The sequence below is a fragment of the Papio anubis genome, chromosome 1 (genome assembly GCF_008728515.1).
Source record: "Papio anubis isolate 15944 chromosome 1, Panubis1.0, whole genome shotgun sequence".
Taxonomy (NCBI): domain Eukaryota; kingdom Metazoa; phylum Chordata; class Mammalia; order Primates; family Cercopithecidae; genus Papio; species Papio anubis.
The window spans coordinates 72,322,486-72,566,278 of record NC_044976.1 but is presented as its reverse complement, the minus strand read 5'-3'; the positions used below and the strand labels follow the sequence as shown (position 1 = coordinate 72,566,278).

Below are 243,793 nucleotides of genomic sequence, written 5' to 3'. Positions count from 1 at the left end.
GTCTAAACAAAATTGAGAGGCACAGAAGACTCAAGTTAACTAGATATATGGTTGCTATTATTTTTCTTGCACTAAGCAAATTAAAAAGGTCTTTAACAATTTAGTTCTTGACACAGATGAAGACTTGATTTAGATGAACAAGGGAAAGAGCATCTGAAATCCTTTAGCTGGTTTTGAGCTACTAATGAGTTTTCGCTTCTCTCCATTGTAATTCTGCTAGGCTAGACTGAGGTGCCTTAATCCTGAGCCTCCAAGGTGCTCAAGTCCAGAAGGCATCATGATGTATGTAAACAGCAACTCTGATTTTGTGTAGTTTACTTAACAGCTATATGTGACAACAGGCGGTTTTGATTTTGGCTTTATTGCTGAATTTGGTAATCTTAACATTAGGAGTACTGCGTAGCTACGGAAGATGTCTAGATCATCCGGGGTTGTGGGAATTAATCCTGGATTCATGCCATCAAACTTTTGACGATTTCAGAGTATCACTTGGATTTTTAAAGCTTTATTTCAATCAGTACACAGTGATATATATCTTTTATTTCTGCTTTGCTTAGAGAATAGATGCCTAAGGTAAAAGATTATTACCAAATGTTGAATTTTTCTCATGCCCTTGTTGACAGTTATTAAACCATCAATAAGTTTATGGATTATAGTTACAAACAATAGCAGGATTTGACACACCTGAGTATATGATGTAAGTGCCATGATTTTCTAAAAATAAAAATTATAAAAGACAATGTTTAATTTCAAACTTATCCATTTAGGTCTTATTTTTCTATTGCTGATAAAATTCAGAAAAAAAATGAATCTTTGTTGGGAGACTAAATGAAAAGCCTGAAAAATTAAGATTGTTACAAAATTTAGTCACTTCTTATCAAAAATATACTTCTCTCTCATCATGTACACTACATTCAGGGATTAAATTTAGGAGTGACTTACTTTTTTTTTTTTTTTTTTTTTTTGCCTAGATCCTTTTATTAAAACACACATTTAGGTTAGACTCATTTCCTAATTCATCTTTTTTTCTCCACATTTCGATATCCCAGAAAACAGAATGTGCCTTACAAATGATAGTATAATAGCTATTAGTCAGGCAGCAATAGTCATGGAGTTGTTACTTGCTCACATGTGAACTTGGTCATATCTGTGTATATGACTGTCATTTCAGTTGAATTAGGTACACTATTGGTGGTATGTGTGTGCTACTATACACCAAGCAATACATCTCAGAGCAAGAGACCTTGATAAGTCCTTTGAACAGAACCATTTCAAAGCAACTGGAATCCATGCACTGTGCAGGATTATGGTTAAAATTCAGATTAGGTAAAATACAGTAGTGAGCACTTAATAAACACATAACATCCTCTGAACACTCTGTAAGTAAATAAATGTTAAACAACAGCTATCATAAATTTTCTTTAAAAAGAATCTTGAAAAAGAAAAAATAAACACACAAATACCATATTTGAGGGCTTCAGATGGTCACTTCTGGTTTACCAAACAATAATTTTAATATTAACATGTTAATCAATTTGTGACAAATCAATCACAGGTCCGATCTTCTAAGGACCTGTGATTAAACTGAAGCAAAAGTGAAACTGAGTTTTGTCAAACAGAAGGGTATCAAAACTTGCAGGAGTGTGGGTCTGCAGTTAGGTAAAAAATAAATCCAGACATAAGTGTGGTAAGAGCACTCAGGAAATACAGCCTTACCAATAACTCTGAAAGCACAGAAGGTACTAGGTGGACGTATGCATATCAATAGCTCTGAAAGTGCTGAAGAGTTTGAATGTAAAGCTGTAGAAATTTCTTGATGATATCTCAATATTTTACTTTTTTGTTATTATATATGTACATTCATTCAATATTTCACTTTTTTGTTATTTGATATGTATATGCAAGAGGGTTAAATAAAAATCTGTATTTAAAAACAACTAAAAGAGATCTCCAATAAATATGAAAATTTCAAGTAACAAAGCATTGTGTCATGTTTTATTGTGTTTTTCTTAATGGAACATAAAATAATGGTGATTCTTATAATTGATGGCACTTCAGATTTGGTAAAACTACAATTCTGAACATTTAGTGAATGACAAACATATAACATCCTCTGAAAAATCTGCAAGTAAATCAATCACTTTTAAACAATAGCTACCATGTATTTGTATCTTATCCTTGGGAAAAACTTTGGAAAAAAAAAAAAAAACACAAACACAAGTATCATAACTGAGGGTTGTGGACAATTTACTTCTAGTTTACCAATTTTTACATTGACATAAAGTAGCACAGACTAGTTATTTCATTAAAAAAAAACACACACTGACAAATCTTTTCTCTATTACACTGTAGTACAAAGACTTTTCACTTATATGCTTACGCCAATATAGAAACACATAACTTGAGATTCCAGCCAATTTTTATTTTATTGAAACTTTATCATCTGTGTATTATCTAAGTTTTTCCATTTTCCTGCCTGCTTCTTGATGTCTGCATTTGGATCAATTATTGTTTCTCAGCATCACCAGTGTGTGGATAAAAAATAAGATGAAAAGTAAATCCAGTTCATTTGGTAATTTCAGTTTTGTTAGAAGGACTGACAGGAGATAATACAAGTAAAGTCTACAGTGAAATTATATGATTATTGATGAATTTCAATTATTACTACCACTTTCCCCACAGATAACTGAGTTTTGTGCGCATATGTATGTGTTTTCCTATGGAATGGAACATAAAGGAAAAATTTAAAGATACACAAACACATGTTCAAGTGTATAATACATATGTACTTTTAGTTTCATTTTGATAAAATTAATGAGATATGAATTTTATCATCAATTTCAGAGGTGTTTGTATCTAGTTATTTATCAACTAAAATAATCACAATATATTGGGTACTCAGTGAATGTGTCAGCTATGGATTTGTTTCTGAAAAAGTATTTCTACAGTATTCCTACACTACTCTGAACATCCTACAGTATGCCATTTTTATTATTCAAAATAGAATTACAGTTGAGGAGAGAAGTGCCAGTGAATACTTAGAACTTCACTGGATCAAAAGCCTCAAAAAAGATGGAAAAATTCTAAAGATATGCTTAGAAAATTACCTTTAAAACTATGTGAAAAAACAGTGCTCCACAAGTCAATCATTATTAAAAACTAAAATACTGATACACATCCAAAAAATATCTATTTTCTCAACTTAGTCTTGAAATATTTTTCTTCAAAAATGATTTATATGTACTTTTGTGCTATTATTATTATGCTACAGGAATTACATTAACATAATTTTCATTAATTGAGTTCAGTGAAACAGCCTACAGAAAATACCTATCTCGGGAATGTTACTCAAAAAGGCAAAGTGTACAATATTTAAAATGTCTCTAAATCAAATTGCTTTTTAAACTGATTTCTAGAAAAATTTGTTCCCTGTAAGTTATCATATCTTCCACATCTTTGTAGATAAGCATTTCTTCAATGGACAACAACTTATAGCTATTCAGGCTGAATGCTGACTTGTTCTTAACAGCATTTAACATCTTTAGGGATGTTGTAACTGAATCACTCAAAGAAGAACAAACTGGGAAAATGCGTGCAGTCCACAAACTCAGACATGCCTTGTTACCAGAGAACAGTTCCTCTGTAACTTTAAGATTCCAAACATCTAAGCATGACAGGAAACAGACTCCAAAGAATTGAAGTAACTTTATATCTGACAATGTTTTCACACTCTTTTTCAAGTTGTCTTGCACTCCAAATGCCATAGTTGAATACTTTAAGCATCTATTCATCTTTAAACTTAAGGAACACACAAAAGAATGTGCAGGGAGGGCAGCTTTTGTTAGGATATAAGAACCACTAATAATGCAGTTTTCCCCAACTGAAACATCAGGCCCCAATCTAGAATACTCCACAACTGAGCCAGGTGCTACAGAACATCTTGAATCCAGTATGCTTTGAATGATACAGGATGTTTTGCAAGAGCATTCTGGTATATCTGGAAAGATACTAAAAGTTATGGACTGTAAGCCGAGCTCTGACTTTAAACTGTTATCTGAGGTAAAGTAAAACAAATATTCTTCGGTTGTTCCAATGTGATAAAATTTGGAGTTATTAAGAACAACAACATTTAGTGATGTTCCTTTAAGAAGATGAAATATTCTCTGCCTCATTTCTACCAACTCTGACCCTTCTTTAATGACATTTGATGTGTTTCTGGTGTACTCCACAGTTGCTCCAGGTCCTAAAGCCTGTAGAAAGTCACCATAGGCATCTATTTCACAGTTCAGTGTGCCTATTTTTTCATAAAAAGCAAGTAACATTTTTGCTGATTTATGATCCATATAAAATAGGCTATCTGTGTAGACATAGTCAGAGTCTACTTTAAGATCGGCGATGTCACCCCCAGCAAAGTCCTGTTGACAAAAAATTCCAGGTCTACACACAGCATTAAATTGATACATCTTTTCTATGCTGGGCTTATGAAGGAAACGATGGCAAGATCTGTATTCAAGGTCTCTATGTTTTAAATCATCAAAAGGATCTAAGACAAATACTCCATGTGTGGTACCTATCGTCAAAGTAGAAGGATGAGCTAAAGCGGTAAAGCCAGGTTTGTCAAACCTAATAAACTCAAATTCTCCAATACTATAAAGTTCAATATCATCTGCACAGGTTACCAAAATTCCAGGATTCATATGTAAGGGGAAATCAATGTACATGGCTAGTTTTAATTCTAGCATCTGATAAATGGGGTTACCAAGAGGTAAAGCAGTGAAAATTTTTCCCAGAGCACTTGCATTTGGAAGTCGTTGACTGTAGCCACCTATAAAATTAAAACAAAATAACCATTTAAAAATGTAGTATTGTTTATAAAATTTTCAAAACCCAGGGTTTAATAACCTGTAAGTTACAAATCAAAATATATTTAAAGATATTTAATATATACCATGTGTTACTGTAAATCAGGAAAGAATAATGAAATCCAGATTAAAAATTCAAAGAGAAATTCTCTTGTTGCCATGTGATATAACACAATTTTAAAAACTATAGGTCAGGAAAAAATTTAAGTATACTGTAGAATCTGTGAAATGTTTTGAATTACATGTATAACAAACAAGAAGGACCATGGCCCAAAACATGATGTTGTATCTACATTTTTTTTCTTTTTTTCTGAGATGAAGTCTTACTCTGTCACCCAGACTGGAGAGCAGTGGCGCGATCTTGGCTCACCACAACCTCTGTGTCCCAGGTTCAAGTGATTCTCCTGTCTCAGCCTCCCAAGTAGCTGGGATTACAGGCGCCTGCCACTGTGCCTGGCTAATTTTTGTCTTTTTAGTAGAGACGAAGTTTCACCATGTTGGCCAGGCTGGTCTCAAACTCCTGACCTCAGGTGATCCACCCACCTCGGCCTCCCAAAGTGCTGGGATTACAGGCGTGAGTTACTGCGCCCAGACTGTATCTACATTTTAAACAACAAATTTCAACCATGTTTAGACTTCTAATTAACAATCTACTTCACAGAAAATAAAATTATAGAAAACTAATATACTAATGCTAAAATACAGTCATTTGCTTCTTTACAATATTTCGCTCAAAGATGGACAGCATATATATAGGTTGTCCCACAGGATTATAATGGAGCTGAAAAATTCCTATTATCTAGTGATGTTGGAGCCATTGTAAAGTCCTAGCATAATGCACCACTCAAGTGTTTGTGGTGATGCTGGTATAAACAAACCTACTGCGCTGCCAGTTTACTAAACTATAGAACATACAATTATGTATAGTATACAATACTTGGTAATAAATGACTATTTTACTGGTTTTTGTGTTTACTATACTATACTTTTCATTGTTATTTTAGAATAAATTCATACGATACATACCAAAAAAAGTTAAAAATACAATGGCCTCTGGCAGGTCCTTCAGTAGGTATTTCAGAAGGCAGCATTGTTATAGGAGACGACAGCTCCTGAACTCTGGTAGGACTACAGAGGTAGAAGACAGTGATACTGATGATCCTGACCCAGTGTAGGCCTAAGCCTACACTATTTTTGTGTCATCATTTCTAACTAAAAAGTTTAAAAGGTAAAAATAAAAACAACGGAATAAACCCTAATGATATAAAGAAAATATTTTTGTACGGCTGTACAGTGTTTGTGTTTTAAGCTGAGTGTTATTACAATAGAGTCAAAAAGTTAAAAAAATTAGAAGTTTATAAAGTAAAAATGTTATAGTAAGCTAAGGTTAATTTATTACTGAAGATCAATAATACATGTAAAGCACTTGGCAGCACACAGTATATTGTTCAACAAAAGGGAGCTAATAACTTTCTATTTTTTCTTTTTCCAAAGACCAGTCAATAGTAAAGTTTAGTACTAAGAATTATCTATTTCCAAAAAACAAAAATAAAAAAACAAAATCTATGCATTTCCTGGTATCTAATTTTTACTAAACTGATAATAATAATTATTTTATTAAATAAAATTGTAAATTAGATTTTTTTTACACATTTTTAGTCTTCAAACCAGAACTTGGATGCTTTACTTTGACATCATCTTTACAAAGAATCATTGTTTTGTATGTAAATCATAAGAATGAGAAAGTGCTTTGGAGGCCATATAGACAAACAATTCTAAAATACCTGTCCCTGGACTGGTGTCGGTTCATGACAGTTTTCATTAATCCCTTAACATACAGAGAAAAACAACAAAGGTTTTCATGTAACCAAAATTTTCGCACAACTAAATGTATTCAATTTAAAAAGCTATTCTTTATTGTGAGGCTATGTCCTTCCTACTTTTCTGTTTTAAAATGTCTTATTTTATGTGTGTGATTTCTCTCTTATATATTTACTTGTTCATTTCATATATTGTCACATTTTCCTTTTATTTTTAAGCATTGTGGCCTCTGGCTACCAATAATCACACAAAAATGCAAGATAAAAAGTACTGGCAAAAGTCTAGTAATGACCGTGTTAAACCAGCCTTCCCTCAAAGCAAGAATCCCCATTAAGGGAGAAAGAGCATTAGGTAAAATAGCTAATGCATATTGGCTTAATACCTAGGTGATGGGTTGATAGGTGCAGCAAACAACCATGGTACACGTTTACCTATGCAACAAACCTGCACATGTACCCTGGAACTTAAAATGTAAATTAAATGTAAAAGAAAAATCCCCACTAAAGCATTCCTGAGAACTATTCATATTTGAATGAGTTGTCTTAGGAAAATAATTTTCTATATACATACCCAAAAGAAAACAATATTCATAAAAGGTTGACGATATATGTGATCTACAATTTTATGAGTAAAATTTGTGAAAACCACTATACTACTTACAACCTAAAAAAAAAAATGAACATCATGAAATATTTGTTTTCAAAGCAGAATAACTTCAAAGTTTTTTTTTTAAAAAGAAGGAAAGCATTTGCAAGACAGAAAAAAGTCTCTAAAGTATTAAAGGTGGAAGACTAAAAAGAAAATGTAAATTAGTAAAGTATAACATTACCAGAGTGAATCAATAGGATGATAAAAGAATTCCATTTATCTCCATATAGCTTTTCCAAATGTTGAAGGGCACAAAGTGTTGATCCTCCATTTCCTTAAAAACAAAGTTAAAAAAGCACAATTTATTTAATAGAAACCTACTAAAACTTTGTCATGATGGTAAATTTAGGTGTTATAAAACCTTGAGGATTTGCCTTTCAGGAATAATTAAATAGATGGACACCAAAGGTATTGGCAATAGAACAAAATTAAAAACGTCTCATAGCAAATAACCAATCAATAAATTAGCAATGAAACCCAGACAACAACCCTCAGTAGTAAATGATGAGGTAATATTCTCCCCAAAATAGTAATTATAAGAAAGAAGAAATAATAAATTACACAATCTGTAACATTAGAAGACTGATAAACATAAGCATTCATACAGAGTTACAAATCACAAAGCCCATTTAAATAATTCTCCCAAATGACACAATCAACACCACAAGTTAGAGTTCCTTTCAAAAAAAAGATTTTTAGAACTTGAATTCCAAAAAAAAATATTAAATATAACTACCACACTAGTTATCTTGGGCCAGTTATCTAACTCTCAGTACCTCAGATTCTCATCTGCGGAAATAATATCACGCCTGTAATTTTTTACAGGCCTCCCTTTGGGAGGCCGAGGCGGGTGGATGTTGAGGTTAGGGGATCAAGACCATTCTGGTTAACATGGTGAAACCCCGTCGTCTCTACTAAAACAAACAAACAAACAAAAAATTAGCCGGTCGTGGTGGCAGGCGCCTGTAGTCCCAGCTACTTGGGAGGCTGAGGCAGGAGACTGGCATGAACCCAGGAGGCGGTGCTTGCAGTGAGCCAAGATCGCCACTGCACTCCAGTCTGGGCAACAGAGCAAGACTCCATTTCCAAAAAAAAAAAAAAAAGAAATAATAAGAGTACTGACCTCATAGTTGTAAGGATTAAAATAACATTGGCTAATTAGAATAATGCTAATGTCATTTACAGATATCCTATCTCTGGTATCAAGGGACTTCAACTTTAAGTATCACATAGAAAATAGCCTTCAGAAAAACAGCATTTATTTCTATTTGCAATGGAAGGTCAAAGGGCAAAGTTGACCTAAACTAGGGTTTTCAAATATGTGTATTATGATATTTAAGCCATGTGACATTGTTCTTTTGCATTATGTCCTCAAAAGGCCAAGAGTATTTTTTCCTACTACTTTGCTTTCTTCATGTAAACTGCTGGAGGAACTTTGGAGTGGAGAGGACCTTAAGAGCTCTACTGATAAGGTCCAAAGGAGTATTCCTATCTGAGTAGTGTAAATTTCATAAAAACTGATAAAATTATCTTTTAAGTAACATTCTGGAAGTTTTTCAAGGTAAGTCATAATGGGTAAGAACAGTTGCTATTCCTTTTATCTTTCTAAAAAAAGTGAATTTACGTTCAAATTTTAAAGTTTATAAAGCTGTGGGTAGAGATATGCAGCTTATACACTTTAAGTCACAGAAAAGCTTTTCTTCAATGATTATTCCGCTTAGGACCTATATTATAAATCTGACCATAAAGCACATACCAATTTTGGCTCCAGCAGGATCTACAAACACGTGATACTGAACTCCAAGGGGTAACTCCTTTCTTTTCAGCTTTTCTGACAGCTGGTGGTTGTAAGCAAGTTCCTGTTTTTCATCAGCCGCTGTTATTGCAACTATGTCCCAGAATTCTCCAGGTGCTACCAGTTTGCCTATTTGGAAAAGGCAAGCAAATGCCAACAAAAATTATCAGAATTTTCTAGTTGCCACAGGTTTGCCTACTTAGAAAGAAGAAAAAGAAGGTAACATCTGTTATCATCTTCCAAAATGTATCTTTGGCTTTTGAGAGTTAGGGAATAATCAGTGGTGCATTAGTATGATTCAAAATAGTTACAATGAGGACTGTTCACAAGTTCCTTTTTTTTCTTTTAGATCACTCCCTCCTTTTATGGTCTACAATCCAATTTAATTATAAATGCTGAACGATACAATGTTTCTTGATTAAGAGAGCGACTTTTAACTTGCCAAAGACTATTGCCTCAATTCTTCAATAAGAAGAGGAGACAAACAAATCTCCAGCGTTGCAAATCAATTCTTACGTATCAGGGACACTTAGTGTTAGGTGACTGAGACAGACACAACCCAGGCCGGGAGCGGTGGCTCACGCCTGTAATCCCAGCACTTCGGGAGGCCGAGGCGGGCAGATCACGAGGTCAGGCGATGGAGACCATCCCGGCTAACACGGTGAAACCCCATCTCTACTAAAAATAAAAAAAATTAGCCGGGCGTGGTGGCGGGCGCCTGTAGTCCCAGCTACTTGGGAGGCTGAGGCAGGAGAATGGCATGAACTCGGGAGGTGGAGCTTGCAGTGAGCCGAGATAGAGCCACTGCACTCCAGCCTGGGGGACAGAGCGAGACTTGGTCTCAAAAAAAAAAAAAAAAAAAGACAACTCAAAGATCCATTCCATCAATGTTGCTGTTTATAAATGTGGGTACTTTATTTTCTATTACTTTAAGATAAACCATGCAAACTTACATAGGCTGTTAGAACATAAAATTCTGGATAACAGAAAGTCCCAACTCTCTGATGACATCTTTAAAAGACAGCCTGCACTTTTAGTAGACAGTTGGAATCTCTTTATTGATAAACAAAATGATTTAGCGTTTTAATTAGTTAACAAACAGAACCTGTCAGCTAGAATCTAATAGTCCTGAATATTTTACTGTTATCCAAGTATTAGTCCCAGTATTTTTTAAGCAGTCACTGCATCAGTAACCACTTTTATTAGCCAGTTGTACGGGGATTAAGTGGCATAGCCAATTTTTTGATAACAAATTTCTTCCTTTTAATTTTTAATCTATAATTCCTCCATGCTCTGTTACTCCCTCAACAAACGTTTACATTACAGAAGTAGATGAATGTAATGTAAACAGTGAAGTTTACATTAGGGGGTTGGGATCTACTCATAAAGGTCAAAATACTGTGCTTAATATCTTTTAGATTTATTTAAAGTAACTTTTATTAATGAGCTAATCAATGCATAACTTCACCAGATTTTCTTTCTTCTTCTTCCTCCGCCCTCATTTTAATATCTGTACTACTAAGAATAAGCAACAAGCATGTCAAGCAGGGACAGTGAAAAGAATAAATAAAAACTGTAAAGGATTATTAGCTAGCTACTCTTGGGGGGCGTCATAGGCCTGCAGATGAGAAGCAGACGGGAAGCGACAGTCCAACAAACTTCCTGGCACGCAAAAGCACCCTCCCTCTGCATTGCCCAGCAGAACTCGGATGCCTTCTCTGGTACCTCTCAGCTCGGAAAACCTCCGCAATTTTCGCTGGGTGGCTTCTCGCAGCGATACTTCCGGAGGGTCCCTAGCAGCTGCCATAGCCCCACCTTCCCTGAGACCGCGCTGCACAGCACGCATGCGCCCTGGGGTGCGCCGCGGTCCGGTTATTTCTGGCCCGCCCCCTCCGTGCGTCGCTCACGTAACCACGCCCCGGAGCGCCTTGGCTGGCTCCCGGAAAACCCTGATGTGGTGAACCTGGATCTCGTCTTGTTTCTCTAGCAACGGTCTCAGGAGCAGATGGCCGCCCAGCGATTTGTCTGACTGTGTTGGGTCTGGGCCACTTGTCTCCAACTCATAAGGGCTTGCGGCCCAGTTGACCCGGTGAGTGGTTCAGGTTGGGTTACAAAATTGTTAGAACCGACCCGCTAAGGATAAGGCGAAACTACAGTCTAGTTTCCCAACTTTCACATCGAAGGCGATTCGTCCTAACTGGTGATTTGTTTCAGCCTGGAGCAGTTCCCCAGGAGATCCTGATAGAAGATCTCCCCCACCTGTCCTTTCCCCCCCGCCACCCCAGGTCATCTGGAGCCATCTGCCCCCAACCCTGGGTCATGATACGTACACAGTCTGAATATTTAAAATCTGTTCTTTTTAGGAACCTTAAATTTGTGGTTCCTAGAGAGTGAGCCACCCCACCCCTCTGTTTTTTTCTTGGTAGGCTACACACGACAGCCTCTCAGATAGTGTCTTTGGAAATTGTATAAAATTCAATCCGCAACCAGGCTCCAAATATTTTTGATATTTTGGTTTATTTTCTGTCATTCTTTTGTATATGCAGATTAATCTAGAATGTTCAATAGCATTCTTAGAAATAAGTCGGTCTTTTTAGGTGTATTTTGGGTAGCTATGTAGAGGTGTTCCTGTTGTAGAACACCAGGTTTATTAGTTTTACAGATCACTTCATCTTTACACAGAAGAAAACTGAATCAGAGAATAGTGACTTAGTCAAGCTATCACAATTAGTAATAAAAGATGTAAGAAATATATTTCAATCCCAAACCCAGAAATTGTGCTATTTCATCATACCGTTTGATTTTTTGAGAAGATTTGTCTGTATCAAGGTCTTCATTAGGTACGTAGGCATTCAGGGCGCCATAAATTTACTTAGTTTTTCTTCTCAGACTTGTTATACAATCGTGTTCTAATAGTGGAAGCATGTGGATAAAATGGCAGATTAGATTACTCTTTCATAGTTTTGTCATTTAAAACTTTTCATTAATTAAAAAACGGTGTCTTACTGAAGAACATTTAGAAAATACAGAGACTTGAGTGAGAGTCTCTGTATTTTCTAAATGTTCTTCAGTAAGACACCGTTTTTTAACCAAAAGAGAAAGTAGCGAGAGAAGGTCAGAGAGGGAACAAAGGGCCATAGAAAGAATTTTGGGTTTTACTCTTAAGGGAAACAAAACCATTGCAGGGTTTTGAAGTGACGTGCCTTATGTTTAAAGAGATCACTCAGAGATACGAGAATAGATTATAATGGGGGATGAGGCAATGATAGAAGCAGGGAGACTTGCTTGGAGGCTACTGCAATAATGCAGGTGAGAGTTGGTGAAGGCTTGACCAGGATGGCAGCAGTGGGGATGGTGAGAAGTTGGTCAGATTCTGGATGTACTTTTAAGACAAAAACAATAAAATATGCTGATGGAATTAATGGGTGTGGACTGTAAGAGAAAAAGAGGAATCAAAATGACTGCCTTGGGATGGCCATCAATTAAGATGGGTAAGTTTCTGACTGAGGAAGATTGTTGGGGTAATAGAGTCTAGAATTTGATTTTGGACATGTGGAATAAACAGACATATGTGTGTGCAGTGAATACGTAAGGGAAGTTTGTGTGTGTATATGTCTGTTTGCATTATACATATGAGTCTAGAATTCAGGAAAGAGGTCTGGGCTGGAGATACAATTTTAAGAATTGTCAGCAAAAAGATAGAAATAATTTTAACTGTGGAACTAGGTGAGGTCCCAAGGGAATGAAGGTCAGCAGAGCCTGTATGTCTGGGGTCTGTATATTCTAATAAGGTGAAATAAACAAGAAGTAACCAAATAAAAAAATCCAGTGGTAACAGTTGTAAGGAGACAAACGGAGTGATGTATTAGATTCTATCATACAGAATATTAAACAGAGTATTTCTTGGATCTGGGATGGTGTCATACAGAATATTAAATAGAGTATTTCTTGGATCTGGGAAAGATGGCCATAGAAATGGGAAATTATTTTTTCTCAATATGACTATATCATGCAATCAAAATTTGCTGGAAATAAATATACCATATTATCAGCTATGGGTTCTGTTCTCTTTCTTTTCTCAAATTTTCATTAATGTTAATTTTTAAGTAAAAAAACCTAAAAAACACTGTATATAAGCCGGGCGCGGTGGCTCAAGCCTGTAATCCCAGCACTTTGGGAGGCCGAGACGGGCGGATCACGAGGTCAGGAGATCGAGACCATCCTGGCTAACACGGTGAAACCCCGTCTCTACTAAAAAATACAAAAAAACTAGCCGGTCGCGGTGGCGGGCACCTGTAGTCCCAACTACTCGGGAGGCTGAGGCAGGAGAATGGCCTGAACCCGGGAGGCGGAGCTTGCAGTGAGCTGAGATCCGGCCACTGCACTCCAGCCTGGGCGACAGAGCGAGACTCCGTCTCAAAAAAAAAAAAACCAAAAAAAAAACCACTATATATATGAGTAGGAGTAAATTTCCATGGCAGTTGATTGTTGGGGGCCAAAAAAGTCTAGAGATTTTATTTAAGTTCATATTAAAAATAATAAAACAGTGCGATATGATTGTTTAACATCTTAAGCTACTAGAGTATTATTTTACTAGAGTATTCACCACAGAGTTTTTCCATTTATCAGAATATTTTCTATTTATCAGAATATTATTTTACCAAAGTAAAATATATCAGTCCAGCCAAGCTGTAAGCCCATTAATTCTGCACAAATCGAACACACAGGAAATAATCTATTTAGTTTTGGATTCCACATTTTTAAAAAGACATTGAACATACTAGACTATAATAAATTGAAAAATTATATTCTGTGGAGGCATTTGGGCTTTTTATTTCTTGGAGGATAGTAGAGAGTATCTGAAGAGCTGCCATAAGGAAGAATGAGATAGATTTTTTAAAATAACTTTATTGAGGTACAGGTTTAGAACATTTTCATCCCCCCATTAAAATGCCTTCTAACCCATTTATAGTTAATGCCAGTTACATTGTTTTTTTTATTTCTACAGACATAACTATGACTGTTGTGTGGAAATTATAGAGAAGCATGTTTTAATTTCCCCCCCTTCTTTATAGGAGGAAGTTGAAGCCAAATGAATAGGGTCCTGGATTATGTACTGTGGAGCTCATAGTGCATGCTGTGGTCAGGCCAACCTAGGACTGTACTTGTTTCCAGTCCTTGTGCTTCATGGCTCTGTTTAACCACTGTTTCCTCCTGCTACCCTTCCTGACATGCAACAAAAGCAAAAATTCTCTTTTTGCAGTTTGTTTTATTTGAATTTATTTACTCAGCTAGCCTGTTCTCAACTTATTTCTTAAATATTTTTTTCTCACTATGCCCTGTTGGAGGAACCCTCATACCCTTCAATTTTCCGTAGTGCAAGGAAACATTGTCCCACCCTTGAACTTTTATTATACTTCCTCTCTTAGTATTTTGTGGAATTTTTTTTTTTTTTCCAAATGGAGTTCCCCAGTAGTGTAATCATAATCTACTTTGTCCAAATACCAACATGAGGTTTCGGGGAGGGGAAAGGGACAGGGAGAGGGCAAGTACTTGAAGACTATAAATTAGTAGAGTCAAGAATTAAATTTTAATTAATGTAATACAATATTTATGACACTTAAGAGAAAGGTATTAATGGCTTAATTTTAGGAGATACAAAATCTGTTCTGTGAAAACTAACCAAGGAGTGTTTTGGGCTAGAAGAAATATTTGTTGTGCTAATTTCCTTATTAAGAGGTTATGATTTTTGTGCAGATTATTTTCTGTGAATGTTTTTATTAATTTTGACTGTTTAATATCCATCTTCTGGCTCACCACCTTTTAGTTTTTTAGGTTTATGCTTTTGCAGTTTCCAAATTGGAATAAAAATACAAACTGAAAAATGATGTCTCACAAAAGCTTTTTTTCTGAACAGAAGTATATAACTTTCTAAAATTTAAAAAGCCAATACATTTAAATAAAAAAGTTATAATTACAAATGAATTCTGATTCCTTGTTCTGAATGACTTTTCATGTCATTTGAAAACATACAGAATATGCCATGAAAATATGTTTTGTGCTATCAAGGTTATTTATATTAACTTAAAAATGCACTGTATTCTATGTGATTTTCCAGGACACATGTACTGGTCTGACTGTTCTACTAGACTCTCCCCTTCTTAATTTTTAAAATATATTTTTTCTGTGATATAAAATCATGGCAATTCTTTTATATTTTTAGGGACAGGATTTTTATTTTTAGAGACAACCTTTCACCCAGGCTGGAGTGCAGTGGCAGATCATAGCTCACTCCTGGACTCATTCATTCTCTTGCCTTGCCCTCTCAAAGTTCTGGGATTATACAGGCATGAGTCACTGCACTGGCCTATGGCAATTCTTTATTAAAATAGTCATTACTTAACAAATCTGTTATCAAAATAAAGAGTATTTTAAAGATATAATTTCTTTATTTTGTTAATAGAGAAGAGCTTAATATATTGCAGACATTCTAAACTAAAAATAAAGTTTGTAATCACAATATGTATAAAATATTACCGACTAGAATCCTTACAATTAGATTTTCTAAAAACTGAAACTTTTAATTTTTTTTTATGATTTGATTTTATATGCAGATATCTTTTTTTTTTTTTTTGAGATGGAGTCTCGCTCTGTCCCCAGGCTGGAGTACAGTGGCGCAATCTCGGCTCACTGCAAGCTCCACCTCCGAGGGGTTCACGCCATTCTCCTGCCTCAGCCTCCTGAGCAGCTGGGACTACAGGCGCCCGCCACTGTGCCCAGCTAATTTTTTTGTATTTTTAGTAGAGGCAGGGTTTCACCACGTTAGCCAGGATGGTCTCAATCTCCTGACCTTGTGATCCGCCCGCCTCGGCCTCCCAAAGTGCTGGGATTACAGGCGTGAGCCACCGTGCCTGGTCTTATATGCAGATATCTTAACAGCTGTTGTGATAATTCTGGAGTCCAGTATTCAGATTTCCATTTAATATTATAGTTCATGCTTATAAAATAAACTACTTTCATGTAGACCATCAAATCTAGTATTTTAATATATTACTTAAAATAATGATGATCTGTCTTCCTAGTACCTAAAAGGTTCAGCGAATAAGTTTTAAGTCTAAAGGTACACTCAGCAAAGGCTTTGGAAAAGAAATAAATATACAAAATAAATATTTTTTACTTCTTAATATTTAATTTAGATATATTCATGAGTTATAACCTTGTATAGTTATACTTAATGTGTTTGCCGTCAAAGTTGGGAGCAAAGATGAGGTATAACTGATGGGCATGTTATTTTATAGAAATGGTTTATATAGTGTGATTAAAATGTATGATAATTTTAAAATTAGTACTTTAGTTGATATAAACTAAGGAAAGGTTTACTGATAATGGTACTGATTTATTTTTAACTGCAGAATTTCTTTGAAACTGTAGTTGGAGCCTTGATACTTTCTGTAATGTGTTGCTATACTTAATTTGCCTTTGAACATTATATTATTATTTGAACTTGATAATTTACAGATGTGTATATACATTTCACAAAATAGTTATAAAATTATCAAAGTCTAAAGTGAACAAAAGTGACTAGATTCCTCCTCTATGTGCATATTTGAAATTTGCAACAAGTGGTAAGGGGCTTTTAACTTGGTAGAGGAGGATATATCAATTGCAGTGGTTTTTAGCTTCCCTTGGTAGGCAGTAGAATCATATGGGCCCATAGCTGCAATGATATGATTCAGGGGATATGCTCTGGGGCCTGCTCATTTGAGTTATTCCAGTTTTCAGATGTACAGTATAAATAAATAATGAGAAACAAAACTGAAATGCTGCATGTGGTAGTTAAAATATGAAAAATCTCCACTTTTCCAAAATGATTGGAAAGTTTGACAGAATATGTAGCTGAATAATATGAATAACTGACACATACATTATATTCTGAATATAGAATACTAATTTTCTAATGAAAAACTTATTTCTGTAATTTATTAATCATGTTAATCTTTCCTTTTAATAGCAATAACCAGGTATTACAATGTTCTATTTTGTAATTTGTAAAATATTAAGTTTGTTTATATACTGGCAAGTACATTTTGTTGGCAGAGGTGAATATTAATAGAGAAAATGAATATAAATTAGTATAGTATATGAGGAAGACTGCTTATAAGACTAAATTAGTGTTCATATCACATCAACTAAAAAGAAACCAGTTGAGAAGAGTTTAAAATATTGAATACATATAAAACAAAAATCAGTTAAGAGGAACTGAAAAATATGTTTTCAGACACCTTGGATAAGATTTGGTATTGCAGAGGAATACAAGAATTAGGAGAGAGGATGACAGGTAAGAATTGAAAAAAAAAAACTACCTGTTGGGTACTCTGCTTACTTCTTGGGTGACAAATTCATTCATACTCCAAACTGCAACATTATGCAATATACTTTTGTAACAAACCTGCACATGTACTCCCTGATTCTAAAATAAAAGTTGGGAAAAAATTAACTCTGAATATCCTAACAAATAAAGAAAGGATATATTTTGGAGTAAGATTTATTATTGCATGGTAAAGGTAACCACAGAGAGTATATGGAAAGACCTCCCTACTCTTCACTAAAGATCTGAACTACAGGTTGATGGTTAGATGCTTTATATTATAGAAGAACCTACATATAATCTGAGTAAAGTATTTATTTTTTAGAGAGACTATAGATCTTTATGGAATCTTCTGGAATGAGATAATGATAAAATATCCCCCCCCCCGAAAATATTGGCGATTGTAATTAATAATTACAATTTTTCTTGAAAACTAACTTAATATATTTATTACTTTTCTCCTATTTACTTTGGATTAAATTTGCTCTTCTTTTTCAAGTTCTAGAAATGGCATCTTAGAGGATTCATTTTAGATCTTTGCTCTTTTCTGGTATATGTATTCCGTGCTATGAATTTCCTTTTAAGCACTGCTTTTACTATATCCTACAAATTTTGCTAAATTTTACATTTTATTTTTATTAGTTCAAAATATCTTTAAATTTTTATTTACCTATGTGTTACTTAGAAGTGTGTTGTTTATAAATCTCCTAAGTATTTGGAATTTTCCAGCTGTTTTATCAATAAACTAAACTGATATCTAGTTTAATTCTATTGTAGTTTGAGAGAAGATGTTGCATGGCTTCTGTTCTTTTGAATTTGATAAGACATGTTTTATGGCCCAGAATGTGGTCTGTCTTGGTGAATGAATCCTCCATGTGAGCTTGAAAAGAATGTATATTCTACTGTTGTTGGATGAATTAAAATAAAACTAGTTACTATTATTATTTTGGACAAATTATTCAACTAAGAATAAGAAAAAATAAGAGAATTTTATTTTATCCTCACTTGTTCCTTTCCCAACACTTTCTTACCATAGATATGAGTATCTGACCTATATCATTTTTCTTGTTCCTTTCCCAACACTTTCTTACCATAGATATGAGTATCTGACCTATATCATTTTTCTTCTTTCAGACCTTCTTTTAATATTTCTTACAAGGCAGGTCTACCAACAACAAGTTACTTCAATATTTGTCTAACAGAATTTATTTCTTTTTCACTTCTAAAGAATAATTTTGCACAATACAGTGTCCCTTGATATAGTTTTTGAAGCATGTATTTTATCTTGAATTGTTAATGGAACTAGGCATTCAATTAATTTTGTAGAACTTACTGTATTAGTCTGTTTTCATGCTACTGATAAAGACACACCCAACACTCGGTAATTTATGAAGAAAAAGAGGTTTAGTGGACTCACAGTTCCGTGTGGCTGGGGAGGCCTCAGAATCATGGCAGGAGGTGGAAGGCACATCTTACATGGTGGCAGATAAGAGAAAATGAGAACCAAGTGAAAGGGTTTTCCCCTTATAAATTCTAAGTCAGTGAGTTTTTTTTCTCTTGACACTTTAAATATTTCACTCCACTGTCTTCTGCCTGCATGGTTTCTGATAAGTCAAATGTAGTTATTATCTGTGATCCTTTATAAGTAAGATTTTAAATAAATTATTTGGCTTTTTCCAAGATTTTTTTTTAACTTTTGATTTTTTGAAATTTGTGTATTAAATGCGTAGGTGTGATTTTTTTTTTCTTATATTTATCCTACATTATGTTCTCTGAGTCTCTTGAATCTGTGGCTTAGTGTCCGATGTTAGAGTAAATTCTCATTCATTATTGTTTTAAATACTGCTTTTATTCCTTTCTATTTTTCCTTTTTTGGCATTTTCATTACACATATGTTACACCTTTAGAAGTCCCACACTTCTAGAATATTACTCATTTTTTACTCATTTTTTTCAGTCTTTTTTTTCTCTTTGGTTTTTAGTTTTGAATGTTTTTGTTGGCATATCCTCAAAGTCAGAGATTCTTTTATCAGTCACTTCCAGTCTACTAATGAGCCCTTCAAAGGTATTCTTCATTTCTGTTACAATGTTTTTGGTCTCTACCATTTCTTTTTTATTGTTTCTTAGAATATCTATCTCTCTACCTACATTATCCATCTGTTCTTGTATGTTACCTACTTTTTCTGTTAGAGCCATTAGCATATTAATCCTAGTTGTTTTCAATTCCCAGTCTGATATTTCCAACACCCCTGACATCTGTGTGTCTGTTCCTGATGAGTTTCTGTACTGCCTGTCTGTTGCTACAGTTTTGGGGTCAGTAGTTTACCCTATGATCTTACTTCTTTTGTGTAGCTAAGAAGAGTTGTTGATTTTCAGTTTGTTCAGCTTTTTAATATGTTATTAGGGTGGAGTGACTACTTCCAAGCTCCTTACATGCCATACTGGAAATTGCAGGTGCTTTGATACACTTTTTGAAGCATATATTTTATCTTGAATTGTTAATGAAACTAAGCATTCAATTAATTTTGTAGTGCTTACCGTATTAATCTGTTTTTGTGCTGCTGATAGAGACACACTCATCACCAGGTTATTTATAAAGAAAAAGAGGTTTAGTGGACTCACAGTTCCTTGTGGCTGGGGAGGCCTCAGAATCATGGTAGAAGGTGGAAGGCACATCTTACACGGCAGCAGACAAGAGAGAATGAGAACTAAGCAAAAGGGGTTTCCCCTTGTAAAACCATCAGCTCTTATGAGACTTATTCACTACCACAAGAACGGTATGGAAAAAACTGCCACCATCATTCAATTAATCTCCCACTGGGTCTCTCCCACAGCAAGTGGAAATTCTGGGAGCTACAATTAAGATGAGATTTGGGTGGGGAAATAGCCAAACCATATCATTAAGTGCCAAACACTGTTCTAAACTCTTTATGTTGACTCATTTAGTCCTCATAACAATTCTATGGGCTGTTATTATTATCTTCTTTTTACAGAGGAGGAAACTGAGGTACAGGATACATAACTTCCTTGAGATCACCAACCTCAGAACAACTTATATTTCATTTCCTTTTTCTGTACTTAGTTTGTAGGGTGCTTGAAAAATAAAATGAACTTGTTGTAACCAGTAGAATGTGGCTGAGGGGATGCTTCCATTGAACCTAAGCCTTAGGAAGTCTGACAGGTTCTGCTTTTATGCTTTGGGAGCCCTTAAGCATGTAGAAAGTCTGGCTACCCTATTTCAGACACACATGGATAGATGACATAGAGAGGACAGTTCAAGATAGAGAGGTCCTGAGACAGTATGGAAAGAAAGGCTGGTTCATCTCAGTATCCCAGCTGAACCTAACCTTCCAGCAGTTCACTGGAGGAGTGAACTGACTCATGCTTCAGCCAGTGTCAGTTGGAGAACTGCTTACTTCAACTTAGTGAATACACAAAATCTTCAGAAAAACAAAATGGTGGTTATTTTAAGCCAATAAATTTTGGAGTGATTTGTTACAGTACATAAATAGCTGAAAAATAAACCTTTTGTTGTTGTTGTTTTGCAAGACATTGAATATTAGCTGTGGAGAATTAAAAATAAAGGAATGTCCAATAGATTTCTACTGAAATGGGAGAGACTTTGTCATTTGTACTTAGAAGTCTTTTAAAGGTTCCTTCCCCATAGTTTGCTATTTCTCTGAGGAAAGGAAAAGATAGACATGTCTATGAAACAGACATTTATTGAAATCTAACTCAGTTCTATGTCAGGTCCTATGCAAAAATTTGAAAAAACCACCTAACCGTAAAACAACTTTTCTGTTCACAGGGTACATATAATTTATTGGAAAACAGGGCCATTAAATAATAACACATATAAATATATAATCACTAAATTTGGGATGTGGGGATGTGGGGATGGAATCAGAGTCTAAATAATGACTAGGCAAGATTTGCCAAAGAAGGTTACACTGAGAGAGAAGTGTGACATCCTAAGATAGCTGGTTAGCATATTTTATTAACTAAGAAGCGAGGGTTCTTAATAGTTTGGATTTTTTTAAATTTTTGCTTTAAGTTCAGGGAGAGATGTACAGGTTTGTTACATAGGTAAACTTGTTTCAGTGTAGTGTGTTGTACAAGTGATTTAGTCACCTAGGTGTTAAGCCTAGTACTCATTAGTTATTTTTCTTAATCCTCTCTCTCCTCCCACTCTCCACCCTCCAGTAGGCCCCAGTGTGTTGTTCCCTTTTATGTGTCCATATGTTTTCATCATTTAGCTTCCACATATAAGGGAGAAAATGCAGTATTTGGTTTTTCTATCCCTGCATTTTTTTTTTTTTTTGCTAAGGATAATGTCCTCCAGCTTTATCCGTGTTCCTGTAAAGGACATGATCTCATTCTTTTTTATGGCTGTATAGTATTCCATGGTGTAAATGTACCACATTTTCTGTATCCAGTCTACCATATATGGGCATTTAGGTTGATTGTATGTCTTTGCTATTGTGAATAGTGGTACAGTGAACATATGTATGCATGTATCTTTATAATAGAACAATTATTATTGCTTTAGGTATGTACCCAGTAATTGGATTGCTGGGTCAAATGTTATTTCTGTTTTTAGGTCTTTGGGAAATTGCCACACTGTCTTCCACAATGGTTGAACTAATTTACACTCCCACCAACAATGTATAAGCATTCCTTTTTCCCCACAACCTCACCAGCATCTGTTAGTTTTTGACTATTTTTTTGTTGTTTTTTAATTTTTATTTCAGTAGTTGTTGGGGTACAGGTAGTATTTTGTTACATGGATAGGTTCTTTAGTGGTGATTTCTGAGATTTGAGTGTACCTGTCACCCAAGCAGTGTACACTGTATCCAGTATGTAGTCTTCTATCCCTCACAACCCTCCCAGCCTTCACCCTTGAGTCCTCAAAGTACATTATATCATTCTTAGGCCTTTGCATCCTCACAGCTTAGCTCACACTTATATGTGAGAACTTACGATATTTGATTTTCCATTCCTGAGTTACTTCACTTTGAATAATAGCTTTCTAGGCTCCATCCAAGTTGCTGCAGAAGACATTGTTTTGTTTTGTTCCTTTTTGTGGCTGAGTAGTATTCCATGGTGTGTGTGTGTGTGTGTGTGTGTGTGTGTGTGTGTATTACATTTTCTTTATCCATTAATTGGTTGATGGGTACTTAGGTTTGTTCCATATCTTTGCAATTGTGAGTTGTGCTGCTATAAACGTGTGTGCATGTGTCTTTTTTAATATAATGAATTCTTTTCCTTTGGATAGATACCCAGTAGTGGGATTGCTGGATCAAATGGTAGTTCCACCTTTAGTTCCCTAAGGAATTTCTGTACTATTTTCCATAGTGGTTATACTTGTTTACATTCCCACTAGCGGTATTCCCTTTTCACCACATCCATGACAGCATCTATTGTTTTTTGACTTTTTAATTATGGCCATTCTTGCAGAAGTAAGGTTTTAATTTACATTTTCCTGATGATTAGTGACTTTTTTTTTTCTTTGCTTATAATAGTCAATGATTAAAGCTAAAAAGTAGGCAGTTGAACAAAATGGGGGAAAAGACATTACATTAAGTAATATCAAAAAGATCTCAAATTTGAATTTAATATGTCCTTAATTAACTAGTACTTAATTCTTACAATTTTTTTTCTAATCTTTTTGATTGAAACTGAAAAGTAGACTGTTTTACAAAATGGAAAAAAACGCATTGAATTAAGTAATATCGTGAGTATTATCCCAAATTTGGTTTGTGTGAACCAATATTTCGTTTCTTCCTCAAACTCTATGTCTTATTGACAGGAAACTTTCAAGTGAGGCAAGAGTGCCAATCAAACCAGTTCCCTTATTATATATTACTCATTTTATGTAGAAAAATGTTTGGACATATTTAAGAATTTTGGTGGGAAAGGACAATGTTATTTTATCATGTTCATTATAACAGCATTTGTTAATGTCACAAAGCTACTAGCAAGGATATTCATCTAATAGCTAACATTTGAATGTCTCACATAAGAGTAGAACCTCTCATTTTGGAAAATTATCCAGTGTATCTGAGATCAGTAAGGAAAATAGAAAAAACTCCACTTTGGAATAATACCATTAGTAGTTCATTGGCATGTTCAAATGACATATAGACAGCATTCATGCAGAAGGTTTAAAATAAAAAATTATTCCTGGTGGAGGAATCTATAGATATTACTAACTATATTTGATTAATAGCACTGTTGAGAATCCCTGAAAATAAATGCCAGGAAGAAGATAATATCTTCATAAAGAAATAGACTGTTAGAGATTGAATAATCAATGTGAGAAATAAATTGTTTGAAATAAAAATACTTATATTTATTTATATAGCTATATATTAAATAAAATATATAATTTTGTGTACATATATAATTTGTCTACTAATGTCATGATTAACAGTATAAAATCACCTGTAGCTTTATGTGAAGAAACGAGATCTCTGAAGTTCCGTGTGGATGGGTGTTGGTTTTTCAAGGACTTTTTATGCATTTGTGAGCTAAAAAAGAAATGAAAATTAAGAAAGTGAAAAGGCAAGCCACAGAATGGGAAAAAAAGTCTTTGGAAAACACATATCTGACAAAGGATTAGTATCTGAAATAATACAAATAACTCAAACTCCACAATAAGACAATACTACAATCAAAATATAATGGACAAAAGATCTGAACAGATACCTCACCAAGGAAGATATACATATGGCTAATACGCATATGAAAGATGGTCAACATCATGTATCATTAGGGAATTGCAAATTAAAACGACCAAAATCAAAACATTGGCAACATTATATACTGGTGAGGTTGTGGAGCAATAGAATCTCTCATTCATTGCTGGTGGAAGTCCAAATGGTACAACCACATTGGAAGACAGTAGCAGATTTTTACAAAATGAAATACATTATTATATGATTCAGCAAACGAACTCCTTGGTATTTATCCAAGTAAGTTGAAAACATCCAGACAAAAGCCTGCACATACATTTTTATAGCACTTTTATTCATAATTGTGTAAAGTTGGAAGCAGCCAAGACACCTTAATAGGTGAATGGATAAACAAACCAAACCATGGTGCATCCATGTGATGGAATGTTATTCAGAACTTTAAAAAATGAGTTATTTTTCTAAAGACTTGCAGGAAATTTAAGCTTTCTTTAAATGGGGAAAGACTTACGTCTTTTCTATTTTGGAAGTCCAAGTGATGCGATGTGGATATTATCCTGCATCCCAGCACCAATAGAGCTTGATGAGTTTAATTTGTAAAGGTTTATTTATATCTGTCTATTCCATATCTGACTCTATATTTGGAAGACTGGTTTACTTGTAGTTGAGGCTAATCTGTCTTAAGGTGTTTGTCGATCACCTGTTGACATTATTCCTAGGCCCTTAGCCCAGAAATTCTGATACAGTAGATATGAGATGGGGCCCATGAATCTGCCTTCTAGTTAATTCATTGATACTTAGAGTTTGAGGATTCTAGTTTTAGGCCTTGGTTATGATATATAAAGTAACCAGTGTCTTGAAAGAGTACAAGAGTGTATCTGGATTTTCACATTTATTCTCACTTGAATTACACTGATTTAGTTTATCTAAACATGGTATAAATCGATTCTTCCATTGGGGAACATTGTTGATCTTAAAACACACTTCCAAATAGACGACTTGAGCTCATACATTCTCTTCTCAGCTATCTCTGACTACCTTTTATGAAAGCTGAAATTACTCTTAATAAGTGAAAATTCATATATATGAGAAATACTGTATAAAATTATATTAAAAAGCATTGATCTAAACATTTTAGATAAATTTAAGTAGTCAAAATTTAAAGCTATTAGAATTCTGGAGCCTAATTGCCTGAGTTGAATGTAAATATTGTGACAATGAATTTTCTCTTTAAGATACAAATATTATTGATAACATTTGAAGGCCTGTATAGCACCTTAATTTTATCTGGCTACATTGTTCAGCCTCTTTCACAAAGATTATCACTCTCCTGACTTGTTTATTATTCAGTGTACTTCTTTAACAGTATATTTTAACAACAATTATTATACAAGTTATACAAGGTATTGTTTGGTTTGTTTGTTGTTAGTTGTCTAGAAGGGATGATTTTATCTCAGTTTCTTCACTGAATTCTTTAAATATTCTATGAAAAAGGAAGTTTGTCTTCCTCTTGCTAATTAGTTTGTTCATTGGTGAGTGCAGTGATAACATTCAGATTAGCTGTTATTGAAATGTTAGACATTTAAGTTATTTTGGGATAGAAAGTTCTATAAGAATTAGTTTTTTAAAATTTTAACTTTAATAACACGTTTTACTTGTACCATCTCTTGGCAAAATTTTATTGGTTTTCAGGTAAATTTTTGAAAGTAGAAAAAAAAATCAAAGCAATTTCTTATCTTTCCTAGATGTTTCATGGAACAATCACAGAAGAGCTAACCAGTCATGAAGAATGGAGTCACTATAATGAAAACATAAGAGAAGATCAAAAAGATTTTGTTTTTGTGAAGTTCAATGGCCTTCATTTAAAGTCTGTGGAAAATTTGCAGTCTTGCATCTCTCTTAGAGTATGCGTCGTCTCAAACAATTTTATTACAGATATTCATCCACTTCAGAGTTGTATAAAATTAATCAAACTTGATCTCCATGGAAATCAGGTAAGCAATAGGCATTTCAGTTATTTGCATATTTAATGAAATTTCAGTTTTATTTAATACGTACTTATGTTACCTATCCACAGTATTTCTTAAAGATGGTCTTTTATCTAAAATATATACAAAAATTTAACAATAAATTAAAAGCATGTAAGATGTATATTAATACAGACACTTTGATGTAAATGAAAATGCATAAATAGTGTGTAATTCGGTATGTTTCACTTCTTAAATCTACAGCCTGGATTAAGAATGCCTCATGCTTCCTTAATTTTCCTTAGGAAAGTATTTTAGAAAAGTTTAAAGAGTCAACCTATTACAAAGGAATTTTCATTGAACAAAAAAGTATCGTTATGCATTTTACTGTACTACTACTAATAAATTATCTCAGATGCCCAGTGTATTATGGTTTTCAACTAGCCATCATCGTATAATTATAAATACTCTATTTGCTTATTAATTAGAAAATTGCTATTTGGGGAATATTGAATTTTAGATGTGTAATGTTTTACCATTTTCTGTGCTTTTTGAAAAAAGTAATTTTGGAATTTAAAGTATTTTTAATGATATTTCAGATAAAGAGTCTACCAGATACCAAATTTTGGAGTGGATTGAAGAATCTAAAACTCCTCTATCTTCATGACAATGGGTTTGCAAAGTTAAAGAATATATGTGTATTATCTGCCTGTCCAAACCTCATTGCCCTCACTATGTTTGATTGCCCAGTAAGCCTTAAAAAAGGATATAGACATGTTCTTGTTAACAGTATATGGCCTCTCAAAGCACTGGATCATCATGTGATTTCTGATGAAGAAATAATTCAGAACTGGCATCTTCCTGAAAGATTCAAAGCATGTAACCATCGACTTTTCTTTAATTTCTGCCCAACTTTGAGAAAGGTAATCGACTTCTTTAGGGTTTCATTTTAATTAAATGTATAAAAGGAAAATTTTAGCTTCTGAGTTCTATATCTAAATTATATGAACTCTTTAATATTTTTGCATCATGTATATAAAATAATATAAACTAGTGAATATATTTGTAATGTCTATCTGAAACTTTATAAAAGTTTGTATGCCTACTACATGAAAAGCCTGAGATGATCAAATTGTAGAGAAACAAATTTTTGTTTTTTAAATTGAAAGTAAATCTCTAATTTATTCAGGATTTGGTATATGAAAGACTCCATTGGGAAATACTTAATGTTTTTTGAGAGCCTTAAAGGACAACTTAGATTATTATTACAGGAAGATAAAATATTTAATTCTTACACAATTAATTTGATTATTTAACAAGATCAAACCATCATTATCTGTTGGTTTATAAAATGTTAGAAGAAGTGATTGTGAAAAGTTGATGCCTAGTTAATGGTTACATACTACTCAAGTGGATTTACAAAAACATAAGGAAACATTCCTTGTGACACATGAATGAGTATTAGAACAAATCATTTAAGTGTTCAAAAGAGGGGGTTAAATTGGTACAAGATATAGTAACAATGTAAATTGCAGGAGGTGTTTATAATATGTTCTAAAGATATGTGAAGTCACATATGTGTGTAGAAAATTTGAGGAAGAATAGAACATCATTTTGAACAGTGAGTATATCTAAAATAATATATAAACATTGAACAGTGATTATGCATGGAAAAGCTGAAAATTACAAAGTTGGAAGAATTTTATTATTGCATATAAATTTTTTTATTAGAGGTATATTAGTGATTTTGTAATAGTTTTAAAAATTTAGGATTTTGGTAATAATTTTGTAGTAATATTTAAAAATATAAAAAACACGGTACTATTTAAGTCTGATATCTTAACCTGGGCCCTAAATAAAGAATTTCACTTTGGTACTTCACTTGTGTGGTATGGCATAATCAAAGGTGGCAACACGCATGAGCCTTTTAAGGATAATCAAAGTGACTGAGATTCATTTAAGGAAGTAATGGAAAGTTGGGCAGTGGGCATTGAGAAAGAACTTGGACGACCTACTAAAGAGCTTAGACTTGATGAATATAATGAAGATTAATTGAAATTAATAGAGGTAGGAAAATTAGAGTAGGTCCCTCATAGTAAGTGCTCTATGAATAAATGGTATTGACAAGGTTTTAAGAAGGTGATCAACCCAACATTTTGCTAGCAGATTAATGGAGGATAGAAACCAAATGAGGGCAGGGGAATCAATTACTATAGTTTCAAAATGATGTGATTAGGATTGATATAGGCGGATACCAGTAATAAAGAAGAAAGAACACAGTGGAGAAGACAGACACATATTCAGTGAATGCCATTGTGGTAGGTGCTTTATATATTTTATTTATTCATTCTTTCTGAGTACCTATGAAAAGGACTGTCTGGGACTTGGAGATTCAGTGGTAAATAATACTGACAAAATCATTATCCTCTTTAAGTCTAAGGAAAAGGCACAGAGACTAGACAAATCTGGAAACAAGAATAAAACAACTATAGAATGTCAGCTAGTGTTAATTGCTAAAGAAAAGAAAGTAAGACAACACAGACTGAAAGGGGTAGAGATTTGGGCTACATTAGGTAGAGTGGACAGGGAAGGCCTTTTTATTTATTCCTCATCGTTTCCTTGGATGTGGAAAAGCATTCTTTTACAGGAGAAAATGAAGCATAGTGAGGTAGGAACTTACTCAATATTGGACAGAAAATGAGTCATGAGCTGGGATTTCAGCAAGTCTGCAGTCAACATTGCATCACAAATGACAGACAGTACAGAGATTTGAGTGTACTTTTCACACTGATTGAATGTGGGAATTGGGGAAGAATAAGTGTGGAAATACTCCACTATTTTGAAGCTGGATAACTGGGACACAAAAAAACTTATTTATCAGAAATGGCAGCACTTAAAGAGTTTTGGTAAAAGGTAAGTTTGGTGATACTTATGTGAAAGCAGGATATTATAGAAGAAATATTAACTAGACATTGGATATGAAAAACAAAAATTCAGAAATAGTGTTCTGGACTTTGAGTGTAAATTTGGGAGTGTTTGCTTGGGGTCATAGTTAAAGCCTAGTTCTCTCAGGTAAATACAGGGATCAGTAAAGGCTGAAAACTAAGGTTACAACCTTGGGGCACAGTCTCATTTTGTGGGTAGAAAGCAGTGTAACCAATGAAGATAAAGGATAATCGATCTCAGCAGGGAAGAGGAAAAAAAGTTAAATTGAAAAAAAAAAACGCATTGGAAGAATTTTTGATGATAAAGAGGATGTCACATCTTTGGAATTTCAATAGCTTGCAGTTGTTGGATATGAAATTGTAATGGGTTATATGTAATTGCCAAATATAGAACCTTTCCTGAGAATGTTTTGGACAGAAGAAAGATAAAGCTTTAGCTATAGGAAATAGAATTTATGAAAGATTTATTAAAGTGAAGTGGTACTTACCTCACTTTAACTTACCAAATATATAACTTACCATATTTAGAAACTGAGGATAAATAAGTTTTGATTAGAAAGAGAAAGAGATTGAAAATGTCATAAATGAAGAAATAATGGGAGAAAATCATTGTGAAGAAGTACGAAAGGACGGCAACACAAATGGAGTAAGACATAAAGAGATATAGGCATACCAAATGCTGACGTGATTTTTGTGAGTTGTGGAGATTTAAAGAAATCTTTCTGAATAACAATTTTTGAGGCTATCTATAAATTTGTGTTTGTTACTTCCACTAAGCAAGGTTCTTTTGATTGTTCTTTGATCATTGAAATGTTTTATATTTTATTTAATTTACAGCAAAAAAATAACTCTTGAGAAGGAATAAATGTAAACCTATGGGGATAATTATTTAGTAATGCTTGAAATATATGTTTTAGAACATTTCATTGGACATATTAATGAGTATAAGAATATTATGAAAACAAAAATAATGAGCCTTGTAAGAGTTCACACAATTATTTTATTTAATTGGTATTCTTTCTTAAGGAGAGCTTGAATGTAGAAATTAAAGAAGCATATGCCCATTTGAAAAGAGACAAATCTAGTAGTGTAATTAAAGCTTGTGCCTTGTAACACACACACACACACACACACACAAAATCCAGAAGGATTTTATCCTTAATTGTGACATAAAATGATTTCTAACCTTTATTTTTTGAGTCAGAAAAAAAAGGAGGAAGCATGGATTCTTTTTTGCTATATGAAATCAAAGTAACTTTACAAATTTGAAGTGCTTAGTTATCTAAAATCATATCATGGAAGGATATATATCTATATTTTGATTGTTTTATATATGTAACTTTTTAAAGATCAGAGTGATCTGGGCAAGAAACCAGTGCTATCAGCCAGTATTGCATTTTGTTTACATCTAATAGAAATCCTTCTAAATAAGGATTTTATTTTCATCATGTTACAGAAAATTAGGATATAGGAAGTCCTTCCTTGTAGTTGCTCAAAGAAATCATGAAGGACCAAGTTTATTCTAGCTTCCTGCTCTTCCACCTTTAGCAAGTGGACAGACCACCTACCTCTCATAGGCAATGAACTTCTTCACATCCAAGCATGTGCTTAGGTCAGAAAAAAGGATTGGTGAGAACAAAAATCACGTGCCAGTGAAGTCTGTTCATTTTATATTAGGAAATAATAGCTTCTGCAAATGTCTTACTTGATAGACTTCTACCACTGGAACTGCCTCACATGACTACCACTAGATAGAATGGAATCTGGTATGATGAGTATTTTAAGTGGACACATTTACTTCCTAAACAAAATCAATATTCTATTAATAAAAAGAAAGAAAGAAAGATTCTTGTAGGGCAGCTAATATTTCTGTCACACAGAGAAAAACAAATTGATAATGCAATACAAGATTGATACTTTAAGGTAGAGATTTCTAGCTTGAGCATTTAGCATCCATTTGTTCTTTTAATGTAAATGTCAAACAAAATATAAAAATGGTATGATAATTACCAAAAATGATTTAAAAATAAATTTATAATTCACTCAATAGAGTAATATAGATTAAATAATTTTTGTAAAATTTAACGTTTTTTGCTTTCAAAAAAAAGAAAGATAAAAAAAGAATATACAATTATACAGTCTGTATGAAAAAAACCATAAAAGTGTCAAAAGTAAGATTATGCCTTATAAAAATTACATGTTTACATTTATGAATGTGACCTGAATGTAAATGTAAGTAAATTGTAAATGTATTATAAATGAATGTAAAAGCCAAAATGAAGTTGTTTATTGGCAAGATTGATTCCAGAAACGAAAGTAACGATGAACAGATCAATATAAAATGCTAAGCAAATATATATTAAGTAGAACAAAGCAAAGAACTTTACATTAGCTTCAAACAATGTAGAATTCAGTGTATAAAGGGTTAAATGTCATAGATAGGAACTCTTTCATTGATAGAAAAAGTAACAGCCAAAATAATGATATTTTAGTTCTGACCATTAATGTGCACAATAGTATTATGTAAAAACATATAAATACTTTGATAAATATGAGAATAAATCAATAGAAAATATTGTAGTAGAAAGAAAACGTATCATTTTTATGTCAACAAATTATGTGTGGAAAAATAAGCACATAAGGCTTCCACAATATCAAGAAGATGGAGTAGATATTCCTCTAAGTACAATTAAATATCCTTGACATTATATACGTAGTAATTACTGTGTATTATGTAATAAATTATATAATCTGTAATAAACATTAATTCCCTAAAACATTAAAATATATGTTCCTTAAAACATATAATGTAAAACATATAATTTCTTAAGATATTATATGTAATAAACATATTAATATCTTAAAAATTATACAGAAAACAAACATCAATAGACTAAAAAGGTAAAGAGAAGAGGCAGACTGGATAGAACAATTGAAACCCAAGGAATGACACAGTGGTAAGTTCTTCATTTTGCTGGTTTGTTTTTCTTCTTTGCTATAAGTCACAGTTCCCCAGAGGGACATAACTAATAGGATAGATAGATATATATAAAGAGGAGTTTATTAAGTATTCACTTACATGATCACAAGGTCCCACAATAAGCTGTCTGCAAGCTTGAGGAGTAAGGACAACCTGTCTGAGTCTCAAAACTGAAGAACTTGGGAGTCCGATGTTTTGAGGGCAGGCAGCATCCAGCACAGGAGAAAGATGTAGGCTGAGAGGCTAGGCCAGTCATTCCCCAGTGCCAGACTGCATAGACATACTTAGCAGCTGAAAGAACCCCTATACCTTCATATATCCAAAACCTGAAGCTGAAAAATCCAGCAACACAGAAGGGACAAAGGGTGCAAACAAACAGAAAAAAAATATGAAAAAAGTAACAGAAGCTTGTGCTCTCTATCTAAATGAACAGGAAAGGGTCAACCTAGCAAGACTGATAACTTTTAGAATATAACCACTCTACTGCAGTCAAAGTACAGAAAAATCTGTGGTCTCACATTCGCCCATGCAGCAAAGTCTGGGTGGGGAGTTTAGACCTCTCCCTTTTTGAGACTCAAGTGAAGCAACCCAACACCCTGTAGGGTGGTGTCAAAGGAGGCCAAGTAAGGAACCAGGAATTTCATTTCTGTTGGCCAGTTATAAGCCCTTACTATCCCATTGTAGTGCAGCATTCCTGCCCCTTCTTGCTGAGGTGGTGTCAGAGGAGAACTAATGGAGATCAAGACTTTTACAATTGCCTGGTGATAACAAGACTACCCCTAAAGCTGTGCCAATTAAGACTACACAGGAGCTATAACCCCTACAATATAAACAACAGAAAAAAATATACTGAAAAATCAACATAGCTTGAGGTGTCCATGGAATTATTATAAAAGATATAACTTTCATGTCATCAGAGTCTCAAGAGAAAACAGTGCAGTGCTGAAAAGGTGCTTGATTAAGAAATAATGGCTGAAAACTTCCCAAATGTTGCAATAGACATAAATCTGCAGATTTAAGAAGTTGAGAAAACCCCAAATCAGCCCAAAGAAATCCAATGCCAAAAAAATCTTAATTATACTTCTTAAAATTGATGACAAAGGAAAAAAATCTGGAAAACAGAGAAGAAAAACAACCACTTTACCTATAGGTGAAAAACAATGAGAATGACAGAAAATTTTGCACCAAAAACCGTAAAGAATATAAGCAAGTGGCAAAATATTTTTCAAGCTCAGAAAATAACCCTATCAAATCATAATTCTATGGAAATGAAAATATTCCACAGGAATGAAGAAGGAATTAATATATATTCAGGTAGAGGAAAACTAAGAGAACCTATTACCAGCATACCTCCCCTAAAATAATAGCTAAAGGAAGCGCTTTCTATAGAAAGAAAATGATAAAAGAAGGCTGTGGAATATCAGGAAGGAAGAAAGAACATGGTAAGCAAAAATATGGGTAAATGAAATACACTTTCTTTCTCTTGAGTATTCTAAATACTGTGTGAGCAAAAATAACACTGTCTCATGTTGTTCCAAATATATATAGAATGTATACTTAAGAAATTATAAACAGGAATGTAAAGGGATGTTAAGATGGATAAAGTTTCCATACTTCATCTGATGTGGTAAATTGGTAATATTAGATGGTTGTGACATTAGCTGACTGTGGTATGTATATTTAAAGCATCTACTAAGAAAGCTCTACAAAGAGATATACAAAAACAATATATGGAGAGGAGTGATGTCAGCAAGATGGAAGAATAGGAGATTCCCAGTTCTAGCCTTCCCACAGAAGCACCAATTTAGTAACTATTCATGGATAATAATGGTTTTGTGAGAATTCCAGAACCCAGGGGAGAGGTTACAGCACCCAGTAGAGTGCAGAATCTGGGGAAGAATGTTAAAAGGATAAAAGGAACAGTTTTACTTCACATGTTTCACCCTTTCCCCAAGCTAGCAGAGCATCACAGGGAGAAGGACCTTTCTGGCCTCCCATTTCTCCAGTGGGGGAAGGAGAGTCTGAGATGAATATTCATTTTCCTCAGCATTTCAGGGTGTTGCTTGAGAGGTACACTTCTATCTTGCCTCAGTCAGAATGTGGGAGAATTAGCACAGCTAAATCATCAGGGGACAACTAGGAACAACAACAACAAAAAAGGGGGAGGGCAGAGCTCTTAGTGGTGGGCAAACACAGATATTGGCAGTAGCCCCATACCCCCTACCATTGGCCTTGACTGACTGTAGACCTGTCAGTATCTTCACCTAACAACATCTTCTTCCAGTTGGCCCCAGCAGACCAGAGAGACCTGACAGCTGGCCTCACCTGACCTTGGACCCCATCGGCCTCATCTGACTTAAGAGCCAGTAGACACTAGTCAGCAGGCTTCACCAACCAGAGACACCAGCCAGAGCCCCAGAATCCCAGGGTGCACTGACTGGTGAAGACCTTTAATTCCTAAAGCCAGCCTATGAAGATGAGAAGATTGTTTTAGATATAACTGCTTCTTCAAATGCACAAACACCAACATAAGTATATAAGGACAATGAAGAATAAGGGAAACATTATGCCATAAAAGGAAGCTAAAGGAAACTAGTAAAGCTCTCTCTAGCAACCAAACCTAAAGAAATGGAAATCTGCAAACTGCCTGACAAAGAATTCAAAATAATATTCTTAAAGAATCTTAGTGAACTACAAAAGAACATTGACAAATAACTAAATGAAATCAGAAAACCAATACATAAAAATGAGATGTTAAAGAAATAGAAACCATTAACCAACAAGAAATAGAAAACATTAACCAAAATGAAATTGTAGGCTGGGTGCGGTGGCTCATGCCTGTAATCCCAGCACTTTCAGAGGCTGAGGCAGGTGGATCACCTGAGGTCGGAAGTTGAAGACCAGCCTGGTCAACATGGCAGAACTATGTCTCTACTAAAAATACAACAGCAAAAATATAGCCAGCTGTGATGGCAGGTGCCTGTAATTCCAGCTACTTGGGTGGCTGAGGTAGGAGAATTGCTTGAACCTGGGAGTCAGAGGTTGCAGTGAGCTGAGATTGTGCCATCGCAGGGCAGCCTGGGCAACAAGAGTGAAACTCCTGTCAAAAACAAAACAGGAAGGAAGGAAGGAAAGAAGGAAGGAAAGAAGGAAGGAAGGAAGGAGAGGGGGAAAGGAATTTTAGAGTTCAGTGTTATAATGAATTAACTGAAAAATTCAATAGAAAGTTTCAACAGTAGACTCAGTCAAGCAGAAGAAAGAATTAGTGAAATTAAAGATAGATCATTTGAAAGTGTCCAGTCAGAGAGACAAAAAGAAAAGAAAATGAAAAAGTGTGAAGAAACTCTATGGGACCGATGAAACACCATCAAGTAAAACAATATACTGCATTATGGATATTTTACAAAGTTAAGAGAGACAGACAGAAAAGAAGGAAGAAAGTTTATAAAATAATGACTGAAAACTTCACAAATCTGGAAAAGGAAGTGGATGCCTATATTTAGGAAGCCCAAAAATCTGCACATAGATAGAAATGAAAGAAATTTATATCAGGACACATCAGAAACCTTGTGGGCTGGAAGAAAATGAGATGGTATATTCAGAGTACTAAATAAACAACAACAACAGCAACAACAAAAAACAAAACCTGACACCAGCCAAAAATACTCTGCCTAGCAAAATGCTTATTCAAAAAATAAAAGAGAGATAAAGACATTTACAGATAAACAAAAAGTGAAGGAGTTCATCACCATTAGGCCTACCTTACAAGAAGTGCTAAAGGAAGTTTTTTGAATTGAAACAGAAATTATTATTTTTTTATTATTTATTTTTTGAATTGAAACAAAACATGTCTAAACAAAGTTTGTTACTGAATATATAATATGAAAGCTATGATATCAATGACAAAACATGGGAGGGATCAGTAAGAGTGCAGAAATATACATGTGTTTGACATTAATTTATATCAGCTTAAAATAGGCTTTATTAAGAGATTTGATACAAATCTAATGATAATAAGAAAGATAAAACCTATAATAGATACACAAAAGATAAAATAGCATCAAAGCATAACAGTATAAAAATTATCAGACTACAAAGAAAGACAGCAAGAGAAGAAAGAACAAGAGAACTACAAAACAGAGAACAATAAATTGGTAATCATTAGCCTTATTAATAATTATTTTAAGTGTAAATGGGTTAAACTCACCAGTTAAAAGATAAGGAGGGATTGAATGGATTTGTAAAACACCAAGACCCAACTATATGCTATTTGCAAGAGACTTTCCTTGGATGTAAATGCTCACATATTGGTGAAGGTAAAGAAGTGGAAGAACATATTTCTTGCAAATCATAACCAGAGGATACCTGGAGTGACTATATTTATTTAAAAAGTAGGCTTTAATTAAAAACTTACAAAAGTCAAAGGAGTTCATCACATAATGATAAAAGGGTTAATCCAACAAAAAGCTATAACAAGTATAAATATATTTGCACTCAACATCAAATTATGTAATATATGAAGCAACATTAGCAGTTATTAGGAGAAAACAGAAACACAATAATACAAGACTTCAATAACCCACTTTCAACAATTGCTAGATCATCCAGAAAGTAAATTGATAGGGAACAGCAGACTGGAATGATGCTGGAGGCCAAATATACCTAACAGACATGTAGACAGCATCCAGCAGTAATATAATATACATTCTTATCAAGCACACACAGAACATTCTTTAGAATAGATGACATGGTCACATGTAAGTATTAAGAAATTTAAAATGATTGAATTTATTCCAAGAATATCTTCTAAGCACAATGGAATAAAACTAGATATCGTTAACAAAAGGAAATTGGGAAAATTCACAAATGCAAGGAAATTAAACACCCATTGAGTCAAAAGAGAAATCAAAACAAATTATAAAACACTGATACAAGTGAAAATGAACTTACTAAAATTTGTGAAAACACAACCTACCAAAACGTACAGGATAAAGTAAAAGCAGTATGATAAGGAAAGTTTAATAGTGAAATCTTAGAAAAAACTATCTCAATCAACTGTACACCTGAAGGAACTAGAAAATTAACAAACTAAACCTAAAAGTGGCAGAAGTAAATAAATAAAGATCAGGGCAGAGATAAATGAAATACAGAATACAAAAAAAAAAAAAAATCAACAGAACTCAGTTGTTTTTTTAAAAAGACAAACAAGATAGAAAAACTCAGCAATAATAACACAGAAAAAAATAGGACTTAAATAAAATCAGAAATGAAAGAAGAGACATTACGATTAATGCCACAGATATAAAAAAAAGTTTTGAGACTCATTGAAAACATACTCCAACAAAGTGGTCAACTTAGAAGAAATAAATAAATTCCCAGAAACATACAACCTCCCAAGAACAAATCGAGAAAAAGTAGAATGGTTGAACATACCTATAACAAATAAGGAGGTTGATTAAGTATTCAAATTCCTCCCTAATGAGAAAAGCCCAGGGTCAGATGGCTTTATATATGAATTTTAAAGCATTAATACCAATTATTTTTAAATTTTACCCCCAAAAAAGAAGAGCAAACACTTTTAAACTCAGAAGTCCAGTATTACACTGCTACCAAAGCCAGGGAAAAACAACACAAGAAAACGACAGGTCAATATCTGTGATGAACATGGATACTGCAATTTTCACCAAAGTATTAGCAAACCGAATCCAAACAGCACATTAAAAGGATCACACACTATGACTGAGAGAGATTTATCTGTGGGAGTCATGGATGGTTCAACCTATACATTTCAATCAATGTGATACACCACATTAACAGAATGAATAATAAAAATCACACAATTATCTCCATAGATGCAGAAACACATTTGACAAAAATTCAACACCTTTTATGTTTAAAAAAGCTGTCAACAATTATGTATAGAAAGAGTTTCCCTTAATGCGATATAAGGACTATATATAAAAACCCCACAGTTAACATCATACTCGACAGTGAAAAACTTTTAAGGTTTTTTCTCTAAGATATGGAACAAGGTAAGGATGCCTCTATTCAACGTAGTGTTGGAAATCCAAGTCAAAGCAATTGGACTAAATAAATAAATAAATGCCATGCAAGTTAGGATGGAAGAAGTAAAATTATCTCTACTTGCAGGTGGCATGGTCTCATATGTTGAAAACCTTAAAACATGCTACAAGAATACTGTTAGAAGTAATAAATGAATTTAGTAAAGTTACAGGATTCAAAATTAACATACATAACTCAGTTACATTTTTATACGTTAATAATAAACAATCTGAAAAGGAAATTAAGAAAGCAATCCCATTTAAAATAGCACCAGAAAGAATAAAATACGTAGGAATAAACCTATCCAAGGAGGTGAAAACTTGTTTACTGAAAACTATAAAACACTAATAGAAAAACTAAAGTAGACATAAATAAATTGGAAAATATCCTGGGTTCATGGACTGAAAAAATTAGTATTGTTAAAATGTCTGTCCTACCCAAAGCAATGTATAGATTTGATAAATTCCTATCAAAGTAACTAAGTAATTTTTTACAGAAATGGAAAAAAAATCCTAAAATTAACAAGGCACCGCAAAAGATGCTGAATAGCCAAAACAATCTTAAGCAAAACAAACAAACACAAACAAAAAGCAAATAAAGCTGGAGGCATCACACTTACTGGTTTCAAAATATGTTACAAATCTGCAGTGATTAAAATAGTGTGGTACTGGCATACAAATAGACATATAGAACAATAGAACGGAATACAGAGCCTAGAAATAAACCCATGGATATATGTTCAACTAATTTTCAACAAGGATGCCAAGAATACACAATAGAGAAAAGATATTATCTTCAATAGGTGATACTAAGAAAACTGGATATCCATATCAAAAAGAATGAAATTGGACCTTTGTCTTATACTATACTCAAAAGGAATTAAAATCTTAAAGGTAAGATCGGAATCTATAAAACTTCTAGAAGGAAACAGGGAAAAACCTTCTTGACATCAGTCTTGGCAATGGTTTCTCCAATATCCCACTAAAAACACAATCAACAATAGCAAAAACAGTCAAGTAAGACTACATCAAAATAAAAAGGGGCTACACAGCAAGGAAAACAATCAACAGAGTGAAATGGCAACCTATAGACTAGGAGAAAATATTGGCAAATCATTTATTTAATGAGAGGTAAATTTTTAAATTATATAAAGAACCCTTATACCTTAATAGCAAAGACAAACAAACAAAAAATAACCCAAATAAAGAATGGTTAACAGACTTGAATAGACATTTCTCCAAAGAATACATAAAAATGAATACATAAAAAGATATATGAAAAGATTACTAATCATCTGAGAGATGAAAATTAATGAATGAGGAGATGCCACCCCATACTTCCTAGGATGACTATTATTAAAACACAACAAAGCAGCCTGTAATTTCAGTATTTTGGGAAGCTGAGGCAGAAGGATTACTTGAGGTCAGGAGTTCAAGACCAACCTGGACAACATAACAAGACCCTGTCTTTACAAAAAATTAAGAAATTAATCAAGGTGTGGTGGTGTGCACTTATAGTCTCTATTTGGGAGGCTAAAGGTGAGAGGATTGCTTGAGTCCAGGAGTTTAAGGCTGCACTGAGCTACAGTTGTGCCAGTGGTGCACCAGCCTGGGTGACAGAGCAAGACCCTATCACTTAAAAAGAAAGTTGGAGAAATTGAAACCTTCATACACTGTTGGTGGCAATGTAAAATGGCACAGCTATTATGAAAACATTATGGAGGTTTCTCAACAAAGTACAAATAGAACTATCATATGATCCAGAATTCCTATTTCTGGGTCTCTCTAAAAAAAAAAATTAAAATCAGGATCTTGAACAGTATTCTATGTTCATTGTAACATTATTCATAATGGCCAAGAGACAGAAACAACCTGCATGTTCATGGAGAGACGAATACAGAAAGAAACTGTGTACATATACAATTGATTATTGTTTAGCCTTAAAAAAAGAAGGAAATCCTACCATTTGTGACACCATGGATGGACCTGAAAGATACTATGCAATGTGAAACAAGTCAGTCATGGAAGGACAAATACTGGATGATTTCTCCTATGTGAAGCATCTAACATAGTCAAATTTACAGTAGTAGATAATCAAATCATGTTTACCAGGGGATAGAGAGGACACCATGGAGGTATTGTTCAAGATTTACAAATACCCAGTTATACAAGATACTCATCCTGCAAATTGATGAGTTCCTGCAAATTGTGGTACAACATAGAGCCTAAAGCTTGCAATATGTATTGTAAACTTAAAAGTTTATTAAGTGAGTAGATCTCATGTTAAGTGTTCTTACCACAAACAAACAAAGGAAAATAAAAGTGACACAAGAGAACCAAAAGAACTTTTAGAGGTGATGGATATGTTTATTACCTTGATTATGGACATAGTAACATAAGTAATACATATGTCCATACTCCCATTAATTATGTTTAGGCTTTTTGTGTATACAAATTATATGTCTGGAAAGCTAGGGAAAAAAAGCCTCACTATAGATAAATCTAAATGTAATTACAAAAATGTTTAAGCAACCCGTAGGAAATCAAGAGAAGAAAACAATGAAAGAATAAAACAGAGGAATCTAACAGAAAACAAACAATAAAATGGTAGTCCTAAGCATTAACCTGTCTATTATTACATTAAAATTTACAGTAAATGATCTAATTATGCAAGGTATAAGAAAGAGACTGGCAAATTGGGCTTCAAAACATTATTCAGCTATGTGCTGTTAACAAGAAACTAATTTCAAATTGAATGTTACAGGCAGATTGAAAATAAAATGATGGAAAAATACATATCATACAAAAATTAGTTAAAGAAAAGTAGGATTGAGTAGCTGTCTGAATATCTGATAAAGGAAATTTCAGCACAAAGAGAATTATCAGAGGTGGAGAGAGATACTATATAATGATAAAAGATTCAATCCACTAATAAGGCATAGCCATTCTAAATGGGAATGCATTAAACAATAAAGCAACAAAATATATGGACAGAAAACTGAAATGAGAAATAGACAAATCTACAAATATAGTTGGAGATGTCAATACTTCTCTGTATAAACTAGACAGGAAATTAGATAGAACAACTATACATAAAATTAGGATATATATAGAAAATCTGAGCATCCTATTAACCGATAGTATGTAATTGACATTTATATAACACCACCCAACAACAGCCAAATATACATTATTTCAAGTGTCCATGAAATTCTGTATAGACTATAGCCTTAAATATCAACAACTATTCCTAAAACAAATATCAATAAATTTAATAGAATTTAAATCATACAGGGTGTGCTATCTGACAACAGAAAGATAAGAGGAAAATCTCCAAATACTTGGAAACTATTACACATTTCTAATAAATCCATTAGTCAAGGAGGAAGTCTTTCGTGTGTGTGTTTTTTTAAATGTTTTTAATTGTATAATTCAGTGGTTTTTTGTATATTTTATCATTTCAATAGGTTTTTGTGGAACAGGTGATGTTTGGTTACATGAATAAGTTCTTTAGTGGCAATTTCTGAGATTTTGGTGATCCCATCACCACAGCAATGTACACTATACCCAATGTGCAGTCTTTTATCCCTCACCTCCTCCCACCCCTTTTCCCAAGTCCCCAAAGTCCATTGTATCATTTTTTTAAAAAAATGTATGTGGAAGTTTAGAGTGTTGTATTTTTTAATTTTTATTTTTATTTAAGTTCTGGGGTACATGTGCAGGTTTGTTACATAGTTAAATATGTGCCATGGTGGGTTGCTGCACCTATCAACCTATCACCTTCTTATGCCTTTGAGTCCTCACAGTTTAGCTCCCACTGTGAGTGAGAACATACAGTATTTGGTTTTCCATTCCTGAGTTACTTCACTTAGAATAATGGTCTCCAATTTTATCCAGGTTGCTGCAAATGCCATTATTTCATTCCTTTTTATGGCTGAGTTGTATTCCATGGTATATGTATACCACATTTTCTTTGTCCTCTCGTTGATTGATGGGCATTTGGGCTGGTTCCATATTTTTGCAATTCCAAATTGTGCTGCTATAAACATCTGTGTGCAAGTGCAAGTATCTTTTTTGTATAAAGACTTCTTTGCCTCTGGGTAGATACCCGGAAGTGGGATTGCTGGATCGAATGGTAGATCTACTTTTAGCTACTTAAATAATCTCTACACTGTTTTCCATAGTGATTGTAATAGTTTACATTTTCACCAATAGTGTAAAAGTGTTCCCTTTTCACCACATCCACACCAGCATCTATTATTTTTTGATTTTTTTTTTATTATGGCTATTCTTGCAGGAGTAAGGTGATATCACCTTGTGGTTTTGATTTGTGTTTTCCTGATAGTTAGTGATGTTAAGCATTTTTTTTTTCATATGTTTGTTGGCCATTTGTATATCTTCTTTCGAGCATTAAAAGAATAAATAAAAAGGTAAAAATTATATTATTTTTCTTTATTTGAAATAAACACTTATGGGATTGGTATGTTTTACACTTTTCAAATATGCTGAGAAAATGTGTGCCAAATTTGGATTTTTAAACAAAATTAACTGACATAATTGTACATATTTATGGCATTCATGGTATTTCAAAACATATAGTGTATAGTGATCCAATCAGCATAGTTAGCATATTCGTCATCTCAAACATTGATCATTTCTTTGTGTTGGGAACATTCACGATCTTCCTTCTGGCTATCTAAAACTATATAATATATTATTATTAACTATAGTCATTCTGCAGTAGTATAAGCAGTAGAACCTATTCCTCCTATCTATATGTAATTTTCTATCCTTTGACAAATCTTTTTCTATCTCTTCCTTCCCTCTACCTTTCCCAGCCTCTAGTATCTTCTGTTCTACTTTTTACTTCTATGGTATCAAATATTCTTATGGAAAATATTCACAAATAAAATAGAAAAACATAAACTTTATGGACAAGATAGTAGAACTAAAAACATGGAAGGTGGAAAGATAAAAATTATATAAGTACAATAGGCATTTAGAATGTCAAATTAATTGGGAAATTGTTTTGCATCATTTTATACAATGTGACTAGAATATAGTTTTAGAATTAGTTTTTAAACTACTCTTACTGTCAACATGCAACACACTCTCATCCGTATGAGTCATAATTATAAAAGTCCTTAATTTTCTTTTGAATGTGTCACTCTACTTTGTTCCAGGATTAGTAATAGCCCCTGTTTCATTTCAGACAAGTAGTATAGAATTTCTGTTATTCTACCAATCATTTCATTGATTGTTGATAGTTTTTTGCCTAAGTGTCTTTTGTTCTTTGCTAAGCCTTTACTATAATTCCTTTGATTGGATTGAAGACATTTGTAGTGATTATCTTTTATAGTTAATTTGATTTCATAATTTTACATTATATTAGTTTGGATAAATTAATTAGTACATTTCTCTCTTTAGATAAAATTTTGTAAGTATCAAATATAATAATGTATGTAGAAGTTCCTTATAAACCCAAAAACACTATATCATTTTAAGTATTGCTATAAAACTGTTGAAAGATAACATTGTTTGCATGCTTGAAACCTCACAACAACCCAGTGAGCTGTACCATTGTTATCTCCGTTTTACAAATGATGAAAACATGAGACAGATAGGTTATTTACCCTATAACACACAGCTAGCAAGTGGTAGAACTAGGATTTAAACAAATGTCGTTTTTCTTCAGAGCCATCACTTCTTTAATGGAGGAAATGTGTTGTTATTATTATTATGCTTTAGAAAGAGCATTCCTTCGTCTTCAGACACCAAATGGTTTATGGCATTTGTAAAATTTTGCAGGGTCTTTATTGCCACTTTTCAAGATCATTGTTTTATGTCATGAGAAAGCTTAAGTATTGTGTGGAGGTTACTTGTTCTCTGGAAGGGACACTCATACTACCCATAGCTGATGAATATTCTGTTTTTCTGTTTAATGAGAAGGAATTTTTCATGACTCAGTGAGAAGCAGGACTCTGATGTAAACTGCAATATGAGCTTAATGGTTCTCTACTGATGAGAACTGCTTCTGACCAGGGCTACTTGGGCCTAATCATCTAAATTCCCTCCTGTATTCTTCCTCCTTTTCCAACACTTCTACCCCCAGCCCCATGCCACCACTTATGCACTTTTACGCTATTACTGTCAACCCCTTTAATCCTAAGCCACAGGTGGCATCATGAGCACAAATGTAATTAACAAAGAAACATACAGATTTGTGGAAATCACGTCTATACTAGAAACTAGTAAAAGATAATATTCTTACAAAATATTAGCTCTGGATAATTTTAGACATAGCAAAGACTTTTTGTCAGATACAATGAAGGTGAGACTGCTGTGGTCTAAATGTGGCCAGTCCAAAATTTGTATGCTAAAAATCTAATCTCCAATGTGATGTATTTGGAGGTGGAGACTTTTGGAGGTGATTAGATCATGAGGGTAGAACCCTCATATATAGGATTCATGTTCTTTGTAAAGAGGCCCCAGAGAGATAGGTCCCCTTTCCATCACGTGAGGACATGGTGGGAAGGTATCATCTATTAACCAGGAAATGGGCCTTAATCCAACACTAAAACTTGTAGTAGCTTTATCTTGGACTTCCCAGCCTCCAGAACTGATAGAAATAAGTTTCTGTTGTTTATAAGCTACCTAGTCTGTATTTTGTTATAGCTACCCAGATGGACTAAGACATAACTGAATCAAAAGAAGAAACTAAGGCAGCCTGACTTTAAGCTATTCTTCCTGAAAAAAATTATAAAATCACAGGAACTAGAGGAAATTCTGCAAAACCCTCTATGTTTTCAGGGTGTTGATAGAACAAGTGACAGGATCCATTACTACAGAATAGGTTTCGTGGAGAGATTCAAGTACAGTCAGGGTTACAATAAATATCAAATGGTATATGACAGGACTCATGTGAGACAGAACAGCTAGGAGCTTCAGAAAAGAACTTAGACTCAGCCACATAACTGAAATAGTTGATAACCTAAATAAAAAATTCAATATGAGAAAGCTGACCTTTGACAGAATGGCTTCACCAAACTGAGAATAAATATATAAAGTTATGAGGAAAAATGTAGACATTCATGTGATATTTGTGAATAAGAAGGAATTACGGTAGAGAAAATTAAAACAAATAAAGGAGAAGCAATAATCAAGGAAATAATGGATAAAACATCCTGAATCTGAGTACTGGGCAAAATTCTGTGAGCAAAGTACATAAATTTTCTTTAAAAATCTTTGAAGTTCAATTCTCTAATCACAGGAAAAAATGCAGAAGTATTTATATTTCTGATGAATTTTTTGAATGTAAGAAATCACTAGGCAAATAGAGGTGTTGGCATGAGTGTAGAGCCTGTGAGGCAGAGTGGAAAGCATTTGCAAAGGCACAGAGGTATTGATAGAGCTTGGCACATGCGAGTGACAACAAGTAGTTTCGTGTTCTTGGAGTTTAGAGGATATGTTTGGGCATGTCAAATGATGCTGGAGATAAAAACGGGATTAAAATAGCAAAGGGTGTTATATGTAATACTAAGGAGACAGGACTTTATCTTGCAAGATCTTGGGGAAACATTTTAGGCATTTATATGACCTGATTTTTATTCTAAAAAAATCATCCTGTATTCTGTAATTTTGGAGTGAAGGGAAATTGAATATAGGGGAATTAGGAGTCTATTATAATAGTTTAGGTATAGTGTATAAGGAACAGATTGAAGAGCTATTTGATAGAATTTAGTGATTTATTGAATGGAAAAGGGTGCGAGAGAAAGAGGAATATGGGTTTATTACTTGGTTGACAAGAATAGTTTTTGTGACTATACAGATAATACAATATTAGTGTGGATTGATTCAAGTTAGGGAGATAATTATTTATGGTTTTGACATGAAAGTAAGTAAATGGAATTGGAAGTTTATTTTATATGCCTGTAATTTAGGAAAGAATGTCTGACAGGAGATTACAGCTATGTGAATAATCTAAGTATGTGAGGCAGTAAGATCTAGCAAGGAAGGTGATCACTTGAGAAGAATTAGCCAAGAAAGATGAAAAAGAATGAAAATCTAAATTGAATCAAATGTTTAAATGTTTGCAGAAGAAAATAAACCAGCAAAACAGACTGAGAAAAGTTTAAAAGGGAGAAAAAGAGTGTGATGTCTTTGTATCCATGCAGACATCACAAAATAATTGAGCAAAATAATTGAGCTACAAGAATAAATTAATTGACATTGGTAAGTCAAGCTTGGGGACCAACAATGATGATTTCTTAGTATTTTAATAGTCAATTGATAATCAAATGCCAGTTATAGACAAGATAGCTCAGTTAGTCCAGATATGTAGGATGAAGAGTTGTTAAATTTGGCGAGCTTATATGGAGAAGATAGACCAATGATTGCATTAGAGTATACTTTGTCAGCTAAAAACATCAGGATTAATAAATAGAGACATTATTCAAAAAGCTGTTTGCAAGTGAGGGAAAGGAACTATTGCAATAGTCAGAGTGGGATTATTACAATATGGAGAATGTTCTGACTATAAGATCTGCAAAAGTCTCAAGGGTTAGGCAAAAGAGTTTCTCATTTATAAGGAGGAATAAAGAAGACTAGAAATAAGTGAATGTGGTGAAGTGGAATAAAGAAAAGTGGTATGGTCTAACCTTAGAGCACCGACTGTTTTACCCTGAGACAAACCTATTCTCAGGAGGGGTTGTTAAAGGGAGACTGTGTGCTGGCTCGGGCTGATGGTGAGCCAAAGTTCAGGGGCCAAGGGGAAGGAAATAATCTTAACCAAAGTTTGGCTAACAAATATTTTGTTCCAATTGATCAGTAGGGACAAAACCTTTCAGCTAATCGTTAAAGAAGGGAAGAATGGAAATTTGGAAGGTCTGTGTCAGGCCTTGTTAGAGATAAACAAGAAAGACATCCAAGAGTATTATTCAAGTCAGTCATAAAGAACAGGGTGCTTCTTTTCAGTAAGCCATTTCCTGAAACAAAGGACTGGGGAGATTTCTTAACTTTCACTGTTTTCGAAGAACACAGGGGTCAGCTAAAACTCAACATTGTTGAGTGTGACAAATGAATTATTTCACAGGACATAGGATAATATTGTATAAAGACACTGAATGCAGATCAACATCAAGAAAGTCTTCTTGGGGGAAGGAACTGAGTCTCCCAAAGACTAAAATTGTGAGACAAATCATTGAGAAAGGCAATACAAGAAGTACAGATGGCATTTGTAAAAAGCATTTAAGTTTGATTATCAGGTAATTCTATGTAGGATGAATGGAGAAGAGATTAAGGAGCTAGGATGGGACTAGATCAAGAAGGACTTTGTGTGGCAAATCAAGAAATTTATAATTTGTCTTTCAGTGGTAAGCCAATGCAATATATTAATCCAGAATGCCATATGATAAGATTTGCACTTTGGAGTGCTCAATGTAGCAATAGTGCATTTTATGGTTTGGAGGGAGTGGGGGAACAGAAATTAATGAAGATATAAGTTAGGAGAATTTTAGTGAGTTAGGGAAGTGATGATAAAGATATGGGAAAAGCAATGGCAGAAAATAGAAGACAAAGAGAGGTAAGACTGATATTTGGGATGTTGAATGTACTGAATCTAGTAACATTTGCATGCAGGGAAGCATAAAAGAAAAGAGAACCTAGGACGGTTCCAGGGTTTCTGGTTTAGGCAACTGTGGCCAGCGGTACCATTTACTAAGGTAGAGTATATAAGAAAGCAGGTTGGGAAAGAAGATTCATATTTGGGAAAGCTGTATTTAGTTAGATATCAGTTTGACTATATTATTATGTAGCTCAGGAGAGAGGTCAGGCGTAAAGATAGAAATCTGAGAGTCTGTAGCACAAAGGTGAGTGTTGAAGCTATGAATTTAGAAGTGGTCATTTGGAGAATGCGTAGAGATTAAAAAGTGACATGGGGAAAGTTCTTTCAATGTAACAGTGAAGTGATAAACATGGTATGTATAGTTTTTTGTTTGTTTGTTTGTTTTTTTAAGTGTAGAAGCAAACAAACTTTAGAGAAAAACTGAAAGGAGTGTAGTAAAGAATCTAAGGCAAGTGTTTCAAGGAGGGAATGTCCAATGTTAACTCTAAAAAAATGCCCTTGGATGATAGGGATAGAAGCTGGTGGAATGAGATACAGAAAAAAAAAAAAAAAGAAAGTGGGAGAAAAAAATGTGGAATTCTGTTTCTAGATTTTGGGCTCTTCGTGAAAGTTAGATATAAAGGTTTGAGAATTGGGATTTAAGGATAGGTAAAGTTATATTTATAAGTGAATGGATAGTGCTAGCAGAGGGAGAGTCTTAGAAAATAAATGTTAGACTCATAACAGTGACAGAGTGCCAATCTTCAACAAATAGAGTGATACTTCTTGTTTTAAGTTTGAGTAGAAGGCACTTCTACTCAGTAAAGATAGGAATATAGTTAAATTTACAGAGAATGGAGTTAATTGATGGAGTTCAAACTTGATGGCTCTAGTTCTCTGTGAAAAAAGAAGCAGAGTATTTAGGAAGCTCCAGGGAATGGACTGGAAGAGTATTAAATAATGTCAAAGGTTTTCAGTAGCTAATGTTAGGAATGGAATCAAGACAGAGACAAGGAAAGAAGTTTCTAATTAGCAATGAGTGTTTGCAAGTATAAATTGGAAGTAGCACTAATCCGCAAGGTATTGTGATTTTTTTTTTTTTTTTGGTTTCCTGTATACTTTATTATTGAGTGTATATGCGGAAAAGGTGTATGTTCTAAGTGTAATAGGGCTGATAATCTTCAGAAGAGGTGCTTCATAAAGAATGCAATTGCCAGTATTTTTAATGTATTATCTTATATTCAAAACATAAATAGTGACCTTATTTCTAACCAGTCAAGTTGTCAATGAAATATACTGAGCCTACCATCTCAAATCTAAAAGTTTTCAGGAAAGGAGATCTTTCTCATAGGCAATATAGGATATTTTCCAAGATAATTTGCTGCGTTCCAATAAAAGTGTCCAACATTCTAATTAAGCTACAACAAAATTTTTAACTAGTATAAATTATTTTATGAATCAAAGTATATCAATTTTCTTTATGGGGACTGACAGAGTATTTGCAGTTTCATTGAACACCTGTTCATGTCACTACCATTTAGAGAGCAGAATGATTATGGTTAAAGTTTTATACATATATATCGGATTGGGAAAATAATCTTTGATAGAAAAAGTTATCACCAAGAATCTTACATTTTGTGTAGAGAATTGAAATTATTTGATGCTATTAATTATTGTTCTTTTACTCTAATAACAGAAATGTATTAATTATTTTTATTAATCAGTTTCATTGCTATAAAGAAATACCTGAGGCTGGGTAATTTATAAAGAAAAGAGGTTTATTTTGGCTCATGGTTCTATAGGGTATATAGGAAGTATGGTGCTGGCATCTGCTTCCAGTGAGGGCCTCAGGAAGCTTACAATCATGGTGGAAGGTGAATGGGAGGCAGACAAGACATATGGTGAGAGAGGGAGCAGGAGACAGACGGAGTGGTTCCACAACCAGATCTCATGTGAACTGTATGAGCAAGAAGTCACTCATCATCAAAGGGATGACACTAAGCCATTCAGGAGGGAATGGCCCCCATGATCCAATACCTCCCACAAACCCCTATCTCTACCATTGGGGATTACATTCCAACATAAGATTTGGAGGGGACAAGCATCCAACGATATCATAATTTAACTATAATGCCTATAAGACCTTGTGAACAGTTTATTGGTTTATGTATACCAATAGATTACCAAGTTTAAAATATCTTTTGGAAATACTTTCATGAAAGATAAAAATTATTAATTATATTTTCTTTATACAGGGAACAACCTATGAAGAGGAAATCAATAATATTCAATATATTACTTCAAAAATTAATGCGATTCTGGCTCATAATTCACCAGTTTTGATTGTTCAAAGATGGATACGTGGTTTCTTAGTTAGAAAAAATTTGAGGTATGTTTTGTTTTCTTTACCATTTGAATATTGAAATAAGAAGGTGAAGAAGATCAAAAGTCAATTCTCCAATAATTTGCATTTTTGTATTCTCTATCATCAAAATGGTATAGTCTGTTTAACCTAACTTTAAGAAAAATACCACAGACTCTATAGTAATATAATATTTAGAATAACCAACATTTGATATTTTATTTTTCTCTTTTCAATTTACCATATAAATACAAATGTAAGCCATGGATTATATAATGGGATACAATAGAAATATAAAACATGGAACATATATGGAAGATTTTATATTTTGTTTAGATGCAAATACAATTTTGCTGAGACATCTGCTACCACATCAATCTATATTGTCCTTTATTTAGTTATCTTTTCCTTTTTTCTTGTTCCTTGCATTCCTTTTCAGTAGCTAAGCTTTACAAATAAAAGAAAACCTTTTTTTTTTTTTTTTTTTTTTTTTTTTTGCTAGAATTTCTTAACATTGTACTTGCAAAGATAAGATAGGATACTCTTGTCATCAATTTATAGTATTGGTCATACCAAATGCCAAACATGTGAAAAACTAAATGAAAATTTTCATATAGCTTATTCTAAATGTTAAAATTCAGAACATAGAAATGAAATTTGGTCCTGAAATATAGATAGGATTAACATAGATCTGGAATAAGAAAATGGACATTTGTTGGTAAAGCAAGATTAGGAAGTTTCACTGAAATGAGATTCAACATTCTGTGGTAAGATAGACACAATGAGACACAATGTCCTCCAGCATAAACCAATATATGCTAAATCATAGGTGGCAATAGTCTTGATAAAGAGAAACAAGTATGAGGAATGAATAGCAAAACTGACCATAAATATAGTGCCTCTGACTTCTGAGGAAGTGGTTCCACATAATGTTCACACTGAGGTCAAAATATGAGAGAACATAATTTCACATTGGAGACAAGTCAAATTGTCTGAGTAAAGGAGGTGCAAAAGAATCAATCAGGCAGTTGCTGAAAATACCTATTTAAAATATTAATTCTGTCTTTATTTTGCATTTGAATTTAATGTGCTCTTTATATTAAATACAGATCTAATTAAAGGATATTGTTTTTGGTTTATACCCCAGGGATTTTTTTCTCTGGTAGAATGAAAGTTCTCACTGACGCTCATGTAACATGAGATAAAAACTTTGTTTATGGGAAGAATCTTTAAAAACTAAGCATGTATGAATAGAATTTGAGAGTTTTGCAGGAAGAGATTTCAATAATAATATATGACAGGGTTCAAGACAAACTGATTTGTATTTTCTCCCTCTTTAAAGCTCTGTTCTATTAGGCACATTACTTGCCTACGCTGGGCTTGAATTTCTTTATCTGTAAAACTGTAAAGAACAGGGGCTAGTAACAGTACTTATTTCTATTTTTTGTGGGAATTGAGATGATCAATATAATGCTCTTAGCACCTAGCAAAAGTGGATATTACATTCTTATTAGCTATTAATTTTTAATTTTTTAATTTTTGAGATGGAGTCTCGCTCTGCCTCCCAGTCTGGAGTGCAGTGGCACGATCTCGGCTCACTGCAAGCTCCGCCTCCTGGGTTTACGCCATTCTCCTGCCTCAGCCTCCCAAGTAGCTGGGACTACAGGCACCCGCCACCATGCCCGGCTAATTTTTTTTTTTTTTTTTTTTTTGTATTTTTTTTTTTGAGGCCAGTCTGCGCTGTGTCTCAGACTGGAGTGCAGTGGGCGATCTCAGAGCTCACTGCAAGCTCCATACTCCTGGGTTCGCCATTCTCCTGCCTCCAGCCTGCCGAGTAGCTGGGACTACGAGCCGCCCTGCCTGGCTAATTTTGTATTTTTAGTAGAGACATGGTTTCACCGTGTTAGCGGATGGTCGATCTCTGACTCATTGATCCACCGCCTCAGCCTCCCAAAGTACTGGGATTACAGGCGTGAGCCACCACGCCTGGCCTTAAAAATTTAATTATTATTGTTGTTGTTATATTTAGTGCTCTCTGTGTTGTTTGGTACCATGGGAAATTTCTCTTGGATTTCTTGCTCCCTTCCAGCATACACAGAGTAATCTTTCAAAAATACAAATTTAATCATTTTATTCACGAACTTAAAGTCCTCCAGTGGCTTTCAATTTGTTTAGGACAAATGTTTGGAATATTGTCTCTTTGATGTGTTTCACATACTTTTACTCACATCACAAGCTCTTACCATACTGTATTATAGTCATCTCTATAATTAATTATATCTCCATATGTACAATACGCTGTATGAGACTGTATCTCTGTTTTCCACTCTGTATCTTTAACATGTAACAGAATGCCTGACACATGTTAGGTGCTCAAAATATTTTCTGAATTGATTAATACATCAATAAATGGAGAGACAGTGGGAGCTGAAATCAGATCTGGATTCATTCATGGAAAGGTGAAAGTAAGAATTAGGAAATATGAAGAGCTCCCCTCAGGGGCAACTATAGATTCCCACAACCTAGTGTCCGAGTGATTAGTCCTTTTGTGTGTCTATTTATAGGCATGAGAAATGTCTCCCCAGACCCAAATATTTTATACTTTGAAATTTTCAAATAAAAGTACTTGAAATATGTATGGCCAAAATTTATAAAATTATTATGATTAATGCTATTATCTTTTAGAGTGGTAGTATTTCTAGTGTGGGTGATTGCATATAAGGAAAGTATACTTTTATTCTTAGAATGAAATGTGATTTGATTGATAGCCTCCTAAACCTACGTAAAGGCAGCTATATTGAGATCATAGGGAGGATTATTGGTTGCGTTGATGGGTTGTAAAAAAGGAAAAATAATGGAAAAGAATATAGGAAACAAACATTTATTGAATGTGCAATATATGTAAAGCACCATATTAGGTACATTAATCCATTTTATTATTTAATAAAACAGAGCTTTTGAGTCTTTCTGTATTTTCTGTTTTACAGATGAAACATTGAGAGTTTAAACTTGGTGGGGAAGCTAATATATGAATCAATATCAGACAGCTATTTTGTGTTGGGCATTTGTGGTCAGTTATGAAAAGATGAAACTGCATGTAAATACATATCAGATTCTGGTGTTTAACATTTTCCAAATTCCATGCTCCTTTTACTTTTCTAACAACACTGCTGAAGTCAGCGTTTCTAAACAGCTCTAGTTCTTTCAGTAAGGAATGGTATTTGGAAACTAAGATATAGAAACTAGATGTATTCATTGCTATTGGGGTATCACTATTTTAGCCTATTTCAGCGGGCAGAATATGGATTATTCTTTCCATCATAAATTCATGTTAACACCTCAAATGTTAATCCAACACAGAGGGTTCTTCACTGCTTTCATTCAACATTATACTTCCCTTCGAATTGTGGTTGCCAACATTATTAATTTTACTCATTAGCTTAATCCTACAATATACACAAAAGAGTTTCAAAATCACTATTACATACAACTATCGACAACGTATTTAATACGATTCAAGATTTGTTGCAGGATTTTTAAAATCATTATTAGACTGGAGATATGTTTTCAAAATACTTTGTTGAATAGTTATTCATATTTATTTATAGTGATAGTACTTTTTCTACTGATTTTCTTTTTAATTTCAAAAATATTTCTTATTTTAGTCTATTTCACTTAGGAAATTTTTTGTTGTTTTCCTTTATAATTATAATCCTTCTGGTTTAGTCTTTACATATAAAATGAGTAAATACTGATTTTTTTCTGATTTCTATCACTGCATTTCTACATTTGCTCTTATATGTCTTATATAATTTTCTTGCTATCTTTTTGTTCATTTTGAAATAATAGGTTGTAATTTTATTTTTATTTTTTATAAGCTTCACTTTCTGGCCTGCTTTCATTGTCTACAATGATGTTGTTATGCTCTTTATTTTCTTTTTATTATTATTCTGTAAAGGATGAGATAGTGTTTTTTCTGCATTGCTGGTTCTATAAAATTAGTTTTTCTGAACTTTAAGAAGAAGGTTTTCTTTTTTCAGGATTTAAACTACTCCTATTGTGTTTGTGTAGTATCCACAATATCATGGTTCTCTTTATGGTATCTCTGGCTCTGGTTCCTATCACTTCCTTGTTAATGTGGATATTTTTCTGTCTCTTTTCACTATTTTTCTCTGCTAATCAATTAGGATTCTATTCCCAGGAAATTCTCCTCACTTTGGGCTTTGACCTGTAAGAGAGTTTTGGCTGGTTAGTTTTGGGGGTGTAGAGTCCCAGAATGCTTCAGATCCTTTAGATCTTACCATAGATTTTTCGATTTATTGTATTCACACACTAACGCCCATCCCCCCACTCCGAATTTAGCTCCTGTTCTTACTATTTGTTTTGTTTTTTCCATCAAATGCCTCATTACTTTCATCTGTTTCCTCCTGAATAATTGCTAACACAGCAGTGGGCTTACAGTTGTCAATGATTTTTCCCCATTCATTCACATTTTGGATTTCCTGAGGATACTTTGTCACATGGTACTGTTGTAGAAATTCAAAAATTTTGCCTTCTAGTTGTTATGTCTGTTTTTATGAAAGAATCTGGAGAAATTAGAAAACTATGTCACTGCCATAACTATTATCCCACAGTACCTTTAAAAAGTAGTGTTTACATGTTAAAAGCATTATTCAGGCTGAGGAGGGCGGATCACGAGGTCAAGAGATCGAGAGAATTCTGGCCAAAATGGTGAAACCCCTCTCTACTAAAAATACAAAAATTAGCTGAGCGTGGTGGTGCACACCTGTAGTCCCAGCTACTCAGGAGGCTGACTCCATCTCAAAAAAAAAAAAAAAAAAAAAAGAAAGAAAGAAAAGAAAAAAAAAAAGCATCATTCAATAACTATGTCTGGCAAACTAAATTTCTGTGACGTTCACATTTTAGGTGATTTTTATTAAATAAATATTTATTTCTTAAAACATATAAGGTGGGGATAACTGAAATATCCTATAGTTATATCATCAGAGGTATGATTAGGGGAACTTGGATATTTAAGTATCACAAGAGTAAATTTAAGGCAATTCAAATGGTTGACCTCAAATTATTGAATATTTTCTGTATGTAAAATAGACAAAAAAATCAGGTATAGTGAGTGAAAGTTTTAGAAAGACAAATTTCAGCTTATTTTCCAAGAAAAATGTTTAACTCTGATTGTCTGATTGTATGGTTGCAAATTTCTTTTTGCAGGTAGTGTTAATGTAGGAACCATCTAAATGCTAGGGCCATAGTAAACTAGGTTTTAGCAGAAGCGAAAGTTTACTATATGAAAAGTCTAAGATACTTAGACTGCACTTTCTAGTAAATATGATTAAAATACATTAATATACGTATTGGAAAATAATAGCAAAATAGTACGTTATCTTATCCAATGAGGAGCAAGAGAAGGAGGCACATAATCATCACTATATATGACAATTTCCTGAAAGCTTTAGTAAATTTGATAATTAAAAGAAGAAGAAATAATGTATTTGTATGTTTACTTATTCAATTCAGTTCTATGTAAGAGGGATCCCCAATATCTTGGCTTAAACTCGGCAGAAGTTTTGTTTTTTGTTTTTTTTTTTGGTTGTTGTTGAGACAGAGTCTCGCTTTCTCGCCCAGGCTGGAGTGCAGTGGCCGGATCTCAGCTCACTGCAAGCTCTGCCTCCCGGGTTTACGCCATTCTCCTGCCTCAGCCTCCTGAGTAGCTGGGACTACAGGTGCCCACCACCTCGCCCAGCTAGTTTTTGTATTTTTTAGTAGAGACGGGGTTTCACCGGGTTAGCCAGGATGGTCTCGATCTCCTGGCCTCATGATCTGCCCGTCTCGGCCTCCCAGAGTGCTGGGATTACAGGCTTGAGCCACCACGCCCGGCCTAGAAGTTTTGTTTTTAATGTGAGAAGAGTCTGTAGTTCAGAAAGTCCAGGCCTGTACAAAAGGCCAAAATCAAGGCACAAAATCAAGGACCCAACCTTCCTCTAACTTTTCAATCTACCTTTCTAATTTGTGTGTTTTATCTTCAAGGTCATTTATGCTCAGAATGGCTGCCAGAGTTCCAATCTTTACATCTGATTGTATGCTGGAAGACGGGCAATACTGAGTGGCAGAAAGGGGCACATCTCCCCGTTATAACAGCAATTTTAATCACCCTTATTGGATTTACTGCATTTCCCTTTTCCTACATTTCCTTGGCCAGAATTCCCCTTTCCTACATTTCCTTGGCTAGAATTTAGTTATATGGGTACACTGGCAGCTAAGAAATAGGGTCTTTTATCTGATCTCTTTGTCATCTGTATGAAATTTGGCTACTGTTACTAAGTATTAAAAAGAGAATTAGAATTGAGTGGTGTCAGGCAGTTTCTGCCACAGAATATTTGAAAGCAAAAGACAAAATAATAATTATTGCCTAGCTGCTACAAATGCATGTATGAACAAAGGAGAAAGGCTAGCATATCAAGAATCTAAGCATCTGTCCCATGAAGATAGAAAAATAGCAGAAGTTATACCCAAACAGAGTAAAGGGGAATAAGAAAAGTAGTATCAGAAATTAATGAAATGGAACACAAATATACAATAAGCATGAGAAAATGCACAAGAAAATAATAATATATTTAAGAGTTCATTATTTATGGAGAGAAATTGGTAGTACTCCAGCAAGACTGATAAAGCAAAGAGAAAGTAAAAATATAAATTACCAACATAAAGAATTTAAAAAGGCACATTGCTATAGGTCTACACATATTAAAGTGAATAAAGAACTTTATACCAAAAATTACAATTTTTTATGTGATATGAAAAAATTCTGTGAAGAAACACAATTTTCAAACTGACAAAGGAAGAAATAAAAATACTAAATAGTTGTACATATGTTAAAAAGTTGAACACATTCTTGAAATTCTTTTCACAAAGAGACATTGAGCCTGGATGAATTTACTGATGAATGGTTCTATACATGTAAGGAAAATATAATGCCATCTTACATAAATTTCCCAGAGAGTAAAGGAAAACACTTTACATATTATTTTGAGAGACCAACAAAACCTTAATACTAAAATCTTACAAAGACTTTACAAGAAAGAACATTTCAGGTCAGTGTCATGAATACAAATGTAAAAATCATGAATACAATATTAGAAAATTAGATCGAATGATACAGAAAAAATAATAATACCTTATAACCAATTTAAGTTTATTCCAGGAATACAAGGTTAGTTTAACATTAGAAAATCACTTATATTAACAGAATAAAAGAGGAAAATAACACCATGGGCATTCCTCACTTTTGCCCCGAACCATGTTGATGAAAATGTGTGCCTATTTATTATAAGCCAGTCGTGTCCTCACTTCACATGGTTTCAAGGTAACTAAGATTTGATCTTATTTGATCTCATATCACATGTGGTAGGTATAATTCCTAGGTGACCCACATGGCTTTTGTTCCCTGGTGTTACTCGCATGATCATGTTATGTTGCAGGACAAATTATATTATGCTAATTATGGTCAAATAAATTATGCTGAGACTACTCCACTACACCTACCAGATTCAAAGTCAAAGCACCCTATCCAACCAACACTATAGATACATCTATAACAAAAAATACTTCCCTACAAAAAATTAGAAGAAGCAACTGTTAACACCAGATGTCCAGATGTCAATGTAAAGACACAAGAAACATGAAAAAGCAGGAAACATAATGCCTCCAAAGAAACACAATAATTCTCTATAAACAGATTCCAAAGGAAAAAAATGTATTTGAAATGCCTGAAAATTTTTTTTCATGATTTTAAAGGAACTCAGTGAGATATAAAAGAACACGGTTAAGCAATACAAAGAAATCAGAAAAGCAATTCATGAATTCTTGAATGAGAAATTTAAAGTGATCAAATTCTCACATTTTGAAAGACTCAGAAGAAGAAGAGATGGACAAAGATGTAGAAAACCTATTTAATGAAATAATAGCTGAAAACATCTTAAGTCTTGCAAAACATATAGGCCCACATACAGAAAGCTTAAAAGTCCTCAAAAAGATTCAACCCCAAAAGGTCTTCTCAATGGCACAGTATAGTTAAACTGACAAAAGACAAAAGCAGAGAGAGTTCTAGAGACAGCAAGAGAAAGGCATCAAGTCACATATAAGGAAATCCCCCTCAGACTAACAGTTAAAACTGTATCCAAAACATGTTTTTATCAATAATGCATGCCTTTTGAATTAAGTTTTCTGACACTTTCACTTTATTTTATGGACATTGTGTTGATATTGGAAAGCTCTCCTGAAATGATTAGCATTTTGACATAAAATCATTATTCTCTACTATAATTGTCAGGGTAGCAACCTGTGTTATCAAATATCAAATTAATTGGGTTTGAAAAATACCTTAAAATGTTTTATTTATCATGAGTTAGAATCTTTCATGGTTGATCAGAGAAAAAGAGTAGATAAAAAGAGAAAAATTTATTTATTTCATATGAAGTTTTTTTATAATTTTCTTGCTGCCTGTATAATGATAAGCATAGAAAATTGTAGAGATTAAGTGTACTGGCCGGAGGCAGTGGCTCACGCCTGTAATCCCAGCACTTTGGGAGGCCAAGGCGGGTGGATCACAAGGTCGGGAGATCGAGACCATCCTGACTTACACAGTGAAACCCCGTCTCTACTAAAAATACAAAAATTAGCTGGGCGTGGTGGCGGGTGCCTGTAGTCCCAGCTACCCGGGATGCTGAGGCAGGAGAATGGCAGGAACCCGGGAGGCGGAGCTTGCAGTGAGCCGAGATCCTGCCACTCACTCCAGCCTGGGTGACAGAACAAGACTGCGTCTCAAAAAAAAAAAAAAAAAAGAGATTAAGTGTACCAAATTAAATTTGCTTTTTAATTTTTATTGTTCATAGGCAATTCTTTTCTTTTGATACAGAGTCTTACCTGTAGTCCAGGAAGGACTGCAATGGCATTATCTAAGCTCACGGCAACCTCCACCTTCCTGGGCTCAAGTGATTCTTCCACCTCAGCCTCCTGAGTGGCTGGGACCACAGGCACACATTGCCATGCCTGGCTCATATTTGTATTTTTTGTAGAGATGGAGTATTTTTTGTAGAGATGGAGTTTCGCAATGTTGCCCAGGCTGGCCTCCAACTCCTGGGCTCAAGCAATCTGCCTGCCCTGTCCTCCTAAAGTGCTGAGATTACAAGTGTGAGCCGCCTCAACTGACCAATTATAGGGAATTCTTATAAAGGCTATTTTATTTATTATAAAACAATATTAACTATTTAGATCTAATCAACTATCCTACTTACTGTGAAGTTTTTGGTGTTATTCAAAGTTGACAGTGGATTAGAATCATCAGATAATGTATTCAAGTTCTGGCTTGGCATTGTGTGCCAGACATTTTATGTAATTTACCTGATTTGATCCTATAAACAATCCCAGATAACTTGCTTGAGGTTTCAAAACTTGTAAGTTATAGACACAGGACTCAGGCCCATATTTCATGGATCATAACCAAATAAAATAAAATAAAATAATTTGTATTATTCTGCTAGCACTTGCTAGATCTTGGGAAAATATTATTTCTTAATAAAATTTTCATAGCAAAGTTATGAAATTATATACAAATGTGCACTACCTGCCTTATAGGCATGATATAATTATTTTTATCGATCAGTTCATTCTACAAGTATTTAGTGAGTGCTTCATTCTACAAGTATTTATTGAGTGCCTACCATAGGTTAGGCCCTTTCTAGGTCCTGAAGATACAACAGTGGACAAAACATTTAAATTCACTGCCTTTGTGGTGTTTATATTTTAATAGAATTATTATTTTCACATATATAGTGGCATATAATGGGACATATATAATGGTATGCTAACATTGTATATGATTTTACATTATAAATAACATAATTATTTTATTCCTAATAGATTATTTTTCCTGAAATACAGTCATACACTGCTTAATGACAAGGTTACCTTCTAAGAAATGTGTTGTTAGGTGATTTTGTCATTGTGTGAATACCATAGAGAGTACTTAGACAAACTTAGGTTGTAGAGTCTACGACACACCTGAGTTGTGTGGTATAGCCTAGGTGGTGTAGCCTATTTGTAGCCTAGGCCACAAATCTGTATAGAATGTTACTATATTAAATTTTGTAGGCAATTGTGACCTAATGATAAGTATTTGTATATCTAAATATAGAAAAGAGAGGAAAAATATGGTAATATAATTTCATGGGGACCAGCAGTGTATATCCAGTTTGTCATTGACTGGAACATCATTATATGGCATATAACTATATACTTTGTAGGAAGTTTTAAATGTACACTTGTCTTTATTAAGTCATTTGATCCTCACAGCAGTTCTATGAGATAAATATTACTTCATAGATATGATAGAGAAAATTGAGGATTTATTTTTGAAAGTAGATAAAAAGAAGAGAAAATACTACATTTAAATACTTAATACAAATATAATTAAGAAAAAACTAAGTAATTCATTATATTTTAGTGGTGGAATATTTTACAAAACTCTTTCCAAATTTAGATTGTAGGCCTAGTATACTTGTGCTGTCTTTCTGATTACGTGGTTGATGAATAGCTAATGAGTTACTTCTTTCATAATTGATTAAAGCAAGTAATTTTTTAAATCTTTCTCACCTAAAAGTTTAGAAGATTAGATTATGTAGTATCTGGAGTTCTTACTTGCAAACAGCAGAAACTAACTGTAAATGACTTAGACAATAATAGAATTGGTTAGAGGCTTATTCAGGAAGCTCATCAAAAATTCAGGAAGACACAGTAACTAGCCTTGGAAAATGAACAGCAGCAAGAAGCATGGCAGAGCCAACTCCAGACAGCGTTCCTAATTTTCTGTTATTATTGGCTACTTGTCTCCCCATTATTCTGTTGCAGCTGTCATGAGTGCCCTTTTGCTGTCCTTGTGCTTTTGGATTGTCCCTAAAAAGTAAAAATCCAGGGAGAAAGCACCGAATTGGTTAAGCTAAGTCATATGACTGTTGCCTTAGCTGTTAGGAAAATGGAAAATGGGATTTGTTTTCTGAAGTCATTCATACGCTAGTGATAACAACATTAGTAGAGGTACCCAAAATGGAAGGATTTTCAGATGTTGTCTACCTCTACTAAATATACATTAAATTATTTTTGTATGTATAGACCATATTATCATAATAAGCAAGATTGTTATGGGGTCTCTATAATATTTCTGTAGGTCAAAATATTTTAAATTTAATTTAAAATTGTACATGTATGTGCGTCTGTATGTGCATTTATTTTTCATTTTTCCTCAAAAATTTCTAAGGCAGAATGGGAGAAAAATGTGTGCGTGTGTGTGTGTGTGTACACACACATGGATGAATTAGGATAAAATATAGATATAAGGTTGGGAAACTACAGTCCGCAGGAAAAATCTGATATAGACTGTGCATAAGGAATAATAGTTTTTATAATTTAAAAGGATTGTTAAGAAAAAAGAAAAATATGCTATAGAACATATATACACTCTAACGTCTACATATTTACTAATTAGCTTTTTATAGAAAAAGTTTGTTACCCGTGACTGATACAGAAGATACAATGGAGATAATGTGATAAATGGTTTTTTTGCTGTGGTTTTTTTTTTTTTTTTTTTTTTTTTTTTGTGGACTGTTACAGGCCTCTGAATTTGAGGCTTGCTTGAAGCTATGTCCAAGAAAGTGAAAAAATAAATACAACTTTTTTTTCTAATTTTTAAGTTGATAGAAAAATATCAATCTAGTTTCCTTGAAATATAAAATCTATTGAAAATAAAGGAATGTTTCATGTTAAACTGGACTGCAGAAATTTGTTCTAGATTAAGTTTTCATATAACTAACTTAGAAATCTGCATTGTTGATTACTTGGGCAGTATTTGATATGTGGATATCCTGGGATCATGCCAAATGTGGTTGCAAATAAGACTTCTTGTCAAATGAAGGGACACTGATTATAATCTAGGAAATTAGACCAAAGGTCAGGACTAGGAAGTTAGCTAATCGGCCTATCAAAGTTAAGGGCACCTTGTTAAGGAGAAAAGAGAAAAAACAAGAGCTACTAACTGAAAGGTGCCCACATAGGTAAAGAATAAATGGACCATAGTTGATTCGGAGGCCAAAATTTTAAACACCAACATCTATATATGCATTTTAAATGTATATCATTACTGCTTTGCTAGTTCTTAAAGGAATATAAATTATTATAAGATAATACTCAAAATAGCATTATCACAACTTATATGAATCAGGAAATGATTAGTCTCATTTAAAATTACTGACATTAAAGATTTACTTTAAGTATAAAACATTTATGATGTACTTAATATAATTTGTTAATATGAAAGCATTACAGGCAACTTTTTAGTAATATATCTGATGTGCCAATGGTAGTTACCATAGCTATCTGGGGAGTACATTTTGAGACTTAATTTTGGAATTATGAGATAAAAAGTTATAATATATAATACATAAAAGGTTATTATAATTTGTTATAGTAAGTTGTGTAATTTTGAATGCTGAGTGTGTTCAATAATATTATTACTTATGTATAATGAAGATTAGGTTAATTCCTACCTTAAATGTTAGGTATATTAAAGATACCAGTAGCACAAGTTCCTTAAAGAAAATTATATTTTAAATAATAAATTTATGCCAACATTTGCATGAAAAATGTTTAATAAAGTGAATTTCCTAGATATATACAATGATTTAAAATATTGTCTAGCTTTGCATATGGTAGGGATTGTTAACCATCTGTTAAGACAAAGTACAAATTCAAGGCAATACTATCTAAAACTTGCATCTTCAAAATTTACCTTACTTTGTTTAATGCTATATTGAAACACAGATGTGCTTCTTTCTTCTACTATTTGTCAACCAAAAATTATCTTTATTAGAATGCTATTAAGGAATCAATAACATTTTATGACTGGGTAAACAATTTTAATAATTAAATATTATCCATAAAATAGGGTCTCACGTTCATCTTACCAGTTGAATAATGATCCTTCTGAAGTTGTCAGAAATGGACTGAATTGTTTCCTTATTTAAAGTTTATTCCAAATAATTTTAATTACACTAATACTTTGCAAAATATTTTGACTCCTTTGAAACTCAGAATAAAAAATAGATGTTTATATTAGTCTTATTAGAAAGTAGTTTTCCATTTTTCAGAAGCGGTACTAGAAGCAGAATATTTTGTGTGTTTGCTTTCTTTCAAAATGAATGGGCTTCTAATAGATACACATGCAAGACAGCTTTATTGCTATCTTCTTGTCCCCATTAGACTTACTGGAAGATTGGTGGCATAAAAAGGTGGGTGGACTCATTCCAATAATCTGTGGGTCTTCCTGCACTTAAGGCAAGTATAGTACATCCATCAGCAGGTTTCAGGAGCTGCAAAAATAAGTGGCATGGCCTTGATGCATGCCCTGATGATTCAAGCTGTAACAGCATGATCACTTCTGTCTGCCTTCTTTATGGATTCAGGTAAGTATAGCCCTGACTCTTTTAAGCAAGCATTTCTGGCCATTCCAGGAATAAGTACCCTTTAAAAATACAAAATTCACATGAAATTGTATACAACAGATGACACTGAAATTTAAGCTACTTTAACAGTCAGCCTTATATCTGTGACTTTTACATAGGCTTTGGCTACCTATTCTAACGATGGTTTGGCCACCTAATTTGCAAAGTCAGAAAGTCACATTACAATGCAGTATTTCCTTAGTTGAAGTGGACTGGGTGTGGTGTGATTAATTCTGCTTTGGTAAAGTAGGTAAACACTATTAGGAGGAGAATATGCTAAAATTGAAGCTTTAACAATTCCTGAGTGATATGTGGATCTCATTATCTCATTTGAATGGATAATTAATAATTTGAGAAGCAGTATTTTTAGTAAAGTGGAAGTATTGGTGATACTATGGATGTGAATAGAGACTGGTACAGCTACTGTGGGAAAAATATGAAGGTTCCTAAAGTAACTTAAAATAGTACTACCATATGATGCAACGATTCAACCCCAGTCTTTCCAACTCAAAGGAAATGAAATCACCACCTTGTAAAGATGGCTGCACTCCCACGTTCATTGCAACATTATTCACAATAGCCAAGATACAGAATCAATGCAAATGTCCATCAAGGAATAAACAGATAAAGAAATTGTTAAATAAGTTTGTGTATATGTATGTGTGTGTGTGTATATGTGTGTAAATGAAATATTATTCAGAATAATATTATTCAGTGCCTTTAAAAAGAATGAGAATTCTTTAGGGGAAGAAGTGGTAATTCTCAGTTTAATCTCTCCAGGATTAAATTATGAAACTGCTTTTGACTTGATAGTCCAGTTATCTTTTAATAGTGGAAAACAGAAGTACACTAGGAAAATTTTTCATAAAGCAACAAAATGAGTCCAATATTTTACCAAAATAATATTGTTTGTGTTTTTTTCTTAGTTTTATATAACTCATAATTTTGGATAAAAGTGACATAAAATTGTAAAAAATTAGAAGAACATTTTTATCAAACAAAATATGTATCTAATACATATTTAGAAATAAAAAAGTATTGGGTTAAATTATCTGCATCTTAAAAATACCAGATGTTAATAAATAATTACTGAATAAATCAATGTCTACATTGGTGGGTTCAAAATGTTACATTTAGAAATTTTAATATTTTTAGAAACAATTCAAACAATATATCTGTCCATTCATATTTTCTAGATACTGTTTTTGTGGCAATACAGGCAAACTGAATTTTTTTTCTTGAAAAAGCCATAATCACGCTTTTGTGTAAAATATTAGCTCAAACCGTGTTTTACTGATGCAACATTGCCATCTAACCATGCTTATTTTTAGAATCATCAACTTATTTGTATTTTGAATTGATAATCTAGCGTGTACTATTAAGAAACTGAAGTATATTTTTAAAAATTTACTATTGGAGATATAAATTAGAATAGACAACAAGAACTGAGCTACAAATTTAGTTTTGAACATCTTGGCAGCCAAAGAAAACCTAGTTTGATGATGTTAGTATATTAGTTGCTTGATGTGTCTTAAATGCTTTAGGTGTTTTAGGTGTTGAGAATACAAAAAGATGCAAATTATGGTTCCTAATCATAAGAAGATAATAGTTCAGTTATAGAGACAAACAAACACAGTATTTTATCTACTATGATAAATATTACAGTAGACAAATATTCACCCAACTTTGTGGGCATACAGTTAAGTCTGATTGGGTGAGGTTGTCAAGAAAGACTTCATAGAGGTTATATTACACGAATTTTTTCAAAAATTTAAAAATTTCAGCAAGTATGGAATGTATGTATGTTTTTACATTGGAAGGGATGTGGTGCCAGAAGAGTGGGATTAGTTGTAAAGGGTTTAATTCTAGTCAAACTATAGGATGTGTAAAGTTATTGAGGTAGGGAAGGACATTTCACATTAATATGATAATAACTTATTTGGTGTGAAAATACCTTAGAGCAGGGGAAATAAGCTTAATTGCCTTGTAGTGGGAAATCGTGTCCTATATGATTTCAGTCCTTTGACTTTGAATTTCACTGAGATTTGCTTATGGCCCATGCTTTTCACCTGTGCTTAAAAAAAAGTGTCCTCAATAGTTATTGGCTAGCATATTGTTTGTATTTCTATTAGGTCACTGGTTAGGTGGTGTTCAACTGTTCTATTCCTTATTAATTTTGGGATTACTAGATTTATCAGTCACTGGGAGAAGTGCACTTACATCTCTCACTGTGATTGTAGATGTATTATTATTTCATTATAGTTAGGTCTTGTTTTATGTATTTTGAACCACGATATTAGTTGCATAAAAATTTTAAATCATGTCAGTCTGTCCATTGAACCTTTTATCTTTATGAAATGACTGTCAATTCATCTAGTAATCTTTATGGCTTAAAGTTTACTTTATCAAATATATTTGCACTGGCTTGTTTTTTATTTAGTTTTTGCATGTTTATTTTCTATCCATTTGGTTATAGGTTGTAATCGTTCTGTATATTTATCTTTATCTATCTATCTCATAAATAGCAGAGTTTGGTTTTTTAAATCAAGTTATAATTTTTATATTAGCTATCATATTTGGACTATTCACATTAAATGCTATTCCTAATGTTTGGGGTATTAAATACATTTTTATTTTTGCTTTTTGCTTTTCTCTCCTGTTCTGCAAATTTTCTTCCTCATATTTCTTGCCTTCTTTGGAATTTAGTTTTTATTATTGTATGTTTTCCCCCTCTACTGTTTTGGAAGATGCACTCTATATTTCCAATTTTGAAGAATCAGTAATCCTGGCAATTAACATATGCTTATTTACTTTAATATATCTTCATTTAATTAGTACCTTTACTCTTCTTCTTGACCATATAAAAATTTTAGAGCTCCACTTCCATTATATCGCCTTTTCAACTTTCATGCTATTTTGACATGTACTATAATTTTATCTATGGGTTATAATAAGACATTAATATTGTTATTTTCATATAGTCAGTATTTATATTAAGAAATATTATCCTTTGTTATAAGTAGTGGCAAGCCATTACAAGTGTTTAAGCACAGAAGAGATGTCATGAGATGTTACTCTACAGTTATGTGGAATAAAAGTTTTAATGAGGGAAGACTAGAGCCATCAATCCTAGGTTACTAAAATAGTTTAGGTGAATCATAAGGGCCTGGAATAAAATATAGATGTAGGGATCGGATAAAGGTATTTATGGGTACAATCCAGAGAATTTGGTGAGCAAATGGGTAGTGGTTGTTACAGTGAGAAAAAGAAGCATATGATGGATGACACTAAAAATTGTGGTGTATGCAATTGCATGGATAGTGGCCAGTCCTCACTACTTCCCTTCCTAGCTTCTTGCTTTTTCCTTCCGTCCCTTCTTTGCTTCCTTCCTTCCTTCCTTCCTTCCCTCCTTCCTTCCTTCCTTCTTTCCACTGAAGAGTTTGAAGTCAAATTATACATTTTATTTCCCCAAAGCCATCATATTTTCATCATTTACAGCTTAACATTTTACATTTATGTGTGTGTGTGTATACATATTTTTGTGTGTGTTTATATATATATTTATTTATTTATTTTTGCAGAGACAGGGTCTTATTATGTTGCCCAGGCTGGTCTCAAACTCCCAGCCTCAAGTGTTGGCCTCGCAAAGTGTCATATTACAGGCTTGAGCCACCATGCCCAGCCACTCTCATATTTTCTATGATAAGTGTACTGGGGGCTGTATTGGAGAGAAAGGGAAGGTGCTGGGAGAGGAACAGATATGTCATAGATAATTGAATTTCATATGTAACCCAGTTACCTCCTGGATCCCATGTAGTCCTGGGAGCTATGAAATATGATTTGAGTATAAACATTATCATCTTTAAAATGAAAAATACTCCCATTACAGGTGTAACTGGCAGCATGTTCTGAGTCCAAAAATGTAGTTTCTCAATCCACTTGTTTTGAAACACAGTCTTTGCTGTCTGCTTTCTTGAAAGCAGCCATAAGAGAGGATTTTTGTTTAAACAAAGGCCATTTCATTCTCCTGAAGAGTTCCACTTGCAGTTTTTCTCCTTTTGTTTCTCATATTGAGACAACAGACATTCAACTTGACATGCCTAGCTGACCTCTGGGTCAAACCCTGCCCATGGGACACCAAAAAGTAAGTAAATAGGTCTGGTAATGTATTGAAGGATATTTGGAGACAGTCTGGGAATTTCGGCCCCAGTTTATCCAGAAGGAATAGCTGAAAATAGACTTTTTATGACCCAGGAGAATTATGAAGTGTGATTTGGCTATAAATGTGATCATCTTTAAAATGAAAAATGCTAAAGGTCTTTATGCTTATCTGTACTGGCCTCTACCCCATACTTGTAATCATACATCCATGTCACATTCCCATTAAATAAAGTCAGGGCCTTGGTTTTCTTTTTTTCCTTTTTTTTTTTTTCGGAAGCAAAAGAGCCAGGTTATTTATTTTCTTTCTTTTTTTTCTTTTTTTTTTTTTTTTTTTTTTTTTTTTTGATTATACTTTAAGTTCTGGGATACATGTGCAGAACATGCAGGTTTGTTATATAGGTATACATGTGCCATGGTGGTTTGCTGCACCCATCAACCCATCATCTACATTAGGTATTTCTCCTAACGCTATCCCTCCCCTACCCCTCCACCCCCTGACAGGCTCCAGTGTTGATGTTCCCCTCCCTGCGTCTATGTGTTCTCATTGTTTAGCTCCAACATATGAGTTGGAGAATATGCAGTGTTTGGTTTTCTATTCTTGTGTTTGTTGAGAATGATAGTTTCCAGCTTCATCCATATCCCTGCAGAGGACATGAACTCATCCTTTTTTATGGCTGAATAGTATTCCATGTTGTATATGTGTCACATTTTCTTTATCCAGTCTAAGTCTTTGCTATTGTGAACAGTGCTGCAATAAACATACCTGTGCATGTGTCTTTATAGTAGAATGATTTATAATCCTTTGGGTTTATACTCAGTAATGGGATTGCTGGGCCAAATGGTATTTCTCATTCTCAACCCTTGAGGAATTGCCACACTGTCTTCCACAATGGTTGAACTAATATACACTCCCACCAATAGTGTAAAAGCATTCCTGTATCTCCACAGCCTCACCAGCATCTGTTGTTTCCTGACTTTTTGAAGATCGCCATTTTCTAACTGGTGTGAGATGGTATCTCATTGTGGTTTTGATTTGCATTTCTCTAATGACCAGTGATGATGAGCTTTTTTTCCATATGTATGTTGGCCACATAAATGTCTTCTTTTGAGAAGTGTCTGAAAGATGCTTGTTATATAAAATCTGCAGTAACAATTTAGGTTGATTGTTTAATTTTAAAAAGTGTTGTAAATAAAATAGGAGTGAATTTAAAAAATTTAAAGAGGGGATTCTTTTCCCCCTGTAATTATACTAGATATATTGTCTATTATATATTGTCTATTAGGTATATATGATTTTTATTTAGATCATTGTAAAGGCATATCTCCTGCCCCTTAGGAACCAAAAGTTGAAACCAAAAGCAATCATGAATGCAAGAAATAGCCATAAATATTATACTCTTAAAATACTTAACATGTTTTTAACAAACAACAGTAAAATAATAAACTTAATTCAGTGCTTGAAGATATAAAGAACCATTATGAGGTTCGGCAAATAAGACTCTTAAAGTTTTCTACTTCAACTGTTTATGGTTTGAGTTGCAGTATAAAATGAATCAAAATGGTTTTCCCTTTAACCTTAATAATTTCTACTGAATGACTGTGAAAAGAGTGGAAAGAATGAAGAAGGCTAAGGAAATTTTGCATTTACAGTTAGCAAAATAATTACTAAAAACAATCTGCCTCTGAGAAATTGACTGGAATAACCAAAGTAATAGAAAAATTATGAGTGATAGGTAAGAAGGTAGATAAAACTAATTAATGCTCAAATTAAGGAATAATTCCAAAAGCAAAATCAAAGTCCTTGATGAAATTTCACTATTTCTAATATATATATATATATATATATAAAATTAGATCTATTTCTTTATGGATTCTTGAACAATACTTTATTCTTGAAATTGCCGTTAAGCTGCTCATTAGGGTTCCAGAGAGGTACCTTGGAATGATGCTCACTGCTGTGCTAAGAAACCTTCTGTGTAGCCACCATCTGGAATGATGGCAAAACTCCTTGGTCTTACAGAATTAATTGGGATGTGTTTCCTTCCCTATTTCTGAAGGAGTATTTGAAAGATTGGTATTATTTCTTTCTTAAATGTTTAGTAGAATTCACCAGTGAAGCCATCTGGGCCTTGGATTTTATCTATGAGAATATTATAAATTGTGACTTCAATTTCTTTACTTGTTACAGATCTATCTAGGTTTTGTATGTCTTCTTAAGTTAGTTTTGGTAATTAGTGTTTTTTAAGGAATTTGTCCATTTCATCTACATTTTCCAATTTGTCAATTTGTTGGCATAATATATTTCTCATATTTTATTTTTACTTTTATTATTATTATTATTATTATTATTAATTTATTTATTTATTTATTTTTTTATTTTGAGACGGAGTCTCCCTCTGTCACCCAGGCTGGAGTGCCAGTGGCGCGATGATCTATGCTCACTGCAAGCTCCGCCTCCCAGGTTCACTCAGTCTTCTTGTCTCAGCCTCCCAAGTAGCTGGGACATGTAGTCTGTTTTTTATTTTAGCAATATATGCCTTCTTTTGTTTTAATTAGTTAGCTTACCTAGAGGTTTGCTATTTTGTTGATATTTTAAAGGAATCAAGGATTTTATTGATTTTCTCTACTATTTCTCTAGTTTTTTATTTCACTGATTTCCTTTCTCATTTTTATTCCTTCAATCTTGCTTGCTATGGTATTCCTTTACCTCCCTCCTTCGCCACCCCACCTCAAATTTTTCAAGTGGAAGTTTGGATTTTGATTTGACATATTTCTTATTTTCTGATATAGGCATTTACAGCTGTTTTCATCTAAGCACTGCTTTAGCTACATCTCATAATGTTTTATATGTTGTGTTTTCATTTAACTCAAATAATTTTTAATTGCTTTAGCAATTTATTCTTGTCCCCATGGTTATTTATAAATAATAAATTTATTTGCAGATATATTTGAATTTCCAAAATTTTCTTCTGTTGTTGATTTCTCATTTAATTTTATCATGATTACTGAACATTCTTTTTTGATTTCAATTATTTAAAATTTATTGACTTATTTATAGCCTTGTTTATGAGATATATCCTGGAGAATGTTTCATGTGATTGAGAAGAAACTTCATTCTCTATTATTGGGCGAATTGTTCCATAAACATCAGTTAAGTAAAGTTGGTTGATAGGGTTCCTATAATTTGCTATATGTTTGTTGATTTATTGTGTTGTCATTCTGTCTATTATTTAGAGTGTGGCATTAAAGTCCACAACTCTTACTCTTAAATTGTCTAATTCTTCCTTCAATTGTGCCACTTTTTACATCATATATTTAGGTCGAATTTTTGTTGGGTGCATACACATTTAGAATTGTTATGTGTACCTGATGAATTGACATTTCCAACACTGTAAAATTTTTGTCTTTGTTTCAGTAACATGTTTTATCTTAAAGTCTATTTTGTCTGATATTAGTATAGCCACTCCAGCTTCTTATAGTCACTCTTATTAAGGTATTTTTGCATTATTTTAGTTTTAGCTGATTCGCATCTCTGAATTTTAAAGTTTATTTTGTAGACAGATTGTAGTTAGAACTTATGTTTTGCTATTTTAAAGTTAATCTGAAAACATTTGTCTTTTTTTTTTTTTTTTTTTTTTTTTTGAGAGGGAGTCTCGCTCTGTGGCCCGGGCTGGCTGGAGTGCAGTGGCCGGATCTCAGCTCACTGCAAGCTCTGCCTCCCGGGTTTACGCCATTCTCCTGCCTCAGCCTCCCGAGCGGCTAGTTTTGTGTATTTTTTAGTAGAGATGGGGTTTCACCGTGTTAGCCAGGATGGTTTCGATCTCCTGACCTCGTGATCCACCCGTCTCGGCCTCCTAAAGTGCTGGGATTACAGGCTTGAGCCACCGCGCCCGGCTAAACATTTGTCTTTTAATTGGAATATTTAATCCATTCTCATTTAAAATAATTATTTATATAGCTGGACTTAATCCACCATTTTTCTTTTGGGTTTTTATATATCACATGTATTTCCCTCATTTCTCCTTTATCACATTCTTTTATATTAAACAGGTATTTTCTGGTTTACCATTTTATTTCTTTCTTGCCTTTTACTGTATTTTTTGTTATTTTCTCAGTGGTTGCTCTATGTACTACAATATGTATCTTATCACACTGTACTTCAAATTAATACTACCTTTATTTCAGTAAAATATAGAACTTTGCTCCAGTATAACTTAAATCTCTCTACCTTCCTTTTCCCTATTGTTGTTCTATATTACATCTATATATGGTAATTTAAACCAAACAAAAGTGTCATAATTATTGCTTTTAAAGATATTAAGAGGAAGGAATGTATACTTATAGACTCTTTGAAATTAATGTACATGTTTATAATTTCCATTACTCATGTTTTCTTCCTGTGAGTTGAAGTTGCCATCTGATGTCACTGCAATCTGCTCTCAGTCTACTGTGCCATAGCAGTACTTTTGCACCATGTATATATGACTACAGTGATCAAAAACTTACATCACAACACCAAAATTCCTTTAAATATCTGAAAAACCTTCCCAAGAAGCACATATACAAATAACCTCAGACTGCAAAGAGTCCAATAAATACCCAATTCTTCAATGGCCAGACACTCATAAACATTCACAAGCATCAAGACTATCCAGGAAAACATGACCTCATCAAACAAATTAAATAATGAACCAGAGACTAATCCTGTTGAGAGTGACATATGTGAACTTTCAGACAGATGATTTAAAATAGCTGTCTTGAGGAAACTCAAAATGATTCAAGATAACATAGAGATGGAGTCCAGAATCCTATGAGATCAATTTAGCAAAAAGATTGAATAATTAAAAAGAGTGAAGCAAAAACTCTGGAGTTGAAAAATGCAGTTGACATACTGAAGAGTAAATCAGTCTCTTACCAGCAGAATGAATGAAGTAGAAGTAAGAATTAGTGAGCTTTACGACATGCCATCACAAAACACACAGAAGAGACAAAACAAACAAAATAAAACAAAAAACAAAAAACGAGATAGTAACAGAGAACTTCCCAAACCTACAGAAAAACGTCAATATATAAGTACAAGAAGGCTATAGAACATCAAGCAGATTTAACCCAAAGAAGACAACCTCAAGGTATTTAATAATCAAACACCTAAAGGTCAAAGATAAAGAAAAATTCCTAAAAGCAGCAAGAGAAAAGAAACAATTGACATACATGGAGCTCCAGTATATCTGGCAACAGACTTCTCAGTGAAAAACTTTTAGGCCAGGAGAGAGTGGCATGACATATTTAAAGTTCTGAAGGAAAAAAGAAGCTGTATCCTGGAATAGTAAGTCCAGTATAAATATCCTTCATATAGGAAGAAAATATAATTTCCTATACAAACAAAATGTGAGGGATTTCATCAATACCAGACCTGCCCACCAGAACTGCTAAAAGGAATACTTCAACCAGAAAGAAAAGGAAGTTAATGAGCAATAAGAAATCATCTGATGATATAAAACTCAGTGGTAATAGTAAGTACAGAAAAACACAGAATATTTTAACATTGCAAATGTGGTGTCTAAACTAGTCATATCTTCAGTAAAAAAAAAAAAAAAAAAAAACTAGAAGATAACTATTCAAAAATAATAACTACAACAACTTTTTAAGACATAGACAGCATATTAAGATATAAATAGAAGCAACAAAAAGTTAAAAAGCAGGAGGATGAAGTTCAATGTCGAATAACAAAATGGCAAAAGTAAGATCTTACCTATCAATAAAACACTGCATAGATCATTCTCAGGGATGGACCATGTATTAGGCAACAAACAAGTCTTAAAATATTTTTTTAATAATGGAAATTATATCAAGTGTCTCCTCTGATGACAATGGAGTAAAACTAGAAATCAACCTCAAGAGGAATTTTGGAAACTATGCAAACACATGGAAATTAAACAATATGCTCCTGAATGACCAGTGAGTCAATGAGCAGATTATGAAGAAAATTTAAAAATTTCTTTAAACTAATGATAATGGAAGCAGAACCTACCAAATATTATAAAATACAGTGAAAGCACTACTAAGAGATAAATTTATATCTGTAAGCACCAATATCAGATATATTAAAAATATTTAAATAAACAACCTAACAATGAATCTTAAAGAACTAGAAAAGCAAAAGCAAATGGAACCCAAAATTAGAAGACAAGATCATAATAAAGATCAGAGCAGAAATAAATGAAATTGAAATGAGGTGAATAATACAAAAGACCAATGAAATGAAAAATTGGTGTTTAAAAGATAAATATGATCAACAAACCTTTAGCCAGACTATCCAATAAAAAAAAGAGAGAAGACCCAAATCAGCAAAATCTGAGTTGATAGTAGAGACATCACAACCAAAACCACAGAAATCCAAAAGATTGCTAAATGATACTATGAGAAACTATATGCAAATAAATTGGAAAACCTAGAAGAAATGAATAAATCCTTAGACACATACAATCTACTAACACTGAACCATGAAAATATCCAAAACCTGAACAGAACAATAGCAAGTAGTAAGATCAAAGCTGTAATAGGAAGTCTTCTAGCAAAGAAAACCTCAGGACCTGATGGCTTCACTGATGAGTTTTACTAAACATTTAAAGAAGAACTAACACTAATCCTATTCAAACTATTCTCAAAAATAGACGAGTAAGGAATACTTCCAATCTCATTCTACAAGACCAGTATTATCCTGATAGAAGAATCAGAAAAAGAGATACTAAAAAAAGAAAACTACATTCCAGTATCCCTGATAAACATTGATGCAAATATCTTCAACAAAATAACAGCACACCAAAATCAACACATTAAAAAGACCATTCATCACGACCAAGTGGAATTTACCCTGGGAATGCAAGGATGGTTCAACATACATAAATCAATCAATGTGGTGCATCGTATTAATACAATTGGAGGACAAAAATTATATAATTATTTTAATTGATGATGAAATACTCCACAAGCACAGGAAACCAAAGCAAAAATGGACAAATGGGATCACATCAAGTTAAAGAGCTTCTACACAGCAAAGGAAACAATCAATAAAGTGAAGGGACAACCTGCAGAAATTGATAATATATTTGCAAAATATCCATGTGACAATGGATTAATAGCCACAATATATAAGGAGCTCAAACAACCCTATAGGAAAAAAATCTAATAATTTGATTAGAAAATGGGCAAAAGTTCTGAATGAACATTTCTCAAAAGAAGACATATACATGGAAAACACATATATGAAAAGGTGCTCAACATAATTTATCATCAGAGAAAGGTAAATCAAAACTACATTGAGATACCATGTCACCCTAGTTAAAATGGCTATTATCAAAGAGACAGGCAAAAACAAATGCTGGCACAGATGTAGAGACATCTGTAGATGTCTGTTTTTATGACAGTACTATGTTATTTTGGTTATGTATCTCTGTAGTATAATTTGATATTGTTGGTAGGAATGTAGATTAGAACAACCACTATGGACAACAGCTTGGATGTTCCTCAAAAATATACAAACTACCATATGATCCAACATTACCACTGCTAAGGACATACCCAGTGTAAAGGCAATCAGTCTATTGAAGATATATCTGTGCTCTTTGTTTATTGTGGCACTATTCACCATAGCCAAGATTTGAAAGTAAACTAAGTGTCCATCAACAGATGAATGAATTAAAAAAAATGTGGTACATATACACAATGAAATACTATTCAGCCACAAAAAAGAATGAGATCCTGTCATTTGCAACAACATGGCTGGAATTGAAAGTCATTATGTTAAGTGAAACAAGACAGACACAGAAAGACAAACTTTGCTTATTCTCACTCATTTATAGGAGTGGAGAATTAAAACAGTTGAATTCATGGATGTAGAGATAGAATGATGGTTACCAGAAGCTGGGAAGGGTAGTAGGGTGGGTGGAGTGGAGACAGTTAATAGGTATAAAAATATAGCTAGATGTAATGAATAAGATCTAGTATTTAATAGTACACCAGAGTGACTACAGTCAAGAAAAATTTATTGTACATTATAAAATAACTAAAAATAATATATGTGGATTGTTTGTAAAACAAAGCAAAGATAAATGCTTGAAGTGATGGATACCCTGTTTATCCTAGTGACATTATTATGTGCATTATAGGCCTGTATCAAAATATCTCATGTACCCTGTGACTATATGCACCTCCTATGTAACTACAAAAATTAAAAATTTAAAAATAAATAAATAAAAGTTGGAATGGAAAATTAACACAGAAGTTGAACAGAAAAACTAGGGTTAGGAAATCATGCTTTTAATTTTAATTTTTAGCCCCCACAAATGAGTGAGAACTAACTGCTTATTCTCTCAAAAGACTAGTGAAATAGATAGGCCCAGGCCAGAAAAATATTTTAGAAAAGTAATGAGAAGATCTATAACCAGAATTACTAATAATACTAAAATTATATAAATGACTAGCATATGAAACTATGAAATATTAAAGTCTAGAGAAGAACTTCTCACAAGCTTACTATGTCATATAGACATGCCCATAAGGGGTTATGGTTCAGCAGTCAGCACAAGCCTAGGGCAGGCATAATCCTCTGCACCTTTTTGGCAGGTCCCTTCCAGCCACAAGTTACTTGGTTTGTTTTCAATAATAAACAAATAATATCATTTTTTTTGTTAACCATGACATGGAAAGGTTGGATGGCACTTATCTGCCAAAATAAGAATGATGTCTAGCAAATACAAACCATCAAAATGGACTAAAGGTGAGTATAATAACTCTATTAGACCAATAAGCAAGTAATAAAATAATGAATGAACATTGACGAAGGCACTATTCTCAGGTGGTTTTATTTCTGAGTTCTACATAATCTTTAACCAACAAGACTATAATATTGTTTAAATTATTCTTGGCCATAGGAAAAGTTTTAAAACACCCATTCATTTTATAAGGTTGGTATAATTTTAATTCTAACACATAATAGGGTAATAAAAATGTTACTGCCCAGCATCAGGAACACAGGTAGACACAAATGTTAAATGTTAATCAATCATAATGTTCTGCAATATATGAGAAGTTTAATAAATCATGACCAAGTAAAGTTTAGTCCAGGAATCGAGGGACAATAAGTGGGAAACTTATTAATACAACTAAGTAATGGAGAAAATGTAATCATGTTATTGAATAGCTGAAAAGTAATTTAATAAAATTAACATTCTTTCTAATAAAAATAATTTTAAAAGACTGAGTTATTTATTAAATATTATATTTATTTTAAAATTTAAAATTTTTAACATTGTTTTGGAATTTCCAGTTAAGGCCATACACGATAAGATAAATCTGGTCACATGTTTAGAAAATAAGAAATTATATTATTATATGATGTATTGATATGAATGATAAATCAAAGAGATTAGTAAAATTTAAAAATTTGTTTGGCTGGTGGCTGGATACAAAATATGCATATATAAAAATGGATGTTTTTTCTTCATAGTAACAATATTCCAATTGTTTATAAATGGAAAATTTTCTATTTCACCTTGTTAATAAAACTGGAAAATATTTCAGAAACAACATACAAGCCAGGCACTGTGGCTCACACCTGTAATCTCAGCACTTTGGGAGGCCGAGGCATGCGGATCATGAGGTCAAGAGATCAAGACCATCTTGGCCAACATAGTGAAAGCCTGTCTCTACTAAAAGTACAAAAATTAGCTGGGCATGGTTGCACGCACCTGTAATTCCAGCTACTCAGGAGGCTGATGCAGGTGAATCGCTTGAACCCGGAAGGCGGAGGTTGCAGTGAGTCAAGATCACGCCACCATACTCCAGCTTGGTGACAGACCAGAACTCCATCTCAAAAAAAAGAGAAAGAAACAACATACAAAGGATAAAGGTCCTATGTGAAGAAAATAATTTTTATCATACAATAAAACCTGAACAAATATAAATACCATATTTCTGGGTGGGAATTCAGTATAATACAAATAACCATCCTTTTTAAGTTTATATTTAAAAATAAGTGATTTCAATTACAATCTTGTTTTTGTAGAGATACTGGGAAATATGCTTTTAAAGTTCCTGAGAAAAAAAATTAAATGCTTTATAATATCCAAGAAACAACTGAAAAAGTATGCCTTTCCAAATATGAAAAATTACTCTTAGGCCACTTTATCAATATATGGTTGTATTGGCACAGGGATAGAGAAATCAGATGAACAGAATAAAAAGGGCCCCTAAAAAGAGCTGTGTATATAAGGGAATCACAAAGTATGATAGGAGTATCATTTTTGGTGGGGAAAGGATGATTTATTTAATAATTGATAATAGTAAAATTGTTTATTTTTCTTTTTTTCTTTTTTTTTTTTAATTAATTTATTATTATTATACTTTAAGTTGTAGGGTACATGTGCATAACATGCAGGTTTGTTACATATGTATACTTGTGCCATGTTAGTCTGCTGCACCCATCAACTCGTCATTTACATCAGGTATAACTCCCAATGCAATCCCTCCCCCCTCCCCCCGCCCCATGATAGGCCCCGGTGTGTGATGTTCCCCTTCCTGAGTCCAAGTGATCTCGTTGTTCAGTTCCCACCTATGAGTGAGAACATGCGGTGTTTGGTTTTCTGTTCTTGTGATAGTTTGCTAAGAATGATGGTTTCCAGCTGCATCCATGTCCCTACAAAGGACGCAAACTCATCCTTTTTTATGGCTGCATAGTATTCCATGGTGTATATGTGCCACATTTTCTTAATCCAATCTGTCACTGATGGACATTTGGGTTGATTCCAAGTCTTTGCTATTGTGAATAGTGCCGCAATAAACATACGTGTGCATGTGTCTTTATAGCAGCATAATTTATAATCCTTTGGGTATATCCCCAGTAATGGGATGGCTGGGTCATATGGTACATCTAGTTCTAGATCCTTGAGGAATCGCCATACTGTTTTCCATAATGGTTGAACTAGTTTACAATCCCACCAACAGTGTAAAAGTGTTCCTATTTCTCCACATCCTCTCCAGCACCTGTTGTTTCCTGACTTTTTAATGATCGCCATTCTAACTGGTGTGAGATGGTATCTCATTGTGGTTTTGATTTGCATTTCTCTGATGGCCAGTGATGATGAGCATTTTTTCATGTGTTTGTTGGCTGTATGAATGTCTTCTTTTGAGAAATGTCTATTCATATCCTTTGCCCACTTTTTGATGGGGTTGTTTGTTTTTTTCTTGTAAATTTGTTTGAGTTCTTTGTAGGTTCTGGATATTAGCCCTTTGTCAGATGAGTAGATTGCAAAAATTTTCTCCCATTCTGTAGGTTGCCTGTTCACTCTGATGGTAGTTTCTTTTGCTGTGCAGAAGCTCTTTAGTTTAATTAGATCCCATTTGTCAATTTTAGCTTTTGCTGCCGTTGCTTTTGGTGTTTTAGACATGAAGTCTTTGCCCATGCCTATGTCCTGAATGGTACTACCTAGGTTTTCCTCTAGGATTTTTATGGTATTAGGTCTAACATTTAAGTCTCTAATCCATCTTGAATTAATTTTCGTATAAGGAGTAAGGAAAGGATCCAGTTTCAGCTTTCTACTTATGGCTAGCCAATTTTCCCAGCACCATTTATTAAAAAGGGAATCCTTTCCCCATTTCTTGTTTTTCTCAGGTTTGTCAAAGATCAGATGGCTGTAGATGTGTGGTATTATTTCTGAGGACTCTGTTCTGTTCCATTGGTCTATATCTCTGTTTTGGTACCAGTACCATGCTGTTTTGGTTACTGTAGCCTTGTAGTATAGTTTGAAGTCAGGTAGCGTGATGCCTCCAGCTTTGTTCTTTTGACTTAGGATTGCCTTGGAGATGCGGGCTCTTTTTTGGTTCCATATGAACTTTAAAGCAGTTTTTTCCAATTCTGTGAAGAAACTCATTGGTAGCTTGATGGGGATGGCATTGAATTTATAAATTACCTTGGGCAGTATGGCCATTTTCACGATATTGATTCTTCCTATCCATGAGCATGGTATGTTCTTCCATTTGTTTGTGTCCTCTTTTATTTCACTGAGCAGTGGTTTGTAGTTCTCCTTGAAGAGGTCCTTTACATCCCTTGTAAGTTGGATTCCTAGGTATTTGATTCTCTTTGAAGCAATTGTGAATGGAAGTTCATTCATGATTTGGCTCTGTGTTTGTCTGTTATTGGTGTATAAGAATGCTTGTGATTTTTGCACATTAATTTTGTATCCTGAGACTTTGCTGAAGTTGCTTATCAGCTTAAGGAGATTTTGGGCTGAGACAATGGGGTTTTCTAAATATACAATCATGTCATCTGCAAACAGGGACAATTTGACTTCTTCTTTTCCTAACTGAATACCCCTGATTTCTTTCTCTTGCCTAATTGCCCTAGCCAGAACTTCCAACACTATGTTGAATAGGAGTGGTGAGAGAGGGCATCCCTGTCTTGTGCCAGTGTTCAAAGGGAATTTTTCCAGTTTTTGCCCATTCAATATGATATTGGCTGTGGGTTTGTCATAAATAGCTCTTATTATTTTGAGGTACGTTCCATCAATACCGAATTTATTGAGCGTTTTTAGCATGAAGGGCTGTTGAATTTTGTCAAAAGCCTTTTCTGCATCTATTGAGATAATCATGTGGTTCTTGTCTTTGGTTCTGTTTATATGCTGGATTATGTTTATTGATTTGCGAATGTTGAACCAGCCTTGCATCCCAGGGATGAAGCCCACTTGATCATGGTGGATAAGCTTTTTGATGTGTTGTTGAATCCGGTTTGCCAGTATTTTATTGAGGATTTTTGCATCGATGTTCATCAGGGATATTGGTCTAAAATTCTCTTTTTTTTGTTGTGTCTCTGCCAGGCTTTGGTATCAGGATGATGTTGGCCTCATAGAATGAGTTAGGGAGGATTCCCTCTTTTTCTATTGATTGGAATAGTTTCAGAAGGAATGGTACCAACTCCTCCTTATACCTCTGGTAGAATTCAGCTGTGAATCCATCTGGTCCTGGACTTTTTTTGGTTGGTAGGCTATTAATTATTGCCTCAATTTCAGAGCCTACTATTGGTCTATTCAGGGATTCAACTTCTTCCTGGTTTAGTCTTGGAAGAGTGTAAGTGTCCAGGAAATTATCCATTTCTTCTAGGTTTTCCAGTTTATTTGCGTAGAGGTGTTTATAGTATTCTCTGATGGTAGTTTGTATTTCTGTGGGGTCGGTGGTGATATCCCCTTTATCATTTTTAATTGCGTCGATTTGATTCTTCTCTCTTTTCTTCTTTATTAGTCTTGCTAGTGGTCTGTCAATTTTGTTGATCTTTTCAAAAAACCAACTCCTGGATTCATTGATTTTTTGGAGGGTTTTTTGTGTCTCTATCTCCTTCAGTTCTGCTCTGATCTTAGTTATTTCTTGCCTTCTGCTAGCTTTGGAATGTGTTTGCTCTTGCTTCTCTAGTTCTTTTAATTGCGATGTTAGAGTGTCAATTTTTGATCTTTCCTGCTTTCTCTTGTGGGCATTTAGTGCTATAAATTTCCCTCTGCACACTGCTTTAAATGTGTCCCAGAGATTCTGGTATGTTGTATCTTTGTTCTCATTGGTTTCAAAGAACATCTTTATTTCTGCCTTCATTTCGTTATGTACCCAGTAGTCATTCAGGAGCAGGTTGTTCAGTTTCCATGTAGTTGAGCGGTTTTGATTGAGTTTCTTAGTCCTGAGTTCTAGTTTGATTGCACTGTGGTCTGAGAGACAGTTTGTTATAATTTCTGTTCTTGTACATTTGCTGAGATCAACGAGACAGAAAGTTAACAAGGATGTCCAGGAATTGAACTCATCTCTGCAGCAAGCAGACCTAATAGACATCTATAGAACTCTCCACCCCAAATCAACAGAATATACATTCTTCTCAGCACCACATCGTACTTACTCCAAAATTGACCATATAATTGGAATTGTTTATTTTTCTAAACAAAAGATTTGTTTTCTTACTGTACACCATAAACAAAAATATATTTCAGATGAGTTAAAACATTACATATAGGACTTTAGAAGATAATTAAATGAAATATTTTTTAACCTTGTTGTGGGGGAGACCATTTGTAAGTGGCCTATATGTGGAAAAAATGTATTTAACTACTTTCTCAAGAATCTGTCTATACAAATCAGAAAATGTTCACATATAAATAGCTTGTATATAAAGTACTTGAAAAAAAAATGAGTCAAAAAAATGGATAAAGGATGTGAATAGACAACTTACCGAAGAAGAAATATAAACTACCAACCAGCATATCAAAAGATCTTTAACCTCATTAATATTCAAGATATGCAAATTATATCAGCAATGAAATATATTTCCCTAATAATAAAAAAAAATTAAAGTGGGATAATAGTTCTTATAAGGATTTAAGAGAAGGGGAATTATATTACTGGTGAGAATTGCCACCACTATTTTAAAAAATAAAATGGCAATTCTTTACTAAAATTAATTTTTAAAGTGTTATACTATTTGTAATGTTTAATTTTATGTGTCAACATGGCTAGGCTACGGTGCTCAGTTACTTGGTCAAACACCTGTCCAGATGTTATAAAGGTAGAATTTTAGATGTGATTAACATTTAAATTTGTAGACTTTGAGTGAAGCATATTACCCTCCATAATGTGGGTGAGCCACATCTAATCAATTAAAGATCTCAAATACAAAGACGAAGATTTCCTGGAGAAGCATTTCTGCCTCAAGACTGTGACATAGAAACCCTGCCTGAATTTTCAGACTGCAGATTTGGACTTGAGATGGCAACATCAACTTTCCTCTGCAGACCTGCCCTACAGATTTCAAACTTGCCAGCTTCCACAATTGTGTGAGCCAATTCCTTAAAATAAATCTCTCTCGCTATATATATATACTTTCTACTGGTTCTATTTTTTGAGAGAATCCTGACTAATACATTCTTACGCCAGCAATAACAATTCTTGAAATTTATACTACAAAAATAAAATGTGTGTGTGGGAGATGGTGGGGTAGGGGAGAAGGCTAGGAAGAGACAGAGAAAGAGAGCAAGAGAGAGATTGTCTTATTTGTAGTGGCAAAACTCTTGAAAAACTTACGTGTTCCTTTGTTGAAAACTGGATACAAACACAGTATAAAATATTATGCAGTTGTTAAAAAGTGAATTAATTCTAAAATTTAATTTGAGCGATTTCAGCAATGTATTAAGTGAGAAAAGCAAGTTACAAAAAAATACATTTAACAAACTTCTTTGTTTGCACAAAACAAGGGCAAAAGTTTATGTCCATTTGAACAAGGGAAAAATGTGGAACCAAATGTGTGGGTAGGTGCCTGTGCAATGGTCTGTAAAAGCAAGAGTGTAGTAATGATTGATAATTGTATGTGTGTGTATACAATTTTTAAAATGTGACATATACATGTGGGTGTATTTTTATTTTACAAAAAAGGATATGTTATGCCTGCTATTTTCTAATAGGGTTGTTTCCATTTTCTATAGTATTAGGTATTATTCCACAAGAATTTTTAATAGCTGGTCGGGCGCAGTGGCTTACTTCTGTAATCCTAGCACTTTGGGAAGCCAAGGCGGGCGCATCACGAGCTCAGGAGATTGAGACCATCCTGGCTAACATGGTGAAACTCCCTCTCTACGAAAAAATACAAAAATTAGTCGGGCGTTGTGGCGGGCGCCTGTAGTCCCAGTTACTCCCGAGGCTGAGACAGGAGACTGGCATGAACCCGGGAGGCGGAGCTTGCAGTGAACCGAGTTCCCGCCACTGCACTCCAGCCTGGGCGACAGAGCGAGACTGTTAAAAAAAAAAAAAAAAAAAAAAAAAAAGAATAGCTAAATGTATTCTTCTGAATGGTTATGTTTTATTTAGGTAAATTCTCCCTTCTCGGTGGCCATTATTGTGGTTTCTGTTTTCCCTAAATTATAAAATGACAGGGACCAAACCCTGTAAATTTACATATGTATATATATCCATTATAATGTCTTTATAAACAGTTTCTAGAATTTGATTTGCCAAGTCAATGGACATATAGAATTATATTTTTATTATTGTATTACTGATACTAGTAATTGCTAGTTATATGGTGTATTATTATTATTATTTTGAGATAGTCTTGCTCTGTCACCCAGACTGGAGTGCAGTGGTGTGATCTCAGCTCACTGCAACCTCTGCCTCCTGAGTTTAAGTGATTCTCCTGCCTCAGCCTCCCGAGTAGCTGGGATTACAGGTGCGTGTCATCACACCTGGCCAATTTTTGTAGTATTACTAGAGACAGGGTTTCACCATGTTGGCCAGGCTGGCCTGGAGCTCCTGACCTCAAGTGATTTGCCCACCTTGGCCTCCCAAAGTGCTGGGATTACGGGCATGAAGCACCTCACCCAGCTGTTATGTTATTAATATTATCAAGACAATATTTGCTTTTCTATTATTTCTGCTAATAATAGTACTACTGTTAATACAAATAATAAGATAAGGCCTTATCTTTTCTTCATACTTTTCTTATCTTTTCTTCATACTTTTTACATGAGACTCTTGTCATTAAGTCAAGTCTTCAGTGAAATGAGCGACAGGAGTGAAGGTGGTTGAAGGTAGCTCTTAAAGGCTATGTTGCAAGTTAATATTTTCAATTGTGATAAAACATACACACTTTTTCCATCTATCTATATTTTTACTTTCAACCACTGCCAAAGTTACCTGGAAAATCACCTTTTATCATCAGTTCTGGATAACTTCTATTTAAAATATTTTGATTTACAAAGGTTCTGAAGATGATAGTGACTTTTCCTTTACTGATTGTGATGATTATTGTGATGATTCTTTTTAAATAATTTAATATACCTTTCTTTGTTTTACAGTAGAAAAGAACTAAAAGGTGGCACTACATTATAATGAATCATTTCCTCTTTAGGACAAATAGAGCTGAAGACTAAGTACATAACAGGGCAGACTTACTCTTTTAAATTAATAATCATTTGAATTATGGGTCTTTATAAGTTTTACTCCTCATGCTTCTGCAATTTATACCTTATTAATGGTATATTACCTATTACCGTAAAACCTTAATACTTACATAATGGCTTAAATTTTTTCATTAATATGTAAATTTAGAGCTCTTTGCAGATAGCATTTTGTAGATACTTTTAAAACATTCTAAGCATATGTATCTTCTTTCTCATTTAAAAATTACTGTGATCAACATTTCCTTTATATTTTGATACTCACTACCTTGTATTTTTCTACTAAACCTAGGTAATTAGCAACAAACTTTGAGGAAAACTTAAAAATTATCTAATATTTTTAAGTTAATAATCCCTATGTATTGAATTGTAAAATAATAATTAATCTAATTGTTTGTTATTTAATACCATAGAAAGAAATCTCAATTTTTTTTCTGAAATTGCTGAAGTTATTATCTCACCCTTTGACAGGTTCAGTGTAGGGGGGAGCATTATATCTGATTGCCTGTATGTTGTCATTTCAGAGAATTGTTAATAGACCCTTATATTGGCTTTCTAGTCTTCAAATTTCAAGCCATGATAGTGGCTTGAATACCTGACCTCGTATTTCCAAAGTTACAAAAGAACATAGTGAAACTCTATTACCTTAATTTCAGTGGGCAAGGGCAAGAGCTCCAGGTATAGGACAGTGTATGGATTTTTATTTTTTATTCTTTTGGTATTCTCTCTGTACTAACACATTTCTCAAATACTGGGTACTCTGTTTTGGAAAAACTTCCATATTGGAGACTTCTTCTGTTTTATTGTTTTAAACTGTAGTGGGGTTTTTTGTTTTTAGGTTTTTAAAATCAATATATTTTGATTTTTAAAAAGAAAGTTAGAATGTATATTTTGCACTTATTTTTAATTGAATAATGTCCTGATTTATATTGTTTTAGTTCTCTGTATTGATTTTCTATTTTACATTATGCATTTTAAGTGTTTAATATTTGGTCTTTCTCATCAAGTCTTGTTTTTCTTCTCTTTTAGAACATTCTTAGTTGTTTCAACAACTGTTCCAACGTTCGACTTTTTTGCGGGGAGGGTTCAGATTCCTTTGGGGATCTGAAGAAAGCTATGGGTATTTTACCTAGTACAGTCCATGCGTGCATATTCAAATAAAATTTGCTTGTGAATTCACTAGATTCATAACCCTGAAGCTAAACTGTAATATATACCATAACTTTAAAATTCTCCTGGTTTTTTTGCCTTTATTCTTGGAAAATTAGAGTAAATCTGAGTTCTTTCATGAAAGATCCAAGACCCCTCTCTTCTCCTGTCTAGGTTACCTTGATCTTGAGATCTAGACTGTCTCACACTATCCAACCAGGACCTTAATGGATTGATGAAGCCACTTACTTATTGAAGGCAAAGTAAAGTTTTACAAACACTCTATTTTATTTTGAACTCTTTAGTTATTTTCTATTTTGTAATGAGACTTTTAATTGCTAAGGCAACCAGATAATTCCTGAATTCCTCCAGCCAGTAGTTCATTAAGAAGCCACTTCCTAAGTTAGAATGTCATTAGGGAGTCTCCAGTAAAACTAAGATGAGATGGAAATATTAAAGAAATGTTGAGATTAAATAACTGATGTCGTTAAAAGTTAAATTTAAATTTTTGTCCTCACAATTCATTATAATAAGAGAAAAATAATCTTCCATTTTTTGTTTTTCTAATATAAATATCATTAGACTTTGAATTTTTAATCAATAGGTCCCTAGAGTCTAGAACAGTGCTTTTTGACTGAGCGAATGCTTGAGCAATTCCTGAAAGTGAATAAATACTTCTGCTGAGATAAAAATTAGGTTTTAACATCTATAGGTTGTGGAAATGATTTGTACCGCTTCAATTCTATGGGTTTACTTTCTATTAGACATTATAAAAAAATAAATCATTAGATAAGATAGTATGCTTTAGAAAGAAAATGAAAATAAAATTAAAGATTATATTTAAAATAGGAGCCATGTAAAATTAATTATATAATTATATAAAATATTAAGAATATAAGGGAAATTTATTTTAAAATAAACTTAAATCCTACATTATTCACATATATGTCTTATATTATTTTTGTGCCTCTCTTCCTTTATAGCTTTTGTTGTTAGTGATTATTTTATAGTTTAACATGTACATTTCTTTATTGATTTTTTATGTTTTTAGTGATTTTCTGTATGTTTTTAGTGATTTTCTGTATGTTTTTAGTGATTTTCTTGGTGCTTTTTTTTTTTTTTTAAGACGGAGTCTCGCTCTGTCACCTAGGCTAGAGTGCAGTGGCTCCATCTCTGCTCACTTAAAAGCTCCGCCTCCTGGGTTCATGCCATTCTCCTGCCTCAGCTTCCTGAGTCGCTGGGACTATAGGTGCCTGCCACCACACCTGGCTAATTTTTTGTATTTGTAGTAGAGATGGGGTTTCACCATGTTAGCCAGGATGGTCTCGATCTCCTAACCTTTTGATCCACCCGACTCAGCCTCCCAAAGTGCTACGATTACAAGCATGATCTTGGTGCTTTTATTAGGCCTTACAATATACACTTTAACTTATCATGTCTACTTCATATTTATACTAACAAGTCTAGTGAGATATGGAAACGTTACTTCCATATAGCATTATTCTCTTTCCCCAGTTTTTGTACTATTAAATTAGACATATTACATCTATACATGTTACAAATCCAACAGTTTGTGACTATAATTATTACATTATAAAACTGTAAACTTTTTAAAGAAACTAAAAGATGAATAGATATATTCATAGAGTTTGTTATATTAATATTTCTATTTATCATTTTTAGCTCTCTTCATTTTTATGAATTTGAGGTACCGTTTGGGGTTGTTTCACTATTCCAACTTTGCTTTCACCTGCCTCCTTGCGCCTTTATTGTCAGATATATTTCTATATATTATAGATCCAACAATACAATTATATATGTGTATATATATAACAATATATGTATGTATATATGTGTAACAATATACACACAAAATCATATAATTATATATATAATTGTGTGTGTATATAGAGAGAGATAAAGGGAGGGGGGTTTATGTGTGTATATATATGTTTATATAATTAATTTTCCAATTAGTTAAGAGAAAAAATATGCATTTATACCGATTAATAATTACTTAATTACCTTTGTCAGCACTCTGCTTTTTTTATCTTAAAAAACATGGAGGTCTCTTGCCTTCAGCCTAAATAGAACTTCCTTTAGTAGCTCTTACAAGGCATGCTGCTAGAAGTAAATTATTTTAGCTTGTATTGATCTGGAAACATTGTTATTTCACCTTCAGTTTTGAAAGATCATATTTTCTGGATTTAAGATTGTTGATTGAGTTTCTTCTTTTTCTTCTTTCAGAACTTCGACAATGTCATACTGTTGCCTTCTGGCTTCCATTGTTTCTCATAAGAGAGCCATAGTTAATTTTATTGGGGTTCCTTTGGATGTGACTCATCATTTTTCTTGATTTCAAGAAAACATTTTCGAGATTTTCTCTGTCTTTAGATTTCAATAGTTTTACTATGATGTGTCTGGATGTGGACCTCTTTATGTTCATTGGACTTCTTGGATGTGTAGATTAATTTTTCAAAATCAAGTTATAGAATTTTTAGCCATTATTCTCTTATTTATTTTCCGCCTTTTTCTCTCTGTCTCTCTTATTTTCTTGTACTCCCATTATTTGTACTGGTGGACTCAATCCTATCCCTCAACTTTTTGTGAGTCTGCTCACTTGTCTTCATTTTATTTCTGTTTTTCAGATTGCATAATCTGTTGAGCCACTGGAGTAAAATTTTTTGTTTCAGTTATTGTACTTCTTAGTTGCAAAATTTTTGTTTTTGTAAAATTATTTTTATGTCTTTATTGATAGTCTTTATTTGAAAAGGCATTGTTATCATGCCTTTAAATGTATTTGATTTCTTTTAAGAGTATTTACTTACTTAAGCTTGATTTTCTTTCAACATATTTATAATACCTGCTTTGAAGTCTTTGTTTGTTTTGTCTGTTGTCTGGGTCCTTTATATGTTGGCTTCTGTTGTCTGCCCTATTTTGTATATAGTTTACATTTTTGTGTTTCTTTGTCTAATAACATTTTGTTTAAAATTAGACATTTTAGGTACTATATCATAATAATCTGGGATACTGTAGCCCCACCCAGAGTTTCTTGTGATTTGTTTATTTGTTTAATAACTTGTCTGGACTATTTTAGTGAAGTCTATTTTCCCTGCATTGTGCAGCCTCTGATATTGCTCCTCAGAGCTTGCCCCAGCTATAGTCAGCTGTTTGGCCAGCTATAGTTGCTCTTGGGAGGACAGTGGTATAAGCAGGGCTCTCTTTGACTGTCTTCTCTGATTTCCCTGTTAAGTCTTCTGAACTGTTTTAGTATCAAACTCACTGTCAACCTTTACTAATTGCCGGTTGATTGCTCTATTGTCTTTAACAATGCTGTGGAACATAAATTAACAGTCTGATTCATTTTATGTTGAGGCCCTTTCCAGGGGAATCTTTGAGACCAGTTTTTGCTGTTTGGTCTAATCCCAGTACTCTTCTTAGCTCTTTTCTTGTTTCTCTCTGGAAAATTTCAACCTGATCTTCAGTTTACCTTTTTAGTCTCATGGAACTACCATCCTTCTCTTAATTGCTTAACACCATAATCTCCACTGTTTTTAACAGTGCCTTTAGATTTGAAATTCTCCATACTCTGTTTCATAAAGTCAGTTCAGTTTGAGGGGATGAGGGGAGCACTTCAGATTCTATGTTCATATGGGCTACATTTATCTTTGGGCAAAATCACTGTGCCACTGTCCTGGATCAGAGGGAGGAGGCAGTGGTTCACTTTTTTCAGAGTGACATTCACAAGTAGAATGCTCAGCTGTGACAGCAGTCTCTTGTCTTCTCAGCTTGCCTCACCTGGCACAGAATCGCTATCTTATAAGTGATCTGGAATAAGAGCTACCAGGGCTCCAGTATTCTCTGCCTGTTGCACCTTGATTAGAACTTCTGCCTATCAGTGGGAGCTGGAGGGATGAAGAAAGCCCCAGACCTCTCAACTATTCTTTCCTGACATAATAACCTCTGAAACATGTAGGTAGGCTTGGGATGCGAGATAAATTAATGCATTTCTTGTGAAAATACCGTAGTGCTCAACTAGGACCCAGTGGGAGAGGGATCCTATGTTCTCGGCTGTACTTATTCAGGGTAGAACTTCTGTCATATTGAACTGGGGTCGAAGGAGGAAGGGAGGAAACGAGAGAAAATTGTGGTTTAAATGTCAAAGATTCACTGTTAATACTGAGATGTAATAGATTTTCTTGAATAGATGTTTATTTTACTGTATGCCCTTTGGACAATTTCCAGAGATATTTAACTTAAAAAAAAATTCCCACCAGATATTGTTTCACTGGGAAGAGATTCCACAGAATTTCTCACATCTCTATTCCAGAAGTCATCTCCCCAACTTGATCCTTTTCAAAGCCACTCTTCTGCTCAAAGCTCTGCAATGACTTTCCATCTCAGTGACCTTCTTTCTGTTTTTCAGACATGCCAAATGTGGTCTCGTCTCATGAAGCATACTTCTGTCTGGTTCTTTGCACTTGATATTTGCTCTGACTGGAATGTTCTTTTTCTTTGGTGCCCCTTGTGTCTTGTCTCTTCTTAGCAATATTATCCCAGACCAGCCTAAGTATAAAGCAGTTTACTTATTATATATTTTGTGTTTTATTTCCATACTATCTATCTCTACATAGTAGAGAATATAAGCTTCATCATGTTAGAGACTTTTTTCTCTTCACAAGGCACATATTGAGCATTTGCGGAAGACACTTTTCCCTTTAACATCCATTCTTTTCTTTTCTTTTGGCAATTGACTGAAAAGTAGAGATTGTATTCACACTCTCACTTGTGGCTAAGTATATTCATCAGACTACAACTTTTTTGTTGTTGTTACATTGGAAAGTGAGCAGAAGTAATGAGTACAACTTTGATTTTATGTGCTTAAATTGTTATTGTTGCCTCTTTGTTTCCACGTTTCCTTATTCCGTGGGCTAGAATGCATTCATCGTGTAGCTGATGGCAGTGATTTTGGATATGGTAAAATAAAATCGAATGACTTTATGGAGCAGGGCTACTCTACTCACCTAGACTGGTCAGCATGAGAAAGTAAATGGCCTTATTTAAAATATTATAAATTTTATTATCTTAGTATATTTTATCCTAACTACTTTGTATGTCATTAATACAAATATTTTGAATGAAGGAGTAAATAGGTGGAGTCCACTTAAAACATCTTAGAAGCGAGAATATTGCTTTCCTCAGTTAATTTGTTTTATTTCTCCTATTGAGTAATAATGGTAATAATGGTAACCATCTACCTCATTCATCATTTTACTCCAAACAATTATTTTATCAAACAGAATGGATGTTGCTGATTTTTGGTAAATCACCTCCATGATATTGATGTGGTTTCTTTGGATCCTGTTTTACAAAGATTTTTCTGTAAAGATAGGCTGCTAAATTTTATCCAATGCCTTTCCTGTATCTACTTATATAATCACACTTTTTTCCCTCTACTAATTTGTTGATGTAGTGAGTTTTATAACACATGATCATAGTGTTATTATTCTTTGCTTACTTCATTAGATTCTTTTCAATAATATTTAGAATTTTTGTGCCTGTGTTCAAAGGTGAGATTGGCCTATGGTTTTCTTTTTATTGCCTTCTTAGACCAGTAGGCATTGTAGTACAATATTAAGTAGGTTTAATGAAAGATTACATCCTTTCCTTGTTTTTAATCTTAGAGGGAAAACATGTAGTTTTTGACCATTGAGTATGATGTCAGCTTGTAGATGCCATTTATTGGGTAATATTTTTGATCTATTGGGTTAAATAAAGCATAGTATTAAAATTAAACTCACCTGTTTTTAAAACTTTTTCTTAGTGTGTCTAATGAAAAACTTAAAATTATTTTTGACTTATATTATGTTGGACATACTGCTCTAGAGCATATTTCCTAGTTTGTAATGAAGTACAAATATAATTTTTGTGGCATAGTAATAACTCTTAACCTCATTTTAAAAGTTCCTTCTTCACTAGGTTGGAAAATAAAAAAGAAACACTTCACACTGCTTACCTTATTTTTCTATAGATAATTTAGACATGTTCTTCTTCCCATTATTTATTAAAATGCTTGGCCAGATGTAAGTACAGAATTGTTTCTAGATTCATATCAGACAAAATTCTCAGCATTCATTTATCCTCTGATGATTGCTGATGGCTAAACCTTAGTTACTAAGTAGCATTATATAACAATACGATGAAAATAAATATATTATTACATTCAATTTACCACCATGTTTTCTTTTTTTTTTTTTTTTTTTTGAGACGGAGTCTCGCGCTGTCGCCCAGGCTGGAGTGCAGTGGCCGGATCTCAGCTCACTGCAAGCTCCGCCTCCCGGGTTCACGCCATTCTCCGGCCTCAGCCTCCCGTGTAGCTGGGACTACAGGCGCCCGCCACCTCGCCCGGCTAGTTTTTTGTATTTCTTAGTAGAGACGGGGTTTCACCGTGTTAGCCAGGATGGTCTCGATCTCCTGACCTCGTGATCCGCCCATCTCGGCCTCCCAAAGTGCTGGGATTACAGGCTTGAGCCACCGCGCCCGGCCTACCACCATGTTTTCTAAGATGTAAGTGAACTCATGACTGATTATCACATTTTTTAATGACACCAAACTAACAAGCAGTTTTCCGCTTTCCTTATATTCAGCCCTGTGTTTTTGCATAAAAAACATCGGGAAAAAATTATTAGAGGATATGAAACAAAATGGATTTACATAACCAAAGGATATGAAGATAAGCTCCTTAAGGATCTCTTTTTCAAACCTGAAACTAATATAAAAGGAAAGCTTGCATATTGGAAACATGTAAGTATAATTAGTGTATTATTTTTCTTTGAAATGTTTTTATTTAAGATATTAAAGTTTGCAATTTCGGTAGCACTATTATTTCTTCAGTCTATTAAATTTCCTTCATTATATTATTAATATCCTGCTTTATATTTTTTGATTGAAAAAGGTCATATAGTAATGTAATACAAATATATTTTTATGGTGCATTAATAGTATACACAACCATTTAATAATTTATGCTTTAAATATATAATTTTTTATTTCATTTTTACAAGTAGTAATAGTAATGTAAAAACCACTTCTCAGTGATTGAAAACATAAATATTTACTTTATTAAAGAGTGCTAACTCTGTATAATACAACATTCCTTCGTTGTTTTGTGCTATATTATGAATTGCTTTGAGGACACAGTAGAAATAGAAAGAAATTTATTTATGTTGGTTGAATGCCTACTATATCCCAGACACTGTGCTAGACATTTTGCAAGTGGTATGTAACTTATTCTCTGTAGCACCATAGATAGATATTTTTATCTCATTTTGAGCAATATGAAAACTAAGAGACATAGAGGTTAATTAACTTACCAAAAGCTACACAATTGATAGGTAGGATTGGACTCCAGGTCTTCTGACTCCAGAATTTGTGTTTTTTTATCTTTATAATTTTGTTTTGATTTGGACACTAATTAATGATAGAAGTGAATAGTTAGCATTATAGTAGTATTAACTGGAGTGAACATTATAATTTCTAAAGCACTTGGTTTGTGATAAGCTCCTTCATTTGTGGCTCTCTGCTTGAGTAGCCTGAGCTATAAATATTTCTATTACATTGGCATTGTTATAAGGGAATGCAAAAGGTCCAGACTGTCATTAGTCTTATTTCAATGCAACTGAAGACCTATGTTCCAGATATAGCATAGGAATGTCCTCAACTCCTTAAATCGTGTGAAAGTTATTCATTGAATAAAAACATAGGATACAAAAGGCAAATGTGTTCTACTCAAAACTTGTCCCTCATCAGCACTCAGTGCCAACAGTATTAATTTGCTCCAGATGATAGTGTGCATTATGAAATTATAAAGTTCATCTGAAGTATGTTTCAACCCTCTGTGTAGAATATAAAATCACTGGATTTCAGAGCATACCACCTGCTTTTCTATATGCTTTATACAGAGTATGATTTCAGAGTATGATTAGAGAGTATGATATCAGTATATTGATAACCAGTTTGTTGTGTAATTATAACTAATTTGAATATATTGACAACCAATGTATGTGTGTATAAATATATATTATGTATATATATTGTATTGTGGCAAGCGAATATATATGTGCATGAAATCAAATAAAATACTCATTTTCCAAAGATTTTTTAGTATGTGTAAAGTTATATAAAATGTACCATTGTTAGGGATTTGCAAGTATTTTGAATATTACGAAGTTTTTTCCAGATAAATTTATCATAAAGAATGTTTGAAATCTCCCTTGTATTTTTAATAATTGTGCTAACTGTATCATTATGTTACTTTTTAAGAACTATTTTTTCATAGTTGATAAATATGTACATTGTCTTATGCATTTTTATCGTTTATTACCACCATTAATAGAATATTAATATAGAAGTTGTCTTCATCTCAATTTCTTAAAGTAATTAAAATTATTTTAATTGTAAATTTTATTTTTTGATGAATACTTTCTTTGTATAAAATTGTCCTTCAATCTTCTGCTGCCTTCATTTGTAGTTTCCTCTTCAGCTCACTTAGTTAATATATTATTCTTTTATTATTATCTTTCATTATTCTTATTTTATTATTTATATGATAATTACGTATTATTATTTTATTCATTATGCATTATTTTTATTCACTTATTATTCTTTTATCTTTTATTATTTTGAGTGGTAAAAATAATAAAAGAATAATATATTGACTAAGTGAGCTACTTGATTTCTTGTGCCTTGGAGTTTGGTTTGTAAGAAACTATAGTGATAATTGATAAATCTAAAGGAACAGTGAAAGGGTTAAGGAGTAGGGAAAGGGGTGGGGGTGAGAAAACATGTACATTTAATACTGAGAGTTCATAGAAAACAAGACAAAACAATAGCAACAACAAAACATGCCATGAGCAAAGCAATACAAAGGATTAGCCAAGAATAGAATTCAAGGTTCAGTAATTAGATGAAGTAATCAGTATCTGAATCTTCTCCTGTTTGGGGATAAAATGTGCTTGATCTAAAGGATTTAACATTTCCCCGTAACTATGGAAACCTAAAGTGCAAAGAGCCAGAGGAGTAAGTTCAAGCTACATTCACTTAGGAAATACCACGATGCAAAACTAGAGGTTCAAATAAACATCCAGTGTTTATAGAGCAATAACTAACTGTAAATGAGATACAGAACCAGAAGTCAGAAACCATGAAGAATGAATTTGACAAAAGCAGTTGGGTCAGAATAGAAGAAATGGAGGATGTGGAACATTTACTAGGGACATTATTTTTCCATGGCTTACAGATACGAAAGCATTGTTGTGACTTGTACAGATGAGGCTGGCATAAATACAGAACTGTGAGAGTTCAATTAGATCCAATTGTAGGAAAACTTGTATACTATTATGATAGATTTTAGGAAAATCTGAATACTAATATGAAAAAGTTTGCTAGGATGCCTAAAGATATTTAAAATCGGCTTTGGTATCATTGATCCTTTCCCTTAGAGGTTACTGCTGTTCTAAGCAAAATATATGTTCAGGGAGTAATAGCAAACACACCAAAACCCCACAGGGGCTTTGACTTCAAATTCCTTATAAACTTATAGTAAGTAACCTAGACTGGACTGTGCTGTAATTCCTTTATTATCTATACTTTGTTGGCATAAATAGTCTTCTTTCATCTACTTCCTATGTTTCAAACATGAATTTTAGAAGGAATATGTTGTGAGAGAGAGTCACACCCATGGGAGCCAAAAGGAAAGAGATGGGGGCATTTCCCAAAATATTTATGTCAGAGGCAGCCTAGCTCCCCTCTTTTCCTCCCCCGGCCATCCCCACTCCCTGCCACATACATCTGAAGCATCCTTGTGCTGATTTAGTTCCTATGTTGTAAGGAAGGAGAGAAAGCATCTGTGAAGTAAGAAAGTGATGGCCAGAAACTTTTACTGCTTCAACCATGTGGAAAGAAAAGAATCAGTCTATATGTGGTGAATTTCTATCTTTTTTGACAGTCCACTTCCTAGAATAATGATCTAATCTTTTTCTTAGAACTTGAGCAATACCCTTTCTCCTTGAGGCATGAAAATTGGAATTTCACACCCTCTGTCTTAATCTTCTGGAGAGGGTGCCTGATTCTCCCTGGTTATCAACAAAGGAGGAAACCTTTCTATAGGGTAACCATATACAACCTTTCTGAAAGGGATCTCTTACTCAGAACCACTTCTAATGTACTGAATGTTCACATCCTGTACTCTATGGCTTTGTATACCTCCAGAAAACACCTGACATAAAATAACCTGGCTTTCAGCTATACTAAAGTAAGATTGGTTTCATAATGCTGATTTGCTTGAATTCTAGAATATTTTTATTGATTTTGGCTTTGCTTCTAAAGATTAATTTTTCCCATAGATAGGACTCATGGAACTATATGCATGCTATGTTGAGTGCCATTTTGTAAGATCAAATAAAATTAAATGTTCTCATATACAATTCTCCCTATGAACCCTTTCCATTAATTATTATTAGATGTATTATTCTAAAGGTTTAAATATATATATATATTTAAATCTGATGAGCTGTTTGTATTTAAATCTATTATAATTTTAATAAGGGTTCAAAAATATAAACAAAATAACTTTTTAATTATACCACATAGGCCAGCCATGGTGGCTCATGTCTGTAATCTCAGCACTTAGGAGGCCAAGGTGGATAGATTAATTGAGGCCAGGAGTTCAAGACCAGCCTGGCCATACACACACACACACACACACACACACACATACCACATAGATGTGCAAAAATACATTAAGGTATAGTCAGCAAGATATTAATAGTGTTCATAGTTAATACAATTTTAGATAGTTACTACTTTCTTTCTAAAGGTTTACACATTCTTTTTAAAAATTCAAATATGTTTTATTTGCAAAATAAAAATGTTTTTATTGTGAACAAAAAAATTACTTACTTTTTTGACAACATAAATATAGAAATATTGCCTTCAGGCACCTCTGTTTTATATTTTACGCCACATCATCAGTTCTCTTCTCTTTAATTCATAAACTTCATTTGTTAAAGCAGTGTTAGTTTCATAACAAAGTTGAGAGGGAAGTACAGAGAGTTTCTCTATACCCCCAAATTGACATCCTACACCACAGTGGTAAATTTATTAAATAGATATACTGACACATCATTATCACAGGTAGTCCGTAGTTTCCATTGCGGTTCACTGTTGGTGTTGTACACTTTATAGGTTTTGACAAATGTATAATTGTATGTGTTCACTATTGTAGTATGCAGAATTGTTTCACTGTCCTAAAAGTTCTTTGTCCTCTGCCTATCCTTCTTATCTTACCCGTGGCAACCACTGATCCTTTTACTGTCTCCACAGTTTTGCCTTTTCTGAAATGTCATATAGTTGAAATCATACAGTATGTAACCTTTTCATATTGGCTTCTTTCACTTGGTAATACGTGTTTAAGTCTCCTTTATGCCTTTGCATGTGGCTTTGAGCACACATTTTATTTTTAGCACTGAATAATATTCCATTGTATGAAAGATCATCCATTCACCTGTTGAAGGACATCTTGTTTGCTTGCAAGTTTTGGCAATTATGAATAAAGCTGCTACAAATATTGTACGCAGGTTTTTTTTGTGTGTGGGCATGTTTTTAATTCATTTTGGTAAATATCAAGGAATACAATTGCTGGACTGTCTGACAAGAATGTCATACAAACAGCTGTACCATTTTGCATTCCCATGAGCAATGAGTAAGAGTTCCTATTGCTCCACAAGGTCTCATCAGCTTTTGGTATTGTCAGTGTTTTGGATTTTGGTCATATTAATAGGTAGGTAGTAGTACCTCGTTTTTGCTTTAATTTATATTTCCCTTAATTGCATATGATGTCGAACATTTCATATGCTTACTTGCCATCTATGTATATTCTTTGATGAGGTGTAATTTTCTTTTTACTAGTAGAAAAATGAGATACTTTGTCACCTGTCCTATATAGGAGAGGAAAGAGAAGAATTCACCTTACTCAGGACTACTGCATTGCAAAGCATAGAAGTGCATTTATATCGCAGTCTATGTAGCTGGCTTTCACTAGAGTGATGCAGAACACAGCTGGCAAGTCAGGGTGAGGTTGCTGTAATTTTATACATCAAGAACTAGTCTTATTTGATTGCTTTTAATATTTTACGTCTACTTTAAATTCAGGTAAATATGGAGGGGGGAAGGACAGAGGGAGAATAATTAGTTCCATAATATTACAAGCCAAAATATTGAATCTACCGCTCATCTTCTTTTTTATCTTGTTCAACAGAAAATGATGCTAAGAAAACAGTGAAGGAGTTGATTCTCTATGAGATTTAGGAAATGTGGAACTGGTCACCCTCTTTTATAATATGGAATGTTAAAAAAAAAAGTATGTTTAAGTATTTTTATTTTTGGGGTCAATTTATGTCATTGTTTTGTGGAATAGTGTGTTTCCTTATGCTGGAAAGTAAAATTTTATTATTATTCAGCTTCTGGGATTTGTTCTAGCTTAACTAATGCTAAGAAATGAGCTTTGTGATTACATTCTTACATCTACTCTAAAAATTGACCTTTGTTATTGTATAACTCTCATTTTAGGGTTCCACCAGTAATGCAATTTATTTTAAATGGGTATTTACTGAATATTTACAATGTTCCAAGCACTGTAGTAAAGCATAAGGCGTAAGAACTTGCAATCAAGCAAGTTCTATGCTGGAACTTGTAGGGGATGGGGAAGAGCTAGAGAAATCTCACTGGGCAGAGGTTGATTTTGTAAAGAATGGATATGAGAGAAATATACACATTGAAGTACAGTTTAATCAGCCACCTGCAACTAAGGGGTCTCTTATAAGAAGTTGGAGTTGTCTTGAGTATTAGGAATTCTGAGAAGTAGTGGTTTTTAGTGTCTACTTAGGTAGACGTATAAGATATTTATCAGAAGAATCTATGGGGAAGATACTAGAGCTACCAGAGGCTAAAGATAATTTCCGACCATCCTTTAAAGGTCCAAGGAAGCAATATTGATGGCTTAGAAGGGAGGCTATAGCCCTTTCTGGAGAAACCTCACTTTGACACCATTTATTATACCTAGCTCCATATATGTGGATAAGAAAGGTTTTAAACCAAGTAATTGCAGAATTGGTTTTGAAAAACAGCAAGTGGATGCTAGATTAATACATAATCTGAGGTAGAAAGATGTGCGAATTGCCAAGGTCAATAGAGAAATCGCTGGGGAAATGAGAGAGTTGAACAGAGGGTTTATCTAATGCCACAATACGTCCTAGGAAAGGGAAAGAGTAAGAGAAAGGAACTAGGAAGTATTCATGTCTTTGAGATCTCAATCTCAATTCTTTTGGATAAGTAACCAGAAGTGGAATTGCTGAATCATATCATAGTTCTAATTTTAATTCTTTGAAGAACCTCCATCCTGCTTTTTATAGCTGCTACATCATTTTGCTTTTTCAAAAACAGTGCAAAGGAGTTTCAGCTTTTTCATATTCTTACCAACACTTGTCTTTTACTATTTTTTTATAATAGCCATCTTAACAGGTATGAGGTAATATCTTATTGCAGTTTTGATTTGCATTTTCCTGATGATTAGTTTAATTGGACATTTTTTATATAATTTTTGAGACTGTGTTTATTCAAGTGCTTAGGTGATTTTTAAATCAGTTCTTAATGAAAATATTCAACATTATACCTTTATTTACCCCTCAGTGCAGACAATACTGTATCAAATAATTTTGAGAGCAATAGTTTCATTTTATTATTTTCTAAATATTATTTTCCCTCTTGATCTGAGATAAAACTATGGAGATTTTTTTTTTTCTCATCTACTTTGTCCTCCTGATAGTCATCATATGCATTCTCTTACAACTTTGAGAATTTTCATGCCTTTTGACTGGCTTTCCTATAATTGGTCCAGTTTCGTAAGATTTATCTTTATAGTTATTCTGTATAATAGTGGTTCTCAAAGTGTAGTTCAGGGACCACCTTAGGTTCCTGAAATCTTTTTAAAGGATCCACCATACCAATATAGCTTTTATGATAATACTAAAACAGTGTTTTCCTTTTTGACTCTCATTCTCTCATTACTGTATCATGGAGTTTTTCCAGAGCCTGCATGACATGATACAATAAGAGGTTTAATATATAAAAAGATATGAAAATCTGGGTTATCTATTAAGCGAGATACTACATCTATTCTTAAAAATATAGACCAGTCCCACTCTTAACAGTGATATTTTGTAATATAGTTTGGTTTTATAATGTATAATTTCATGAAAATAAAATGGATTTCTTATTGTTATTTTACATAAATTAATACATACTTTAAACATTTTACACTTTGAATTTCTAATATGGTAAATATTGAAAGAATATAATACACATAAACAAAAGATTTTTAGGGATCTCATAATTTTGAAGCAAATAAAGGAATTCTGTGACCAAAAAGTTTGAGAACCTCTGCTAAACATCTCCATCAGACATAATTTTTATCATTTCCTTTTAAATATAACTATATGATGATAAAGTAACACTTAGATTAGGAATGTTTTGGATAAACTTAAAAGTTGACAGTAATAACCTAAATGTATTTTTACATTTTTTATTTGCTGTGCTCCCATGTGACCATGGTGTAGTTATATATGACTATGAATTTAGAGTACAAAAGTACCCAATATTGAATATGCTGTCTACATAAAAAAGCATTCTTACTCATTAGCTAGAATTCCTGTGCGTAATGTAAGTTGCTTCTGAGATTTATTTAGGCATAATATATTTAACAAGTTTCCTCCCCAATATCTTAGTTATAATAGTTCACAACACATATGCCTTTAAATAACTTCACTAATGTTACATTTTTAAAGACAAAATTTTGTCATACATGTCATGGATATGTATGTAGAGACATGAGTAAAAATTTACATGAACAGTTCTATGAGAGAAATAATAAAGAAGGAAGAAAATGCAGTAGTTAGAATTGGGAGTAATCATCCCTAATAGTGACTTAAACAAAACAACTTTTCTCTCACATAAAAATCAAGATATAGACGGTGCATCGCTGGTATAACAACTCTGCATCATAATGTTCTCAGAGTTCTTCACTCCTTTTATCCTGTTGCTCCACTGTACAAGGCCTCTATTTTGCAGGTCATCTCGTGGTCCACAATAGTTTCACCAGATCCACTCATTATGCTTTCATTCTAACCAGCCGGAAAGAAGAGGAAATGAAGAAGAGGGCATAACGATTGTGTTTACTTTTGGAAAGTTCCTAGGATCTTCCATGCAACACTCTGCTTCTATCTGGTAGGCCACAAATTGAGCATACGGCTACAAGAGGCTAAGAAATATAGTCTCATTCAGACCATCCAAATGCCCAGCTAAAACATGGGTTTCTTTTATTGTAGAATAAGATTGGAATGACTACTTAAGGACAATTTCAAACATTTGCATGTACCCTTTCCAAAACAGAACACGAAGCCTCTACCAAAAGAAGCAAACCTAAAAGCTTATGTCACTATAATAGCAAAAATTCCATCATTTCTCGTGGCAGTAAGTGATGTTTGCTCTCTAATATCTATCATATCTCTCTTCCTCTGTAATAGCATCCCCAAATTTTAGCTGTCTGGATTAATTTGCATTTTGTAGCTTCTCTAGCAATTAGGTATCGCCATGTATATTAGTTTTCTATTACTACAAATTTGGTGGCTTAAAACAAGATACATTTATTCCTTTATAGTTCTAGAAGACTAAAATTGGCTTTACTTGGCTAAATCAAAGTGTTTACATGGCTGATGTTTTTCGAAGTCTCCAGGGCGGAATCTGTTTTCTTGCCTAGTCTAGTTTCTGGAAGCTGCCTATATTCTGTGGCTTATATTCCCTACCTCACATCACCCTAACCTCTTGCTTCTGTCATTTCATCTCTTACATCCTCTCTAATGTCCTGCCTCCCTCTTATAAAGACGCTTATTATTTTATCAGGCACACCACAATAATCAACTCATCTCAACATCCTTAATCACACCTGCAAAGATCTTTTTGCCTACAAAGTATCATGAGTTGAATGTGTCCCTTCAAAATTCATATGTTGAAATTCTAATCTCGTGTGGCTATATTTGGAGATAGGGACTCTAAAGAAGTAATTACGGTTAAATGAGGTCATAAGGATGGGGCCCTGATCTGATAGGATTAAGAATCTCCTCCTCCCCTTACCCTATGTGCACACACTGAGGAAAGACTATATCAAGACATAGGGAGAAGACTGTCATCTGCAAGCCAGTAGCAGCCCTCATCAGAAGCTGAATCAGCTGGAACCTTTACCTTGGACTTCCAACTTTCAGACCTGTGAGAAAAAAAAAAAAAAAGACTATGTTTTAAACCACTCAGACTATGGTATTTTATGGAAGCCCTACCCAACTAATATATAAGGTGACATTCACAGGGTTCAGGGGATTAGGACATAGATGATTTGGCAGCCCTATTCAGCTCACCATACCATGTCATGAATGGAAGTATTTGGCAGATTCTGAAAAATGTCCCCAAAAGACAGTTAGCAATGGATTTTGTCTCTTCTTTCTGCTTTCCTTCATCCTGTGGCTTGGAACTTCATTTTAGACCATGGGAGTGAAAGCCACATATGAGTGGAAACCTGGAAGTATCCTGGATTACAGAAAATTGCAGAGTTTTCATACGAGTCCTGGTCTTCTTACATTCAGATATTCATGTGAGATGGAAATACTCCTATATTGAGTAAGTCACTACCTGCAGCTAAACTTAATTCCAATTGTTATACTGGTAGATGTCCAGTCTGCTTCACTAAGACAAGATATAACAACTCATAGTCTAGCAACCTATAGCTAAAATATAAAATATTCACCTTCTACATACCAAGCATATAAAGTCGCATAGAAACAGCATATTTATAATAAAACTCTAATTTGGAAAAGGGAATCACAGTTGTTTTTGCCCCTATAGCAGTTACCAAATCAGTCTGATAGGAATAGTAAACACTTTCTTCTCTTGAAATAAACACATCTGGAAAATCTCCTATATTTTCCCTGTGAAAACATCTTACCTGTTTATTCATATTTATGGCAACATCAGAAGTAGGTATTAGAGAATTTTTTCCTCTTGAGTGTTGGAGTTTCATAGTCTTAATAGATTAAGGGGCCTGTGGGTTGCTATAGAGATTGAAAAACCACAGGTATTTTTAGGACAGACTTTATTTTTTTTGGTAATGCATTTCCTTCAAAAACTTAGTATGCTTCTGATTTATTTGATGTCAGTAGTTTCTGTGGTAAGTAGAAAGTAAGCAGAAAGATCTTGTTTAGACATTGTTTATAATCCTGAAGCTTCTGGTCTTTCACTTACTGATTTTTTTCTCTACTCATTTTCCTGTCTTCCAAATTAATGATAGCGACCATAGGTGAACTTTCTGAAACAATGGGTGTTGGAGGGAAGACAAAATTCTTAATCTCATCTTTCCTGCAGACATTTACATCTTTGTGTGTAAGTCTTAGTTCTACTTTGAAGTCCCCTATTGTAACCGCTTCAATTTGAGGAACAAAGAGGTTGTTTTTTTCATCTACACAAGACCCTGAATCACTAGAATCTCAGTAAACTTAACCTGCAGACTACAAAGAGTACCTGCCTTATCAAAATTTTTATTTTGTTTCCATCTCTTATTTCAGGCTGGCTGGATATAACCCAGATTTTTTTCTCTCAAAAGACTTAAATAAAAGGTACTAGTAACATCGAACACACAGTCAAATATGGTATTTGTTTGACAATTTCAGTAACAGAACACACTCAGTTAGCATGTAGCCTGCTTTCCAAAGTGAAAATGTTTTGAAGCCATAAAAACAAGGGCCACCAGCTCTTCAGCCTGTAATATCTTTAGTCCTTACCCAATTTCCTTTAATAAGGTAGTGTCAGATGTTTTACATTTCTTTCATCTGTACTATCCCACTTCCAGCTACATATTGCTATCAGTTTAAATTAGATTCAGCTATGTGTAATAAAGATCTAAAATGATACTAATATGTTTGTTCACCTCTCATGTAAAACTCCAAAGGTATACAATCTAGGACTGATATTATGGAACTATTTCACTCAGTACTTAGTGACCGACTCTTTTTGTCTCCTGCTTTTCTGCACATGACCTCCAGTCAAATGGTACCTCATGACCCAAAATGACTGCACTTACTCCACCCATCACATGCACACTCCAGCCATCAAGAAAGAGGAAGAGATAGAAAATAAATGTGTAAGGGAACTTGTAACTGTGTTTTAAGTAAGGTTTCTAAATGATGCCACACAATATATCTTTAGCCAGATTTTGGTTGTATCATTACATTCAGCGGCAAGGAAGGCCGAACTATATAGGCATTATCTTAAGCAGAAATGTGCCCAGACAAAAGTCAGAGATTCTGTTATGAAAATGAAGGAAAACCAATATTGAAGAAAAAATATAAATCTTTGCTGCAGAGTAGCTGTGGAAAGCAATTGTCAAAGCAAATAGGAAATAATCAAGAAGTAAAGAAAGTATTTAATGGAGATACAATGTTATAATAAAATATTATAAAATAAAATAGATACTTTCAACTTGAATTATTAAGACATTTATTTACCTGAGACACTTAAAGCAAAATTAGGTTGCACTGATGTCAAAGATCTTGCAATAGGATGTTTGTTACTTTTTACTAATAAACTTGTATTCTCTATGGTTCTTCTTTTCTATTCTGTGAATTTCACTTTTTTTTTCCTCCTTGATGCTTTCTGAAATTTTTTTCACTACTCTTCCATTTCACTAATTTTCTTGTTAGCTATATTTAATCAGTAAATTACAATTTTTTGTTCTTTTCCTGCAGGTATATCAAAATTACTCATTCTTTATTGAAAAATAGTAGTCGGAGTAACTCTATAGTCTTTTGTCTGTTCATGTTCATTTGATACCTCAGTGTATCTTGTGTACTGTGTCTTGTGTACTGCTCATTGTATTTGAAATATCAGTTGTGAAAATTTTGGGCCATAGAATGAAGGTACTTTCCTCCAGAAATTGTTTCCATTTTCTACCACTAGAAACTGTGAATCACCACCAATATTTGACCATGTTACAATTTAAACCTTGAGATTTTATGGATTATTCAGATATCATTTTAATTTAGAGTCTGTTTTATTACATGTTTACTTGTATCATGCTGTAGCTGTGTGGGTTTCCAGCTCACTATGAACAGAATCTTCTACTTTGGTGAACATAGGATTGGATTTTTGATTCCTAATTTCCTTGAGCCACCAAAGTTATAGTTTAGTTTCTTCCTGAACTTCAAATATTATCAGAACAAAAGCATCTTTGAGGACTTACTGGGGGATCTTGCCTTCTCTTAAGTTTTGACCTGATAAGTCCTAGCTTTCTTGATAGCTCTTTCCTAATTTTCAAAACACTTTTAAATTTCTTTTATTTTAATTTATGTATTTACTTATTCTTTTTGAGATAGTGTCTCACTCTGTTGCCCAGGCTGGAGTGAAGTAGCACATTCATGGCTCACTCCAGTCTTGACCTCCTGGACTCAAGCAATCCTTCCACTTCAACCTCTCTAGTAGCTGGGAATACAGGCACACACCCGCACACCCAGCTAAGTTTTATTTTATTATCATTATAATTTTTTTTTTTTTTTTTTTTTTTTTTTTTTTTTTTTTTAGAGACAAGGTTGTTGCCCAGGCTGGTCTTGAAATTCTAGGCTCAAGCAGTCCTCCTACATTGGCCTTTCAAAGTGCTGGGATTACAGATGTGAGCCACCATGCCTGGCCTAAATAAATCTTTTATAGGGCTTTTTCAAACTTGAGAATTAGTCCGAATTTAATCCAATTTAAACCTATCCTGGTTATGGATGTCTCTGCTCTCCAAATTTTATTTCCATTACTAAGTATATCTGGTGCAGTCTTCTTTTGACCTGATAATCATTCTCTCGTTTTAGCTGTATTTTAAATACTAAATCTGATGCACTTTGTGTTGATTTTATAATTTATTTTTAAGTTTTAAAGTTCCAATTTGATAATTTATTTTTAAGTTTGAAAGTTCTCTCATAGTTTGCTTATCTTCCTAGAACTTCCATGAACAGTATATGTTGTACATTACTTCCTAAAATTTGAGGGAATATAAGCCTAATAATTGTCAAGATGTTTTCTTTCTACAGGCAAATTCTAAAAGCATTTATATCATTTAAAAAAAAAAAACTGTTTTGTAGGTTTTTTCTTCTATTCTGACTAGTCCATCTTGAATCCTGATTTATTGTAATTCTGTAGATGCCAACAAATAATTTATATTTGGATCCCCAAAGAGAGAATATGCGTAAGATCCTATTACCAAGTTTAAATGAAAGTTCTGGAAGTGCTATAGCTAGTAATTAATGATAAACATGTTATTTTCTGCATTTTAGTTATTTTGAGCTTCAGTTTTATCAAACAGTAAAAACAGTAAAATTTATATTTACTTGGCTTCTTTTTACATTCTTGAGTTACCATTAGAAATACTAAAAAGTGTTATAGTTTTTGAAAATGTGAATCCTAAATTGCCTGAAAAATTTTAATAATTTTCTCACGTCTCTTGCTATTATGTTAATTATTTTTAGTATCTCACATTTTTGACATTTTGTTATAATTTTGACAAACACTACTGAAGCTGCATTGCCAACTTTACAATTTATAACAACACCTTTACTGAGATATAATTCACATACCGTAAAATAAAACATTTTTAAGTGTTCACTCCAGTGGTTTTTAGTATATTCACAAGTTTGTTAAACTATCATCACTAATTAAATACAATTTTCATTACTCCCCAAAAGAAATCCCATACCCATTAGAAATTCTCCTTACAGCTCCTGGGAACATTAACCTATTTTCTGTCTCCGGGAATTTGTCTATTCTTGGCATTTAATATAAGTGGAATCATGCATATATGTTATTTTATGTCTGGCTGCTTTCACTGAGTATAATGTTTTCAAGAGTCATCCATGTTGAAACACTTTTTTTTTGCTGCCCAAATCTCATGTCAACCATGTTGTAACATTTATCAATAATTCGTTTATTTTTATGGCCGAATAATATTCCATTTTATGGATATGCCACATTTTGTTTTTCCATTCATTCATTGAGTTCCTTCTAATTCATGGATATTTTTAATAATGCTACTCTAAACATCCATGTACAAATTTCTGAATGAATATATGCTTTTAGTTTTCTTGGGTATACACCTAACAGTGAAATTACTGGATGATATGGTAGTTCTACACTTGACTTTTTGAGAAATTGCCCAACAGTTTTCCATAGCAGTTGTATCATTTTGCATTCACATGATAAATGCATGAGAGTTATAATTTCTCCAAAATCTTATCAATACTTGTTATTTTATGTCTTTAAGATTATAACTGTTTACTGGATACAACGTAATCTCATGATGGCTTTAATTTGCATTCCCCTAGCAATTGATGATGCCAGCATCTTTTTGTGTATTTATTGTCCCTTTGTATATCTTCTATGGGGAACTTTTTAAATCCTCTGATCATTTTATAATAGGTTATCTTTTTGTTATTGAGTTGTAAGAATTCTTTACATATTCTTGATACAAATCTTTTATCACATATATAATTTGTAAGTTATTTTCTCATTATGTGGGTTGTCTTTTCACTTTCTCAATGGATTTCTCTTTAAATCCCAGATGCTTTTAATTTTGGTAAACTTCCATTTATATTTTTTTGTTGTTGCCTTTATTTTTTGTGTCATATCTAAGAAACCATTCTTTCAGTTGAGGCCTCAAAGATTTTTTTTCTATGTTTTCTGCTAAGAGTTTATAGTATTAGCAGAATATATATTTTAGCAGAATTATAGTATTAGCAGAATTATAGTATTAGCTCTTATATTTAGACCTATAATCTATCATGAGCTAATTTTCATATGGTGTGAGGTTAAAGTTTGACTTTGTTATCTTACATGTAGATATCCAGTTGTCCCAGCATTATTTGTGGAGAAAAATTTCTTATCTCTATTGAATCATCTTGGTCTTGTCAGAATTCAATTGACTATATTCAAGGATTTATTCCTGGATTCTAAGTTCTATTTTATTGATATGTATGTCTGTATATATAATTTTGACATTGAAGAATTTATATTATTTAAAAGTTATGCTACTACTGAAGGACAAAGAAATCTTAAGAATCTTCAATAGTATAGTTTGTTATTGTCTTTTGCTTAGGATTTAAACCTGTTATCCTAAAATGTAAGCGTTTTATGTTATTATAATAAATTTCAGAAATTCACATGCAAAAAATTCCTTCCATGTGTGTGAATGTTGTGTTATTTTCTTTGAAATAATTTATGAAATGTTTGTAATTTTTAGACTCATAATGGATAGAAATCTATGTGGAGAGTTAGTTTCTGAGAGTTAACATGTGGAAAGAATATTCAAATACCTGAAATACCTGAGAGACAATTTATGTTTTTGTTTGATGGAGTCTCACTCTGTTGCCCAGGCTGGAGTTCAGTGGGGCAATCTCGGCTCACTGCAACTTCCACCTCCTGGGTTCAAGTGATTCTTCTGCCTCAGCCTCCCAAGTAGCTGGGACTATAGGCGCCTGCCATCGCACCCAGCTAATTTTTGTATTTTTAGTAAAGACAGGGTTTCACCATATTGGCCAGGCTGGTTTCGAACTCCTGACCTCGTGATCCACCCACCTCAGCCTCACAAAGTGCTGAGATTACAGCTGTGAGCCAGAGCCCCTGGCCTGATGATTTTTTTTACCTATAGAAATACTGATTTATCCTACTGTTAGGCCACGTAGTATAATGCAAATATGATGGTCTTTATAATTAAAAAATCATATTTGCTCATATACTTAAAGGTCAATAGATATATACTCACACAAATTTATAGATATAAGTATCAATACAGATATCAACACAGATTGTTTTTACATGAGTACTAAAGCTTAGGTAAAAATCTCACATTCTACGCTCTTAGGTACTTTTTTTACCTCAACCTGCGATGGGATAATTAAAAAGGGTGGACTTTTTTTTTTTTTTTTTTTTTTTTTTTAATGAAATAGCGTTTTAGATGAGGTAATAGAAGAACACAGATGAAATAGAGACCAATACATCTATATAATTAAGCACCAACTCTGTGGTGAATCACTGAAAAAAATGAAAGCAAAAAAGTTAAAAAAAAAAAAGATAAAATTTTTAATAGTACTATTCAAAGGAACAGATGAAGGAAAATGCTAACTAAGAAAACTATATGGTCAAAGCTGTGGAAATGAGAAGTAGCTTGGCAAATGTGTTAATGGAAGGTAAATTATCTTAAACATAGAGATGTATGAGACAAAATGTGGAAACAAGTGGATAGGGCTGTTAATGAGCATTTTAATTTCACGTGAGCACTCAAAATGATTATTTGGCAATAGAAAGTCTATCTCTATATATTTTAATACCATATGCACAGTTATATGCATAATATTTATCAAAATACTTGGAGTAAACAAGTTACATTTATTATTTAATCTTTCGTATAAGCAATCAAATGTTAGGATGCTATTTAATTGTAATTAAGATATGAAGGAAAGAGTAAAGAGTAAACTTTTACACCTATCAGTCTAAAGTTTGTAGGTGGTGAAATGTTACAGACGACAAGAAAGTGTAGAAAAATTTCTGGAGCGTAGATAAAACAGTATACTAGGATTATAGATTACAGTAGTTTATGGGTGTTTTGGCTTACCGTTTTATTGTTTTTTTGTTGTCTCTTCACCATTTTTGTTATTCTTTTGTCCGTTATTACTTGTTTGCCTCATGTTTTCCTAATGTAAATTTAAGTATTCTTTACTCTTTCACATCTGCCTAACTCATGTTCCCAGTTTCTTTAAGATGCTTTCCAGCGAGCTCAATCTTTTCATAACTTCCAGAGCTTTTAGCCTATTACTCATATTAAAACTTAAACATATACTTTATCTTGAGATTCACAGGTGATGGATATTAATTAAAACACAATAGGTTGAACTAAGGAAGAAGTTGGACTGAGCTAGTATGACAGTACAGGAGACAGAATGGTTATAGCACTAGGAATTAGAAAAGGAGAGTCAGTCTGGTATCCAGCGAGTACTGTAAGCTCTATTTGTTGTCCACACGGCAAGAAACAGTTGAGCAACTGGCATGAAATATTTAGCAACATTGAAATTGGACCAGGTTAAGATTAAAAGTTGGTTAATGGAATCTGTCATCAGGTATCAAATCCCAGACACCATGCTGAAGTATTGTCTTAAGAAGAAAACTTGGACTAAAGACTGGATTGCTAGATTAGAGGCTTGGGAAATGGCTCAAGGCAGATATCAGGTTTGAAGAAACTGGGAAACATTACAAAGGCAGAAAGGGGTGATGAAGTCTCAAAATGAGGTAAAAACCTAACTACCAGCATTATATGTTAGGCTGTTCACAAAGTTAAATTTACAAAGAGTTCTAAATTTTGGTCTGAAGAGACTTAAATAGCTCCTGTCACAAGTACTAAAACTGGAAAGAGAGTGGGGTCTGTGTTGATTTAGTAGCTCCAAAGGATGAAGAGGGTGATTACAGAGATGGAGCCTTATTTCTACCAGCAGTTTTATTCTACAAGCAAACCATGGCTACATAGTGTGAGAGATTCCATTGTTAGAATTGTGTGTTAGAATTAACTGTTTGATCTTAGTGCCTATGAATCAATCAGGCGTTTATTTAGAGCAAAGTCTTCTTTTTTATAGATAGGTCTGACATTAAAAAGCGTCACTATATGTCCTTCTCCACTTCACCTCCATTCCGGCACGCTGCCTTCGTTCTACAATTATGCTATCTTAAAGTAGGCACTAAAAAGCCTTGGTTCATTTGCTTTAAGTTAAATTCTGGGCTCCCAGGTTAAAACCTCCTTCCTGGCAACTCCTTCAATTTATTTAAGAATAATTTATTCCAAGATTGTACCTCTTTATCTTTTCCCTCTTCACTTCAACTTGCAATGGTAAATAAAATAATATAGTCTCTGATGTCATCCAGAACAAAGATTCACTCTCTTTTAGTAAAGTTCACATTTAGTATTAGAGGAAATTAGTCTCTCTGATTGGTTATTCAGGTTTAATTTGTGTATGTCTCTATTTAAATTTATTTATATTCTACCTCCTTTTAAGGTGACTATTCTATTTGAATGTTTTTACACTAAGAATATTAGCCATTTTATGGCAGGTTGTGTTTTATTTGTTTTTGCCACCCTGTACCTAGCACAGTGATACGAACATAGCATGTGCTCAAAAAATATTTATTTATTTATTTAAAATAGTATCTGTTGCATTTAAAATATCTGTTGCATTTAAAAAGTATTTAAAATATCTGTTGCATTTAAAAAGTATAATCCAAATTCTATTTATATTGTTTTGTGTTTCAACTTACAAATCACATAATCATTTCCATATATTTTGTGAAAACATTATTCTACTGCCCTGCTATAAAATAATAGCTAACAGAATCTGCTTATCATTGTGATATTTGTAGGTGGGTGGGAAGATTGAAGGGAATCATTGAAAGAAAATACATTAAAATTATAAGATGCAAGTCAAAGAATAAAGCATAAAGTTATGAGCTATAGAAATAAAACCGATATTCTTGACAGTCCTGTTATACTAGAACTTGGAATACCCTTCAAAGATAGATAAAGTAAGGGGGTTACCAGTACTGTGGTCGTTATAATGAAATTCATTATTCTGGAAATTCTATAGGCTGATGATATTAACAGACCAAAAATAAATCACATAGATAAATTAATGAATAGTAGATTCTTAAGGATTATTAAAGAAAATTAAAATGTTTTGGTGGATAAACAACTTTAATAGCATGTTTCTTTTTACTACTATTAGAGGTAAAATATTTGGTATGTAGGACAATTAGTCTGCCTCAGTATGCCAAGTCATTTTCCACTTAATTCTTAGAATTCTGATATAATCTTGAAAATACTACTGCAGAGACAGCATTGGAGTTTTACATAAGATCTGCACTTTTTGTCTTTCTGTGGGAAATAAATATATATTCTCAACTGCTAAATATTTGTCAGAAATGCATACGCTCATTTCACAAGAAAAATATTCGTGGACAGTAGAGATAGAAGAAAATAATTAAAAAGTGTGCCTTTCCTTTTGAATTTTAACTGTTGAGCTCATTGAAATGTGAAAATTCACATGTTTAGGTTTCTTGCTATCATTTGGAGAGCCATGATTATTAGAATTCATGAGCACTTAAAAGCAAATCTTGAGCGCACTGTCCTCCAGGCAAAATGTAATGTTTGCTGATTATTGTTAACTAGTGGTACACCTCAAGAGTTTAACTATTTTTTTCCATCTTTAAACTTTATTACTGTATTTTTCTTCAGGATAAAAAAAAATTATGGGTCAATTTTCACTGAAGTGGGCTGGATGTGTGTATTCATCTCTCATCAGTGCCAAAAGGAATTATGCACATCATTCATTGGACAACAGGATGAAAACTTGTCTCTGATTGGACACTAGGGATATCAGCTGTACACACAAGATAAGTGTAAAGTTGAAAAGAGAAATACACTTAGTAATTCACTCAAGCTAACATTTATTAACAATTTAAACTTGCATTAAAATGTTCATGATATTATTTCCTTCCCCATATAAGAAAGCTAATGTTACAATTCTTAAATTGAATGAAACATATCATCATAAAAATTGTTTTGCAGAGACTGCTAATGCAAAACTTTTGAGCTGTTCATCCTTTTCTAATGAAAAAGATAATAAGATCAATAAAAGCACCATTCTTTACCACTTACTTAGAATGAATTTTTATTTATTCAGTGTAAGAGAGATTGGCTGTTTCAATGTATTTCAATATTGGTCTAAGCTTTAAATGACAAAGATTTGTGTTTTATGACTTATCCGTACATAAACAGCACTGAATTTTCTCGAAACTTATTTAGGCAGCATGACTTGGAATGAAAATATTAACTATTGAATCACACTGACCTCTCTGGTCTACTTAAGATAGTTTTTTAGATACTCCATGTAAGCATGGGTTTTGCTGACAAAATTCACCTACAAAGCCCAGAGAGACTCGTAGTCACTTGCAGGCATTTCTTCATATTAAGGCCTTTAAAAAATATACAAGATTCTGACAACACTTGCCTTAATTGCTTAAGAACTTAAAATAGGCCTGTTTGTAGAAATAGCTTGCCAACTACAGTTTTGAGTCACCTTATCCAGTCCCTGGAATATTGGAGTCTTGTAAATAATTAACATTTGGGCAGTGGCTGAAATATTTTTGATCAGAGCAGTAGGCATAATGTTGTTAAGGAAGCTGTGCTGAATACAATGTGAAGTGAAACAGACTAAGATTTGTATTGAGGCTGTAGAATTTTCAGGATGCCTATCTTGGGTGAGTGATAGCAGTTTACTGAGTCTCAGTAGATACATATGTACATACATATGCACGTGTGTGTGCGTGTGTGTGTGTGTTTATTCTCTGCCTTGTTATGTAGTCCATCATTTGATAAAAAGAGTCCCTGAAGTTGTAGAGATAGATGTGGCATTTGGCAGAGAAGAAACATAATTATACTGCATTTGAAACAGTCATTTTAGGCTTCAGTATTGTAATAAAACTTACGTGAAGTAACACTTAAGAAATATTCTGATAGGGCTAAAACCTCAATTTTAGAATATATTATTCAAGTAATTGTTATTGAGTCAATTTCATAATTTATCAATAAGTGTTTGTAAAGTGTATGCACGTAGACTGTAATATGCCTTACTTTAGAAATATGATTATATATAGCTACTTTGCTAATATGAGACATTTTTCTCATGAAAAAATATAAATCCTTCCTCAGATTCAAACTCCAACTTAAAACATATAAATTCTAAATTGCTGGATTACTTAAGCTGTTTAGGTAAAATAAGATCAAACTAATCAGTAATAAAATATTGACAAGTGCCCATTTGTGTTTTTTTCTAAATCTTTCATAAATATAGACATTGTTCAAATATAATTAGAAAAATGGACTCTTGAGCTATGTATTTTATTGTTAAGAAAAAAGGATTTCCCCCTTGAAAATTGTTTTTTTGCCTATCATTAAATTTTATATGACCCTATGAACTTTTCAGAATTGTAAATTACTTAAGCAGTATAAACTCATATTATTTATATACGTGTGTCTCTTTCATTTAAAATGATTAGATTTACAAATTGAAAATATTATCATAAATAATTGACCTAAAACATGAGGTGTAATAAAATGCAGATCTGGTGCGAGCAGGATGGCCGAATAGGAACAGCTCCAGCCTCCAGCTCCCAGCCCAAGCGACACAGAAGACGGGTGATTTCTGCATTTTCAACTGAGGTACCAGGTTCGTCTCACTGGGGAGTGCCAGACAATCGGTGCTGGTCAGCTGGTGCAGCCCGACCAGCGAGAGCTGAAGCAGGGCAAGGCATTGCCTCACCTGGGAAGCACAAGGGGGAAGGGAATCCCTTTAGAAACTGAGACACACAACACTTGGAAAATCGGGTAACCCCCACCCTAATACTGCGCTTTACCAAGGGTCTAAGCAAATGGCACACCAGGAGATTATATCCCACAGCTGGCTGGGAGGGTCCCACGCCCACGGAGCCTCCCTCATTGCTAGCACAGCAGTCTGAGATCTAACTGCAAGGCAGCAGTGAGGCTGGGGGAGGGGCACCCACCATTGTTGAGACTTAAGTAGGTAAACAAAGTAGGAAGCTTGAATTGGGTGGAGCCCACTGCAGCTCAAGGAGGCCTGCCTGTCTCTGTAGACTCTACCTCTGGGACAGGGCATAGCAAAAATAAAATCAGCAGAAACCTCTGCAGATGTTAATACCCTGTCTGACAGCTTTGAAGAGAGCAGTGGCTCTCCCAGCACAGAGGTTGAGATCTGAGAACGGACAGTCTGCCTGCTCAAGTGGGTCCCTGACCCCTGAGTAGCCTAACTGGGGGACATCTTCCCCACTAGGTGCAGACCGGCACCTCACAGCTCACATGGCAGGGTACACCCCTGAGACGAAGCTTCCAGAGCAAGAATCAGACAGCAGCACTCGCTGTACAGCAATATTCTATCTTCTACAGCCTCCGCTGCTGATACCCAGGCAAACAGGGACTGGAGTGGACCTCAAGCAATCTCCAACAGACCTACAGCTGAGGGTCCTGACTGTTAGAAGGAAAACCAGCAAACAGAAAGGACACCCACACCAAAACCCCATCAGTACGTCACCAGCATCAAAGACCAAAGGCAGATAAAACCACAAATATGGGGAAAAAGCAAGGCAGAAAAGCTGGAAATTCAAAAAATTCAAAAAATCAGAGTGCATCTCCCCCTCCAAAGGAGCACAGCTCATCGCCAGCAATGGATCAAAGCTGGGCGGAGAATGACTTTGATGAGTTGAGAGAAGAAGGCTTCAGTTGATCAAACTTCTCAGAGCTAAAGGAGGAACTACATACCTAACGTAAAGAAACTAAAAATCTTGAAAAAAGGATGGAAGAATCTATAACTAGAATAATCAATGCAGAGAAGGCCATAAACGAACTGACAGAATAAAAACCATGACACGAGAAATACGTGACAAATGCATAAGCTTCAGTAACCGACTCAATCAACTAGAAGAAAGAGTATCAGCTATTGAAGATCAAATGAATGAAATGAAGTGAGAAGAGAAGTCTAGAGAAAAAAAAGGAAAAAGAAATGAACAAAGCCTCTAAGAAATATGGGATTATGTGAAAAGACCAACTCTACGTCTGATTGGTGTGCCTGAAAGTGAGGGAGAAAATAGAACCAAGTGGGGAAACATTCTTCAGGATATCATCCGGGAGAACTTCCCCAACCTAGTAAGGCAGGCCAACATTCAAATTCAGGAAATAAAGAACGCCACAAAGATACTCCTCAAGAAGAGCAACTCCAAGACACATAATTGTCAGATTCACCAAAGTTGAAATGAAGGAAAAAATGTTAAAGGCAACCAGAGAGAAAGGTTGGGTTACCCACAAAGGGAAGCCGATCAGACTAATAGCAGATCTCTCAGCAGAAACTCTACAAGCCAGAAGAGAGTGGGGGCCAGTATTCAACATTCTTAAAGAATTTTCAATCCAGAATTTCATATCCAGCCAAACTAAGTTTCATCAGTGAAGGAGAAATAAAATCCTTTACAGACAAACAAATGCTTACAGATTTTGTCACCACCAGGCCTGCCCTACAAGAGATCCTGAAGGAAGCACTAAACATGGAAAGGAAAAACCAGTAGCAGCCATTGCAAAAACATGCCAAAATGTAAAGACCATCGAGGCTAGGAAGAAACTGCATCAACTAACGAGCAAAATAACCAGCTAATATCACAATGGCAGGATCAAGTTCAAACATAACAATATTAACCTTAAATGTAAATGGACTAAATGATCCAATTAAAAGACACACACTGGCAAATTGGATAAAGAGTCAAGACCCATCAGTTTGCTGTATTCAGGAAACCCATCTCACATGCAGAGATACACATAGGCTCAAAATAAAGGGATGGAGGAAGATCTGCCAAGCACATGGAGAACCAAAAAAAAACCGGGGTTGCAATCCTAGTCTCTGATAAAACAGACTTTAAACCATCAAAGATCAAAAGAGACAAAGAAGGCCATTACATAATGATAAAGGGATCAATTCAACAGGAAGAACTAACTATCCTCAATATATATGTGCCCAATACAGGAGCACCGAGATTCATAAAGCAAGTCCTTAGAGACTTACAAAGACACTTAGACTCCCATACAGTAATAATGGGAGACTTCAACACCACACTGTCAACATTAAACAGATCAACGGGACAGAAAGTTAACAAGAATATCCAGGAATTGAACTCAACTCTGCACCAAGCGGACCTAATAGACATCTACAGAACTCTCCACCCCAAATCAACAGAATATACATTCTTCTCAGCACCACATTGCACTTATTACAAAATTGACCACATAGTTGGAAGTAAAGCACTCCTCAGCAAATATAAAAGAACAGAAATTATAACAAACTGTCTCTCAGACCACAGTGCAATCAAACTAGAACTCAGGACTAAGAAAATCAATCAAAACTGCTCAACTACATGGAAACTTAACAACCTGCACCTGAATGACTACTGGGTACATAACAAAATGAAGGCAGAAATAAAGATGTTCTTTGAAACCAATGAGAACAAAGATACAACATACCAGAATCTCTAGGACACATTTAAAGCAGTGTGTAGAGGGAAATTTATAGCACTAAATTCCCACAAGAGAAGCAGGAAAGATCTAAAATTGACACCCTAACATCACAATTAAAAAAACTAGAGAAGCAAGAGCAAACACATTAAAAAGCTAGCAGAAGGCAAGAAATAACTAAGATCAGAGCAGAACTGAAGGAGGCAGAGACACAAAAAACCCTCCAAAAAATCAATGAATCCAGGAGCTGGTTTTTTGAAAAGATCAACAAAATTGATAGGCTGCTAGCAAGACTAATAAAGAAGAAAAGAGAGAAGAATCAAATAGATGCAATAAAAAATGATATAGGGGATATCACCACCAACCCTACAGAAATACAAACTACCATCAGAGAATACTATAAACACCTCTACACAAATAAACTAGAAAACCTAGAAGAAATGGATAATTTCCTGGACACTTACACTCTCCCAAGACTAAACCAGGAAGAAGTTGAATCGCTGAATAGACCAATAGCAGGCTCTGAAATTGAGGCAATAATTAGTAGCCTACCAACCAAAAAAAGTCCAGGACCAGATGGATTCACAGCCGAATTCTACTGGAGGTACAAGGAGGAGTTGGTACCATCCCTTCTGAAACTATTGCAATGAATAGAAAAAGAGGGAATCCTCCCTAACTCATTTTATGAGGCCAACATCATCCTGATACCAAAGCTTGGCAGAGACACAACAAAAAAAGAGAATTTTAGACCAATATCCCTGATGAACATCAATGCAAAAATCCTCAGTAAAATACTGGCAAACCGAATCCAGCAGCACATCAAAAAGCTTATCCACCATGATCAAGTGGGCTTCATCCCTGGGATGCAAGGCTGGTTCAACATACACAAATCAATAAACGTAATCCAGCATATAAACAGAACCAAAGACAAAAACCACATGATTATCTCAATAGATGCAGAAAAGGCCTTTGACAAAATTCAACAGCCCTTCTTGCTAAAAATGCTCAATAAATTCGGTATTGATGGAACGTATCTCAAAATAATAAGAGCTATTTATGAGAAACCCACAGCCAATATCATATTGAATGGGCAAAAACTGGAAGCATTCCCTTTGCAAACTGGCACAAGACAGGGATGCCCTCTCTCACCACTCCTATTCAACATAGTGTTGGAAGTTCTGGCTAGGGCAATCAGACAAGAGAAAGAAATCAAGGGTATTCAGTTAGGAAAAAAAGACGTCAAATTGTCCCTGTTTGCAGATGACAAGATTGTATGTTTAGAAAACCCCATCATCTCAGCCCTAAATCTCCTTAAGCTGATAAGCAACTTCAGCAAAGTCTCAGGATACAAAATCAATGTGCAAAAATCACAAGCATTCTTATACACCAGTAACAGACAAACAGGGAGCCAAATCATGAATGAACTTCCATTCACAATTGCTTCAAAGAGAATCAAATACCTAGGAATCCAACTTACAAGGGATGTAAAGGACCTCTTCAAGGAGAACTACAAACCACTGCTCAGTGAAATAAAAGAGGACACAGACAAATGGAAGAAAATACCATGCTCATGGATAGGAAGAATCAATATCATGAAAATAGCCATACTGCCCAAGGTAATCTATAGATTCGATGCCATCCCCATTAAGCTACCAATGACTTTCTTCACAGAATTGGAAAAAAACTACTTTAAAGTTCATACGGAACCAAAAAAGACCCCACATTGCCAAGACAATCCTAAGTCAAAAGAACAAAGCTGGAGGCATCACGCTACCTGACTTCAAACTGTACTACAAGGCTACAGTAACCAAAACGCATGGTACTGATACCAAAACAGACATATAGACCAATGGAACAGAACAGAGCCGTCGGAAATAATACCACACATCTACAGCCATCTGATCTTTGACAAACCTGAGAGAAACAAGAAATGGGGAAAGGATTCCCTATTTAATAAATGGTGCTGGGAAAATTGGCTAGCCATAAGTAGAAAGCTGAAACTGGATCTTTTCCTTATTCCTTATACAAAAATTAATTCAAGATGGATTAGAGACTTAAATGTTAGACCTAATACCATAAAAACTCGAGAAGAAAACCTAGGTAATACCATTCAGGGCATAGGCATGGGCAAGGACTTCATGTCTAAAACACCAAAAGCAACAGCAACAAAAGCCATTATTGACAAATGGAATCTAATTAAACTAAGGAGCTTCTGCACAACAAAAGAAACTACCATCATAGTGAACAGGCAACCTACAGAATGGGAGAAAATTTTTGCAATCTACTCATCTGACAAAGGGCTAGTATCCAGAACCTACAAAAACTCAAAGAAATTTACGAGAAAAAAACAACCCCATCAAAAAGTGGGCAAAGGATATGAATAGACATTTCTCAAAAGAAGACATGCATACAGCCAACAGGAACATGAATAAATGCTCGTCATCACTGGCCATCAGAGAAATGCAAATCAAAACCACAATGAGATACCATTTCACAGCAGTTAGAATGGCAATCATTAAAAAGTCAGGAAACAACAGGTGCTGGAGAGGATGTGGAGAAATAGGAACACTTTTACACTGTTGGTGGGATTGTAAACTGGTTCAACCATTGTGGAAAACAGTATGGCAATTCTTCAAGGATCTAGAACTAGAAATACCATATGACCCAGCCATCCCATTAATGGGTATATACCCAAAGGATTATAAATCATGCTGCTATAAAGACACATGCACACGTATGTTTATTGCAGCACTATTCACAATTGCAATGACTTGGAATCAACCCAAATGTCCATCAGTGACAGACTGGATTAAGACAATGTGGCATATATACACCATGGCATACTATGCAGCCATAAAAAAGGATGAGTTCATGTCCTTTGTAGGGACATGGATGCAGCTGGAAACCATCATTCTCAGCAAACTATTGCAAGAACAGAAAACCAAACACCGCATGTTCTCACTCATAGGTGGGAATTGAACAATGAGATCACTTGGACTCTGGAAGGGGAACATCACACACCGGGGCCTATTATGGGGAGGGGGTAGGGGGGAGGGATGGCATTGGGAGTTATACCTGATGTAAATGACGAGTTGATGGGTGCAGCACACCAACATGGCACAAGTATACATATGTAACAAACCTGCACGTTGTGCACATGTACCCTAGAAGTATAATAAAAAAATAAATGCAGATCTTTGTCGGGAGCTTAAGAATTTAGCGTATGCTTTCTACTATCTTTTTCTAACTTTCAGTGCTTTTTTTCTTGTTTTCACATCTACATAGGGAAATAATCAGTAAATTATGAAATATTTTGAAAAAGACAGAATTTAAATATTTACTAATAATAAGTTTATGCCTATGTCTAGTATTGTGCCATGGACATAGCTGGCATTCAATACATAGTTGTTGAATAAACTAATCAAATTTATCATGTTTTTTTGTTACTTGTGACTTGATAATACAACGGATTGAAGAATACACTCAAAGTGGTGCAGAAATATCCAGATAAGTAAACCACAACCCCAGTCCTCAGAGAGAGTAATTTTTACTATGGGTGAGCAATGGACATAACTATGATATAAAGTAGAATGCAACTAAAGCTTTGAAGGTTATAAACAATGATATTATTTAAGGAAGAGCTATATTCTGTTTAAAATGAGATCTTTAAAGATATAGAATTATTTTAAATCATTACTAATAATATGTTAGCTACCAGATAATGTAATCCATGTACTAGAAAAATTGGGTTGTGAATAGAATTTTACTGAAATGTAAATAAAAATTAATCAAATACATTTTTGGAGAGATTTTCAAATAAAATGAAAACTGCATACTCTAAAATTTCCCATGTCCTTTCTTTTACTTATTCTACCTAGTGTCAATTATTACAATACACAAACTAGCATTGTTTTTTCCTTAATTTGAAGCTATAGCCTGCTCTAAAATCTCATGGAAGTTTGCAACGTCTCTTTTTTACTCAGTTCTACAAAGGTTGCTACCAGGTATCCACTGTAGTGTAGCTAAGAGTAGGCATCATTAATATACACATTGGTGCCTCCAATCTTCGTAATGACAGACCTTAGACTATTAGACAGTTCTTGAACTAAGGGAACATAACCTTTCTATTATCTTTTTTGTCATGTGTTCTTAAACTGGACACTTGCAGCATAATATATTCAGGTGCCCCATTTCTCGGCTACTTTGTGTATGGAAGAGAAATGTCACATTTATTTTATTTATACAATATGTTTCCTGTGTTTATCCAGGCCATTCTTTTTGGATTCTCTCCCATGTATCAAGGGTATTCTCATTTCTAGTTCACTCTCTTAAGATAAAGTAAGATTAGTATCAAATGCAGGGTAGTAGCAATTTTTCAAACAGCAGTTAAACCTGCCAGTCACTTAAAGGGGTTATCTTTTTTAAAGTAACTTTTTAGAGTTACTTCTTAGTAACTATTTCTGGTAAAACTTCATGTTAAACCATTTGAACCATGCCCCTTTCTCCATGGTTTTTCTTGTTAACCAGTACTTATTATTGAAAGCAGAGTCCAAGTGCTACTCGATAGTTCACCCACTTTGAGGACAACCCTATTTACTTTCCATACATGGATTGCTGTACACATTAACCCCCCCCTAAGGTGAAGACTTTGCTTACTACGTTAATGAGAGGCTGTGCTGCCAAACACGAGCTAACAATTTTCATTCAAACAAATAAGGGTGACTCTTTCTGTTTGTGTTTTAGTATAATCTCTTTGCATATTATCTGGAAAAGGTAAGATCTGGATTAGCACTCTGATTTGTATCATTCAAAATGTGAAAACAAAATTACAATTTTATAGAGCTCTAACTAGGCTACTTTGGGAAACTCAAACTAGGAAGGGTTGAAAATGCAACTTGAATTTGAAAGACAGCAAAGTTCAGTATAAAGTGTTTACTCTTGATCTAGAAAGAAGATAGAGGCAATTGTTACCACTGCTAACGCTCCTTAATTTTTAAAGATAAATCATTATCTCTCTCGGGAAAATAAATATCTAGTACAATAATCCATCTGACTTTTATAACCAGGTACTTATTTAATTTTTCAATTGTGGAGAGCTCTATAGCTCCTCAGATAATCTATTCCAATTTTCAATAATGCTCTGAGAAATTCTTATTATGATTAGATGAAATTTATTAATATACAATTGTCTCCCCCACTTCTATACCTATTATAGATTATTTTTTTCTTAGCTTCTTCACTCTAAATTACATAAGGATGGCTCTTTTGTTGCTGTTTTTTGTGTGTGTGTGTGATGTATAATCAACAGAACAGGTAAATAGATATATCTGAGTAAAGATATAATTATTCTTACCAGACGTTTATGTTTTTGATTTTGTGTGTATGACAAATTGAGAAATTCATAAATTGATAGAGACACCAAAAAATTCACAGAATCTAAGACACCAAAACTTCAGAGAAACTAAATTCAGAGAATCATGATAAACAGTTTATAAAGAGATGCAAGAATTGTGAAGCATTGCTGAGTGAGAAGCTTTGGAGTAACAGAAAGATGTTAAAGAATTCAGGAAGAAAAGAAGAGAATGGGGGGCCGGGCGCGGTGGCTCAAGCCTGTAATCCCAGCACTTTGGGAGGCCGAGACGGGCGGATCACGAGGTCAGGAGATCGAGACCATCCTGGCTAACGCGGTGAAACCCCGTCTCTACTAAAAAATACAAAAAAACCTAGCCGGGCGCGGTGGCCGGCGCCTGTAGTCCCAGCTACACGGGAGGCTGAGGCAGGAGAATGGCGTAAACCCGGGAGGCGGAGCTTGCAGTGAGCTGAGATCCGGCCACTGCACTCCAGCCTGGGCGACAGAGCGAGACTCCGTCTCAAAAAAAAAAAAAAAAAAGAAGAGAATGTTGAATGTGTTATTGGGGCAAAGTCCTGTAGAAAATACAAGCTACATGTTTCTTTTAAAATTATTTCTGGTTGTTGGACTGTCTCTAAAGAATGGAGCTTTGTTTTGCATCATATTGAACTGAAGTTTCTAAATCTCCACTCATTCCTTCTGCTATTTCTCTCTGGCTATATTCATTCAGCATTTAACAAATAATTATTAAGTATCTACTGAGTGTCAGAGAACATTCTCAGCATTGAGTAAAAAAAGAAAAGCAAAGTCCTTGCCCTCGTGGATTAAATTGTAGGAAGAAAAAACAAATCTTAACCCATGTTAGCAAACAAAATTGTGATAAATTTTATAAACAAAACAAGTAGGATGTTGAGATAGAGAATAATAGAAGGAAGACTATTTCTCATAAGATTGTTATGGATGGTTTTTCTGAGGAGATAATATTTAAAGTCCTGAAGAAAAAGGAGCTAGCCATGCACATTATAGGAAGGAGAATGTTGCAGGCAGAAGAAAGATCTTACACAAAGACCTGAGGCATGCAATAGCTTATTTTGTTTGGGGTTTGTGCAAGGGACTGCATGAAATCTAGTATAGCAGGACTATAATGAACCAGGTCAACAATAGCATGAGATGAGCTTGGCTGTGCGGTCAGGAGCCATATTTTGATGACGTTCTATACCTCATAGAAAGGACTTAGCATCTTGAACAGTCGGGGGATTTAAAACTAAAAGAGAAACATGATTGGATTTACATTTTGACAATGTAGATGTATATTATAAAAGCCAGGGTGAAGGCAGAGTCCAATAAGAGGTATTTGTGATTGACCAGAAATAGATGATTATAGCTGTAGAATGGAGAAGTAGCTTAACATTTAGAGAAGGGAGCATATTTAAAATATATTTTGGAAGTAGCCTTGCCAAGATTTGCTGATAGCTTAGACATAAGGTTTCAGAAGAAGGGTTAAAGAACAAATTCTAAGTATTTCTGAGTTGAAAAAAATTATTTTTTTCAGCAATATTTTTCAAAATGAAAAAAATGGATAGTGTAGGAGATAGGGACCCTGAATCTCCCTTTATCTTTTCTCTATGCTGGACTTAACTATAGCCTATTTATATAGGGCTTACGTTTACAATAATTCAATAGGTAGGCTGCTTACTATTCATGTTCTAGGTTATCTAAAATCATCTGAAAATATGTTTTCCTGATCTGACATAGTTCTTCAGAAGTGAATATGGTAAAACTATTGCTTCTTCCATTCTCAACGAAATGCTTAATACAGCTTAGGGTCACATCATAAATGAATTCCTAACTAATTTACTTTTAACTAAAGTGTATTTTATAAATATAATATGTCTTATCACTCATGATTTTAAATCACCATCATGTACCCCAGTGATTAAGTATATTTTGCCCAACTGCAATATTTATTTCTATTTTACTTAATCTACTTAATTTACTCCAGGCTATTGACACTATCTTAGATTTTTGTTTGGTATTAATTGATTTTGTATTTTATTATCTCATTGGAAAATGTAGCAACCATTTCTTTTATATTTTACTTCTCATTTATATAAACATTGACCAGAATGGAGCTGAAAACAGAACCATGTATCATGACATTAGATACCTCCCTTCAGCTTGGCATCATTTTATTAAGCTTCAGTCTTTCATGATCACTCAGCATTTCTGATCTCTATCTAAAAGTAATGAAAGATTTTATCAAACATACCGCTGAATACAGGTTTATCATGCCAAGGATATTTGAACCTGAATTAATTTTGACCATGTTAAAAATGAAATTGCATCTGATATAATTAGCTTATTGTCAACTTATAATATTCCTTGATTATTATTCCTTTACTAAGTGCTACCAAATACCCTTAAAATATTTTCTGCAATTATTGAGGACCAGCGTTAAGTCTAAGGTAGGGTAGATAATTGAATATACTTTCTGTTATTGAAAATGAGATCATTATTAGATCATTCCCAGTCTTCTGATAACTTTTCATTCTCTATGATCTCAACGATCAATCGGTAAGTGCACACATTCTCTTTCCTTTCTTGCATTACATATAACAGAAAAGCCCATTTCTTTACTTTTGCAGCTTGTGTAAGCCTCAGTTCCTTTAGAGGTTTAAATTTTTTGATCATCTTTCTATAGATTTGTTCCCCTGTCATATATGTACCCTTTGTCATGAATTCTTCTTTTCTAAAAACATGGAAGGAAGTATTTTTATAAAACGTGACAAACAATGACAGCCAGATACATGAAAAGGGATAATTAGGAGAAATGAAGTAAGTATGTTTCTAAAAGGAGCTAACTAGCAATCTACTTAATTTCTGACCCTTTACATTTCATGAATCTATAAATTAACTGTATTTGTGATAGAGTTTGGATATCTCAAATTTGACAGATTTTTGGAGGGAGAGTTCTTGTTTTTTTCAGAGGAATCTAAAGGTGTAAGTACTAGTGGAAACAGGATCACTGAACATACTCATTATTTTATCATGAGTAGGATAAAAGTGAGATATATAGAAGAAAGAAATGACACATTTCTATGGTTCAAATGCAATTTGAGGTGATTTTCAACATGTGATGAATTGCATTGTTAGGAGGGAGAAACAGAGAGAAATTTCCAAATAAAGCAAAATTCTTAGAAGTAGGAAAATACAAGAGTGATGATGTAACATGAAGAGGACTTGCAGAAGAATTTGAGGCTGAAAAAGTATTTAGAGTTGTTGTTACAAACTGGTTTGCAAAATAGTGCCACACATTGTATTTTGTTGTACTTATCTAATAGAAAAACCAGGGCCTAAATGAAAATAGAAGCAGCATTACTTAAAATTGTGTCATATTTTGACAATATGTTTTGGTATTGTGACTTCTTAAATTTTAATTATCCTTGGCAAGATTGAAAAATTTTTAAATGTAAAGAGAATATATGAGCTTAAAAGTCCTTATTTGTGTTTCCAGCGAAATGAGGTGATTTTATCACATAAAGAGTGAAAAACATTGTCTTGTGTCAGAGTTGATGAGTGAAGAATTTTTAAATGAAAAATAAAAACAGGTTTATTCCAGGAACAGATGATACTTAACACCTATAATGAGCATTAAAAAGCCCTTACCCTATGAGTCACTGCTTGAAGACAAATTGTTTTTGATAAGTAAATTAGAGAATATCACATATAACATTTAAATAATAGAAACTCAGAAAATTGTAAATACAGGGGACTGAGGCGCATATCCAAGTGTCTTTTCTAAATTATCAAATAAAGGAGATTTGAACGGTTAACAGGTCAAAGTAGTGGGGGAAATGTGAGGATGAATTCTCTATTTCAAAATTCTGTCAGCTGTGACATATCAGAGAGTTTACCTGACTTTCTTCTTCTTAAACAAACATGGCCCATTCACTGAAAGTAGGACTAAGAACTAATATATTTGGAGGAAAAAAATATGGTTTTGATTCTCTTGAGTATGAGATGTCCATGTGAAAGAACTCAGTTTATGGTTGTTATGATTATTAAATGAGTTAATATTCATAAAGAACTTCACAATGGCAAATGATAAGCACTATGTAAATGTTCCAGAAACAAATACACAAAAGCAAAGACCTCAGAAAGATCTATGTGAAAATAAATATTTGTGAGTCTCCAGAAGCTAGATCAGTGTTTCTTACCAAAGAAAGTATCATATCCCGAGAAAGTTTTTTAATACATAAACACATACCCTCATCTAACCTGAACTTTTTCTCTATGATAGAGACTATTGGTTGCCTACCAATATATACTCTTTTCTACCATGGTAACAGGCCCAAATTTCATTCCAGACAGCAAAACGCTTAGCATTCCTTACCCTCCCCTTCATAGCGGGATATGGGGCCAATGAGATATTCAACAGAAGTTACTTGAAGAACCTCTGGAAAAGCTCCTTAAGATACATGGCCTGTGTCCTATTGTCATTTCCTTTTTCCTCCAACTTCTGACTGAAACGGTGTTTGGAGCTCTAGTAGCTATTTTGATTCATGCGAAAAGTTTGAGGATAGTACCCATGCAGATACAGTAAGAGATGATAAAGGAATTTTGAAAGAGCCTATGCCCCTGATAACCTGATGAAAGCTCCATAACAGTCCTGGATGAACTGTGAAGAGGAAAGTAGATAACACTGTTATTAAAACATCCCACCCGGTTCACAGATATTATACAGTTACATTCCACAATGCCCCTGTTCCCCATGAAGCTCCTCTTCAATATTCTACTTGCTACTCTTCCCACACATAGCTGATCCATTTGTCCTTTTTTTTTTTTTTTTTTTTTTTTTTTCTGAGACAGAGTCTCACTCTTTTGCCCAGGCTGGAGTGCAATGGTGCAATCTCAGCTCACTGCAACCTCCGCCTCCTGGGTTCAAGTGATCCCCCTGCCTTGGCCTCTCGAGTAGCTGGGATTGCAGGCATGCACCACCACACCTGGCTAATTTTCATATTTTTAGTAGAGACATGGTTTTCGCCATGTTGACCAGGCTGAGCTCGAACTCCTGACCTCAGTTGATCCACCTGCCTCGGCCTCCCAAAGTGCTGGGGTTACAGGCATGAGCCCCTGCACCTGGCCCATTTGTAGTTTTAAAACGTGATAATTCTGGTCCCATTTCTCCCTTCCTTTCTTTCTGTGTTATTGTCCCTCCTTTTCCTCCTCCATGTTACTGCCTTTAAGTGCTCTGTGAAATAATTTTGTCCCTCCCTTTATTACTCTTAATCTTCCTTCAGGCTTTCTGGGGAAAACTATCTTGCTTCTCTTTGTTTATTCCTTATTTTCCCTCTTCCCTTGTTCCTTTTGTCACGGCACTCTCCTGGCAGGTCTCTCTTTCCCTCAGTCTCTCTTATGGCATTGGCCAATATTAGTAGAAAGACAGATTGTTAAAATTATACACAATGGAGTTTTTAAAATTTTTTTCTTAACCCTGCCTACCTCACAGGTTTTTGTTTTTGTATTTTAAATGAAAGTCAATCATGATAATGTATAATTCATGTGAGAACACTTGGAGAACTCTAAAACACATGAGATATTATCATTTTCATTGCTTTTATTTTATTTTCACAGAATATATATTATCCTGTTGATTTAAAAACTTCCAGTGAACACAGAAAACATGTTTCATCTATTTTATGTGAATTAAAACCAAAAGATCTTGGCATGAAATCAAAAACATCAAGACATCTCATTCAAAAAGGTTAGTTATATGAATTTTTAATTGTATTTAATAAATATATTTTGATGAAGAGTAAATAATGCAATTAGAAATTGGGCATGTTCATTGGCAAGTATAAATCCAAAAGTCTAATGAAATATGTGTTGAGACTTCTAGATAAAAAATCCGTATCTTGGAGCAAATGAAGCCAGACACAAAAGAGTACATGTAATCCATGTATAAAAAGCTAAAAAATGATAATTATCTTCATAGGGGAGTAGTAAGTAGAAGAAATTACAGACAGGCATCTAGGATTTTGATATTGATCTGTGTGATGGTTATACGAGTTGGAAGAATTCATCCAGCTATACACCTGTGATTTGTTCACTTTTCTCTGTGTATTTTCTATTCCCATTAAAAATATTATAGCAATGTTAAAAAATTATATCTTATTCAATAGTTTCTAAATATACATATTCAGAAGGTTATTTTATGGATATCAAGAACCTCATTTGGGGTAGAAGTTGGGAATTATGAGAAATTTTTGTTAGCAAGAATCATTGAACTGATAGCTTTGTTACTGTATGACTATGTCAGCATTGTACCTCCTTTAGGAAATCTGTCAAGTATCAGAATAATTACTACAAATTAGTTAAAATTTATAAGTTATTAAATTTCTTTCAGACTTGGGACATAATCATTTTTGTTGAATAAAAATGCATATTGTCTTACATTATCACTGATAAAATTTTAGTTTTAAATGTGATCTTGTTTTTGTCTTACAAAATTTGTTCTGGTAAAATTTGTCATGATTAGATATGCTTTTCTTTATCTTTCACAGAAGAATCATAAAATCACTTTTGTAAAATCATTTGAAGGTCTTATTTTTCTCAAGGGCTTCTCCTCATTCTTAAATATTCAAATCTTTCCTTTTTAATCCCATGATGGTGTCTTTATCCCATTTGATTTTCTCTTCTTTGCAAATGAATTGGTCAAACTCTGTTAGTTCCTCATTGCCAGTGGCTTTATTTCATCAGTTCTCCATTTTTACACATGTACTAATTTAATAAAACTATTTTTTGAAAAAAAGAATGGACTGTTCAACTGTATTGAAGGCCAGTTGAAAAGACTTTGTGTGTGTGGTCTTTTGGTTTGTTTGTTTGTTTTAAAACTGTCTCACTCTGTCACCTAAGTTTGAGTGCAGTGGAATGATTATGGCTCAGTGCACCCTCGACCCCCTGGGATCAAGCGATCCTCCACCTCAGCCTCCTAAGTCGCTGGGACTACAGGCATATGCCACCATGCACAGCTATCTTTTAGATTTCTTGTAGAGATGGAATTTCACCATGTTGCCCAGGCTGGTCTTGAACTCCTGAGCTCAGGCAATCAACTGCCTCGGCCTCCCAAACTGCTGGGATTATAAGTGTGAGCCATCTCGCCTGGCTAAAAGTCTTGGAATATGAAAACTAAATAGTATTTATTGAATCTGGAATATAGATATCAACGGTGGCCTTGACAAAAGCAAACTCAATGAAGTAGCAGAGATAGGAACCATGTTGGAGAAGGTTAAGAGTGAATGGAAGTAAAGAAGTAAAAGCATTGACAATATTTAATGCTTTTGAGGTATTTTAAACTTTTCGATTTTTATGCTGTCAATAATCTCAAGGCATTGAAAAAAAGAAATCAACCTTCTGAGTATCAAAAATTCTAAATTATGAGCCAAAGACATTTTTAGTGTTATCAATATTTTGTTATATTTATCCTTTGAAAATGTATTATGTATAAATCATAAAAGAACATTATGGTCAGAATATTTGAATAATCAAAATTTCATACCAAAAGTTAAATCTGGATATCATAAATTCTAGCTATTACTGCTGCCTTCTAAGGTGAAGGGAATTTGAGTGAATGACTGAGGATTTTTTTTCAAAATGGTACAGTCTGCTAATAGGTACCTACTTCCAACTAGGCTAGATATCTCTTCATAATCAGAGCATAGATGTGAGCATAAATTGCCCCACAATATGGATCATCTCTCAGTAGACCTATTTCCTAGATACTATTACTCCTGAGCACTAATTATGTTTTCTTCTTTGTTCACAAGCCCAAATATGAAGAAATTTAAGAACGTGATAAAAAATTAATCTCTCTCAATTAAAATATATATATATATGCACAAAGGCATTTTATTTATAATTTTAGGAGGTTCATGGGATCACCAAAGCCCATCTATGGTCCTTAAATTAGTTGGTAAGAACAAGAATCACATAATTTAGCTAACATACGAGATTTTATACTGCCTCTAAAATCTCCAAGAAAAGCTCACCTCAGTAAGTAATGGTTCTGGTATTATCAATTACATATCTTGCACATTTTTGTATCTTCATTCCTTGAGCTATTCCTAAACATGAGCTATTCCTAAACATGAGACATTATATAAGACTTACTTGAGATATATGCGATGCTTAATGTTTCTGATGGAGCATAGATTAGTTTGAGTGCTATTCATATCACCTATTACCGTAATTCCAACTTTTAGATATCATTCTTAAATACTGATATTTGTGTGGCTAAATATAATGGTGATAATCAAACTACCTACAAGAGTAATATATGATTTTTTAATTTTTAATTGGAAATAATATGTTATTCTATATATTTTCTAATGCTTATATTGTTAATATAAGGTCAGCCTGAATAATTAATGTATTGCTGAGTGTTACAACTCTTATATGGGACCATATTATTCCATTTTCTCACCTAGACTTTCAAAGTTGGTAAAACTTTTTAAATATTTATTAGGTAAATACACTGATGAATGGGACCCATGCTATTTGTACTATAACTACATGTCCCAGTTTGGCCCCAGAGAGTCTCAGTTTGTGCTCATTGTCCTGGTGCATAACAGTGCCTTTCAGTCTTGAACATGCTCCAGTCTAAATGACATGTTTATTGTTATACAAAACATATGTGCCTTACTTTTTCTTCTTCATAAATCAGTTTAACATTATTGGATTGTCAAATTAGAATGACACAATTCAAAGATCTTACCTCAGTATGAAACTGTACTAATAACATCAAGGATACAATCAAGAGACTCAAATGAAACAAAGAGACATCTGGGACATCAAGGGTAGCTTTCTAGGTCCTCTCTTCCCTTGGAGAACATGCACTTCTGACCCAGGAAAACGAAGTCTCTAGTAAGGATTATGAGTTTACTTCCAACAGAGGCAATTTTACATTACGAAGTATTTTCATTTTGTTTTCCAGAGGGTTGTGTAGTTTATTGATATTTTCCAGGGAACATACCTCACAGACTCTGTGTTTATTTCACAGAAGCAATCCTGGCAGGTCACAGTGGCTCATGCCTGTAATCTCAGAGTTTTGGGAGGCCAAGATAGGAGGAACATTTGAGGTTTGCAGGATGCAGTGAGCTATGATCATGCTACTGTACTTTAGCCTGAGTGACTTAGAGAGACCCTGTCTCTAAAAAGTTATATAACTATATATAACTAGATAGATGATAGATGGTAGTTATATATACATACAAGCAATTTACCTAAAACTATATATATAACTATAAAATTTGTATAGTTATATATATATGTGTGTGTGTGTATGTATACATAAAATATGTGTGTGTGTGTGTGTGTATATATATATAGCAAAGACAAGGAATCAATTACATATATATTGATATATATATATATAAACAATCTTTAGCCAAGGTCCATCCTGCCAAAGGCATGCAATAGATAAGGTGTCTTTCTCCTGAAAAATATAATTTGTCTATTTTTTCTGGAGTTCCAGTTGACATGGAGATTAGATTACTTTACAGTCTTCTTTTCTTCCTACAGGCCCTCATTTTATATTAAAAAAAAAAAAATAAGTGGATTACTGGACAGATACTTTAACTCCTTCCTCCTACCCCTTCAACAGATTTTGAAATTGAGAGGTATTTTATTATGCTTAACTAAATCATAAGTTATTACTAAACAGGCACACACACACACACATATATACACACAATTATATATATACATATATGTATCATTTTAAGTTCAGGGGTACATATGCAGGTTTATTACATGAGTAAATTATATGTCACAGGGATTTGGTGTACAGATTATTTCCTACCCAAGTAATAAGCATAGTGCCCAATACATATTTTTTTGATCCTCTCCCTCTTGCTTCCCTCCACTCTCCAGTAGGGCCTAGTGTCTGTTGCTCCCTTCTTTCTTTCCATATGTACTTGATGTTTAGCTCCCACTTATAAGTGAGGTCCTGTGGTATTTGATTTTCTGTTCCTGCATTAGTTCACTTAGGATAATGGCCTCCAGCTCCATCCATCTTGCTGCAAAGAACATTATCTCATTACTTTGGGGGCTGCATAGTATTCCGTGTTGTTTATGTACCACATTTTTTAAATCCAGTCTACCACTGATGAGCATCTAGGTTGATTACATGTCTTTGCTATTGAGAATCGTGCTGCGATGAACATGTGTGCATGTGTCTTTGTGATAGAAAAATTTATATTCCTTTGGGTATATGTCCAATAATGGGATTGCTAGACCAAATAGTAATTCTATTTTATTTCAGAAATCACCAAACTGCTTCCCATAATGGGTGAACTAATTTATATTCCCATCAGCAGTGTATAAACCCTTTCTTTTCTCTATAACCTTGCATTATCTGTTGTTTTTTGACTTTTTATAACCATTCTGACTGATGTGAGATAGCATTTCATTGTGGCTTTGATTTGCATTTCTTTAATGATTAGTGATATTAGATAAATATTTTTATCAGCCCTAAGCATTCAACATTCAGCTAGAGCATATGAAATCCTACTGTCACGGAGCTTGCATATTGTTGTAATGATGATATTACAACTTTCAGTGGAAATTTTGGAAGATTATAAAGTTCAAAGTCTCCATGTACCTACTTGGAACTTGTGACTAAGGATAGATATTATACTGTCTCATTTATATTATCAAATAAATGGTAATTTACTTGTATATGACATTTTAGCTGCTGATTGAATTTGTTAGATATTGTCCAAAATTCCTGTTGTATTAATTAGCTAGTTTTTAATAATAGATGATTTTATCATCTTTAACTTAAGGCCACTATTTCTCCTAGCTTCTTTTTTATAATGCTTATCCAAATTTTTTTATGTTTCTCAACAAAAATGATATAACACTGTAGGTCAGACATTTTAAAATAATGCTATACTTCATGCTTTATGAATACCTATTCCATTGGCTACTGTAAGAGGCATTTTCAGTGTTAAAAATTAACATACAAATTTCTTGATTTATACTGAAAAGATGCGGCATACAAGGCTGAAATTGAAACCTTAAAAGTGTGTGTTCTGTTAGTGATTTTTAACCCTTTATAGTAAGTATAGCTGGAGAATGGGCCAAACTTCTACAGCTCTTTCAAAGTACCATTTATGTTTCAGATGCAGTTATAAAGAAGTAAATTCAAATACTTTCCAGAAAGTGCCAGCTGCTACATAAAAGATATTTCTGAGAACAAAACTGCTACTTCCTATTCAGAAAAAAAGGTCAAAAGTTTAATTATTTGAGGGTCATTGTATCATAGTGCCTGTGATCAGATTTATGCAGTCTTTAGTTATTTTACCTTCATTATATACTTTTTCTTGCTCCAAATCCACTTATATCTGAAATGAAGACTCTAAAGGTGATTTTATGGTTTCCATTGAAGCACATTACATTTTCTGTCTCCACCATTTTTCTTCCAAATTCATCCAATTTATCACATCATTCTGATTTCAATCCACTTGTGCTTTATGCAATTTTAACAGTGCTTTTTTTTTTTTTTTTAACCATTCTAGATTGTTTGCTGGAATGACTGAATTTTAGTCTAGGATATAAAATAGTATCAACCAAATTACTTCAGATGAGCAATTAGAGCATACTCAAGCATATAAAACTAGAAATCTTTGCTACCAGATGTTAAATTAAAAGCAAACAAGCAAACAAACCAAAAATGTATTTTGTTTTTGTGTCTGTGTAATATTTCAAATTGCTTTTAAAATATTCTAAATGCTTTTACTACTGAGAACAGAGAGGAAGAAGGTGAAATTTAAATCAGATATGTTTGAATTTATTTTGTAATTTTAAGCACCAGTGCCATATATTCCATGTGCTCCCCTGCATTGCCCAGCTTCCCATGCAGGTATGTAAAAATTATGTGGTCAGTCTCTCTACTTGACTGTGAGCAAAAGTAAAAGTGATCACTTCGGAGTGAAAGCAATTAAGAGCATCATTCTATTTCCCTGCTACACAGATCTTAGAGGCCATATGTTCCATTAATATAGGTGCAAGGTCCTCCTGACCCATGTTGTTTCTTAGATGAGAAATAAAGAAATCTTCACTGTGTTAAACTGTTGAGATTACAGGGTTTATCTGTGAGGGAAGTTAGGATTAATCATGCGATTAAATACAGAAATTAGTGTCATAACAAAAAACATAAAATATGGCCTTATCTTTGTGATTAGTTATAGGAGATGAGAAAATTGATATCAGAGGCTGAAAAGATGGCAATACACGTTGTTTAGAGCAAAGAATGTCCCCATGATAACTTGGAAGGCAAACTATGTGCCTACTAGTTTATGTCTCTAAGGGAAGAAGCTGGAAGATGGAATATTGATTCTGTATGTTGGTTGTATTTGACTATGTTTGGCAAATTACCTTATAGCAAAAAGAGAGCTCAGAAAAGTAGCTGGTTTGCAAGACAAAATAAAAGAAAGTGAAGAGCTCCAAAATTAGAGCCTTGCACATTTGGAAAGCTGTCTGCTTCTAAATCACAAATAGTAAAACAATAAATTTAACAAATCTTTTAGACAAGGGCCCAAACTTCGTAAATGAAAATGATGACTCACAGCACAGTTTAGATTAAGCATATGGGCTTCCCATCTATTATTCTAGATTTATAGTAACTTCCATTAAATTGCTAGAGAGTGAGTTATGGGAAGAAATTAAGAAAAAAAAAGTAGATATGAAAACTACATATGACTCCAAAAGAATTTTGGGTGTAATCAAGCGCATATGGAACTCACAGAAGAAAATAGATCAGATATCTATACTTTTAAAGGAAAGGTATTACCAGAGAACTTTAGCCTAAAATGCCTTTAAGCATTCAAGACTTAAACATACGCTTGATCCCCTCATCTTCAGCACTAAAAAGTGCACTGAAAAAGCTTTTGTAGCCTCTGAGATAGGCAATTCCCTAATTCCCCACACCTTCAGAATGCAGGAAAACTCCACACGGAAAGCAGAATCAGGGACTAATTCAGGAACCACCTGTACCTGAAGGTAGGAGAAATTCACAAAGTGTGTACTTCCACTTGTGGTTAGTCTTTCCCTGTTCCACTTTTTTATATTTAATATGTATATGATTGGGTGGGGCAGAAGGCGGATGATTTCTCTTTTAATTCATAAGTCTCTGGACTAAAAACTTATCCAGACCTAATTGAGAGATACTGCACACAGAGATTCTGGACTTGATGGGATTTCAGTTGTCATTTTTTAGGAGTGTGTTCTATGTTTGGGGAAAAGGGATCAAAGGATCTTTGGTGACCTGTGGCAATAATTTTGTTCTTACAAAGTATTCTACTTGTTTCTCTACATTTTCTAACTTTCCTTAAATTTAATTGGGGTGACATAATTTATTACTGGTTAATAAATTCTGACTCAAATTAAGTGTGTCACTTCTGGGCTAAGCACACCATTCTCTTTATTTCATTGCTTTAGCGTCCCTAGAGAGCTTATGTTTCAGAATGTATAGCTACATTATGTACGAAGAATGCCACCCCTTTCCCCAGTTTAGGTTTGAATGAGCAAGAAATCAACTTTTGTTGTGTTAACCATTATGATTTTAGATTTTGTCTGCCATGGCATCTAGTGTTAATTATCTTTAATATACTAACCATGGTGATGGACTTTTCTTATAATCAAATAGCTATAATAAAAGCATGTATTTCATAAGTAGGCTATGAAAATTAAGTGAGAGAATGCATGGATAGCACTTGACATAAAGTCTAGCACATGTGTATCCTCAATTGTCCAGTAAAATATCTAGCACAGAATAATTGTTAATAAATGTTAGCTGCTGCTGCTGCTGCTGTTATTGTTATTATTAGACCTCATATACCAATAGAACTGAAATGTATTGTGAAAAGTAGCTGTGGTTATACCAAAACATGTGTCTATTGTATAATTTTTTTGAGAATTTAGAAAGAAAAGTGATAAGAAATAGAAGCCCATAGGGGATTATTAAGTACACATTATGTCAAATAAATCTAATTTTCATTATTATTGGTGTTAAAATAATAATTTATGTAATATTTATACAGGCTGTCTTGATTTTTAGAGATCTTTGAATTTAAGAGATTTTCATAATAATCTTAGGACAAAATAGAAAATATTTAGTCATGGGTATCTTTTTACTGTTTTTTTTGTTTTGTTTTTTTTAGGCGGAGTTTCACTCTTCTTGCCCAGGCTGGAGTGCAGTGGAACGATCTCAGCTCACTGTAACCTCTGCCTCCCAGGTTCAAGTGATTCTCCAGCCTCAACCTACCAAGTAGCTGGGATTACAGGTGTGCATCACCATGCCCAGCTAATTTTGTATTTTTAGTAGTGATGGGGTTTCACTATGTTGGTCAGGCTGGTCTCAAACTCCTCACCTCAGGTGATCCACCCACCTCGTCCTCCCAAAGAGCTGGGATTATAGGCATGAGTCACCGCGCTCTGCCTCAGTTTTTATGTAGTTGAATAATCTTACTTAACAACAATTTTAAATGCTTCAATGCTAACCTGGAATTAGCTTTTTAAGGGGCTATCTCAGGATCATTCTGTTTATTACCATATTAGAATTAAGTACAAACAACATGATTATACATTTTATGAGGCCAGAAGAGTGAGCTAATATTTAATAAAAAATAAAATTATAAATGTTTAGACTGAAACAAAGAGCTAAAACCAGGAATATAAAATGTTTAGCAAGTATAAATCTGCCATTTAAAAAAATCTATTCAAACACAGATTAAACGATACATGATTTAAAGCAAATTCATGCGAAGGCATTCAACTTTTAATTTTCCTCAAGCTAACTATGGAGGAACAGTGTATTTTGTACCTCTTCAATAGCTGATATATCTTTGGCTTTATGAATTGATGCATCCACAGTGAGATAAAAACCTACTATTTTACTCTGATGTCAGCTCTCCTAGGATCATGATTCACCTTTGAAAATGATTATAACCAGCAAAAGCTTTTATAGAGAAGGGTAATTATGATGCTAAGGGGACTTGGAATCAAAACAAGGGGAGACTGTTCCTTAACATAAAACTTTCTTAAAATTAGACCAGCATAAAGTCAAAATGAAATATTTAAGAATTAGTCACTTCCTTCACTGAAAATATGCAAACATAAGCTGGGATAAGCATTTGTTGAGCTTTTTGAATAAGGAAGGCAATAAAAATAATTGGTTTGGTTGTACTAGAAGTCTTCTGTAGTGCCAGCTATCTTGTAATAGTCTGCAGTTCTTTGATTGTAAGTACAGTGAACAAAGCCTTGGAGAAATATACGAGAATATTAAGTAGCCAAATGTAACAGGAGAACTAGGTGGAGAAAAGAGACAAAAGGGAAAGAAAAATTATTCAAAAAATAGTTACTTTCCAAATTTGATGAAAAACTGTATTCTACATATTTAAGGATATCAACAAACTCCAAATAAGATAAACAGAAATATTTCCATCCAGACACATTATAATCAAAATATTAAGAACAAAATATAAAGATAGAATTTTGAAAGTAGTAAGAGAAAAACAATTCATTACATGCAAGGAACTCCCATGAGAATAATAACTTACTGCTCATCAGATATAATGAGGCCAGAAGGCAGTAAGATAACATCAAAATGCTGAAAGAAAAGAAAACTATCAACCAAGATTCTTAAATTCAGAAAAACTGCCTTTCAAAAATAAAGGTGAAATAAAGACAGTCCTAGATGAATGAAGGTGAAATAAAAACATTCCCAGATAAATGAAAGCTGAGAGATATCATTGCTAAAAGATGCGCCTTAGAAGGAGTATGAAGGAAAGTTCCACAAGTTGAAAGCAAGTGGCACCAAACAGTATTTCAAATCCACGTGAAAAACCAAAGAGTGCTAATAAAGGTTAAAAAGTCAGTAATTATAAAACACAATGTAATTGCACCTTTCTTCTTCTTTTCTCTTTTAATTGACTTTAAAAACAACTAAATAAAAAAATATGTATATATAATTATATTGTTGGCTATATAACATGTAGAAATGTAATATTTTTGATAATAATAGCATAGAGGAGGTAGGTGTAACAAAGTTATATTGGAGTAATGAAATGATGTGAGATGGTAACAAACCTAGAGAAAGAAATAGCACAAAAATAGGTAAATAAAAAAAGCTAATAACAAGTCTATGACTATATATACTTGCTCTCCACTTTTTGTCAGTTTTCTAAATATATATACAGTATAATTACAAAAATATTTTTACCATATATAGGCATTATACATTATATGTAGTATCTATAAATGCACAAAAGTGGGAAATGACATCTGTGAGAGTAAGGTTTTCATATTTTACTGGAATTTACTGGAAATCTGGTGTCATTTTGATAACTTAAGATATATATCTATTGCAAGCCCTAGAGTGACCCCTGAGAATATAGCCCAAAAATAAAATTAAACAATCATTAAAATAATTAAAATGATGCCATAGAAAGTATTCACACATCATATCAAGATAAAATTAAATGTGAATTGATAAAGATCCAATCGAAAGACAGATTGCCAGATTTAATTTAAAAACAATCCACCTACATACTTTCTAAAGAAAATACACTTTAGATTTAAAGTTTCATGTAATTTGAAAGTAAAATGATGGAAAATGATACCATGCAAACAGCAATCATCAGAGAACTGGAGGGACTGTATTAATATCGGTCAAAAAAATAAAACGAAAAAGCAGTGTTGCTGGAAATAAAAAGGGGCATGTCACAATAATGAAAGAGTCAACACTTTAGGAATATATAACAAATATAAAAATATATACACCTAACAATAGAAACCTCAAATTGACAGAAAGTAAAATCTGACAGAATTGAAGAGAGAAATAGACATTGCAACAATAAGAATTGGAGACATTTATATGCCACTTTGAATAAAGGATTCAATAAATGGGTAGAAGATCCAAATGAACCTAGAAGATTTGACCAACAGTGTAAAGCAGGCACTCTGAATGAACCACTCATCAGTAGCAGAATACACATTCTTCTCAAGTGTGCATGGAATATTTTCTAGTTTAAACCGTATACAAGTATACCAGGTTATGAAAAGAATCAAGGAATTTTAAAAGATGGAAATGATTCAAAACATGTTCTTTATTCATTATGAGATTACATTAGAAATCAATGATAGAAGAAAATTTTCAAATCTCACAAATGTACAAATAACGTGGAAATTAGAAAACACCCGTCCTCGTTTCTTTTTTGTTTTTGTTGTCATTTGGTTTAGGGGTTTTTTGTTTCTGGTTTTCATTTTGTTTTGTTTTTTTGGTAGTGGTTGTTATTTTAGGATTACTTGAGTGTCTATTTTATTTCATTGTTTTTACTTTACATTTTTAACTTTTATTTTAGGTTCAGGGGAACATATGAATGTTTATTACATATATAAATTGTATGTTATATGGGTTTGGTGTACAGATTGTTTCCTCACCCAGGTAATAGGCATAGTACCCAATAGGTAGTTTTTGGCTCCTCACCCTCCTCACACCCACCACCTTCAAGTAGGCCCCTGTGTCTGCTGTTCCCTTCATTGTATCTGTATATACTTGATGTTTAGCTCCCATGCTCAGGATAATGGCTTACAACTCCAAACATATTACTGCAAAAGACATGATCTCATTCTTTTTCATGGCTGTGTGGTATTCCATGTTGTGTGTATACCATATTTTATTTATCTAGTCTACTGTTAATGGACATTAAGATTGATTCTATGTCTTTGCTACTGTGAATAGTGCTGTGATTTCTATTCCTTTGAGTACTCATTCTGTTTTAAGTTCTTTCAGAAATTGTCAAACTACTTTCTACAGTGAGTGCACTAATTTACATTTCGATCAACAGTGTATAAGCCTTCCCTTTCCTCCGCAATCTTGCCAGCATCTGTTATTTTTTGACATTTTAGTAATAGCCATTCTGACTGGTGTGAGGTGGTATCTCACTGTGGTTTTGATTTGTATTACTCTAATGGTTAGTGATATTGAGCATTGTTTCATATGCTTGTTGGTTATATACATGTCTTCTTTTAAAATGTGTATTTTCATGTCTTTTGCCCAATTTTCAATGGGGTTGTTTTTCACTTGTATATTTGTTTAAGTTCCCTATAGGTTTTTGGATACTAGACCTTTGCTGGACTCATAGTTTGCAAATATTTTCTCCCTATTCTGTAGGTTGTTTACTTTGTTGATAATTTATTTTGCCGTGCGGAAGAAGCTTTTGAGTTTAATTAGGTCCCATTGGTCAATTTTATTTTCTTTTGAGAAAAACTCTCATTCTGTCTCCTAGGCTGGAGTGCAGTGGTATGATCTCAGCTCCCTGTAACTTCCACCTCCCAGGCTCAAGGAATCCTGCCACTTCAGCCTCCCTAGCAACTGTGAATACAGGCATGTGCCACCAAGCTTGGCTATATTTGTATTATTTATAGAGAGAGGGTCTCACTAAGTTATACATCCTAGTCTCCAGCTCCTGAGCTCAAGCAATTCACTGGACTAGGCCTCCCAAAGTGCTGAGACTACTGGTGTAAGTCACCATGCCCAACCACATTTGTCAAGTTTTTTTTTTGTTGCAATTGCTTTTGCCATCTTGATCATGAAATCTTTGCCTGGTCCCATGTCCAGAATATTATTTCCTAGGTTACCCTTCAGGGTTTTCATGGTTTTAAGTTTTACATTTAAGTCTTTAACAGATCTTGAGTTGATTCTTGTATATGGTATAAGGAAGTGTTTTCATTTTTCAAGTGTTTTCAAGTTTTCATTTTCTGCAAATGTGGTATAGTTTGAAGTCAGGTAGTGTGATGCCTCCAGCTCTGTTCTTTTTGTTTAGGATCGTCTTGGCTATTCAGTCTGTATTTTGGTTCCATATGAATTTTAAAATATTCTAATTCAATGAAGAATGTCATTGATAATTTGACAGAAATAACATTGAATCTGTTCATTGCTTGGGCCAATATGACCATTTTAACAACATTAATTATCAATATTGATTCTTCCTATCAGTGAACATGGAATGTTTTTCCATTTGTGTCTTTTCTGATTTCTTTGAGCAGCATTTTATAATTCTCATTAGAGAGATCTTTCACGACCCCAGTTAGCTGTATTCCTAGGTATTTCATTCTTTTTGTGGCTATTGTGAATGGAATTGGATTCTTGATTTGACTGTCAGCATGGATGTTGTTGGTATATAAGGATGTTATTAATTTTTGTACATTGATTTCATATCCTAAAACTTTGCTGAAGTCATATGTCAGATCAAGTCCTGAGCCTCTACCTCTCTAAGCAGCTTTCCCTGACAGCTCAAGTGTCCTTGAAAGTTGTGACATCTGCTGCCAGAATTCCAGAGGTCTGTGGTAAGAGGGGGATGCTTCTCGCCTGCTCAACTCACCCCTTCCCCAGAAGTCACTGGGGGTCAAAATGAGTCCTGATGTGTGGTAGCTACATGCAGAGGTCCCAGATTCCTGCCCCTTCAACCTAGCATGTGTTTCTTCTCTGTCTGCTCTCAATGCCTTCCTTCTGAAGACCTGCTTGGAGTGCACCAGTCTTCCTCATGTCCTGGTCCCTTGGTGGTAGATGTTCCTCCTACCTTTTTTCTTTTTTCTTTTTTTTTTTTGATGACAAGGTCTTGATGTGTTGCCCACTGTGAACTCAAACTCCTGGGCTCAAGTGATCTCTAGTAGCTGGGACTACAGTCATGGACCATCACACCCAGCAGCTACACCCTCTCCAATAACCAATGGATCAGAGAAAAAAATTATAAATGACATTAGAAAATATAGATAGGTAAATGAAAACAAAAACAACTTATGAAGTTCAGCTAAAGCAGTACTGAGAATGAAATTTATATCTGTAAGCACCTGTATTAAAAATGCAAAAATACTTCAAATATATAACCTAACTTTCCACTTTAAGAAAAAAAGGAGAATAAGAAGAGGAAGAAGAAGAAGAAGGAGAAGGAGAAGGAGAAGGAGGAAGAAGAAGACGACTCAGGCTACTAGAATCAGAAATGAAACAGGGGATATTACCACAAATTTTCCAGAAATAAAAAGAATGATAAAGGAATACAATGAACAATATGCAAATACATTTTATGTTAGATGAAATGAACACTTTCCTAGAAGTATAAAAATACACAAATATTTGAAAATCATTTATATAGTGAGTAATTTGAAAATAATTTAAGAATACAATTTTATTTATAATAGAAACAAGAAGAACAAAATACTTAGGAATAAATTTAGCAAAGTAATTACAAGACTTCTCTACTGAAGAATTAAAGTAGATCTAAATAATTGTAAAGACACTCATGTTCTTGAAATGGATGACTTAAAATTGTTAAGATGATATTACTACTGAAAGCAATCAAGAGATACAAGCAATCCCTGTCAAAATTTCAATGCTTTTTCTTTTCAGAAATGGAAAAGGTGATCCTAAATTCCACATGGAATGTAGGGGATTTCCAGCAAACAAAACGATCTTTAAAAATAAAAACAAATTTGAAGAACTCACAGTTCCTGATTTGAAACTTACTGCAAAGCTACAATAATGAAGACAATGTGAAACTGGCATAATGAAAGACATTTAGATCAAGGCAATACAATATTTTGACAAGAGTGCCATGATAATTTATTGAGGAAAGAATAGTTTTTCAAAAAATAGTGCTGGGAAAGATATATATCTACATTCAAAAATTGATGTTGGATCCCTATATCACACCATGTACAAAAATTAACTTTAAATGGATCATAGACCTAAACATAGGAATTAAAATTATAAATGTCTTAGAAGAAAAGATAGGAGTAATCTTTTAACTTGGGCAATGATTTTTTTTAGATATGCCACTAAGAGCATAAGCCAAAAATATTAAGAAAAGAAAAAAAAAGCAAATAAATACAGATAGAAAATGAAAGACTGAACTACATCAAAGTTGAAGAAATAAACAACTTTGTGCTTCAAAATATACCATCAAGAAAGTGAAAAGGCACTCACTGAGTAAGATAAAATATTTGCAAATAACATATCTGCTATGGACTTGTACCCAGAAATATTAAAAATCTTGTACAACATCTTTGGCCACCAGGGCAATACAAATAAAGAATTCAATGAGATTCTGTTTCATACCCATTCAGATGGCTATAGTAAAAAACACAGACAGTGCAAAGGGTTGGCAAAGATAAGGAGAAATTGGAAACTTCATGGATTGCAGATGGATTTCCATACATTGCTGGCTGTAAAATGATACATCCATTTACTTTCTATTTTGTTTATAATTAATACCTAATAATTATACATATTTATGTGGTACAGTGTGATATTTCAATACATGTACACATTGCACAATGATTGACAGCATAATTAACATATTCACCACCTCAAACATTTACCATTTCCTTGTGTTAGATGCATTCAAAATCCACTCTTCTAGCTATTTGAAAACATGCAACAAATTGTTGTTGAGTATAGTCACTTCCCAGTGCTACAAAACACTAGAACTTATTCTTCCTATATGTGTATCTGTTAACCAACCTATGACTATTTCCCTTCTCCAACACTCCCCAGCCTGTGGAAACCACTATTTTATTCTTTACTTCTATGAGATAAACTTTTTTAACTTCCATATATGCAAGAGAATATTATGATATTTGCCTCTCTGCGCCTGGCTTATATCGCTTAATGTAACATTCTCCAAGCTCATCATGTTGTAGTGAGTGACAGGATTTCATTCCATTTTATTTCTGTGTAATATTCCATTGTATATATATACCACATTTTCATTATCTATTCATCTGTTGATGAACAAAGGTTGATTCCATTTCTTGGCTATTGTGAATAGTGCTGCAACAAACATGGGAGTTCAGATGTCTCTTTGAATACTAATATCATTTCCTTTGGATGAATACCCAGTAGTGGAACTGCTGGATCATATGATACTTCTATTTTTATTTTTTTGAGGAACTTCCATACTATTTTCCATAGTCATTGTAATAATGTATGCTCCTACCAACAGTGTATAAGGGTTCTCCATTCTCTGCATTCTCACCAGTATTTATTTTTTAGTTTTTTTGATAATAGCCATTCTAAGAGGGTTGAGGCAATATCTCACTGTGGTTTTGATTTGCATTTTCCTGATGATTGGTGATATTAAGCATTTTGTCATATACCTGCTGACAAATTTTATGTTTTCTTCTAATAAATGTCTAGTCAAGGATTTTGACTATTTTTTAGTTGGGTTGCTTGTTTTTTAGCTATTGAGTTTGAGTTCCCTATGTGTTTTTTATATTAACCCCTTATCACATGTATAGTTTGTGAATATATTCTCCCATTCTGCTGATTGGTTCCTTTGCTGTGCAGCAGCTTTTCAGTTTTGTATAATCCCATTTGTCTATTTTTGCTTTTGTTATCTGTGCCTTCGAAGTCTAATTCAAAAAGGCCTTGCCCAGTCCTATGTCATGCAACATTTCCCTTTTGTTTTCTAGTGGTTTCAAAGTTTCAAGTCTTACATATAAGTTTTTAATGCATTTCGAGTAGACTTTTTATATGGTTAGAGATAGGGGTCTAGTTTCATTCTTCTGCATGTGAATATTTAGTGTTTGCAGCACCACTTATTGAAAAGACTGTTCTTGTTGAATGATTATTCCTGCCACCTTTGTCTAAAATCAGTTGGCTGTGAACATATGAATTTATTTATGGGCTGTCTATTATGTTCCACTGATCTGTGTGTCTGCATTTATGCCAGTACCATTCTGCTTTGGTTACTATACCTTTTTAGTATATTTTAATGTCAGGTAGTATGCTTCCACTACCTGACATTAAAATATACTAAAAAGCTATAGTAACTTGTATTCATTTTGCTCAAAATTGCTTTGGATATTCAGGATCTTATATGATTTGGGGATTATTTTTTCTATTCTGTGAAGAATGTCGTTAGTATTTTGATAGGAATAGCAATGAATCTGTAGATCACTTTGGGTAGTATATTAGACCGTTCTCACACTGCTATAAAGATATTACTCGAAACTGGGTAATCTGCAAACAAAAGAGGTTTAATTGACTCACAGTTCTGCATGGCTTGGGAGGCCCCAGGAAACTTACAATCACAGCGAAAGTAAAGGGGAAGTAAGGTACATCTTTCATGGCGGCAGGAGAGAGAGAGTTCAGGGGAAACAGCCACTTTTAAACCATCAGATCTTGAGAGAACTTCCTCATTATCATGAGACTAGCATGGGAGAAACCACCTCCATGATCTGATTACGTCTCACCAGGTCCCTCCCTCAACATGTGGGGGTTACAATTCAAGATGAGATTTGTGTGGGGACACATATCAGGTAGTATGGACATTTTAACAATACTAATTGTGGCAATCCATGAACATAGGATAGTTTTCCATTTATTTTTGTGTTCCTGAAACTATTTCATCAGTATTTTGTATTTTATAGAAATATTTTCTTTTCATGGTTAAATTTATTTCTAGGTATTTTATTTTTGTAGTTATTGTAAATGGGATTGCATTCTTGATTTATTACTCAGACAGTTCACTATTGGTGTATTAAAACACTAATTTTTGTATGTTGATTTTGTATCTGCAACTTTACTGAATTCATTTACTAGTTATAAGAGTTTTCTGGTGGAGTCTTCATGGTTTTTTATATGTATGATCATGTCATCTGCAAGGAGGAATAGTTTGACTTTCTCTATTCCAATTTGGATCCCTATTTTCCCTCTTGCCTAATTGCTCTGGCTGGGACTTCTAGTACTATGTTGAATACAAGTGGTGAAAGTGGGCATCCTTATCTTTTTCCAGATCTTAGAGAAAAAGCTTTCAAATTTTTCCCATTGTGTATGATGTGAGCTATGGTTTTGTCATATATGGTCTTTACTGTGTTGAAGTATGTTCCTGCTATATCTAATTTGTTGAGTTTTTTATATTTATTTGTTTATTTGTTTATTTTTGAGACAGTCTCACTCTGTCGCCCAGGCTGGAGGGCAGTGGCACGGTTTCAGCTCACTGCAACCTCCGCCTCCTGGGTTGGAGCAATTCTCCTGCCTCAGCCTCCTGAGTAGCTGGGACTACAGGCACCCACCACCACACCCGGCTAATTTTTTTGTGTTTTTAGTAGAGACGGGGTTTCACTGTGTTAGCCAGGATGGTCTCCATCTCCTGATGTCGTGATCCGCCCACCTCGGCCTCTCAAAGTGCTGGGATTACAGGCGTGAGCCACCGTGCCAGGACTTCGTTCAGTTTTTATCAAGAAGGGGTGTTTAATTTTATGAGTGCTTTTCCTGCATCTGATACAGCCACTTTTGAAAAACAGATTGGCCGTCTTCAAACATTAAACAGTTATAATATGAACCCCTAATTTTATTTCTAGCTGTATAGCCAAGAGAATCATAAACATATGTCCACATACAAATTGTATATGAAAGAAGCAGTATTTATAGCAGTTCAAAGGTGAAAACAAATCAAATGTCCATGAACTAGTAAATAAAAAATGCATTACCCAGTCCTGGGCATATAATGAATGATATTCAATTATAAAGAGGAATGAAGTACTGATATATGCTACAACATGGATGATTCTTGCAAACATGTTAAATAAGAGGGAAGACACAAAAGGCACATATTTTATGACTCCATGTATATGTAATGCTCAGAAAATACAAACCTATAATGATAGAGGTTTGTAGTTGTCAGGGGCAGAAAAGAGGGGGGAACAAGAAATGACTGTCAATAGATACCAGATTTCTTTCTAGGGTGATGAAAATGTTCTTGAATTAGGTAATCATGACAGTTGCATTATTCTGTGACAAAAAACACTGAATCATACCCTTTATATGTATGTGTGTATATATATAAAATGTGTATGTGTGTATGTATGTGTGTGTATGTGTATATATGCATGTGTATGTATGTGCATACACTTCATGATGGTTGAATTATTCTGTGATAAAAAGTGGCAAAGACCCACTGACTTATATACTTTATATGTATGTGGGTATTTATAAAAATTATATTTATATTTACATATTATTTAAAATTATATTTTATATAACTCATAATATATAATATAATTATATTTATATAATTTATATTTATAATTCATAATTGTATTTTAAATTATATTTATAATTGCACATAAATATATACAAATATACACATACATTAAAAGTGTGTATGTGTGTATATGTATGTATGTATGTGTGTATTTATATGTATGTGTGTGTGTAGGTATATATATTGATTTGTGTTTTCTTCCTTTTTGTAATTAATAAACTTTATTTCTTAGTGCAGTTTTGTTCATAGCAAAATTGAGCAGAAAGTACAGAGATTTTTCCATAACATTCTATTTCAATATATGCACGACCTCCTTCATTATTCACATCCCACACCACATTTAATACAGTGGTACAGTTGTTACAATAGATGAACTTAAACTGACACATTATTATCTGCAAAAGATCATAATTTACCTTAGGGTTTACTCTTAATGTACATTCTATGAGTTTTGACAATTGTATAATGACATTTATCCAACATTATGGTATCATTTAGAATCATTTCACTACCCTAAAAATCCTTTGTGCACTCCTTATCTATCCTGTCCTCCCCACCTTATCCCTGGCTACCACTGATCTTTTTACTATTCTTCACAGGTTTACCTGTGCACACATGTTATATACCAGTATCTGGAATCATACAGTACGCAGCCTTTTTAGATTGGCTTCTTTCACTCAATACTATGCATTTTTTTTGTGTGTTTTTTTTAATGTCTTGATAGCACAAGTCTTTAGCACTGAATAATATTCCATTGTCTGGATATACCAAGGTTTATTTATCCATTCACCTACTAAAGAACATTTGATTGTTTTCATATTTTGCCAATTATTAATAAAGCTGCTATTAAATATAAATATCCATGTGCAGGTTTTTTGTACAGACACAAGTTTCCAAAGTTTTCAATTCATTTTGATGGATACCAAGGAACATGACAGCTGGATTTTACGGTGAGAATATCTTTAGTTTTGTAAACACTGCCAGTCTTCCAATGTGGTGGTACCATTTTGCATCCCACCAGCAATGAATAAGAGGTCCTGTTTCCATGACCTCATCAGTATTTGGTGTTGTCAATGTTTTGAATTTTGGCCATTCTAGTAGGTGTGTAGTGTTATGAAGTTGCAATTCTCTAATAACATATGATGTGGAGCATCTTTTTATATGCTTTCTTGCTGTCTGTATATTTTCTTTAAGGAAGTATCTTGTCCATTTATTTATTTATTTATTTGCTTTTAGAGACAAGGTCTGGCTCTGTAGCTCAGGCTGGAGTGCAGTGGTGCCATCATATCCTGTTGCAATCTCAAACTCTTTGGCTCAAGCAATCCTCCTGCTGTAGCCCCCCAAAGTACTGAGATTACAGGGGTGAGCCAGTGCACTCAGCCCCTTGCTCATTTTTTCATCTGGTTATTTATTTTATTATTTTTGAGTTTTAATAACGTTCTTTATCAACTGTGTGTTTTGAAATAGTTTTCTAAGTCTGTGGCTGCTCTGTCATTCTCTGGATATTGTCTTTTGCAGGGCAGAAATTTTAATTTTAATGAAATGCAGATAAACAGTTATTTCTTTCGTGGATCTTTGGTGTTTTTTAAAGAAGTTATTGTCATACTCAAAATTATATAGCATTTCTTCTGTTTTCTTCTCTGAGTTTGTAGTTTTGCATTTTATATTTAAATCTATGAGCCATTTCAAACTAATTTTTGTCATGGGCGTAAGGTCTATGTCTAGATTAACTTGTTTTATTGGCATATGGAGAACCGCTTATTTCATCACCATTTGTTGGAAAGACTGTCTCGCTTCATTGTTTTGCCTTTGCTCTTTTGTTAAAGATAAGTTGACTATTTTTATCACGGGATAGATCTATTTCTGGGCTCTCTACTTTGTTCCATTGATCTATTTGTCAATACTCTTGCCAATACCAAACTGTTTTGATTATTGTAATTGTACACTTTAAAAACATACATTCTTTGGTGTATGAATTGTATCTCAAAGAAGATGTTATTTTTAAAAACCAGAAAGAATAGTGAACAAGGAAATTTTTAAATAAAAAATTAATTGACTACTTGAATTAAGATCAAGTGTAAGTAATATTTCTACAATCTAGAATTTATTTTTTAAAGAAGTCAGACATAATACACATTATGAAACAAAAGGAAATGCAGATTGAATATATTCCACAGAGAGAAGAGCTCAGAGAGGGATTTGTAATTGTTATATAATAAGAGATAAAGCAAAATTTATTATATCAGATGAAGATAGTAAATCTGTATTGACTTATAATCTACTCCAATTAATAACAGCTCTCTGCCCAGAGTGTGAGAAAGGCAGTGTGAGAAAAGCTTTTGAGTATATTAGAGATGTCTACCATTATCAAGGATATAAGAAGTTGTAGATCAAAAAATGAAATTGAGAGCTGATATAAGAAAAACGGCTAAATTTTAAAGTTTCTTCTTCAGTGCCAGACAGATTTTACTCAACCCTCACAGCAAATATATTAAGTGGGCACTTCCATTCTCCCATTTTATAGATGAAGAATCTATGGCATCGTGAATTTAAGTAACTTTCATGAAGTTACTTTCTGAAATGATAGGATGTGGCATTTCAGACATGCAAGTGATTTTGCTCCTGTTTTTTTACCCTAACCACTATCCAATAGTGGCTATAGCTGTCCAATGGCTCAAAAAAGAGAAAGTTAGATCCAAAGCACTGTTTCAGTGGACATCGGACTAGTAAGACTTACATAGTCAGCGTGGTCCTGGTGGAACTCACATATTTGAACCTAAGATATCAGGTAGAGAAATTTAGATATTCAAATTAAGATCCTGATCATAGAGGAAAAAAAGATTGAAGCATCATGATCCTTAGAAGATGAAAGAAATGGTAAGCTTGGGAAAAGGGAAATATAATTATCAAGGAACTGATTCATAATTATTCAGGAACCTGTAAAAAGTTTGACCTTAATCCTAAGCCAAACTTGCCCAGTCTATTTTTTTTTTCAGTCTTTATGGCCAGGTATGAAATTGGTTTAAATGTTTTATTCTACCTAAAATTACCAGACAAGTAGAACTCAGGGTGGAGTAGTGAAGGCAAACTGCATAAAAGGCAAATTTTAAAACGGAACAAATCATAAAGCTGTAATATACTGCCTTAGAATAATGAAACCCCTTATAAAAGACCACATATTGTATGATTGCATTTATAAGAAATATCCAGAATAGGCAAATCTAGCAGACAGAAAGTAGATTAGTGGTTGCTTAAGGTGGGGGAGATGATAGGAGACAGGGGATGGTGAATGATGCTAATGTGTATGGAGTTTCTGTTTGGGGTGATGAAAATGCTCTAAACCTAGACTGTGGTGATACTTATGGTTGCACAACTCTATAAATGCATTACAAGAATTACATTGTACACTTTAATGATTTAATATACCACTAATATGAGATATTAAGTATATCTCAATAAGGATGTTTTAAAAATCATATGTAGGCACTTTTAAAGCATGACGAATGTCAACAATAGGTATGGCTATTTGAGATGCTGTTGTCACTAACAGCCACATCATTGCAATGGATACTATTTGTAAGCAGCCTTAATAACTGATGATCAAGAAGCAATGTTTTAAGTAATTTGCACATTAGTGTGAAAGGTACTTATAAATTCATGTTTTAGTGTGTTTTTCTGCTTTAATGTTTGCAATGCTTTATATTCATTTTTGGAAATCAAATAGGGGTTGGTGGTTAACATTTAATGTTTTACAATTTTCCCATGTAGAATATAGAGAAATAGGCACCAGCATAACACTTCTTTACAGAATGTCTAATTTTCAGAAATAGATTAAAGATGTAAAGTGAGAGGGGTAACTCCTGTGCTTCTCTGTAACTTACTATTCTATTACAATCTATCCCCAGTATAGCTTTATTACATGTTAGATGTGAGATGTTTCATAAGCTATATTCTTCATTATGGTGATCTTGTACCATATCTTAGATAAGTCATTTATACCAGAGTATATGTGCATGTGTAATGGGAGAGACTTCACTGAAAACATTTGCTACTAAGAAAATAGGAAGAGATTGCAACCGTTGCTCTAAGTGAAGTGACATTTTGCATCTAGCAAGTCAGGAAAAACTCAGTACATGACAGAAGTTTATGTCACTGCTTTCTTCCTTATATTCATTTCTTTTTCCTTTTTTTCCTGTTCTTTGCTTCACCTAAACATAAAGCGTATGTATCACATAAGGCTATAAGCGTATGCGAAGGTGTCAGGCCAGTTTGCTGAGGAAAGCAACTGCTTCAGACCCACTTGTGAACATTCAAATCACAGCTATGCTGATTTTAAATAGGTTTGGACCATTTGTTTCTTCACAGATGGTTCATAAATCTGCAATACATTCAGAAGAATCAAACAAGCTCTGTTGACCACAAATGGTATTGGCTTCTGTGTTCCTCTGAGTCCCAAAAATCCAACTATCTGTTCAGACAACTGAAAGTAAATTGGCTGATATGATCCAGTTGTTTTGTGAGGTTGAGAGGTACATGAGGACAAATATAAGAATAATTGCTTTTTAGCAAGCTTTTCTTTAATACTATATCTAAAACAGGGCGTTTTGTTGCCTTTGTGTCAAAAAATTCAGTTTGTGGACATTTTGGCTGGAGAAAGGACAACCAGTACTTCAAGTATTATCTGGTATTATTATTTAAAAAGTATGCAAGGCGGGTGCGGTGGCTCGCTCCTGTAGGCCCAGAACTTTGAAAGGTCGAGGCGGGCACTTCATGAGGTCTGGAGTTTGAGAACAGCCTGATCAAAATGGTGAAACCCCATCTCTGCTAAAACTACAAAAATTAGCCGGGTGTGGTGGTGTGCATCTGTAATCCCAGCTACTCAGGAGGCTGAGGCAGGAGAATTGCTTGAACCCATGAGGCAGAGGTTACAGTGAACTGAGATCATGCCATTGCACTCTAGCCTGGGCGACAGAGCGAGATTCCATCTCAAAAAAAAAAGAAAAAGAAAAAGAAAAAAGAAAAAAAATAAAAGGATGCAAAGGTGTCATTTTCCTCACTTTTAACCTGAGTATTACTAAGAATCATGTAAATGGAAATAAATAGTATTTGTTCAAAATGATTTTCTTATTTTAAGAATAAAATACTTTAAAATGACATTGTATTAGTGAACGTTTTAAATGATTTTTTAAGATAAACAATTTGAATATGACATTGAATTAGGAGAAAGTTATGTGTTTAAATATGAAAAGTATGAACTGCATAACAGTAATACATATAAAAATATTTCTTCTAATTCACCATATCTGCTGTTTCTCCAGTTTTTCCCATGTCAACAAATGGCATCACCACTCACCTGGTTTCTCAAGCCAAAATGCTACCATTCATCTTTGATTTTTTTCTTTCTCACTTCTGCCATCTAAGTTATCAGCAACCCCTTCTGACTATACTTGTAAAACATATGCCAAATCTGTCTACTTCTCTGTGAATTTTTTGCGTTCATCTAAGCCCTACCTATCATAAAACCTTACCTGGGCCACTAGAGTAGCCTCTTAACCAGTCCCCTACTTAAACTTTTATGGTCCACATTCAAACCCATTGCCTTCATGGTAAAACTCATACCATATCAGTCCCTTACTTCAATGGCTTCAAATCTCAGAATGAAATCCAAACTTTTATTGTGTGACCTACAATGCCCCATAGAATCTGGCCCCTGCCTTACCTATGTAACCATCTCTAGAACCACCCTCCTCTTACTCAGCGGATTTCAGATGGCTTTCTCTCTGTATCCCTAACAGGCTAAATGTGCTCCTGTCTACTGCCTTTACATTAGCTTCCTTTTTCTTCTGGAATGTTCATTCCCCCAGATTTTCTCCCTGCTTGTTCTTACTTATATTTTCCCGTATAGGATTAAATCAGATATCCTCTAAAAAGCCATTCCTACCCACCCAATCTAATTTCTAGACCCTCTCACTGCCAATTAATTTTTATCAGAGCATTTATTTCTATTTGATATTTTCTTATTTATAAATTTGTTATCTGTCTTCTCCATTAGAAGTTTCATGAGCCCTGGGATAGTGCATTTCTTAGTAAATACCTCATATATTTTGTTTAAAAAAGTATCTTATACACAACAACAAATATTCAATTTTATGTATACACTGTTCATACATTATATTATTATTGGACTTCTATATTTAGCAAAGAAAACATTTACGATTAAAGACAGACTGCTAATATTCATGGAAAAAAACTCTCAAACACAAAGGCAAACAATATTTACAGAAAAAAATTAAGAACTAATGAAAGTTTGAATAATAACTTTTATATTTGTGATCCCTGAATTTCCATAGAATTTGCAAGCTACTAAAATATGAATGAATACATGGAAGGATAGATAGATGAATTAATAAGTGAATGAATCAAAATGATTCTAGGAAGCCAGAAAATACTTAATCCTTCATTGAGATCATATGTAATTTTAAGTAGCTGCTGGGAGGTTTTGGGGGAAATTGGTATGTGTTACATTAATAAAACAATGAAATTGAGATATGAGACTCAAGACTAGACAAATGGTCACATTTTGGACATTCTAGGAACATTATCCTCCCTTCTCCAAATTAGAAGAATTATTAACACACTAGGATGAATTAAAATTGAAATAAAATAGAAATAAATAAGCATCCCAGGATGATCAATATCTCTGAGCACTCCTATTATCCATTAATAGCACAATAGTTTGCCACAGCACACCAGTTGGGCAACTTTACGTAAAAATTCAGGAGAGGGAACTCCCTTTGTGTTAGTCTATTCAAGCTGTCATAACAAAATTCCAGACTGGGTGACTTAAAGAACAGAAATTTGTTTTCTTACAATTCTAGAGTCTGAGTCTGAGATCAGGATGCCAGCATGGTAAGTTTCTAGTGAAGACTCTCTGCTTTATAGAAAACTACCATCTTGCTGTGTCCATATGGCCTTTCTTTGGTATGTATGCATAGTGAGAGAGGGAAAGTGAACTATCTGATATTTCTTCTTATAAGAACACTAACCTGATTCAATCAGGGTTTCACCTTTATGGCCGAATTTAACTTTAATCACTTTCTGAGGGGCCCCACTACCAAATAAAGCCACACTGGGGGTTAGGGCTTTGTCTTTGTCCATTTGGGCTATTATAACATAATACCATAAACTGGGTAGCTTATAAACAACAGATTTATTTTTTAAAATCATTCTGGAAGCTAGGAAGTCCAAGAACAAGACACCAACAAATTTGGTGTCTGTTGAAAACCCACTTTCTGTTTTATACATGGTGCCTTCTGACTATGTGCTTACATGATGGTAGAGGGTGAAGGACCTCTATCAGGCCTCATATACACACACACACACACACACACACACTTTTAAGTTCTGGGGTACATGTGCAGACTGTGCAGGTTTGTTCCATAGGTATGCACGTGCCATGGTGGTATGCTGCACCCATCAACCCATCATCTATCTACATTAGGTATTTCTCCTAACGCTGTCCCTCTCCTAGCCCGTCACACCCCAACAGGTCCCAGTATGTGATGTTCCTCTCCCGGTGCCCATGTGTTCTCATTGTTTAACTCCCACTTACAAGTGAGAACGTGTGGTGCTTGGTTATCTATTTTGGTGTTAGTTTGCTGGGAATGATGGTTTCCAGTGTCATCCATGTCCCTGCAAAGAACATGAACTCATCCTTTTTTATGGCTGCATAGTATTCTATGGTGTATATGTGCCCCATTTTCTTTATCCAGTCTATCAGTGATGGGCATTTGGGTTGGTTCCAAGTCTTTGCTATAGTGAACAGTGCCACAGTAAATATACATGTGCAGTGTCTTTATAGTAGAATGATTTATAATCCTTTGGGCATATATCCAGTAATGTGATAGCTGAGTCAAATGGTATTTCTGGTTCGATATCCTTGAGGAGTCGCCACACTGTCTTCCACAATGGTTGAACTAATTTACACTTCCACCAACAGTGTAAAAGCATTCCTATTAATCCACATCCTCTCCAGCATCTGTTGTTTCCTGACTTTTTAATGATCACCATTCTAACTGATGTGAGATGGTATCTCATTGTGGTTTTGTTTTGTATTTCTATAATGACCAGAGATGATGAGCTTTTTTTCTTATGTTTGTTGGCTACATAAATGCCTTCTTTTGAGAAGTGTCTGTTCATATCATTTGCCCACTTTTTGTTGGGGTTGTTTGTTTTTTTCTTGTAAATCTGTTTAAGTTCTTTGTAGATTCTGGATATTAGCCCTATGTCAGATGGATAGATTGCAAAAATTTTTCTCCCATTCTGTAGGTTGCCTGTTCGCTCTGATGATAGTTTGTTTTGCTGTGCAGAAGCTCTTTAGTTTAATCAGATCCCATTTGTCTATTTTGGTGTTTGTTGCCATTGTTTTTGGTGTTTTAGTCATGAAACCTTTGCCCATTCCAATGTCCTGAATGGTATTGCCTAGGATTTCTTCTAGGTTTTTTTTATGGATTTAGGTCTTATATTTAAGTCTTTAATCCATCTTGAGTTAATTTTTGTATAAAATGTAAGGAAGGGATCCAGTTTCAACTAGCATATGGCTAGCCAGCTTTCCCAGAACCATTTATTAAATAGGGAATCCCTTCCCCATTTCTTGTTTTTATCAGATGGCTGTAGATATGTGGCGTGATTTCTGAGACCTCTGTTCTGTTCCATTGGTCTACATATCTGTTTTGGTACCAGTACCATGCTGTTTGTGTTTCTGTAGCCTTGTAATATAGTTTGAAGTCAGGTAGCAAGATGACTCCAGTTTTGTTCTTTTTGCATAGGATTGTCTTGGCTATGCGAGCTCTTTTTTGGTTCCATATGAACTTTAAAGTACATTTTTCCAATTCTGTAAAGAGAGTCAATGGCAGCTTGATAGGGATAGCATTAAATCTATAAATTACTTTGGGCAATATGGCTATTTTGATGATATTGATTCTTCCTGTCCATGAGGACGGAATTTTTTTCCATTTGTTTGTGTCCTCTCTTATTTCCTTGAGCAGTGGCTTGTAGTTCTCCTTGAAGAGGTCTTTCACATCCCTTGTTAGCTGTATTCCTAGGTTTTTATTCTCTTTGTAGCGATTGTGAATGGGAGTTCACTCATGAATTGGCTGTTTGTTTGTTACTGGTGTATAGGAATGCTTGTGATTTTTGTACATGGATTTTGTATCCTGAGACTTTGCTGAAGTTGCTTATCAGTTTAAGATTTTGGGCTGAGAAGATGGGTTTTTCTAAATATACAATCGTGTCATCTGCAAACAAAGATAATTTGACTTCCTCTTTTCCTACTTGAATATGCTTTATTTCTTTCTCTTGCCTGATTGCCCCGCCCAGAACTTCCAATACGATGTTGAATAGGAGTGGTGCGAGAGGGCAACCTTGTCTTGTGCCAGTTTTCAAAGGCAATGCTTCCAGTTTTTGCCCATTCAGTATGATGTTGGCTGTGGGTTTGTCATAAAAAGCTCTTATTATTTTGAAATATGTTCAATCAATGCCTAGTTTATTGAGCATTTTTAGCATGAAGCCTTCTGAATTTTATCAAAGACCTTTTCTGCATCTATTGAGATAATCATGTGGTTTTTGTCCTTGGTTCTGTTTATGTGATAGATTATGTTTATTGATTTGCATATGTTGAACCAACCTTGAATCCCAAAGATGAAGCTAACTTGATAGTGGTGGATAAGCTTTTTGATTTGCTGCTGGATTCAGTTTGCCAGTATTTTATTGAGGGTTTTCAGATCAATGTTCATCAGGGATATTGGCCAAAATTTTCTTTTTTTGTTGTGTCTCTGCCAGGTTTTGGTATCAGGATGATGCTTGCCTCATAAAATGAGTTAGGGAGGATTCCCTATTTTCTATTATTTGAAATAGTTTCAGAAGGGATGGTACCAGCTCCTCTTTGTACCTCTGGTAGAATTTGGCTGTGAATCCGTCTGGTCTTGGACTTTTTTTGGTTGGTGGGCTATTAATTACTGCCTCAATTTCAGAACTAGTTATTGGTCTATTCAGGGATTCAAATTCTTCCTGGTTTAGTCTTGGGAGAGTGTATGTGTCCAGAAATTTATCCATTTTTTCTAGATTTTCTAGTTTAGTTGCATAGAGGTGTTTATAGTATTCTCTGATGATAGTTTGTATTTCTGTGGAATTGGTGGTGATAACCCCTTTATCATTTTTTACTGCATCTATTTGACTCTCCTCTTTTTTCTTCTTTATTAGTCTGGCTAGTGGTCTATCTATTTTGTTGATGTTTTCAAAAAAAAAAAAAAAAACCGGTCCTGGATTCATTGATTTTTTTGAAGAGTTTTGTGTCTCTGTCTGCTTCTCTGATCTTAGTTATTTCTTGTCTTCTGCTAGCTTTTGAATTTGTTTGCCCTTTCTTCTCTAGTTCTTTTAATTGTGATATTAGGGTGTCAATTTTAGATCTTTTTGCTTTCTCCTGTGGGCATTTAGTGCTGTAAATTTCCCTTAATATTATGGCAGAAGGTGAAGTGGGAGCTGGCATATCACATGAAGACAGAGGTGCCCAGCTTTTTTAAACAACTAGCTCTCATGTGAACTACTATTAACAGGAACTCTCTTGTTATCATGAGGGGTCACCTAGCCATTCATGAGGGATCTTCCCCATGACCCAAACACCTCTCACCAGGCCCAATATTCAACTTTGGGGATTGCATTTTAACATGAGATTTGGAGGAGACACACATCTAAACTACGCTGCCTCACAAACCATACTGTGCAAAATAGTAGGCTAGGGGCTAGGAATGTGGCACCAGAGACCGAAGGAGTAGATCCTTACTCCTAAGAAGTTTGTATCAAGTTCAATCCTATAGCTAAAAACTACTACATAGAGCTTTAATGTAAGTGTAGTATGAGTAATTCTATCAGGAAAAATATATGTGATAATTTAAAACATATCAATTTTTTTAAGCAATAAGGAAAATATGACATGTGGAAAGCCATGGAAGAATGCATAGAATATGAACGGATATAGATAAGAAAAACAGCATACTGAACAAAACATAAAATAGTAGACACAACGGCTCAATGATGATAAGATATGATGCATGTGTTGGGAAAAAATAAGTCACTCTTTTCTGGTATTATATAATCCTAGGCTAAAAGTGGAAACTATTCTTTGGTCTATGGGTGGAAAACCATAAAGATTTTGTCTTCCTTTGTTCTGTGTAAGGTACAATGTTGTTAGAACCCTATTTAAGAAAGATAAATATTATGGCAGTGAGTGATTTATTGAAACAGAGATTCTGAAAACAGAGAAGGAAATTAGGAGACTTTTTAAAGTGTTAATGGGACAATGTTCAACCAACTAATGAGAGACTCTGGCTTTTGACTCTTTGGGTCCCCCATGTCTTGCTTTGGACACACACATTTAGTGTTTATTTCTGGACACTTTGGCTTTTTATTCTGATGGACTGCCTTTTCTACTTGCTAGACTTGATTTCCTACTCTGCTGTAGAATTTGCTTACTTTTCCAATGTTGATACTCCTGTAGCCTTTCATGAAAATCTTGCCTATTCAATTATTTTCTACTGTCTGTCTAGACCACAAGCCCTGCCCTTCTTCATAGTTCCTTTAACTTCCATAAAACTACCAGCATCATATTTGACATTTTTACACATAAAGACAAGGTGATTTTCTAGGGAAGCTCAAACCCTTGTAGACTAGAATTAGCAGGAATGTAATTTTAATAAGTGGAAGAAATCAGGAAACATATTTTTCTCCTAAATTAACAAGCATAACTTTTATACTTGTATTCGTCACCTGATTCTGAATTTATTAATAGGTTTGTCAAAATGTAAATATGCAAACAGCAATGTGGTTCAATTTATTGTATTAATTAGGTTGAGTATAGTAACAAATATACCCAGAAATATATATTGATTAAAACATAACTACTTTTGATTTCTGGCTCCATGAGTGACAAACTTGGATGATTCTTGTCCGTGAGTAGTTTTTTCAACAAGTGATTCAGGCAGGCAAGCGGTGTCTATCTTATGGTTCCACCATCTTTGGGGTTTCATTCTCATCTCTACATAGTGGAAAGAAGGTGCACATTGTTTCTTAAAACAATCGCTTGGACAAGAAATGACACATAGCAATTGTGTTCACACTCTATTAAAAAGGACTTAGCCCATGGTCACACAAAGGAAAACAAAGGAAGTTAAGAGTTTTAGTATTTTTATCTGTCCAAAAAAGCGAAAAACAATTGATGGCTGCTATTATTTTCCACCAGAGTTAAGAAAGATAAGGTAAAATGGATTACAATGCCCCTTGCAAATATGACATAATAATAACTTGTTAAATGTGGCCTAAGGCTGCCTCTGTTCCTTGATTTCTTGCATACTGAATTAATTGCAACCTAACTTAGTATGTAAACAAATTGAAAGCCTAACTTAGGGGTATATTTTTGTAAAAGATAACTTAAGTCATAGCCAATCACAGCAGCCAAGCTTCAGCCAATCACAGGCCACCAATTGATATGATTATGTCCAAATAAGGCAAAATTGAACCATAACCAATCAAGCTATTTCTATATTTCTTCCATTTTCTATCTATAAATACTCCCTGCTCATTTATTAAGCAGAGTTTTCTAAAATTTCACTGGTTCTCGGTGCTACCCCGTTCATGAATTGTTCTTTGCTTAAACTTTGTTTCTTTTAGCAAACTATATGAAAAAAAAATATGTGTCATTAAGTAGTACTAAGTATGTGATAAGGTGCTGCTATTGAGTCAGTGCAAGTTAAGCAATTGTGGAAGATAATACAGAAAATATAAGAATTAGATTCCATGCATTTCTATGTGAAAATGTTTTAATAGTAATTTTCTTTTCCAAAGTTACTATTAAATCACAAGTTGAAAACATACTTGGGAAAAATTCCTCTTAGTAAAGTAAATAACAGGTTCTTATCAACTTTATTGATATATTTGAACAGAAAATAAAATGTGCTTAGCTCTGGTATAATGTATAATATTTGTCTTTTGTTTGATGTAGGTCAGGAGTCTAAAGATGAAATTGTGGATGAAAAATTGGATACCAGTTTTAGGATATCAGTTTTCAAACAACCCATATGTACTTCCATTTCATTGAAGGATATTGCAGTATTGAAAGAGAATAAACGAGATTTTTTTCCTGCATATCCTCAGCCAATCTTTGCTACTCATCCAAAGCAAATCACTAAAAAAGACATACGATTGGAGAGGAGTATGAAAGAGTTTTTTGCAACACAAAGAGCTGGTATGAAACTCCAAACATTTAGTGATATTGACAAATATTACGCAGAACAAAAGAAGCAGGAATGCCATAAAGAAAAAGTAAGAGCTGTAGCCATGGCACAAGTTGCTCGTGAAAGAGTTAGAGTAACTGTTAATGAACATTTGAATCAGAAAAAATATGCTACACAAAAACTAATTGAAGAAAATAAAGAGATAATTCAGAACGGTTTACGACAAGTTTGGCAAAACAGATTCAACTACCTTGAAAAAGCTAGAGAGAGAAGAGCTCTGTTTCTAAAAGAAAAATCCCAAAAGGCTGCAGAGCGTTTATTAGTTCAAAATTTAAATAATGAGCGCACTCTTTTGACCAGAGGACTATTTAAAATTGACAGACTGAAGAAGAATGAGGCTGACCTAAAAGACAAAAGCCTGATTGTTAAACAAAAACTAAAAGCAGAAAAATATGGAAAGAATTTACTTAAAGAAATGAAGAAAGTTAGGTAGGTACAATTTAGGTGTAATAGAAGCATTTAAATCAATTCCATGTGAATATTGCATACTAAATTTTAAGATCTAATAATTAGTATTTTGTTTATAACATAGTACATTCTACTTTGAAAAACTGAAACAAAGAACAAATAATGTACTAATATATTACCAAAGATAAGGCAATAAAATAACTCTGTCTTTCCCCATCTCTCCACCTGTGCAACAAAACCTATCTACCTCTTAGTTACAAGTTGTTCTTATTATCGCAGATGGCATCGTCATCAGCCTCTTGACCAGTGCTATCAACCTCAGTCTTTTGCAACAGTCTTCATTGCCAATATCTAATGTTTTTCTACTCACTTTACTTCTAAAAGGATTCTCAAAAGGTTCCTTCTTTTTCAATACGACTCCTCCTATTCTAACTTAGGCTCTCATAATCTCTCTACGAATTCACATTATTCTTCCACCCGAGATCTTCATTCCTATTCTTCATCTTTTCTTCAACCCAAGTCTTTTCTCTGGCCTACAAACCTCAACTGTCTTTAAAATAAAGTTCTGATCATATCACTTCCTATTTAAATATATTAATAGCTTGTAGTTGTTCACAAAACAAAACTGAATTTGCTCTAAATGGCATTTCAGACAATGTGCTCTGTTCTTTCTAGTCTAGACTTATCTCACGCTAAATTTTCTGCTATAACTTCCTCCCTTCTCCCTCTAGCAGCACTCTGCTCTAAACACACTATTCTCTACTCCCTATCCAACTTTATACTCTCTTATTCCTATGACTTTACTGATGTTATCCCCTTTTTACTCAAATATATACTCCTCAAGAGCACTACAAGCTCACAATGTTAACATTGTCTAGATATTATTATGCAACAAAAGCGTCTATGTTATTGTGCAAATCAGAATGCTTTGCTGTATTCTAATTGCTGAGAAGGTAGTGCCTACATGTGAAGAAAAAGACACTCTTTTCTCCAGGGAAGTGCCTCACAAGTGTCTGATTCTTGACTGTGTGTGACCTTGTTTCGTACCTACTTGCCCTCATCATGGAATGCATGAACTGCACATCCACTGGTAAAATTTATCCTTTTATTACCCATCTTTTAGCAACTAACTCAATGGCATTTTCACTTTTAATGTCTTATCAACTGCTCCTCCAGTCTGAATTAGTCTCTTTAATTTTGTGGTGATTTTATATACTTTATTGGAATCTCAATGTTACCAGTTATAACCAGAGAGCTTTTATCATGGTTGCATGGTTGGGTTGTGAAGTCTTTTTTTTTTTTTTTTAATTCTTTATTTATTTTACTTTAAATTCCTGGATATAAGAGTAGAATGCATAAGTTTGTTATATAGGTACACGTGTGCCATGGTGGTTTGCTGCACCTATCAACCCGTCATCTAGGTTTTAATCCCTGCATGCATTAGCTATTTGTCTTAATATCCTCTCCTCCCTCACCCCCAATCCCCCAACAGCTCCAGTGTGTGCTATTTCCCTCCCTATGGACATGTTTTCTTGTTGTTCAATTCCCACTTATGAGTGAGAACATGCAGTATTTGATCTTCTTTTCCTATGTTAGTTTGCCGAGGTTGATGACTTCCAGCTTCATCCATGTCCCTGAAAAGGACATGATCTCATTCCTTTTTATGACTGCATAGTATTCCATGGCATATATATACCACATTTTCTTAATCCAGTCTATCACTGATGGTCATTTGGGTTGGTTCCATGGCTTTGCTATTGTAAATAGTGCTGCAATAAATATACGTGTGCATGTGTTTTTATAGTAGAATGATCTCTATTCCTTTGGGTATATACCTAGTAATGGGATTGCTAGGTTAAATGGTATTTCTGGGTCCAGATACTTGAAGAATCACCACTCTGTCTTCCACAATGGTTGAATTAATTTACATTCCTATCAACAGTGTAAAAGCATTCCTATTTCTCCACAGCCTCACCAGCATCTATTGTTGTTTGACTTTTTTAGCAATCGCCATTCTGACTGGTGTGAGATGCTATCTCATTGTGGATTTGATTTGCATTTCTATAATGATCAGTGTTGTTGAGCTTTTTTCATATGTTTGTTGGCCACATAAATGTGTTCTTTTGGAAGTGTCTGTTCATATCTTTTGCCCACTTTTTGATTTTTCTTTTTCTTGTAAATTTTTTTTACATTCTTTGTAGATTCTGGATATTAGCCCTTTGTCATATGGATAGATTGCAAAAATTTTCTCCCCTTCTCTAGATTGGCTATTCTTCCTGATGATAGTTTATTTTGCTGTACAGAAGCTCCTTAGCTTAATTAGATCCCATTTGTCAATGTTGGCTTTTGTTGTCATTACTTTTGGTGTTTTAGTTACAAAGTCTTCGCCCATGCCCATATCCTGAATGGTATTGCCTAGGTTTTCTTCTATGGTGTTTATGTTTTTGAGTTTTACATTTCGGTCTTTAATCCATCTTGAGTTAATTTTTGTATCAGACATAAGGAAGGGGTCCAGTTTTAGTTTTCTGCATATGGCTAGCCAGTTTTCCCAGCACTATTTATTGAATAGGGAATCCTTTCCCCATTGCTTGTTTTTGTCAGGTTTGTTGAAGATCAGATGGTTGTAGATGTGTGGTGTTATTTTTGAGATCTCTATTCTGTTCCATTGGTCTACATATCTGTTTTGTTACTAGTACCCTGCTGTTTTAATTACTGTAGCCTTGTAGTATAGTTTGAAGTCAGGTAGCGTTGTGCCTCTAGGTTTGTTCTTTTTGCTTAGGTTTGTCTTGGCTGTATGGGCTCTTTTTTGGTTCCATATGAAATTTAAAGTAGTTTTTTTCTAATTCTGTGAAGAATGTCAATGGTAGTTTGATGGAAAAGTATTGAATCTATAAATAACTTTGGGCAGTATGGCTATTTTCATGATCTTGAGTCTTCCTATCCATGAGGATGGAATGTTTTTCCATTTGTTTGTGTCCTCTCTTATTTCCTTGAGCAGTAGTTTGTAGTTCTCCTTGAAGAGGTCCTTCACATCCTTTGTTAGCTGTATTCCTAGATATTTTATTCTCTTTGTAACAATTGTGAATGGGAGTTCATTCATGATTTGGCTCTCTGCTTGTCTGTTGTTGGTGTATAGGAGTGCTTGTGACTTTTGCACATTGATTTTGTATCCTGAGACTTTGCTGAAGTTGCTTATCAGCTTAAGGAGTTTGTGGGCTGAGACAATTGGGTTTTCTAAAGATAGAATCACGTCATCTGCAAACAGACACAATTTGACTTCCTCTCTTCCTATCTGAATACGTTTTATTTCTTCCTCTTGCCTGACTGCCCTGGCCAGAATTTCCAATACCATGTTGAATAGGAGTGGTGAGAGAGGGCATCCTTGTCTTGTGCCCATGTTCAAAGGAATGCTTTCAGCTTTTGCCCATTCAGTTTGATATTGGTCATGGGTTTGTCATAAATAGCTCTTACTATTTTGAGACATGTTCCATCAATACCTAATTTTATTGAGTTTTTAACATGAATGGATGTTGAATTTTATTGAAGGCCTTCTCTGCATCTATTGGGATAATCATGTGGCTTTTGTCATTGGTTCTGTTTATGTGATGGATTACATTTATTGATTTGCATATGTTGAACCAGCCTTGCATCCCAAAGATGAAGCCAACTTGATCATTGTGGACAAGGATTTTGATGTGCTGCTGGCTTCAGTTTGCCAATATTTTATTGAGGATTTTCACATTGATGTTCATCAGGGATATTGGCCTGAAATTTTCTTTTTTTTGTTGCATCTCTGCCAGGTTTTGGTATCAGGATGATGCTTGCCTCATAAAATGAGTTAGGGAGGATTCCCTCTTTTTCTATTGTTTGGAATACTTTCAGAATGAATAATACCAGCTCCTTTTTGTACCTCTGGTGGAATTGTGTTGTGAATCTGTCTGGTCCTGTCCTTTTTTTTTGGTTGGTAGGCTATTAATTACTGCCTCAATTTCAGAACTTGTTATTGGTCTATTCAGGATTTCAGCTTCTTCCTGGTTGTCTTGTGAGGTATATGTGTCCAGGAATTTTTCCATTTCTTCTAGATTTTCTCATTTATTTTGTAAAGTTGTTTATAGTATTCTCTTATTATAGTTTGTATTTCTGTGGGATCAGTGGTGATATTCCCTTTATCATTTTTTGTTGTGTCTATTTGATTCTTCTCTCTTTTCTTCTTTATTAGTCTAGCTAATGATCTATCTATTTTGTTAATTTTTTCAAAAAAACAGCTCGTGGATTCCTAGATTTTTTGGAGGGTTTTTCATGTCTTTGTCTCCTTCAGTTCTGTGCTGATCTGAGTTATTTCTTGTCTTCTAGTAGCTTTTGGATTTGTTTGCTCTTGCTTCTCTGCTCCCCCCCACCCTTTTTTATGAAATGAATTTTCACTCTCATAGCCCAGGCTGGAGTACAATGGCATGATCTTGACTCACTGCAACCTCTGCCTCCCAGGTTCAAGCAATTCTCCTGCCTCAGCCTCCCAAGTAGCTGGGATTATAGGCTTGCACCACCATGCCTGGCTAATTTTTTGTATTTTTAGTAGAGATGAGGTTTCACCATCTAATTCCGGCTGGTTTTGAACTCCTGACCTCAAGTGATCCACCCACCTTGGCCTCCCAAAGTGCTGGGATTACAGGCATGAGCCACCACATCCGGCCTCTAGCTCTTTTAATTCTGATGTTAGGGTGTCATTTTGTGATCTTTCTCCAGCTTTCTGATGTAGGTATTTAGTGCTATAAATTTCCCTCTTAATACTGCTTCCACTGTGTCACAGAGATTCAGGTATGTTTTCTCTTTATTCTCGCTGGTTTCAAATAACTTATTCATTTCTGCTTTAATTTCATTATTTACTCAGGAGTCATTCAGGAGCATGTTGTTCAATTTCCATGTAATTGTGCGGATTTGAGTGAGTTTCTTAATCCTGCACTCTGATTTGATTGCACTGTGGTGTGAGAGACTGTTCGTTATGATTTCAGTTCATTTGCGTTTGCTCAGGATGGTATCACTTCCAATTATGTGGTCAGTTTTAGAATAAGTGCAATGTGGCACTGAGAGGAATGTATATTCTGTTGATTTGGTATAGAGTGTTCTGTAGATGTCTATTAGGTCCACTTGATCCAGAGCTGTGTTCAAGTTCAAATCCTTGTTAATTTTAAGTCTCATTAATCAGTCTAATATTGACATTAGGGTATTAAAGTCTCCCACTATTATTGTGTGGGAGACTATGTCTCTTGGTAGGTCTCTAAGAACTTGCTTTATGAATCTGGGTGCTCCTTTATTGGGTTCATACATATTTAGGAGAGTTAGCTCTTCTTGTTGCATTGATCTCTTTACCATTATGTAATGCCCTTCTTTGTCTTTTGATTTTTGTTGGTTTAAAGTCTGTTTCGTCAGAGACTAGGATTGCAACCCTTGCTTCTTTTTTTCTTTTTTTTTTTTTTTTTTTTTTGGCTTTCCATTTGCTTGGTGAATATACCTTCATTCCTTTATTTTGAGCCTGTGTGTGTCTTTGCACCTGAGATGGGTCTCCTGAATACAACACACCAATGGGTCTTGACTCTTTATCCAATTTGCCAGTCTGTGTCTCTTAATTGGGGCATTTAGCCCATTTACATTTGAGATTAACATTGTTATGTGTGAATTTGATCCTGTCATCATGATGCTATCTGGTTATTTTGCACACTAGTTGGTACAGTTTCTTCACAGTGTCATTGGTCATTATATTTTGGTGTGTTTTTGCAGTGGCTGGTACTGGTTTTTCCTTTCCATATTTAGTGCTTCCTTCAGGAGCTCTTGCAAGGCAGGCCTGGTGGTGCTGAAATCCCTCAGCATTTGCTTGTCTGGAAAGGATTTTATTTTACCTTCACTTATGAAGCTTAGTTTGGCTGAATATGAAATTCTGGGGTTGAAAATTCTTTTCCTTTAGAATGATGAATATTGACATGCACTCTCTTCTGGCTTGTAGGATTTCTGCTGAGTGGTCTGCTGTTAGTCTGATGTGCTCCCCTTTGTAGATGGCCTGGCCTTTCTCTCTTGGTGACCATAACAGTTTTTCCTTCATTTCAAACTTGGAGAATCTGATGATTATGTGTCTTGGGGTTGATCTTCTCATGGAATATCTTAGTGGTGTTCTATGTATTTCCTGAATTTGAATGTTGGCTTTTCTTGCTAGGTAGGGGAAGTTCTCCTGGATAGTATCCTGACATGTGTTTTCCAGCTTGGTTCCCTTCTCCCCATCTCCTTCAGGTACTCCAATCAGTCATAGGTTTGTTTTTTGCTTTTTGTTTTTTGTTTTTACTTAGTCCCATATTTCTCAGAGATTTTGTTCATTCCTTTTCATTCTGTTTAATCTTGTCTTCATGATTTATTTCAGCAAGGTAGTCTTCAAACTCTGATATCCTTTGTTCTACTTAGTCGATTCACCTGTTGATACTTGTGTGTGCTTCACTAAGTTCTCGTGCTATGGTTTTTTTTTTTATTATACTTTAAGTTCTAGGGTACATGTGCATAACGTGCAGGTTTGTTACATATGTATATTTGTGCCATGTTGGTGTGCTGCACCCATCAACTCGTCGGCACCCATCAACTTGTCATTTACATCAGGTATAACTCCCAATGCAATCCCTTCCTCCTCCCTCCTCCCCCCTCCCCGTGATAGGCCCCGGTGTGTGATGTTCCCCTTCCCGAGTCCAAGTGATCTCATTGTTCAGTTCCCACCTATGAGTGAGAACATGCGGTGTTTGGTTTTCTGTTCTTGCGATAGTTTGCTGAGAATGATGGTTTCCAGCTGCATCCATGTCCCTACAAAGGACACAAACTCATCCTTTTTTATGACTGCATAGTATTCCATGGTGTACAATGAGATACCACCTCACACCAGTTAGAATGGCAATCATTAAAAAGTCAGGAAACAACAGGTGCTGGAGAGGATGTGGAGAAATAGGAACACTTTTACACTGTTGGTGGGATTGTAAACTAGTTCAACCATTATGGAAAACAGTATGGCGATTCCTCAAGGATCTAGAATTAGAAGTACCATATGACCCAGCCATCCCATTACTGGGTATATACCCAAAGGATTATAAATCATGCTGCTATAAAGACACATGCACAGGTATGTTTATTGCAGCACTATTCACAATAGCAAAGACTTGGAATCAACCCAAATGTCCATCGTGCTATGTTTTTAGCTCCATCAGGTCATTTATGTTCCTCTCTAAACTGGTTATTCTAGTTATTACCTTCTCTAACCTTTTATCAAGGTTCTTAGCTTCTTTGTTAAGAACCTTAGCACATGCTTCTTTAGCTTAGTGGCGTTTATTATTACCCACCTTCTGAAGCCTACTTCTGTCAATCTGTCCATCTCATCCTCTGCCCAGTTCTGCACTCTTGCTGGAGAGGCATTGTGATCATTTGCAGGAGAGGAGGAACTCTGACCTTTTGGGTTTTCAGCATTTTTTCACTGATTCTTTCTTATCTTCATGAGTATGTCTAGTTTTGATGTTTGAGGCTGCTGACCCTTGGATGGGGGTTTTGTTGGGACTTCTTTTTTGCTGATGCTGTTGTTGTTTTCTGTTTGATTGTTTTATTTCAATGGTCAGGTCCCTCTTCTGTAGGGCTGCTGAGGTTTGCCGGAGGTTCGCTTCAAGCCCTATTCATCTGGTTCACTCCTGCGCCTGGAGATGTCACTTGAGGAGGTTGGAGAACAGCAAAAATGGGTGCCTGCTTCTTCTGGGATCTCTGACCTCAAGAGGCACCTACCTGATGTCAGTGGGAATGCTCCTGTATACAGTGTCTGACAATCCCTGTTTGAGAGTCTCACCCAGTTGGGTGGCACAGGGAGCAGGACCTGTTTAACAAAGCACTTTGACCATCCATTGGTGAAAAATGTGTTTTGCTGGGGGGAAACCCATTTGTCTAGGCTGCCCAGATTCCTCAGAACTAGCAAGAGGAAAGGCCAAGTCTGCTGGTCTGCAGAGACTGTGGCAACCCCTCTCCCTAGGGGCTTGGGCCCAGGGAGATCAGACTTCTGTCCCTGAGCCCCTGACTGGAGTTGTTGGAGTTCCTGCAGGGAGGCCCCACCCAGTGAGAAGGGATGGGTCAGGCCTGAAGAGGCATTCTGGCTGCAGTCTGCCACAGCTGGTGTGTTGGGCTGTGGGGAATACTTCTTGGGACCAAGCCATCCAGCCTCCCTGGCTCCATCAGGGGAAAAGCATATCCTGGAGCTATAGAGCTGCCTTACACCCGCCCTGGGAGCTAAATGTGTTAGGCAGCTATCAGTCCCAGTGTTGGCTAGTGCCTCTCCCCTAAGGACCTCAGGCAGCTTAGACAGTAGGCAGCAGAAGCTGTGGTGCTGGTTGCCGCTTCCATGGGAGACTTAAGCAGATTCTAGTTGAGTGACTGTTGAGAATCTGCACGGGTTCTGCTGCAGATTGGCATGGGTTCACAAGTGGGATCCTCCAGTGCCTGGGTTGAACAGTTCCATGGAAAAAGCACAGTTTACTAGGCTGGGTAGCACACTCACCACCTCCCTTACCTGGGGCGTGCGGGCACCCCTGCCCCGTGTGGCTCTTAGGTGGGCCACCACACCACACTGTTCTTCCTTCCTCTCCATGGGTCACACCAGCTGCCTAGTCAGTTCTTTTTTTTTTTTTTTTTTTTTTTTTTTTTTTGAGACAGAGTTTCACTCTTGTTGTGCAAGCTGGAGTGCAACGGCACGATCTTGGCTCACTGCAACCTCTGCCTCCCAAATGATTCTCCTGCCTCAGCCTCCTGAGTAGGTGGGATTACAGGTGTCCACCATCACACCCAAATCTTTTTTGTATTTTTAGTAGAGACAGGGTTTCACCATGTTTACCAGTGGTGTCAAACTCCTGACCTCAGGTGATCCGCCCCCTTCAGCCTCCCAAATTGCTGGGATTACAGGTGTGAGCCACCTCACCTGGCGCTAGTCAGTTTTGATGAAGAACCTGCATACCTCAGTTTCCTGTGCAGGATTCACAGGCGGTTATGGTTCTTTTCGATGACAGCCTCCAATCACTGCTGCTTCTAGTCAGCCATTTTGGCCCCATCCCCTCAAGAAAATAATCAAGTCTTTGTATTATTCGCTCCATCTTTCTATTTCAGTGCTCAGTATAGTACCTAGTTAATAAATCTATTCAACACATATTTGTTGAGGTAAATAGGTGAGAACTCCAATTAGTAATGGTTGTATATAAACTCATTTAAGTCATATAACAACCACTGAGAAGAGTGTTTTTTATGTATTTGTGCTTAATACGTAAGTCATTTAGAATAAGAAGCAATGCATATTTTTTCTAAATGCTTTTACAATGAAGATAAATAATCAGAATAATATTAAACGTAGAGTAAAAATCTAATTAACCAAGTTACGAAAGTAGCTTCACTAATCATTAGACTACGTAAACTTCTTAGTACAAGTGTTTAATTCATGGCAGTAAATTTGTCCTGCACATTTTTTTTCTGTCCCTCTGTGATCATTGGTGCTTCTACTAAGTAGTACTTACCTTCAATTCAAATAATTCAAGTAGTAATTCATTTCTAGCTCTTGAAGAGTTATCTTACAGGTGATGTAGGCACATAAAGATCATTTGGCCCAAGAAACTGAAAATTGAGGTGGGAAATACAGCAAAAAGCAATGAGATTAACAGAATTACATAATAATATCAGCAATAACACAAACACTACGAATAGACAATTAAAATTTCAGGTACATAAATAGGTTTATGGCCGACACTTCTATAACAAAGACAGATTTTCAAGAAAAAGGCGTAACAAATTTATTTCATCGAAATGTTATGTGACCTAGAAGCTTTCTAAAATGAAGACCCAGGGAAAAGTATTTTTATGCCTAGGTTTGATGAAGAATAGACAATTTTGTAGAAGTATGATTGGAACAAAAAAAAAAAAAAGGGGGTATGACCTAATGGTAATGAACTGAGGATGAGGTGTACCAAGCATGGCCTGTTTGTTTAGATTCTTCTTGGCCTTTCTGTGTAATATTCCTTCCTTCCTGGTTTAAAGCATGGCACTTGTCACAGTGTTTAAAAGAGAGGAGGCAGGAGTTCAGAGCAATCTTTCTGCTTCTACAAGTTTCTCAGTTTCCTTCAGCTTAAAATACATAGTGTGCCAATGTGCCATATTTGAGGGCAGCATTTTTTGCTACTGCAAAATCAAAACCTTCAAAGAGAAGGCTTAACTAAACCACAGTGTTACTTCACTTAAATTATCCCTTGCCCTGCCATACAAAGATGAATAAGATATTCTTGATCCTCTAAGAACTCACCATCCAGTGGCAAACATAAGCATACATTTCAATTGTTATAAAAAATAGAAGTGGGAGAAGTACAATTGTTGATTCAAATTGGAAAAGCAGAGAGATGAAGGGAGACCATTATAGTAGAAAGGTGAGGCAAGGAGAAGAGGATAAGCAAAGTTGGAAAGTTCAAAATAGGTAAAGCTAGGGGAGATCAAGGAGATTGTGAATATTCCTGTACCTATAGCAGAAGGTTTATGAAGAATAGTTGAAGGTGTGATTGCTTGAGAAACATCAACTTGATTTAAAAAAGCCTCTAAGTCTTAGTAGACAGATGTGCAGTAAAAACCATTAGGATTCCTACCAGAAAGATATATTGCATTTTGTACATGTATTTTACCATAAAACTTCCCTTTCAAGAACTATCTCAGAAAATAATTCTTAGGACACACTTTGGACAAAGTTTTCTCAAACAATTGCAAAAATTAGAAATTGTTTTATGGTGAAAGTTTTAAAATTTTAAACCAAATTTGGTAAAGTAGGAGCTTTGTTGACAAAATATTTTAACCTACAGTTAGTAAATTTAAATTTTATTAATTGCCAAGGAACATTTTTAAGAACATAAAACCATGCCCTTTATAAATATAAAATGAGCACATGCCGAAGATATCATTTAACTCATTAAAGAATAAATCAGTTACAAGAATTCAAAGAGCATTTCTCTATATATGTATCTATTTTATATCTATGTCTTTATTTATATCTACTCCTATGTCTGTATCGATACTGGCAATCAAAAATGCTAAACTAAATTCACAGATAGGTGCAAAACTAGTCAATATTCACTGGGCAATAATCAAACGTAACTTAGCTGAACACAATTGTTTATATCTCTATAAACAAGAATCATTTGGATTGCTCATAGTTTTTCTTAGAGTTGTAAAATTGTTCAAGGAGATTGAAAGGCACAGATAGTTCTAAAGAGTGTACTAGCCAGGACTCCTAGTAATTTTATTTTACCTTTTCAAAGTTTTTCACACTTTTTTTTTTCTGATATTAGATTGAAGTTGATCAGCCACAGTTTTATCCTAGTGGTATTTCAAATGGCCAAATTATGTATATACGTCTTTAAGGCTTGTATAGAAACACTTAGAGATCTTCAGAACTGCTTATTTTATTTAAATTTTTAAATAGCATCATTTTTAAAAGGCTGTGCTGGAAAGGAGTTTCAAATAAGAAAAAGCATTTGCCTTTTCCTACTTATAAGCAATTTAAGCTATTTACTGATGTGTTTTATGTAATACTTTATTACGTATGAAAAATATTATGTATTTCCCCCTCCAAATTTAAAATCATTTTCTTTAATGTACACTTTGTGTGGTGTGTGTGTGTGTGTCTGTGTGTGCTTTGGAAATGTTTCTTTATGACTAAAATAAGTATTTATTAGTATAATAAAAAAGTATTTGGAAAAGAAATGAAGGCTAGTGTGATGTATTGAAATACAAATCTAGTGCAAATCAATCTAGTTTAATCAGCTTAGTTTTTTCACAGTAAATTGAATGTCTGGCCATAATTAATTTTTAAAGAATACAGACTCAAACAAGCATCCTAATGTATGTTAACTGAATTATCTTCTCTCCTAAGCTACTGCAAAAGCATTAACCTGTAGAGCACATATGAATACGGCAATGTTTGTGAGTAGTATGTCCCAACAGGCATCTTTGAGTCTAACTCTAAATATTTTCAAATAAAGATTAGGTATAAATATACAGAAAGAAGCTGTGATCAAAAAGTGAAATCTAACTGGAGACTTCTGAAATTTTTCAGTTCTGATATTGTTTTGGCTGATGATTCTTTATTCTCTTGACCTAAAAGCATTCTGATAAATTTCAATAACTAGTGAAGTCATTACTGAAAATGTAGCTCCCTAATCCTGCTTTGTGGAATGAGAAAGAGTAAAAGAAAAAAAGGGGAACCATAAAGCTCTGATTTAGAAAGTTAATAAAATACCCACAGGAGTATTTAAGCGTTAATTAAAGATAGACTTTGAAATGGAAGAATCTATGTATCAGATAAAAGCTAGTCATGGATTTTCTAAGATATTCATGTCTATACTCTGAGAAAATGATGATACTGTTCAAGCTAGGACAGCAGGGTGTCCATTTTGAAGTAGGGTATCACTTAGCATGGAAGAGCTACAAAATAAAGTGATTATCCAATTACATCATCTTCAACTTGTCCTTATTTGGTCATCAATTGATCTCCCATACTACCGTCATAATTTACTGTGGTCTTTACATCATTTTTGATTTATGAAGCTTTTTCTCTCCATCCAATTTCTGCCATAATCATTGTTAACTTCCAAATTCATAAGAAAACCCTCCCAATTACCTAATATCGGCATTTTTGGACGCTGTCAATCTTTATCCTACCTGACGTTAATAAACTGATTTCCATAGACACATATAAAGACCCTCTTATCACTTGGAACTGCCCCACTTCTTAAATCTTCAACTCCTATATATTTATTTATAACTAAAATTTATCTTTTCAACTCCTTTCTTCTTTAACTTCCACCACATATATCCTTCAAATATATGGTGACACCCGTCCTTCAAATAACCTCCTTTATACACTTTTATTTTCATTTCTAGTGTAGGCTCTGGGGTTCTTTAATTCAATTGTTGTTTTGTTCATTCTCTCAAGTATCTCTAAAGTTATTTCATTTCATTGCTTCGATTATGCTAAAATGTTCCTTACAACCCTTACCTTGGAACAGTTCAACTATCTATCTTCATTTCCTGTATTCAGATATAAATGTCTAGAAGAAATCAATGCCCCATAGATTTACGCCAATATTAATTTTATGGTCTCCAACTTGAGCTGCTCCCACAGTTGCTTACTCTTTCTATTACCTACAAGAGCCATTTAAAATCTTCACCAACAGTACAGCTTTCTATTCAAACACCACTTATGGCCTCTCCTTCTCAACAATATACTTTATCTATTTCCCAGAGAAATTTTAGGACTTCAAGCTTTAATTCATTCAACTTCCTATATCCATATTTATAAAATTCTATATATTTTATACTTACCGCAGTTTCCTTTTCTGTTGTCTCATGATTAGGTTTCATTTTCCTATTAAAAGTTAATAATCTCTCCTCTTATAATTCTTATAATCTTTAAAATCAAGTAATGTAAGTCTGCTGTGCTAGTCAGAATTATGGCTACCAAGAAGATAGATATCATGCCCTGCGTGGTTCTCAGGACTATGAATATGATGAGATAGCACACCTGAGAATGTGTTGGTAAAGGGACTTTACATATGTAATTAAGGATATTGCTTAATTAACCTTAACATAAGGAGATTATTCTGGATTATCCAGATGGGCCCAGTGTATCACATGAGACTTCCAAATACAGAGACAAGACAGAACATAAGATACAAAGTATGAGAACGGTTTTACATGATATTGCTGACTTAAAAATAGAGGGAAGCACAGGGAAAGAGTGATAATAAAATGAATTCTGACAACCACTCATCCTGGATGAGGACCCCAAGACCTGAATGAGAACCACTGCTCTGGCTGACACCTTGATTTCAGCCTTGTGAGACCTAAGCAGAAAACCCAACTAGCCACAATATCCCTGGACTTCTGACCTGACGAAATGATGAGCTATTATAAGGTGGTTGTCGTAAGCCAATACATTTATGGGTAAATTGTTCAGCGGGATGGAAAATAGAGATTCCAACTTTGCTCTGTTTTCTCAAGATTACATTGGTTGTCCTAGGACCTTTGCATTTTCATATAAATTTAAATTTAAAGAAATTCAAAACATTTAAATTTAACACATTTAAAATAAATTGGAATTAAATTAATATATATTTAAAACAAACGTAAATGTTAATTTCTAATTTCTATCATAGAGGCTCTTGGCATTATTAATTGTAATTTTATTAATCCATAGATCTATTTAAGAAAAATTGACATCATAATAATATTATCTTCTAATCTTTGAGATGATATAACTCTCCATTAATTTAGGTCTTTTTAAATTTCTTTCAACAAAATTTTATTATTTTTAGGTATAGGCCTTGCCTATCTTTTATTACATTTATGTCTAAATATTTTATGTTTTTCTGGTCACAATGTAAGTAGAATCACTTTCTTGATTTTATTTTCGAATTGTTTGACACTGGTATACATGGATATAATAATATAATTGATTATTTCATATTTCTCTTTTTTTAAGTCTTTTAAATAGTTCTTTTACTTACATTTTCTTCACAGCTTATAATTTATCTGTAGGAGGGCTATTTTAGTACATTTCTTGACTTAATTAGTACCCTTAATTACATGTGCAAGATCCCTTTACCATGATTTCTACTCTGCTACTTGTCCAGACATGACTACTCTCCTGATCTCTAGGCTTATAGTACTAGTAGCTAACTTTTAGCTACTACTAAAATGATTATTAAATGCCAGGCACTCCTTTAAGGATTTTAAAACTGTTGGTTTATTTACTTCCTCCTAAACCCTATGAGTTGAAATGTCCTCTTTATAAAGATGAAAAAAAATAAATGATACAGAGAGAACTTAAATAACCTATCTAAAATCACACCAACAATACATTCCAGAGCCAAGCAGAATGGCTTTACTACCTGTACTCTTAACTATAAGCTATCACTTCTCTGTATTCAACACACTGGGCATCACCACATGAATAACTAGACTCTTAACACTAACCATTTCCAGTCAGAACTCTAATCTTCCCATCTTGTTGCTCTACCTACATGTCTTTCTGTTGAACACCATTATTATCCATCCAGTGAAATGAATTATTTAATGTTAGGCATTCACCTAAGAATTTTTAATGTATCAAGTCACTTAGTCCTTTACTAACCCTATGTGTTAGATTATCTCCTTAACAATGAAGAAAATGAGACAGAAAGAACATGAATGAGTTATCTAAAATCACACTATCAATAAGCTGCAGGCTTTTTAGACTTAATGCTCTCTTTCTCTCCTCAAGTTCAGATTTCTGAGTATACCTACACATAAATAAAGTATTTTATGATCTGGCCTAAATTTGCTTCCCAGACTGTATGAGCCAGACAATTAGATTGATGTCAGTTCTTGGAGCATTCCAAGCTGTGCTACCCTCTCTACCTTTGTTTTGACTGTGTTCATGCTATAAAAATCACTTGAACAAAATTATCTTCCACTTTCTGACTGGAAAACACACATCTTCCAAGATTTAGTTCAAAGGTTATTTTAACTCTAAACTTTTCTTGTCTTCCCCTCCTTGCTCTCTAGTTTATATTTACCAAGTTTTTACTCAAGTTTTTCCTCACTCTGACTTGTTACGTAATGTTTTCATGATAAACCATATATCTTTTATATATTTACATGCATTTATTCCTGTTAACTTTTTATAAGCTTCACGTAATTACATCATGTTATATTTATGTTTCCAGCACCTAAGTTTAGTGCCATGCATCACAATACATAATTGTTGAATAAATAAGGATGAATGAATGAAATCTCCTAAGACCTGTGACATTTCCCAGGTTTGGCAGAGTATTAGTCTACTGGGACTGCCATAACAAAATATCACAGGTTGCGTTGCTTAAACAGAAATTTATTTTCTCCCAGTTCTGGAAACTGGAAGTCCAAGAATAAAGTGTCAGCAGGTGTGGTTTCTGCTGAGCCCTCTCTCCTTGACTTGTAGATGGCCACCTTTTCCCTGTGTCCCCCATGGCCTTTCTTCTGTACACTCACATCTCTGCTGTTCCTTCCTCTTCTTATAAGTACACTAATTATATTGGATTAGGACCTACCCATATAATGTCATTTAGCCTTAACTACTTCTTAAAGGCCTTATCCTCAAATAGTCACAGTCAAAGACACTGGGAGTTAGGACTTTGACATATGAATTTGGTGGAATGCATTCAGTCCATATAACAGAGTTGAAGAAGTAGCTTGGGTTTAGTGAGGCTTAAATAGATGTATTTTAAGTGATGACATAGGGTGATTTAGATACCTCTTTGGAAAGCTAAGTCGTAGTTTGTGAGAATTTTTAATTATAGCTTATAGATATCTCATAAATACTAGACTAATACGAATATTGTTTAATGATATAACCAAGATATATAAGTGGAGTTCTGTCTTTCTCCCTTGTATATGCCTATTTCGAAGACATCTAGTTATCATCATTAACAGTCTAATAGATTGCCATGGTTTCAGGATTTAAAAGTATCTCATTCTATTACCTTTCTTTCTCCTCTTAGGTCTCAAGAAATATATAAAAGACATTGTGAAGAAAAATTTGTTATGGATATGATTGCCTTTGAAAAAGCCTGTGAAAGACTTCAAGATGCTAAAACAAAAGTAGCAATTGTGAAAACAAATTTAGACTTTAAAATTCCCAATGGACTGATAAAATGAATCAATGCCAGATCATGGCCTGTGATCATCTTAAATTATAGTCATTATTTTTAGTTGAAGGAATTTGAAATAATACTCTAAAGCAAGAAATACTCTACATCACAAGATGGATTTATAAATATTCTAAAACATATAAAGATTAGTTAAAATGTTTCTCTTATTGGTCATAATTTAACTTAAATAAACTTTACTTAGCACCTCTGAAAAATTTCTTAGATCGGATGCCCAAGGAACAATTAAAACTGATTTTATTTATTGTAGACAATCTTGCAATGACATTGCTGATATTCCATTTCATATTCTCTCTAAATACAGCGATTCATAAGCTAATTTAGGTGTCTCTGGAAACCTTAGAATAGTAATTTCTACTCCAACTGCTGACTTTTATTAAGACACTGTGTACGTTGATTGCTTTTATTACCAGCTTTTATATATTTAATTATATTTCCTGCTTATTTTGTTAAAATAATTTCTGAATTTCTTTTTTAAAATACCGTTTCACTATTTTGTCAGTAATTTATGCTGTTATAAAAATTCAGAAAATATGAACTATGAAAAGTAAATGAAACATTCTTATTACCTTCCTTGAAGACTGTAAGATTTTTGTATATTTACTTGTGATGGCTTTGCCCTGTTTGGTATATATATGAAGACAGGGAAAAAAGAGAGGAGAGAAGCAAGAGAGAACCCATATAATTATATATTTGAATCATAAAATATACAGAAATAGTATATATTAACCATAAGTCTGTTTAATACATACCAATGGTAGAAAATTTGAAAAATAAACTGTTAAAAAAGACCTAAAAATCCTTTGTAAAATTTGCAACCATTTTCAATAGTGATTTCATATATTTAGAAAGATAGGTGTCTCACCATAATTATGACATTGTTCACTAAATACGATGTAGCTAATACTATTCAAAATTTCTCTTTAATATTCTTGGTTATATACATAAGTTTTTAAAACACTGTTGCTTTAAAAATTCCCTAATTTTATGTCTATGGTAAATTTCCAAAAATCACATATTTTACAACAGTGGTTACATAGTTGTGCTTCTATGCTGGGCTGCTAACAAATGATGATAGAAGTTTTCTAATTTTCTATAAAATAATAGCTGTCTTTTTAAATCCATGGCACAAGCTCTCACGTTTCTGATAATTAGAGGATAACTAATAAGCAAGTCATATTGGCATGTCTATTTATTCTCCAAAAAGAACAAAGGGACATACTGTGGGGTTGTAGAAAGCATGACCTAGGTTTACAGCAAGTTAGCTAATGTGTTACCCCAGTTTTCTGTTCTGTGTTTGGAAATAATACATATATTTTGGAGATTACTTTACACAAAGTAAACATTTAATAAAGGTAAGTGTGTAGTAGTGGAGGCAGAAGTCTTCTCTGTATAGCTATAGGAGGATTTGTCACCTATTTATGTGAGCTTTGAGAGGCATCATCAAAGAAAGTAAGCTTGATTGTGTGATATGTTTGGATATAAGTCATTTATTCAGTCCAAACATTAGTTGAATGTTTGTAATCTTTATGCTCTCATTTTATCCGTTATAGCTTTTATCACACGATAAGTAATCAATAATTTCCTTGACTATTTTATACCAACCTGTGAGCTTCTTTAAGGAAAATAATATTTTACTCATCTCTGTCTCTCTATTACTTTTGACTAAGGCAGGTATGCTATGCACAGTGTTTTTTTGTTGTTGTTTTTGTTGTTTCTGTTTTTAGCTCTTCTTTCCTATTTATGCCCTGTCCTAGTCAATCTTGTGATATTTACTGCCACTTACTGTTTATGTTTTGAAGAATTCAAAATCTGTATCTCTAGATTATGCCTCTAGATTTATATATCGCCTATGTTTTCAGAATGCATGCTACACGTCTCTACTTTGAAGGCCTAAAATATTTTTATGTCATACATTAAAATGGAGCTCGTTTTTATTATCTTACTGTTCTCCTCCCATCCCACATTCAGCTTCTCTTTCTATATTCCCCAACACTCAGATTCATAGCCGTCTACATGGCTTCCCATATTGAAAATTTAGAAGATATCTTTGACTCCTTTCTCTTACCATGTCACATATTATTAAATTTTATGTCCTATAAATTTCATCTGCAGAAGGTCTCTAGGGTAGAAAATGGCTGACTTTTCACCAAATTCATTTTCTCTTTTTTCAGGGCACAACTAGTCGATATTTCCTAGCCTGCTTTTCAGTTAAATGAGGCGCACAACTGAGCTCTCACCAATGGAATCCAGGTAAAGTGTTGGGCAGCCCTTCCATGTACTATTCCTCATGATTTTACCTCTACTTTGACCATCTTAGAAAACATGTTAAAGACAACTGAGCCACTAGATAGAAAGAACCTGGCCTCCTAAATCCCTGTTGGGGATATGATAGAGAACACCTGTTTTGTGCTTTACATCATCCAAAAGAAAATTAAGTTATTTAAAGGGCTTTGCAACACATCAGTTACATTGGACCAGCATCTATGAGTGATTTAATCAGTAGAGAACTTGTTACCAAAATAAGAGTGCTACTATTGGCTGAGCGCGGTGGCTCATGCCTGTAATCCCAGTTCTTTGGGAGGCCGAGGCGGGCGGATCACGAGGTCAGGAGATCGAGACCATCCTGGCTAATACAGTGAAAAACCATTTCTACTAAAAATACAAAAAAATTAGTTGGGTGTGGTGGCGGGCGCCTGTAGTCCCAGCTACTCAGGAGGCTGAGGCAGGAGAATGGCATGAACTTGGGAGGCGGAGCTTGCAGTGAGCCGAGGTCGCACCATTGCACTCCAGCCTGGGCGACAGAGTGAGACTCTGTCTCAAAAAAAAAAAAAAAAAAAAAAAAGAGTGCTACTATCACAGAAACCCAACGTATCTGGTACTGGCTTTGTGGGGTAGTAAGACAACCAATATTGAAGACAGAAATATGGAAACACAGGTCTACTGATACTATAGCCCATGTAGTTTTAAATGTTGTGGGTTCTGGGTGTTAGTCTCCTATACTGCCTTTAACTTCATTATTCAGATCACTTACGTCTAAAAAAAATTTTTTTTTAGTTAAGTCTAGAAAGCAATATGTATATTATTGGTTAATTTGTTTTCCTACTCCTACCCTTTCAGCCAGCACGTTTTTTAAAGATTTCTTAGAATTCTGTTGCACTCTTTCATAGAGTAACTCTTGCCTTCAGTGCAAATTATAGACTTAAGCGAATGATTTTTTTTAAATTTCACACACCCACACAGACACAGATCACACATATGTACAGACACATACATAGTAAAGTCTAAAGAACAATATAGTATTTCTACCTCAAATACTCTCTTTAGAAGCAAATTGCTAGGAACCAGAATTGTTTCAGATTTCAGATTTTATTTTTAATTTAGGAATATTTGCATATACATAATGAGGTAAATTATGGATAGGACCGAAATCTAAACATGAAATTCATTTATGTCTCATATACATTTGTACACATAGCTTGAATGTAATTTTATAAAACATTTTCAATAATTTTGCACCATGAAACAAAGTTTTGACTGCATTTTTACTGTGACCCATCACATGAGGTCAGGTGTGGAATTTCCCACTTGTGTCATGTCAGGTATCAAAAAATTTTGGACTTTGGAACATTTTGATTCCAGATTTTCAGATTAGGGATGCTTGACCTGAAATAGCACATCCCATCCCATTCAAATTAGAAGATTAGTGGTTCTTGAAAACCGTGATTATATGCCTTCTTCCTTGACTCCAGTTATTTTTTCACTATTGGCCAATATACTCCATATCACAAATGTCACCTGCATAATTTTTAATGAAATCTAATACCCCAACACTGTGATCCATAGAAATTTGGCTAATCCTTTCAATTAGATGTATTCTACACTTTCTTCTGAGTCACTATAATAATTTAAAATATTGTATTTCAATAATAATAGCAGCATTATTTTTGAAAAGTAGAAACTGTATTTAAATTTGTAAAATGAAAGTAATAGCCTATGACCCACAGATAACCACTGTTAACATTTTGGGTTCTTTTTCTAGGTTTAGGGGTGTATGTATGTATGTGTGTTGTTCTGTTTACTGATCTTTCTCCTGCTTCTCACCCAACTTCTCCACCCTACCCTGTCACTTTCTGGGTCACTGACACTTAAACAATTGTTGGCTGAGCTCTTCCTGTCTTTGTCTTCATCCATAATCCTATGGTAACTCTAACACATAAAACAAATGAGACATATGAGCACCACCCTATACATTCAAACATATACATTTTCTGACCAATTGTTTCATTGTAATTAATATATCATAATGGATGAGTCTATACAGAGTGATTCAGCAGACTGCTAGCTAGCATAAGTAGCAGCAAACACATTCATACTGGGAAGAGATCACATTTTTATGCTGGTACGGATACAGGGTTTGAACTAGGATGCAGTAGCAGAAAGGGAGTAACCTATCTCCCTACCTTATTTTAGACAAGTGGGGTTTCTTGGTTTTATGAGGCAAACTATGAGTAGGCTTTGTGTGTTTTTAAGGAAGAAACTTGCTTGTCATTCACAATGGGGGCTAAAGGTATCAGACATTCCCTCCCCCTACCCTCAGCTACACTAAGGGCACCTGATTATTTATTCTTGCCCGTGACTCTGGATCTTGAAGTATTGCTAAACCAGAGGTAATTTATAAATTATTCACTGCCATTGCAGCTCAACATTCCAGGAGAAGCAGCTACTAGTTTCCTGTGGCAGTAGTACTGGAAGTTCTTCCAGATTCTTTCTGTGTTGAAACATCACTTTGTTTTGTGCTGCTGGATTTGCTAAGTTTCTGACCATACTTTAACCAGGGAATTTCTAGGCTTACTTTTCCCAGTAAGTGTCTGATTATCAATGGGAAACAGAGAGTTTATACAAAATAAAACTATGAAGGAGTATGGATAGAGCTCCAGCCATCCCTTGGGACATCTCCATATACTTCCACTTCTAGAGCTAAAGTTAATGGAAGGCTGCCCCAACACTTTACAAGCAAGGGCTTGTATTTCTCAGGAAAGAATATTTGGGTAAGCTTACCAGGTAAAGCCTTCTGTTATAGTGAATTGTTGACTGAAGGCAAAGGGTACCTTGAAGAGATGGTGGAGGTGGAAATTAATACATTTTAACTATGGTTTCATAAATGTATACAGAAATAAAGATCACAACCTCTACTCATACTGCCTTCATGTTTCATCATGAATGTATTTGTATACTTTATATTTTTTCTTCCTCTCCATTTCTTCGATTCCATATAATATTAATGTAGTATCATAATAGAACTAGAGCACAATGGACATTGCACAGTGATCCTGGGCCCCAAGGTGAATGTAGTAACTAATGAGACTTTGAGTAATTTCCCTTAGGAAGTGGATGTATGCTTTTTTGGTTGTATAAAGAATACTTATATTAGGATTGAGCCACCTTATGGGAGTAGTGAGAAGTGTTAGTAACATAAGAAAAATGTAGATGTTTCTTTTGTTTATTTTTGTCTATAAATCATCTAAACGTTCTTTTTCTGGGGAAATACCTTTGGCCTGTTTTGAGTTATTAACCATGTCTTAACAAAAATTTAGAGGAATCAAAAAATTTTCACTTCAACTCCTGGGATATAGAGCCAGTCGTTTGATGCTCATGCTAGTACTTCTAAAGTGATACCAGGACAAAAGGCAAGAAGTCACTCACAGTGGTGTTGAGTCCAAGAGTGGCAGCAGCAAATTTCCAGTGATAGCAGTGTCAAAGATGGCCATATATGTGGCATTGTCTACTGAGCGTCTGCTACCTAGCCTGCTTTGGTATCTACCCATTTTCTGAGCTTGGTCCCAGATTTCTTCATTTAGATTCATGAGTTACCAACGATCCTTCCAGTGAGTATCTTTGTTGTTCTTACTAGCAATGGTCTCAGTTGCACACCAGAATAAGAAGAATTCCAATATATTTAGTTTGTCTCAGTAACTCTCACTTTACAAATGTAAGATAATATTTTTTTTTTTTTTTTTTTTTTTTGAGACAGAGTCTCACTCTGTTACCCAGGCTGGAGTGCAATGGTATGGCCTTGGTTCACGGCAGCCTCCAACTTCTGCCTCCTGGGTTCCAGCTATTCTTCTCTCTCAGCCTCCCAAGTAGTTGGGACTACAGGCACACACCACCATGCCTGGCTAGTTTCTGGTATTTTTAGTAGAGACGGGGTTTCACTATATTGGCCAGGCTGGTCTCAAACTCCTGACCTCGTGATCCACCTGCGTAGGCCTCCCAAAGTGCTGGGATTACAGGCATGTGCCACACCTGGCTATAAGAGATCTTCTTAAAGCTCAAGAAGTAGGCTTTTTGTCTTAATCATCTGTCAAATGGATATGATATTTATCTATCATGAAAGTTTCAAACATAAATGAATGCGATATACCCAGAACAGTGCCTGGGCCATAGTAAGTATTAAATAAGTGTTTGCTGTTATTATTCATTATTTTCCATGCTGGGAATTTTCAGCTTTGGGGAAAACTGGAAGGGAATGCTTCAGAGGATGCTAATCAGAAGGCACAATAAATTGAAGTTCAGGCATGATACTTTGCCTGTACAGCCCTATGGCACTCATCTTACCCTATCTTTTGTTCCTGTCATTTGCCTATTTGTTTAATTGTCTCACTTACGTTATAAAGTCTTTACAGTCAGAAAATGTGTGTTACCATCTTTCTATTGACAACCTTCTCTAGCATTGTGCTACACATTGCAATGGTCCATAATAATCTTTCACAGATATCTTCCTTGGCTATGATGTAGTGTGTAACAAAGTTGGAAAATTTTTTAGAGCCTACATTCAAAAAGAACAAAGAATCTCTTTATATATATTTTTACTTTTATTAGAAATATGTATATTGAAATGATTAAACAACTATTTGCTCTTTTCTATAGTTTCTTATCTGCCCCATTTGTCACCTTTATGGATTCCTTCTCTGCTAAATAGACACTTTCTCAGGCCATTCAAATCTTATCTAAATACATAAACAGCCTCTCTTGTGTTTTACATATCAATTCTATGAAATCAGACTTCCATTTCATCTTATGACCCTGTAATGAAAACATCTTCAACAAAATCACTAATAACCTCCTTCTTGCTAAGTCAAATCAACATCTTTTAGCCTGTATTTTGCTGGAATTTTCAGAAGCATTCGCTACTATTAATTTTGCCCTCTTTGACACATCTTTTTCCATCTCAATTTCCATGACACCACATGCTGCTCTTTATATCCTTTCTTACGCTTCTGACTTTTTTTCCTCCTGTTATTTTTTCCTTAAATGTTGGTGCTATCATGTTTGTAAACTAAATGTTTGTGTCTCCCTAAAAGTTGTATGTTGAAGCCTAATCCCTCAAGTGATCATATTTAAAGGTGGGGCCTTTAGGAGATGATTAGGTCATACGGGCAGAGTCCTAATGAATGGGATTATTGCTCATAAAAGAGGCCCGAGAGAGTTCCCTCACCGCTTCTGCCATGTGAAGATACAGCAAGAAGACAGCCATCTATGAACCGGGAAGCAAGCCCTCACCAGACAATGAATCTGCCAGTGCCTTAATACTGGACTCCCAAGCCCCTAGGGATATGAGAAATAAATTTCTGTTATTCATATACCGCTAAGTCTATGGTATTTATAGCATCCTGAACAGACTACTGCATCATTCTCCCATATATAGCTTTATTCTCAATTTGTATGTTTCCTGGTTCACAGCATTCAAGGTCATGTTTTTTGACATTGCCCATAATTACATTGCCCATGTTCTAACAGGTCCTAACAGCATCTCTCCTGAGTTCCAGACATATTTCTAATCATCCACCGAACATGTTCACTTGGATAACCCACATGGCACTCAAACTCAACATGCTACAGACTAAAATCATAGATCTTCCCTTCCAGAACCTGTCCTGCAGGTCAACCTTAACATAATTCTCCACTGTATGTCTTATATAACCAAATCTTTTGCATCCTCTTATCTCATGGCTCTTAAAACTCTCCTCTGAATCTCCAATGACAGTGTTTAGTTCTTGCTATTTCTTTCTTCAAATCTATTCTGCATATCCTGAAATGGAAATCAGCTCTTCGGTCATATCCCCACTGCAATAGGATAAAGTTAAAAACAACAACAACAACAAAAAACAAATAAACAAACAAACAAAAAACCTTTCCACGTAGCAGGAAAGAAAAAAAAAATCTTAATGGCCTTGACAGTTCCTACCTTTCCAGCTTCTCCTGCCATCAGAAGTCTCATGCCCCATGTTCCAGCTATCAGATTATTCAATTCCCTAATTCCTCTACCTCAAGTGCCCTTATGCTTTTGTCTGCTTAGAGAACTTCTGATTGATCTTCTAGAGTCAAGGGACATGCTCTGAAAGTCTTTTATCCAGTGCTTCTGTGCATGCCTTTATTATATTATTGTATTATTATATTACGTATTACTTGACATTACAACAAATTGATTATATGCTGCTCCACACATTTGACTGTGGGTTCCCTGTATTTTAACTTGTTTATCCCCAGTGCTTAATAAAACAAGAAAGAGGGATATCTTTTAATTTCCAGTGTGTACTATTTAGCCCTTGGAATGACATCAAGAACAAATAATGCTCTTTAAATATTTTAATTGTTTGTACTAAAATTTTCTGTCCTATGTAGAGGTCAAAGATTGATAAATATATCTTATAGATTGACAAAATTGAGATACGAACATTCAGTGCCACTAAAATTTCAAGAAAAAACTCTAATTTGCTTCATTATTTGCATTGACTATCTAAACTATTCTGCTGAGGAATCAATTTTTAGGTTAAAAGCCCTATTTATAGTAATTTCAAAAACCTCCTATTTTCCCTTCTTTCCTACATTTAGAGAAAAAAAATACAAAGTTGAAAGCTGACTTTTTTAGAACTTTACTTCTAAAAATGTGGCTCTTCAGATAAAGAAGAAGAGTGATTATGAGAGTTAAATAAAGAATGAAGTACTTTATCATCGCTTTAGAAAGAGAATTTCTAACACGCTACCTGCATGTATAATTGTTAACCATACTTTTCCTGGCCACCCCTTTCGCCTCCTCCTGCCATCCTTCTAGCCAGAATGGATCCATATAAAAATGCCAACCGCTCTCATGATTTACACAATAAAGTACTTTGGAGAAGAAGAAAGTCACCTGGTAATCATACAGATGCTGTTTTTTCATTTTGTTGTTGTTGTTGTTGTTGTTCATTTGATAGGCTAGCTCCAAAAACTCATCAGCATAGGTGAATATGGTGTAGGTAATTTGCCTTAGAGTACACTATGTGGCCTCTGAGATGAGCTGGACCTTGTGAAAATGACTGACCTGTACAGTAGAAATCTTTAGACAGTGACCTGGTTCACCTGATATTGATATGTGGTAAAAGTCTCTATTATCAGGTGATCTTATTATGAAACAAACACATCATAAAATGTATTTTCCTTGTGTGTTCAAAAGTCTGTGGGTGTGTATATGTGTTTCCATGTATATGTGAATATATAGGTGCCAGTCTCCATATGCAAATGAGAGCTATTGAAAATAACTCAAGCTCACAACATCAGTGGCTTGAGCACCCAGGCAAAGGAAACATCTTTTGGGCCCAATAACCTAAAGAGGGAAATATGCATGGTCCTTGCCCAGGCCACAAGGGGAGAAGGTTTTTTTTTACTGTTTACTTTTGGAGAACTAGATAAATAACTGGTAAAACACAAAAATAAAGCCAAGTGCCAGGTAAATGTAGTAATGTAAAAGATCAGTTAGAGCTAAATCTAGGTTTTTATGGGGCCTGAAGCTTATTCAACTTGAGAGGATTCTCTTTTGGAAAAAATAATACGAAATTATCAAGTTAAGTATAGGGCCTTGGAAGGGGACCATAATATGAGGGGTACTGAAGGTTAAGTCTCATTATCTTCACTATAAATCTGCCTGTATAAACTGAGAATCTAAAAGTCTCTTCAAGATGAAGGAAATAATTCATGAGAAAGTGGATTGTCAGAGGTGTAAAACCTTCTTTTATCTTCTCATGAATAGAGGTTGTCACCAACCAGGCAAAAACTAAATGGTTACATTTGTATAATATGCAATACTTCTCAATTGATACACATAGTTCCTAGAAGTCAAGAAATGTATGAATTGATATATTATAACCCCTACTCTTCATATCAACACTTCCTCTATCATTTCAGGATAATTCCATCATGTTTAACAGCCTGACACTGTCAGACAAGGGTAACAGACTCTACTGTCAGTGACTTAGCCCAGTTTAGTTCATTTCTCACTGATACTCCATGTCCAGAGTAACTAAGGAAGACAACACTGTTTTATAGCGTCAGTGTCTTACAGGTGGCCTATGATGCTGCTACGGCAAAGAAAGAACATGGTAGAAAGGAGGGGGCCCAACAGCCCTTAAGTGGTTTGGCTCCAAAGCAACAGGTCAAGTCTGCTCAGAGTGCTTGGCCAGAACTTTTCACATGACTTCACCTAATACAAGAGCTTTTGGAAATGCTGAGGAGCAGATAAATGTTTTAGGGAGAAGGACAGCCAAGTTCATCTCTAATATAGAGAATATTTATGGAGGCATTATCTTTAACCAGCCATCACAAGGGAACTTCGTTTCATACACACACACAGACACACACACAGAGAGAGAGACACACATACACAGAACAGGTCCTCAAATAATATCGCTTCATTCAACAGAATTTCCTTATAAAATTGATGAGAAAAAAAATTTGATTCCTGGCTGGGGCCACTGTCTGTGGGGAGTTTGCAGGTTCTGCCCATGTATTTGTGAATTTTCTCCATTTTGGTGTCCTCTCACATCCCAAAGCTGTGCACATTAGGTGAATTGCCTGTCTTTATGGTCTCAGTTTGAGTGAGTGTGGATGTGTGTGTGCGTGCCCTTGAAAGGAATATTAGCTTGTCCAGGGTGGGTTCCCAGGATAGCCTCCAGCTACCCACTAGAATAAATGGGTTGGATAATGACTGAATGAATACAAATTATTATCAAATAAACATTTGTAAAGTATACAATAATCATGCAAATGTATAACAATAAATGACATGGTACAAAAGCACTCAGTGAGCTTGCCATATTTGTCATTGTTTTTGAACTGTGTGGTGATAGGAAGTGCTCTTCACAGTTTTCACTTTGCAAACATCTTGATTTAACCCACCACCACAAAGACCACCGTCATTCACTGATTCACCAAAATTGAATAAATAATGATCTTACTTGTTTTAGTTAGTCTTTGTTATATGTATGTATTGCTCACTGTTATTTCAGTATTTAATATTAGAAGTCTTTTGTCTTTATTTAGAAGTTTGGTGATTTTTTTGTGACTAGAAATATGCCATAACAACTTAACTATTTTTTAACAAATATATATTATTTATTTATTTTTGAAATAGAGTCTCACTTTGTCACCCAGGTTGGAGTGCAGTGACGTGATCTCGGCTCACTGCATCCTCGGCCTCCCAGGTTTAAGCAATTCTCTGTCTCAGCCTCCCAAGTAGCTGGGATTACAGGCACCCACTACCACACCTGGCTAATTTTTTTTTTTTATGCTTTTAGTACAGACGGGGTTTCATCATCTTGGCCAGGCTGATCTTGAACTCCTGACCTCGTGATCCACCCACCTCAGCCTCCCAAAGTGCTGGGATTACAGGTGTAAGCCACCATGCCTGGCCTATTTTTTATTCTTTATTATTATACTTTAAGTTCTGGGGTACATGTGCACAATGTGCTGTTTTGTTACACAGGTATACATGGGCCATGTTGGTTTGCTGTACCCATCAACTTGTCATCTACATTAGATGTTTCTCCTAATGCTGTCCCTCCCCAGCCTCACACCCATGACAGGCCCCAGTGTGTGATGCTTCCCTCCCTGTGTCCATGTGTTCTCATTGTTCAACTCCCACTTATGAGTGAGAATATGCAGTGTTTGTTTTTCTCTTCTTGTGTTACTTTGCTGAGAACGATGGTTTCCAGTTTCATCCATGTCCCTGCAAAGGACATGAACTCATCCTTTTTATGGCTGCATAGTATTCCATGGTGTACATCTGCCATGTTTTCTTTATCCAGTCTATCATTGATGGGCATATGGGTTGGTTCCAAGACTATGCTATTGTGTACAGTGCTGCAATAAACATATGTGTGCATGTATCTTTATAGTAGCATGACATATAATCCTTTGGGTATATACCCAGTAATAAGATTGCTGGGTCAAATGGTATTTCTGTTTCTAGATCCTTTCACCACACTGTCTTCCACAATGGTTGAACTAATTTATACTCTCACCAACAGTGTAAAAGTGTTGTTATTTCTCCACATCCTCTCCAGCATCTGTTGTTTCCTGACTTTAATGATCGCCATTCTGACTGGCATGAGATGGTATCTCATTGTGGTTTTGATTTGCATTTCTCTGATGACCAGTGATGATAAGCATTTTTTCATAAGTTTGTTGGCTGCATAAATGTCTTCTTTAGAGAAGTGTGTTTTCATATCCTTTGCCCATTTTTTATGGGGTTGTTTTTTTCTTGTAAATGTGTTCAAGTTCTTTGTAGATTCTGGATATTAGCCCTTTGTTAGATGGATAGATTGTAAAAACTTTATCCCAGTGTGTAGGTTGCCTGTTAGCTCTGCTGATAGTTTCTTTTGCTGTGCAGAAGCCCTTAGTTTAATTAGATCCCATTTGTCTATTTTAGCTTTTGTTGCCATTGCTTTTGGTGTTTTAGTCATGAAGTCTTTGCCCATGCCTATGTCCTGAATGGTACTGCCTAATTTTTTTTCTAGGGTTTTAATGGTTTTAGGTCTTAGATTTAAGTCTTTAATCCATCTTGAGTTAAATTTTGTATAAGCTGTAAGGAAAGGATCCAGTTTCAACTTTCTTCATGTGGCTAGCCAGTTTTCCAAGCACCCGTTTATTAACTAGGGAATTCTTTCCCCATTTCTTCTTTTTGTCAGGTTTGTTGAAGATCAGATGGTTGTAAATGTGTGGTGTTATTTCTGAGGCCTCTGATCTGTTCCATTGGTCTATGCATCTGTTTTGGTACCAGTATCACACTGTTTTGATTACTGTTGACTTGAAGTATAGTTTGAAGTCAGGTAGCATGATGTCTCCAGCTTTGTTCTTTTTGCTTAGGATTTTCTTGGCTATGTGGGCTCTTTTTTTGTTCCATATGAAATTTAAAGTAGTTTTTTCCAATTCTGTGAAGAACATCCGTGGTAGCTTGATAGGGATAGCACTGAATCTATAAATTACTTTGGACAGTATTGCCATTTTCATGATATTTACCCTTCCTATCCATGAGCATGGAATGTTTTTCCCTTTGTTTGTGCCCTCTCTTATTTCCTTGAGCAGTGTTTTGTAGTTCTCCTTGAAGAGGTTCTTCACATTCCTTGTAGGTTGGATTCCTAGGTATTTTATTCTCTTTGTAGCAATTGTGAATGGGAGTTACTCATGATTTGGCTCTCTGTCTGTTATTGGTGTATAGGAATACTTGTGATTTTTGCACATTGATTTTGTATCCTGAGACTGTGCTGAAGTTGCTTATCAGCTTAAGAAGATTTTAGGCTCAGATGATGGGGTTTTCTAAATATACAATCATGTCATCTGCAAACAGAGACAATTTGACTTCCTGTTTTCTAATTGATTACCCTTTATTTCTTTCTCTTGCCTGATTGTCCTGGCCAGAACTCCCGATACTATGTTGAATAGGAATGGTGAGAGAAGGTATACTTGAAAACCAGTATGCCAGTTTTCAAAGGGAATGCTTCCAGTTTTTGACCATTCAGTATGATATTGACTGTGGGTTTGTCATAAATAGCTTTTATTATTTTGAGATACATTCCATCAATACCTAGTTTATTGAGAGTTTTTAGCATGAAGGGCTGTTGAATTTTGTTGAAGGCCTTTTCTTCATCTACTGAGATAATCATGTGGTTTTTGTCATTGGTTCTGTTTATGTGATGGATTGCATTTATTGATTTGCATATGTTAAACCAGCCTTTTATCCCAGGGATGAAGACAACTTGATCATGGTGGATAAGCTTTTTGATGTGCTGCAGCATTCAGTTTGCCAGTATTTTATTGAGGATTTTTGCACTGGTATTCATCAGGGATATTGACCTAAAATTTTCTTTTTTTTTACTGTGTCTCTGCCAGGTTTTGGTATCAGGATGATACTTGCCTCATAAAATGAGTTAGGAAGGATTCCCCTTTTTCTATTGATTGGAATAGTTTCAGAAGGAATGGTCCCATTTCCTCTTTGTACCACTAGTAGAATTCAGCCATGAATCCCTCTTATCTTGGACATTTTTTGGTTGGTAGCCTATTAATTATTGCCTAAATTTCAGAACCTGTTATTGGTCTATTCAGAGATTTAACTTCTTCCTGGTTTAGTCTTGGGAGGGTGGAGGGGCCCAGGAATTTATCCATTTCTCTTAGATTTTCTAGTTGATTTACATAGAGGTGTTTATAGTATTGTGTCTGGAATTTATTCCTTCCAGCGGGTTATTGGTCTTGCTGACTTCAAGAATGAAGCTGCGGACCCTCGTGGTGAGTGTTACAGTTCTTAAAGATGGTGAGTCCAGAGTTTGTTCCTTCCAATGTTCAAGTGTGTCCTGAGTTTATTCCTTTAAGTGGGTTCATGGTCTCACTGACTTCAGGAGTGAAGCCGCATACTTTCGCGGTGAGTGTTACAGCTCATAAAGGTGGCACGTCTGGAGTTGTTTGTTCCTCCTGGTGGGTTTTTGGTCTTGCTGGCTTCAGGAGTGAAGCTGCAGACCTTTGTGGTGAGTGTTACAGCTCATAAAGGTAGTGCGGACCCAAAGAGTAAGCAGCAGCAAGATTTATTGCAAAGAGTGAAAGAACAAAGCTTCCACAGCATGGAAGGGGACACGAGTGGGTTGCCGCTGCTGGCTTGGGTGGCCAGCTTTTATTCCCTTATTTGGCCCTGCCCACATCCTGCTGATTGGTCCATTTTGCAGAGTGCTGATTGGTCCGTTTTACAAAGCACTGATTGGTTTGTTTTTACAGAGCACTGATTGGTGCATTTACAAATCTTTAGCTAGACACAGAGTGCTGATTGGTGCATTTACAATCCTTTAGCTAGACAAAAAAGTTCTTCAAGTCCTCACCCGACCCAGAAGCCCAGCTGGCTTCACCTCTCAATCCTCCCTCTAAACAGGACACCCCAACTGCTCTTGGGAATTGGGTGATGACCTCTGTAGCTTCTTCCTGCTGGGTAAGGGCAAAGAAGGGGCCCTGCAGTTGTAGTGTCCTCCAGAGGGGAACTCTCTAGGCCAGTGAAGGGGCCAGCAGGTCGGTCCAGGGGTCCTCAGTAGAAGTTGTTAGTTGAGCTCATTTGGGGTTCCATTTATAAGACCATCGGTAGCTTGATGGCCTCGATTCTAGAGGAAACAAATCTGTCAAGGGGGTTAAAAATACAGGGCCCGAAGGTGAGTAATAGTAAGACAGTTGTCACAGGACCTAGAAAGGGGAGAAGCCATGTTGCCCAACTCCAGAGGTTGATATAAGAGTTTGAAAGGCATTGTGATTTCAGAAGCCTTTTCCTGTAAATGCCAGGTGGCATCTGGTACTATCCCTGACTGGTTAGTGTAAAAACAACACTCTTTCCCTAAGAAGGTGCAGAGTCCTCCCTTCTCAGCAGTGAGGAGGTCTAGGCCTCAGCAGTTTTGGAGAGTCACAGCTATCAAAGAGACTATTTGGGATTGTAGAGTAAGGATAGATTTTGTTATTTCTTGCAAACTCATCTGAGAAATCTTTTGAGAGTGTGTGGTAGTAGGATAATGAAGTAGATAAATTGGCTATTCTGGTTCCCGTAGCAGTGGTCATGTCTAACCCTATAAGTACGGGTATTAGTTGTATAGCCCTGTGCTGATAAACTTGAGCTTTGAAGGGCACTGATAGGGTCTGATTTCCATAAGATTATAATGTTAGGATAATATATGTTACACTGTTAACTTTTAGCAAACTTTACTTTTGTTGAAAACCTTGTAAGTTTGGGATTTCAATTATTCTTTGCTATTAGTAAGAACTTGTTCAGTCCATATTAATTTAGAATTGGTATAGATGACTCCTTCCTGATTCTGTAAGTACTTTAAGGTTTGACTGAGTACAAACAGCTCACAAGTTTGAGCAGACCAATTATTAGGCAATTTTCCTCACTCTGCTTCTACAAGAGTTTCCTTATCACTTACTGAATGCCCATTGTGTCTTTTTTTTTTTTCTAATTGCCTGAGAGGAACTATCTATCATCCTATCCTGAAGGGAGTTCCTCCTAGGTCTGGTCAGACCTTTGTATGGTAATTAGTTAAGATTTAGATCCCTTATTAGGAAACCTGCTAGGTTAAGGATTTTTGATAGGAACGCTAGCTATGGGTTGTCAGTGACCTCAGTGCTTTCAAGCTATGCCCTTGTTTACACGGACAACAAGGTGGTACTGGAGTGTTTTAGGGTTACAGAGAAGACCTTCAATTATCAATTATGGGTTTTAAATTTACCCTGGCTTTTAAAGGAATATGGTACACTGTTTTTTCTTTATTACTTCCATCTCTCTTTCCTTCTCTTTGACTTCTTTGTCTCTGTCTCTCTCTGACTCCCTCTTTGTCTCTGTCTCTTCCCCTCTCTTTCCCTTTCTCTCTCTCTCTTTCTCTCTCTGACTTTCTGCCAGCTGCTTATGATGCTGTTCTCCCCTCTCCTTCCCATTTTTGATGGCTTCAGCAGTGTAAGACTGCCACCTCCTTGGGTTTTTGCACTGAGTGCAATAGTATTCTCTCCTGGTAGTTTGCATTTCTGTGGGACTGGTGATGATATTCCCTTTATCATTTTTATTCCATCTATTTGATTTTTCTCTGTTTTCTTCTTTGTTTGTCTGGCTAGTAGTCTTTTTTTTTTTTTTTTTTTTTTTTTTTTAATCCAAAAACACAGCGGGTTTTTTATGTCTCTGTCTCCTTCAGTTCTGTTCTGATCTTAGTTATTTCCTGTCTTCTGCTAGCTTTTAAATTTGTTTGCTCTTGCTTCTCTAGTTCTTTTAATTGTGATGTTAGGGTGTCAATTTTAGATCTTTCCTGCTTTCTCTTGTGTGCATGTACTGCTATAAATTTCCCTCTACACACTGCTGTGTGTGTTACCCAGAGTTTCTGGTACATTGTGTCTTTGTTCTCATTGGTTTCAAAGAACATCTTTATTTCTGCCTTCATTTCATTATTTACTCAGTAGTCATTCAGGAGCAGGTTGATCAGTTTCCATATAGTTTTGTGGTTTTGAGGGAGTTTCTTAATCCTGAATTCTAATTTGAGTGCACTGTGGTCTGAGAGACAGTTTATTGTGATTTATGTTCTTTTTCATTTGCTGAGGAGTGTTTTACTTCCAATTATGTGGTCAATTTTAGAATAAGTGTGATGTGGTGCTGAGAAGAATGTATATTCTATTGATTTGGGGTGGACAGTTCTGTAGATGTCTATTAGATACACTTGGCCCAGAACTGAGTTCAAGTCCTGGATATCCTTGGTAATTTTCTCTCTTTTTGATCTAATATTGACAGTGGGGTGTTAAAGTCTCCTATATTATTTTGTGGGAGTCTAAGTCTCTTTGTAGATCTCTAAGAACTTGCTTTATGAATCTGGGTGCTTCTGTATTGGGTGAATATATATTTAGGATAGTTAGCTCTTCTTGTTGCATTGATTCCTATACCATTATGTAATACCCTTCTTTGCCTCTTTTGATCATTGTTGGTTTAAAGTCTGTTTTATCAGAGACTAGGATTGCAACTCCTGCTTTTTTTTTTTTTTTTTTGCTTTCCATTTGCTTGGTAAATATTCCTCAATCCCTGTATTTTGAGCCTATGTGTGTCTTTGCATGTGAGATGGGTCTCTTGAATACAGCACATCGATGGGTCTTGACTCTTTATCCAATTTGCCAGTCTGTGTCTTTTAATTGGGGCATTTAGCCCATTTACATTTGAGATTAATATTGTTATATGTGGTTTCAATCCTGTCATTATGATGCTAGCTGGTTATTTTGTCCGTTACTTGATTTAGTTTCTTCATAATGTTGATGGTCTTTACAATTTGGCATGTTTTTGCAGCGGCTGGTACCAGTTGTTCCTTTCCATGTTTAGTGTTTCCTTCAGGAGCTCTTGTAAGACAGGCCTGGTGGTGACAAAATCTTTCAGCATTTTCTTGTCTGTAAAGACTTTTATTTCTCCCTCACTTATGAAGATTAGTTTGACTGGATATGGAATTCTGGGTTGAAAATTCTTTTCTTTAAGAACTTTGAATATTGGTTTCCACTGTCTTCTGGCTGTAGGGTTTCTGCTGAGAGATCCTCTATTAGTCTGATGGGCTTCCTTTTGTGGGTAACCCGACCTTTCTCTCTGGCTGCCCATAACATTTTTTCCTTAATTTCATTTCAACCTTGGTGAATCTGATGACTATGTGTCTTGGGGTGGTTCTTCTCAGGGAATATCTTTGTGATGTTCTCTGTATTTCCTGAATTTGAATGTTAGCCTGCCTTGCTAGGTTGAGGAAGTTATCCTGGATGATACCCTGAAGAGTGTTTTCCAACTTGGTTCCATTCTCCCCGTCACTTTCAGGTACACCAATCAAATGTAGATTTGGTTTTTCACATAGTCCCATATTTCTGGGAGTCTTTGTTCATTTCTTTTCACTCTTTTTTCTCTTATCTTGTCTTCTCACTTTATTTCATTAAGTTGCTCTTCAATAACTGATATCCTTTCTTCTGCATGATCGATTCAGCTGTTGAAGCTTGTGTATGCTTCACGAAGTTCTCGTGCTATGTTTTTCAGCTCCATCAGGTCATTTATGTTCATCTTTACACTTGTTATTCTAGTTAGCAATGCGCCTAACTTTTTTCAAGGTTCTTAGCTTCCTTGTGTTGGGTTAGAACATGCATCTTTACCTTGGAGGAGTTTGTTATTACCCACCTTCTGAAGCCTACTTCTGTCAATTCGCCAGACTAATTCTCCGTCCAGTTTTGTTCCCTTGTTGGTGAGGAGTTGTGATCCTTTGGAGGAGAAAAGACATTCTGGTTTTTGGAATTTTTCAGCCTTTCTGCTCTGGTTTCTCCCCATCTTTGTGGTTTTATCTAGCTTTGGTCTTTGATGTTGGTGATCTATAGATAGGGTTTTGGTGTTCACATCCTTTTTGTTGATGTTGATGCTATTCCTTTCTGTTTGTTAGTTTTCCTTCTAACACTCAGGCCCTCAACTGCAGGTCTGTTGGAGTTTGCTGGAGGTTCACTCCAGAGCCTGTTTACCTGGGTATCATCAGGGGAGGCTGCAGAAAAGCAAATATTGCTGCCTGATCCTTCCTCTGGAAGCTTAGTCCCAGAGGGGCACCCCTCAGGTGCCAGCCAGAGCTCTCCTCTATGAGGTGTCTGTCAGCCCGTATTGGGAGATGTCTCCCAGTCAGGCTACATAGAGGTCAGGGATCCACTTGAAGAGGTAGTCTGTCCATTATCAGAGCTCAAACACTGTACTAGGAGAACCACTGATCTCTTCAGAACTGTCAGGCAAGGACATTTAAGTCACTGAAACTGTGCCCAAAGCTGCCCCTTCTCCAAGGTGCTCTGTCCCAGGGAGACTGGGACTGCTGCCTTTTGTTCAGAAATGCCCTGCCCACAGAGGTGGAATCTCGAGAGGCAGTCAGCCTTGCTGAGCTGTGGTGGACTCTGCCCAGTTCAAACTTCCCTGTGGCTTTGTTCACACTGTGAGCATAATGCTGCCCACTCAAGCCTTAGCAGTGGCAGATGCCTTTCCCCCTGCCAAGCTCCAGAATGTTCAGGTTGATCTCAGACTGCTGTGCTAGCCGTGAGGATTTCAAGCCAATGGATCTTTGCTTGCTGGGCTCTGTGGGCATGGGACCCACCGAGCTAGACACCAGTGGGAATCTCTTGGTCTGCCTGTTGCAAAGGCCATGGGAAAAGTGCAGTATCTGGGCAGGAGTGTGTCGTTCCTCAAGGTATAGTCTCTCACGGCTTTCCTTGGCTAGGAAAGGGAAATCCCCTGACTCCTTGTGCTTCCCAGGTGAGGCGATGCCCTGCCTTGCTTCAGCTCACCCTCCATGGGCTGCACTCACTGTCTAACCAGTCCGAATGAGATGAACCAGGTACCTTAGTTGAAAATGCAGAAATCACCCGTCCTCTGCGTCAATCTCGCTGGGAGCTGAAGACCGGAGGTGTTCCTATTTGGCCATCTTGCCAGAAATCCTCTCCATAACTCTTTTCTAGTATCAATTAACCTTTGGTAAAATTGATTTTGTTACATTGTTTTCCTTAAAGTCACAGTCTCTAAGAATCTATTGACAGTGTTAAGTGAGGACTTTATGTATGTGTGTGTGTATATATATGTGTGTACATGTGTGCATACATATATATGTGTAAATTTAAGATCAGTGCCATCTACATTTAGAAATTTGAATAGTGATTGGCATATATGAGAACTTAAGAATGTTTGTTGAGTAAGTGAAAGATTAATGAGTGAATAGAGAATATTCATGATGACTGTAATTCTTGGAAGATAAAAAAAGAAGGCATATGTTCCTAAAGTTCCAGCAAGAAAGCCCCAGTACTATAATATAATTCTGCCTTTTTTCTCCATATCACTTTTCAGGTCTGACCTGCTTGTGGCTCTTGCTAAATAAAATTATTTACATTTCAAAAGTCATATTCTGTCAAGTGAACCAAATTTAGCAAATAATTTGAACTCAGGATTCTTACTAAGATTGTCATTTTTAAACCAGCAAAAGAATTGACCTTGAGAAGTTAAATTAAAAAAAATAATGTTAGGCCAAGAGAGAAATTGAGGTGAACTACAGATTTACGTGGCACTTGACTCACCAGGAGCTGAGAAGGAGAGCTAAGCAAATAGAAACTAAAAAATTAGTATCCATATTTTCTTGGCTGCAACCACCTAAAGTTTTCTTTAGAAAAGGGAATTGTATAATTCTAATGAGTAAGTTTCCATAATTATTCTATTAAGAATATTCGTTTGGGTGGTATACAGATATATTCATTGCTTTAGCTGTTTTTAAAATATATTGAAAGCCATTATTCTTAGCAAACTAATGTAGGAACAGAAAACCAAATACTGCATGTTCTTACTAATAAGTGGAAGCTAAAAGATGAGAACTAATGGACACAAAGAAAGGAACTACAGACACTGGAACCTATTGGAGGGTGAAGGGTGGAAGTAGGGAGAGGATCAGGGAAAATGATTAATGGGTACTAGGCGTAATACCTGAGTGATGAAATTATCTGTAAAACAAACCCCCATGACATGAGTTTACCTATATAACAAACTTGCACATGTACCCCTGAACTTAAAATAAAAGTTAAAATAAATGAATAAATAAATAACATTTTTCTCATTATGTATTTTTCATTTGTAATGTTATCAACACTATTTGTCATGCAAATGTATGTTATCAACATTTAAAATGAATTTATTTCTACTAGAATACACTTCATAATGGTGAGTTGTATAATGTAGCTTATTGCATTACGACACTATTTGAGGAACTTTTTATCTTTTATGTCTCACTAGCTCAGGACACTAAGGACACTTAGGACACTCACTAGTTTAGGACACTGTCCTAAAATGTTGTGCATGAGTTTTTTCCCCTCCATTTTCACTACTGTTTCCAAAGAATTGCAAGATCCATCACAGTTCACCTGATTTTGCCTTTCTTTTCCTCCTATAAATTACAGGCAATATCTTTGTTCTTAAGTACTAGCTTTCCTTTGAAAAGACTAGCTTGCACCCTTTTTTCATGGTATGTGAGTCTATCACCACATAAGAGCCATGGGGAACCATTTCCACTAATGGACTCTGTACTCCCCAGTGCAGTTAATTTCACCCTTGTGGTTAGAAAGAGTTAATTTCCTTTACCACCAGGATTTTAACACAGACACTAGGGAGAAGATGATACCCTGTGTTTTCCAGAATGAATGTCTTACAAGTCATTAACAATTTTATCTCCCATAAATTTTTTAGGTATTTTTTTTTTGTCTCTAGAAACTTTAAACATATACAACATGCAACCATTGCTCTTTAAAGGGCATCTCAACAGATTTGATTTTCTGATATATTTTTGCCTTTCAAACAACTTGATGAGTTGCTTCATTAATCTCTTGGTCTTCCTGCCTCTCCTCCATCTGGCATCACTAGCAGATGGAGGCAGAGTTGCTCAGATATAAAGGGACAGACTCCAACTACAAATATATCATAAAGATAACAAACAAAGATACTTTGTGATTATTGGACAGTAAAAATTACATAAATTCCATCTATTATTTTCTTATAGCTATTATTAAATATAGAATTTTACAATGTAATTTGGTACATAAACCGTGACCTAGTGATTCTGGTTCATGCATTTATTCAACACACATTTGTTGAATACCTACTATGTGCCATGAAAGTAGCTTGGGATAAAATGAGGGTAAAATAAGACATAATCTTTGTTCTCAAAATGTATATAAGTAATAGTTTCTAAGATACTGAGTACTGAGGGTACACATTAAAAAACTTATGGCAGACAGATTTTCACAAATGCTCCATGCTTCTGTCCTTCTACCCTTCACACAGAAATCCTTTGTAAAGCCCTCTCAAGTAAACTGTATCGAACTTAACTTAGTATGTATCAGAGTCATTCTATAGCAATTAACCAATGCATTTATCCAGAAACAAAACCTTACTGAGCAACTACTATAGGCAATAGATTGTGCTTGGCCTGTGATGAATGCAAAGGACTATAAGACAATACTTCTTCTTTCAAGGAATTAAAAAAGAAAAAAAAAACTTGATTAGATTAAAAACATACACAAAATAATAAATTACGCTTAAAGAGAATATGTGGTAGATCTCAACTAACTCAGGCAGAAATATCTTCTCGTATCTCCATTTGAAAGGTTGTTAGGCACCTTAAGCTACAACCAAATGCACCTCACCTCCTCCCTTCACCCCATGGGCACTGCTTTCCTCTAGGGTCCTATCATCCAAGGCAGATACCAAAGCATCATCCTAGATCCCACTGTTCCACTATCCTGTTCATCAAAACAATCTACAGCCCATTTCCAGTTAAAATACTTAAAATCCATTTCTTTGGTACTTCTTTCCATCACGACTTCAGACCTTCATCATCTTTCACCTGGATGTACTGCAATGAAGCCCATTAACCCTTCTCCTTCCAGCTTTTCTGGCCCCACACCTCAGATTCATCAACTTTCTAAAATATAAAACTGTACTTACACTCCTTAGTTAAAAAATAAACCCTTAGTGCCTCCCCCATTGCTTTCAGGTTAAATACCCAAGCAACTTAGCATCTGAGAGAAAGTCCTTTAAATTTTAGTTTCTTCATCTGCCTTCAGCCTCGTCTCCACCAGGCATTTATTTTGTGTTCTAGTCACATACAGCCACTCTGAACATGGTGCTCCATGAGCCTGGAGTGTTCTGCACCCACAAGCTACTGGTTTTGGCTTTACCCATATTCATAATTAAGAGGCTGCCTCCATATAACTAACTTGGAAATGTTTCTGTCTCACTCCACCTTCCTGCTTCCATTTGAGCCTGGTGTCCCTCCCACATATGCATAGGGCCCTATACATCTCTGTTATTATTTTTTATTATATAGCAATATATTTTCCCATTGACTTTATTTTCATAGACTTTAAGGTTCTTGAGGGCACAGACCTGCCTTCTTATCATTTGCTCATCAGTAAGCAACACAGTACTTGATATATAATGAGAACTAGATAAACATTTGTTGAATCAGTAAATACCAGGGATGCTCAGGAGAGTGAGAAGTGACTTTTCATATATAGACTTACTGAATATAAAACCAGGTATGATACAAACAACTTAGCACACATCGTCAGACACAGAAGCTGCTCAGTAAATGCTAGTTCTCTTTCCCTTGCATTGCCTTCTAAAAATTGGTTGCAATTACATAGAAGAAGGTGAGAAAGTGGGGCTTTATAGGTTGAAGAGAATGTGTCAGTCTTAGCTTGGTAAGGTATTTTGGGAATAAAGGTGGTTTATTAGAAGATTTAGGGTTTAAAGAATGTGTGAGGAGTTGAAGGGGAAATGCCTGAGAGCACAGCTGGAGGACTGGACAACCATCACTCATTACTGCAACCTGAAGCACAGGTGGAGACACTGGAGCACAAGCACTCCAGGAAGCCTGAGCACCCCACATGGGAGAACAAGGGAGTCTCAGTTTCACTTTCACCTTCCAAATGGTGTTAATGTTCCCCCAAAGGCCAACTGTGCCAGCACTCCTGGAGAAGCGCATCCAGGAAAACGTAGTTTGCAGTGCTCAGGAAGTTGTGCTCTGCTACTGGTGCTGGTGGTGGCACTGGTGATACTTACGCTGCCCAGTTGATAACAGCCTAAAACAGGGAGAAAGGTACAAAAGAAAAGGATAATCGTGTGCTGAGGTCAGAGGGTAAATATAGGCAGTATAACAGGAAAAAAAAAAATTGTTCAGAATAGATGAGCCAGGTGAAGCAATTCCAGAGCTTGTGTGGGAAAATGGGAAAACCTTGGACTTAGGACTTGGAATAATTTGTTCTTAATCCATATTCTGCCATTATTAGCTGTATGACCTGACTAAACACTTAATTTCTCTAAGCCTGAGTTACTTCACATGGAAAACAGGGCCAAACCCTGCATGCAGGGTTGTCAGAAGGAATAAGTGAGACTGCATGTAAAGCTCCAGGGCTTGGCATGCATTAGGCATTCTGAAAAATTAACTACCATGTTATTGTTATAGCTTCTTGGGTTTTCATGACCCTTTTGAAATTTATTGTTCCTAATATTATTAGCAATGGAATCCTAATGAATGTTTTTTGAACAAGTAAATGAACACATTTCTCTATAATTAATTTGGTCCTTGAGCTTGTTAAATATGTGTAAAGTGTTTCTCTAGTGTACCATATATTTCCATAGGTGTGTGTATTATATAAATCACATTAGATTGCATGTGCATTGAAGGCAGAAGCAAATGCCCCTCTTCTTATATCCTTCTACAGTATCTAATGCAATCTGATACTGTGTACACAGTTGATAATTGATGAGTGTTGTTAACAGCACCAACTGTAACAATTTCTGGCTCATATCAGCTGTAATTAAGTTTCCCAAGCTGGAAATGAGAAAAAATGGAGAAAGAATAATATTTTCTGTATTTGAAATGAATTGGCCTACTATGAAAAATAGCTAAAACAGGCCTGGTGCAGTGGCTCATGTCTGTAATCCCAGTACTTTGGGAGGTCCAGGCAGGTGGATCATGATGTCGGGAGATGGAGACCATCATAGCCAACACGGCAAAACACCGTCTCTACTAATACAAAATTTTGCTAAATACAAAAACTTGCTGGGCGTAATGGTGGGCACCTGTAGTCCCAGCTACTTAGGAGACTGAGGAAGGAGAATTACTTGAACTTGGAAGGTGGAGGTTACAGTGGACCGAGATTACACCACTGCACTCCAGGTTAGGCGACAGAGTGAGACACCGTCCCCCCCGCCCCGGCAAAAAAAAAGAAAAGAAGAAAAATAGCTAAAACAGGTAAAGGTAAAAAATATGAAATGAATCGAAAAGGCAAAACTCGAGTAAACATAAAAATAACTTGTATTCTTTGCTTTTAACCTTAGCTACATATGGGTAGGCTAAAAATTACCACAAGAACACAATTTCAGCTGACCTTGTCATACTTGAAACTGTAAAAGTATCTATGAAAATTTTCATTTTTAGGTCACAGCAGTATATTTTTCATATAATTTTAAAAATCTATACTCTTCTTTTTTTTTTTTTTTCTTTTAAGGCAGAGTCTTGCTCTTGTCACCCAGGCTAAAGTGCAATGGCAAGACTTCAGCTCACTGCAACCTCTGCCTCCTAGGTTCAAGCAATTCTACTGCCTTAGCCTCCCAGGTAGCTGGAATTACAGGCACCAGCCACCACGCCCTGCTAATTTTTTGCATTTTTAGTAGAGATGGGAGTTACACCATGTTGGCCAGGCTGCTCTCAAACTCCTGACCTCAGGTGCTCCGCCTGCCTCAGCCTCTCAAAGTGCTGGGATTACAGGCATGAGCCACCAGCCCGGCCAAAAATCAACAATCTTATTGTTAAAAGTAAATCTGTAAGACTCAGATAATGATCTGTTTTCTGATCTATTGTTTTCTCTCTATTGTCTACAAAACTAGATCATTCAGAGGGGTCACATTTGTCTTGACCATTTGGCATAATTGGCCAAATATCCACAGAGACATTTGCTCAGCATTCTAAGTAATTTTCTAATAAAAATATGAAGGCATATTTAAAATAGAAAACCAACAACATCATGATATACAAGTTTAAGACTCTTAATTTTAATGATATGAAAAAAGCTTTTTATGAATAAGGAATTTATTTGTTTGAAAATTATGCAAAAATGGAGAAAGGAAAAGATGGCAATCTGGAGCTGCTAATCCTACGAGTGACTGAATCTAAGATTAGTCACTACTACAATGCATTGCATTAGCCATGATTTTTTTTTTTTTTAATTCCTTCATCAAGTGTGTAAAGATGGACACATACCAGAGATTCTGCTTCATTCGTTTCCAGTATCTTGAGCCATAGATGATTTACTTTAATCTTGGCACATCATCATCGAACCAGTAGACTAATAGCTCTTATGGATTTAATTGACTTGTTTAGGTGATAGGTCTATCTATATCAGAGCCATGGAAATAAAGAAGGCATAGGATTACTTCCCAGCAAAGCAGAAAAGAGGAGATACAACATAAAAACGTATATTTTTAAAATGTCCACTGAATCAGATGCATGGGCTAAAAAACCTTAAAAATACTTCTTAATTTTACTTTTAATATTTAGCCACATTAAAAATCCTGTGTGAATTTAAAAAAACAGCACATGCAGATCACAGCCTTCATAGAATCTGCTCTGCACAGCAGGTGATGGATAGAGGGGCCCACTGGGGCAGGTGAGGCTCTCTGCAGTTATAAGAAATCTAATTTGGAAAGCAACAGGCATATTCCTCTTCAACAGATCTCTTTTCTCCCTTGGTCTATGCAACTCATTGATTTTGCAACTCATTGATTACAAATAAAATTTCAACTAAGCTTTGAAGATTGACCGCCATTAACTGCTGAAGAAAATAACATGGTAGATGCAACTATGGGTTCAACTCCTAGTCTACTACTCATTGAGTGTAGCTCCCAGAACTTTTCAATAACCTTTCTAGGTTGCATACTTAGAGTATGGAAAATACGCCTGGTATAAAATATGTTTTTTGAATGACAGTAAGTGAAGAAGCTCCTCATGTGTAAGTTGACTATTGCATTCCTCATGATTTATTGAGGGAGTTAAACGAGGTCATGTTTATTACATGTTTTAATCACAGTGTGCCACATAGTTAGCACTTAGGAAATGGTGATTATTTTCATGATTAGAGTGGTGATCTCCTTCACCTAGGAAGTCTCTCAAATTTTTCTTTAAAAAAAGGATCAAACTAATGTGTTCATTGAATTCATTTGACAAATTAGAAATACTGTTTTACACAGGTACCCATTACCAGTTCAGCCATCATCTAAGTACTTACTCTTACATGTAATATTGTCAGATTTATGGAGTGCAGGATTTCTGCTGATATAAAGGCTAATAAAAAGCCTGACAGGTTTCTACCATTTTTCCTAAGTGAAAAATTGACCTAAGGTGGTACTAATTCACCCTATCAACACAAAAGAATAAGAGAATTAAAATGGAAGCTTTTGGAACCAGTGGAACTTGAGCTTCATGTTTCCAAATTAACAAGCCAATAACTATGTATGGCTTACTAAAAAGTCCAGCTCCAAAGAATCCTTGAGACCATTGTTTTCATTTTCTTTTAGGATCTGATCCTAAAAGATGTGTCGTGAGGACTCTCTCTCTCTCTCTGTTATCATGTCCAGCATGCAAGCTGTTCATTCAGCATTTGTCATCCCTGTGTGGTCTTTGGAAGCCATTGAGAAGTATGTCTTTTGCCATTGTTGCTCAGATAATCTGATCGGTGTCTTCTTTCAATTTAATTTACGAATCTTATCAAGAAAATGAATCTGTAGCAATTTTTTCTTCTCTGATATTCCAAAAACTTATTAAGACAAGTTTTGGTGGCAATACTTTCTGCTTCCTATTATAGTTATTTGTGAATGACTTAACATTCCTTCGTTGTGTAACCACATCTTATTATCAAAAAGTATAGTCCCATATATATGCAAAAATATGTGCAGAGTGTGGTATAGTTTGCTGTATATGTGTGGTATATATACAGAAAAGGCTCAGTAAGGTTTGTTGAACTGAATTGCCGCCTGGTGATCTTCAGAGTCCACTTCCCCAGAGGCTATTTCCCTCTCAGACTCAGTCAGTTCCTTGTTTTGTGATTTCATAACACCCTTTTTTATTTCCTCATAGGTTTTTCATAATGTTAACTAATAATTAATTAATTATAATAATTCACTTAACTGTTTAAATAAATTCTTGAAAGAAATACCTGTACCGATCTTAATTATCACTATTCCTATGGCTAACATAGTACCTGTAAGGAACTTAGGGGATATTTTATAAATGGCTAAGAATGCTTAACCAATTACTTCCTTGTTTCACAGTTATAGAAACTAAATTTTTGCTCTACTACACTATAAGATCTGCTCATTTATTCTCTCATATCTCATAACATATTAGATAATATATCTCATAATATATAAAACCTTTGTAGATATGTTTGGCTTACATCCAAAAATAACAAACTTTGGCCTGCATTTTATTCAATGAAATAATCCTCCTCTACTTCCCTGCTGCCTCATAAAGCAGTATTTTAGAGTCAACAATGCAGCTAACAAAATTTCCAGAGTCTGTCTTTCTTTTTTCTTTTCTGTTTTGCTACTCACTCTCTGGTCTTTTTCCTGCTCATTAACATATCGACTTGAGATGAAGTTGTTTTGTTAAATTTGTTAGAAGTTTAGACAAGGAAGAGATTTGAAGATTTAGTTATCTTTGCTATTTCCTATGCTCTGCTCTCTTAGATCATCAAGAATTGAGTATACCTTTGGGAGAACAATTCCAAACATATCTCATGAAATTTTCTAATGACAAACTCAACCAAAAGAGATATCTGATTTATTTCATTAGATCAATATTTTTCTGGCTGTTACTGTCCTGTGTCACAGTTGGAAACCAAAATGTAAAAAACTCAATTTTCTGATAGGCCAGTATTTTATTATAGTAGTGTATAAAGTGGAAATAGTAAGTAATATATTACTCAGAATGCTACGGAAATGTACATACAGCTTATTTATAGAATAAAAATGTGCTCTATTAATTATGTTAGCTTAAGTGAAATCTTCCCTCCATCCACATGGTAGACGAGGATTTTTTCTCATTGACTGAGGAGAGTGAGAAAGAGAAATGTATCCCCTTAGAGCTGAGTTCCTCCAAAGTGGAGTGTCTTTATCTTTGTTACTTTTCTACATGATGCAAACAATTGGCTTGTCCCTAAGCAATCATGCTGTAATTAGTCAATAATGGCAGTAAACAGGGGTCCTACTGTCTCTCCAATAGTTCACTCCTCCAACAAAATGATTTGCGGAGTTAGTTTAATGGAGTGCTGTCACCAGATTAATGGCCTCCCTTTGAAACAATGTCAACCTCTTGACTGGACATGTTTTTGATAGGTGTCTTGGCACATAGCTACAAATGAGAAAGTATTAGCTTGTAACAATGTTTTATTTATCTGAAGCCTTCAGATTGTGTACTTTGTTTGCAGAAATACACCAACATCATCATGTTTATGTTTCTTTATTTTACAAAAAAAAAAAACGCTAACTTTTTTTTTGTTTCCATTTTTCAAAGGTGACATAAAGTGTTCTGAAGGGCTACATAGTTTCACATTCCAGTTGTGAAAGGCAGGGAGAAAAGATCTTATAAAATACTGTATTTCTCTCCAAAAAAAATCACACTTTTCTATCCAGTAAGTGGAGGATAGTTGTGTGTGAACACAAGTTGTTTTACAAAACAAAACAGCTTTTGTTCAAAGCCTCACTTCTACACCATTTAAAAAAAAAAAAATCTCAAAATACCTGTTGTATTTCACACATTTTTCTTGCATGTCATGCATTTCTGTGTTCTGGAGAAAAGCACAGTAGAATATATTGTGCTGGAAAAGCTTACTCTCTGAGAGAGACATCTGTTTTAGTTATGTATTTTTGGTGTCTAAGCCTTTTAAGTCTGGCCAACTTATAATGAAGTGCTCTAGGGACATTAGCAACTAACCCTATTTGGATGGAATCAAATATGAGATTATTCTACATAAAATGTTACTTCTTTGCATCTGATAACTTTAAAGCAATATTCCATTGTATTAAAATTAGTGAAACTGATCATCTGAAAATGAGTTTGGGGGCACCTTTATTCACAGAAAGAAATATTGGCAGCAAAAATATATTTTTTCCTGAATAATCTGATAATTTTACTGTTTAATTAAACTGGTAAAATTAAAATTAAAATAAATTAGTAAAATTAGATAAATTAGACAGCTTTACTGAGTACTTACTATGTGGAGGGGGCGCTGCTGGGTGCTAAGAAGAGAAGGATGAACAAGATAACATATAGTTGGGGAAACAGAGGGGTGCTCAGGTAATTATCACAATAGACAGTGATAAAGAGTGTAATAAGATTTAAGTACTGGTACTGAGTGCTTAGTGGCAGTACTTAACGGTAGCGGAAGGTAACACCTCATCTATCCTTTTAGATGCAGGAAAGATTTATGCAAGGATGAAAGGCTCAAATGAGTTAGCTGCTTGCAATGAGGGACAGTGGTAAGAGAATTCCAGGCAGAAACAAAAGGAGGATAAATTTCATAAGAGACAGAGAGCATAAGGTGAATTTAAAGAAGTGAACTTCATTTAAATAAGGGCCTGAAAAAGCATTATAAGAATTTGGTATGTTACCCTGAGAGCCGTTTTGAGCTAAGATAAGATTTTAAGGAGGGGAGTGGGTGACTTAAAAAGATCATTCTGAATCTAATGTGGAGAATGGATTAGAGGTGGACAAGATTGGAGATAGGAAGCCCATTAGGAGGTTATTAAAATAATCCAGGCAGAAGATGGCTTGAATTTACGTAATGGAACTGGGGATAAAGGAGGTCAACAGTTCAAGAGATGTTAGCATTTCCATTTCTCCTTCTCCACCTCCATTTGTGTAATGTGCATTGAACAGAGGTTTTGCCTATATCTGCACTATGACAGAATGCCTGGAGATCTAGAGTCCTTAAGATCTTTGATATTACAAAGTGATAATTTGATAGGAATTTTATGAGTAATTGCTGAAACAACTACTAGGTACTTGAAGAGGAGAATGAACAGGTCATATATTTATAGATAAGAATGATGCAATCTCAATCTGTCCACAAAAGGTAGCACAAAGTGTCAGGCCTCTAAACCCAAGCTGAGCCATCGTATCCCCTGTGACCTGCAGGTATATATCCAGATGGCCTGAAGCAACTGAAGAATCACAAAAGAAGTGAAAATGGCTGATTCCTGCCTTAACTGGTGACACTACCTTGTGAAATTCCTTCTCCTGGCTTAGAAGCTCCCCCACTGAGCACGTTGTGATCCCTGCCCCTGCCCGCCAGAGAACAATCCCCTTTGACTGTAATTTTCCACTATCTACCTAAATCCTATAAAATGGCCCCACCCCTATCTCCCTTCATTGACTCTCTTTTCGGACTCAGCCCGCCTGCACCCAGGTGATTAAAAAGCTTTATTGCTTATACAAAGCCTGTTTGGTTGTCTCTTCACACAGACATGTGTAACACAAAGGAGATTCTAGGAAGGAGGACTTGGTCTTGACCACTTAATTAAGGTAAAAGTTCTAGGACATTGCAGTGTCAATATTAAGACCGAGAACTAGTGTTATGTGTTGAATTGTATCCCCAAAAAGATGCTGAAGTCTTTACACCCAATACCTGTTAAGTGTGACCTTATTTGGAAAAAGGGTCTTTGATGATTATCAATTTAAGATCAGGTTATTAGGGTATACTCTGGTCCATTATGCTTGTGTCCTTATAGAAAGGAAAAATGTGGACACAGACAAATACGCACAGGAAAAATGCCACGTGAATATTGGAATTATGTTGCCCCACGTCAGGAAACTACCAGAAACTAGGAGAGAGGTCTCGATCAGATTTTTCCCCAGTGCTTTCAGAGATAGCATGTGTCAGGCCTCTGAGCCCAAGCCAAGCCATCGCATCCCCTGTGACTTGCACCTATACGCCCAGATGGCCTGAAGTAACTGAAGAATCACAAAAGAAGTGAAAATGCCCTGCCCACCTTAACTAATGACATTCCACCACAAAAGAAGTGAAAATGGCCGGTCCTTGACTTAAGTGATGATATTACCTTGTGAAAGTCCTTTTCCTGGCTCATCCTGGCTCAGAAAGCTCCCCCACTGAGCACCTTGCCACCCCCACTCCTGCCCGCCACAGAACAAATCCCCTTTGACTATAATTTTCCTTTATCTACCCAAATCCTATAAAACGGCCCCACCCTTATCCCCCTTCACTGACTCTCTTTTCGGACTCAGCCCGCCTGTACCCAGGTGATTAAAAAGCTTTATTGCTCACACAAAGCCTGTTTGATGGTCTCTTCACATAGACATGCATGACAGCATGACCTTGCTCACACCTGATTTTCAATTTCTGACCTCCACAACTGTGATGCAAAGCATTTCTGTTGTTTAAGTCACTTTGTAATATTTTGCTACGGCAGCCCTAGAAACCTAATACGACTGGAGAAAGGAAGACTTCAACTGGACACATGAGAGAATTTGCTAGATTCAGGAAAAGGAGGACATGTTGATATGCTAGTCAACTATTTCCCTATAACTGGACCATACTAACATGTGAGATGCTTCCAAAGTTTCAGTGGTCTATATGTCAGTGTTCAGTGTGACTTTCTCACATTACTTCACTGACTTGTGGGAATAAAAACTATGCTAGTTATCCAGCTAGGCCCATGATTCTGAAGCAGAACATTGATTCCATAGCCCTCCTAACTTTCTAGCCAGTACTCCTGCATTCAACCTTACCTCCTTCTTTTATGCCTTATCCTTTTTCTTATCCCTCTTTCTCAACCTAAGCACTGAGTTGTCTCTGTTTAACTATATTAACTTTGGGTAATAATATCCATATCCCTCCTCTGTTCTGGGCTCATTCCCTATTTCCCTGCATTCTCCAATACCCTGTCTACTAGGCAGTATTACTTCTCTCAGTGAATTGAAACCAGCTGCAAGCAGATTTTGATGAGTGAAACTAGAATATGAGGCTGTCCTGAAAGCAAATGTCTTTTTTTATTCATCTTTTTCAAATTATTTTATTGAGATATATACAGAAATGCATATATCTTAAATGTATAACTTGATAATTTCTACTTATATACATGTTCCAGGTGAATGTATATTCCCATGTAACCACAGCCTACATAAAGATTGTGATTATTATGTATTATTAATTTTTTAAAGTTTACCTCTTCTGGTGAGTGCATAGTGGTGTTTAATTTGCACTTATTTGATGACATGTCCATATCGTTTATGTTTGGCTCTTGTAAATAGCAAAAATTATTTTATTCCAATGAGACAAATTTTAATACTGAGTTTCATTTATATTTACTGTGATTACAGAAATATTTGGATATTTTTTACCATCTTGTTTTATACTTTGTGGGCCATTCATAATAAACAGAAAGCTAGGGTGACAATATTAGTACTTGTGTGGTGAAGAACTAACTTTACCCAAAGAGAAGTCTGGCCTTTGCCTTGACTCCAGGAGGTAGCCTCTAAACCCTTTGAATTTTCCGAGTAATTGGAGTGTCTTTGTTATGATGGGCCTGTTAGAACACACTTGATAGAGAGATATGCTAATTAGGTGACTGATGGTTAGCTCCTAGATAGTTTATGCTAAGGAGTTGACTCAGGTTGGATTTGGCCATACTGGAAAGATCAACCTTATATTTTTATATTAGCCTAACCCCAGTAGAAGGGAGAAATAACTGGAGATTGAATCAGTGGACAATGATTCAATCAATTGTGTCTACACAATTAGAGTCTGATTTGAAAAAACAAAAATGAAACTCTGAACACTGAAGCTCAGTGAGCTTGCCCTGCTTGGCAATACTCTTGAGTATCGTCATACTTTGACACTGAGAAGATGATGAAAACTGTGGTTGGAACTCTCTGAGACTTCACCCTATTCATCTCTTCTAATTTGTATCCTTTTTATATATTAAAACTATAACTTTAAGTATTAGGCTTTCTTTTACTGAGTCCTATGAATTTTTCTCTTGAATTATCAAACCTGAGAGTGGTTGTTGAAACGCTCTAATTTGTCACCAACTGGTCAGAAGTAAAAGTGGCCTTGGGGACTCCTGTCTCTTAACCTGTGAAGTTTAGCTTACTTCTGGTCATATTAAATTATAGAGAAGTTAAGATGAAGAATGTTATTAAGAATAAAGAGGGACGTGATATATTATAAAATAATACATTTCTTAGGAAAATATAAACAGTCTAGTTAAATAGTCATAAAATATGGGAAGCAAAATCTGCTGGAACAGAAAAAAATGATTTATCACTATAATGGGAGATATTAATATGCTTTTATTAATCAGTTAGGCAGTGAAATAAATAATGATATAGACAATATGGACAGCATAATTAACAATTAACAAGTTTGGTTTATCTATCTATTTAGCACCTAAAAAGTAGAAAATGCACATTTTCAAGCACACATGAAACATTTTTGAAAAATTACTGTGTGCTAATCATAATGAAAGTCTCAAATTCAAAGACAATGAAAATATATAAAACTTATATTTAAAAAAAAAAGAAAACTGTGCCCTTTTGCTGAATGTACACTTTTATCTGTGTTTCTTTTTCAAGTAAGAGGCCTCTGGCACACTAAATAAAATCACTTGAGCAATGGAGTCTCTTTCTAACACAAGTGATTGTAGGATCTGCGGAGAGTCAGACTTTAAATTTTGGCTCCTGTGGTCTGCCAACTTGATATTGGGAGATCACTCTCAGTGTGCTTGTGTGCGTGTGTGTGTGTGTGTGTCTATCTGTATATGTGTGTGCATGTGCATGAAGTTTAGCACCCCTCATTGACTTTACTCTTAAGTCCAACTCCTTACTTTGTGTCTTTTCTTCAACTATTTCTTGACTTTCTTGGGAGGCTGCTGGCATTGCTGTCTCAGTAATTAATGTTATGGAAAGATTCATCAATGATGCTGAACAGAAAAATGAATTCCAATATGCACAAATGTATAATATTAACATTTAGCTCTAGGGTATTGTTCTTAATTGTCTTTCATTATAATTTGTTTCATAACTGCTTCAATTGATCTTACAGTGATTCAAAATATTTTAATTGCAGGATGAAGTCCGTTTAAAGATTGAAAAATAAAAAATGATTCCAGGACCATGAGTTCCTTTGTTCTTTGTTTTTGATTTTTAGTACTTCAGTAGTGATTTTGCCTATGCAGTGCTATACTTTACTTTGTGCCAGGGCTCCCCAAACTCTAATGTGAAAACCAACTGCCTAATCATCTTGTTGAAGTGCAGATTCTAAGAGGATCTGGGAAGAGGTCTGAGATTCTGAATTCCTAACGAGCTCCCAGATGATTCTGGTACCTAAAGTGTAGTCAGCAGACTACACCTTTGCACATCAAAGCTCTGTATTGTTCTGAACTGTACTATCCTATTCAACATAATACAATAATTGGACTTGTTCAGATATGTAACCCTGAATCAGGTAAAAATATTTTAGGAAACAAAAAACATTTTTAAGAATATATAAGATAAGACAGTATTTAAACATAGTGAGTTAATAAATAAATTATGCATATACAGCATAAACATTTGTTGTTAGGACTGTTGAGAGGATCATGTTTTCAACAAATGTGTTCACATACTTATTGCAAAAAAAGAAGTGCCATTTGTTTTTATCTGCTTTTGTAGTATTTACCAGTAGATGGCAGTACATATTCAAGCTTATGGCAAGACAGTTACTGTAACTAAAACAGTGTCTCCTAACATTCAAGAAGGCAGTCTTTCTGTAAGTGCTCCCCAAGCCCCAAGATACAGTCATGAAACTCTTATTAGCAATGCATTTTTATTTGATATAAGCTCTAAATATCCTTTTTTAATTCAACTTGCATGTTAATAAATATTTTCACTTTAGAAAATCAGAAAAACATACTCTAAGAGGTCAAATGAGAAAAAATGAAGTTAGGACTATAACAGATGGAGATTTAGTTTACATTTGTACATTGGGTGTGTGTGGGGGGGGAATAATCCTCTTTCAAAGCAGGTATCAAATAAAACACAAATCTGGAATTAGGGTAAAGAAAATATTTAAAAAGATGATTGCAAGGAAGAAAGAGAATAGAAGGAGGGGAATTGTAATAGAAGGAGGGGGACTACTGTAATAGATCATGAGACCTGCCAGTATTCCATGGTTAAACAAAAAGAATTTTCCTTTTATAATAAGAAGTAAACAAGGCTAGAAAAAATTAGGTGTGGAGAAATGGGATGAAAGGGTGGACTGCAGATTGGACAGTAAATAAGAAAGTGTGTTACTGAGATTATTCTCAGGAGGTGCTGTTAAGGGGCTGTCTGCTGGTTTAGTCTGAAGGTGGTTCAAAGTTCAGGGACCTAGGAGAAGCAGAGATGCTTTAACAAAGTTTGCTTAAGCATTTTGTTCTCATTGATCAGTGGGGACCAGCAGTTCAGTTAACTATTAATGAAGCAAAGAATAGTAGTTTGGAGTGTTTTGTCTGGACAGGTCATAGGTAAGCCAAGGAAAGCATCCCTCAGTAAGTCATAAGGAAGGCTGTTTCTTTGTAGTAAGCTATCTTCTGGGACACAAAAGGATGGGGATATTTCTTTAACACCTTTGTCCCAAGATCCCTGTATTCTAGTAAAATTCTACATTGTCATAGCTAAAAAGTGTAAATAAGGGATTTAAATGAATTTTTATAGTGATTATTGCATTTATTCTATACATGTTTATTGGAATTCAAGCAATGTGTAGGAATGGGCTCTGGTCATTTAATGGTCCAAATGTTATGGTTAAACATGCTTCCCAAGGATCTTACTACATATCCAGTCCAGAGCTTTCTACAGTTGTGTAGGTAATTTGAAAAGCATGGTTTGATTGTTTCCTAAATACTGTAAGTTAATAAGCCAAAGTAAATGCTTAATAAATGTTTGTTTGATGAATGAATGAATACATGTTCTGCATTAGACATGTTATTACATGTTTATATATTTGACTGAATTGAATAAGACCTAAAAGTTAAATTTCTCAAAGTATTTTATTGTTGCTCATGGACAAAATCTTCCCAGGTATTTCCTATGAAGTCTGAATGCTGCTTTTCAGAGTGCACTTATGTCTTTACTTGTAAGTTTACAAAATATCTTTCTAGAAGTACTATGGTGACTTATACCTTTCTGACTAAAACAGCAACAAAAACAACAACAAGGTTTATGGACACAAACTGAGGGAATGAGGGCATATTTCAATTTCTACACCTAGCATTAAGATTTCAAAAATAGTCCTTCTCTCCATCTCCTACTTATGAAGGGGCTGTGGTTTCATGTGGAGAGTGAGGGTCTGGGAAACATCCTTTATATTTAAACACTTAATACATGTTTCTCATCTAATGCCCTCAATAGCATTGCAAGGTACATGTTATAATAATGTTCTTGTAGATTAAAATATTTTCCCACATAAATAAGACATAAAAGTGACAGAGAGGGCTCTGAATAAATTCATTATATATATATACACACACACACACACACACATATATATACACACACATATATATATATAAACAAAATAATTGCTCTGTCCTTGAACAGGGCAACACGTTGGAAGGTACAAGGCTAAAATAAAAATTGTCTCTGCTGTTAAATTTTTGCTACCTAAAGAAACCAACTAATGTAGCTCTCAGGACAGCATTCTATCTGAGTATAGGGGAAGCAACAGAGAGAAGTGATAAATTCTTCAATGGATGGAAGTGACAATCAAGAAAGACTTGAGAATGTGTGCCAGGGATTAGATGTTCTCCAAAAATTTGAGTCTCGACTTCCACAGTGTGAAGTTGGTGCTAGGAGAGGAATCTCCAGACAGGATCTATGTTTCTCCAGCCTCCTTTGTATACAGTTGCAGTAATGTGCTCTCAGCTATGAGAAATTCTCCCAAAAAAAAAACAAAAACAAAAACAAAAACTAGGCAGAAATGATGTGTGCCACTTACGGTCTAGGTTTCTCCACTCTCCTTCCTTTCATTCACTAGAAGTAGAGGACTCTGAGCCTCCAGTGAATGAATGATAGAGCCAATGGATGGAGAAACCTGGGTCAATGAATCACCATGTGGAAAAACAGGAATATTGTTATGTGGATGAAAAATAGAATTATATTATTTTATGGGATTGAAATTTTGAGAGGTAGTTACTACAGCAGTTACTGCCGCCATAACTATCATAGAAGTTACTCCTAATCTGAGTTATGATAAGTTAACTCCCGTAGCTCACATAATTTTAAATTGTAAGGAATCTTATACATTATTCCAGAATTTCATTTTATACAGCAAGAAATATGCCCACAGGAGAGTCGAGATTACATTGCTAATAGGTAATGAATTCAGGTCTAGAATTTTGTGCTTTCCTACCCCCAAAGCCTTTTTTAGGGGAGGAAGATGTCATGCTCCTTTTATATAGCACTTATGAAAATCACCCCATTTAACTTTTTATTGACCTTTAAGTTTATTTCTCTGTATTCAACAATCTGTGAACAATTAATCATGGTTTTTCTTAATATCACCTTCTGTGTAGCTAAAGACAGCTATTTTCCATCAAAAATAATCAAAATTATTTCTTCATCTTAAGCTAAGATGTATAATTCCTTGAACAGTTTCACATTTATTTTATTTTATCTGAATTATCTTAAAATAAAAATGTCCACATCCTTGGCATCTTTTCTGAAATAAGTGTATTCCACAACTGCCTAGTAGAAAGAATACTGGGCTAAAAATAAAAATTATATTCAATTTAGCAAATATCTCTGATATACTTATCCTATGTAGATCTCTGTACTAGTCTTGACCAATGCATTTTTAAGGAAAATGGTTGCTAATCAAATATCATCTCCAGTTCGAACATGGTAGAATTATTCTTTCCAATCTTTTGTTGTTGGCTGGGGATCCTGTGATGAGTAGTGGGTGGAAGTAACGTCTTCCAGACCAGGGAAGTTAATTGCTGGTGGACACTCTTCAGAATACTTTTTTCCCTGTGGCATAAATGCAATCAATGTTCAAGACTATGGCTGCTCTGTCAGCCTGTGTCTCTCAATGGCAATATCGATATCCTCTTCTTACCTATGAGGGACCTGTAGCAGGAGCAATAAACAAACCTTCATTGTTTCAGTATGTAGGAATTTGGAGAGTTTTACTGCAGCATAACCTAATCTATCCTGACTGAAATAATGATGTTTCTGACATTATAAATGGGATCTTGAAAAATTCATTAAACTTGTTGGATGTCTAGCCTGCAATTTGGGAATTAACTGCTGTTTAGAGAACAAATTATATCATTTTGGAAAATACTAGACTAGGAGTCATAAATCCTTAGTTTTGTTATCTACCTAGTCACTAATTTGTATAATTTTGGGAATGTATTCCTTCTCTAATTTATTCACAAATATCTATTGAACACTAACTGTGACTTAGTACTAGAAGACACCAACGAATAAAATCTTATTTCTTGCCCCCACAGGAGCTCACAGGTGACACAGAGAGACAGAGAGATGTAAGTAAATATGATGAGATGTGGTGAGTTATAGTAAAGGTAAGTGCAGATTTTTATGAGAAGTGTAGGAGGGACGATCAGGTAATGGCACAGGGGAGTAAGGGATGGATCAGAGAAGACATTTCAACTTGAACCTTTTTATTAGAAGACGTAGCATTTTTAGCAAGAGAAAGGATATATGAGAAGATCTAAAACTATATGTTTTAAAAGAGTAATCTCCTTTCTTTTTTCTCTAAAACTCATACGTACAATTATTTGAGTGCATTTTTATTTGATGTATGTGGTTCTGATGTTTGTCAAGGTATTTTAATGGCCCACTTTAAAAAAAATCCAATAAACTTTTGTGTATTTTCTGGAACCTACAAAAATAAGGTAAATTTGCTCTTCATTAGAATATTCAGCTCTACATACATTGTGGCCAGGGATAACAGTACAAGCATTTTTGCATATGGAAAGAAAATTTCTTAAGGTGTTTTCAGACTATTAATTTTTAATGTCCTTATACATGGCTTGTATATTTGCATATGTGTGTGTGTGAGTGTGTGTGTGTGTTTTAATAGTTATTCATTCCAAAACTACAGGGAAAATTAAGAGGTATATCCGTACCTCACCCTGTCATGGCAATCTTAAAGAATATACATGATGTCCCAAAGCATTTCTTAGAGTTTTCTATTATCAAGACTAAGAAAAAGGGCATTAATTATTATTTATTTTTTCTTTGAATACTAGGAACAATTGTAGCATCTAAAGTTGTTTGTTTTACATTTATTTTAATATCTCTAGTTATCAACACTATAATAAAATGTGTTACATACATAAACTCTTATTTTTTGTAATGATTTTTTTTTTTTTGAGATGGAGTCTTGCTCTGTCGCCTAGGCTGAAGTGCTGTGGCGCAATCTCTGCTCACTGCAAACTCCACCTCCTGGGTTCAGGCCATTCTCCTGCCTCAGCCTCCCGAGTAGCTGGGACTACAGGCGCCTGCAACCACGCCCGCCAGGCTAATTTCTTGTATTTTTAGTAGACACGGGGTTTCATGGTGTTAGCCAGGATGGTCTTGATCTCCTGACCTCATGATCTGCCACCTCGGCCTCCCAAAGTGCTGGGATTACAGGCATGAGCCACCGCGCCCGGCTTTTATAACGATTCTTACGGAGAATTAAGGGATTATTCCAAAAAGGAAAAAGTGATTCTCTTCCTATCACCTTTCACTGTAGCTAGTACTGCTGCTCCAGTGCTATACTGAAGAACCAAGCATCCTGGAGTATCAGGCAGTGCCCAGCTGTAGGGTAAATAATGACCAGAGTTAGAGCTGAAAGCAGGGGAAAAAACATATCTCATGTGATAGCAACAGTGAAGGAGATGACTCACCATTGGACATGTGACATGCTCACTTTCCCCCAAATAAGCTAGAGAAAGGGAGGCTAACATTCTACGTTTACAGTATGAATGTGCCTGTCATACTTCGATAAAAGTTAGTACCTCTGTGTGGCACATGGGTCTGTAGAAAGGTAGACCCAAAGCTTGAACATGAGCAAGAAAAGATCCCGAAATAAAGGGAAGGATTATTCTGAGAAAGACCAATGGACTTGATGTTAATCTCACATGGTAACAGAAAGCTGCTGAAGAATCTCGAACAAGGGAAATCATAATAAGATTTGTGTTCTACAAAACACTCTCCAATAAATGTATTGAAGATAGATCAAAATTAGGAGGAAGTGGGAATCCAAGGCAGCCACAAACTATTACTGCCATATTTTCAGTATTTGGTGCAATATGTGGCTGGCAGAAGAAGCACAAGAATATTTGGAGTATGAAAGAGTGGAGGCAATGATGAGGACCTGAACTACCTTAGTGTCCCTGGGTTAGTGAGATGTGTAGGATATAAAACTAAATAGCATGTGGATCACTGATTGGATATGAGATAAAAAGAAGAGTAATTTCAAAATGACTCAGATTTTTAGCTTGAATGAGTTCTGATGGCTTCACCTGAGGAAGGGAAATCACAGGGAAAATAATTTCACCTAATTAAAGATCAATTTAGCCTACTTGGAGCTTAACTTCTTTATTTTTTAAATGAGGAAGGCAAACTAGGAAATCTCTAAGTTGTCAGCTAGTTCCAACAATGTATGATTTGATAATTCTAAATATGTGATAAAAGAAAATACATAAAAAAAGTTGGTGCAAAAGTAATTATGCTTTCAGGCTGTGAATTTTAAATCGTTATAACTAGGCTCAAACACATCTTTATTAATCAAAATAGAAACCATTACAATCAACATATTTTTGCCAATGAAAAATAAGTTTGTTTATTCCTGTAGCATAAAAATCCATGCTTCAAGATTCTACAAACTCCTAGATAGCATTTTTTGCATCTTGCTGGTTGTAGAAACATTTTCCCTGCAAAAAGTTGTTGAGATGCTTGAAGAAGTGGTAGTTGGTTGGCGAGAGGTCAGGTGAATATGGCAGATGAGGCAAAGCTTTGTAGCCCAATTCATTCACCTTTTGAAGTGTGGGTTGTATGACATGCACTTGGGCATTGTTGTGGAGAAGAATTGGGCCTTTTCTGTTGATCAATGTCAGCTGCAGGTATTGCAGTTTTCTATGCATCTCATGGACTTGCTGAGCATACTTCTTAGATGTAATGATTTCATCAGGATTCGGAAAGCTGTAATGGATCCTACCGACAGCAGACCACCAAACGGTGACCATGCCCTGTTTTTGGAGCAAGTGTGGCTTTGGGATTTGTTGTGGAGCTTCTTGGTCCAACCACTGAGCTGGTTGTCGATGTTTGTCATATAAAATCCACTTTTTGTTGCACATCACAATCTGATTGAGAAATGGTTCATCGTTATTGCATAAAATAAGAGAAGACACTTCAAAATGATGATTTATTTATTTATTTTTATTATACTTTAAGTTCTAGGGTACATGTGCACAACGTGCAGGTTTGTTACATATGTATACATGTGCCACGTTGGTGTGCTGCACCCATTAATTCGTTATTTACATTAGGTATATATTTTTTGCTCACCTTATGAGGCACCCCGTTATCAAGGTTTTTCACCTTTCCAATTTGCTTCAAATGCCGAATGACAATAGAATGATCGACTTTGAGTTCTTCAGCAACTTCTCATGCAGTTGTAAGAGGATCGTTGTAAGAGGATCAGCTTTGATGATTGCTCTTAATTGGTCGTTGGCAACTTCTGCTGGCCAGCCACTATGCTCCTCATCTTCAAAGTTCTCATCGCCTTTGCAAAACTTCTTGAACTACCACTACACTGTAGGTTTCTTAGCAGTTCCTGGGTCAAATGCATAGTTGATGTTGTGAGTTGTCTCCGCTAATTTATGATGCATTTTCAACTTGAATAAGAAGATTGCTCAAATTTGCTTTTTGTCCAACATCATTTCCATAGTCCAAAATAAACATAAAATAAATGGGGAGTAATAAATCATTAGCAAAAAACAAAACAAAACAAAAAAACAAAAAACCATAAAGTGAGAAATGTGCACTAACGTGATTTATAACATAACCACATTTCTTTAAGAATGTATTCCAGTATCAAATGGCAAACTTCAGCAATGCAGAAACTTTTGCATCAACCTAATATTAATTATTATTGGTAGAAACATTGGCTTCCAAACAAAGCAGTATTATTACAAGGGCCCAGTTAGCACTGAATAAAGAAAGACAATTATTCACAGACTCTTCCTTGTCCTTTTTTTTTTTAACATAATCTAGTATCTTATGCATTGTTTTCTTCTCAGACAGCTTTATATAGCTTAGACATCTGCCTAGTTTGTGAAATATAGATGCTCCTTGACTTAAAATGTCATTACATCCACATAAACCCATTGTAAGTTGGAAATAACATAAATTGAAGATGCATTTAATACACCTAAACTACCGAACACCATAGCTTAGTCTAGCCTACATTGAATGTGCTTACAATACTTACATTAGCCTCCAACTGGGTGAAGTTATCTGGCAGCGCAGTCCACTATAGAATCTCTGTGTTTACCCTCATGATCCTGTGGATGACTGGGGGCTGTGGCTCACTGCTACTGCCTAGCAGTGCCAGAGAGTATTATACTGTATATTGCTAGCCTGGGGGAAAAAGATCACCATTCAAAATTCAGAGTATAGTTTCTACTTAATGCATCTAGGTTTTGTACCATCGTAAACTCAGAAAATCCTAAGTTGAACCATCGTTAAGTTGGGAAGTATCTGTACTATGATCTCTATTTATTTATTTTTATTCCTCATAATATCTTTTATAATAAACTCCCATTTTTTTTCGTTAGATGCCTGCTTGTGTTTTGATCTTGATTTTATTTCCATTCACTTTTTGTTAATTTTCAATTCCTTATTCTTAAGATATTAACAATTCTTTTTCTTGGCATTATTTGAAATACAATGTTTTTACTCTTAATCATACTCTTGAAGGAGAGAGAACACAAGGATAAATAGCTAATGTATGGAGGGCTTAATACCTAGCTGATGAATTGATAAGTGCAGCAAATCACTTTGGCACATGTTTATGTAACAAACCTGCACGTTCTGTACATGTACCCTGGAACTTAAGATAAAATTAAATTTAAAAATAAAAAATATATACTCTTAAAATTATTTATAAAGATAAATAACAATCAGAAAGTAAAATGATAATAAAAAATACTTTCACATTAACAACCAATGTAAAACAGGAATAATTTGAATAAGAAATGCATGTGATGTTTTAGGGACATATAAGAATGCTTGAGTAAGTGAAGCAATGTGCCATATTTCTGGATGAGAAGACTGAATATTATTAAAATGTCAGTTTGTCTAAACTTATATTGTAGGTTTTATTGTAATTAAAATAAAATTCCAATTAGAGTATTTTTCACCGATAAAATTATGTTAACATTCTTCAGAACAATGCTCTGAAACAAACAATTAAAAAGAAAAAGTGATTTATTAAGAGGGCTCTCAGAAGAAACCTATGAGGGAGGGAGGTAAGCAGGGTAAGGAAAGGAAATAAATTAAGCAATGATATAATTCAGATCATATACTTTCAGTGGGGCAATCTCACCCCTAAGGGAGTGAAAATTTATTGTTGGGAGGTGAAAGATATTATAATGGTGTGTAACCCTCCAAAACACCACAATACACAAATAAATACATAGATGGTCTCTTTTGGCATTAAAATTTCATGGCAGTGGGTGATTAGGGGAAAAATACTGTCTATGAAGTTTCTTTAGGGGACCAATAATGGAAAAAAGGGGGCTGAGAAACACAATTTTATGTGAAATGTAGCCTCAGGATGATCTTAAGGAGATTTCTGGAGTATACATTGCCCAAAGTTTATTTTGTCTTTAGGTAAGCGAGGCTCATGTCATCAGTCATGAGATACGCACCATCCTGGAGTGAGAGGGCGTAATTCCCAGGCATGTCCTTGTGCAGCAGCTCTAATCACTGAAGAGCCATTCTACGCAGGAGGTTGCCTGTGTGAGCCATTAGCAGTGACATTCATAGCAACTGGGGGATGGCCACACTAAGCAATGTATACTATGGAAGGAAGAGATGTAGTAGTCATTGTTTTCACATACTATAATGTTTTGCATAGAAACCTATGAAATGCAAAAAATTATTAGAACTAAAAGGAGAGTTCTCAAGGTTGCTGGCTATAAGATTAACATAAGATTAACATGAAGAAACAACTGTTCCTCTATACTGGTGTGAAACTACTAGAAAACAAACGAAATTAAGATATTATTTTCAAAGAACAACAGAATTCTGGAGTATTTAAAAAGAAATCTAACAAATACACACTACTTGGGGATAAACACTATCAAAGAGCATTTAAAAGGATATAGCTAAAAGATACTTATGGATAGTATGAGTTAACAACTCAACCAATCAAAATTATGGAGGATTTTAAGAAAATAATTAACAAATTTCCAAATGTCAATTGTAGCACTATTTGAAATAGTAAAAAGGTCAGAAATACTTAAGTGTCCATAAATAAGTGAAGACACAGTCACATAATGGAATATAAAAAATAGTGATCCAGACCTATATTACTGCTATAGTGAGGTGTCTAATGTATATTAAGTTGAAAAAACCAGTTGTAGAACACACTTGTGTGTGGAAGTGGCTTTGAAATTAAGTAATGAGTAGAGGCTAGAGGAATTTTGAGAAGTAAGCTAGAAAAAACCTAGATTGCCTCAAATAGAATTTTTGTAGAAATATGGATGTTAAATTCCACTGGCAAGGGCTCAGAAAGACATGAGGAACATATATAACAGTCTTTTCACATTTTTTTCTGAGTTTATCCAGAGTTAAGTTTTGTTTTTAATTTACAAACAATAATTACATATATTTGTGGGGTATAAAGTGATACTTTGATATGTATCCACTGTGGAACAATGCCCTGGCTACAGTCTGGATAGTTCCCCTTCTTGAGCAACTGCCTAAGTCCACACTGTAACCACTTCCCTTATCAAGCTCTCATATTATGGGTCATTATGCATAACTTTAATCACCCCAAAGCCAGGTACCAGGCAATTAGAGAGAAATCATTCAAATTAGCCAATCAACAAGGAGCCCTTGAAATTTAGCACACTCCACTCCATTTGAGGTACAGAAACTTTCCCCTCAAGCTCCAGCTTACTATTACCCTGTCTCCAGTTGTAACTCCCCATGTGGCTCTGCCTGCAGCCTTCTCTCATTTCAAGCCATAAATAACAAAAAGTTATGCCTTTTATCTATCTGAGTATCCCTGTATTGCATCTTGCCATCAAAAGAATCTTTAAATTTTACAAAACAACATACTATTGGAAACAGAAGTAAAGATAATCTTTTTTTTTTAATATCTGGCAGAATGCTTACCTGCATTGTGTCCTACATTTGTAAGGGATGAACTTAGATATATAGCTGAGATTTCCAAGCAAAGTGTTGAAGCCAAGGCTTAGTTTCATTTTTTGCTACTTATGGTAAAATGTGAGAGGAAGAGATAAGTTGAGGAAACAACTATTAAGCAAAGAAGAATCAGAACTTGATGATTTTGGAAATTCTCAGTTTATCTAGACTTTAAAATGTGCTATAACAAGGAGATTTGCTGTCAGAAAAACATGCTCTGCGGAAAAGCCAAGAACCTAGCTGGACAACTTTTTGCTAATTTCTTAGAAGTAACAAAAGCTCAGTGTTCAGTCACACAGAGGACTCTTTGAGGAGCTTAGTTGTCTGACTCATGGATCCTCTCAGCTATCTCTGGAAAAGCCAAAATTAGAGAAAGAATAATCCAGAAAAACCTGTGGAGGACCCACTTGTCTAATGGAGTGAATTCACAAATGGTGTGACATACACAAAAGACTCACTGATACTTGAGAATATGATATCAGAAGAAACATGACTAATTTTGCTCTAAAAGGACAGAGGAGATGAAATAAAATAAAGTTTCTGAACTCCCAAAATTTTATAGGCAGGAAGCAGGCTGATAAAACCATGTAGCTTCAAACACATCCTATCCTGTAACATAAAGGAAAAATGACTCTGAGGGTGCAACCGCTGGCATAGAGGGATGAGCCTAAAGTCACAGAAGATTATTCCAGGCCTTAAAACATAATGGAGTTGGCCTTGCTGAATTTTAAAATTGCTTGAGAGAACCAACTCCCTTTTTCTTTTTCTTGATTTTTGAATGGAATTGTCCATAATTCTTCTACTATGGCTATCCTACCATTATATTTTGGAAGCAGTGAACTTGTTTTCTAGGAATCTGCTAAGATAGTAACTTGGATATTTAGCTAAGGAAATTTCTGAGCAAAGTGTTAAAGGTATGGCTTGATTTCTTTTTGCTGCTTGCAGTAAAATGCAAAAGGATGCAATTATGATGGGAGTAAAGAGAAATTTGAAGATGTACATTTTGAAGACAGAGAAAATTGCCACAAGCCAAAAAATAAGGACCGCACATACAAACTGAAAAAGGCAAGGAAACAAATTTTCTCCTCAGAACCTCCCGGAGGAACCAGCCCTGACAACACTTCGACTTTAGCTCACTGTGACTACTTATGGACTTCTGACCACCAGAACTGATAAAGAGTAAACTTATACTGTTAAAGAAGATACATTTGTGGTAATTTGTTATAGTAACAATAAGAAATGTGTGTGTGTATCTATAGGAATACTATTTATGTAAAAACACATTTATATGATGCTTATTATAGCCCACACATTATACTAAACATTTTGTACAAATATTCTTATTTGATTCTAGAAAGAATCTTATTTACTTTCCATTTCTATGTGTCTGTATATGGATGTGTGTATTATGTATGTGTATGTGTGTTTGTGTGTATATATACATATATATAAAATATATGTATCTCATAAATAAAAAACCTAAAACTTAGGTTAAGTAACTGGAAAAAGGTCAAATAGCCAGGAAACTTTCTATCCAGAAACTTTGCTGAATTCATTTATCAGTTCTAGGATCTTATTTAAGGCTGTGCTTTTAACCATAAGGTAAAACTGTGATCTGGATAATCTTTTAAATACAGGAGGAAAAAGAAGAAACCTGGAAATAAATATAACAAAATGTTAAGCAGTATTACTTTGCAGGTTGAACACTATGAACATGTTTTTCCTTCTTTTTACCTTCCTGCATTTCTTTTGTATTAGGTGTGTATTATTTTCATCGTGTGAAAATCAAACAAACATAATACAAAACTTTACTTCTTTGTAGAAGTGGATTTTATAGATATTAATAATTTGTACTCCTCTTCAGACAATCGCTTTATATTAACTCTATTATTTTTTTGAGACAGAGTCTCACTATGTTGCCCAGGCTGAAGTGCAGTGGTATAATCTTGGCTTACTACAGCCTCTTCCTCCCAGGTTCAAGCAATTATCCTGCTGTAGCCTCCTGAGTAGCTGGGATTACAGGCATGTGCCACCACACATGGCTAATTTTTGTATTTTTAGTAGAGATGGTGTTTCGTCATGTTGGCCAGGCTGGTCTCAAATGCCTGACTTCAGGTGATCCACCTGTCTCAGCTTCCCCAAGTGCTGGGATTACAGGTATGGAAACACAGCACCTGGCCTATGCTAGCTCTTTAAATAATTTTTCACATAACTACACGGTCTGGCTAGTGACTTTTTTTCAGAATAACAAAGGATTAGAAATTGATGTCTAAGATTATTTGAATCAGATTGTGAAAGATAATATACGTAGAAGAATATGGCAACACCTGATTTGTTGAATAGAAAATATCACTTTGTTTGACATGGAGCAGCAGATTATTTTGGTTTAAAATGAGTTTATAGAGTACAATAGGCAGAATTCTGAGACGGTCCCCAGACTTCTACCTTCTGGTACAGATTCCCTGTGTAAACCCCTCCTCTTGAATGTGGGCAGGACCTGAGAATATAATGGGGCAGTTATTCTCTTGATTAGGTTGTTTTATATGCAACTACATGCTTTGAAGAAGTAGGGGAAATGCTAACAAAAAAAGTCCAGGACCAGATGAATTCACAGCTGAATTCTGTCAGACAGTCAAAGAAGAATTGGTACCAATCCTATTTCACAAGATAGAGAAAGAGATTGAATCCTCCCTATATAATTCTATGAAGCCAGTAGCACCCTAATACCAAAACCAGAAAAGGACATGACAAAAAAAAAAAAAAACAAACAAACAAACAAAAAAACTCTAGACCAGTATCCCTGATGAACATAGATGTAAAAATCCTCAACAAAATACTAGCTAACTCAATAAATGTGATACACCACATAAACAGAATTAAAAAGAAAAATCACATGATCATTTCAATAGATGCAGAAAAAGCATTTGACAGAATCCCACATCTCTTTATGATTAAAACCCTCAGCAAAATCTGCATGAACGGGACATACCTCAATGTAATAAAAGCCATTTATGACAAACCCACAATCAACATTATGCTGAATGGGGAAAAGATGAAAGAACTCTCCCTGAGAACTGGAACAGATACGGATGCTCACTTTCACCACTTCTATTCAACCTAGTACTGGAAGTTCCAGCCAGAGGACTCAGACAAGAGAAAGAAATAAAGGACATCCAAATCAGTAAAGAAGAAGTCAAACTGTCACTCGTTGTTGATGATATGATCATGTATCTAGAAAACCCTAAAGACTCATTTAAAAGCTCCTAGAACTGATAAATGAATTCAGCAAAGTTTCTGCATACAAAATTAATGTACACAAATCAACAGCACAGCTACACACCCACAATGACAAGATGAGGATCAAATCAATAACTCAAACCCTTTTACGATAGCTGGAAAAAAAAAAAAAAAAACCCTTAGGAATGAAAGACTTCTATGAGGAAAACTACAAAACACTACCAAAAGAAATCATAGATGACACAAACAAATGGAAACACATCCCATGCTCATTGGTGTGTAGAATCCATATTATGAAAATGACCATACCGCCTGATATGGTTTGACTGTGTTCCAACCCAAATCTCATCTTGAATTGCAGCTCGCATAATTCCCATGTGTTGTGGGAGGAACCCAGTGGGAAATAACTGAATCATGGGTGCAAATTCCTCCATACTCTTCTCACGGTGATGAATAAGTCTCATGAGTTCTAATGGTTTTATAAGGGGAAACCCCTTTTGCTTAACTCTTTTTCTCCCTTTGCTCTTTATTCATTTTCTACCTTGATTGCGAGGCCTCTTCAGCCATGTGGAACTGCGAGTCCGTTAAACCTTTTTCCTTTATAAATTACCCAGTCTCAGGTATGTCTTTATCAGCAGTGTGAAAACAGGCTAATACAGTAAATTGGTACTGGTAGAATGGAGCACTGCTGTAAAAATACCCAAAAATATGGAAGTGGCTTTAGAACTGGATAACAACTCACAGCTGTAATCCCAGCACTTTGGGAGGCCGAAGTGGGTAGATCACGAGGCTAAGAGATTGAGATCATTGTGGCTACAGTGAAACCCTATCTCTAATAAAAATACAAAAACTTAGCTGGGCGTGGTGGCGGGTGCCTATAGTCCCAGCTACTCGGGAGGCTGAGGCAGGAGAATGGTGTGAACGCGGGAGGTGGAGCTTGCAGTGAGCCGCGATCATGCCACTGTACTCCAGCCTGGGAGACACAGTGAGACTCCATCTCTAAAAAAAAAAAAAAAAGAAAGAAAAAAGAACTGGGTAACAGGCAGAGGTTAGACTAGTTTGGAGGGCTCAGAAGTAAACAGGAAAATATGGGAAAATTTAGAACTTTCTAGAGACTTCTTGAATGGTGTTTTTAACCAAAATGCTGTTAGTGATATGGACAATGAAATCCAGACTGAAGTGGTCTCAGATGGAGATGAAGAGCTTGTTGGGAACTGGAGTAAAGGTAGCTCTTGCTATGTTTTAGCAAAGAGATTAGCAGCATTTTGCCACTGCCCTAGAGGTCTGTGGAACTTTGAACTTAAGGGAGGTGATTCAAGGTATCTGGCAGAAGAAATTTCTAAGCAGCAAAGCATTCAAGATGTGACTTTGGTGCTGTTAAAAGCATTACATTTTAAAAGGGAAACAGAACATAAAAGTTCAAAAAATTTACAGCCTGATGATGTGATAGAAAAGAAAAACCCATTTTCTGAGGAGAAATTCATGCCCACTGCAGAAATTTGCATAAGTAACAAAGAGTAATGTTAATCACCAAGACAAGGGAAAATGTCTCTAGGGCACATCAGAGACTTTTGCAGTAGCCCTTCCCACCACTGACCTGAAGGCCTAGGAGGAAAAAATGGTTTTCTTCACTGGGCCCAGGACATCCCTGCTCTGTGCAGCCTAGGGACTTAGTACCCTGTGTCCCAGCTGTTCTAGCCATAGCTAAAAGGGGCAAGGTACAGCTCAGGTTGTGGCTTCAGAGCGTACAAGCCCCAAGCCTTGGCAACTTCCACATAGTGTTGAGCCTGCAGTACACAGAAGTCAAGAACTGAGGTTTAGGAATGTCCACCTAAATTTCAGACCATGTATGTAGATGCCTGGATATCCAGGCAGAAACTTGCTGCAGGGACAAGGCCCTCATAGAGAACCTCTTCTAGGTCAGTGCAGAAGGGAAATGTGGGGTTGAAGTCCCTACACGGAGTCCCCACTGGGGCACTGCCTAGTGGAGATGTGAGAAGAGGCCACCATTTTCCAGACCCCAGAATGGTAGAACCCACAAGAGGCTGCACTGTGAACCTGGAGAAGCTGCAGACACTCAATGCCAGCAAGTGAAAGCAGCTGGGAGTGAAGCTGTACCCTGCAATGCCACAAGGGTGGAGCTGTTCAAGACCGTGGGAATCCAACTCTTGAATCAGTGTGACCTGGATGTGAAGCATGGAGTCAAAGGAGATAATTTTGGAGCTTTAATATTTGACTGCCCCAGTGGTTTTCAGGCTTGCATGGGGCCTTTAGCTCCTTTGTTTTGGTCAATTTCTCCCATTTGGAATGGATATAACATTCAATGCCTGTGCCCCCATTGTATCTGGGAAGTAACAAACTTGCTTTTGATTTTACAGGCTCATAGGTGGAAGGAACTTGGCTTGTCTCAGATGAGACTTTGGACTGTGAACTTTTGAATTAATGTTGAAATGAGTTAAGACTTTCGGGGACTGTTGGGAAGGGATGATTGGTATTGAAATGTGAGGACCTGAGATTGATATTGAAATGTGATATCAGGGGTGGAATAATATGGTTTGGCTGTGAAATCTCATCTTGAATTGTAGCTCCCATAATTCCCATGTGTAGTGGAAGGGACCTGATGGGAGGTAATTGAATCATGGGAGTGGTTTTACCCATACTGTTCTCATGGTAGTAAATAACTCTCATGAAATCTGATGGTTTTATAAGGGTAAACCCCTTTTGCTTCGCTCTCATTGTCTCTTTGCTGGCTGCCATGTAAGATGTGCCTTTTTCCCTCCACCATGATTGTGAGGCCTTCTGCCACATGGAACTGTGAGTCCATTAAACCTCTTTTTCTTTATAAATTACCCCAGTCTCAGGCATGCCTTTCTCAGCAGCATGAAAATAGACTAATACACTTCCTAAAGAAATCTACAAATTCAATGCAGTTCCCATCAAAATACTACCATAATTCTTCACAGAACTAGAAAAGAAATCCTAAAATTCTCATGGAACAAAGAAAGGGCCCATATAGATAAAGCAAGACTAAGCAAAGAGAAGAAATCTGGAGACATCACACCTCCTGACTTAAAACTACACTATAAGGCCATAGTCACCAAAACATCATGGTACTGGTTTAAAAAAATAGGAACATAGACCAATGGAACAGAATAGAGAACCAAGAAATAGAGCCTAATACATACAGCCAACTGATCTTTGGCAAAGCAAATAAAAACATAAAGTGGGGAAAAGACACCCTATTCAACAAATGGTTCTGGGATAACGGTCAAGCCATATATAGAAGAATGAAACTGTATCCACATATATCACATTATATAAAAATCAAATGAAGATGGATCAAAGACTTAAATCTAAGACCTGAAGACATAAAAATTCTGGAACATAACATTGGAGAAACCGTTCTAGACACTGGCTTAGGAAAGACTTCATAACCAAGAACCTAAAAGCAAATGCAACAAAAACAAAGATAAATACATGAGACTTAATTAAATTAAAAATCTTCTGCACAGAAAAAGAAACAATCAGTAGAGAAACAGACAACTCATAGAGTGGGAGAAAATCTTCACAATAGATACATTTGACAAAGGACTAATGTCTAGAATCTACAAGGAACTCAAACTAATCAGCAAGAGTAATACAAACAATCTCATCAGAAAGTAGGTGAAGAATATGAATATACAATTCTCAATGAAGATATACAAATTGCCAAAAAATATAAAAATTCTCAACATCACTAATTATCAGGGAAGTACAAATCAAAACCACAATGCAATATCACCTTACTCCTGCAAGAATGGCCATAATCAAAAAATCAAAGAATAATAGATGTTAGTGTGGATGGAGTGAATAGAGGACATTTTACACTGCTAGTGGGAATGTAAATTAGTACAACCACTATGGAAAATGGTGTGGGGATTCCTTAAAAAACTGAAGATACATTCACCATTTGATCCAACAGTCCCACAACTGGCCATCTACCCAGAGGAAAATGAGTCATTATACAAAAAAGATACTTGCACACACATGTTTATAGCAGCACAATTCACAATTGCAAAAATATGGAACCTGCCCAAATGGTCATCAGTCAACAAGCAGATAAAGAAATTGTGGAATATATATACCATTTAATGCTACTCAGCCATAAAAAAGGAACAAAATAACAGCATTTGCAGCAACCTGGGTGGAATTGGAGATCATTATTCTAAGTGAAGTAACACAGGAATGGAAAAACCAAACATTGAATGTTCTCACTCAAGTGGGAGCTGCTAAGCTATGAGGATGCAAAGGCATAAGAATGATACGATGGACTTTGGGGACTTCAGGGAAAGAGTTGGAGGGCGGTGAGGGATAAAAGACTATACAATGGGTACAGTGTACACTGCTTAGGTGATGAGTGCACCAAAATCTCAGAAACCACCACTAAAAAACTTATTCATGTAAACAAGTACCACCTGTTCCCCATAAACCTATTGAAATAAAAAATAAATAAAATAGTGAGAAATATTTAAACAAAGAAGTAAGGGGCAATGTTGTGGAAGGTTGGATAGAACCTAACAGTGGCCTCTAGTCACTGAGTGACCCCCACTGAATAGCCAACAAGAAATAGGGGTCCTAGTGTTACAACTGCAGGAAATGGAATTATTCCAACCACGTTCAAGAGAGCCATGAGCTACAGATGAGAATACAGCCTGAGCTGGAACCTTGATTTTAACACAGTAAGACCCTGAGCAGAAAACCTATTTAAGCTAGACTTTGACCTCTAACCCAAAGAAACTAAAATGTAACCAATGTGTGTTATTTAAAATCAGTAAATTTGTGGTTATTTGATATACAGCAAGAAAAAACTAATATATGTAAACTGAAATATTACCTGGAAGAAGCTTGGCAAAGGATATGAGTTCTATTCCACCCTCTGGAGTTTCAGATAGTTGAGACTGGTGATTAATTTGTACCCAGGGAATGTCTCATTTGCTAAATATTTTCCTTCCAAGTTTCTCTTAACTTATAAAGGCTAAGAAAAGAGTGTGTAGAGGGAGTAAGAGGAAACCATAATTGGGTGCCCATTAGGTTACTAGAACCATGGTATATGTTTACTACCTTTTTCTCATTATATTCTCAAAAATCCATGGAGAGGTAGATACTAGAATCCCCGTATCTTAGATGAGAAAACAGGGTCAGAGATATTAAATAACTTTTTCAAATGCAATATAGGTAGCCAAAGGCTCCTCTTCCAGGGAGCTATTGACTTTTATTGTCTGATCTCTGCTTGTTAATGTTATTTCTACCTCTCCTAGGCATCTTCTTTTAATTCCTTCTTTTAATTCCTTTTGCTCAGTCATCCCTAGAATAAGTAACAAATATAACAAATACCTGGCTGTGGTAGATAAATTCACAACCCAGTTTATTCACAATCATTTTCTATGTTTCAAGAATAAAGTGAAAAAGTAGTACCTTTATTAATATATAGAAAGAAATTGTGTAGTTATACACTTTGAAATACCTGAGAGAAATTCATTATTTTTTTATCTTTGCAGGAGGAGGGTTATATTGTTAGTCATACAGTGGGTTCAAAGTCCTTCCAACTATCTAAGTAAAACCTGATATGAAACTCTGACTCACAGCACAATGCAAGATGGTTTTCAGCCATCATTTGCATTCCCAGTTGCCCTGGGATATTGTACTATTCAAACTGTCTTTGATTGCACTCTATGAACACATGTGTTTTCTAAGGGTTACTTTGTTAAGTAATGTTTTAAATTTTTAAAAATAATGCCTAAAATTGTGTCAGTTAACTGTTTCAAAGAGGCTCAGAGCCTTAGAAACAATTGAAGTTAAGACAAAAGTTATCAGCCAGCATGAAAAAGGCTAAGGGGTCACAGACATTGGCTGCATTCTTTCCTGAGAGGATTTCATCAGAACAATGCCCACATTGCTGCCAAGATTAATGAAACTGCTAAATCTGGAACATGACAAAGACTTTGAATGCCATTTAATGAAGGGGATGGAGAAAAATACAGCTATTGGAATGGGCAAATGCTATTTATTGCTTCATTTGGTATTGTCAGTAACTTATTGTTTTATGAATGCACACTTTAGATATAAAATTTTCAATAAATTACTTAGTTACTCTTCATATTTATGTTGTATGCAAAATGAACAAGTCTGAATTTTTTTGGATGCTACTGGAACATAACTTGCTTTTTCTTTATTACGATACATTTCATTTTGTGTTAGAATTACCCACCAAATTTCAGGAATTTGCGTAAATAATGATACACATTTTTTTAACCCCAGATTTCTCATACAAAAAGACTGAAAGTGTTACATAAGTCAGCCTCATGCACCACTGTTAAGTCCCTCACCTTCATTATTATCAGCCTTAACTATGCCTTTTCACCCTCCAACCAGTCTTGCCATGTCTCCCCAATCTCAGCCTCTTACAGAACTTTTGAAAAACAGAAGAGAGGAATAATGAACCAGACACCAGAGGATGTTAGAACTACTGAATGAGAAGGAACCTGGAACAATAGGCCCCATGATTAGTGGCAGTGTTTGAAACTAAACACACATGTGAATAAGGAGAGACAAAAGGCGACAAGAAGTGCTGCACTGGGAATGAATGGGCCTAGATTTTAGTTCTGATTCTACAGCACCATTATCAAGCTCCACTGCCATAACCAAGAAACCATAAAATACAGTGGCTGGAATGAGATATAATTGTTTTCGTCTTTTACTTAATAGGTCATAAATGAATGGTTTGGGTTTGGGAGGGTGGTGTTGCCATTTTCAACACATGGCTTCCTAGATTGTTCCTATTACTGTTATTTTTAAGTTAATTTAAAAGGAGAAAGGAAAGAAACATGGGAAGAGACTTTGGGTTTAATAAAGTAATCTAAAATGTACAAATTATTTCCATTTACCTCCTATTGGCTAAAACCTAGATGTATAGTACAGTTCTCCCACACTACACACTTCCAGGAGATATAATTTAATCATCTTTTAAGGTTCATGATACCCTCTGACTTGTGCAGAATGGTGGCCCTAGCATAGCTGCTTCTTGCACAAGAGAGTGGTAGGCAGCATGTTGTACCCCATGAACTTTGCCCAATGTTGTGCCAATGAATATGTTTCATTATATGGCAAAAGGGATATAATTAATGTTACTAATACACTCACTGTAAAATTACCCTAGATTATCTAGTTGGTCCTAATATAACCACAGGAGATCTGAGTAGCAGAGCTCTTTCTCTGGTGGCAGCCAAAGTGGAAGTCAGGGTTTCAAAACATGAAAAGGATTCATCATGCTATTGTCAGATTGAAAGTGAACGGTCCACGTATCAAGATAACAGAGACCTCAGTTTTAACAGCCAAAAGGAGCTAAAATCTGCCCACAATCTGAACAAGACTGGAAACAGTTTCTTCCTCAGAGACTCAAGGTAAGATGCCAGTTCACCCACCAGTTTAATTTTGGTGTTGTGAGGCCCTGAGTCAATATACAAACAAATGAAAAGACATCTCATGCTCATGGATTGGAAGAATTAATATTTTTAATGACCATACTACACAAAGTAATCTATAGAGTCAATGCAGTCTCTGTCCTAATACCAATAACATTCTTCACAGAAATGAAATACAATCTTAAAATTTGTATGGAATCACAAAAGATCCCAAATAGCCAAAACAATCCTGAGCAAAAAAAAACAAAAGTATAGATAACACACTACCTAACATCAAAATGCACTACAAAGCTATAGTAACCAAAACAGCATAAAAACAGACATATAGACCAAGGGAACAGAATAGAGAACCCAGAAATGAATCCATTTATCTACAGCCAATTGATTTTTGACAAAGATGCCAAGAACACTCACTGGGGAAATTACAGTATTTTCAATAAGGAGTGCTGGGAAAACTGGATATCCATCTGCAAAAGAATGAAATTAGACCCCATCCTCACCTCTCACTCTTTATAAAAATCACCTCAAAATGATTAAAGATTTAAATGTAAGTCCTGAAACTATAAAATGACTAGAAAAAAACATGGGGAAAATGCTTCAAGACATTGTTCTAGATAAAGATTTTATGAATAGGATCTCAAAAGCAGAAACAACAAAAGCAAAAATAAATAAGTGGGATCATATTAAATAGAAAGGCTTCTGCAAAGCTCAAAGTGAAACAATCAATGGAGTGAAAAAGTGACCTGCAGAATAGGAGAAAATATTTGTAAACTATTCAGCTAACAGGGAATTCATATCCAGAAAAAAATGGGCAAATGATCTGAATGGACATTTCTCAAAAGAAGACATAAAAATTGCCAACAAATAAATTAAAAATGCTCAACATCACTAATCACCAGGGAAAGGTAAATAAAACACACAATGAGCAATTATCTCACAGCAATTAGGATGGCTATTAACAAAAAGACAAAAAATAGCAAATGCTCACCAGGAACTAGAGAAAAGGGAATTCGTATACACTGTTGTGGAAATGTAAAGTGGTGCAACCACTATGGAGTACAATATGGAGATTTCTCAAAAACTACCAATAGAATAACATATGACCCAACAATCCCACTACTGAGCATTTATCAAAAAAAAAAAAAAAAAGGAAATCAGTATATTGAAAAGACATCTGCACTCCCATGTTTATTGAAGTACTAGTCATGATAGCCAAGATATGGAATCGTCCTAAGTGTCCAACAACAAACGAATGGATAAAGACAATCTGGTATATATACACAATGGAATAGTATTCAGCAATAAAAGAGAATGAAATGCTGTCATTTGCAGTAGCATGGATGGAACCAGAGAATATTATGTTACGTGAAATAAGCCAGGAACAGAGAGTTAAACACGACATGTTCTGATTTATATGTGGTAGCTAAAGAAAGTTAATCTCATAGAAGTAAAACGTAGAATAGAGAATACAAGAGGCTGGGAACGGTAGGGAGAAGTGAGAAATAGAAATTTGTTAAATGATTACTGCTAGATAAGAATAAGTTATAATGTTCTATAGCACAGTATGATGACTATCGTTAACAATGACATATAATTTCAAATAGCAACAAGGATACTGAATGTTCTCAACAAAAAGAAATGATAAATGTTTAAGTGATGGATATGCTAATTACCTTGATATGATCACTATGCATTACATGTATGAAAACATCATTATGTGACACCATAAATATGTACAAGTATTATATGTTAATTAAAAAATTAAAAATCCAGCTGAGTCCACTTGGACTTCTTATCTATAGAACTATGAGATAATACATGGGTGTTATTTTAAGCCAATATATTTGTGATAATTTGTTATGGCAAAAATAGAAAACTAATTAAAGAAGTTTTGAAATGTAGACTGTAGCTATGAAGTCAAATGCCAAGCCAAAATTTGGAAGCTTCTGTTACCAAAAGGTAGTAGGAGAGAATGTGCACTAGAGGTAATCAGTGGACCCTCAACAGCCACGGTTTGCAAGATTGTGACCTCAGGTTACTCACCTGTGGAACTTTTACCTAAACAGAGGATCTCTATATTTCCTTTTCTTGTGATCTGATGTTATGGTTACACTAAGGCTATACTATCTTTCTACGCAACTGTCCTACAAAGAATATCTGAGCAGTCATGCCACCTTCTGCTTGCTTCATAGAGAAACCTGCTCACTTTGGCTGGCTTGATTATCTTTCTCCCTTTGCTTTAACACTCCACAAACATGCTTAAGGAAAAGAATAAAAAAATTTAACAAAGATAAAAATAGCAGCCTTTATAATAATAACTAAAACAATAGGATGTCTTCCCTAAGCTGAGTGAGTTGGCATAATTTCTGTAGACTGAAGGGTGTTCTATTTTCAAAGATGAGGGTGGAATCCAGGATGATATTTTTAATATGGAGGTGATTCCAGTAAGGCTCTCCTTTATGGCTGATTGTAGCTCCTGTGGCAAGGTCATTAGATACAGTAGTGGAAGAGGGAGGTAAAGTCAGAGGACAATGCAGGAGAGGAAAGGAGAAAGACAGAAGCTGTGTTAGGCTTTCAGCCAATCAGTCTTTTCACAAAAATAGAGAAAAGCTAAAATGTTTTGCCTGCATACGGAAGAAAAGAGTAGAATTAGAGTTACTAAGAAGACAAAAGAACTTTGGATCAAGTTCATTCCTTCTTCTCTTTTCCTCAAGACTAGATTACAATGTTCATCTCTTTCAAAGGCACCTCTACCCCAATGACAAATTAAAAAAAAAAAAAAAGAAAAAACAGATGAGAAGAAAATAAAAAAACAAGAAAAAAGAGATAAAAAGTTTAAATTAAGAACAGCAGAATGAAAAAGAATATAAAGGACAATATATTTCTCATTAGATTGTATATAGATGAATATTTTATTCCAAGGCATTATAAGTAACTGATTATTTTTAGAAGTAGGTAAGTCTGCTCTCAAAAGCTGCAACCAGTGGTATAATGGATCTCCAGCATATGGTAACAAATGATTAAGTGATAATGTTTAAGGCTGTGAACTTTACCAACACTAGCTTTTGATTTTGTTTTTGTTCCATTTAAAATCTTGTAAGATGTTAATTTCCTCTGATAAAGGTTTACTTAAGAAATAAAACTCATTAAGCTCTAAAAGACTCATAAAAATTCACGTTTACCTTCCCTCTGAAATGCTAACTAAATTTCAAGTAATGCAATAAAGTAAAATTAAGCTTTTTTATTTTCGAGTATCTTGGCAATTGACAGGTTTGGAGTTAATTTTGTCTGTTTAATTTTTCTCCCAAAGCATTCAATGAGTCAGAAATTTATTTAAGAAAACATGACCCTCTATAATTTTACGTTGAACCTACCATTTAAGAATTGTGAAGAGCTTCAGACTTATGAAAGTTTAACTTTTTACCGTTTTAGATATATTTTTAAAACAAATCACAAGGGTCTTTTAGTTACAAGGTGGTACAAGAGTTAGAAGAGGTTTTAAAAAATAACTTTCCATGTTTTTATGAGAATTAGGACTGGATATTTGTGTAAAATCCACTGAGGAGACCAGTCGTGGGTTGAATTGTATGCCCTCAAAGATGCTGAAGTCTTAATCTGTAGTACCCATGAAGGTAGTCTTTGGAAACTGGGTCTTTGCACATGATCAAGTTAAGATAAGGTCATTAGGATGTGCTCTATCTAATACGTCTGTGTTCTTATATATAGGAAGAAATTTGGACCCAGAAACAGACATGTGTGGAGGGAAAGTCATGTGAAGACATGGAGAGAATGCCATCTATAGCTGAAAAAATCCTGAGACTAAAGGAGGTAGGAGAGAGGCAGGAAACAGATGTACCCTCACAGCCCTCAGAAGAAACCAACCCAGGTGAACCTTAAATTTGGACTTCTAGACTCCAGGTGTGTAAGACAATAACTTTCTGTTGTTTAACCCATTCATTTTTTGACACTTTGTTAGAAAGCTCTTGGAGACAATGACAAGACCCAAGGCAACTAGTATACGGTAAGGTAGTCTGTCACTCTTTACATATGCTTTAGGAAATTGTGGCAATGGCCTTTCTCTATGCCCCAGAGATTCTCTTGAATTTGAGAACACCAGTGGAGTTCCTCCCAAAACATTTGTAGCTGGATTGGCTCCATTATTGGTATTCAAAAGGAACTTCCTGTGAAATAACTGGAATCTTCATCCTTCATTCCACTATTCTTCCCTATTCCTTTCATTTCCCTTCATTTTTTTTCCTCTTTCATATGCACACACAAAACATCCTCACAGGACATGATCCATATTTCATTGGAAGAAGATGGTACTTTTACCTATCTCCTTGTGTAGAGCTGGAAAGAAACTATCTCCTGGAAAGAAACTTGTGTTAAATAATTAGGGATCCACTTTACCTCACAGATATTTTCTTCTGCTCAATAAAAGTAGATGTAAAAAACAGGCAGAATTATGTTCTTTTTGAGACGGAGTCTCGCTTCCAGCCTGGCTGGAGTGGCAGTGGCTGGATCTCAGCTCTCACGAAAGCCCGCCTCCTGGTCTATGGCTGCCCATTCTCCTGCCTCTCAGCCTCCCAAGTAATCTGGGACTGGTTACAGGCCTCTTCTTTATCTCAATCTCGCTGGGTTTTTTTGTATTTTTAGTAGAGACGTGGGTTTCCACCGTGTTAGCCAGGATGGTCTTGATCTTCTGACCTCGTGATCCACTCGTCTCGGCCTCCCAAAGTGCTGGGATTACAGGCTTGAGCCACCGCGCCCGGCCTAATATGTTCTTAAATTAGAAATGCTCAAAATAAGAAAGACATCAGTTGTTCCTAAGTTAATTAAAAATACATCACAAGTTTAGTTTTTCTGTAACTATAAAAATTGACTCTAAAAAGCTTATTGAAAAAATCTAAGTAAGTAAGAATATCCAGGGAAACTGAAAAAGAAGAGCCATACATTCAAATTACCACAAACTTAATGGCTTAAGGCAACACAAGTTCATTATCTCACAGTTGTTATAGTGCAGAATTCCAGGTATAACTAGGTTTTCCGCTCATGTGTCATGGGTTGAACTCAATGTGTTGGCTGGGCTGTGTCATCTGGAGCTTGGGGTCTTCATCCAAGCACCTTTAGGATGTTGGCAGAATTCGCTTTTTTGCAGTTGTAGGACTGAGGTCTCCATTTTATTGGGAGTTGTGAGCTGGTGGTTGCTGTCAGCAAGTAACGATTGTTTACTTTCCTTGTCATGTGTCCCTCTATCTTTAAAACCTTTAAAACCGGCCATGGAGAATCTCCTCTTTCAAGGGCTCACCTGGTTAGATCAGGCCTTCCTAGGATAATTCTTAAGGCAAATGTGCCTTATAATGTAAACTAATCAGAAGAGTGATATTCTATTACAATCACCAGTTCCTCCCACACTCAAAGGCTAAGGAATTATACAAAGGCATGGGTCATTGGTGGTCATCTCAGAATTCTGCCTACCACAAAGCAAAAGGTTATTGATTACAAGACATTTTATAATGGCAGAAATATAGCCACAAATAATACCATGTAGCTACAACAGAGTACAAAGACGTTCTTAATGTATTGATATAGAAAGATACATTATTAAATGAAAAAACTGCCAAGAGCAAAACAGCATATCAGTTGTTTATTTTTGTGTAAGACTTGAATAAAAGGGTTTAAGGTTATTTATTTTAATTTGGAGACATCTGCATGAAGAAACACTTAAAAGATATCCAAGAAAGTCATTAACTACTGGGTATAGTTGAGGGGATAGGTGGGCATTGAGGAGATAGAGTCAGGGATGGGAGTAAAGGCTTTCAATGTGTGCTTTTAAAAAAAAATTTAGTTATTGAACAACTTAAATGTATTGTCTATTATAGCTAGAATTTAAGGAACAAGGCAAATATTTATTTATACTTAATGTGCTGGTTGAGAAGTAAAACAATTATTAGAGCTCAACTCCTGTTCTAAAGTAGCAGACAGTGTGTTATGGTCAAAAGTCAAATCCAAAATTGACTACTATTCAAATAAAAGAGAAATATCATAACAGAAAGAAAGCAAACCACTTAGTGGATTTTAAAAGAGAAAGCAGTTCTACCAAGTGCCTGTAAACCCAGTTCTTTAGTTGGATATATCCTTTTGCTCAGTCAGGCTGCCTGCCAGAAAGGGCAGTTTGGATCATTGTCTATCGATCCATGTAATTCAAGCTTTCTCATTTAAAGAACTAAGAGAAGCATTACATCCCTCAAATTTCATTAGACATCATTGGATCATTGATTTCCACATATCGATTAGAAGGCAATAGATAGTCTGCATGATTTAAAAAATAACTTCTTGTAAACCATTAGTCTGTGTGAAAGTCAAAAAATGGAAAGCATTTTCTTTATTCTTGTTCTGATTGCTACACAAAGAAGAGTTGCTGATAAAATGTAAACAAGGCATGCTTATCAGACAATTAGACTACCCAAACTCTTTTTTTTCTACTTTTTCAACGATCATTACTATAACTTGAATTTCTTCTTATGTTATTTTAAAGTCTCTGTATTCATTTCTATTTTGATAAGAAGCAAAATAAGTCCATTGGATTTTTATGTGGCTTGCTTCCACATTTCACTGGAAACTCTGCTCAAATATCAGTTCCGTGAGGGCTTCCCTAAAATAACCCCATTCCCCAACAGCCTACCCCATTACTCTGTTTTGTTGTGCTGTGGTTTGTTTTCTTCCTTTTTTTCCTTTATAGGAACCACCTTTAAAACAATGGCATTTGTATGCTCCCATGCTTATTGTCCATCTCCTCCACAATGTACAATACACTCCCTGAACAGAACCAGGACTTTCTTCTGTTTACAGTTGTGTCCAACATGACCAGATGAGTGTTTGGCTTAATAGGCATTACATATATATATTTATATATTATTAATTGTATATAATTAATAACCAATTTATTGAAGAATAAACTCTATTCACTGCCATCAAATGCGCTCTTATTAATTCCTGTTTTCCCTTTCCTTAGGGAAGGGAACAAAAGCTCAGTGCTTCCTCTCTGTCTTACAAGAAGTGCTCCTTTCTGGAAGTGTCATGAGGGCAAGTCATCAGGTCACTGCCTGGCAAATGTCCAAAGCAAAATAAAATGCTAGTTTTCTTTTCTTGCAGAGTGATATACTAATATATATACACACACACACACACACACACACACACACATATATATATATATATATATTTGTTCTGTGTCCCCAGTTCCTGGCACAAAGCTCTTTAAAACCTTACAGCTTACTGTTTTTGTGTAGTAATGAAATGACTCTTGAGAGGCTCTAGATAGCTTCAGAGCAATGGCTGCTCTCCAGAAAAACCAACCATGTGATTAGAGGTTTGGAGCTTTCAGGCCTATTCTCAACCTCCAGGGATGAGAGAGGGATGGCGATTGAGTTCAGTTGCCATTGACCAATGATTTAATTTAATCATGGCTAAGTAATGAGACCTTTATTTATTAACAATGGCAGGAATGGAGAGCTTCCAGGTTGATGAACACATCAATGTGCTTGGGGGGTGGTGTGCATGGAGAGGCATGGAAGCTCTGTACCCCTTTCCCAATACTTTGCCCTACACAGCTCTTCCATTTGGCTGTTCCTGAGTTGTATCCTTTATAATAAACTAGTAATCATAGATAAAGTGCTTTCCTGAGTTCTGTAAGTTATTCTAGTGAATTGTTGAACCTGAGGAGAGTGTTGGGGGACGCCCCAAATTTGTAGTCGGTGGATGTACTGTGGATAGCCTGAGCAACCCCTTTGCAGCTGGCATCTGAAGAAGGGGTAGTTCTCTGGAACCGACCCCTTAACCTGTGCGGTCTGCTCTAGTTCTGTGTAGATAGTGTCAGAATTGAATTGAGTTATGGAATCCTCAGTTGGTGTTGGAAGTTTGGAGAATTGGTTGTTTTTGGAAACACACAGCATTTGGTGTCACAAAAAGTGCACTTGTAGGC

At 34.9% G+C, this 243,793-nt stretch overlaps 2 protein-coding genes and 1 long non-coding RNA gene across 3 annotated transcripts; 2 read left to right on the top strand and 1 right to left on the bottom strand.

Annotated features, from left to right (window-relative positions):
• Nucleotides 1–1,966: 1,966 nt before the first annotated feature.
• On the bottom strand, nucleotides 1,967–10,995 carry FPGT (fucose-1-phosphate guanylyltransferase). Its single transcript, XM_009210995.4, has 4 exons — nucleotides 10,852–10,995; nucleotides 9,088–9,255; nucleotides 7,513–7,605; nucleotides 1,967–4,825 (listed from the first exon to the last, which is right to left on the bottom strand). Exons 1-4 carry the CDS (start codon nucleotides 10,970–10,972, stop codon nucleotides 3,384–3,386), a joined length of 1,824 nt encoding a protein of 607 aa, XP_009209259.1. The 5' UTR covers nucleotides 10,973–10,995; the 3' UTR covers nucleotides 1,967–3,383.
• Nucleotides 10,996–10,999: 4 nt separating this feature from the next.
• On the top strand, nucleotides 11,000–179,024 carry LRRIQ3 (leucine rich repeats and IQ motif containing 3). The gene is made up of 8 exons (XM_003892066.5): nucleotides 11,000–11,215; nucleotides 25,931–26,179; nucleotides 26,752–27,075; nucleotides 49,996–50,129; nucleotides 92,604–92,760; nucleotides 128,235–128,364; nucleotides 160,764–161,484; nucleotides 178,065–179,024. Exons 2-8 carry the CDS (start codon nucleotides 25,931–25,933, stop codon nucleotides 178,219–178,221), a joined length of 1,872 nt encoding a protein of 623 aa, XP_003892115.2. The 5' UTR covers nucleotides 11,000–11,215; the 3' UTR covers nucleotides 178,222–179,024.
• On the top strand, nucleotides 96,903–101,220 carry LOC110744077. Its single transcript, XR_002524180.2, has 3 exons — nucleotides 96,903–98,086; nucleotides 98,273–98,374; nucleotides 101,140–101,220. It is a non-coding gene; the product is annotated as an uncharacterized LOC110744077 (long non-coding RNA).
• Nucleotides 179,025–243,793: the final 64,769 nt, after the last annotated feature.

Coding starts and splice junctions, on each gene's coding strand:
- FPGT (XM_009210995.4), bottom strand. CDS start 10,972: ATGCGTGCTGTGCAGCGCGGTCTCAGGGAAGGTGGGGCTATGGCAGCT. Junction 9,256..10,851: donor GAGGTTTTCCGAGCTGAGAG/GTACCAGAGAAG, acceptor TTTTCCAAATAG/GCAAACTGGTAGCACCTGGA. Junction 4,826..7,512: donor CATCCTATTGATTCACTCTG/GTAATGTTATAC, acceptor TTAATTTTATAG/GTGGCTACAGTCAACGACTT.
- LRRIQ3 (XM_003892066.5), top strand. CDS start 25,931: ATGTTTCATGGAACAATCACAGAAGAGCTAACCAGTCATGAAGAATGG. Junction 26,180..26,751: donor TTGATCTCCATGGAAATCAG/GTAAGCAATAGG, acceptor ATGATATTTCAG/ATAAAGAGTCTACCAGATAC. Junction 50,130..92,603: donor TTAGTTAGAAAAAATTTGAG/GTATGTTTTGTT, acceptor CCTTATATTCAG/CCCTGTGTTTTTGCATAAAA.